The 225,000-nt window shown below is 40.0% G+C and overlaps 6 protein-coding genes and 7 non-coding genes across 17 annotated transcripts in view; 8 read left to right on the top strand and 5 right to left on the bottom strand.

Moving 5' to 3' along the window:
* The first annotated feature begins 4,672 nt into the window (after nt 1-4,672).
* On the top strand, nt 4,673-25,018 carry LOC121947572 (hyaluronidase-1). 2 transcript variants are annotated; one of them, XM_088082412.1, is made up of 8 exons: nt 4,692-4,714; nt 4,895-5,088; nt 15,430-16,089; nt 18,446-18,694; nt 19,654-19,800; nt 20,597-20,683; nt 21,034-21,228; nt 22,591-25,018. In XM_088082412.1, exons 3-8 carry the CDS (start codon nt 15,487-15,489, stop codon nt 22,984-22,986), a joined length of 1,677 nt encoding a protein of 558 aa, XP_087938538.1. In that variant the 5' UTR covers nt 4,692-4,714; nt 4,895-5,088; nt 15,430-15,486; the 3' UTR covers nt 22,987-25,018. The 2 variants fall into 2 exon arrangements, with proteins under 2 accessions (XP_042348615.1, XP_087938538.1); XM_042492681.2 differs by having other exon boundaries at nt 4,673-5,088.
* Nucleotides 25,019-25,022: 4 nt separating this feature from the next.
* On the bottom strand, nt 25,023-35,438 carry borcs6 (BLOC-1 related complex subunit 6). The gene is made up of 7 exons (XM_042492521.2): nt 35,332-35,438; nt 33,206-33,831; nt 32,665-32,851; nt 31,713-31,895; nt 28,323-28,486; nt 28,096-28,179; nt 25,023-27,673 (listed from the first exon to the last, which is right to left on the bottom strand). The coding sequence occupies exons 2-7, from the start codon at nt 33,818-33,820 to the stop codon at nt 27,548-27,550; spliced, it is 1,359 nt and encodes a 452-aa protein (XP_042348455.1). The 5' UTR covers nt 33,821-33,831; nt 35,332-35,438; the 3' UTR covers nt 25,023-27,547.
* A 7,472-nt stretch (nt 35,439-42,910) lies between these two features.
* On the bottom strand, nt 42,911-117,138 carry sema3h (sema domain, immunoglobulin domain (Ig), short basic domain, secreted, (semaphorin) 3H). Of its 2 annotated transcripts, none has more exons than XM_088082413.1 (21): nt 117,036-117,138; nt 115,928-116,015; nt 114,861-114,910; nt 112,266-112,974; nt 86,559-86,713; nt 80,329-80,391; nt 79,271-79,390; nt 76,948-77,041; nt 75,382-75,501; nt 74,518-74,663; nt 73,266-73,380; nt 57,011-57,080; nt 52,777-52,921; nt 52,537-52,626; nt 52,184-52,313; nt 51,951-52,039; nt 50,851-50,892; nt 49,947-50,101; nt 49,369-49,430; nt 48,717-48,859; nt 42,911-48,231 (listed from the first exon to the last, which is right to left on the bottom strand). In XM_088082413.1, exons 4-21 carry the CDS (start codon nt 112,363-112,365, stop codon nt 47,755-47,757), a joined length of 2,316 nt encoding a protein of 771 aa, XP_087938539.1. In that variant the 5' UTR covers nt 112,366-112,974; nt 114,861-114,910; nt 115,928-116,015; nt 117,036-117,138; the 3' UTR covers nt 42,911-47,754. The 2 variants fall into 2 exon arrangements, with proteins under 2 accessions (XP_087938539.1, XP_042347535.1); XM_042491601.2 differs by having other exon boundaries at nt 49,947-50,104.
* Nucleotides 70,394-70,466, top strand: trnar-ccu (transfer RNA arginine (anticodon CCU)). The gene has a single exon. It is a non-coding gene; the product is annotated as a tRNA-Arg (tRNA).
* Nucleotides 70,473-70,544, top strand: trnam-cau (transfer RNA methionine (anticodon CAU)). The gene has a single exon. It is a non-coding gene; the product is annotated as a tRNA-Met (tRNA).
* Nucleotides 74,072-74,144, top strand: trnar-ccu (transfer RNA arginine (anticodon CCU)). Its single transcript has one exon. It is a non-coding gene; the product is annotated as a tRNA-Arg (tRNA).
* trnam-cau (transfer RNA methionine (anticodon CAU)) lies at nt 74,151-74,222 on the top strand. The gene has a single exon. It is a non-coding gene; the product is annotated as a tRNA-Met (tRNA).
* trnar-ccu (transfer RNA arginine (anticodon CCU)) lies at nt 75,733-75,805 on the top strand. Its single transcript has one exon. It is a non-coding gene; the product is annotated as a tRNA-Arg (tRNA).
* trnam-cau (transfer RNA methionine (anticodon CAU)) lies at nt 75,812-75,883 on the top strand. The gene has a single exon. It is a non-coding gene; the product is annotated as a tRNA-Met (tRNA).
* trnar-ccu (transfer RNA arginine (anticodon CCU)) lies at nt 107,968-108,040 on the top strand. The gene has a single exon. It is a non-coding gene; the product is annotated as a tRNA-Arg (tRNA).
* Nucleotides 117,139-124,474: 7,336 nt separating the features above from the next.
* rhoab (ras homolog gene family, member Ab) lies at nt 124,475-139,433 on the bottom strand. The gene is made up of 5 exons (XM_042491029.2): nt 139,282-139,433; nt 130,969-131,126; nt 129,339-129,459; nt 127,979-128,109; nt 124,475-127,391 (listed from the first exon to the last, which is right to left on the bottom strand). The coding sequence occupies exons 2-5, from the start codon at nt 131,122-131,124 to the stop codon at nt 127,218-127,220; spliced, it is 582 nt and encodes a 193-aa protein (XP_042346963.1). The 5' UTR covers nt 131,125-131,126; nt 139,282-139,433; the 3' UTR covers nt 124,475-127,217.
* A 2,120-nt stretch (nt 139,434-141,553) lies between these two features.
* tmem115 (transmembrane protein 115) lies at nt 141,554-155,762 on the bottom strand. The gene is made up of 3 exons (XM_042491431.2): nt 154,317-155,762; nt 152,126-152,490; nt 141,554-147,433 (listed from the first exon to the last, which is right to left on the bottom strand). Exons 1-3 carry the CDS (start codon nt 154,806-154,808, stop codon nt 147,136-147,138), a joined length of 1,155 nt encoding a protein of 384 aa, XP_042347365.2. The 5' UTR covers nt 154,809-155,762; the 3' UTR covers nt 141,554-147,135.
* Nucleotides 155,763-159,551: 3,789 nt separating this feature from the next.
* The window catches only part of LOC121946567 (helicase ARIP4-like), a 78,333-nt gene continuing 12,884 nt past the window's right edge, over nt 159,552-225,000 (bottom strand). The window contains exons 2-23 of one of the 3 annotated variants that reach the window (XM_042491188.2): nt 216,489-216,643; nt 181,474-181,717; nt 178,994-179,127; nt 178,545-178,718; nt 174,187-174,407; nt 173,551-173,733; nt 172,886-173,019; nt 171,703-171,899; nt 171,378-171,581; nt 171,073-171,211; nt 170,739-170,916; nt 170,170-170,388; nt 169,275-169,393; nt 168,986-169,110; nt 168,183-168,282; nt 167,474-167,679; nt 166,564-166,739; nt 165,316-165,512; nt 164,993-165,192; nt 164,691-164,780; nt 163,967-164,062; nt 159,552-163,766 (exon numbers count right to left, since the gene is read on the bottom strand). In XM_042491188.2, coding sequence (XP_042347122.2) covers nt 162,676-163,766; nt 163,967-164,062; nt 164,691-164,780; nt 164,993-165,192; nt 165,316-165,512; nt 166,564-166,739; nt 167,474-167,679; nt 168,183-168,282; nt 168,986-169,110; nt 169,275-169,393; nt 170,170-170,388; nt 170,739-170,916; nt 171,073-171,211; nt 171,378-171,581; nt 171,703-171,899; nt 172,886-173,019; nt 173,551-173,733; nt 174,187-174,407; nt 178,545-178,718; nt 178,994-179,127; nt 181,474-181,717; nt 216,489-216,597 — 4,536 coding nt within the window. In that variant the 5' untranslated portion in view covers nt 216,598-216,643 and the 3' untranslated portion in view covers nt 159,552-162,675. Of the gene's footprint in view, nt 163,767-163,966; nt 164,063-164,690; nt 164,781-164,992; nt 165,193-165,315; nt 165,513-166,563; nt 166,740-167,473; nt 167,680-168,182; nt 168,283-168,985; nt 169,111-169,274; nt 169,394-170,169; nt 170,389-170,738; nt 170,917-171,072; nt 171,212-171,377; nt 171,582-171,702; nt 171,900-172,885; nt 173,020-173,550; nt 173,734-174,186; nt 174,408-178,544; nt 178,719-178,993; nt 179,128-181,473; nt 181,718-199,261; nt 199,568-202,131; nt 202,368-216,488; nt 216,644-225,000 lie in introns of those variants that run through there. The other 2 variants (XM_042491190.2, XM_042491189.2) reach the window with 2 other exon arrangements.

Consider the following 225,000-nt stretch of genomic DNA (forward strand, 5'->3'; position numbering starts at 1 on the left):
CTAGCGAACTTTTCCTCTACTCAGAACAAATTTACTATTATTTTTGCTTTGTCTTACTCACCGCTGGTTTAAGTCACTGCATCTCCCGACAGAATAGCACAGATGATTTTCAGTCTACATGCATGTTTTTTCAGTGACTCGCAATCTCTCTGAAAACATAACATTTCCACCATGATGATTTATTCCCCAGTAAACAGCGTTATCCATCTCATCTTCCTCTCGGCTGCTCGCCATTATCTGGCCGACGCTGGCACAGCATTTCAAATTGAGGATGCGCCTGAATGAGGATGATATGGATCGATGTTTACACTTTGCATAGATGATACATGTTGGTTGCTCATTTAATCGATATTTTGATGCAGATCGATGGATCGTTACACCCCTAACCTGAATCAGGGCTACATGCACATCACAATAACTGACAATTTGTTAATAAAGAGGTGGATGCATTTTCAAACATAGGAAAATGTCCAAAGGTTAATGATGTATATACGTGGATACAATTCATTCATGTTCTCATCCTTACTTGTTATATTTTGCTGTGTTTGGGCGTTTCTAAAATGACACCCATGGGCAGCCTTCTGCTTTCTATTTTGATGCAGGAAGGGGTCATAAGAGGGGTCGACGGCTGGGTTAAAGCAACAAAACAACTTGATTGTGGCTCAGAAAAAATCACAGATGTCGGCTTTTGGCTTGAGTGCCTCCTTCCTAGAATTTGAAAAAAGTCTCAAATACGGGCAGGGCTGTGAGGGGGGCTGAGACATACCCAGTCATCCAACTGTGCCCCCTCTCGATCCACACCACCTCCCTGCACCCTGTACATATACAAACTAGTCAGTTGGTGAGAGGGCAGAGATGGAGCAGTGACACTGGACTTTGTTGGTGATGAAAGCAGGCTCCTGCTACCAGGATCAGCCAATAGCAAAATTTAATTGCAATAGCAGGTTTCAACCTTTAGAGGGCACTCACTGTGCATATTTATAAACAATATGTAGAATTTTAATACTTTGCACTCAAATTTCAAGAGTAGGACCTGAATTAATCATTAACACTACTAAATAGTGTTAATGATTCACTCAGGTACATACATATACATATTGTTTTTCAACTGAAAAAAAGTGGTATGGGGGTTTCGTTACTTTTTAAACTATGTTTGTTTCTCTGAGCGTCTACTATTTACACAGATCCATATCATATCGTTCATATCAGAGTTGATGGCAAGCGTGGTGCATGTCACACAGATGCTAAACAATAACACTGGGAACACGAGGCATATTTTAATGCTCTACAAGTGAGACCAGGCTGCGTAAAACGTCTCGGTGAGCAGGTTGCAGCCCAGCAGTCTATATGTTACTATTAAACTGCAATAATCAATCATCAGGATGCTGATATCTCATCATCCAGCAGTATGTGAATAGATTTAATTGTACAAAAACCTGCAAATCCGTCCTCCTAGCTGCTCCATGAATCGTAGCTCCTTATCTTCCCCCTCTCTTCTTATCTATTTCCTGCCTCCTTATCAGCTTCCTGTCTCCTATCTGCTCCCAGTGTGTCCTATTTCTATCTGTATACGCCAGCTTTTGAAATCACCATCATCATCCCCTTGCTGATCTGCTTCCAGGGCAACATGGCCTCAGAGCAAAGGGGATAACCTGAGGGTATTGAATACTCATAATCTGACTGGCGTGTAGGGTTGCATGTGTGCCCATGATGGCCCCTGTGTGTTTAACCTTAAGGTATTGTTGGTCACCTTTGTGTAATCCAAGCAAGCTGCCTAGGCTGCCTATGAAGCCTGTAGGAAGATCCGCCACCGCACAAACGTAAAATAATTCAACTTAAATAATCAAATTTCACTTGTAAAAACTTGAATTTCAATTGTGCTATTTTAATGTAAGGGCTGGATTAAAGTCACCCCCTCATAACTGTTGCTGAGTTGCCCTTAAGCAAGACACCTAAACAGATATATTTTCAAATAAACCAGATTCACAAAGTTAAGCAAATAGTTAATACAATATATCTAGAGTGCCATGCAAATAAATAAATACATAAAAACACAGAGAAGAAAGACTGTCTACAACAACTGGGGACCTGGAAAACATGCAAGCACACAGAGACAACACAAATGCTGACATCAATATACACAGAATCCATGTATATCCTGCTGCTCAGCGTGTGGTGGATGCTTTTATCCAGCATTCCCCGTGGTGCAATGCATGTATTTTTAGTGCAGGAAGCCTCAGTGGGAATAAAATAAATTTAAGCTCCATGAGCATTAGCTAGATGCAGACACTGTGAGGAATCCACTAAACTCCACAAACATAAATAAGCATTCAACAGGCACAGGGGACATATGAGGGATGCTTATAAGCAACATATTAGGTGTCAAAAGCCAATAATCATAGGTATGTATGATGATAGAAAGAAATGAGTAGATCACAAGGAGGATTGCCAGACTTGATATTGCATTTTAAATTTTCTTAACCAATTGTCTTATTGATAGTGCTGCAGAGAAGAATTATCTTAAAAATAAATAAAAATAAACATAAAATGCTATAAGCAGCAGGGACTGTGACAGTTAACGGTAAAAATCTGAAGAATAGACCAGCAGCGACACGAGGGAGAAAAAAAGGGGGAATTTATAGAAAAAGCATGAGAGCACAGGTGCAATTCTTTGACCAGGTTATTAGCTATTGTGTGCAGTGACAGCTCTAATGGAAAAAATGACAGGTAACTTAGAAGAGAGAGATGGAATGCGAAAGGTATGGAGCCTAAATAAAGGACCGGAATGGAAATATAAGGGGCAAAATGAAAAAAGACAAAAACAATGAAGGGAAAGATGATGTAGTGAGGAATAGAATATAGGCAGAAATGAGGCTGCTAGATGGAGAATATAAATATGTGATTTGCTGCACAAAAGCCAGACATGGTGGAAATGTATTTTGATGTATTATGTGTATGTTGTATGCCTCTAACACAAATATAGGCGATATAAAATGTGCAAGATCAACCAAGTCCTCCATTAACATAGCAGCATGCATTATCCCGAGTCATAGTCATCTATATGCATGACAGGAGTAGAAATAACAACTTTACATGTTATAAAGATCATTAAGGACAGTGTTACAACAAAACCCATCCTCCCATTTCCTGTAAACACTGACATATTTTTAATTGCTTGTCATTAACTTGGGGGTGCATGCATACTTTTTTCCAATCAAATGTGATTTGGGGTGAATGGCTATATATAAAATTTCACTTCGCGATTTGCTCATGGGTAGTCGCATGTCCATGGTATGTCCATGGCATGTCTATAACTATAGCTATATAAATTATTTATAGTGAAGTATTAATATTCACTAGTGTGAACTACTCAATGTGTATTTTGTCAGTCGTAGTGAGTGACTCAGCACATATTGTTCCACAGCTCCGTATCATGCTGTATTCATTCAGCCATACCTGCTTCAAACTATCCAATCTAATGTTAGGGCCCTGACACAGCAAGCCAACAGTCAGCTATGGGTTAATGTCAGGCCGTTGGTGAGCGTCTGTTGCTCCGTATATAGATAGATAGATACTACAGGGAATATGGCAATATGGCAATATTATAGTGACGTTTACATAAAGCACTCTGGATAAAATCCAAGCTCTCTCAACAGTTACATGTAGCTTCAACTTTTCACTCAAATAACATTTTTGCACGTCGAAACAAAAGTTTTACTCGGAGCATTCACAACCACGCTCAGAAATCATCCTCATGCAGCTTTGCTCTACATATGCCAACGTCAGGTGGTCGGTCAGTCATTTTCCTCTGTCCATCAGAGTCAAGTGATCTCAAAACCTACTGGATGAACTGCCATGTGACAAATTCATTTATTTTACTTTGAGAATTTATCCCAACTTTTTAATCACCAGCAGCAAGTCACCACTCGTTTAAATCCTCACGGGGGAGCTAGTGTGGCTGTGGACTTCTGCTCTTGTGCAAACCAGAGTGCTTTCTAAAGGCTCATACATGGTGCATGCAAATGTGTTAGGCAACAGAGTGGAAGACAATAATGCAGGAGGACAGGGAACTAGGGAGAGAAAAGATATAAGTGATTCATCAAAGAGAGAAGATAAAGAGTAAAAGAGCAGAGAGAGGAAAGAGTAAAGAGAAAGAGGGTGGTTTATTGCTGTGTCACACCAACCCAGACGGTGCTTGTGGTTTTTTTTTTTGTGGCTGCTGAATCCTTGAAAGAAAAGTTCAATATAAAACAACAGAAAGTCAAGTGTGGAAGAAAAGAGATTAGGGAGCGAGGGATTTGGGAGGCAGGAAAGAAGCCGGAGGGGGAGGAGAACGGAGAAGAGGAGGAGGGAAGTTAAAGGAAAAAAAGGAGTTTTTAAAAAATGCAGGTAATTGAAAAAGTGAGGTGAGAGAGTAGAGGAGAGGGACTGAGAGGTAGAGGAAGATGAGAAGAGATGAAAGATGAAGAAGAGAAGGGAGGGGAGTGAGGGGGAGGAGGAAGAGGACAGGTGTGATTTTACAGCTTGGGTGTTTGTTTAGCCAAGAGCGGTGGCGGTAGAGCAGAGGATTATGGGATTACGGTCAGTGTCGTTGGTCATGTGAGTTGCCGTGGTCGACACTGACCCCGCTTACCTTCTCTCAGTAAGGAAGCTTAGCCTGGCTGTGAAGGTGAGGTCACACACATACACCTGCCTACCATCACTATACCTCCTGGTCAGTCTCTCAACTCCTCTACCTCATTTTTATTTTCATTTTTTCACCTCTTTTCTGTCTTTTTTCCCTTATTTCCCTCCCCTCTTCCTCTCCTGACACTTTTATCTCTCTTGTTTAATTCTCTTGTCTATTTCTGTCTCTTTATCTCCCTCCCTCTCTTTCTCTATCTCCGTCTTCCAGATGTCAGGCTTCTTTTTGCTGCATGTTATACATGCACGGCTTATCCATGCCCTCACAAATCCAGCAGGACTTCTTGTTTTTTCTATCGGGGAGAGTAACGCATGAAACAGAAGAAAGCGGAATAAAATATCGCAGTGTCAGGCGCAGTGATTTGGATGATGTCCAGACTGTGAAGAGTAACAACCCTGGCCTTGGTAAGTTTGTCTGGACTTGATGCAGCAGACGACATTATAGAATTTATCATATTTTAGTATTTTGGTTTGTTTAATTCAATTTGAATCATGATCAATTATTTAAGTAATGTAATAAAGTCATTGATTTACAAAAAAACAAATAGACAAGTGATTATACAATTATTATATAATTATATAATTATACCAAATGATACAGTTGCAAATATATTTAAACATATAAGTATATTCAGTAAAGTATATAAGGTAAAATCCCAAATTAAAACACATAAATAGATTAATCACTGATTACATGACAACACAGCACCACAGACCTCTTCCACTACTGTTTTATTCATGACATCTGGGCCGGAACGAGCCTCATTATCTAACTGACTTATCTTTTTGTTTCAACCATTATTCTGTTTGAATCACTGAATTCAAATCTGAGATGAGGGCAGCCATCCAGACGTCTAGATCTAGGCTCATCAGTGAAGCAAAAATGTTTTTGTTAGTTTTTTGTAATTCTGGGAGGTCACAAATTTCAGTTGTTTGTTTTTTAATCAGTGGTCTTAAAAAAATTATTGTGTCTATCAAAAAGAAAAAACAAAAGCTTTCTTAGGTAGTTGTGCTTACACAATAATGTCGTCCCGCCACCGTGGGTCAAGATGCCTTTAGCAGTGGTAACTGCTTTATAAGCGCAGTGCAGAATGGTAGCAGTTAGCTTGCCAGTGAAACATGAAGGGAGCATAGGTGTTTTGCCGAATAGGCCTGAGGCTTCCAGGCCGAGGAGCCCATCCTGTCTTAATCTGCCTATGCAGGGAAGGACTAACATGCAATAACATACATGTACAACCAGCCCAGCAACCAAAACAAAAAACAGATAAGCTCATATGCACAGAGGTAGTGTGACTTCTTTCTCTGCACAAGACATTACCATTAATCCACTATAGTTGTTGCTGCGATATTAATGTTATTTTTATGCTCAGTACAAAATGATTATTGTTGACTGTGAGCTCTTTATTCAATGCTTTGACCATCCCACACATTTTCAATGTTTATTCAGGGGACAGAGTACATTAATAACTCTGACATTGGAGTGGACACTGGAGTAAATGTGCTGGGGCTAGCTCACTGGCTAATCTGCACCTGCAGTACCAACATTCTGCATGACAATAAGTAAAAAAAAAGGGTAATCACTAAAAAAATCCCCTAAATAGCAAAGAGAAGAAGTTTGTGTTTTTTTATGTGTTTGATTATACATAACCAGCTAGCCTACTGTACATGACTGGGTTGACTTGCTACATTAACTTATTCTATGTGTTGTTGTAGTCATTATTATCATTCTTGCTGTTGTTATATATTTATGTTTACTGTTTTGAAAGAGCTACACAACAAAAGCAGTGGTGCATAAAGAAGAAGATTTTAATGTCTAAAAGGTTAATGCCTCTGTTAAAGGGGACCTATAAGGCTTTTCTTTATATTCTGACCTTTACATATTGTTACATTGTTCTTATAAAATGTGGCCACAGTTTGAAATAATGAAGTAAACCTGTAATTCCTGTGAGCAAAAACTTTAGGCTTCAGACTGTTTTGAATACTCTGTTTACAACATTTACAACATTTTCTCCTTCTAAGACAAGATGGCATCAGCTTGTGGCAGATTTCTTTATCAGATCATCTGCTTCAGGCACGTTACTACAAGAGTTTACATTACATCCACTGCTACATGTAGCCATCTGCCCACTACGGGGAAACATTTCAACTTGGTTGCTGATGTTGTTATTTTTTCTCCTATTTAGAATCATATTCCTGCTGGAACTGGTTGTAAAGATAATGGTTTAGATGGTTTTATTGGTATTTTTTTTAATGGTAGAAAGTGCTACTGTTCTCTGTTACAGTTATTCCCCCAGCTGCAAGTAAACTGTTACATGTAGCTACATGCTAAAGTCAGGGGAACATATAATCTGGTTAAGGATGTTGTAAATTTCTCCCTAATTTTGGATCATATTCCTGCTAGAACATGCCTGGTTATGAGGCTATTAGTTAAAAAAAATGTTCTACTGTTGATTTTTGACAGTAAAAAGTGCCACTGCTCTCCATGACATTTATTCCTGGGCTGCAATGACGGCGCAGAGACAGAGAGTAGAGGAGAGAGACTGAGACAGGTGTTCCAGCATAGACAAATGCATTTTTGAACATTAAAGCATGTAAACATGCTTTAAACCCAAAATACAAGTTTGAACCTAAAAATGCATGTCATGGGCTCTCTTCAAAGGAAAAAAGTATCATAGAATAGTTTATGATATTGTGGATAATTTTTCAACTATAATAACTGTAATTCCAATATGCCAGCACTGGCAAATACTTTGACATGAACGCTTTGATCATATTTCATGATTATTACAGAAATGTACATGACGATGGCAACACATCTTATTCAAGACATTTTGTTGTAGCTATTAACTCCTGAAACTGTGATCACAGTGATTTTGGCTCAGGGGGTCACAAAGATTAACAGCAAATTTTATGGATATCTGAAGCTCACTGTTCGTGGTACCATGCCAAGAACCAAAGTGCGGGACGAGGAGAAAATATGACCTGACTGTGCTGGCCTGAATTTCCATCGTTAGACTCTTTGGTGTAATAAATAAACTTAGTTTCAGTGAGCAAAAATAGCAAAAACTGGCTGCTCCTACTGTCTGGAATCCTTCCAGACATGTTAATATCCAACCATGCATTTTCTCAGCAAACAAAAGCAACTGTCACTTTCCTAACTAACAACTACCTATGAAGAATGTAGACTATATATACGCTACACACATAACTGATATAACTGATATATCAGATACATACAATACCAGATCTCGGGACTGTAAGGACTACTCATGCACATTTAAATGTACTATAACACTTAAACTGATGTACTGTTTATTGAGTTGCTGTAGCATGGCTGCACTGGTTCTTTTCTGGGTATTGGATTGGAGTGACGCATGCATCGTCCTAATCTTAGCTGATTTCACCTCCTGATTGGATCCTACCGGTGTTTCCTCTCCCTTCATTGAGCAGCAGCACAAACGACAGCACGAACAGCGGAGCCAGAGAACATGGGGAAGCAGAATACCAGTAATCGACCTCCAATAAGGCAAATCCACTTCCTTCCTTAAATGCTCTAAATTTAACAATATGACAGTGTTCGCCTGTTTCTTTTCTGAAAATGATAGTGGGAAAAAACCAGCAGTCTTGTGATAAAAACTGAATAAGAGTTTAACTAAATTTATAACAGAAAAAGAAAACCTGTTAGCAGCAGCCAGAATGACTGTGAGCTCACAGGTCCAGATGAAAGTTTTAAAACAAGATCTCGACATCTTAATTTTAAAGTAATGAGTAGGGTTTCGTTGTTGTAATGGATATTTTCTCCTCCAAATAAGATTTTTTTGAAACACTGTTTGATGATGACAAGCTCAAATCAGAGTACCAGCAGGTTCAGATAACAGATTTCCTCGCCTTGCGTTATTGGCACAGCATGGAGGCTTTCACAGGAGAGGAGCAAACAAATGAACTGTGTGATAAAAACATTAGAAACTGAGAAACCGTGACTAAAAAAAATTAAAACGCTGAATCCATATGCTCATTAATTTCTTCTCGGCTGAGGGACATACCATAATAATGACATGAATTATTGATATGTTTAATATTTAAAAGTGTGTTATTAACTAATGTTTGGGTTTTTTTTAACACTTTTACTTTATAATGTATTACTTAATGAACTGATTTTTAAAAGTGACCCTCTAAAATAAAGAGTAAGAAGTTTACACCCTCCGTGATGTATAATCATTAAAGTTGAGCGTATTTGCTTTGAGCTGCGGAGGCGGTGGGCTCAGGATCAGCTTCGGCCCAGACAGGAGAGTAAACACAGACCAGAAGCTTTGTCTGAACAGATTAGCAGCAGCTAGCACATTTACCATTCACAGCTACCGGGGAGTGAAGGATTACATACAGTATGACGGGACTGCAGCTATTGGAATAAAAAATAAGCAGTTTCAGACCAGATACCTGGCACGTTTAACTTCATAATCCAATTCAGTGGATAATGTCTTTAAATGTCTCCTTAACGACAATGACAAATATATAGACATGCAATTACAAAGCATTACTAAATCATTTAACATCACATTTTATAGATTTTCTAATAATTAAAACAATAAAAGTGCATTTTTTACAGATTTTTTAAATGTACATGTGCTGGATTTAGAAACACTGATATACTGCAGGACACTTTGCTTTCTATGAACTCTGACCTCCTTAGTTTTAGTGGATTATAATGTTGGTGATCTGGGAGCTTATTCAACTGTTCCTCGGAAATCCGTGTGGATAAGAACATAAGTTAAATGCTTAAACTGTACTGAGGTGGCAACCTGCTGGATTACTGTGGCCTTCAATCCACAGTGTAGAACCTTTAAAAAAGGTTACTTAGAAATTAAAAAAAATAATGTTGATGTTGGAAGGGTTATTTTCTCCTTTGAATATCTAAAGCATTCCTATTTACGTTGTTAAATGCTGGAATAAAATCTAATGGGTTTATACCTAAAATGAAATGGCTGTGCACCCCCACTGTCAAAAACAATGGAAGTCAATTTGGTGACTCTTCAGCAGAAGCATAGACATAAACAAAAAAGATTTTACAAATAAGTTAGGACTAAAACACTATAAACACAGCACACAGTGGCCAGTTTATATATGTGTGAATGTTACCACTCTACTGCAGCTGCATTGACAAATCTTTCACCCTCTTGAGGGACACTTTTACGTTTCTGATTGGTCCATAGAGTTTGGTGACATCACATAATTGTCAGCATAGCACCACCTGTCTAATCAGTCTGGCTAATACAAAATACCTGCAAGTCTTTGGACCTTTAAGAGGGAATAAGGTGCTGATATATTCTCCTCATTCCTCCTTTAAAGCTTTTGTATTTATTTGTATATAGTATATTTAATGTTAGAAGAATATTTTGGCATTTTGAGTTGCATTTTATCTCCACCAGACACTCGTCACGTAGTGTTAAATTTCCCTTTTTAATGGCTTGTTAGAGAGCATGCAGCGATCTGTGCTGTGGAGAAAGGTTTCCCCTGCTAACAAGCAATTGCTGGTCCTTTTTCACCAAAATGTGACAAGTTCTGCTTGCTGGCAAACATGAAAACGCTACAGCCCTTTGTTAACACCAGAGTAATGGGACACAATATGATACAGTGGTGTTCAGCATGACTGTAATCAAACCAAAAAGATAAAAAATGTAAAGAAAACAAAAGGCTCAGAAAATGAAAAACCTGAATCAATAAGTGGGGAGAAACAAGCCACTTTCAAAAAGGATAGTAAGATCACTGAATAGTTTGATATACATGGAAACAATGCGAATCATATGCTATGGCCTTCGCGGTCACCTGGTCTCAACCCAATCAAACACCGATCGGAGATTTAGAAGTGAAGTGTAAGGCGGGCTTCCCCAAGAGGACACAGGAGAGTTGTAGAGCAGACACAGAGAGAGAGACATGGGGCAAATACAGTGTGTTAGGGTGGTAGGTGAGAGGAAAAGGTTCATAATGGGGTTCTAATAAACAACAGAAGTTTTTGTTTGTCCACATGGACAACAGTCGCAGCAGCATCAGTGGTCATGAAAAAGTCAAATGTCACATTTTTACAGTCAGTATGGTGGATGGCGTGTCACGTATAGGTGAGACGTCTGCCAAGCTGCAGGCTACTTTTGGAGACCAACAAATTACAAAATGGGTTGTGTTTTAGCGTGTCATTGCTGTGTTGTGTTTCAACTGGCTTTTAGACTCTAAACATGGATGTTGTGTTAGTAACCTGTTGGAGGGGATAGTGCCATGGAAAGGATTTGTTTTTTACCAAGACATAGCTGCCCCCAAACCAGGTTTTGCCTATAATTTGCCCCTCTTTGCCCCCTCTGGTGGTTGTTTTAGAGTATTGTTGCATTCAAAAGAAACTCGTGAGCTCGTAGGTACAGTATTCAAAGTCACGTACATGACATGCTTGGCGTTCAAGTGCTAAGTCATGAGAGCATCGCTCATGGATGCTACTGTCGGTGTCTAGATGCCACCAGCGCTAACAATTTAGCAAGCTAGCGAGTCACGTAATGCAGGAAATGCAAAGGCATGGTGTCGGAGAAAAAAGATGAGGCCGTTGGGAATATCAACATTTTCCTAAGAAATACTGTAAAATTACAAAGACCAACCCTCTACAACTAAAATTGTAAACGCCTATATTAACTTATCAATCACTAAAATATTGTAGTCCATGGCCTGCGCCATTTCTGTCAGCAAACATGTCACAACTCCTGAACCTGCAGCTTACAGATAACTTCCACTAATCAGGTCGTAAATACGACATGAGAGGGGTGTTCATATGGACTTAAGGCATGAACACGGCAAACAAGACCCCAAACAAATGCACCAGCTTACAGGTTGTGCTCCGTCTCTATTAAGCACATCCCCACTCTCTGTAGTTTTAGAAGCCACTTCAATTTTGCCACTTATCTGAAGATATCAGTGAATTTGTTTCTCTGTGTGTGTGTGTCAAACGGGTACAGCAGGATCAGTTACATTTGCTGCACAAAGTTAGAAGATTTTACACCAAATAGCTTTTGGGGAGATTTGTCTGTTAGTTAAATTTATATCTCTGCTGTTATTTTTTCACACTTTGTCCTGATTATAACGCCTACGCTTAAGCTGCCACTCAGCCACACATCATTCAAAAAGTGTAACATTCCCGTTCTCATTATCTCATATTTTGCGCTGCCTGAGTCCTACGGTGTGAATGTGGAACAACACTGTATGTTTCTCTCAGTTGGCCAAATGTTGCGCTAATCAGGTCCACAACTATCTGTCTGCTACATGGAAGAGCTTCCTCATGTGTCTCTCTACTACATGAGCAGAACTTTATTTCAAATAATACTTTTTTTTTTTTTTATGACAGCATGGTATCAAGTCAAATCATGACAGACAGGCAACAAAACTTCCATCCTGGAAAATAACTTTTTTGTTAAAAAAAATTCCAGTTGAGTGATTTATTTAGATTTAACAAGAGGCTATGGGAAATTATGTTTTCACAATCTCTTCTCCAAAAATGTTAAATGTCAAGAAGACAACCGGACGTTGAGAATTTTAGTTAAATTTTAGTTTTGGATTCATCTGTACAAACTGCACTCCTTCTGCAATGTTTCGGTGCTCTTATCATTGCTTTCGTATGTTTTCGATCATCTCCAAACTTGAAGTTGTATGATCCACAGTGGAATAAACAATCTAAAAGCTGCATGAGCACACACTGGGAGGAAGCATCTTAAAGGTGTCTGTCTGTCAGTTTTCCTGCTTCTGTTGATGTGTGTCTGGCTACATGTAGCCAGTATTAACAAATTGCAGGTGGTCTAACAAATTGTGGTTTTGTCAAAAATACATATTTCCTAAGTTTAGTGCATGTTTTGCATGTAATATGTACTTGACTGCAGTTGTCAGGTAAACTTCTAAAAAGCTGAACATATGTCACTCTGAATTCTAGCAGATCTAAAATGATGAGGTCTCACGAATAGAAACATTTAAAAATTGATAGCAGGATTTCAAAAGTGTACTCAGTGTAGTGCTGGAGTAAATTAAGCTACATTTGCCCTCAGTTTTCTCCCTAGCTGTTTGACCTGAACGAACCTGCGCCGCTGACGTGTATTACTTAATTTTCATTTCTGTTTTTTTATTGGCTGAGCAAGTCACACAGTGTTGTTAGTGTCATAGCACTGAATGTAAATTATCATGTGACTCACGAGGACAACTGTAAGGAAATAGTGTGATAAATGTGACAATATGTTAACAAACTCTGAGCTCTCTGAGCAGCTCAAGTCAGTGTCTCACAATGACACTGAGGCATTTCCTGGAGTGAGACAAATGCTATAAAAAGACAGCCAGGCTCTCATATAGAGGACCATAATGTATCTGCCAAGAAGAACTGCATTACATCAAAATTCTAATCTACTCTTTTAGACCAAGAACACCTCTGAACTACATTTTAACTGCTGCATGATGGACAAAAGATGCTGTGAGAGAAAAATTGGCACATTTTAGGATATAAAACTTAATTTCCAGTTGCAAAAATTCTCTTACTGTTATTAGTCATATTAATAGTATATTAGTAGTAGTAGTATTATAGTGTTTGTGTGTGTGTGTGTGTGTCCTTTATTTGATTATTACACCTTCACGTCAATCAGTGTGAATCCGTGCTAAAAGATATATTTTGGGCAGGAACAGTAGCGCGAGGATCAGGATGGGACCAATGTGTGGTTTACTGGAAGATATGTGCCTCAGTTATAGAGTTGGCTACTTAAGAAAACAGGCTGACTGGAAGGATAATTATTTGGAATGAAAAAAAAAACGTTTTTGGGTCTTGGTCAAAGAAAGAATGGGTTTGATGCTGCATTTTTAATTATAAAGATCAACATACAGTATTTGTTAAGAGAAGCCATGTTTGCTGAGAGTAACAGCGGGTTGCCAACATATGGAATGAATAAAGACATTTAGGATGATAAACTATACAAGTAGTATGGAAATCATATGTTTATTTGTTGTTTGTAATTAATTTTAAGAAGCAAAGTTCTTAATGTGCCCAAATGAGATCTGGCATTTCACAACTCAGTATATAAATTGGATGTTATGCCAGTCTGAAAAAAGAAAAGCAGATTTGTTTAAAGTGACATCTGAGTGACATAGATTTTTTATATCCTGCATCAACTAGAACTACAAGAATTACTAAATAAATTAATACTACAAAAATCCCACTTTTTATAATGGAAAGAAGATATATATATACATACATACATACATACATATATATATATATATATATATATATATATATATATATATATATATATATATATATATATATATATATATATATATATATATATATATATATACACACATATACATATATCAGCTGTTTTTCTTGTAGTTTTGTGTCCTGTAATCACATGTGGGACAGGCCAAATGTTTGGCGTGATTCTTTTATTGTTCATAATTAAAATGTTTCATTCTCTTATAATTTAAGCTGCATGATTTTATACTTGGTGTTTTATGCAAAATTAGGTTTGGTTTTTGGATTTTTTTTTTCCGTATAATAAAAGCTGTTGGAGGTCAAAAAATGCATTTACATGTTTATATGTTTATCTTGACGTGAATAAATCCATAAACATAGTAATGTGATTACAATCTATCAATAAATCAATTCAATTTTATTCATAAAGCCCCTTATCACAGTTTTCCTCAGAGGGCTTTAGACCATACGACAACCCTCTGTCGTTTGAACCTCACATCGCCTAAGGAAAAGAGGGGAAGAGAGGGGGAGAGATGCACAGCAATTATGGTAACGAGAGCATGTCAATGGTCACAGGTGTAAAATTACTAAATGCACTCTATGATAGCATTTGATGTTACATGCAAATATTTTGGATGTTGTTAGCTCAGCATCTCATAGTTAAGTTTTTTTTCAGTCACCAAATCCTGTTTTGTCACAAAATCCCTATGATAAAGGTGGTCATTTTTTCTATCTCTGTGGTTTTGGCCAACATGGACATTGTCGACAGTCACTAGTGTTGTGACAGATGAGTGTGGGGAAAAAAGCAAGATGGAGAGTTTGGATGAGTTGCTACAGGAAGTTGTCCTTCTTTGGCAAAGTACTGTATGAAACAATATGTATTTGCCTCAGTTGTAAAGACGGCATTTATCCTTCTTTCCTGTTGTGAACAGCCTTGTACACAATCTGTAAGCATTTTAAAACCTGGACCCCACTGAGCGTCTATTGTGTCCTACAACACTGAGTGTATAAAATATTAACTACACCAACTTTCCTCATGACATGTGTGACTGAGGGAAGATCTCTTTAATCTGTCACAGATTTTAATACACCCACTTAAAACGGGGGCGATGACGGATGGTAGAGAAGATAAGAACAGTCTGAGGGAGGATTTTAAGCTTTTAAAATAGGACACAGCAATGACAAAATAAAGGGGATATCAAAACAGAAAAGAGAGACACAAATATCAAGAGATCCTTGCTGGTAAGAGAACAGTAAAGCAACAATATCCTGAAGCTTGTGGCGGTCTCTCAGGATAAATTATCCTAATTGCTCAGGATAACGTGTTTTTATGATTTGTATGTGCCGATTACTTTTGTTAGACTGTCATCAGCAACAAATAATGCAAGGGAATAATTCCACTCACCTTCACTGCTTGCTGCTCATTATTCGATCATGACCATATCGAACTATGACTGAGGAAGGTTTGACTTTTGCCATGTGTTTTACAGGGACATGATTGGCTGTGAGGGCCTAAAGGGGTGACAGCCTGAGAGGCGGCCGCTCCAATGGCGTGGACTGAGCCACGGTCGCGTCCAGACCCGAAGTCAGAACCAAAACTGACACCTCACAATCACAGGACTCATACTTTGTCTTCCGCCATCATTCAAGTCCAACCTCCAGTTTTACCGCCTCTCCTATTCCTGCTTGCTGCCTTTGCTTGCCTGGGTATTGCTGGTCCGCCCCAGCCAGCTCGCCCCCCTCTCCTGTCTGGACAGCCTTTTATCATCTTCTGGGGCATCCCTGACTCTTCCTGCCCGGCTCGGCCAGATCCCAGATCTTTTGGGATGGAACGGGAGGGCCGTGTGGCAGTCTTTTATGAGGACACACTGGGGAACTACCCTTATTTTATGGACAAAGACACACCGGTCAATGGGGGGCTACCGCAGCACACACGGCTGGACAGCCACCTCCAGAAGACACAGCAGGACTTAGAAGCAGCTTTACCCGCCCCAAGGTACCTTGGGTTGGGGGTGCTGCGCTGGGCGGAGTGGGTCCCCCAGTGGTCAAGGAACCGAGAGAAGCAGACGATGTATTTAGAAGCATCCAGAAAACTGATGAAGACATTCTTTCCTAACTGGACCCCAGAGGAGGTGGAGAAGTGGTCACAGGTAAGAGGAGGAAAACAAGTTTGCAAGAAATAAAAAGAAGGAAGATAAGCAAACATGAAAAGGAAAGAGAGATAAGAAAGAGGTTGAAGGATCATGGGTGGAAGTGGCGAGGAAATGTTCAAAGATGCTGGCAGATGGTGGAGTGTGCAAGATGCCAATACAGGAAAAAAAAAAACACTGCCAATAGTGTTTGTTCTTTAGTCAAGAGAAAATCTTTGATGACAAATATCCGGTGGGACTTGGTCACTAATAAGACCGCTATGGTACCATTTGCTTTTGGTCATTACACCAAAGTATCCTTATTATATTGGCAATGATGTTTCATTATGATGTTATGATGTGAGCACCTTTGAAAGAGGTAGCAAAAGAAGAAATGGGAGTATGGCAGGCACATGAGGGCACTGGAGCAGTGAGAGAGGAACAGACGGACTCCAACTTTGTGAAGTGGGCAGATTCAAAGGTCTGAATACAGGCAAGGATGAAATCAAAGTAAAGTTGTTTTTACCTTTATGTTGCAACTTTGACGCTATCTTTCTGCTGAGTAAATCATGCAAAGGTCCACTTTGTCAGGGCAAGTCATCACAATAAGTAACTATATACTGTAACTACTCTTTCTTCTGTTCCTCACTCTCTGCTGTGGTGCACTCATGTGCCTGCCAATCTCCACCACCTGCCCTCCTCACATTTCTTCTTTTGGTAAACGGAGTGTAACGAGTAACTATTCTGTCTGATAGCAGGCAAATTTCATCTGGTAAATTTGGTCCAATTGGAAAGGTTTTATTAACATGACGCTTTATTAATAAGGCAAGTGACTATGATCTCCTGTATTATAGTATGCACACAAAAAGCTCATGGTCAATGTGAAAAACGCTGAATAGAAAAAGATGCAATCAGAGGGCCAAGACAGTCAAAGGCTGTTGTCCATGACTGGACCATTTTATGGTAAAGTATGGGTGAAAGTATAAAGGTATGTGTATATACAGTATACATATATATATATATATGTATGTATATATATATATATATATATATATATATATATATATATATATATATATATATATATATATATATATATATATATAATTTGCATAAAGTTCAATTGACCAAACGTTTATAGATAAATAAACCACATGACGATGTCTGTGACATGACATTTTTGTATATAGACACGTATTCTTGCAGATATTTAGATAAGAAGACCGACACCACTCTCATGTCTGTACACTAGATTTAAAGTTAAGAGCCGATCTTGTCAGCTCAGTTTAGCATGAAGACTGGAAGCAGGAGGAACAGGAAGCCTGGCTCTCTCCAGAGGTTACCAAAATGACTAACATGTTATATTGGTTTATTTAAACCACACAAAGCCCAGAGTGTAAAATCTGCACATGGAGTTATCCGCTGGACTATTTGTCCTGTATTCGCCAACAATGGAATGACAACTATCAGGTCCATCATGTCATGGGGGCATCATATGATCCCATTGATTTAAAATAGACGTCCGTGTATCAATGGATCAAATATCATTAGGTATATCAACTTCCTAGTGCGAACACTTAAATATCCCTTATTTATGTCATCATGTCCTAAAAGTTGTAAAAATGTATTAATAGCCAAATCAAGAGTTATTGTGAACGGTCATCTATATATATGACCAAGCAAGGCCAAGTGGGCTTAAAGGAACCGTGCGCTTGCTCTATGAGCCCCACGATGCACAAAAAAAACCCATCCTGTTATTTTCTGGAAATCAATCTTTTTTTTGCTTCACGAGCAACTTTCATTGGAATGACTGAGGCCCTAACTCCAACACTGTATCCAGTTATCTTTAAACATCTATGGTCTGGTCAAGAAACGCCTGCAACATAACCAGAGCATCGCTTTTACTCTTCAGTATTTGTATCAATTAAACAAATGAGATGAAGTGTGTTAATAAGTGAGCTTCAGAGATGCTAATCCAAGATAACTGTCCCTCTGTCTCCAGGCAAGAGAGTGGTATCGATCTTCCCATCAAACTCTTGACAGCAAAGCAAATAAGTGTGTTTCCCAAAGTGTCAAACTGCTGCTTTAAATGTCTGCAGAAATCCCATAAATCCAATACTGCCCTGAAGCGGTCCTGCTCACTGATTTGCAACATGCTCGAGAGATATTGCAATTATAGCTACCTCATTGTAGAAACTTTAAGGTCAAAAAACAACTGATTAATTTCTATAATCTCATGATAAATCTCATGATAAATACTATCATATCTCCAACCCTGTGATTTTGAGTTTGATTAAAACCTTGAAAACATTTTCAGATCACAAAAGAGAAAATGTCTGGATGGGACTAAAAAAGGACCTGCTATCTTTTACCACAGGTGGACTTTGAGGCAGCAGCACAGTCAGTAATGATGGAGACTCTGCGGGAGGTCAAAAGGTTAAGACCCAAAGCATTATGGGGTGTCTCCCCTTACCCCAGCTGCTACAGCGGCGATCCTGCCCAAACCATGTTAGCCAACTACACCGGCCAGTGCCCTGCTACAGAGCTGGCCCTTAACGACGAGCTTCTGTGGCTATGGAAACGGTGCTCCGCCCTCTACCCGCTCCTCACCCTGGAGAAGCTGCAGGTGGGTAACTGTGCTGTGCTTTTATTTGTCTTTTAACATCTTTTTTTGTATCATGACAGTTTTTAATCATGGTGCCAGTTAATCTGAACCTACTATTATAATAAATAGAATAATAAATATTAGAGCGCACAAAGCCCTTATCATAACTCAGAGAAGAAAAAAAGGAGGAAAGAGAGATCAAGCCACAAAAAGTTGTGAAAACTGTCTAACTCAGGCTTGTTCCCTGAGCAGTTAACATCTACTCAACTGCAGAGAGACAACTCCCAGTGTGACACCAAAAAATGAGTGAGATGAAAAATGCCATGTCTGGTTTATCAGTGAGGTTTTGTAAAAAGTTACAAAACTTCTTGTCAGAGCTGGTGCACACCAACATCTTTGTGAGACCAGATACTGACTTCACAGTCAAACTAAACTAGAGTATTGTTATAATCGGCACAATCTTTCCCCTTTTTAGATGTATAAAGCTCCTTCTGTTTGGAATAATATATCTGTAAATATTCAATTCATATAATCTTTCCATTCGTTTAAAAATGCCCTGTCTTCTTATTATGGGATCAGGTGTACATGTCCAAAATAACACCTCTATAATTTTGTTTAGTTATTTTTTTTATAACTTTATTACTTAATGCTAACACTGACACACAAATCTATCACTGATTGATCCGTGTCAAGCTCTATTTGCAGTTTGTTCTCATGATTTTGTATGTCTTATTACTATCTTTTGTTCTGTTTTTGTTGCCTGGTTCTTGTCTTTTTTGTTTTTTGTTTTGTCATTACTGTGTTTTCATTTGTTTTTATCATATTTGGTACAGTGTAATTATTCCTTTACTTTTGTTTTTTTGTTCAATGTTTTGTGTAATTGTGCTATATTGGATTTTTTTGTTGTTGAGGACCCCCTTGAAAACGAGATGGTAAATCTCAAGGGGTTATTTATAATAAAGGATTTCCTATTATTGTAGAGCGGGGCCCCTGGAGCCAGGCTTTATTTGTCCAGTCAAATCAGAGAAGCACTACGAGTATCATCTGTGACTGGGTCTGCGTTTGATCTTCCTGTGTTCCCACTAGTCAAGAGTTTCTACGCGTCGACTAACACTTTCCTGTCACAGGTAAGATATCTTTACATCCAGGATTTGAACAAAGCGCCTTACACATGGATCGATGATAAACCAATCTTGTAACCCGTAATTGGTCCGATAATGATAACTGGGCCAAGACTTCCCCTTCTGTGCGGCGGAAAGGGTATCAAGTATTTACAAGGCAAAAGGCTCAAGTTGAAGTGAGATCACAAGTACTTGGTGGCAAAGTCCAAGTTGTGATGCAAGTCTTTGCTGATTTTGTCAAGTCTAAAGTTATGAAATGTGTGACTCAAATCTGACTCGAGTCTGAGTCACATGACTCGAGGATACACTTCTGCAGGTATCTGCGTAAAAATGTCAGAATAATTCAGACCATAGATAATGGATTGTGAGGTTGTATTTCGATCAGTAGGTCCTGTCTCACACAAACTGTTACTTGTCAATACTACTCAGACTACAAACGGTCTACCAAAAACTTGCCCCCTTCCCTACAGATTCTGCAAACATATGCAGATATCTGTTTTAGGAGATTTGAGCAAAACAAATAAGGAAGAAAGACAGAATTGGATTCATATTTTATCAAAACACTAACTATTCCTTGGTTCTTAAGTCTCACAGTTTTGTTTTGAAAAGAGAATAATTAGACAGATGAAAAGTGTCTTTTTGGTTTACAGTTGTACCATCACATCGTTGATTTAGGCTGAAATAAACAGGAGTAATAGTGTTTATACTGCATCATACTATGACAAGTACAGAGATACCGGCTGAAAAAGAGTGTGCTGCGCTGTGACTTTCATAACTTCTTTGTATAATTTCTTTTTTGCAGGCAGACCTGGTTAGCACCATAGGAGAGAGTGCTGCCATGGGAACAGCCGGAATTGTCATCTGGGAGAGAAGTGAGACTAAAACGGAGGTACACAACTATACATTTACATCAAGTGCATACACCCACGAATGGCTGCATGTTTGTCAACTGATTTTTATAAACATGATAAATTAGACTGTTTTTCCCGACAGAATTTCAGTTTATAAACATATAATTTGACCATTTAACATTTTCTAACCTCACTGATTAAATTTGTAAAGCTGGCTTTGTGTTGGCAAACATTTTCTTCAGCATCAGAAGCACATCATGACATGTCTTCAGAAAAAAATTAACCTTAGGAAGGAAATATACACAGTGTCCATTGTATCTATCAGCATTTACCACTTTCCCTACTTCCTGTTTACACTGAACTGTCTGCCCGTTTGCTTTTTCCCCAGAGAGAGTGTCAGGACCTGGCAGAGTTCGTCCGTAAAGTCCTGGGACCCTACTCCATCAACGTAACCACGGCAACTCGACTCTGCTCAGCCTCTCTGTGCCAGGGAAAGGGCCGATGCGTCCGTCAAAATCCAGAAAGCTCCGCCTACCTCCACCTCCCACCCCCATCCGAAGTGGTGGAGAAGGTGACAGAAAAGGTAAGACAATACAATTTTAAGTAGATTTCGAGATTCATTTGTGCTGAATGTATAAAGCTCTGTTTATCTGCTATACTGCAGATATCATTAATCCTGTGCACAAGCACAAGCTCAAAGCCCACTCCTACAATGAGCCGTAAATAGCCGTTGGCAGGCTGTTGTTCAGATATAAACGAGACTCGTTCTGTCCTTGGTGTGGTGACCCTAAAAGTCTTACACATGGAACTTTTACTGTTTCCAGTTAATAAGTTACACATAGCAAAAACTACTATCACAACTGCTCAGTGATAAATCCTAAATTCCTGGCAAATATAAAGTTCAGTTTTTGTTCAATTTGCTTTAGAGAGGTGTTGATTTAACTTTAAGGTCATTTTGGAGGCTGATGTTTGTGCAGCTTTTTACGTTTAGTCTCTAGTTGACATAAATTATTCAAAGTGAAGTTTTAGCCAAATAACAATCCTCTTTACAATTAACACTTGGAATGATGAAGGCACTTGCAGATGACAAGGTAGTACAAAATGTAAACCACATGTTGGCGTTTCATTTTTCCTCTTTAAAAGTTCATTAAACGCATTTTTTCTTTCTACAAAATGAACCAAAAGACTAAAAACAGGATAGATTTCAGGTGTAAGATCATATTTAAAACAACATTTAAATCATACTTGCTAAATGTCGTCAAATTAGTACATATTACAGTGTATTTAGCCTTTAATCACTATATTATCTGAGAAGCAAGCCGTACAGTACTCACAGTGTAATCATGCCGTTAGAAAGGTTAACAAACACATGATGGTGTGATGTAAGATAGCGTACAATGTGCTGAAAAGAAGAAGCTTTTTAGGAAAAGCTCTAATAGCCTCTTTGACTTTTCCCCTTTACTGCCACTGATGAGTTCATTTACAAAAACCTCTGTACGCATGGTGAAAGGAACATTTACAAATAGACACATTTTCCAAACTTATGTTCTGCCTGTGTGGAGAATTGGAGGCAGAGCAGCTTGTTTGAGTCACGACTGATGAAGATAACCAAGACAACAGCAGGGAGTCCAGTTGCCTGAGGATCTTCTGCCTTCAGACAGTAAGAAAGCAGAGAGGGAAACTGTATCTGAGACACAATAAAGATCCAGTGGAGACTGAACACAGGAACATTGTGTTCTCTGCGAACATTCATCACTTTTTGGAAATCTCTGGCTTCTGTAATATTCACTTGTCATCAGAGGTACAACACAATAGAAAGAATGAATATTGCTGAAACTGCAGAGCACTATGAGAAAGTTTATGTCCTTTTGAATTTAAGGCGCAATATTTCATCTTCAGTTTTCAGACTGATATTGCTTACAACATTTTCTTTCTAAAATCTCAGGCAGAGGCGGCAAAAACCACAGATCAGCCGGACACAAACACCAAACCAGCTGAACCAGACCCAGCTGAGATGTGGAAGACGGACTTCCAGTGCCAGTGGTACAAGACGGCAGACGGGGACGTCTCAGACCAGCAGTCCCCCAAAGACGGAGTCTCTGTTGGGGTTACAGTAAAAGAAAATGTTGGAGATGTAATCGGGACTACAATCACATCTACCACCACTTCTACAACACAAGGTGCCTCTGTGACTGAGTTAAGAGGAACCAGTTCACCTGGTACCGCAAGTCAGACGCCTTTACTGGAAGTATCTACAGACAGTGGGACGAACTCACTGAGTGCCCCAACCCTGACTGTTGTGCTGTTTCTGCTGGTTGGACGTCTATACCTCCAACATTAAAATGTGAATTTCACCTGGAAGGTCTGGGCTGTAACTGCAACATGAGCCCGTCAGAAGTGCCCTTAAGCAAGACACTGAATCCCTGCAAGCTGCAGGAGTGCTGCTATGTAGAGTATCATAAAGAAAAGGACAACAACAAATGTTCACAGCTGGAGCTCCAAACCTATCACTGAATGTGCCAAGACACAGTTGTGGTAGGAACACTTGTCACTTTTCCAGTTTCCACCAGCTGTATTTAAACCTTTCAAGAGAAAGGAGATGCTACATACTAGTGTGAATTTATTGTCATATTAAATCAATCATAATACGGTGAACACAAAAACAAAAAAAGCAGTCTGTAAAACCTGCACTCAGGTTTTATTTCCTTTGCACATTTTGTTATATATTTACGTGTGTGTCCTTTCTTATATGGAAATGATTTCATCATTCTTTCGATTCAGCAAATGTGTTGGGTTAAAGGGTCGGTCAAAAAACATTTCACAGATTTCTCAAGGAGTATTTAAGTAGATCCGATGATAACTGTTGACAGTGAGGTGTATACATTATCCTAAGTAACTGGTACATGGTTTCTGGAAAGATATATTTTTGTAATTGTTCAGTTCTGTGAGAGAAATAACTTCCATTTGCCTTTACTGTATTGGGGTGGCAACAGAAATCTAAGAGACAAATATACAATGAAACCCAAACTATCTGCATTGCTAGATACCAGAGAGATGAGGGATACCTTACGTTTGTTTGTAATTTGAGTGAACCTGTCCTTTAATCTGCCTTAAAGGGATAGTTATGATTTTGAAGTGGGATTGTATGAAGTTCTTATCCATACTACAAAAGATGGTGGTCAGCACGCCCCAAATTTAGAGAAGCAGGCAGGAGCAGCCATGGAAGCTGTACTGCAGCAAGACACATTTTGGCCATCTAAAAATATAAGTATCAGTTTAAATGTATGCTCTACTTTGAATATTTCCACAGCTTTACCTTGAAGCCCATTCTGATGGGGAACTGAAGCTGATAACTATGCTCTTTTCAAAAACATACGAACAACTCCCATATTTGAGGGAGGTGTGTGAGGTTATCATAGTTTTTGTCAAAGGAGTTCGGTGGCTTTGAGCAGAGCACAGATGGATGCAACAGCTTCATTTCCCTGTTGGATAGGGCTGTCCGACGGCAAGGTGAGTCAGGGAAAATATTCTAAACTAGTACTGATTTTTTTAGGAGGATAAAAAATACATTTTGCTGCTGCCCTCATCCACAGCAGCACATTGTTAAACCTCTGCGTCAGTACTCCTGACTGTTTCTCCAAACTTGGGGTGTGCAGACCACAGTCTCCTGTAATACACTGACGAAGGATAAGTACCTCATATCACCACACCTCAAGAGATCTAAACTATCCCTTTAAAAATCTTTTTGTTTTTGTTAATCAATTTTACTTAGCTCGAGAGTCAAATCTAATTGCAATTGCAGACAAAGGGAACAATTTCGGCCTTCAAATGTTAGATGTTGTCAGAGACATCCACGCTTTACATAGTGGCTTTTGTGACAAATATTAATATTGGTTAAGTTCTATCAAAACCATGCAATATTCAAAGTGGTCCTTTTTTGAAATGTCACAGTAGGAAAAACACAGCTGTACATGACAAAATGAATGACGGCTGAATTCCATTTAGCTGATTCACTTGCAGGGCCCTGGTATTGTGAAGTCTGTCACATTGTTACAGCTTACTGGCATGCTTGTATAAAACTGAGCCATATTAGTAACACCTGTGTTTTTCCTACTGAGGCAAAAATATCTGCAGTGAAAAAGAACTATTATACCAGCATGTCATTAAAGCTCCCTCAACTGTTACTGTGGTTAAAATGTCTGTTATTAATGCAGTATCTGTCAATTCAAAGGACATCATTTAATTACAGGACACATGCATATATGCATATCATTTTCTAAGTCAGTTTTGTTTATATCTTCTCCTTCCCTGTCCACACCCTTCAGTGCTCCCGGAGGCAGTTCACTTAAAAGAAATAAAATGACTGAAACATTCCACTTTGCAGCTCATGTAAATGTATTTGTTATTTTTCATTAAAATATACACTCAAGACGAAGGGTATCTAAATCATTTTAGTTACAGAAAGAGATCGTATCTACACAGGTGCATCTGATTGTACAACAGAAAATTAATTAATCATACATTTTATGCTATGAACAATGACATTTGCTCCCATATCTCCCATCTCATGGATCCTTTCTCACCTCCAAAATCTAAGACTCCCAAATGTCTGCTCTCTGGACATTTACATCTGCAAAAGAGCATTTACATCTTTACAATAACAAACACGTTTGGAGTAAATTTCAGCATAATCAATTGAACCTGGACCGTTATGTTCTTTAAATTAAGCTTTTTAATGATTCCCATTTGATGTTTCCCCAACAATTTTCCCAAACTTTTGCCAAAAAGGTTGAGGAACGGGACAAGGAGACAAAGAGCAGATTTTTACACAGAATGCAGTCTGAGCTTTTGGTGAAGCCATTAACATCTTTTCCCACAGAGGTGAAAACACATTAACAGGTGCGTGTAGAGACAGTTCGGACAACAATTCAGAATCAAGATTACAATGCGTACCTACTTTTTGTGCAGTATTGCTCTGTTTCGTTAATGAAATATCCCAAAATCCATCAGTAATAGGTACATGTACGAGTATTAGTGCGAAAATCTAGTACACATACAATGATCTACTACACCAGTGCAATGACAGACATTCAGTCTCTTCATTAAACCAAGTACAGTGCTCCATGAGAGCAAATGGCATTATGTTGGTAGAGCAAGAGACAGACAGTGCTGCGGTTGTTCAGTGGTTTTTATCAGAGTAAATTAATAAATACTCACTTCAGCTGAATGTGATACTAGTCCACGTTAGTTCACAAGCGAAGGCCGTGTCCCGACTCCATCGATGTTTCCCAGATTAAATCCTCCTTTGTCGAAGTGTCCAATCTCTTCAATGTTGAAGAAAACAAAAGCGCAGACATGCTGCGCAGAAATTTAACTGTTGTTTCTTTGTGACTGTTTAGTACAATCAGAAGCAAACCACAACTGATTTGAATTTCATTTTCTGAGTTTTCCCCCCTCAAGATTTAAATATGAATGTAGTCAAAGCAGAATAAATGTAGTTTTGCTCCAAATGAAGGCGTCCACCATTTGATAAGAGTAGAATTTACAATTATATCCAAATCTAAATCTAATTTATACATGACTGAAAGTTTTGTTTTGAAACTGAGCTCTTCTAATAATACATATAGATTTTTTTTTGAATTGGCTGCATCAAAACTGAAACAACACGATCCAGTTAATGACACTCAGAGCCGTTTCTGAGCTACTTACATGCCTGAACATTAAGAGATATTCAATGACTTCAGATTTCATGAAAAATATTCAAGTTGGCTGAATTTATCAGCCTTGCTTTTCAAATGTGTAAAGCCACTGTGTGGGTTTCATAAGATATTTTTATGTTCTCAAAATACTTTGGATGCAGTGACACAGAGAAGGAAAGTGAGGCTTTAGGCCCAATGACACACGGCTGGTGGGAGCTTTAAAGTAGAGAAGCAGACATTTGATTTAAAGGTTGCCAGTTTTGAATTGGTAAACAGTCTGAGAAGTCAGAGTGAAAAACTTTCATAATCTTCAACAACTACCTTCACGCAGCATTTGAGCTTAAACTCCAAATGCTCCAGTAGAGCAGATCAGTGGCCACCAGTAGAAAGAAATCTGGCTGTACTGGTCAGTTCCCAGTGACACAGAGTAGCTGAAAAAGCATGCTGAGAGAACTGAATAAATAAACATTAAAAAAGACAAACAGACAGACAGACATGATGCTCCCCTCCCCTCATTTAGCCTGCAGTGAAAGAATCTGATCTTTGTTGCATAAGATTAAAAAATAGACTGTCTGTTCCTGTGCAAGAGTCACTGTCGTCTGAGCAGTTCAGACTGGCCTCTCCATGACAGAAGAGACAGAGAGAGAGAAACATCGCCCCCATGTGGGGAGAAGCATTAGTGCAATCTGAACAAAGCAGGCTGGACGGATAATGACACACTGTTCCTCCTCCGACTGGGAAAAGGCGCCATCTACCAACACGTGCTGAAGGATCTGTTTTTTCTGTGTGTGTGTGCGTGTGTTTGTTTGGGGCACTTGATCAAGTGTCTCCAAAACTGGTTAATTTGTGAGATTTTGTTTCACGACAACTTCATTAGAGGAAGTGAGAGTGCTTTTCAAAAAAAAAAAAAAAAGCAAAAAGCTCAGCTCCGAGAGCACATCACGCGCAATTCAGATGAAATCTCACAACACAAACATGGTCTTCAAATCTTCATATGATGAATAAGCGGAGGGACTTAAGAGCGCCAATCATCCAGCATGCCTAGTAGCAATAGTTCTAGAATTCCAGAGGTGCGTTAAACTTTGCTGCAGTGTGTGTGTGCTACCTGCAGAAAGGTGGGTTTACTTGCAGACAGCCTCTTTCAGGATGTGTTTGATGTTGGATCTTTGCAGCTGGGTGTGTATTTGTACCGGACCGTTGGGGTTACTTGCAGATCGCCTCCAGAGCATCCAGGGTGCGTTTGATGTCACGGATCTGTGCAGCCAGGGTGTGTATGGGCTGCATGGAACGATCCAACTCCTCGCAGCGAGCCATCAGAGTGTACATGCCCTATAGGAGGAATAAAAATCAAAGGCAGACAATATAAAAAGCGATGCTTTAATATACAACTCATCCAAATCAGATAAAAAGATGGGAACATGACAAGAATAAAAACTATGACATGGTTGACCATTGTGACAATACTTTTGTTTTCTAGTTTGCTTGTGTTGTTTTTCTTCAAACTTTTTACAAGTTTACGCCCATGTTTACAAGTCATAAAATACATTACTCCTATAAAATGACACAATATAAATGTATCATAATAAGTTATCCATCATATGAAGGTAATATCAGTGCTCAAGAGGTTAAAGAAAAGACAGAACAATTCACACTCAGAAAGACTGAAAGAACACACACACACACACACACACACACACACACACACACACACACACACACACACACACACACACACACACACACAGTGTCACCTTTATACTCATGTCCACAGACTCTCCCAGGCTGTCAACAGAGTCTCTGTACGTCTGGATGTAGCCCACACTCAGGGCCGTCATCTGGATGATTAGAGAGGAGGACAGAGAGATCAATAAACTACACAAACAGATCTGGGTGACAAATTTACAGTAACTGAGTGTGAGACAACAGGACAAGAGCATGAAACAAAAGGATGAAGCTTAAGTCCGAGTTTCAGACTCACATTCTGGATGGTTCCATTGAGGCTCCGCATCATCATCTCCACACTGTGCGCCACTTCCTGTGTGTGTCTCTGAAGATCCAACAGGACAGCTGGATCAATGGGAGGAATGTCTGCAGGTCTCCGTGACAACCCCCGGCTTCGGTAGATGGGACCCGAACAGTCCGCTGGCAAGAAATGATTATAAAATTAGATAATAATATATAAACACATAAGGCTGCAACTTTTGTTGACTTTCCACTGAATATTCTTTTGGTTATTCTATAAATACTATTAAAGCTGCAACTAACTATTATTTTTAGTATCAAATAATCTGTTAATTATTTTCTCAATCACTGGTAAGTAAATATTTGTGTGATCAGAAAATGGCAAAATGTAAAAAAATATCAGCGTTTCCCAAAGCCGAAGGTTGACATTGTCAAAATTTTTTTTCCGCAACCCAAAGATCTTCAGTTCACCGTCAAAAAAAACCCCAAATATATATAAATATTTATTTATTTCATTTTTTTTTAAATGATATTCAAGAAGTCGGAACCAAAAAAATATTTTTTATCTTTAAAAAAATCACTCAAATGGATTAGCAAATGATTTGGCGGCTAATAAAACAGCTCACAGCCCATCATTTAATTATTGCTGCTCTAAATAATATCACCTGTTAAACAGTAAAAAATGCCTTTCACAAGTTCCCAGAATCCACGTTTAAACAGCCAGCTTTGTTCAAACACCCACATTTCTCATGATTTAACACAGATAAAGCAGCAATTCCTCACATTTGAGGAGCTGGAACCAGATACTGTTTACATTTTTCTTGATTAATGACAAAGAGATTGATTGATTGTCAAATTCATTTCTGATTACTCTTTTTGTTGTTTGAAAGATAAATTATTTCAGCACAAAGACAGACAGAGAAAAGCAGAGTGATGCAAACCACAACACAGGCACAACACGTGAGCAAGCACAAGCTAAAAATTATCACCTCCGAGAAATTGTGTTTAAAGAGAAAAATAGACAAAACGGCACAAACTACACACAATGGCAACCGAAGAATTATTTCCAAATTAGGAAACAGCTGCTCTCACAAAAAGGCTGCCAGCACAAATTTAAAGTAATTATGGCACTTAATTAGAAGAAGACTTGTGCCTTGAATTGTTAAGTGTTGGAATACACAAAAGACAGACCACAAAAAGAAGCAGGTTTCCATCTGTGAAAATGACTCCTGTCAGGCTGCAGCAGGACCTCAGTTATAAATCCCTGCAGTCTAAACAAAGTCTGAGTCATCCATCCTAATTGAATCAGCAGGTAGAGGGAATGAGCTGCCACAGAGGGAATATTGACTGTGTTCCTGTGTTTAAATTGAGTGGCCAGTTTAGCCGACGCTCGAATCCGGAGGGGTTTTTTTCTCTGAGTGAAGGGCAGCGGTTCAGTGTTTTTCTCCTGGAAGTTTTGACAAGACAGATGGCTGCTAATGGACTGGCTGGACCTGGTCAAACTCATAGAAATGATTTAATTTCTCAAATTGTTGTATGTGTGGGACCTTTTCCAAAATAATCTCTAGTTTCGATTTCTGTAAGGTTGAGTCTCTGCTGCGGACCGAGGCTAATTTACCAGGGACAAGTGGCAAGATGGCGATAGCATGGGCAAAGCAAGTGTTTGTCACAATTTAATAATTCATCTAAATAAATCTCAGTGACACACTAAAAATGCAAAAAAACTGGTTGGGATTCATCGAACAAACCTAAGATTTTCTTGTTTAAGAGAAGGCTTCTCTAACCAGAAGTACAGCTTTTTACGTTGCTCAAATTTTGATGTACTAAACGGGACAACAAGCTGCTTTTAAACGTTATCATTACAACAAAGTGTTATTAAAACAGTGGTTCTCAACCAGCCTTTGCTAAACTAGTCTCAAAACTAAAACTTGTAGAACAAGAGACAGACCTGGTGACTGTTCGAGGACAAAGATAAGCTGTCAGATAGCAATAGGGTCCGATGGCAATCAAACAAGTTGCAACACTCTGATGATTTTTGTTGCTGCTGCCATTGTTTGTTTGTTTTGTTAACTGCTATGTCCCTCATGTGGAGCAGATGCCTGAACTGATTTGAGAAGGTGTTCACATACCATGCATGTTCTATATTCACGATGTGCTAGTGTTAAAAGTATTGGTTGCATCACATTAACACTGTCAACACAAAGCCCCATGTCACAGCTGTGAAATTTCTTTATGAATATAATCAACCAGCAGCCTTCTCTCTGTGAATAAGAAACCTTAGATTTTGACTATGTCATGAATGTGATTGGTTTTGCACTTGTATTCAATATTCGTTAACCAAAGCTATCATAAATTCAGTAGGCTTTTATTGAATAGATTCATCTCAGTCATATCAGTTTCACATTTGCCTCTAAAAAGTATTTTTTCTTGAATCTATTCCGCCAGCAAATCAAATAATGATGACGAAATGATGCTTTAAAATAATTTATGTCGATGTCGATATACGTCAAATTTAATCATGTTTTCAGAGCTTCTGCATGCTCCCATAAGCCAAGGAGGGGTTGGTGTATAAACTACTACAAATATCAAAAGTAATCAAGTAAACAAAACTTTATGATCAAGAACAGAAGTTGTGAAATGAAAAAACAAAAAATGGAATGGATCATTACAAAATGAAACATATCAGTCTCAAATCACTAAATTAAGTACCACTTGCTCAGACCAGGGTTACTGAACAAAGCTGCTTCACTGTGAACACTGCAGGGCGGTGGATGCTTCATGTAAGCAGACACGGCAATTCATTTGCTTAAGATAGTGCATCGATTCTCGATTACTTCTTATGGTTTAGACATGACCAAAGTCATGCATAAATGATGAGCAGCAGCTGACTGTGTTCTGTGAATCTGGCTGTGAATCTGACTGCAAGTCAAACACCCTGCACTGCAGTTTCAGCACCACTGCCTCTAAAAATGCTATTAACCTGCTGAAATGCCATTTCTGACACCTCCCTCTGCAGAGGAAAATGCAAACAGTTCATCTATTACAGCCTCCTGAGCCTCAAATATGGAGGCTGTTATGGAGGCAGTTATACATTAACTGCATGCACTGTTTCATCTGCACAAGTCAAATGCAACACAGCAAAAAAACATGCCAATAAACAAACACATACACAGTTTACGACACATGGGACTTACCTCCCCTCTATCTGATGCAAACAAAAACAAACCCACTCCTCTGTGTGCACACACCTACAGGAGTTATAAATCCTCTCTACTAAAGGATTAAATTCATTTTCATTTTAAAATATTAAGCAGAATTTCTCCTAATTGGGTTATGAAAGATGAAAATTCACTTAATTTGTTTAAATACATTGTATTTGAACTAAAGAGTTCACAACTATACTCACAGTCACTGCAGTCCAGACTAGGCTTGGAGCTCATCTTGATTTTCTGCTCCAAGTTCTTGGTGATGAAGTTGGTCAGGTCGCCCTCATGGCTGACCGTCCCCTCCAGTTCCAGAGCTGAGGAAATTGTGGCCCGTCGACCCTCTGATTGGCCACCTCTGCCGCCTCCCCGGGCTCCCGAACCACCTGTGGAGAATACGCCAACATTAGCTGAATAAAGCTGCAAAACATTCCCAGCAAAGATGGAAGCCCTACTTTAGTGATACTAGACTTACGGCGCACGGGCCAAATCTGGCCTCTGATAGGGTGCCAGGTGGGCCCCATACCATTTTCTAATTCACAATGAAAATAAAGTGATTCACACTGGGAATTGTTTTTGTACTTCTAGTATACACAAGGTGCCAGCATGCATAAAACCGAATCAAAATAAATCTTGTTTATCAAAAAAAGTGCCAGCATGATGCTCTACTAACACCCTAAAGTCCAAAAATCTTAAAAACAGCCTAAAATCCTTAAAATAGTATGAAATCCTAGAAATGTCCTAAAATCCTAGAAACATCCTGAAGTCCTGGAAACGTTCTAAAATGTCCTAAAAAATGTCTTAAAATGTCCTAAAATTGTAGAAGTCTCCTAAAATCCTAGAAACATTCTAAAACCCTACAAATGTCTTAAAATCATAAAGACGTCCTGAAGTCCTAGACATGTCCTGAAAAACATCCTAAAATCCTAGAAACATCCTAAAATCCTAGAAATGTCCTAAAATCCTGGAAACATGTATTGGGCTGCTGCAACTGACCCTTGACCTCCTGTCACTTTGCAAAAGTGTCCGCCATCAAATCAAGCTGAGTATCGCTGCCGTACTTAACAAAGTTAATGTGGTTTTTCACATGTACTTACCAATAGAAAAAAAAAGAAAAAGCCAAATGGCAGTAAACACAAAATCCAAGATATCTACCTCCACATGCTTGGCTGATTTCATCTAGACTCTTGCTGTCCTGCATTCCCCGGACGTTGCGTACCCAGACCTGGGCCATGACGTGGGGAGGGCAGGGGATGTCGTCTGAGGGAAGAAGAGGAGGTGGAGGAGAGGAAGAGGACGAAGTGCTGGGACCAGGGGCTGAGGAGGAGTAGTGTCGTGAAGACTGAAAAGTAGATGAGCAGGTGAACAGAGAATAGTGGAGAAGAGGAAGTGAGGAAGGGAAGTTATATTAGTGCTTAATAAATCATGTTATGAAACCAGCTACATGTTTTTCTTACTGTTTATAACCCCCTTTCTTCAGTTTGATGGAGAGTTTCTGTATCACATTTAAATTAAGCCATTTGGAAAAATTATCATCAACTTTGCTGTTAGACATAGTTGGTTTATGTGTTGTAGTTCATTTAAAGCACACTTAATTCTCAGCATTGTGTCTATTTAAAATCATGCAGTTAAGTCTTGACGGCTCTCTGGTACACATAACCAAATAAAAATAAATATAAACCCATGGTCCACTCACCTCCACCTCTGTTCTCCCTCCTGCACGCTGACTGATCCACTTCTTTTCATTTTTCTCATCATCCTCCTCATCCTGTTTCTCCTTCTCTCCATCTTCCTCTTCCTCTCTGCTGTCGGTGTCTGCATCTACAGTCTCTGTATGCTGTCTGTCTGTGGTGGCAGGACCTCCTCGCTGAGATGACTCTTTGGTGTGTGCTTGCTGTGCTGGGTCCCACAGCAGAGCTTCACCAGGAGGCTCAACGGTGTAAGAGGCCTCGTGAATGTCTGTGTCTTTGGAGCCTGATTCTGAGTCCTCTGAGTCTCCTGTGCATGTGGCAGCAGGGAGGGAGGGGTCTGTCACATTAGAGGTGTGTAATGATAAACTAGACGTTCTCCCATTATTGTACGTCTCTGTGTCCAAGCAGCCTTCGCCATCGTAAACTCTGTTTTCCACATCTATGTGGTTCTCTGTGTATTCAAGGGTTCTGTCCTCTGAATCCTCTCCAGGACAGGGTACTCTGCTCCCCCCATATTTCCCCGGAACTGGGACATGAGGGCCGTTCTCTGAAGAGACGGGTGTCACAACCCCGTTAGCTGTTTCTGGCACTTCAGTGCCAATCACAGGGGAGAGACTCATCCCTCCACCTGCTGGTGGGGAGAGAGAGAGAAAGTTAGAGGTTTTTCACAAGGTTCCTAAATCTTAAGGCAAGTGGAATTTAAGACGTTTTAAGACTTTTTATTACCAACTGGAATAAAACTTACTACCAATTTGAAAACAACCAAAATTGAAGAAACTCAAAACGTGTACTGACATTTATAAAATGGGGTTGGGACATTTTTTTTTTTTTTTACAATATTTACATAAATCATGACCTTTTGGAGATATTAATGCGAGAGGCATTCAGTACTGTTTTTCTTCCAAGTACTACATCCCATGTCTTAGCATCTTTTTTAAATGATTTTGGGGGGGCTTTTATAGCCATTATTTGATATGACAGTTAGAGAGAAGACAGGAAATGGGGATGAGAGGGAGTGGGGGTGATAAGCCTCAAAGGGTGACCGGCCGGATTCGAACCTGTAGCCACTGCGACAAGGACACTTAGCCTGACTATGGGGCACACGCTTTACCTACTCAGTTACCCAGTGTCCCCTGGTCCCCCGTGTTCACTCACTTTTGATGAAGTAAATTACATGTATGTGAAATCAAAGTAAATAATCTCACTTAAGTAAAATTCTGTAAATGCAACTTTGCCATATAGCAGTCCTGCATACTGATTTACAACAGTTTTCTATTTAAATCTTTACCATATGTTACAAACCTACCCAGTCCCTCTGCTTACATACGTTTGATTTTCCTTCAAAGCAACAATAAACAATAAAAGGGTGGTTTGTATTTTGTTTCCTGAATGATGTAAGGCAAATGTTCATAAAAACTGGAAAATGTATATTCTGAGTTGGGAATGGGAAATCTTGGCAGAAAAGCAATATTTTGATGGCGCAGTTTAATAATTGACATGCGAACTGGTTTATCCTCAGCCTCTAGATCTCCAGAGATCTAAACTTAAAGTGTGTGAATGAAAATACTATGGCTAACTGAAGCTAATAATATCAATACACATACGCCTTTATAAACGTTTAATTTAATCATGGCCAAGACTACTGAATCACAGCAGCAGCTGTTGTTTGGGACAACTGTGTCAGCGATGAATTATTTCCAGCAAAGTGTGAAATGACGTAATGTAAGGTTGATTAGCTTAGCATTAGCTTACACACAAACTAACTTAGTGCAAACACTAGCTTGCATTCCCGAGACTTTAAGCTAACAAAGTCCACGAAGGTTGAACAGACGTACATGGACTAAGACTGCGCTGCATAACAGACTGACAGGGACAAAGAAATGAAGACATAAATAGCTGCTTGTCAGCGTTGGGGAAGTTGATGTGCTGCTGTCATTAGCCGCCTAGCTAGCGTTGATGTTAGCGCAGCGCGGCTAACGTTAGCTGTCCAGGCCTTTAAATGACAACGTTTCCACAGTTTACCCTTTGCTGCCTCACACCGTCACACGACTGACTGTAAAATGTGTACACGTGTATCGGTAAGGTCATACAACACAGCCACAGAGTTTAATTCACCGAAGAAAACACTCACCAGTGTAGTTCCTGTTCACAAAAATGTAAGCAACAACCGAGTCCGATATAAAAATCCTTCCCCACGAACCTCAACAGAACAGTTCCGCCTTGCAAAAATGAAAGAGTTTCAAGCAAAACAATTCAAAACTGTTAACTACACCAACCCTTTGACATCCCCACAGCAATATATCACATAATAACATGTCTATTTAAATAGGTACATCAAATTTCACCCTGACCTACAGTCAGGTTAAAAAAGGTTAATTTGTATTTTAAACAGACCTACTTTTTTCAGTGCTGCTTCATGCTGAGCAACATTTAACTACAGCATGTTGCAGCTGTGCAAGTTTATTTGTCTCGATCCACAGTTCACATCACCGTGGTTCTTCCTGCATGTATCTCTGTTCTCCCACAGATGGAGACAAACACCACAACCCCTCAGGCAATACTGTCCCCATAAACACAAGTTGCATGTTGATGATTTCATAATGAAAAGAGAATAGAAGAAAAGTGTCCTGATGGTCTGACCTGTGACCTCTTGGTAAGGCCAGTAAACAGGCCACATATTAATCTCTTCAAACAAAAAAAGTGAAATACTGAATGCCTGTTAACGTTGAAGATATTATGTGTCTCTAAGGGTATATAAAAACAAAATTTGAGCTGAAGCTGTATCCTTTATATACCTTTAATAGTAATGTCATAAGACACAGAAATCAGTGCGTCCTGATTTGACTTTGTGCTTATGTAATTTTCAGTTTCTGGCCTCCAACAGGTACTTAAAATATAGGAATTTCATCTGAACCTCAGAAAACCTGTAATTCAAAGTGCTGATTGCATACTGTACGGCAGTCACTCGAGACAGAAAGCAAATTTTTTCACTAATGTTATGGCACATCACAACAAATAGCAGTCTTGTGCTCAACTTCTAAGTCTTAGTGATTAGTTTCTGTTTTTAGGAGGTGTGATGACCATGCAAAACAAAAATTCACTGATAATAGAATTTAAATTTAAAGCAACAGCAGGGGCTCAAGCACTGAACAAGTTACTGAACAATTTTCCACATTTTTTTATTTTTATTTTTGGGAAGTATAATGATATAACTTATTGATGTTAATATAAAATTCCTTCTCATTCCTTCTAATTCCCTTCCAAATGGTCGTGCTATTATTCCAATAAATTCCAGTCCTCATTTAAATAGTTTACTGTCTGCAAAAGGACAATCAGGGCAAATGTCGCACACTTGTGTCTATTATATTTAGCTGCAAATCTGCTGTTCTTGTTTAGCCCCATAAACCACTGATGAATTTGAGAAATGTGTTTGAAATTATTTAGATTGATGGTGAACAGACCTGAGAGGGGGTTTAAATAATGAGAAGGCCTCGGTTTTGCCGCTTTGCCTCCACAGTGGAAGCAGCGTCTGTGGCTTTTTGAAAACCTTGAATGTGGTCAGAAATGACAAACACGGCTGCAGAGGAGGAGAGAGGATTCAAAACCACACTGTCACCACATCTAAAGATCTTGTAAAATTTCGAATCTACCCCATCCTTTCAGGCCAGCTGCTCCTTCTCTCATGGTTAGGATTTGGCTGTTTTATCCCATTTGTTCCTGCTCTTTTTGTGCCAAACATCAAAGCTTGAGACGTTTACCTAAAGACAATTAGACCTCTGAAAGATGCCAATGGTTTCCAGGGTTTCCCAATAGAGCACCCAATAACCACTTTGACCTTCACCAGATTTCCTCCATGAAGAGATTACTGTCAGCTTTCTTAACAGAGAAAATAACGGCCACAAGAAAGGCGACACTTAGGAAAAATGAGGGAAACAAAGCAAAGTGAAAGCACGTGCCTTCAAACAGATGTGGTTTTTCCATAATAAAAGCTGGAGACTGCATGCTGCATATTGGCAACCAAAATGACAGCGATGGTCTGTAAATCATATTTCAATAAATCCCAAATATTAATGGCATCCCGGTTCAGGAGCAGGGCAGACTTGAGATGAACCTGCTCCTTCAAACATGAGTCAGTTTTTTCTCACAGTGAGCAAAACTCATCAACTCGTAAAACCAGGAGGGTGCCCTCAAATGGCAGATAAAGGGGTATAAAACATAAAGAAGGGACACACACTCTAAACTCCAATGCAAACTTTTTGTCTACATAAACGCAAATGGCGACACACTGGGCCTTTAGTAAATCAAAGATCTGTTTTATGAAAATGTAATTGGAGTAAGCACTAGGAAAGCTACCACAAGTTGCTTCCAAAATCAAGTAAATCTTCAGAATGAGTATTTTTTGGGGACATTTAAATTATATTATGATTATGTCCTGAGGGAAAATGGTGGGCTTTGAAAGGAAATTTCAATGACTTTTTGAAAGGCTGCCGTGGCTAGTGTAACAGAAAATGTATCCATCAAGAATGCTCAACCGGAAGATCTCGTGGTTTCAAGTGAGAAAAAAAGACATCATCAAAGAGAGACGCCCTTGGAAATATGTGCATATTCAGCAACCATGGAGTCGTTAAATGTCCGGTGGAATTAGTCTGAGATTCACAGAAAACCGTCAGAGGCACTAAGCTGTAAAATTAAATCTTAAGCCTGAGCAGACAGTTTCATCCAGCATGAGAACTTCATTGAGAGGGATACTGCGGTGAAGTGCACAAACCTCTTATTACACCTAAAAGGCACTTTTATGACCATAATGGTGAAAAGAAGACTTTCTGGCTGACTGAGCACTGGGGAAAACGTCATTTGGGTAGATGAGTCACTCTGTGTGGCAAATGCCAAAAGTGTCTCCGTCTGACTGCTTGTTTCCTACACTGAAGTGCTCTTTAATGTATATTTCAAACATACTGTATATTTTTATTGAGTCATTTCAAAGAAACGGAAAACGCCAACAAATATAAATCCATTCTGAGTCACCACTCCGGTAAAATCTAGCTGTTGTGACAGCTTGTCTTCATGTTGACACTGACTGTCCTTTATTTTGGTCGTCACCCGCAGCTCCAGGTGCAGCTCCAGGTGGTTTGGCGAAGTGAATCTATCATTTTTTGTAAGAGGAGTACACGTCGAGAGACAACTGTTGAAATTGTGGTTGTGGATTGCTGTGAAATCATCGCTGACAATGCCAGGCCCCTCTGGGTTTTATCCAAATCTGCTGCATTTTGTGAATTGAATCACTGTCTCACCATTTTGATGAGGTGCAGGATTGATGTAAAACAGTTAAACTAGCCTTTTTGTTTCATTGTTCCCAGCTACATTTATGCCCGAACCCACCACAGCTGTTCTCAGAGTTTTACCACATGGTATTCAACTGGTCCTGCATGATACATTTAATACATTTATTCTGTTTGGAAATCTTTTTGCAATCAAACGATTTCTGACCAGTGAAAGTTTGATAATCTGTTGTAGAAATGACAAGTGTTGAAAAAAAATGTTCTGACGAATTATAACACCGCAACCAGTTCTGTCCGGACACGTTCTCACCTGACACTGTCCAGCCACATTTCATGCGCACGCAAAAGGTGCCTTTTGGCATCACGCACTTACGGCGGTAGCACTGACAGAGGAGCACTGTTTTACCAGTTCAGAATGAGTATGGGCTAGATTTACAGATGTCTCTTTCACAATGTAAGTTAATGGGGAAAATGATTTTTTGGGCATCATGAGACGGAGCCGGAGGTAGTAATTTGGCCACTATGTCATACTGACTGTAAAGCTCAGCATTGTTTCTGGGGGTTTGCATTAATTTATTGACATTGGTGATCCCTTAATTTTATGTTTGGTCCAAACTGAAATACATCAATAAATACTGGATGAACTGCCATGACATTTGGTACAAAGTGGTGGACTGAGCAACCTGCCCTCCCTGGAGTAACGAAAACATATAGCATCTCCATAAGGTCAATAAACTATCACTGCACTGTCAGGTCTGTAAAGAGAAACCAAAATCACCCTGAGCTCCTGAAGGATTTTGTACCTGAGCTCTCATTGCTATTTACTATGCAATGACATTTTGTAAGCTTAATTTCGTCATTTTTTCAGTGCACACAAGAACATTGAACTGTTTCTGGTGAGAAATGTGTGTGATGAGCATCTGAAAAGATAACTGGTGACCTGTCGGTGAGTACAGCAAGTTTCTGCCGCTCACATGTCAAAACAAAAATAGCATTTTCTGGAAATCATAACACAATGGGTAACTTGACACCAATTAGTCAAAAATTGGGTGTATTTACTGAAATGGGGTTTAGTTTGCGAGGCTAGATGTTATCCTGTGGCTATATTATTAGTGTAATAGGACAGTCTATGGAAGATAATTATGGTATCACATCTATTTTTGTCAGACAGTAGAGACTTTGTAGGATACACTGAAAGCAGGAATGTCTCATTACTAACAAAATCCAGCACTGCAACACACTAATTTCTTTTTAATGCATGGTTTTCTGTTTTGCTGCGATATCCTGTTTCTCAGACTGGAACACTATCAGTGCAATTATTTCTTTGCCCATGATTATAAAGCCGAGCTCAGCAGCAAAATCAATGTAAAGCCACAGCTGCACTGACCAGAGCATGTTAAGTTTCAAAAGTAGCATGCTCACATAACATTACAAACAAACAGCAGAAAACAGTGAAGAACCTCTGACCCTGTCATTACCACATGGGCTGGAAACATAAGGCAACTACACTGAAGGCCGCTGCGTATCGATTGAAACGTATCTTTGAGCGAGCAGATTGCTCAGCAGAACACATCGGCTGTTGGACATGAAATGGGACAACAGTACTGTATGTGGTCAATTTGGCAGCGATGGATGGTGTATTGGTATTGCATGGTATGTTGCTGTTTGGGAGTGAAGACATTGATGGACAGTGTGCCTGAGAAATAACATAGCTGGAATGGAAAGAATCTCTGTAAAATATCTGTTCGCTGATTTGTGTGCAAACCTGTTTGCGTGCATGTGGGCCTTGAAATAATAAATGTTGAATATGTGAGCTGGTCTACTTTGCTGAAAGCCATGTATGTAAAAAATGTTGCCTTTTTATAAACAGAGGAAAACAGCCTTGGAGCCTGAGTGTGGGCCGGGAGAGGGTCGACATTATGTGGGATTATATCAGCTGAATCTTCACTTAGCATTGACAAACTTCACATTGTTTAAAAGCACAAAGCCTTATGAGTGTGCCTTTGTAAGTCATCACTGCAACAGCTATAGTTTCTGAAAAAATATAATTAAGAAAAATGTTTGTTTGTATCTTCCTGAGTTTGGTTCTTTAAATTTTAATCTAATTCTGATAGTAGACTCCAAAGTTGCCTTTCAGAGGAGACCAGTATCATGAGTATCAAGTAGTGTTTGTTAACACTGTGAACCCTGAATCATTAAATAGTAGCCAGAAAATTCATTTTTTAAAAGTGTTTATCAGCCCCTTTGACCAATTTGAAAAAAAAAGTTTGAATATTTTGAAAAAATAATCTGCATATATTGAAATAATGGGTATCATAGCTGATGCATCAGGCATTTATGTAAAGTAATTGCTCACAAAAAACCGAGAAAAAAATGCATACATTTATCGAATTGAAACACTTCAAGTTGTTTTTGTCATTTTTTCCTCCCCAACAGGAACTTTTTACCACCTAAAAATACAAGTTTCTGTCCTAATTCAGGCTAAGATGGACTTCATATTTCCCACAGAAGACATTATCAGAAAAGCCATCCATCTCCTGAATGCTGAAGGCCTCTAGTTTGTGGCTGTAAAGTTTTATTAGGTTTTGACTGTCCTAGAGGTTACTATAGGTTTTATGGGCTACAATAAAACAGCTAAATTAAATTGGGCTCATTGAGTTGGCAAGATTCTCAGCTTTTCACTCATACCCAGTTTATGAAGTTCTCAGACTGCCCAGGGACCCCAGTGTGCTGAAATACTCAAATATACCACGGCAAAAGAAACACATTTACACTGCATGCAAAAAACACATTTTTTGCCCAAATCTGCATGAGACTGGCCTAAAGTGTCTGTAAAAGAGAGACTTGCGGGTGCCCATAGAGTCCATTTTCATCCCGATATCTTGAGGTCAGAGGTCAGTGGACCCCTCTGAAATGATCATGCCAATTTTCCTTCCCCAAAATTTTGACTAACTTTGGAGCCCCCTTCACAACAGTCTAGCATGGCATGATTGGTACCAATACATACCTTATATTGTCTAGTTTCACATAATATCATTACATTCACGCTATCTTAAAAAAGAAAAGAGTCTCTCACACACAATAATGTCAACCAAGATCACCAGAGGTCCTGCAGGTTTCTTAGGGTTAAATACCTAAAGTTTCATATATGATACATACTGTTATGTATTTTTTGAGCTGCTCGATACATGAATTTCCCTGCGGAAATCAATAAAATATCTATCCATCTATCTATCTATCTATCTATCTATCTATCTATCTATCTACGTTTTCAACCCGATTTACTTTATAACAGACTATAAAATATTGGGTGATTATGAGTTGCTTCACTCCAGTCAACATTCACAGTGAAGTGTCAGTGACAATGTAAAAGTTATTCTTACCTTAATCTTTTAAAAATGAGCAAAGATTTCCTTGCAAAAAATCTACAGGTTGGAGAACGGGGGCATCCATGTTTGTTTCTGTATTTTAAAGGACCTTCACTGCCTGCAGTGCACTGAGAGTCCACCAGGGGCAGATGACATGTATCAGATGGTACACAGGTTTTTCAGGAGAGTATTGTTAAATTGGATGACATGGAGTTCATGGCACATTAATATGCATAATGATAGATGTTTACACGTGTTACTGGTAGGTGGCTGTATAACCTCTGGATAAATCATAGACTGCAAATTAAAGCAGCTCCATAGATTTTAATAATACCTACATACTAGCTACCAAGATGCCACATATTTATTCTAGTGAAGCTGGTCGCCTGGCACATATGCCAAAATAAGCATTTCTGCATTCAGGTTTATTTCTGCAGTTTGCTAGCCATTGATATATCCATTGCAGTTTCTTCTGCTGGCCCAGCCCGCAAGGTCACGCTCTGCTCATAGACTTTACATTGTGATGACGTCACAAATTTTTAAATCACATTTCTCGGTTTGAGGATAGTCTCACAAATAGAAAATCACCATGGCTGAATAATTAATACTGGAAAGAGTCATAATTTGACTTGTTTGCAATTCAAGGTGTGCTGCCAACAATTTAAAATATGATTTTTTTGCTACAATACTGCAGTTTGCCGCTTGAAAATAATAGGCTTTAAAGATCAGTGCCATCTGGAGAGATCTGTATTTCAAGGCACTGGTAAAGATTATGGATGTATGTTAGAGAAGGCAAAGATGAGCAGCATTTTATCTATGGGATAAACAGAAAACGGGGTTTGGAGGATGAACCAGCGAGTGTGCGATAAAGTAGTTAGCCTAGCTAGCAACAAGTTTCGGACTTAATATGTTTTTATTAATCTGAAATGAGAAATGTCACAATATGGTTGTCAATTAATATAGAGGTATATCTATCGTATATATATGTGTGCTTTTCTCTGTAGTTCAGTATCTGGATGTAGGTATTTCTTATTAGCACAATAAACCACAAAACACAGGCATGCTCATTTGAAAGCAGACCTTTATACATATTTACAAAAACAAAAACAAAGTCTCCGCACATGAGAGGAGATCAGTTGAAGACAGTTTCATTCCGTCTGCAAAGAAGTCGTTCTGGAAAATCACAAGAGACGAATATTGACACTGAGCTGTAAACACAGCAAAACAGAGTGAAACACAAGAGGCCGTGGTAATGAACGAGCAGCAGCTCTGCACCGACGTCTTTGAGGAGGAAACACTAAATGTTTAAAATGGTCCGCCATAAAAATGTCTCGCAGGAGTTCTGCCTCCTACTCGTGTGGTGTTTGGATCTGACACAAATATACACACATTACACACTCATATACACACAATATCCACAAGCCGGAGACCAGGCAGGCTTCATTGTTTCCGTACTTTTTAGGTTTTTGGATTTGATAAGTGAGAGCAGAGTCAAAACAGAAACTCTTACACTGGCAGTATACTCAAAATGAAATCAAAGGTGGCGACTTCTAACAAACAAAACAAAGGTTCAATCCCGAAAACAAGCGTCACATTTGGCTTGTTTGCCTGAGGGTGTGCATTTGGGCTTGCACGTGTAATTTTTTTGCACTGCCTGCTTTTTAAATTTGCCAACAGGATGGTGCCTGAAATCTAGTCAGTAGTGTCAGATGGTCACATTTAGAAAGCTGAACTTCCTCTACTTCTGCTAGCCTTCTCCTAGCTTCTGTAATAAGTTATACTGTAGAAAAAGCTAAAAAAAAAAAGTTAAATACTTTATTTTTCTCCTTTCTTTTCCCCGTAACCTAATCTTAAAAGTATAATTAAGAGAATTACGAATATAGTTTTCTGGTGATTTTTCATTGTTTTTTTCTATATATATTTTTATAATATCTAATACTCCCCCCTGGCTAATTTTCCGATTATTTTATTGTCACCTTTTACTAATATTTTGCAGTTTGTGGGACATATTAATTTTTTTTTCTGTGTTTTCAAAAGAAATCAAACCAATTTTCTCATGATTCAGAGGTTTAGGCCTAAATACTGGTGAAAGATGTCTGAATGATGTCCATCCAAATGTTAAAAGGTTTAAATTTCAGGAACAGAATAACAAAAAATACAACAATGGTTTCGTTGTAAGCATTTAACAGCCCCAATGAGACTCACAGAGAGAAGCCTATGTGAGCGGCTACATATGATGCTCACAAAATATCTTTGTTTACTTGTCGTACACTGAATGTCATATTTGACAGCCGTCTGAGAACACACCAGCTCTGGATTTCATTTGGATCATTCTGCCAGTTTCACATTGTTGAGGCATGGCTGTACCTGATACTGTACACGACATTACACTGACCAAACTCCCATAGAAGCTCTCTCAATTACACACATTCAGAAGAAGCTCAGCGCTGGCTCGCTCTTTCATGTGGCCAAAGCCAAGGAGCCAAGGAGCCAAGCCCACATTAATTTTCTGCGGGCTCATTCTGCTCTCCGTCCGTGTGGTTTATTTTTCTTACAGCATCAGAAATGTCTCAGATCCATTGCTGAGTTCCCTGTTTGGCAGATTTACTAGCTTGGCCTCTGAACCTTCGTTTCGGCTCCTCTCACTCTGATCCCACTCATCTCACACTAACACATGCATACTGTACAAGCACACACACACACACACACACACACACACACACACACACACACACACACACACACACACACACACACACACACACACACACACACACACACACACACACACACACACACACACAGCAATACACACAACCAGCAGTGCAAAGGGATCGGGAACCTGCAGAAACCAGCATTGGATAAATTTACTCTAATATATTGGAAACAGAAGTCCGTGCTCAGAATCATCGGTGGGATGAAATTAAATACGTGAAAATACGAGAGGCCGTTATTATTGAACTAAACTGTGTGTGTAAATGCTCGTCTTCCAGTAAACCATACAAAATAAGCTTGGTTTGAGTTTAGTGGATCTGTCTGGCCTCCTCCTCCCACTCTATTCTCTCTGTAAACTACAGCTTTTAGTATTACTTTTAAATGCTCGCAAGATGGGCCAAACTCTCAAAAAATAAAATTAAATAAAGTAAAGCAACCATGATGATTGCAGGCAGGACTGACATGAATTTCAACAGGTTGGAGCAAGAAAATGCAACAACAGAAGCAAATGTCAACGACTGGAAATCTTGCAAAATGAAAAAAAGAAAATGACTGTGCAGACTTCAGTATGTGAGGACACAAACGTACACAAAAGACATAACATACAAAGACAAACCAACATGTTAAATAAACCTCCAGTTTGTGAGACATCATTGAACTGGCTGATTTGGGAGCTTGATGTATTTCCCATAAAAATCTGAAACGAGTACTTTCACTCCAGACTGAAGAAATAAATACCACTAAGAAGAAAGTTAAATAGAGGTGGAACGAGCTGTGTTGGTTTAACATTTTAACATTAAGAACAAATTACAATTTACTGCTTTGCAAAGTCACTAAAGTCGCTCAAATCCCACAAGCCAGAGTCCATTTGACGCCAGTCCTGTTTAGCACTTTCTCAAGTTCCAACTCTGTATAATAATGACTTCTTTATTATACATCGGGCCTGCTTCAGAATTTACAGCCAGATGTCATTACCAGCTGTAGCTGCAGGAACAGTAATATATTACTCCATGTCTTTAATTGAGCTGGAACCCACTCAAAGTCACAAATGGCCCAATGGATCCTGAGCCACAGGTTGAAAAACATGCATATTCTGTACAGAGTCTCTTGAAAGTTCAGTTCACACTTCAGTCCTCTTCAAAACGTATTTTCTTGTCCATGTCGTATCAAACACAACTGAAAAATCGTATTAATATATTGATATTCTACACAGTTCGACAGCTGAGTTAACTGTCGGCCATAGTTTTTTTCTAAATAGATTTAAAGCCTCTAAAGTTTCAGTTTCTACATGCTACAAATATGATTTTAAATAGTACCAATTAAAATATCTGTTTTTTTTTGCCAAAAATGCCAGGTAGAAAGGACCCTGGTTATGATACTCAGATCCATTAGAACCATTTAAAACAGATTTAATCACAAATGTCCAAAGGAAGATTTTTTTTATGGAGGTTAATGGAAAGACTTTATCGTGCCTCATCGAATAGCAGCCAAACATTTCTTTCTACAGAAACTTGTGAAGAAAAAAAAATACAATTTGTATATTTGTCTGCAAACTGGAGTTGATGTGCAGTTGTTCTTACGTCATAAGAAACATATTTCCAAAAGCTGCACACTGCACTCATGTGTGAGTCCAACTCAAACAACACTCTATGATTTTTTTTTTCAGATGTTATAACAAACCAAATCTACTGTCTTTATTTTTGTTTACTTTTTTCTACATCTATACTAAGCTCTCTGTTGCGTGGCAGTGCCAGATATGTCTGTAGCACTTCTGAACCTCGAGGAAAACATAATGGAAATATCTCCCGCAGCGTGTCTGTACGGCTGCAGCGTCCTGGGAAAGTAGATCTGAAACCTCATCAAAGCGGTCGCCCTGCTTTTCTCTGCCTTTTTTCTTTGTGGTCACAGTCAGTCATCGCGCGGTCAGACCCCACCTATCTGAAAAAAAACAGCAAAACTCTCACTGTAGGTGAAGTGTTGGTATTTATCCATTTGGGGGGAAAAGATGCATAATATTCCTCAGTGCTATTTACTGCTATTTCAGCAAAACCATAACGATCACTACAGATTATTTTCCAAAAAACACCCACATCACAGAGAATATTTAGACACTTTTTGTTTACCGTCTTCTTTTCATCTAAGTTTAGCTGTTATGCTGAAAACAAACTGTTTTAGAGCAGTCTCTGTTGATGTGTTCAAGGAACCTCCGACATCTGAGTGACAAGCAGCCAAATCCTTTTCATTACATCTGTTTGTTTGTTTGTCTTCTTACTTCCAGTTCCGAGAACAAGGCTTGTCGGTCAAAATCTTTTGAGCAGCTGACCCTCAATTCTATGAAGCAAAGCCAAGGCTGGGGTTTCCTTCAAATATGAAAACAACACGTAGTGAAGTTTGGAAAATGCTGCTGAAATCTGCAATAACATAACATTGAAAAAAACCTTTGAAATATTAAGCATCCTGCATGTCTCCGTCAGATGGTTTTCAAAGCGTACTGTATTTAATGGAAACCAGTGTCTGCCTGGAAGGTACGAAATCAATCTAAACACATCTGCTCTGCTTTGGAGAATAATTGTCAGAGTGTTTGTCGTTTATAATCAGTGGGCAAAAACATGCAAAGCCACCAGTATGGTCTTTAAAGGCAGCGCTAAATTCAGAAAGGTTGGTTGATTCTTCAAATGCTGAGTATCTACTTTATTTTTCTCTGCAGAGGCTCCAGATCTAAAATGTCCTCTTTCATGTCCTCGTCACAGCGCAGTCAGTTAAACTGAGTGATCTGGACGTGCCGTCCATCCTTCATTCAACATGCTACGCAGCCGTATTCTACGTATTCTGCTTTTTCTTTTTATTCACAAGTCTTTTGTCACGGCGCAGCAGTCTTCGCTGTTCACATCCTCCTGTACATACTTCAGTTTGTGTGTAGCTTAGCTTGAAAGTTTGTAACGATAATGAAAGGATGCGTTTTTTGTTTGTAGATAAGTGCATGCGCATGTCCTAGTCTCTGTACATACAGTATGTGTGTGTCTCAGTGTATAAGTTAAGTGTGTGTGTGTGTGTGTGTGTGTGTGTGTGTGTGTGTGTGTGAGCATGTGTGTGTGTCTGTGTGAGCATGTGTGTGTCTTAGCGTGGATGTTAACATTAATGAGTGTGTGTGTTTAAGTCACTGACAATCTGCCTTTCTGTTTGGTGACACATTCAAGCGCTCCTCGGTGCCCTCTGCTGAGGCTTGCTCCTGCTCTTCCTCCCCGCTGCTCTTCCTCCCCCTCCTCCTCCTCCTCCTCCTCCTCCTCCACCACCTCCTCCTCTCTCTCCCCCGTGCTTCCGCCTCTCCGCCCTCTCTTTCTCCTTGATGATGATGTCACCGTGGCGACGGTGGTTGCGTGGGGGTCGGTATCCCAGTGCCCGGCAGTGCTGGCCGAGGTTTCCAGGGTGAATCAGCGCCATCACGTCCTCATACCAGGGCTGGGTCCCTCCGTTCTGATAAGATGAGGCTGACAAGGAAGCGAGGAGGCGATTGGCTGAAGGGCTCCAGACGGTGAGGCGGACGGTGACGGCTGTCCAGTGGTAGCCATGCTCTTCCACCTGGCAGTGGTAGACACCACCGTGTGACAGCTCAGCTTGACGAATCAGGACGCCCCGCTCGATCACCACCAGCTGGTCACCTGTGACCACCTGGAGAAAAAAAGGGCGAGACATCAGATGTTCAAGTTCTTTATCATATGCAAAAATAAATAATAATTAAATTTGGCAATGACAATCTTAAATGTAGGGCTCCCTCCAACCATGCTAATTAAATATGTTAAAAAAAGAAAATAAATTAAAAATGTGAATTTAAAAATAAAACAGTGCAAGTTTAAATAAAGGATAAAACATAAATACAATTTAAAATAAAGCAATTGCAAATGAATAAACTGAATGCTGACAACTTGTGTTTCTGCGTATTTGACAGTCTGGTCATGTTCATAAATTAGTGATGAGGTGGTTGTGGATGACACATGTGCCCAGAGCAAAGGCACTCTGCTTTGTCTTTACTATTATTGTCCGTCGCTGTATTTGAAGAAAAAGCTGCTAGCTGCTTCATCAATTAAAGTAGATGAGTGGTATTGGAAACTTCAAAGAATATTTATGTGTTGAACAAAGTTTGTGTCCTCCAGTACCTGGTTGAGTTCAGGACTGTTCTCTCCAGCCTGCTTGTACCAGGTGACAGCAGCATGTCTGGATCGAGGCAGACACTCCAGGTAAGTGCTGTTGCCCTCAGCAACCACCATCATCCTCTGCTCCGCCTCCACCTGCAGCCCAGCTGCATGAAATCAAGAGAGACGTGATGAGTTCGTGATAAAGTTTTGTTCACTTTTGATTCTGTCCACGTTCTGTTTTTTTATCCCTGGTCCCTTTTCATGTGTGTGAATGCATGGATGCATGCTATTGCAATTTCACACTCTTGTTCCTTTTTTTTAATGTCAAATCAATATCATGGATTTATCATGTTAATACCTTTTTACAAAACACATTTGCTGTTATTTTCAGTGTGTTTATCTGGATCGTGGTTGGACAGGTTTTGTATGTTGTGTAGGTTGTAAAGCTCCTTCATCACATATTCATTTTATCAATATTATTATCTTCATAATAATCATATGTTTTTTATTTTGGGCCATATAGATAGAACTCATTAATTTAACATAATTTTTTCTTTAGCTATGGCATTGTTGAAGCTCAAGTGTTAATCGCCTGCCAAGGGCTACATGACAGTGACCGTGTCTGTTAGTATTAGTGAATGACTGAATGCAGTGCAGTAAATGAGCTCCTCACCTCCCTGTCTGACACACTGAGTTAACGGATCCTCATCCTCCCCTAAGTGACGAGCGTTCCTTCTGTGGAGACAAAGACATGAAACTACAGTAAACAAAGAACCTCAACTTGCTAGTTGCTGAAGAGGCTGCACAGATCATTGCAGCCTGTAATATGGAAGTGTTTGACTTAGCTAACAAATCACTGACAATACAGACATGATAGTTATAAAGTTTAATTAATCCACTTGGGAGCACTAATTTGCTCAGTAGAAAACAGATCAGGGCGTCACAAAAAACAGTATAATATGAAAGTTTCACGGAATACGTCCATTTGTCATACTTTGTTATTGAACCAAATGTTGGTCAAGAGGAAAAAATGCTTAAAATTTCATCAGAATGATTTGAGCTCAGACGTAATTTGAGCCACATTTCAAACTATCAACAAATGTGGTTTAGATCTGATTTGAAATGATCGATTCCATGTGTTTGTCCTTTGCTATTCAGACTTCACCAGGGAAAAAAAAAATCATCTTGTAAGAGATATCCAGCATAGTCTGACTAGTGTTTGAATAAATAGATCTAATTCTTCATTTCTACCTGCGCACGGTGGGCATGTAGGGGCTGCAGGCATGTCCGTCCCAGGTACAGTAGGGGTCTCTGGCCAGGCAGCACTCAGCACAAGCCTGACCGTACAGCTCACACTGGTACAGGGCCAGCTGGGACACACCCTCCGCGGAGCCAACAAACAACCACTGCTGGAGGAGGAGGAGGAGGAGGAGGAGGGGGGGGGGAATAGAAATAGAGATGGAGGAGAAAGAATGAATAATAGGAGGAACAGTGAAAGATGGTTAAGAAATAGCGAGGGAGGAATGGAAGTAGGAAGGAAAAACAGGAAGTAGGAAAGAAGACGAGAGCAATAAATGAAGGAGGGCCAGGAGAGGGCATTCAGTTTGCTCCCGTAAAACACAGAGACACATTCATAGACAATCAACAGCTAAACCAGATCCATCTCCACTCTCTGAGTCACACATCCAACTCACACTCTAACAATGTCAGTACGTGGCCATGGGGAGTGTGAGTGTGTGTGTGCGTGTGTGTGCGTGTGTGTGTGTGTGTGTGTGTGTGTGTGTGTGAGAGAGAGAGAGAGAGAGAAAGAGAAACATGGAGAAACATGGTGATGCTTGCTTTTAATAATCTCGACATGTGTATGTGTGTGAGAACCAGCTTTAGATTTTTATTTCATGAAACCCAGACTATTTTAATAATGCAAACTGTGTGTGTGTGTGTGTGTGTGTGTGTGTGTGTGTGTGTGTGGCATCTCTTCATTACTGCACTGACTGAGGTACGGTAACCATAGAAACTGGTGATGAAGCTGTCCTTGGAGATACAAGGTGGAAACATGAGTGATAAGTGTGATGTAGTGCATATTTGTGTGTGTGTGTGTTTTGTGGAAGTTTGGAAGTTTGAAAGTGAGTTTTTGTGTCTCTTGCTCATCTGTTACCTTTTTCTTTGAGAGTGTCATGGCTGTCACCGGTGATTTGTGCTGTGAGGACGAGAGATAAGAAATTGAGTTTATATTGAGACAAACGAAAGATGAAACTATCGAGAAAGTAGATAGATAGATAGATAGATAGATAGATAGATGGATAGATAGATAACCAAACACACTGAATCATTTTCTAAGGAAAAAGGAACATCTTTGGGTGCGGCTGCAAACCGCAATCATTTTAAACAGTTTAAAATAATTTAGAGAACTGATCTCATAGTCTGGTAATCATCCATATCACTTTAAAAGGGTTTCACAAAGCACATACAAAGCACTTACTTTAAAATAAAGAGTAGAAAAAAACAAGCTCAGACAAAGCAAGAACCACATCAGGCATGAATTTGAGCCTCCAGTGGAATTAATACTGAGCTGAACTGTGAATATTGTGGACTGTGGCTGCAAGAAAAAAATACTCCTGATAACTATGTGCAGCTGTAGAGTTTTATGCTAAAGTAACAAGTTTCGGATAAAAGTGTTTGCTAAATTTTTTGTGCAATTAAATACAGTATATATGTGCGTTGGTCCGTGGCTGGCAAAACATAATATAGATTATAACAGGAAATTTGATCATGCTGGGTAAAACGGCTTTCTCTGTGTGCTCGCATGTAAAGGAGCATACCACAGTTTTTTTTATCTTCATATCGTACCGTAATGTTTCACATTGTTTAAGCTATTGGTTTTCATCCATTTTCATATTGTATGAACAATAGGTTGACCACCGAAACTCTTTACAAACAGGTCATTTATCGGAGTGAGCACCATGTTTGCATTCATTTTTGTTACATCGCAATGCATCTCAAGTGCAGACGGACACGAAAAGTCTGTGCTGCATTACCTCTTGACAATAACAGAAATGTTAGATCAAGTTTGAGGGGTCTGATATTTGATTTTGTGATACCACAACACCACTGGCTGCATTGAAGGCAGCAAAATACGTCTAAAAATCTAAAACATAACAACAAAATCTGCAGAATGATTAATTTTAAGCAAAGTACACAGTAGTCAGGTTTGTAATAAATGCAGTGAAAAATGATGGTATGGAGAGTTTGCTGTACCTGAAAAACCTGTAGCTGCTCCAGAGTGACTTCCTGACTCTGACCGTGCTCTCTGTGCAGATGGATGGCCTTCAGCACAAGGCCAGAGTCTGCAGGATTAAAAAAAAAAGTTTAATGTGAAAAAACATACATTTTGCAATAAAATGCCAAGCACACAATCCTTTACCCGCAAAAACTTAGAGCAGACATACCCCCCACACACACACACACACACACACACACACACTCTTTACCTGTGCCGATGAACAGGACGTCGTAGGTGCCATCCACTGCCTCCACCCTGTCCACCAGCAGTTTGCTGAATTTGTAGTGTACACCCACTCTGACCAGGAGGGGGCGCTCTCCCAGTGGCAGCACATTTTCCTACAACAGTGTGACAAAATGCAGTACATTAGATGCGAATTAACAATTTATTTTAGATCATGTTCACTGTGTTGGCTGGTGTCCCGTCGGTGTTGGATAATGTGATTTCTTAATCTCACTTAAGCGCTGAGACAAAATTAGAGGGACAGCATGTGTTACCTGACAGCCCCAGTCTGATTAAATTATATTGGTGTAATTTTAAAAAGTGATATATCAACTGAACCTGCAGCAGCGGGTGAGTCCTGCTAAAGAAGATGACGTCATCTGGATACTCTCTGGTCGAGCTGTAACTTCCGTATGTGCTGCTGGGACACTGAGAGAGAGAGAGAGAGAGAGAAATAAAAAAATAGAGAGAAATATATAAGGACGAGAACGTTTGGAAGACTCTGATGAATTTTTATCGATATATGTGTTGTGAAATTCAACTTAAAAACAGTTGTCTGAAGGAGTCAAAGTAACTTACAGTTCCTGGTCGTGGGTAGGGCACCTTGCCTGTGAACTCTGCCCACTTATACTGAGGTCCCTCCTTATGAAGGAAGTTTCCCTTGAAAGCTCGAACCACATCCTCCATTCGGTAAACGCACACTGCTGAACCGTTCAGGATGTCACTGACAAGAGAGAAATGAGAACTGTCATTCATCACAGTCGGACTCTTATAATCTTTCCACCCATTATTCCTCCAGCGCGCATGAATAAAAACATGAACTGAGCAAGCCTTTGATGAGTTGCACTGGCCTTAAAGCAGTAAATTCAATAAAAATGTGATGTGCTATATGTACTGTATGAATAGCTGTGAGTCATTGTGGTTTCTCAGCTTGAACGCATCAATTCCCTGCCTGTGCTCTGACCCAAAGTCCAGCTTGGATGAATGTGCTGCTTTCAGCACATAAGTCCCCACCACAACACGTCCCATCCATTGCAGTTACGATTTTGACTAAGTGTATCTGAGTTACACATTCCAGTTGGGGTTTGACGGGTGGAGCTGCCTCTAACAGAACAGTGTTGTGACGTATCAGGGTGGTTTCCTCCGGCTCAGATGGCTGACACATACTGGGCCCTGTCTGACAACCAGTGCAAAGTGTCACAGCAAAACTGTCAGTTTCAGACCAATGCAGTTGACATGTTCACGGTCAGCGCCCATGCTGTGTAAGTAGCAAATGTGCTTGCGCCCATGAATGTGTAGGCCTTAAAATGAGGTGTGGTAAGGCACATTGTTGGCATATTGGCTGCACCACTGACTGACAAAAACTTGGTCCAAAGTTAATGAGTGTTTTCTTGCTTTTGAAAGGATGCATTATTCGGAGAGTAAGATGGGTGGGTGAAATAATAAATCAGTAATAAGGAAAATATTAATTACATTCTCTAAAATGCGAACATAAGGGAGCAGAGCAGAGCTGCAGAGCTGCTGTCTGACTCCCCATTAAGAGAGACACTGTGCATTTATGCACAAGGAGCAGTGTAAATTCATTGATTATTTCAGTTATTTTGACTTTAGTTCTGTTTACTCTGTCAAGTTTCTAACAACAGTTTTTAGTTTCGCTGCAGTGACATTACTACTCTTACTGCATTAATCTGAGCAGAAAACCACTTGCCTCTCCAATTTGCCGAATCTGACATATAAATAGCAGAGCAGCAGGTGCAGGCAAACCTGGTTTTTAAAGGGTAAGGGAGATGACACTGATAGGTTGAGTTCATGTTATACCCAAAATACAATTAATTCCGGGACTAAATACAACCCCCTTTTGCTCCTCGTGCCTTACTTTGCACTCAGATTCTGTGCCGTTCAACAGAAATGGTTGGACATGCCATTAATGCACTTGTGCCATGTACTTAAGACCATGCATCATTTAAATAAGGCCCACAGTGTGTTTAGTCTAGATCTTATCTGGAGGGAAACTCTTTTCTCCCCTTTACAGAAAGGTCAGGGGTCACACTGAGGACCTCTTAGCCACATAGGTCAGAGTGCCTTTGGCTGCTCTGGATTTTAGTGTGTTGCTAAATGGCACTTCAGAAAGGAAAAAGGTTTTTAATCTGAGCTTAAAAAAAGTGCTCTTCATGACTTTGTTTGCCACGTGAATTGACACAGAAAACCCACATAACAATTTTAAAAATATGCAGATATAAAAACACATCAAAAACACTAAGATGTGCATTTCTGCCAAGTGTTTTTTTCTAGTAATATGGAGAAACTCAGAAGCTTCATTTTTGTCGAAATATTTTCACTGGCGTCATGTGTGATGGGCAAGAATCCAAATATGGTAATGAGTTAGAGAATTTAGCTTCTTACTAAGCACTGTAATTTTAATACCTCATATTTTGTAACTGTTTGACCAGTTTACTTTGTTTGAAATGGCCAAACAAACAAAAATAAGAAGGGATGTGTGAATGAACGAGTATATGAATGAAAACAAACAAGAAAACCAACAAACAAATTAACACCTGCTTCTCCAAAACAGCAAAGCACAAAAACAATCTCTGTCTCTCTCTATACATACATAGACACACATATATATAAAACAACGCGATATATGCAAATAACAGAGGACAGCTCCACAGCCTGCACTCTTGACTTCATCACAGGGGACAAAAACCTCAGTGTGTGCAATCATGACTGAGCCAAAGAGAGAAGTTTCCATTCAGAGGGAATGACCTTCCTGCACTCTGCAGTTCTGTGGTTGGGACCCCACCCTGGGTGATGCTTTGGATTTCTGTCCGCTCCCCGCTGAGATTCCAGACACTTTCCAAAACCCAGAAACAGACCAACTCCCTGCTTTGCCATGCCAAATGTCGTCATACCTCTGCTGCTACTGTAGAGCTCCGGCGTTCGCCTCAGAAACTGGGTTATTCTCATGCGGTACCTAACGTCAGAAAGTTTTGAGGAACTGCAGAAATGAGGCTCACTTGCTCATTTGTTCGGACTTTTTCTGACTTTATATTTCTCTGACTGTATTTTAAGCCAGTGCCCATTTTCAGTATTGTATCGGTTCACCTGTTATCTGTCTTTCAGTCGGTCGTAATGAGTCTCTTTTTTGTTTATCATACTTTTTGAAAATCCATTTATCTTTCTTCCTTCTATCTTGCAGTCTCCTGTGTTTGTGTCTCAGCTCTGTCCCAGAGGGAGCAGAAAACCACTCTGTAATAAGTGTCTCTTAACATGCGACCAAATTACCATATTGTATACTAACAAAAGCATATTGTCTGTGGACTCTAATCTAACCCATTTCAGGGCTGCTTCGTATTTTGCATGTTTTGACATGGTTTTTAATAAAATTTGCAGTTGCACAGTCTGTTGTTGTTTGGGTTTGACCACTGGAACATACATAATGTATTTTGCAATTTTTTTTGCAAGTTTCTTGCTGTCCTCTCAAAAAGAAGTTTCAGTGATTAACTCAGAATAAAAGGAAAATGAACAGAGAAAAATGTTAATCTAATGGATAGAAAGACACAGTAGCTCCTCTTTGATATACTGCAGCAACTGAACAGTTGGAAAACTAAAGAGATGCCTACATTTTTATCTAGAAGTCAAAAACTTCACAGACTGTGCCTTTTAATGACATCAAGAAATAAGAAATAATTAAACTGATTATTACAACACACACAGACACACACAGACACACTTGTCGTGTCACAGTCAGGCCACTGATGATGTGATGATGCAGGCTTACATGAGCTCCATTATGTGACATGAATGTGTTGCATTCATGAGTCAAAGTGTGACGGAGGCCTCTGCTGTCTGTGTGCATCTTTCAGTATGTGACATCATCTCTGCATCACACAATACAGTGTGACATCACATCACATCACAGATTCTTGCTCGACTGCTTTATGGTCTTATCGAGACGTTTTTTTTTTTTCTAACGACTGTACTTTGTTAGCTACTGTAATTCTCCATAAAATGATATGACATAAAACAACCTTTTTCTGTCTGACGTATGAACCGTTCCTTTCACCTCTGGCATATTTTTTAATTGTCATTTCATGACGCACTATTGCTTTCATTAGAAATGTTATCTTTCTTTTGTGAATTATTGAACAGGTATAAGTGGTGAGAAATCTTCTCTGCATCAATCATCGTGAATGAAAACATCATCATAACCTCCACTGTGCTCTGCAGTTCAACAAAAAGCTTTGATTTTTAGCTAATAATGTAAAGTTCCTTTAAACTTTACAGATAACGTACCTGACGCCTCCACTTGGCTGCCCAATGCAGCTTCAATCTCCATGATCACTGTTTAACTTTATTTCAAAATAAACTGTTTTCTTTTTTTCTTTCATTTTTTTAACCATGAGAATTCATTTTCAGGAAATCATATTTACACCAATGAGGTATCCAATAGCTCAGCTGGAGCTATGTGGGATAAATGCCTTCTCTTACTGTATCTTCCACTCTTCTGTTTTACACTCAAAGGAAAGAAGGTTTTTGCTGTCTTGCACTACAGCACAAAACAGCTGAGCCTAAATATATCTGTAGGGGTTGTTAATCAATACCAATGACTCAATGCATTTGTTTTTCACTGTGAGCAATCTCTGTAGGAACAAAACTCTCCTCCCAGTGGAAATTCAACACACTCCCAGTACCTCCCACTCACCATCACCCTGGCACTTTCAACCTTTAAACAAGAGTACACAGATTACAAAATGTAATTTGAAGTTACTACAGCACACTCTCTTGTTTTGTGCTTCATAGAGGTACATACCTGGAGGTGGTAAACAGGCCGTAGATGAGAGGGTTCTTCTTGTCTTTCCCCTGGAGGATAAAGATGTCTTCTAAATTGAGGAAACAAGAATAGGAGGGAGAGAACAGGAAGGGGAAGGAGATAAACGAGGAAAAGCATTAGTTAAACCAGGGTAAAAATCATAACAGTGTCTGAACTACTGAAGAAGTTTTGATTAGTGTTGCACCTGTACGTGTGTTTGTGTGTGCACCTATCATTCTGACTGTGTGACTAATAGCGGGGGGCGTGCTGGCAGCATGGCTCACTGGCTGCTTATAATGAAACTGTAGCCATTAATAACCAACCACAGTGGGAGAGCTGAGCGCCGTGTCCGCCACAGGAGAACAACACCTGCTGTCACACGCACTAACACCCCGACTCAGTCTTCACTCTCCATTTCAAACACAGCCAATCACAACATTTGATACGTTATTCTCACTCCGACTGCGGCCCCTCACACGGCGCGATCAGGTGGAGTGCGGATTACCGCTCTCTCCATCTGTCTGTCTTTAAAGCCTAATATCTCAAACACCACTGGCATTATAGAATTTGAGAAATTACACTGACTGGCCCCTTGACGATGTTTATATTTCTAAATTATAAGATATATCACACGCCCAGCGTCATATCTTGACAAGTTTTAAAGAGATGATCAATCTTTGCATTGCTAATTTGATAAATTACATTAATTAAAACTCCATGCACAAACTTGGCACAATAGCAACTCTCTGAACAGTAGGTCAGAATGAATCAACTGCAACACTGGTAATAATATATTAACTATAAATCATTCATCACACAAAGATTTAATTAAAAGTATCCTGCAGATGCTCTGACCAGTAGTGGCACTATGGAATGACGCTTGCTGCCTGTCTGTCTGTATCTTGTAATATATCAGCATCAACACAAGTCCATCAAAATTAAGCATATTGTATTAAGTTCAGTAGACTAGATTCAAAATACCATAAGTGGTGTCTGAGATAATGTGTGTAATAAATAAAACTAACAGCTGTTCCATGAAATCCTTATCCTGTCCTTTGTCTTTGGGTTTATCACTGACCATTTTTTCTGAAATACACAGGAAATGAAACATCTCACAAATAAAGTATTAACAAACAGACTGACTGAGGAATCAAGACCAAAAAATGTCTTATAAAAGTTTCTCATTTGTAAACTTGCAAACAAACATACACATGTAACAGTAATTTTAGGACTGATTTTAATGTTTACCTACAAGTCATTAAATGAGCTATCCCCAGTCTTTCTCTGAGGCCTTTTAAAAGACATACGTCAGATCCACTGAACTGTTGCTCCTTGTTGTCCCGAGATCAAGACTGAAACATGAGGTGCTTTTTAAGTTGTAGCCCCCAAATTCTGGGGCGAGTTGCCTTTAAATGCTGCACTGGCCCCTACACTGCCTGTTGTTAAATCCTGTCTTAAAACACATTTTTATTGTCTGGCTTTTAACTTCTTATGAGTTTTTATGTTTATACAGTCTCTGTGTTTTCCCTGTTAATGTGTTTTTCTTAATGGTCTTTATGTTTTCCTGTGTTGTTTTTATGTTTGCTATTTTTTGATTGTGCAACATTTTGGTCAACTGTTTTTAAATGTGCTTCACAACTAAATTTGGATTGGATTCTTTACTTACAAAAATCTCCAAGTGCAGCATTCTGGACTTTGAAAAGACGTAACTTCCTTCTAGTTGATGCAAATCTGGTCAATAAATCCATTCATCCTCACGATACGCACTGAGTGGGCAAATAAAGGACCTACAATAGCAGCACTGGTTTATGTAGTCTGACTCACAGGTGCTGCCCAAGACGACAGTGACTGATTTAAAGAAATACAACCAACCTGGAGCATTTTTTCCATTATTGCAAAAGCCAGACTTTTCAGCAGCATTGGCACAGCACTAAAAAAAAAAAGTCCGGCGATGCAAGACTAATGTTAGTGTGACATACAGTATCAGACATTACTGGTCCTAGTTTGACAAAATGTGGAGCTGCTCACCTCACAGTCTTGATCCTTCCATGATTCTAGTGCTGCTCATTGTTGTATAATTCAGTTGTCTGCTGTCAGACAAGATAGACAACGCCTTGATTCCCACTGTTTATTTAAACCACAATAAATCACAACTTTTTTTTTTTGTTTTGCTCTTTTGTCTCAGATAAGAGTTGGGAATGTTTTCATCATCATATCACAACAGCAGGGAACAGAGCCCTTTGTTTCCTGTGTGGCATGCTGTGATAAGCTATAAATACATGACTTGACTCGGCTCCTCGGGTACTGAGAGACGAATAACTTTTAAAGTCTCAGAAAAACTCTATAAAAAGGTTTCACCCTGAAAGTACTCAGGTTGATGTTGAGATGCAAAGAGTTTGGCAACCTTTGCAGCAATAAAGGTTGAAAAAAGGATGTTCAAAACTAGGTTTGGATGTGCGTCTCTCCTTGTTTCCTCTCCTCTCCTTTCACACGAGGAGGCAGAGATGTTGTTGTGGTGACGGAGACAGTGAAGCGTATCACTGTTCCCACATTCCCAACGTTCCTGCTGCTTCAGATGGCCTCCATGGAACTACAGCCCTGCAGGAAGTCTAATCTCATCTCATCTCTCTCTCACACACACACACACACACACACACACACACACACACTTGCCACACACTGTGAAAGATTCGGGAGCGCATAAGCATCAAACAAAGAGAAATAAAAGCTTGTATGGCCACATGCACCCACACACACACACACACACACAAACACACACACACACACACACACACACACACACACACACACACACACACACACACACACACACACACACACACACACACCAAACTGCAGGGACTAAAGCACATAGTTGAACACACACTGATACTGTAAGTATAGACACACATACAATAAGCAGGCCCCTCGGGGCAGAGCAGAGAGAACTATGGGTATTCTGCAGCCTGCAGCGTACACATCTCTCACACCCTCCATCCTTTATTTAATGTATCACTCTTTCATTATTAAGTTTTCTTTAGCGCTTCTCCTGCTTTGCTTTTTCTCATTTGTGCAGTTATCTCTCTTTACTCCTGTTCCTGTCCTCTATTGCTTCCAGCCATTTTTTAAACCGTACTGCATATAATATTTTTCAACCTTCTTCCCATTAAGAAAAAAAATTCTAGCCTTTTTTTTCCGCCCACATCCTCCAAAAAAATGCCCCTTTTTGTTCAACTCCTTTCATTAATCAAAACCTTTATCATCTCTCCATTTTGTTCTCCTCCTACTTGTCTTAAAGTTTTTTTATGGCAGTTTTGCTTTATTACTCGGGATGATATGTATGCTGTTTGGCGAATGCTTTCATCCAAAGCACCTCAAAGTTTTTTTCAAAAGGGAGATGAGACAGAGTCAAAAGAAGGGCATTGGAAGATTTACATCTAAAGCTGCAGAGTGAAGTTTTATAGCCACACAGCTAGACTGGTGGAAGCCATTTCTGCACAGATGAAAGACAGACTCTCTTTAAACCTGGTGAGAACATGTTCACTGGGTGATTAGTGAGTCCAATAGAGCAAAAAAACTGATACAATCCATTTGTAAGTGCGTGCAAATATGCACCAAAACGAATCATCCAAATCACATAAAAAGAGGCAGTCAGAACGTTATTTGGCCACACTGATGACAAAGTGATGAAACAGCTTGTGTGCAGGACACATGTTTGAGTTGTGAGATGGTAAATACACTTTCATGTGCAAAGGTGAAGAACAAGAAGTTGCAGTTTTGACGAATACTTGTTACGTAAATTGGAATATAAGCTCCCGTAAGGATTCATGCAGGACAGATGTGTTTACTTTTTTACTAAAAGAACACTGATTTCCCAGACGTGCATTGCAGCCAAGTGAATCCTAATTTGGATATTTGCAGATCAAAAGACTTCCAGACATGTAGGTTAAAATTTGGTTGAAAAGCAAAGTGGGTTTTTTTTATATTATATAATGTTAAGCAGATGGCTTTAAGCAGAGCAACTTTGAACAAACAGAACTATGAGATCAAAATGTTCTTGTGATTAGCAGAAGTAACTTTATAAGAAGCTTTAATGGATTCTCTGCAACAGACTTAATAAAAGTTAGCCACAGTGACCTGAAATCAGTCTTTCCAGCCCCCTTAATAGTGGTTGAGTTGAGAAGCCCCCGAGTCCACTCATTTTGTCAACTGAATCACTGCACTCTTTTTTCTTCTCTAGTTGCGTCATTGCAGAATATGACAGGCTATAAATTTTTACAAACCATGTCTTGTTTTAAATGACTTAACTTCAAAACCAGAGAGAGGTGACGTAAAGAGAGAGCAGCGCTTAACAGAATACTGCGAGTTGTTTCTGTTTGCTGCTGCTGTGTTTACTGTTAATGAGGTCAGCTACTTTTGAACTGGATGCTGGTACAACCTCCTCTGCTCTTGCCCAGAAATACTGTTAAGTGTTTATGAAAACAAAAAAGCAGTTATAGAAAAGAAAAAAAAAGTATGAATTTCAAACACATGACAAAACATCAAAAATGTATACAATAATACATTCTATTAGGCAGGGTGGTGCTTTGAGCTTAATGCTAATGTCAGCATGCTAACCTGGAATAACACTCAAATCTCAAGCTGGCGTGTTAGCAAATGTTAGCACGCTAACATTTGCTCATTAGCACTGAAAACAAAGCCGAGGCTGATGGGATTATTAGATTTTCAAATGTTGGTAACAGGGGGAATTTTGACCTGTAATTAGCAATGGGTGAAAAGTTAAGGGATCACCAAAGTGATCAAAATTCATCCTGAGGGGGGACATAAATGCCTTTAACAAATTTCAAGGTAATCCATTCAACACATGTAGAGATATTTCAGTCTGGAACAAAAAAAAACCCACCGACCGATGGACTGACACTGCCACATGTGCTGCTAGCATGTTTAAAAATACTCCAAAAACCAAGTACCAAGGGAAAGAAAAATCTTCATTCACTGTGTATAAAGAGCTGTTTTTACAGCCAGGTAGAAAGGAGGCCACATAGCATGTAAAAGAAAATATACTGCATAAATATTGAAAAGTACTGCGTAAACTTAATACAAACTTTGGTGAAGCCTTCAGGGAAAAGCTCTGAACCCCTGCTTTCTGCTTGAAAGTTAGTCAGTCTCTCTTTCTTCTCAGCACCTCACTGTGCATTCAGCTTCACATGAAAACAAAGTTAAACTTTTCGGAAGACGCAGCCAGAACAACATTTTTCTTTTTCAGACTTTGAAGAAGACGCCTTGGTTATTTACAGCTCAGCTTGGCAAAAATTCACTCTTATCTCCCCGTGACAAGTTTAAATCACGCCTGATTTAGTGCTGTTCCACCTCGCTTCTACATCTCCCTTCAGTTTGATTTATTAAACTGTAGTGACTTTAATGTTGTTAATCTTTTATGGGAGGGAAAACACACACACACACATTCATCACAAACACTGAGTGCAGGAAATATGAGGCCAGTCTGCTTCTGTGCACAGAGTTATCTGACCAGGTGAGTCAAGGTGAACGTTTGATCATTTTTCAAGTTGAAGCAACAAGGAGCGCAGATTTGAAGTTATAAAATATGTACAGAGCAGCATTTTAATCATGTTGCGGTTATAGGAAACATCTTCTTTCTCTTTTTTATCTTTTCGACCACATCTTCTTTCTCTTTCACAGTCAGACAGCTGGCCACCATCTTAACAGTAATCCCTCACTCTGAGCCTTCCTTTCTCTGCTTTTCCCTTCTCTCAATCTTCTCGCCTTTTCTTTGTGTCTCTTTATCTTTTCATCAGGTGCTCATCCCACGTCCCTTTCTGCTCAAATCCACCTGGACTTCCCAGAATCCCTCTGGGCATCTCTCATTCTCTTTGTTTCTCACTTTCGCCGTTCTACCCAATCTCCCTCCCTCCTGCTATCTCTCCATCCCTCCATCTCCCCATCCATCTGTCTGTCTGGCCTATTTTCTCCGGAGGATTGTTCTTGTGTCTTCTTCTCTAAACAAAAAGCGGCTGTGTTCCCCTGAGGGAAGATAGTCTTGTCTAGCCCGTAGACCTTCAGCTTCAGCCCCTATCTTCCTCCTCCTCCTCCTCCTAATTGTCTGGCCATAGCCCCTGAGGCAAACACCCCTATCCTCCTCATCCCCCCCCCCACCCCCCCTTCCCTGCCCAACCACCCTGAATGCCAACATCCACCTCCTCCCTCCTCTTTCTGACCACACGCCCCTGTCTTTATTTCCTCCTCGCCATCTTACAGTAATTTGCCAATAACAGCCCTGCCTCCATCTTGTCTGGTTCTTGAACCCCCTCAGCTATCGGCCCTATTCCTTCAGCCACCGCACGTTTTTTTTCTCTGACACATTTTCCCCCTCCAGGCACCGCTATTATCCTCACCCTGATGTCTCTCTCAATTTCAACATTTATGTCCAGACTGAGATGTCCATTTTGTAGACGCCAACTCTTGCAAGGTGGCAATAAACGGCTTTTCACTTAAATCATTGCCTGGACACCTTTTGTCTCTTAAAAGCCTTTTGTGTTCTTCAGAGTCACTGACCAGCAAATCTAGATAAGAATTAAATATATATAAATCAGTATATTATGTATCATTTTGGAGGGCACTTTCCATTTTACGATGTTCATTACACAGTTCTCTTCAAATAAGTATACAATATTTCTGAAATTCTCCCTTTAAAAGACCGGGAATCTAGCCAGCATTAATATGGCACTTGGCTAAACTAATAATTTACATTTATGGCTTCTAAAAAGTGTAAATTTTACATAATAAAGTGGAGAGGACAGAGCAGACTCTACTTCTTTAAATGCCTGCAACAAGATTTTGCAAATGTTTTATCAGTCTGTTCTTGTCAGTGCAATTTTCTTTGCTGCAGTATTCTGGCATCAGAGCCAGTGACCAAAACAAACTTAACGAACTCATCAAAAAAACACATCTATGTTCTGGGAACCAGCTCAGAGCCTTTAGAGGTGACGGTAGAGAAGAAATCCCCTCACCTAGAATTTGTATATTACTAAGCTGTTTTCATAATTACGTTGTCATTCCATTTTCCTTAATAACACATGTGCTGTTTCATATTTATTAGTCGCATAAAACATCATTTCTAGGAGACAGGGCTGAGAGAAGAGGATGATGGACAAATGGTTGTGTAACATGGAAAGCATCTCACATCCTCTTTACGACCTCCTGGTCAAACAGCGGAGCACTTTCAGTGAGAGACTGATCCAGCTGTGCTGTAACAATGGCTGTCAACAGCTGCCATCTTTTTTTTACAATCAGCCCCTGTGTGTGAGGACAGGGCAATACACCTTTCATCTTCTTTTAAACTATCTGATCCATGACATATTTTACAGTATTTGTTGTATTCAAATGTTGCACTACTGTGCAACATCCTCTCTAAGTTTTTGCCAAGTTTTGTATATTAAGTATGAGATTTTTATTGGTTTTTTTGCACATTATCTGTCTTTTTTGTTAAGCTGCTGTAACCGTGCAATTTCCCGCTGGGATTAATAAAGCCTTCTGTCTATATAAATGTGTAAAAATCTATAACTTCCACCCACTACATCTCCTCAAGAACCCTACACATCCCTCCTCCACATCTCCTTGTTTTCTCCTCCCCCCTCTTCCCTCCATCTCACTATCTGCACCATCCTTCCCTATTAACCCCATTCCCCTCCTTCCCTCCCGTCCTGTCTCCCTCCCACCAGCCCTCACACCCTTTTAGCTTCACTTCACCTCACTCACCCCCTCCGCATCCTTCAAAATTGCCTTTTGTCTGAGCTTTAGTATTTCCTGCTACATAAACATCACTTTCCCGTCTCTGACTCTTTCCTCCGGTCTCGTCCTCCTCCTCCGTCTATCCATTGCACCATTTTTCATTCACACTCCTCCGTTGCATCAGCACGTAAACTAATTTTGAACACTGTAGAGAGATGGGAAAAAAAGTACTGCCAACGATCAGTGAGGACCTTCCTTACTTTCAAAACTTACTCTGGTCATGCCCTCTCATCTGGATTTCTGCACTAATTAGCCGTCTTAGTCCCCTCTCTCTATACAGTGAAAATGTGACATCCCTTGTGTCACTTTAAGGCCACCGTAGCTCAAGGGGAATAGGAAACTGGTGGCAAAGGGGAAGCTGTACCCGACATTTCCACTTTGGATGTCTTAAACAACCTTTAAATATCAGCTACATCTCTTAATTTTTCCATTTTCGTTTCTTCCCAAGGAACGCCCTTCTATAGGGCAGAGCTCCTCACTCCCTCTCTTTTCTTCATCACCCACTTTCTTTACTTTTCCAACCCTGAAGCCAAATGTTTTTCAAATCCTTTACTTAATCGGCTATTTCTTGCCTCCCTCTCTTCTCCTCTACCTTCTCTTTTACAGTGTTAGAGCAATAATGTCTTGATAACAGTTTCTCGTCTCTTACTCGTCTTCCTTCCTCGGCCTCTGTTTTCCTCGTGTCCTCCTCCATCCCCTCCTATTTCTTTCTTCTCTTGTCTGGTCAACACCTTGTGGTATAACCTCTAGCCTCTTCCTACTTGTCCTACTTCATCTTTCTTCTCTCACCCTCCTTCTAAGCCATCCTCCTTCTCTTCTGGCCAGCAGCTCCCCTCCTCCCTCCCCTATCTTTCTCCTCTGTTTCTCCTTCTGATAAACTGGGCTTCCATTCAAGTATTTTCACACAAGCCATGATGGATTAGAAAGGCTGAATGGAGGCGTCAAAACATGATTAATTCCCCTCTGTATCACAAAACATGTTTTCATACCCCCTTTAAACAGAAAGTGTTTTTGTTGATGAGGTAATTAAGCAGTAAATAGTGGAAACGTTTTTGTCAGGTTAATCTGACGGGACAGGGTGTGCTGGTGGCTCAGTAGTACATGTAACTGCTGTTTTCTCAGTTCCTATATGGACTGAGATACTGTGTCCCCCTCCACTCCCTTTTTGACCTTTTTTTTTTGTCTGTCTGTATTGACCAATAAAGACAAAGAAGAAACAATCAATCCCGTGCCGAATTGACAAGAATACTGTCAACATAAGACATCTATCATCTTGTATTTCTAGAGTTATGCGTTTTTGAGGAGACATCAGAAATAGCTAATATGTCACATTTCTTAAAGGGAGTTTAACCTAAAATTTACAACTGGGAGCAGGATGGGAAATGATCTCAAAAGGAATCTAGCTGTAGTATATAGTAAATAGTGACCCAGCAACATTCCCAAGCTTTGCTAAATCTAATAGTGTCTGACTTAACACTCCTGCTGTCTTCAGATATAAGATGGTGTCAGAATTTAGTCTTTTTAAAACCTTTTCAAAGTCTCCGACTAGGATTGGGTGGTATCGAGGTATCACTGTATGTCACAGAATTTAGAGATCCCACAGGTATGACTTTCATTAACATTGACAATACAGATGCTCTTTCTTATTAAACTGATGCTATACTGAGACAGTGAGCTGAGACAGATGGCGACTGCGAGTGGTAATTTTATTCAACACATCATCTCTGTTCAGCCCACTAACATGTCGGTATCCGCTGCGGCAACAAGTGTCTTCTGGTCCTCCAGCATGAACGGCCCTTTTAGTATTTAGTAAGTATTTAAACCCAGCAAGACTTGTCTAAGAAGGCTGACTGCATATTAGAAACGCAGAATTGTAGGCTGGACAATGACATACGTGCTAAAATAACTTTGATCACCAGTTGTTCAGCTTTTCTTCTTTTTAAACACAAATACATATACCTCAGTGAAATGTAAGGGAGGTATGAAGGTATGAACAAAATAAATCGTCCACCCCAAGCCTTTCTTCTAGTGTTTCAACGCTAAGTAATTTGCAGTGATGCCAGCTGAAATTATCTCGACTTACCGGCAGATTTTATTTGCACTTCCAATTTAAATATAATTTTCTGACTCGAAAATATACCAACTAACTCTCCAAGATGAATATTTTTTTCTGTTAAAACACACTGTGGTTGGTTTATTTGTTTCAGCAAGTCATACTAATTTTCTGTTACAGTTACATCTGTATTTACTAACTAATCTACGGCTATATTTGCATCCAAACAGTCCCAGGGTAAATCTATCCACTTTCTGTTTGTCTCTCGGCCCTTCCCTTATCCCTGCCACTGTCTCTTTTCTCTCTCGATTTACTCACCAGACTATTTCTTTCTGGCCTACGCAGACTTCATCTCATCATACGGAGGCATGGTAGAGATGACAGTTCTCATTTTCTTTATCTGTCCTCCCTGCTTTTGTTATATTTATCTTTTAAGATATGCCATATACTTTTAATTCTTCCTTTTTTTAAGTCAATGTAACATTCATCCGTCAGTGCAGTCCCTAACTGCTTTAGTGACTGCACTCCAAACATAAATACCTTTTTTTTTCACAATACTGTGCTGTTTGCTCTCCCTTCGTCTGTTCCCTTCCAGCAACAGCAGATGATGTAGTGACAAAGATATGGGTGCTGTCTTATGTCTGGAAAATTGAATCTCTCACACCCAGACAAAAATAGATGACGAAAATGCCTGAAAATACCTCAGCACCATGACACTGGGTCCAGCCATAGAGGGCTGTCTGTCTCCAACTCGAAAAAACCTCATAGCATGACTCTCCACCACAACAGCTACAACCACAACAACAGCAGCAAAAAGCAGAAAATGCTCTTCCACTGAGCTTGACTCTGAGTTCCTTCAGTTTGAAGGGGCAGCAGGAGGAACATCTGTCCTCCACGAAAGAGAAAAACACTACACATGAACCACTTCCACTCTGTTTGGTTTTAAAATAATTATGGCGAGGCTTGACGTAGAATTTCACACAATAAGTGATACCAACATCATGTGCAGTGAGCCTCATGAAAGCGACTCTCTACAACTCCAGACAATAAAACAACTGAACAATAAACTCAATGCAATCCTGTTTCATGAGTCAGTCCATGTGGCAATTACAGACCAGATGCTCTGTTCAAAACAAAGCCAACTCTGAGGGCGCCCAAGATGTTAAATGCACGAGTCAACAACTGCAAAAATACACTTAAGGAAAAAGAGCTGAATATTACAAGTCCTCTGAAAAAAACAACAAAATATATTGTTGCAATTTAGGATTAGAACAACTCAAATGAGCATTTTCTGATCTAACGTCTCCATTTGTAATTTGTAATGTGTCTGGCCTCTTCTACATGGCAATGCCGCCCAAGGCTCATTGGTATTTTAGTTTTAAGACCTGCACATGTGAACTCAAGAAAGACTAGAGACCAGAGGATTTGAACCAGGGCCAAAGTTTAAGTTTAGAATGGATTTGACCCACATGGTATCGAATACTTTTCACCTGTAAAAACACTGTCACAGCAGACAGGAGACAAACCCAAATAGCGCTACTTTGTTGTGTTTTTTTTTAAGTGTATTTTCCATAGACACACATACATACATACACACGCACATACAAAATTAAAAATAAAGAAAATGCTCACATTTGTGTCATTTGAATGCAACTACTATTTTCTTATTTTTTCTGTTACTCAGCACCCAAACATTGCTCACACACACACACACACACACAGCAAGGTGGTATTCACTGCTCTGCTGCTATGAGGGACCCGCACACTTTCAAGGGTTTATGGGATTTGTAGTGTTTCTGTGTGGCGGAGCATGGCATAAACACAAGACTGACAGCATTCTTTACCTGATGGGTTAATCTCCTGTATATGGGCTTGTGGTTTTGTGAATGCATATGTGTGTGTGTGTCCTGCTGAAGTGTATTCACAAACAAATTTGTATGCACCCTTATCAGATGTGTGAAACATGGCCACAGGCATGCCGGGAAGAAATGTTTATGCTTCTGACAAGTCAGAACTGTCTTGTGTACACAGAGAGGCTGAGGCTCAAGTATGCGTGTAACAGCTAAGAAGCTCTATATGTGTGTGTGTGTGTGTGTGTGTGTGTGTGTGTTTGTGTGTGTGAGTGTGTTTGTGGGTGCACTGAAATGTTGCTTAATGTTACATGTGTCTGTATAACGGTTTGACTACATGCAAGAATGGGAGTGTATAATTCAGTGTACATGTTAGTGTACTGTGTATGTTCACATAAATGGTCATTTCTGTCTGTGTGTGAGAGTAATACCATTTACTTCTGTTTACAAAAACGGCAAAGATAAGAAACCAGTCCTGTCTCCACAGTGCTCTCTCTGTCTCCGTGTTCTCTATCTGCATGTGTCAGATGTTTTCTTTTCCTTTACACAAAAAGGTGAGACTGATGACCGAGTGGCGCAGCAGAGGCATGGTGAGCCCATAACCCAGACACTGATAGGTCACAAAAGTGACATTCGTGCTTTATGAGTCGATGAATTACTGGACAAGTAGTATTGTGTCACTTGACTGGCCAATGTTGATACCAGCTGAAGCCCCAGTGGCCTAATGGATAAGACACTGGCCTCCTAAGACAGGGATTGTGGGTCCAAGTCCCATCTGTGGGAACTAATAGCATGGTGGCACTGTACAGGTGTGCTGGAGGTCCAGTATCAGAAGCATCATCCTCTGCTAACAATGTGTCACTGACACCTGGATGGCCTCAAAGGCACTGCCGTTACCTAAAGACATATTCTACTAATTTATCACACATCAATAAAGTTGGAACATGGAAAAATTAAAATCTGAGTGCCTTTTCGCACCCGACAGTCTAAACCAAGCTTAGCATTTTTGTTACATTGTAGAGATTTGATTCGGTAAATTTCAAGTTAACAGCGATTATGCGAGCATACTTAAGAACTATACATAGCACACCTATGTTCTGTTGTCATCACCTCATGAGCTGCATTTCTCTGTATCTGACATTGATTTGTGTGCAGACGGGCTCTCGACCTCCTCTCCGATCCCCTCTTTCTCATCCTCTCAGAAAAAAAGTACAGGAGTTTTTCTAACTGACCCTTCATTAAGTCACCTCCTCCCCTCCTTGTTGCCTTGCTCTGTCACTAAACTACACGCATACACAAACTCCACACACTGAGTTGACACTCTACTCTCATCACTTGACAATAGTCTGCCAAAACTTTATGTAGTTGGTCCAATAGTCCGAACCATCACATTTTTTTAATACCAGAACTGAACCAAACCATTGTTCAGTTTGATCCAGACTGACACCAGTACTATGTAGGACCAAGGTTCAGCATTTTGGTCAGGATAAGGGTGCTGGGGCCACAGCCCTTTTTCGATGTTTTCTCTGGTCATGTGGCACCAATTTCATAAGTATTTGATCTTTTTACTGCATATGCAGTCCAGGTTTTTTGACAATACTGTCTTTGCAGCACTGAGGCTGTTGTTTGTGCTAGCAAATCATTGTTAGTAGTGGAAACTGCTCTTTCCAAGCCCCAGTGGCCTAATGGATAAGGCACTGGCCTCCTAAGCCAGGGATTGTGGGTTCGAGTCCCATCTGGGGTGACTGACAGCAGAGTGGCGCAGAGGAAGCGTGCTGGGCCCATAACCCAGAGGTCGATGGATCGAAACCATCCTCTGCTAACAGTGTTTTACTGGCAGCTGTCTGGCCTTAAAGATATTTCCATGAATGCACTTCATTGAAGTTGGAAAACTAACACACCAAGTTAACACTGGATGCAGAAGTGCTTTGATATGTCGATTGTCTGGCCTGGCCGCTCACACCGAAAGGGCGTGTCTCTGTGCCAGTCAGCAAGCAATTCTGCTGCTCTGCTCTTTTCTATTCACATGAACAGCTCTGTCTCTGTTTGCTTTTGTGTATGTTCATGTGTGTGTGTGTCTGCTTGTCTCTCTCACCCTCTGTTCAGACACAATTGACAAATACATGGAAGCATGGGATGCATTTTTGATCATTTATCATAATCAGATCATTTATGTCTTTTATAATATATTCTTCATATCATTCATGATAGATTTTATCATAGAAAACAGATTTGCTAGCAGATGCTGAAACTATAGCCGCAGATCGCAAGCCAGCCTCATGGCTCAGGCCCGCGGTGTATCCTGTGTGGACAGCCCAACTGCTTGACATGAGCACCAAAATGAAGTGGCCAACCGTCCACAGAAAATTGGCGCCTCAGCGTCTGCACTGAACCACGGGTCAAGGGTCATTATTTTATTGTTGATCACTATAGATCACTAAGCCCCAGTGGCCTAATGGATAAGGCACTGGCCTCCTAAACCAAGGATTTTGGGTTCGGGTCCTATATAGAGTGATTTACAGCAGATTGGCGGAGCGGGAAGCATGCTGGGGCCATAAACCAGAGGTCAATGGATCAAAACCATCCTCTGCTAACACTGCTTCAATTAGGCAATGTTTTCTGACTGATACAGTGACATGAAGTAAACCCACATCTGTAGTCACTCTGGATGATTGAGCAGCGTAATCCAACTTAAGCCTCCTGAGACATTAAAGGTTTAATGCAAGCTCTCAATAAACTTGGTTACAACATCAAGTTTGACGTATGCAGACTGTGCAATGATATCACTTACTGAATTGCAGGCTATGACCTTCGTCCATCGACGTCAATACACAAGAACAAAAGTTGTTGGTGTGCATCATCTATCTACGCCGCTGTAGTGGTAAGAGCACAATATAAACAAACAAATTGAGCCCTCGCTATAGTGCCGCTTATGAGTTTCGAAAAATTCTGAAGAGGAGGAGGAGAATGTGGACACAGTCATGGCTGGGGAAAGTGTCCAACTTGGTGTGCCAATTTTGCAACAAAAGCTCTAAGTAAGTATTACTTAGACAAAATCGCACAGTGGATACTGGGTTTAAAGTTAATGATCTGAAATCACAAAGCAAGTTTAGTGTGACTGTCTTGCAGTTATCTGGCTAACTGCAAGCAGCATGGCTAAAATCATGATTGAAATAGTTGATATGACATTAGCATCCAAGGCCAGAGATTCTATATATTTGAGTCCCATCAAATGTTATTGAAAGCAGAATGGTGCAACGGAAGCGTACTGGACCCAAAACCCAAAGGTCGATGGATTAAAACCACTCTCTGCTACTTGACTTTTAAAGAACTTCGAAAGCCTTTAACCTCTATTTTACTGACAAAGATAACCCTCCTGGAAACAAAGGTGTCCTTGCAGCACAGAGCAGTACAGAGCTGCACAGAGGGTGAAATCGTTCTTAGATGTGACTGGAAGCAGTTAAATCATTTTGATGCAGAGAGAAAAAATACTGTATTCGGGGGAAAAAAATTCTGCCTGCAACTGCACCTCTCAACCTGCTCTACTGATCAAAATGTCTGCTAAGTCTGAGTCCATGTATGTTGAGATTTTATCTAAAGGAATAGAGATCTTCAAAGGATCTTCGTTTGTAAAAGTGACCCTGTTTACATCAGAAGCAGAAACACTGACATAAACAAAGCAACATCTTCAGGCAACCAGCTGTGGTGCCATATTGCTCAGAATCGTAAAGCTCACGACATCGCAGTCTGCAGTGTCATTTTTATGAGTGCTGGAAGTTTACTCCAGAACGCCCTTAATACCTGACACTCAATTAAAGATGCCTATGTGGGTGTGTAGGGCCTTCCACATGCTACACTGCTTATGCTCATGTATTTATAGAATTCAGTTCATCAATGCTGAATATCTGAGACTTGTAAGTCTGCAGCTACAAGTTCAGAGTGTAGAGAGGAAAACATCCTAGTTCACTCAAAATACAATGTGAAAGATGTCCCCACACACACACACACAGCCAACCGGAGGACACTGGCGCGAATCCTTGATAATGAATAAACCCACAGCAACTGAATGTTGAGGCCAGTTTCCGTGGTTACCAAGGCTGAGGCACGAAGACAAACCCAAGGTGACCGACAGGGCTGTTGATCACCGTGGTAACAGTGGAGCCCCACACACACACACACACACACACACACACACACACACACACACACACACACACACACACACACACACACACACACACACACACACACACACAAAGACAGACGCTGTGGTTGAGCACTTCTAAATTTTTTTCAGTCTGCGAACTGTCCTTCATCATTTCAAAATATTTAAGCTCGAAGTTCCAGCTCTTTGTGTGTCACTCTCATAAACACAAACACATACACACACATACTGGCTGAGTATCTGAACTGAATTTCTCTTATGAAGTGTTCAGTGGCAGAGCTCCAGCTGTTGATGTGTCCAGCAGTCGAGGCCTGTCTGATGTGATTAGCTTTACTTTGCATATAACGTGCTTGTCATTTGATGTTCGTGTGCACTCACGCAGCTGGTCGAAGTGTGTCTGTAGGCCGTCTGGTCCTGGGACTGAACACACCATACGAGCCTTCTGGAAGGTGCTCCACTTATTGACTAAACTCCTCTGGCCTCCGATGTCATTCTACACACACACACACACACACACACACACACAGAAAAAGAGAAATTGAATAAAAATATTTCTGTCTACGTTAAATAAACCATTCTTCTCATTATTCGCTCTTATCATCAGAAAGAAAACCAAGAAAACATAGATTTCACTGGTTTGTTTTTATTTCTAAGAATATTCAGTGTGAACCCCCAGAATAACTGGTCAAATATGGATCCAAATAAAGAATAAACTATTATAAAGATGCTATAACTTGCAATGATTTATACCTAAACTTCTTTAATTTTACCCACTTTAAAACATGACACAATGACATATGTTTCACCTAAATCAAGAAAAAGAGATGATACCAGAGACAAAGCACAAATGATTTGTGAACAGGCACATACACCCGCCAAAGTCAGCTTACTTAATGTGCAACCCAATTCTCTTAACTGCCTGTCCAATATATGTACACATGGGGTGTGAAGAGTACAACTTCTCTCACCAAATGGACAATAATTTCCCATAAATCATTATATAATGTCAGACCAGACTGTCGATGTCAGGAAAACAGTTTGTGCTGCAGACACAGACTGCTGAGCACTATAGAATTGTTGCTTCACTGCCTCACTGCTATTGTCCTATTTTCCTCATAGCTCTAGTTTGCCGTGCTTGCTCCCTGCTGTTCATGTCATTGTGTGCATTCTTTGACAAATTTGAAGCCCCAGTGGCCTAATGGATAAGGCACTGGCCTCCTAAGCCAGGGATTGTGGGTTCAAGTCCCATCTGGGGTGACTGACAGCAGAGTGGCGCAGCGGAAGCGTGCTGGGCCCATAACCCAGAGGTCGATGGATCGAAACCATCCTCTGCTAACAGTATTTTATAGTTCAGGCACCCAGTTACCCTCAGGGCTGAAACACACACAATGCTGAGCTGTAAGTGAGTGTCTGTGATGCTAGTTATTGCGGTGAGTCTAACTGGCCCTTGTTGGCAATTTACATAAAACACACACGTCAGCAGGTGCAGACACACGGACTGACCAGCACGTACAAACTCTACCTGTTCAGGCAAACACATGTTTATGTAAGCTACATGCAGACAGTCTCTGATATGAGCTCCCACACACACAAACCTAGTCTCTATCTTTCTCCAACAAACACTCCATACCTTGCACACACGTGCCACTCGGGAGTAGAGCACCTTCCCAGCAGCCCCTTCTGCCTCCTGAGCGCGCTCAGTGAAGAACACGTAGACCTTATCATCTTCTGGGTTATCAGTTTCAGACAGCGGCGCTACCCGCACAAACTGGGCATCTGGAGAGAGAGAAAGACAAGCACAACTGAGTTTACAAACAGCAGAGAGAGTCAACATGTATCTTGTTGATATCAGCAGCAGACGTCGATGCACCGGTTTGATAAAACACCAACCGGGCGAGCAGGAGATGGTTTTAGAGATGCTGATTTAGAGCAAAAGCCATTCAGTTCTGTTCAGAATATTCAGTTTACAAAGCAAGAACAGAAAAGTGGCTGTTAAATGTATTCATTTATGTTAATCTAATGACTAATGAAAGAAATGCAGAAACAGCAGAGACATGTATTAAAGGCGTAGCTGTTTGATACAGAATTCATATGTTATTGATGACATCACTGTGAGATTAATTGATTGTTATTCACTTGCAAAGAGCCAGTGGAAACTCAGCTGTTAGCAGATGTTAGCTGTTAGCAGTGAGCCACATGTTTTAGTTCCAAGACACGATGACTCGCAGTTTACAAGAATTCAATCAAGACAAATCCTGGGTGGCATGCTAAATGCAAAGTCATTTTATCTGGTGTTTTCGAGATTAAATTTTGTTCCAACTGAAATTCCAGTGTTTGTTGATTTCTAAAACAACTCATGACCAACCAGCTCAGAAATATTGCAAAACAATATCTCTGTACGCAAGCAAAGACTTCTCTTGTAGTATCCGACCACTGCAGGTCAGAGATCAGTTTTCCAAACTTTGGGGTTCTCTCTACATTTCTTTGCACTTACCCTGTAGCCATGTGGAGTCGTACTGCTCAGTGCGGATGACATGACGGCTGCCGAGACTACGGAAGAAGGCGGAGTCCCGGCTCATGAAGTCAGAGGTGATCCCAGCGTATAGCTCTCCATCTACACAGAATAGCAAAAGGTTTATGTACTTTTTTTAATCTAAAACAGAATGGACAATTTTTTTATGACATTAGGTTTCTTTTGACATAATCTCACATTGGTTCATGCAACAAGATGGCATATTTTTGCCACCCACGCCATTGTTATGGTGACCTTAGGGGACACTTTTGTACGTAAAGCCATCTTTTGTGCTAGCAAATCATTGTTTGTAGTGGTAATGTCTCATTACAAGCCCCAGTGGCCTAATGGATAAGGCACTGGCCTCCTAAGCCAGGGATTGTGGGTTCGAGTCCCATCTGGGGTGACTGACAGCAGAGTGGCGCAGCGGAAGCGTGCTGGGCCCATAACCCAGAGGTCGATGGATCGAAACCATCCTCTGCTAACAGTGTTTTACTGGCAGCTGTCTGGCCTTAAAGACATTTCAATTAATGCACTTCAGTGAAGTTGGAAAACTGAAACACCAAGTTCACACCAGAGGCAGAAATGCTCCAATATGTCAATTGGCATGCATCAACAACTGCCTGGCTGCTCACACCAAAAGGGCATGTCTCTGTGCCAGTCAGCAAGCAATTCTGCTGCTTTGCTTTTTTCTATTCACATGTACAGCTCTGTCTCTGTTTGCTTTTGTGTATGTTCATGTGTGTGTGTGTCTGCTTGTCTCTCTCACCCTCTGTTTAGACACAATTGACAAATACATGGAAGCATGGGATGCATTTTTGATCTATGTCTTTTATAATATATCCTTCACATCATTCATGATAGATTTTATCATAGAAAACAGATTTTCTGCTTGTGAAATAAATAGACCAGAAGTTACAATATAGCTACAGATTGCAAGCCAGCGTCAAGGCTCAGGCCCGCGGCGCATCCTGTGTGAACAGCCCTACTGCTTGACATGAGCGGATTATGCATAATATGTCCAAGATTTCTCAGTTTACTACCTTTGAAACTGATTAATACTAATATCGTCCAAAACGTGTGATGAACTCTGAGGATTGCCAAACCGCAATACTGTGCCTCAGTGTGTCCTGTGTTGTCAGAGATGGAGCACCAAAGCTGCTGCTTATGCAATAACTCTGAAGTAGACATACTGTAAGTTTGTTCTACTGCTGCAAACCACTCATACTGCGAACTGAAAGCATTCATAGCCATAACTTAAGACATTATGTGGAGATGGTGAAAAAAAAACACCTATCTACTCTCTCAAATTAATAATATTATTAACAAAGTCAGTACTGTGCTGATACAATACTGTGTCTTACAGCGCTGCAATAATAAACCCATATGTTTAATTGTTTGTTTGAGTGTTTGTCGTTTGCCTCGGCATAAGTCCACTGACAACTTATAGCTGTTCTCATGACAACTTATAATTCATAGTTCATTTGAGTTGTAGTTTGAGGAAAAAGACAACTTAGAGGAAAAAGACAACTTACAAATTCAACTTACCAACTACAGCAGAGGCTGTTTTCTGAAACGGATCATAGGGACATTTCCCTTTTCCGCACTCTGTCTGGCTGTAGGAGAGAGTCTGGTGCTCTGACTGGCAAAGAAAACAGAGACAGAGGTCACTCAGACAGCGAGGGAGAAAACCAGTCAGACAGAAGAAAACAGACAGGAGAACAAGTTGTTTGGGCAGACTGACAGGCTGTGAGTCTTTAATTCAATCTTTAATATGTAAATAATTTGATTCAGCCTCTGATTCCACTGAATAAGTGAAAAGACGTTTTGAGCCAGCGAACTAGCCGGCTATCATTATCATAGCCACACATGCAAGCACACACACACACACACACACACATACACATACACACACACACATACACACATACACACATACACATACACACATCCACAGTGTGGCACACACACACACACACACACACACACGCACACACACACACAAAGTGAGCAGCTAATTGAGGGTAGTCAGGCTAAGTGGAAGGATTTTAAAATGTGTGAAGTCCAGTCTGACACCAGTCAGCACCACCAGCTCCTCTAAGCACCTCGCCTGATCTTACACAGCCTTTCATGGGATTAGCTGTTCCCTGACACACACACACACACACACACACACAAATACAAATGCAGGAATGCACATACCCCCCAGCCACACACACACACACATAAAATCACTTCTCTGTGATCAGTCTCTGATCCTGCAGTTGGCACAGGTTTAAACCTTACACACATGCACACACACCTCCACCCATAACTGAGGGAATTTAGAACCATTAACCTATTTCTGACAAAATGATAACCCACATGTGTCTTAATCATGAGAAGTTACCGACTAGTCAGTGTGGAATAAAGGATATCCACTCGGGCTCTATTCAAATTATATTTGACATAAAAATTTCAAACTAAAAAAACCTACAGTGTCTGGTGGCCCCCAGAGTGCAGCCTCAATGACAAAAGGTACACTGTATATATTACAGATAGATGGCAGAGGGGTTAACCCTGGTGAATATGTGGGCATAGGGGCAGACATCACACATATGATATTTCAGCTCCTGATAGGCCTGTGTATAGGGGCTGGGAGGCAGAACACACACACAGGGTGGTGGGTGGCAGGAACAGCACTGCTTCATATTTTTTCTTTTTTTTTTAAATTTATTTAAATTTTATATACATATATATATATATATATATATATATATATATACATATATATATATATTATACCATATGATCAAATGTTTAAAAATGTTTGACATTATTTTGCAGGCAAGCTAACTAAGAAGCTACAGCTGGATGTGGGTGCCATGCCAGTGGTTCAATAGCCCATTATTCTGAAACCCCAATAATTCAAAAAACCTCCCACTGGACCGAAAGCCCGCAATCCGGCGCCTCGTTGTCCCAAAAACAAAAGCCCACATGTGTTTATTTAACTCAGTTAACAGAAAAACTGTCATAATTTCAGCTGAAAAGAAAAATCCCTCTTGAGGAGTCTCAAAAAAGTCATACATTATGATTTATACGTTATCTTTTAAATTAGGCCATAAATTAACGGAGTCTGGAAAGCAGTAAAGCCAACAGTCACTAAACTCGCACCTCCAGAGTGTGTCTGTTCAGAAAAACAGGCCTTTGAAGCGAGGGGATTTTGTTTACCGGATAATGGGCCGTTGGACCAATGGGCAGTCGACTGGATGTGATGGGGAGGAAAGGCCAGTTACATGTCAGTTATATCGCCAAGTCAATCCTGCACTAATATTATGTTTGAAAGCGCAGTAGGGAACATAAAAACTGGGGATATCCTGAAAAACTGTTTTTGGCCCCGATCCAGATGTGAGTCCTTCGGTATTGATTATCTACTGATATATAGTCCAATCTGATACTTTCATATTTTAAGTATCTGACACAGAAATAAGAGCAGTGTGGCTGTAAATCTGTCTGAATTTGGCATTTTATTTTTCACAAACTACTTGATCTAAATACTAACGGTCATGTTACAAAAATATCAGGCTTATAAACTTAATTTATTTACATGATGTGAATGAAAGATTAACTACATGAATGTAACTCCTGAGATTTATGTGATGCAATTAGCTGCTAGAAGGAAGACATTTCACTCTGTTGGATTTGTTGGAACCAGAGAAACTCCACTGGCGGTTGTAGCGGTGTTACAGAGTGGAGCTTCGTCCCCTGCAAAAGATCTACTTTGGTACTGTGATTCCCCTTCCAGTCACTGTGACAGAGGGAGCACTTTCTCGCTTCTTTAATGGCTGCAGAAAATGATTATTTGTGTATATGTGTGTGCTTGCAGTAATACCTGTTGGAAGATGTTGGTGGCTATGAAAGCACATCGGGGGTTGAAGGCTCCAGTGCCACAAACATACAGGTGAGTCTGATTAAAAGGCTGCAGAACTCGCAGGAAGTTAGCACACTCCAGCTAGACAGAGAGACACACACACACACAACACACACACACACACACACACACACACAGAGAGAGAGAGGGACCACAATGTGAGAAATAATGGAAACATACAGTATTTTATTACATATATAAGTGGTTACTTTATATTAATGTGTTGAACTTCTGTTACGGATGAAGAGGTGGGTTTGATCCTTTTTGTTCCTGCTCCTGGAAATGTAACAATTTCTACCACCTGGAAATAATATTGACAAAAGTGATAAGAAAAGGAGCCACGTTGAATTTTATTTTCTTATTATTAAAAACATGACCTGCATGTCTCTCATTAGAATCTGTTGTGTGAAACCTTTTCCAAGAGTTTTCACACACAAAAAGCATGAAGGGCTCCAGCTCCACTGAAGTTAAAAGTAAGACACGTTTGCTTGATAAGCATCACCTGTTTTTCTTTTCTTCTATGTCAAAGTCCTGTACGTGTTGTTTTGTTGTCAGAATAAATCTAGTTAACCTGAATCTTCATATCCTCGCCAGCATGAGAGCTCTGTTGTTTGTTTATTGTTCCCAAATGAATCAGATTCATGCAACTTAAGTTCCGTTCCAGATTGTAATCTTTCATGCAACTGTCTTGTTTTACTTCTGCAAAACTCTTCAATTTTTTTTTCTTTTGTGGTGGCAGCACAAGGTGAAGAAACCTGATATAACCTGACCTGTAAGCCACTGATCCGTATCTGCGTAGAAGTCTGTAGAAATGAGTTTTCTTTCGTGTTACTTTAAAACCAATCGCCTGCACTCATGGTATCAGAGTTACTGTGGAACCTGTTGCTTGGCTTATGCAATCTAGTGTGTTTGTGTGTGCATCTGTGTGTGTGTGTGTGTGTGTGTGTGTGTGTGTGTGTGTGTGTGTGTGTGTGTGTGTGTGTGTGTGTGTGTGTGTGTGTGTGTGTGTGTTGAATCACCTCTGGATCCTTTCCAGCCATGAGACATTCTTGGATACGGTCTGGGCTGGCTGGCCAGTACAGCTACAGAGAGCGAGAGAGATAAAGAAAAACAGAGTGAGAGAAAGTGTTTAAAAACAGTTTTTATTGCTCACCACCAATTTCCGATAAAAGGCTTTTGGCATTGGAAGGTGCTTGACAAGGAAGTGAGGCAAGGACAGTCAGCAAAACATGACTAATCTAGATGAAAAGGGGGGCAGGAGGAGAAGAGGGAGATTTTAGTACCTCTTGTGAGACAGCTTCAGGGAGGAGACAATAAAAACCAACTGGCAGCACCGCTGAGCTCTAATGAGTCAAGCTGTCAGAGCAGCAGTGATGTTGGCAACATGAGTAATTAATCCACCATTTGACTGAGAATACAGAGTCTTTAGCTACATGTGCTCAAGAATGCAACTGTTGTTTTTAGATTGGATAAAGCATTCATTTAATTTTCTCAATGGCTGCATTGGCATGCCTCATATTTGTCTTTTTAAACATTATTATCTCTGCCATGCCTAAGCCTGGAGGGGACCATGCGTTCAGTCGTGTATGTGTGTGCATGTATCTGTCTGGCCACAGCTAATCTTACAAACTATTGGACCAACTATTGGACCAATCAGCCTGATTTATATTCTCTGCATTTATGACTGTATGTTGAAGGATCTCTCCTGATTGATGTTGGAAACCAGTTTGATTGACTGTTTCATACCTGTTATATGTCATGACTACTCACTACTCTTAACTTGCCTGTAGAGACTAAAAAACTTTAGGAAATTTGTCTGCCTACAGCAATAAGCTCTACCATCTGTTGCAGGCCTAATTTGGAGTTTGTCATGACTTATAAAGTGACATCCATAGAAAAGTTTCCTCTCATTTTGAGACAGAGCATCTGCAAACTAATTCCATATCTGATATGATATGATATGATCCACTAGAGGTAGGCATTATACAATATGAATAAATCACATTTGTTTTGACATCTTAGCCACAGTTGGGCTGCAACTAGGTGTTGTTTCATCACCCGAACAATGCCATACCACAATGGGAGCATTTCAGAAGCTAGACGATTTTCTAGACTTTTTAGACTTGTTGATTAAGTCATTTTTTCTTTACATTTGTGCTTCATTCATAAGTACGCAAACAAGCTATGTAATTAAATGGTTTATCTTGTTATTAAAAATACATTCATCCTCATAATTGTACTGTAATAGACCGCACTTGTATAGGTCTTTTCTAGTCCTCTGACCACTCAAAGCACTTTAACACATTCACTCACAGGTGGCCAAAGCTACCGTCCATTGTGCCACCTGCTACTTAGTTAACAATCACGCTTTGATGGCGCAGAAACAGGAGCAACTTGGGATTCAGTATTTTGACCAAGGGTACTTCCACATGTTGACTGGAGGAGCCGGGATCAAACAACCAATCTTCTGGTAAGTGGAAAATTTGCTCTACCTCTTAGCCACAGCCGCCCAGAGGATGGTAAGTTGTCAGATGTTTTTCAGCATCTAGCATTATTATTGGTTTAAATGTGCACCTTCCCCTTCCCTGCCCATTGGTGGCTATCTATTTTTCATATACAGGGCCTGTTAGCAGGAGAAATCGATCTGCTCTGTAAAATGCCCTGCAGATCCATCAAAAATAGATGAGGCTTTTTTTATTAGCTCCTTGAATGCTTCTGAAACGCACTGTGGTGCATCTGCTGGAATTACAAGAATTGTCTAGAGCAGCCGCAGCCGCAGCCAGCACAGCTGGATGCCTGGCGGAGATCTGCATTCAACTAAGTGCACTTTGCTAGTTGTTTTTTTTTTTGACAACACCAGTGCTAATAGTGCCAACTGTTTTGTTACAACAGTAAGCTATTTCGGAGTTTGGCGGTATTGTAGACTTCATAATTATGATGTTATTCAATCCTGATTAAAGACGTTTGAGGGCTCCTGTTAAAATCTAAGTATCCAAAGCGGCCAAACAATGTTCAACCTTTTCTAACTCAGTTCTATGTCATGTCTAATTTGTTTTTATTTGTCATACGTTTCCAGTTGGTCTGATGTACATTACGTTTTTATCGGACCTGACAGGACCTAAGAAGAATCAGATTTTGTGCCAATTATGTTAATAGAACAGCACCCTGGACAGGAAGCAAAAAAGTTGTTGATTTGTTTCGATCAGACAGTTCACACACTCAGAAGCCAACATGCTTGCCTTGTGTCTTTTTTTGACCATCTGCCAGCTCACAGGCCAGACCATTACACTTAATACTCTTCATAACGCCTGTAGGCTGTTTGCCATTTGTATCACTGCCAAGTAAGAGAATAGATGAGACTGTTCCAAAAGAAATGGAAAGAAAAACTTCTGTAATGCAGAAATGAGACAGGCAATGTAACCTGTCAAATATATGGCTCAAGGGCAGATATTCAGACATTAAGTTATTTATGGAGGCAGGAGACAGTGTTTATCCACTTTTCTAGACTGTCTGAATCACTATGTCTGAGTAAAATCCACAGGTCGTTTAAAAATAAGGCCACAAATTCTCTGGTCCAGTTTAGGTTCGGTTGTGTGTGGGTTTTTAGCTGCAAGCAGCTCTATAGCTCGTCCTGTAGGTTTGTGGATCAGTTCACAGAAATTTGTCCGCCCTCTGGCGGCAACAGTTTCACCTGAGGAGGCAAAAATTTGGAGGACATCAACTATGTGTGTGTAAAGGTGTTTGTGCCAAAAAGGGGGGCATCATAATGGGGGATGGATGCGTGTACCTGGTCGCAGCGGTTACAAATTCACGTTTTTTAATGGATTAGTTCATTTAAGGTTCAGGTCAGAGAATCACCCATGAAAAGTCTTATTTCTAAACAGAAAACAAATGACTTCACCGTTGAACTAACCTCTCAAACACTTACAAATAGCCTGAGAGAACTAATGTAATCAAAACAACATGCGCTCTGCATTGGAATGTCCCGTTAAACTGCGCTGTTTGTGTGCATGTAAACATAATCAGTATAAAATATTAAAACACTCAAAATGGGGATTATTCCACTGCTTTTGTGTTGAGCCAAAAGGGCTTAAAAGTTGTGAGGCATCAATAACAACAGAGGGAAGTGTAGCTTAGTGTCAAATGGCACCTATGACTAATCTAAATATTTCCCTGAGTCATTCCCTCAGACACCAGAGCGGTGGAGTAGAGATTGCATTGATATGCTAAGTGATCGTCCTAAATTATTTCCACATACCATACAAACCGCGCACTTTACGGAAGCAAATAGAGAAACCGTACCTTTTGTTTTAGTTTAGATCACTTTAAAATGAAAAAGGTCATTATCACCCAAATGAAAACTGTGATTTCTCAAGTGTCATTAACAGTGAAAGAAATAAGACATGATCTTAGCGGCTCTAACAGAAAAACTTCCAAGCCGCTTCTTCAAGAGTTTACTTCACTCACAACATGTAACACCATTCGAAAGTGATTAATGACAAATGATGGTGCTCTCAGGAAATAATTTCTTTTGGATGTCAGTAATCGTTCCCTGATGTAGTCATTCCCGGAGAGCCCGGTGCGGAGCCGAGACGATCAGATAAGATTAGCGACCACGTTCCACCTTATCTCCAAATACCACACACTGACACATAAAGACTTTGCTTAATGGAAATTTCCCCCTCTGTGTCGAGCGTGCTGGTTGTCAATTGTAAGCAAAATATAGAATTCATTGGCAGAAAAATGAATTCTGCATATCGAACAAGTGGAAATTTGATGTTGAGAAATGAATACTGCACTTTGGTGAAGAATACTAGCGCTAAAAAGGCAAGAAAAAATGGAAACAAAAGAAGTAGTGAGAATGAGACAAGTATGCAAAATCAGCCACAAACACACACTCAAACCCTTGCTGACCCTTTTGTGTAATGTGGGTTGCCAGCTGCAGACTCACACAGAAGGAATGCCTTGAGGGTTTTTGGCCTGATCAAAGAGAAAAAGCGACTGAAGGCAGCAGCATCACGTTTGGCACTCTGCCCTGAACTGTGATGGACTGGACAAACTGGTTACGTGTCCGTCTCTCTATGCCAAAATCTGTTTTTATTAAGCCAGGAAGACTGCGTACATATGAGCATGTGTGATAATATTCATGTAAAAAAAGTGAAAGAGTAGGAATAAGATGGTCTCAAGCTGCACTGATAAAGAAGCTCTGGATGTCAGAGGCATAAAAAATAAACAGACATATAGAGAATATGGCACTGCAAGTGGTTTAACACCATCAGGGAAAAACTGCACACAAGCTGGAACAGTATAAACAGACTATAAATACTGTATGTACAAATATATAACTTTACAGCCAGAATGGAGCTGAGTTATGAGTTGACTATGACTATCTATCCTTTTATTGGCTGACTGCCCGGCTGAGTGGGTGGCTGGCCAGCTTGACTGCTGTCTGTCTGTCTCACTGGTTGTTTGTCTACCTGCCTACCTGTTTTGCTCTCTGATAGCTTGCGTGTACGTCTGACAGATGAGGGTATTGATTTGATCCGGCAGGGCAGATTTATGAAAAGGCAGCACTGTCGCTGTCCTTGCTCTGACCCTGAACTTATCCAGACTGGTTGGCAAACCGTCAACATGTCTGTCTGGATATCATTTAAAGTTAAGGCAACAGCATGAAACTGGATACTGTGACAAACCTCGAACATATATCTTATAGTCATTGTTGATTTTTCTTTTAAAAGATGCAGATTGCTTTAAACTGATTTCCACACAGATTTTGTGTCCCTATGCACCTAAAACTTGCGTTTCCTGCTGTAAATGTTGGTTTTGACTGTGAGTTTGAATTTTGCGGACACTTGTGTTGGATATGTTTGGTCATTTGCACCAGTGGTGAGTATTGCAGGAATTAAGCATGTGTTAATGCACAGCCATTAGGATGCGCGACACTTGTCTGGGCGGGAACTTGACCAGCTGGACAGAAAGAGGGCAGAGCTGTCAGAACACAGCAGGGGGGTCTACCTCAGAGTTTTAAGCCTCACGACATTGATGCAATGTGAAAATCCTGGTCCTCAAAATATTGATATACACTTAAAAAAGACTTGATTAATCCTCTAAATCAGAAAATGTAGAAAAACAGAAGTACTCAAAGATATACAATATCAATAAATACAGGAAATAAAATGTTGATTTAACAGGCTGCACACAGGTTGCCATGTTGTCAGGTGACACGAAAATGTGGTGGAGCAAAGGTGATCTGTTTCTGCCTTTGTTCATAACTAGATCCAAACTTCAGCTGATGCTAGAAGCATCTCCAGCACCAACAGGACTTATGCTGCTCGGCAGAAAACATAGACAGTGGAAACGGTGGGAATGTAAGAGACATGCAGAAAATAATTTATGCCCTGAATGGCATCCATTACCTTACTATCCTCTGTTTTGAAAACTTACATTGATTTGGCTACAAAAGGAGCTTTATGCCTCATGCAAAGTGTATGAATGGTGGTTAAGAAGTTTAGCTTACAAGGTATTTATGTAACATGGATGTAATCCATGCTGGATTTAAGATAATTAAAAAAAAAATGTGCAAATGTTTTATACAGAAGGAAATGCAGGATACACTAAATGTTTTTTGTTGAGTAAAACTGAATGTAAGCATAACATTTGTTTGTGTAAAAGAGACCTCACACAGGCTTAGTAGGCTTTTAAAATCTTTCTAAATATCAGTGGATAAACTAAACAATACACAGTGATGAGGCAAAAAAAAATCTACATTTTGGAGATGTTTTATCTAACAGAGACAGCACTGCAGCTTTAACGGATTGGCCGATTTGGAACGAGATGGAAAGAAGAGACAGTGGAGATCATGCGCTTCTATGGCTCAAGCAATATTTCTCTCCATGAGGGGAGGTAATTAATCTTAATTAAGTTAATGAATGTAAACACCAGAAAATAGGGACTGAGGAAGAAAGATTGGCATTTATGAGTAGGGAGTAAGGAATTAGAGAAAGATAGGCGATCACAAGGGATATTAGTCAGAGGGGTGTAACTTTCCTTTTCCTCATATCATCAGTAATTAGTCCCATCAAAGCAGAGACACATTACTTATCTCAATCTGCTGTCATGTGACTGTTTATGTGTGTATGATAAACTCCGCTACAAGGATTCACCAACAATCCACTTGTTTGCTCTGTCTTCGTATTGTGCCTTGCCTTGGGTAGTAGGAAAATGTGTGCATGTGTCCTGTAGATCTAACCTTGCGTGGGTTTTGCGTTATGTCGTCCAGACTAGTTGACAACAGGTTATCTTTCATGGCCACGTACAGACGCCTCCCGTCTTCATCAGGCAGCAGGGACTGCAGGTCTCCAGCCACCAGGGGCAGCGTCAGCAGGCGGCCGTTCTGGATCAGCTCTGAGGAGAAGAAAACAAAATGAAAGATAACAGTCTGTTTTTAAGAAATGTCCCAGAGAATCTGGAAGAAATTAGCATGAAATAAACTTAAATGCTTTCTTGCAGAGTAAGATGAGAAGTTGATTCCGCTGTCATGTCTGTGCATTAACTACAGAGCCTGAGGAGCCAAGAGTCGATTAGCTAAGCCTGAAGACTGGAGGCAGGGGAAACTGTTAACCTGGCTTTCTACAAATTTCAACCCTACAGCACCTCTAAAGCTGACTCATAAACCATGTTGGTTTTCACTGGGAGTAATGAGAGTTTTATGCTAAGGTAAAGAAAGCTAATCAACTTCTGACTGTAACTCCATTGAGGAGAGTAGAGTCGAGTCTATGATGTCTCCAATGGGAAATTTAGTTTGCACACAGAGATGAGTAGAAGAAACAACAACAAACTGCTGAAGAGAATCTCTGCACACCTGAATGTGGACAGGTGCATCAGAAGATGACAGTAAGTGAACAATAAATAGTAAATACATTAAAATGAATGAAGCTTTTTTTCTTTTTCTTTACCAGGCAAACAATCAGATAAACTGACATCTTGGTCAAAGACAAAAACTTTCCCATGCCTGCATTGTGTATCACACACACAATTGTCAGTTGTTTGTCTTGCAGATTCATTTGTCTTATCACACTGGACATGCAGGTCAAACAAAAGAAACCGCAAAGTATCTTTTGAGAATAAACAAACACAGACACAGTGTACCTGAACTACATCTCTAGACAGATCGTGCGATTACGAGCGATCCTGAAAGCACTGATAACGAGCTCGCAGCTTAAATGTTTTTTAAATGATTGCACTGTTACACCGTGTAAACTATGAAAACTATGAGAACATTGCCCGTCCGTCTGTCTTGTGTTAACTTTCAGATTTTAACTGCCAACTGTTCTTCAGTGGATTTGACTTGGCATCGGCTCACAAAGCTAAAGCATAAACATATAGGCTTTAAAGCAACACCAGGCATGGCTTCACACGTTGGCAGCTCTAAATAGCAGCGAGAGGCAGAGAGCATTTATAAAACACCGTTTGAACTTCAAAACTCAGAAAGTTTGGCCCATAATGTTTGTGAAATGCACACAGCATACTCTTGCTTAGCAACCTTGCCAACACTTTACACCAATTGATACCAAAGGGACGAGAGCCAGGAGAGTAGATCTTCCAATCTAAGTGTATAAACCAGACCCTAAGGAGAGATATGTGATAATAATACAGCTTGTAATTAGCATACATTATTGCCCTGTGTAGCTTTAGCACACAATATTGGTTCACTCAGGGGAAGATTTAGAGGAGATATTAATGATTTATCATCTTTCACTGCAGCAGCAAACTCAGCTCCCTCTTATTAAAGGAGAGATCATGTATGGTTTTCGATCGTTCGAGGGGTGGGCATTCATGTGGTGCTTCTTCCTCTGCAGTGATGGATAACCAATCTCACACAGTGCGCTCCCTGAAGCTGCTGAATCTGATCTGACACAAAGATCATACTGAATATAACCTCGTCCATATTCCTCACTGTATCACGGCGGTGTTACCCTCCAGCATGGTTGGGCACCTTTACTGACAATCAATTATTCAGTCCTAGCAGCTCCATCTCAGCGAATCACACAGGAGGCACTGGATGTTGAAAACCTAATTGCCATAATAAATGCTGGTGTTGCCTGTTACTGCAAACTACGAATATGTTAAATTGTACCTTTAATATGTTAAGTTTTTTTCCTTTGCATTTCAATTTTATGCTGTGACAACACTGTAGTTGTTGTTAGGTTTAGGGACAAACATACTTGGTTAGGGTTAGGAAACGATTAAGTTTTGGCTTAAAATACCCAGTTTGATTACCACAACTGAGAATGGAAATGTCCTGGAAATCACCTTAAAAAATACCCGCCATTTTTGGCTACCAGCACATCTGATCTAGAAAAGCCACCATGCTGCCTCCTTCTGATCTGAGCTTCTATTATCTTATCTGAACTACATCATTTTATGCGAATATGGTACATATGAAACGTGTGAATTTAATGTATTTAATGTTTATTCTGGGGTCTGGGCGGATGTTGAAGCATAGTGTGTATGAGTGTAAACCGGGGACAGAAAGAAAGCTAACTAATATAGTCCTGTGTTCGTACAGATATGGCTTTCTCCATCAGATTTCAATGTAATGTGATAAAGTTGAAACCAGTTTAACTTCACCTGAACAGATGAAGTGAAAAAAAAATATCATTAGACAAAACTACCCTGTTGTAGGACTTATCAAATGGCTACAAAAATACAAAGATGAAACTACCTCTCAAGGTACCTCTGGTCTGCACGCCACATTTACAACCCAGCAAACAGGAATCTATCCATCAAAATATAGATCTTTTGCTGACACATAACTGTGGCTGCCCCTTATTCTCTCAATTTTGCCCACACTGCTGTGCCTCTGCACACACATGGCAATTATCTGAACTACAGCTGACTGAAGCAGATGTGGGATCTAAGATGAAAGTAATGAATGACTGTATACCTTCAACACTCTGCTGTGTCTGTTCTTTATATGCTACATATCATGTTAGTTGGCATTTGGGTTTAATAGAAAAAATCCACATACTCTCTTGGTTTGACAAGAGTTAAGAAAAGATGAAGAGACCTACAATTGAATGAAGTATGATGAGTGAACTTTGAGAGGAAGAGATGGAAAACAGATAAAAGAGAGATTGATGGACGTGATGAGAAGAGGGATTCTGTTGAGGTGCAGCAGATTGATCTGAAAGACAGAGAAATGAGACGAGACAGCTGAGAAGACAGACTGGATGTATATGCAGAGATAGCAGGAGGCGGACTAGAGTGAAAAAGGGTTAATTCTTTGTGAACATACTTGTATCAGTTTGCTCAAAGTAATACTGAGGAGCAGACCATTCAAATCTGCTGGCCCAAAATAGCCATGTCTGTCCTCCCCTGAGATAACTGTGGTTAGGATTTTTTCTTTGTTAGGATTGAGAATAACCAATAACTAAAAAGACCAGCCTGTGAAAGTGCTAAATATTACCAACATCGTGCAGGTCAGACAGTCATGAAAGCACTTGATTTACAGGTATCTTAAAGGTCCAGTGTGTGGGATTTACTGACACCTAGCAGTGAGGTTGCAGAATACAACCAACTAAATACCCATCAGCTCAACCCTCCTTTTCCAAGTTTGTTTAGAACCTATGGTGGCCTTCAGGTAAAGTAAAAAATGCAAAAGGCCCTATCTAGGGCAAGTGTGTGGTTTGTCTGTTCTGAGCTACTGTAGAAACATGGTGGTTAGTGGAATAGAGCAGAGGGGAGAACAGATGTGAAGGGCTCATTCCTAAGGTGACAAAAACACAACCATGCCTATAGATCCCACTGATCCTACATACTGCTCCTTTAACCCCCTTATCCTACCGACTGGGGCACCTGCAGACCGCATAGATATGCTTTTAGTCATATTCTACAGGTACTTAATTCTATCATTCATTTTTCATGACGTGTCCATCAATTTGTTCCTGATGGCTTCATACCATTGTTTTCTGTTTCTGTTTTCATTAATGTTTTAAAAAATACCAATGTGTTCGGGTTCTGGGGGACTCAATAAAAACATATCAATCTATTTGCACTATGCAGTAATTAGTAATTATGCAGTTAATAGAGGTAATAAAGGCGTTGCTTGTTCACCTCATTTCAGCTTCCAACAGACCTACAAATATGGGTTTTGGTAACTAAAAATGCCACCAAGCATTAACCCCCCGGCTTCAAACATGTCTTCACAAACCTCTGTGTAAAGTCAGAGGTGCTAGATTCATGTGTTGCAGTTTGTCATTTTCAGCCATTTATTTGTATTTCTAATAGTTATAAGCACCAGACAAAGAGAGCATGGACAAGTCGATCATGCTTGACTAAATAGACAGGAACTTTAATCAGACTTTCTGGACCCTATCCAAATTGGTCAAAATATCTAACATGGTGAGTTGACAGGTTTGCACAACTCTGCCCAATTAACAAGCTGCATGCTGTGAGCCCCTGTGACTTTAGTTCACAGCTCCTGGCTCACATGTAATTACGTGATTCAAACCGAATTCTGCAAGTCCACTTTTCTTTTAGAACATGGAAAACTTTGTTGACTCTGATCACTGTGCTGCTTTTGATTTTTTCTAACTGTATTTTTCACTTTGCACAAAAAAACAAACTAACTGCAAGAGAAGGTGGGTAAAGTCAACAAGAGGTGGAGGGGAGAGAGAGGATGGGATAAATGACACGGCGAAATGACAGCAAAATGAAAATGGTCTGATGGGTGAAGACAGTTACGAGATGAGAATAAAAAAAAATGTCAAAACATGACACAATGACAGACAGATGAGGAGGAAAGGGAAGAGGAGGGGGAGGAGGAGAAATCTTGATGCAAGAAATTAATGCATATTGATGGATGATGATGAGGATGAGCAGGAAGAGGAGGAATGGGATAAGACAGGCGGGGATTAGGCAGGAAAGGTCGATGAAGGTAGAAGACAGAGCTCCTGTAAAAATCATGTGGCGATGACAGGGCTGGGGGGGTGATGGACATATGGGGGGATTGAGGAGGAAGTGGAAGCACGTGAGAAAGGAGGATGAAGGGGAAGAGTAGCCGAGTGCGTGGGGAAGAATTGTAGCGTAATAACAGAGTGAAAAATGATGGATAGATAGGTGGACTGGGGAGGAGGAGGAGGAGGGGGGAGGGGGGTGAGAGGCAGATGAAAAAAAGAAGGCAAAGTGAGAGGAAAAATAATATGATGACAGGGTGAGTAATGGTGATTGGATGGGTGACGGGTGAGCGAAAAAACAGGGAAGAAGGAACTGCTGTGGGAGAAGAAAGGACGAGAAGAAAAATGAAAGGCAGAAACTCATGGAAGCAGAGAAAAAAGGAGGAAGAGGAAGACATAAAGAGTGATGCTGGAGACAGCAACCACAAGTATGCTGACAGTCAGGAGAAAAAACTGAAGAGATGGATGAGCAGAAAGGAAATAGGGAGAGAAAAGGGGCGAGGAAGACATGACTCAATGGAAATGGAGACATAATCTGAAACAGAGAAACAGACACAGTAGGGGAGGAAAGCTCTGCAAACTTAAGGCGGATCGTAGAAACCTATACTTTAGCTCAGCGGGAACTTTCTGCTTTTTAGCCGCTGGGTACTGTTAATATTCAGCAAACGGTCAGAGAAGTAAATTATTTCGCCTCACACTTATCCGGGCTTTATTAATCCCAGTGGGTGCATCACTCAGCAGCACAATGAATCCAACAGAATCGTAACATTTCTACTTGTTCTGTGTACAATTTGTTTGTTTGTCCAAGCAGAGTCACCACAACCCCACCACAACAAACTGTCAACTAATTTTAACAGCAAAATGTTATGATATTTAATTGGGATGATGACCAAAACTATGGAAATTAAAGCCAGGCTGTAAACACTTTCTTTTTGTATGTGATGTTGAGAAACTAAAAGCACTAGTGATTAATGGGGTGTTTTCAGACCAGAGGAACTTTTTCATAGTTTTAAGACCTCTCTTTCATTTGTTTATTTCTGCACCGTAAGAACTAGGAACAATCACAGTTCTTAAAAACACCATTTTGGGCCTCTGCAATTTTTAAAACAACCGCAATTTAAATAACAGAACACAAAACACAAACATCAGCTTGAGCCATAGACTTCATAAAAGAAGTGGATGTAGCCATCTTGACATCCCCCATTGGATTGTGGACTACCGTTTTAAAACTTTGAGTTTGGCACTATGTTTTGTAGGAGCAGAAGTGACCATGTTTGGATGAGAAGGTGGAGCTGTGGAGGAGTGGGGGCTGGATCTGACGGTGAATCCAAGCACACTGCCGCAGTAGCAGCTTGTCTATCACAAGGAAGCCACATCCTAAAGCATACCCTGCTTTATCTTCTATTTTACTCGTGATTGAGACCATAAACTCATTCAGAAAATGTTCACTGGGGTAATAAATCAAGAGGATTAAGGCACTTTTACGTTGGATTCACTTTTTTCTTTTTAGATAACCCCTTGAATTGAATGAAAAATGGCTTCTATATCAATAAACCCATTCCACCACAGAGCACATTTTGACTCATAGTATCAGGAAAAGCACAGATGTAAGTTATAAAATTAAACATGGCTCTGTTCCGTATGTGTCCCAGTAAGCCAGCATGAAAAATACCAGTTCCTGAACCAGGACATTTGATGGCAATGTAGCGATTCTTATTGTTATCAATAACACCTGTGCTTTTTCTGGTATGAAATTCTGTTTGTGGAGGGTCTTCGATGCTTTCAGGTGGGGTTCTAGTCCCTGTTTTCTATTTGCCCGACTAGTACGTGAGAAAAAAAGAAAAAAAATCTGATAACTTGTGCTATGCAATGATGTTTTTAAAGATCTCATGCTTCTTCCCCTCAGCCTAAGCTTGCTACTTGTTTCTAAAACATTGTGTTTGATTACAAAATCATTCATTTCAACTCTGACAACAGAAAGCGACATTGCCTTCTGTTGCCAGTCACCGCATTATGTTTTCAAGGTACAAGGTAGATTTATCGACCTTTTAAAAAAAAATTGAAAAATGTGTGTACCTTCTACCTTGTAAATTGACATTGCCTTGTTCTGTTGCCAGTCACCGCATGATGCTTTCATGGGTTAAACTATTTAAATTCCAGGCATATCCTGCTCTCATCTTCATAAGTTCATCTTCAACCTCCCAACTTCCATTTGAAGATGAGACATTTCTGACACCTTTTTTGCAGTGCATCTGACCCCGGTGGAATTCATGCTTTCCTCTGCCTACTGCAGCATCAGGTACTTCATCTGTATTACAGTCTGTGTGCCACAAGAGCTTCATGACCGCTCTTAATTCAATATAAAGGGAAAAGCTAAGCTTAATTGAATGTGAAACTACGTCTGCAGTGGAAAAACCAGCAACATTCAGCATCTGTTACCATCACAAGATTCTATAGGGTCAGACAGGCTGAAATCTAGCTCACATCCACACTTTAAAATCAGCATTATAGCAAGACGGCCAGCGACACTCAGATCTGTAGGAGGGAACTGAGAGTGGCGTGCACACACACACACACACACACACACACGCATTAATTTGCGAAGATAGAAAGTAGGCGCAATTGGTGAGTCAGCAGCACATGTTCAAGACACAAATTTAGATGTAACTTACACACACACACACACACACACACACACACACACACACACACACACACAGAGAGCCCAGTATCTCAGTTTGGATACAACGTCTTTATCCTGCACTCACTATCACACACATACACAGCATTTTTGGACATTTTTTATCACCCATCTTGACCTCACAATGATGAATGGCTTTCATTCAGTATGAAAAAACACATTCTTTACTACACCATGCACACTCTCTCTCTCTCTCTCTCTCTCACACACACACACACACACACACACACACACACACACACACCTCTGACTCAATCGAGAAACACCAGCTGCACCCACCCCACCCTTACTCTTGGGACAGTTGCCATGGAAACAGCAACCATGCCGACATCATTTGTAAGTGGGGGGGGGTCTTTTGGCCTTCCCTCCTCAACCCACACCCCACCATGTCCCTCTCTCTCACACAAACACACACACACACACACACACACACACACACACACACACACACACACACACACACACACACACAGATGAATGATTTGGCCAGTGCCACTCATCAACACTGGCTAAGACACAGAGGGCAGTTTGTAATAATGGAGTGTTTTTCCAAGTCATCAAAGATATTTAGTTATTGGAAGGACGCACACACGCATGCATGCGCGCACACACACACACACACACACACACACACACACACACACACACACACACACACACACACACACACTTACACATTTTCATGTTGCGATATAAAAAGCATCATCTGTGCCCTGTAGCCTGGCTTTCAGTCACTACCGACATTCAACAGGATATTAACACACACACACCGGCCAACTCTAAATTAAAGTCTTCAGCCATTACTATCCAAACACGGTCATGAAAGGTCAACCAATCACCTCCCAGTCTACAATAACCTGTGAACGAGTACTTTTAAGGTCATAGTGAAAGTGTAAGTAAAATTTTCAGCATTACACTGTGAGGGTTTGTGATGATTTTATCGACCCAGAGACAATCTGTTCTCCAACTCTGCAGCCTTTTCAGAAACTCCGAATTAAAATTGATTTTTATTTAAATAACTCTCAGCTCCAAAATGCCTTCAAATCGCATTGAAAACTGGAAGACCAATCTGATACCAAAGTAACGAGTTGTCTATTGTCTATGTCTAACCTATTTTAGCACACTTTAATTCATGATTTGACATCATAAGAAGTTCAACAGAGTAGAGTGCTGGAATTCTGCTACTTTTGTAAGTTATTCCATATAACTTTATTCAGGCCGATGAGGATGAGAAAAGATACAGGAAAGATTAAAGATAAGATGTAGAAATACTGTATAAAGTAGGTAATTATAGTAGCAAAAAGAGTCTCCATGTTCAACTTAAGAAGCAATATCTGCTCATTCTGCGCACATACCTATGCACACATGCACACACACGCGCCTGTTGAGTGCAGCCATTCTTATCAGCATCAAGTTGACAGCAGGGTCAACGAGGGTCGTGACCTCTGATCCGAGCCAATTGACCTCTGACTCCTGTCACCGGGAATCAAAGACAGAGAAGGTTAAGACGTAAAAGAACAGAACATAATCCTACTTGTGTTGGCACGCACACACAGACGCACGCACACACTGACTTGTCTGTGCGTGATTGCTTCCTTTATAGTTGTGCAAGTGTCTGCCTGTCCACATTTGCCTCCTTTAGTGTCTGTTTTTGTTCATTTACTGTTTGTGCGTTTACATGCGTGTTTGTGTGTGTGTATGTGGAAGGTATTTTTATCCATGCTGAACATTAGATTAAAGGCTGCTGGTCATGGGAGCTTTGATGGATCTCGATGTGATTAGAGCAAATGTGTGGCGTGTGATACAGCTAAGAACATTCCTGCACTGCACTACACACACATGTGCACATATTACACACACACACACACGGCAATGCATCTGTGTGCTGGTATTCTCATGAACAAACACACCTGCTCATAAGCAGAAACATTGCAAAAGACCTCATAAAACTTGCCGGCGAATACTCCTGGATGCCAGTCTAAAATATAAGAATGAAGCTTCTTTTGTTTTTTGTAAACTAGTTAGTAAGTGTTGTTTAGTCTTAAGATAGTTGCCATAAAAAAATTTAAATAACTAGTTTAATTTGCTGCTTTTAATCTTAATGCTGCTTGCTTATAGCTGTTTTTTTTGGACAAGATGCACAAAAGGAAAAAGTGACAGCACGCTTATAGACAGGGCAAATCCAGAATGTTTAAAATCCATGCTCAGATCTTTGTGCATTCTTTTATTTAATACATGCGGTGCAGACATTAAAGGGATACTTTGCCGATTTTCAACCAGCTTTGTATAATAACAATGTGGGTAGTATGTGTAAATAAACTGTGGTAAACTTCCGCTCCATCTTACCAGCGCCCAGATGTCCCTGCTCATCTCTCAGCTCAAATCCGGAGGATAACGCAAAACATATTATTGAGCAAATTTTAAGTTGGCTCTAAGGCTGTTGCTCAAAATACAGACTGTACTTCCTCATTTTCATGATGAAATGTGCATCAAAATGCTCTTACTGTGTTGCCTATTTCTCCTTCTCAAATGTGAAATTAAACATATTTTAGTGAACAGGCTAACTGTAATTCGTTGTTAGATACCAGCCGGCTGCCATATTGTTCTCTGTGAAACAGTACAAACTCACAAACATCACCAACCAGCACAAGTGTTTATTGGTCCTATGAGGCACAGTGCATTCTGGTAGTTGTAGGTTTTCTACCTCTTGAGCAAACGAGAATGCCACAGCCAATTATCTGGTCATGTAGCACAATTTAAAAGCATTATTAGCTTTTCACTGGAGAGCCCAGTTTTATGAGAAGGTCATCTCTCTTATTGTGAAAGTGAAGCCCCAGTTGCCTAAGGGATAAGGCACTGGCCTCCTAAGCCAGGGATTGTGGGTTCTAGTCAGATCTGGGGTGATAAACAGCAAAGACATACAGCAGAAGTGTGCTGGACCCATAACCCAGAGATCAATGAGTTGAAACTAACCTCTGCTAATACTTCATGCTTCTGCTTTATGTGTTTTTATTGTGTTTTTTACACTTGCTGCAACACAAATTGCCCCCTAGGACAAATACTACATTGAATTGAAAAGAAATTTCTATCTTATCTTAAATACTTATTTAATCACATAATACAAAATGGGGACATTCAAAAGAATTATACCAAAATAATCTTTTCAAGTGCAGTAACAGCTATAGATGCCATCACAACAGATTCAGACAAAATGCTTTGGACCTCCGACTGTACACCATCCTCTCTATAAATGTATGAAACATATTTCCTAATTAAAAGTAAAGGTAACCGCTGGCCTGACAACAAACTCAAAGGAAGACTAATCAGTTTTTTCAAGCTGGCTAGCTGGTATCTGCAAAACCTGTTTGACAGGATGCCTCAAATGTACAGCAGTTCTGGTCAACAGTTTAATATCAGTGTTTAACCTATATTGGGTTGCAAGTAACCATAGCAACAGTACTAAAGAGATAAAGGCATATATTTTCACAAGATGGTCATAGCCTGTGGGATGCCGCAAATATTGAATACTCATGTAATGAATGTGCACTCTTTAATACAGAGGTCTGTACTTCTTCCAAAAGTTAAAGCCCGTAATAGCCAGGGTGGGCAGTGTGGGTGGAAGCATCATGCTGCTGTCTGCACCTATCATTAGAAAAACTGTCACAGATTGTGACATGTGAAGCACAGATTTGTTACTGAGAGAAACGTGGTAAGTAAAGATCTCTGTGCGACCCTGTACTGTATGTCCCTGTACTGGATGGTTGAGCTGTATGATTGTGGGCATGACCAGCTTGTAGCTCCCATCACAGCAAAAGAGGCAGAAAAAATTCAGTGAGACACAAGAAACAACTCTAAGAATTCATTAAGCAAACTGTAAACGTCAGCACTGTTTTCCATGCTGGCATCGCAACACATCAGGTCTGAGATATGACCTGACCTGCACACTGCTGAACAGGTAAGATGTTTGCTAATCTGATTTGCATGCAGGCAGTGCTGGGTTATTCCACAGTTTTTGAGCAATAACAAGTTTTAGGGAGGAAACTTTGCCAACTGAGTGAAGGACTTGCAACATGTATCAGGTAATATATAAGAATATTTCTGTAAGCCTTGCAGGAGTTTGCAATGGCAAAGTGAAATATGAGTGACATACAGTAGAAGACACAAATCAAAAGAAGGATGATGAAAGACTCAAGTCTCTCTTTCAATTGTTATCTCACTCAAGGGAGTCCAACTTTGTTATTTTCTTTGTGTTTTACAGTGAGTTCTTGTTTTACATCCAGACACACCACTTTTCGAGGCAGGCGTGCACACACACACACACACACACACACACACACACACACACACATACATATTCACAAGCTACACTTTAATCTATCCAATTATTTCCCTGCAGCCAACAGCATCATCCATGTCCAAGTGAGTCTGTTTGTACACTACACACATGTGTAGTTTTGTTTCTGTGTCTGTCTTTGTCCGTCTGTTCGTGTGCTTGCTGAGCCCCGGGGAACTTAAGCTGTCTGGTGCAACGTTCCCAAGGGGAGGACTTTGTTGGCTGCGCCACCAGAGGGGGATGATGGTGGCGGGGGTGAGGAAACCGGGGCACATTTCCTGTGGAAATGGGGTTATCACTTCACCAATTACTGGTGCAATTACAGTGGGAGCCCTGCAGAGGCCTGGGAACAAAGCCTTTAGGCACACAGATGGGCACTCATGTGGAGACAAGCACAAGGATGTGCACACACAGACAAAATCATTTCTAACACACATCTCAACATGCACACAGAAGCTATAAAATCTCTCTCTGTCTCTGTCCTTCACCCTTACTCCAAGATCACACTACACTACATGTACGTCTTTTGAGATGGTCACTGTCAGATCAGGTGTTCTTGGTGCCTTAAATTTCAACTTTTGTCATTTCAGGGTCAATCATAGGTAATTTATTTGTTAGTTATATTTTGCATTCTTAATCTGAATCTGTAAAGTAACTAAAGTTATCAAATAAATGTAGGAGTGAAAAGTACAATATTCCCCACTGAAATGTAGTATTAAATAGGACAAATTAGCATAAACTCAAAATCAAGGAAGTTACAAGTATCTAATAATTGTTCTTAAATACAGTACTTAACTTTCCACCACTGCAATCTACAGGCCATCGCTAATGACAATGTTTTTTACAGATGCTATAGAGATATATATATATATATATATACAGAGAGAGAGTGACTGACAGACAGATAGACAGATAGATAGATAAATAATTCAATATAACGCATCGTATATGTGTTTATCCTGTTTTTAAAAAAACTGAACACAGCTTTGGACAGAGGTTACGCAGATTGTAAGTGTCATTCCACCGTTGTAGGGCATGTGAATAGAAACACATTGAAAATGCTAATTACTAATGCACACTCAGCTGCATCACCATGTCAGATGTGCTTATCACCGGGATGAGGAAAAAACAAGCTGGAGCACAACTCCTTATCCCCACTCCTGAGTACTGTACTGTCACATCCTGCAGTTAGGAACCCTTGTGCTATAGTTGTCTATATGTCCCCATACAATAGACTAATTATAAATGTAAATGAACTGTTCATCATTCACATGCACACAAACTAATTCTCTACTTGTTGTGTCTTCCTTTTCCAAATGGACTCACATTTTCTCACACATTATATAGTGTGCACACACACACACACACACACACACACACACACACACACAAATACCAGAGAAACATTATAGCCAAACACAGAGACACACTACATCTGGACTGTATCACAGACGGACCAGACCCACGTGGACAGCTTGACCTTCGACCTCAGCGTGTATGATTATTCATCATAATCAGACTGCTCACCCTGGGTTGCCGTGCTGCTGCATACACACATTATACTTTATACACTGTTTGCGTTTAATCTTTTTCATCTTTATTTATCTAAGAGAAGGTTCACTGAGAACGCTCATTGTTATTTTCTCCTCACATTCACACAGCTACATGCGGTCTCATGTGGGAGGCGTGCAGTGCAGAACAATGCTGGTGATCAAATGCTTTGCTCTGTGCTACATGCACACATATTTGATGAGCAGCTATAACAAGTCACTTTCCTCATGCTCAAATTTCAGATTGATTTGGGGATTTGAACACACAATATTTATTCCTCATCCTGATGAAAAAGATAAAGAGAAAAGACCACAGAAGACCCAAATCACTGTTTTGTCTTCTACCAGCAGTAAATGTCTTAAATGATGATGACGGTAATCTAATCTCACCAAATAGTGTGTGTTTTCATCTTACAAATAAACTCGTACGCTCCTTTAGCAAACAGACTTGTTGCACTGAAAACAAAACCCCAAACAAGAACTTCATTTGCAACAAAACTCACCTCAAGCATTTTTTTTACCTTGCAGGCATACTTCAGGGATTCAAAATGATGTCCCTATTGCTAAGAAAATAACAGATAACTGTGACTTTAGAGCTTTAGATTTACTCAAATAAGTGCCACTTTATGCTGGCAAAGGTTGAGATTTGTGGTCTATGAAGTTGCCTTAACTCAAGAGGAAACAATCACCCTTAGTGGCCTGGACTGGTGACAGATACTCATGAAAATCAGCACTGTGTTCACTCACAGACGAGTGAGCACTCAGCATGAATTTCATTACATGAGAGTTAAGTTGACACTTTGGTAAAAAAAAATTCTATGTCTGCACCCATCAGAGTGAAAAATCACTGCAGTCTTTAAATTGTCTGTGGCTTCTACTTCTTGGCACAGGATCAAAGCATGTTAGACATACAGTACGCTCTGTGGACATTCACATTTGCAAATGGGCAATAAAGATATCTCTACATCTGAAAAATGGGTGACCATAAAAAAGTAGCTGTCATTTGATGATACTGATGGTCCTGATGTCTACAGTGAGTCCAGATTTATATTTACAAACAGCTTTGGGGGTCAACTTTATGATGAATCCCTACTTTAATGCCCAGCCAGATGATAAAATACACTATCTGTCGCTGTACATCCTCTCTGTTTTCTGATAAGTTCTAGTTCAGTTTAAACAGGAAACGGAAGTCTGACTTCCAACCTTTTGTGGCACTTGTCTGAGGTTTCCATCAGTGACAAAACAGACCAAAACCACAAGAATTTAATTCTCAATTCTTGTGGTTTCATCTTGTTTACGCTGCCATGGGAATGTCTGATCGCTTAAACCAAGGGTTAAAGATCTTGTGCACTAATCTGAGGATTGACTCGAGTCTACTAGCTGTCAATTTCCTTTAAGTTATACTCAGTTTATCAAGTTCCTCACAACCATTGTAGAAAAAGTGACAGCTTGATATTTCCTTTGGGAATGAGCGCCTGAGTGTCTGCTATGTGTCTAAACACCATTATATCCTGCGTCTCTCCAGCCCGCCCTAATCTACAGCTAATGAGGTAAACTGCTGGTTAGAGGTGGTCATAGCACTGTTGATCCCGTCCACCTCTGGCTTCCAGCTGGCCAACAAGGCAAGTGTGTCTTTATGGATTAAATTCACTCATGCAGCTAAAGTGAAAGGAATGTAGTGTGAAATATATGTCTGGACAAAGCTGAAAAACAACCCAAGATGTCCACATCAGCTTTACTAAACTTTTTCCAGCCAATAACACTTCAATTATGTATTCATTTTGCCCTAGCTCATAAATGTCTATAAATCCCCTGGCCACTTGTGTAAGGCACCTGAGTAAAAAGGAGTGAAAACTTTTCTCGTGTCTTTTGAAAGTTATATTGGGAAAGAAATGCTGACACACAGTAAGAGCCACAGAGAAGAGGTGAGAAACTCAGCTGTAGATTACTGAGAGCAGGGCAGATTGGAGCAAATTAATTCTTCAGGGAAATAGAAGAAATATGAAGCTAGTGGGGTTTTTTTGCTTAATTACAGGCTTCAGGCTAAAGATAACGTCAGATATTAACACCAGAAACCTCTCGAGGGTAAATTTACAGCATGTCCACTGTTGTCAGGGGCTGTTGTTGCCAAAGCAAGGGTGTAATTAGACTCTCCTCACTGTTTCTGTCCAAAGAGCGGAGAAAACCCTCAAGCTCCAAGCCCCTTAATCAGGGTTTTTTTTATGTCTTAATAAGAGCCTAAAGTTTGGTTGCAAGTACAAATTTATCAGGCCCTTCTAATATTCTGGAAAAGTGATTTTAAACAGCAGAGAAAGGATAAAGTCTTTTTTAAGGATCCTGGGTTACAGCTATGCATTATATTTTGCAAAATTAGTATTCAAACAACCTGCAACATAACGTCTTCTTCAAGAGAAAGCGGCAGCCTTACTCGAGACTTTTCTGAAGTGTGGGACAAGCAAACAGCTGCCGTTTGACTTCAATAGTGACAAGCAATGGTAGCGCCACCGTTGGGGACTGCCTCCATTAAAATTAATAATAGAGAATAGCCTGATTCTGTGCCAGATAACCGTCCCAGTGAAATCCACATCTCAGCAACATCCCCAGCCCTGAGCCTGGAAAGCACTGGCCTAGATAGAAACAGATCTGAAAGAATAAATGAATAATGAAATATCTCTTGATTTTTAATATCACTCTGAAGGCTTTTGTGCTTTATTAGTACACAGAGAGAAGAGAAAGGTGAGGTAGGGGGGGAAAAGTGGAGGAACCAACTCTCACCTCTTAACTTGCAGCCTCAACACCACAAAATGAATTCATAAAGAGACAACAGCGCAAACAGAACTGAGGTTAAATATATCCTGGTACATCTGTTGAGAAACGTATCAAAGATGATAGTTTCACGTAAATGTAGGATTCCTGGGTACTAAGTAGCAAATAAGCTCAGTCCATCCTAAATACTATATGATTACAACTGCCAAAGTACAGAGATGTTTGAAAGTTGAACAGTTGAGTATAGAAGCAGATAAAGAGCAAGACTTGCCCCTCTGTCTCAGACCAAACTCAAATCAAACTGTTAAACTAGGCAGTGCTGGTCAAATGTAAGCCACAAATCTGTATTGTCCAGTTTTCACCTAAAATGTTTCCAGAAACATATTTTAGTGCCCTGTAGCTGTAACATGAGGGTTTGTGAACAGGAAGTGGGCACCACACTGATTCCAGTATTGTAATAATGAAGGCTGAAGGCTTTTTAAGTTACCATTTAACTGTAATACCACCAGCCACTATGTAGGTTTTTAGATGAGTATGAGCATTAGGTCACCCAATTAGAGGCATTTATTGGTCTGAGGCAGTGCAGTACATTCTAGTAGTTGTAGGTTTTCTTCCCCCAGAGCAAGCCCTTTCCCTCTGTTTTCGCTTGTCATGTGGAACCAAAATCATAGCATTTCCATCATTCTATGGCATAGATAGCTTAGTTTTATTAAAACACCGTATTTCCAGCAGTTAACTATATTGCTTTAATCTCTTCATTTTTCATTTGAAATGTAAGTTGCTCAATGTATATATAGCTATTAAAAATGCTTGTGGAAAGGGATTATTTTTATAAAAGAAAAGAAAACCAGCAAGGAATTTATTTGTATTTCCTGATCCTCTGAGCTTATTTTTTAAAAGTACACAAAGATATATTTCAAGGTTAGGAGTTTGTTGAGTTTGGAAAGTTTTAGCTAGCTAACAAAGAGGTTATTGCATGCAAGAAAAGTAAAAACGTCCTGAAGTTGATATTTGTGACAAAGCTTTTTTACAGTTTCATTGTAAAATTTGTTGATATTTGTTTTAATACTGTGCGTGAATAATATTCAATCCCCTTTACAGTGAAGGAGATATTAAAGTTTTACTCGCATTTATCTGGATCTGGTTTAGATGGAGTCCAACGGTGGCCAAATAAGCTGCTGTTTAGTGTGTCTATGGGTTTCTCTCAGACAACACAACCACAAAACGTCCTTCTACTTTATTAAAAACAGACAGCTCATCTGGGTTTTGTATGAAAGCAGCTGTTTATGGCTCCTTAAATTTCATCACCGGTGTTGTCTCGGGGAAAGACTGTGCAACACCTGGGCTTTATCTATTATAAAGTCACAACATGTATGGTAAGTATTTGAATATATATTGAAACTGCATCTTTTATTTGTGTAAGACTTTTTTTTTCTCTGTGGAAATCTAAATAGAATTTTACAAACACGCACATGTGCAAACATGCATCTGGACACTGATGAACTAATCTAACGTTTAGTATAACCAAGCAATTTGCATGCTAATGGCATGCAATTGAAAAGGACTCATTTGCATTTACATTATGAGTTGGGCATTTCTCCAGAAGAACACTGGGGGAAACAGCGGGATAACTTTTAACGCCTGACTCACAAACATCACAAGTAATCGGCAGTATAGAGGTCAAAGTTGAAAGCCAATGTCTCCACTCATATGATTCAATTCAAATATTCTCCACCGACTGATCAACATTAAATGTCTGCCGCAAACCAATTCACCAAGTGTACGCTGAATGAATAAAACATGGCTCTCTCTCCATGTGGGAAAATAGATTCACAGTGACTTAATAAACCATCCAAACCTCCTCTGAGGCATTTATGAAGCTTTATACTGCGATTGTGATGAAAATTCTTTATATTCTTGCATGGCAGAGTTTGAAAGTTTGCTGCAGGTGGAGCTGTGACAGCAGTTAAGGTGGTTGTTTGTGTGTGTGTGTGTGTGTGTGTGTGTGTGTGTGTTTGTCTCTGCATGCAAGTATGTATAACACTACTGATGTGCACAAATGATCGATTAAATGTTAAATGCCCCTAGCTAGTTGGCATCAGAAATACAAGCTGGTTAAACTTAATATCGAGATACAAAGCATGGCATGTGAGAGTGGCTCTGATCATGAGAGGCTCTCCTTCTCTTTAACACACAAATGCACAAACACACATGTGCACTCTCTCAGACTTGCGTGCCCAGGATGTAGAACACAGAAAGAATGTCTGACCCTTCACATAGACTTGCATCGGCTGGATGTTTACTCAAGGCTGAAAGAGAGAGGTGTTTAGGCTTGTCATTAGTCTGAAGCACTGAGATTCTCAGAAGCCAGGGCTTGTGTGTGTGTGTGTGTCAGTTTGAATGCACAGTTATGCATAGGAGTTTTGCCGCATGAGTGTGCATGTTTTTTGATTGAAGATGACTTATATACAGAGAAAATAGATTATTGTTTGTTAACTTCCATTTAGTAAGTTGTTGTCATGTTTTGTAGGATGTGAATTTATAATGCAAAGTGCAAAGAGACTGTCGCACATTTCAGCAGATTTGTTTATTGGAAAATGTGATTAACAGTTTCAAACTGCTATTATAATATACACAATATTTTCTCTGATAACCTAATAAAATGAACTGTGCTCAATTTTGACTGTTTTCTAAGTGTTTTGTCTTACTTTTGGACGAGTCTACTGGTCTTAGGTCAAACTTCTGGAAATTAGTCATTAGGGAACATTCCTGTAAAAGACCCTCCCGTGAATGTGTTTTTGCATGTTTATGCACTTGCTTGTCTGAGTGTGCGTGTGTGTGTGTGTGTGTGTGTGTGTGTGTGTGTAGTGAGCACATCAGTATACATGACCCTTTTCTCTGTCTACGTATTTGCCTCTTGAATGTTCTTGCTTCTGTCTGATTGTGTTTGTTGAGGTATACAGTACGTGTTCTTTAATGTGGTGTTTCCAATGTGATCCGTTCAATAGTTCTGTATATGTTTCAGCTGATGCTTTGCAGGAAAATGTCCCTTTTGTGCATATGTGTGTGTGTGTGTGTGTGTGGTACAGAGACGGTATCTCTAACTGCCATCAATCATCAAGAAAATCACACTACCGTCCACAGAATGGCTGGGATAATGGACTCATTACACTCAAGTGTGTGTGTGTGTGTGTGTGTGTGTGTGTGTGTGTGTGTGTGTGTGTGTGTGTGTGTGTGTGTGTGTGTGTGTGTGTGTGTGTGTGTGTGTTAACCCACTCTTACATATGGGCGACATGAAATTTGAGTGAATAGCTGGGATAATTTAGTCATTAAGAGAAAGATTGGAGTTTAGGAGGTAATCAGGCATGTATTTAAGTATTTAAAGCTGGGTTTTTTTCCCAGACACATGAAGCTGTCGGGTCAGTCTTATTACATTTCACCGATCAGAGCACATCTCTGAGACAGTGAAAGGAACTCTCTCTCCTTCTGTGTAACAGCTGTCAAGGTGTAACTGGCAGGTCTATATGGTTCACAGTCTTCTTTGCTATAACCCCTGTTCAGACTTAAGTTCACAGACTTAATTTCATTTCTTCTTAAACCACATTTAAGAAAAATGACAATAAATCTACCTTGTACAAAAGCTAACTGTACTAATTGATTTAGTATTGTACTTGTGGGGAACTTGCAAATCTGATTTCAAACTCCATAGTTTGTTATTGCACTCCCAAACTATATTAACCTCCCAACAGAGCCACAGAAACATTCAGGACAGAAAAATGATTATCATGACTGAAATTTTTGAACTGCCTCTCTCGTGTCAAAATTGTTGGTGCAAAATAACCGGTTTACACTACTTTAGGGATTACAACTTCTATATGTTCTGCAGCTTTACTGTCTGCCCCTTGTCTCCCCCTACTCTCTCTGTTTCTCTTTATTCTTTTTGTTTTCTCTGTTACTGCCACAGCAGAACCAGCGTGTTGTTGTTACTGAATGCCAATGTTTGAGCCTTTCATATTGTTGCTTTGTTGTAGCCAGGGACTGTGGGTTCAAGTCCCATCTGGGTGACAGCCAGGGCTAATTACCAAACTTGGTGCTTTTAAGAGTACCTTCTAAATTACAAGTACTAATTCCTTCTAAATTTCAATACTGGTCACTGGGAAGTCAGTGTGCTCAGCCAGGCTGCTGTGTGACAATTGACAAATCGTGGCTCTTGGTGGCATTTCCCTCTCCAGCCTGAACCTAACATGATGCCGGGTTAACCTAAGAGAGCAGGATTACATCATTCCTGCAGCTTGTTGAGAGATGATATTTTCTGATATTACAGAGAGAAAAGTAACCCCCCAAAAAAGGTGCCGGTATCGTTTCAAAAATACACAGTGTTCAAGTTTACTGACAGCAGAGTGACGCAGCGGAAGCGTGCTGGGCCCATAACCCAGAGGCCGATGGATGGAAACCATCCTCTGCTAACACAGTTTACTGTGAGGTTTCTTCCTCTGCTTTCTGACTGACACAGTGACATTAAATCAATAAACATATATTTTTGGTCACTCAGAATAGTCAATAGTGTAATCCGTCTAGAGTTAATCGTCTAAAATCTAGGGCTGGACACACATATTCGGCTATTCAAGTATTCATCAATTTAGACTTTTTTTTTGCAGAGGATGTATGTCATTTCAGTGTTTGTGATCCTGCTGCTGCACCTGTCATACACACAGTGACAGGAATGATCATTTTACCCAACGGTTATTAACGGGTTTATTGACCTGAGTCGAGCCATTTTTGTGTCGGCATGAGCAGCACCAGAACGCAAACACGTTAGCCCGCAGCACAGAGCAGGTGAATTTCAATATCTTACATAATGAGGATACTTATAACTTCAGATACACAACGAAATTTAGCAGACTAATTTAGAACACTTGACACAGACTATTGTAGTGATAACTGTGAGGTTTTTTTTTTTTAACTTTACAAACAATAAAGTGTCAAAAGCTGACAAGCAGTCGGAGACACACCAGACTTTCTCTCACATAACACTGAAGCTCTGTGGCACACAGTGTCCCTCTCTCACCTGATGCGCTGAAACTGTCGGGGGTCGGGATCTCATCTCTCCCTCACCTCCCTCATCCATGAAGCGAGCGCTCTCTCTCTCGGACTTCGTGGCAGCCCTACCGTATGATCTCTGTGTAAAAACGACTACACTGTCAAGGTCAGCTGGGTCAGCCTTTGTGCTATGAAGCCCCATTGGTCTAATGGAAAACGCTCTCTGTTTTCTACAGTCAGTATTTGCATCTTTCAACTGCAGAGACAGCCAAGTTTAATGAAAAAAACATCTCTCCAGTACCAACTAGCAAGCCCCAGTGGCCTAATGGATAAGGCACTGGCCTCCTAAGCCAGGGATTGTGGGTTCGAATCCCATCTGGGGTGATTTACAGCAGAGTGGCGCAGCAGAAGCGTGCTGGGCCCATAACCCAGAGGTCGATGGATCGAAACCATCCTCTGCTAGGTGCAATTTTACAGGTAGTTGGGAAAGTTTGAAGACATTTCATGTATACTACCATGCAGTCTTCTTCATCACCCCCCCCTTTGCTGGCATATTGCAGCACATGGTAGGACTGTGTACTGGTTACAAAGCGCTCTCATGCATGTGTGTCCTTGTGCATGTGCACAAGAGAAACAAAGCAGGGTTTACCTTATAAAAAAACAGCTCCACCGCAATATTAGAGGTCTAAAACTGTTTCCAAGAATCCTTCTGTGTTTTAATCAGTCTTCACATCACATCAACACTACCGAGTGAGTATATTTACAGTTTTGTCATTTTTTCCAGAGTAAATACAGTACATACTTAAGAGTTGCCGAGACTTGCTACACAGGTTTAGTCAGACGTTTTAACTGGTAGGTTGAATAAAATAGTTTATGGTTGCTGGCTGGTGAAGTCTTTCTATGTCAAAAAAACCTCATTTTGAGATTGATGGATTTCAGAGTTTCTCCAGTGTGGTTTTTGTTTCAATAGCACACTGGTTGGAGCAGTTTCTCAGCCAGTAGAGGAAATAAAATGGTAAATTACGCTAAATTATTAGGTTTTTAGTTGGCACAAATCTACAGTGCACAGTTTTCTTCCAATATCGTGCATTAAAAATGAATTGCAGAATTTGCTGGCATAAGTGAAACAGCACTATCAGAGTAGCAGATTTAATAACACCTGTTTGCTGAATTGGTGCTTTTATGAAATTTTAACCAGTAATTTCTGTGCAGTTTCACGTTTCATTTTTTTTTTATATTCTATGTTTTCATATAATTTGTCTTATATTTTAAAATGTATATTTTATTAACAGGTCAATTGAATTACTGACCTCAAACTGCACATACTCAAAACTACAAAATAAATAGGTGAGTAAATACTTATACAATTTGATTTCTTTTTATTATCTGCTGTAGCTGTTCTCTCCTTGTAGTTTTTCTTGCTTTACTCTTTCATTATTTTGCGCTGTAAAGCTCTGCCCTTTGTCTGTTTTGTCAGCTATGAGCTAAACAGATGAAGGAAAATGTGCAGTGTCTCCGAAATGCTAAAAATCCTCACAAAGTGTTTAAGTGGAGCTGAAATCCTTTTCTAATTACAGCGATTCCCAAACAAAAAATCTCCTCCCACTGTCTGAGAAAAACCTCCGCGGTGATGGGAAGGGAAATGACCACAGCATGGAGCTCCCACAGAGAGAGAGAAAGAGCGCGCACACACACATACACGCATGGTGGTGGACATCACAGTCCTTACACACATGCATCACATCACGCATTTCTTTTTGTTCTCTTCCCAAAGATGCACATACTGGCCACTGTAGCTATAAAACACAGACAGTCAAACAAACGCAAACCTCAGTTGTTCAAAGTCATGAGCAGAATACACAACAAAGACTGAGGTGGGCAGAGATATTGGAACTGAAACAGCTCTATGAGAGTACACATAAAACACACACAACATACACAAGCTCTTATCTTCAAAGTGACTTAAACAGAGCTACACATATGCGCCAACACACACATTTTTTGTACACTTCATATATAGTGCATTCAGGCATAGTTACCAAGTTACCACAAACACATTATACATACTCAAGGACATACATACACATACTGTAGTTCATGTATGCCTGCAAAGACACACACACACACACACACACACACACACACACACACACACATTCAAAACATGCATGGCGCTACTTTAGCAGCTCTTCACATTCTCACATTCAGATTTCATTAGAGCTAAATTCCCACCTGGGAGACTCCAACAAGGTTTCCCTTCTCCCTCTCTCTGTACTTTCTAGGTCACGACTGGTCGACTTCAGCCTTATCACATCCACTTCACAGACCCTTTGTGTTTCGGCTTATGTAAGAACGTGTAATCAGTTGGTTTCTTACTCTATGGTGTCTGGTAAACATGATTAAAGGAGATGAATTTATATCACCGTAACTAAAGGCCTGGATGCCTCAAAGAAGCTTTTAATTTGAAGGCGATTTACTGTAAACATGGCTGAGAGGGCAAAAGATCGAACCCCAAATCCTGTTTTAATTACAATCTGTAGATCTTCACTTTTTCATTACATTTGACCGTTACCTTTTGTTTTTTTGTTTTACCCAAAAAGCAAAACACCCAACATGGGTCAAAGTGTTGAATTCTATCCTGTTTGGAGGAGTGGACTGATGCTTCAGGACATCTTAGCTTCGTTGTCCGTCACATCATTCTTCAATTCTCCAGTGAGGCAAACCCCACCCCACTGCTGTTTCGACAAGCTTAAAATGAATGCCAACAACAAGCTGCAAGCTTTTAACCCGTAAACTCAGATTCAACCATGCATAAACCTGCTAACCAGAGGGACGGCCTCTGTTTAACACTGGCATGTTGATTCAACAACATGCATTTATGCTACATGCTGCACAGCGGCAACTAACAAGTGCGTGAAGAAAAAGACAGACAAGGAGAATGGGAGGGTAACACACTTCAGGATACCAAAGTAAAATGCAGCTCTCCACCACAGCATATGCTCAACAAATAGTTGAAATTTCATGTTTAAGCCAAAATTAATTATGGTTTGCCCTTCTTGTTTTTATGAAGGTTCTGTTGTGTCTGTCTGCAAGTTTTTCCAGCGACCTCTTCTTGGTTTTCACTGTGGTGGACCGATCAGCTTAGGGCCAAAAACACTTAATTTGGTGGTGATCTGGATCTGGGACTTCTGCCAGGAGATAATAATTTCTTTGTTAGCCATAACTGAAACTAACAAACATAGACACTTAATTTCAAATCCTGAGGGGGGTGTCTTGTCCTGTCAAAAATGACGATAATGGGATAATCTCTTCGGGTGTGAAGTTTAATTTCTAAATTGTTTCAAAGATGTTGGACTTTATTTGGACAAGAATTAAGTCTAAAGGCAATAAAATTGCTGCTTAGCTGCATTCTTGAAGCCATCCTTATTAATTTGAATATTAATTGAAACTATGTAACTGATATGATAAGATGCTGCAAGTAAAGGTGTTAAAGGATGATTCCACCTCTTATTTTCATAGTTTTCTCTATTATTCCGTAATATATTAACATTGAGGTCACCAAGTTCCAGAGATGCTGTAACTCATCTGTATCTCTAAAAAGAAAGTTCAGAAGGGCAAGCCACAGAGAGTGTCAGCTGATCAGACAAGTTTTAAACAAACTTGCAGATTAGCCAAACTATTTGGGAGAGAAATTTGGGAGACAGAACACAGGTGGAAAGAAAAACTATAAACCAAACTGTCTTTTGTAAACATCCACCACAGATTATAGACTGACTTGATCGTTCACCTTTGACCCACTCTACTTTCTGTAAGTGTATTAACACAGTTTCCCAGTGTATTAAGAGAATAATAGATCAATATCAGCTCAGTTTTACTTACAAATGAAGTGGTCTGGATTATCTGGCTACACTTTTGTCTTGTTTCTAACTCGCCTGATAGTCTGACCTGTGTTTGATATCCCATCTGACTTTGTTGTAGCAATGTCTCCAGATCTCAGCAACTACTTTACAATGTTATCGTCACTGAAATAAATGATGGACAAATCTATGAAAATCAGACTGAAGTTGGAATAAACTTTTCCTGTAAAATGTCTTATAACCTTGACAGCAGCTATAACTGTGATCCGCTGAATATGTAATTTTAGGGTGGAAAAAAAAACCCAATCTCTAACATTACGACTGTGTTAGAGAAACAAAATGAGCACTTATATGATGCCAAATCTGACCTGACCTCATGGTGGAAAAAGAAAGTGAGGTGGGCCAAAGACGAGGCTTTCGCCACTTAACTTGATGAGTGGAAGAGGGTGAATTCAGTGCAGGTGATTACAGAGATGGAGTAAAGGAGACAGGGTGGGAAAGAAAGAAAAACAGGTAGAGGGACAGAAAGGCAAAAGGTATAATATGTGCTCCTCAAATCACAGAAAAGTGTGTGGGCAGCATTACGACACAACGAAAAGTGAGAAATGAGAAGAGGTTCATGATTCCTGTTACCCTGCTTGTGTGTATGTGTGTGTGTGTGTGTGTGTGGTGTGTGCGAATGAGTATGAGAGTAGGACAAGTGTATCTGACAGTAAAAAGACTTCAACCAGTTAAAACAAAAAGCCTCTTACCGGAGTGTGTGAACTGCAGTCTTGGTTGAGATGCTTTCCACGCCCCCGTAAAGGCAGCCCCGAGGTGGGCTAGCAGGAGCGCTGTCAGCGGCCAACACATCCTCCTCCTCACACAGAAATGCCCACTGAGTCCAAGAGTGAGTCCAATCTTGCAAATGATGGCAGCTCACAAGTGCCAAAAAAGTGTCAAAATCTGTGTTGCATTCAGGTGAGGTGATCAATCCTGCCCTTGCGCACACAGGGACGCACACTCTTTGTTAACAGAGTTGCACTGTTCAAAACACGGTTCCAAGTCACAAAGATGCTGGATCCAGTCTTGAGTAAGTCCAGATCCTGGAAATAATTCACCACTCCAAACAGCAGCACTCACACACTCACTTTGCCATCTGTGTGTTTGTGTGTTTATATTTTTTCAGTGTGTGTGTGTGTGTGTGGGCTTCAGAGATGGAGGGGAAAATGTATTCCAAGAAAAAACTAAGTCGTCTCTCCGCTGCCTCCTCACAGCTTGACAGCTCTCTTCTGTTCTGTCTCTCGTCCCAGCTCCTCTCCGCATGTGACTGCGCGCTCTCTCTCTCTCTCTCTCTCTCTCTTTCTCTGTCTGTCTCTCGCTCTCTCTGGGAGGCGGAGGGAGCAGGATCCCAGATCTTTGTGGCCACCCAGCATACACACAAACGCAGGCACGCACGCCTATTCACTGCTCCGGCTAAACCTAGTTTAAGTGGAAATCAGAGAGACAAATTAGCTTTCATCTTTATTACAATCTTTCTCACTCATTTTCTCAGTCTCTCACTTCCTCTCTTTCACTCTTGTTTCTTTTGCACTTACCCTCTCACTTACTTTTTTTTCTTCTCCCTACTTTCTTAACATATGACACATACCAGCACTAATGATTATGCTGAGTTTTACAGAAGGCACACAAAGAATGAGACAAACTACATGACGGGAAAAATTTAGATCATGTAGCAAGCATAAAAATGAGATAAAATACAAAAAAAACTACAATTACAAAGATAAGAAAAGCAATAAGAAAAGCAATATAAGCATGCATACCTGCATACAAACTCTATGTGTGATGTATTTGCAGTTAAAATGAAATCATGTCATAAAAGTGGGTTAAAAGAAACAGGAACAACAGCGTGGATAAGAGTTGCCCAACAGCAGATGTTCAGCACCTTTTTTTCTTACAGTAAAGGTCTTTACATGTCAGGGACGGTTTTTTTTTCTTTTTTACAGGCATCAAGCACATGTGTGCAGAGTGGATGTCATGTCACAATGTCAGGACAATGGCAGACCTGTTGCAACTGTTGCAAATTTGCATTGAATCTGTGACCCAAGCCCCCGAATACTCACAAAACTCAACAATTTCTTAACATAGTCTGGATCTGGCTCACAGAATGTGACAGATCACCAGATTTTAGTGTTACACCGATATGAATGGCTTTGATGAGGCAAGGTTTTTTCTTTTATGCTTTTTTTTTTTTTTAAAGGCACACACTATGAAATATTGGGTCGGTTTCAACCCAAATTGGATCAATTGTGCTATCCAGTACAGGCCAATCTAGCACTGACGCAGTACTCGTCAAAGTTTAAGCAGTACTCATAAGCATAAAAACCACTGGGTCACCATCACATCCCCAAAACTGGTTGTTTTGACCCAGTTTATTGTTATTTATACTATTTACATTTTGATATACAGCCATACCAATATGCGGTCGTTCAGACTCAGTAACAATGTCAAATTTACATTTTGGTCGGGTCATAAATAAAACTCAAAATGGTGTTTACTCTTACCCAGCATAATATTATTTTAGATCTTTATGTTGAGTCATCAATTAAACCAAAGCAGTGTCATGTTTTGACCCGAGTTTATTGTTATTTCTGCATTTATAATGAGCGCGATCATGAAATCAATTCGAAAGCAAACCTTCACTTTTTCTGTACCAAAGTCTTTTCACAAGTCTCTTTCCTCTCTCTCATTATTTTCTTGGTTTTTCACTCCCAACCCAAATGCAATCATTAGAGGCCGTGCCTTCGTTTCTTTCTCTGTTATTTTCATTAGATAGCGGCTCGCTGGGGTACAGCAGCACCGGCTGAATTTTTCACCAGCTTCAAGTTCAATCGCAGGCTAACGGGGACAATTTATTCATTCTCCGGGATAAATAATGAATTTAGGTTGCGTGCAAATGAACGAGTGTATGCGCTCTCCGAGGATTTCTGATTTGTAAATGATTTATTCTCCACACTTGTTTGCTATTGTGTAATTAGTAGAGATTGTTTTTTTTTTTCCAGATATGACCCAGCAGTTTAAGTATATGATTAGAAGTCCTGATATTTACACAACCTATTTACTAATTCTAATTGGATGAGGGGAAAATCGACTAAAATACGCTTGTTAATTAAGTTACCTAATTATTTAACAGAAGAGGAAGAAATCACCTCATGGTTATAGAGGCTGACTAACCCTCCTCCAGTGATGGCACAGTGCCCAGCCCAGCTGGAGTGACCTTGACATCTAATGTTTCTGTTGTTCACATCATGGGACAAAGTGCTGCTCTGCTGATTATTATCATAACAGAAGTAGTCTTTACTACTTACCTCTCATTGCTGTGATGTTTCTATTGTGGCCCTCCGGATCTCAGGATCGCCTGTAAATCAAACCGTGTGGATAGTGCTGTGAATTAATTAGTTTAATTATCTGTGTTTGATGTTCTTGTTTTTGTTTCTCTAATCACTACAGATGCCAACCACCGAGGCCAGGTCTTTAATATATTTTAGACAAACTGTCAACATAAAATCCACCAATCCTGAGCAACACAGGTTTTTCCATCAGAGAGTCCTACAAGATACAGTGTGTTAGGATTGCAAATGTTACAGGCTGAAAGGGATGGATTACGACTTGGCAATATATCGTTATTGTGTCGATGTCATGATATATGACTCGATATTGTGTTAGATTTTGGGTACAGTGATATAGTTAGTGTTCAGTTCAGTTCCAGTGTCTTTTCTGGATTTTAAAGGCTGCATTACAATGAAGCGATGTAAATTATCTGAATTTACCAGACCGCTGTTCTATTTTTCACCTTTACCCACTTAGTCATTATATCCGCATTACCGATGATTATTTATCAAATTTCTCATTATGTCAATATGTTGTGAAAGTACCAATATACAATCCTACAATATTCTTGCATTATCTGTACGGAGGTGATATTTGATTTTCTCCACATTGCCGAGCCATAGTCTGGATTACCTTTGTGTTTCATCAGTTGGAGATGAGACAGTAACAAAATGGACTTTTGAAATGACTTTATGAAAATTGCTCTGAGGCATTACTATGAGGATGTGTAGCCCCTTTCCTGCCAAAAGATCCAGAAAAAAACAGTAGGATGGAACTAGAAGTGTTCACATTTGCTACTCTGTTGAAATTCTGCACACTAGGAAAACCTCACTGGTAAAAGGTTAAAAGTGCAAAAGTTTGGTTTGACATTTTGGCATTTTGCAATAATGTTTCTGCAGTAGCGAAGCAGGAAACAGCGGAAGCTGCAGTCATTGTTTGAACATGTGAGTCAGTGAGTCACTATTTGCTGCCTCTTGGTGCATGGTTTGTTAATCATGTCACGGCTTGTAACAAGAAAAGATCATTAGCCACTTAACATTGCTACCTCAGATGAAGACACTTCTTGGGCACTTGGATCAACAGCCAACAAAACTTAAGGGGACACCTTTTACTGAAGTCTCCGTGTCACAACTCTAAGGAGAAAAGATGGAAAAGACAAACATGAAGAACAGTGTTGTCACTTCAAAAACTCAAAACGTCACTTAAACCTTTTTCATTTTAGCCAGAAAACTGACTTACAAGGACTCTCAGGTCAGGATAATTAAAAGGTCTAACCTGACCAGTCGCTTTGTTTAATCACAACTAATGACCTCCAGCTAGCTTGAACAAAAAGCCTCTGATTTCTCCCTAACAAGTGACGTCAATTAGTGTGTGAGCTCTGCTGCTGGAGTAATTACTGGTCTCAGATCCCACCGCAGCTATTCTCCACAAACCACACACACACACTGACACAATCACATTCATTTACTCATGCACAATCCGTGTTTTGTTGGTTGAGTTTGAATGCATCATTTAATGAGCGCTCATTGTGTTATTTAGTTTCATGAGATGTGTGCCCCCTTTTGAGGCTGATATGAACCCTAATGTCACTAATTCACCGTGGACATGATAGTTATGGTTGGTGAAAGTGTTATGAAGAAAGAAAGAAAAGGCATGAAGTTAGCTTTTCCTTAAAGCATAAATAGTGTTTGCCTGCTGATTAACATGGACTGGGGGTCCATATTTAAACTGGTGAAACTGGAGGCAGAGAGAGAAAATTATTTCTTTCATGAATCATAAGGTTTTATGTAAAGTTTTATATAACAGGGCCATACCATAATAGTGTGACTGATACGTGATTGTTAGCTTGAATTAGAGACCAGTGATAACAAATTGAAGACGAAATGACAAAACAGCTTAAGGTGTATTATTTGTTTGAAAACATTTTTATCGTGTTTAAGAGACAGCTAACTGTCTCAATACCAGCACAAAATTAACATTTCTGTTAAATAAATAGACGTTATTTGGACGGGCGGTTTGTCTCTGTGTAGCTGGTACATACGCGTTTATTTTAACACGTTAGCGTTATTTAAAACAGTGTCAGCGTCATATTTAGACGAGGGCGAAGAGAAATTTAGGTTGAATGTAAGTTGGGACAAGTAAAAAAATCTTACCAAAATGTGGCTGTGGTCCGTGGCCTCTTGTGTCTGCAACTTAACTGTCTGGTGATGTTACAGGTGAGACTGTGCTGCCATCTTACGTTTCTTTACGCCGCTTACCTGTTTGGGATCTCGCGTCGGAATCCCGCGAGAATATCTGAGAGACTGAACTTTTCCTTTTTGCTTAAGCAAGGACTCTTTCCCCGCGCCGAAAGTGAACAAAACCATTCAAATAAATAAAAAAATAAAACCACAAGTGCGGCAAGGTGAAACAACAGGAGACGCAACAGTTAAAATCTGACTGACTGATACAACTAATATGTGATGACAGCATTATACCACAAGAGGCCAGTGTGAGACTGTGTAGCTCAGCAGACCGCACCTGGGACAGGAAACTCGTTACATGTGGTTCAAAATATGTCTAAGACTTATGAACAAATAAACAAAATAAAGATAATGGCTTCTGTTGGATTTATTTTGGGTCCTGATTTACTCTCCCAGCTCTAAATCACACAGGGCAAAAAAAGAGAAGATTTTAAACAGACACTTTACTCCATTACATGGGCAATGAAAAGGACATTTTCATACGAAACCATCGTTGTCTTATAGAAACTATTATACATGGCCTACAAATACACGTTTGCCCAAACTTGTAACATTTAATATTCAAGAGCTGCCAAAACACCAACACATAGATTTGCCATTAACACCACCCTTCTGTGATAAAATCCCCATGAAACTATTGTGTTTATGCATCTCAAAATGAGATTATTGCAAGTTAAACAATAAGGTTCCTTCTGATATATTTCTATGGTAAGTACAACATAGAGCATAAAGCAGTTATACTGTAGTTGCGATCTGATAAATTATTCAAATAGCCTGTAGTTTCTGCTTTTGCTGCCATATCTGATTTCAGTATATATATATATATATATATATATATATATATATATATATATATATATATATATATATATATATATATATATATATTATATATATATATATATATGCTATTTATTCTTATTCTTATTATTTTGGCTATTTCTTTTTATTTATCTATATTTCTCATATTGGCTACTCAGGTCTAAACCAAAAGAGAAGTTTCGGTTTAAATTCTTCACCAGATGTGATGGAGCAGATGTCAGGGTGGAGTGAGTGTTTTGGAGGGAGTAGGTCTGACCGCCCTGCGCGCTCCCGTCATGATGTGTTGGAACCTTTTGTGTGGGGGCGCGGCTCACGGGAGCGCGCTTGGTGCTAAACGGTAGCCAGTGTTGAGCCAACAGTGAAATATGAACATTAGCGCTTTGGTTGAGACAATTTAAGGAAAGCCAGAGAAGTTACATAATAGGTCAATTTTGCAGTCGACTATTTGAAGCTCAAGCCAGAGTTTTAGTTTGGTTTTGGGTTTGTTTGTGTAAGTAGGCTAAAATGTGTCAGGCTGACTATAAACTCTTGTCCCACAAGTAAAACGGGGACAGATAGGTCCCTGGGCGTTGTGTTTCGGTGCGGACAACCTAAAAATAAAACAGCAGGATAGGTGGGTGTATGGATGACTCACAATCATGGGGCAATCCTTGTCACAGCCTCACTCCAAAGTCATAACAAAAAATATACCTCAGACAGAGCAGCCATCCTATCAGTCCAAAGTCATTTCCAAAGATCGTCTATTTGAACGATGAATAACACAGTAGTAGTTGAAGGAGGTATCACTCTCACTGCGCTCACAGTGCATCAGCAGCATAACCACAGGAAATCTGCAGTGCTAATGCTGCTTTTCGACAGTCCTGGACTGGTTTGGCATGGTTCAGTTAGGTTTGGCACGTCAGACCAGCTCTGCAGGTGTGTTTTTAACTCATGAGGGTTTGTCTTGAGTAACAATATTCAAATGCAGCGGGCTAAAGTCCCCTATTATTTTGTGTTGGTTTTTTTATGTATGTTTTTCCATCACACAGCAGACAGGTAAAAGAAATGTACCTGTGGGAGCTGTAGTGTGTAAAAGCATGTTGTCCGCAGCACCATTTATGCAAAAGCTTTTATTATGAAGCAGCAAAATAAGGATGTGTTTTTGGCAGCAACATAGCAGACTCCCATTTACCTCTGAAAGCAGCATGAATTGGTAAAATAAAGCAGAAATCTAAAGTAAAAACAGGGATGCAGGAAAGAAACTAAACTCCAAACCACAGAGATTCACTTGGAAGCTACAAAAGGGTGAGGGTTAGGACATTGCAGGGTGTTACAATGTCACATGTCAACATCCAGTTGAGGTTGAACCCGGCATGAAATTAGGTCTCTCCATGACAGGTATTGATGTTTTTGTCTTATGTTTCATTAAAACAAGTGGGGGTGAATTCTGAATCCACCTCAGAGGCAGGTAAAGGCTGTCTCCTCCCATCAATAGATCGTCTGCTTATCTTTAGCATCATCTTAAATCATCCAAGATGGTGCATAATATATTTTGTGGAAATTGCAGACCACAAACACCAGTTTTTGGGGTTTTTCTACAAATTCCAACCAAAATATATTCACATGCGTAGGAGTCTCTGGACTTGTCACTTGACATTCAGCCTTGTGCTGCAGACTTCAAAGAGTGAACCCTGATAAAAGGAGCAGGCATGAAGCACAGACAACCAGAGGGAATAACTACAGCTTGGCTTTGGCAGATTATGAGATTTTTTGATATTTTGACTGTAAACAAAATCACAGTTTCTTATTCCTCAAATGACAAACTGTTTAATTTACTCTTAATATGAGCAAAAAGCCCTGATTTCACAGTTTTGCATACAAAAATGTGGGGATAAAAAGATGACCACACTGAGGCTATTTGAAAAGTTATCTTATAAATTTCCAGGATTCTGGCTTTCTATGATCAAAGGTTTGGGGTGCTTTGGAAAAGCGGCAGAGTGAGAGGTCTATTCTCATTCCTCTCTCACGCGCTGCCTGTTTAACTGCAGGTGATAGGCTCTTGAGAAACCCGCCCCCTCTCTCCTTTCGCTCCCTCCCATTGGACAGTCCCCGCTATCTACCTCTCATCCCATTGGACAAGTCGGGCAGGCGATGAGCTCATATTGGTTAAATATAGTTGGGCTCGCGAGGGGCTAAAAATAGACCGGTATATAAAGCCGGCGGTTCAGCTTTACTGTGTGCTACTCTGCTCCGGCCAGCAGCCGGAGGAGCAGGGAGGCAGGGAGAGCCACATACAGGAAGAGGGAAAGAGAGAGAGACGAGGAGCAGTGTTGTCGCCCTCAGCTGCCTCCCTCCAGCTCATTCCTCTACAAATGTTGCACCAGAGGCAGCGTTGTCTCTTACATGATGCCCGGCCACCAGTTTTTGGGTGGAGTAGGCAGTGACGAACTTCCTTCCTTCGCCTTTGACTCTGGTTTCGCTCTGAATGTGTCTGTAGAGAGCCTCAGTGTTTCCTCTCAGCACAGAGGAGAGCACATGCTGTTAATAAGTGATGAATAACTACAAAGCTGTGATTGAGGTAAACCACTGTGGCTCCAACAAGTTGCCTCTTTATTTTAAAGTCTCATATTTAAAACCCAGTAATGTGCATAAGTGCACATGCTATTGCAGTCTTTGTGTCACTAGTGCAGAGAGAGATGCGAGCTTATGTTTATGACGTGTTATGACACCATTTGGGTGTAGCCTTGTCAGAGAGCTGCAATATGGTTAACAGTGGTTATTTTAGACAGCTTACTGGTATCCAAGTGGCTGATGAAAACACTGAAATGCACCAATAAACAGCAGTGGAATTTATCTAGGTAACACTTTATTTGGGTTGTCCATCTACAGATTGTTTATAGAGTAGGCCTATCTGTAACATTTCACCAGCTTATTAGTTTAGATTCAACTGTTTAGCTTTGTATATGTTAAACGGACTGTTCACAGAGATATCTGTATCCATGACCACACCTAGGCCAACATGTTCTCAGAATATTTTCCTGAGAACATGTAGGCCGAGGTACACTATGTTCATGAATGGTCACATATGCTCTATTGATAATCTGTTAAACATCTGCAGAAAAGCGGAAACACTTGAACCTCAACTGATAAGCAGTTGAAATGATACAGATAGGCCTACTCTATGAACTATCTGTAGATGGACTACCCAAATAAAGTGCAAAATTTACTGAAGTACTGTGCATTCGACCAACTTTGTCTACATGGAGACACAGTCTTTCACACCCTTCCTGTCCAGTGAAAGCCATGTATCTCCAAATTTGGTGACTACCGGTTCAGTAATCCATCCACACAAACGTGGTCTTATAAAACAGGCATTGCTGCACATAAAACTACCCAATCATAGTTGGTTTAAATAAGCACTTCAATGCATCAGAGCTACACATTAATGCAGCAGTAATCCCAAAACATCATATATAATAGTAAAAGACTGACAGGGACCACTTTTCTGCACAGTGAGTACTGCATGCTTAACTTTTACTTAAAATGGGGGATTTTCACAGTGTGGTATTGCTACTTTTACTTAAGCAATCTGAATAACTCTTCAACCATGTTATCTCTGTTTTAGAGGAAAAATATACTGGAACATGGAAGTTGCATTTTCATCAGCTCTTATCAGCCATCAGGGGAAAAAAGTCTCTAATGCCCTATGTTGTGCTGTTAAACAAACCAACCGATTTCCCTATGAATTCACTTGAGGGTTAATAACGTACAGTAAAATATTGTCCAGTGTCCAGCAGCGACTGGCTGAGTCCTGGCTGATGGTGTAGTGTTTTACAGTACAGGCAAAAAGTGCTCTCGTCTCATTCATGGAGTCATTTTCACTCAGAGAGGCACAAACTGACTTTTCGTTTCCTCTCACATCCGCCCACTACGCCTCTTGTAATCCATCATTGGAGGCCTCTTCCTATTATATATACTCCCATCTTCTATACCTGTTTATCCTCCTCCTCCTCCTCCTCCTCCTCCTGCTTCTCCGCACAAGTCTCCTGTATAACCAGAGGCTGCTCTGGGCACTCTTCTTATGTAATAATGTGGAAACTAGAGTGTGACCTGTGATCTGAATGGTATGCAATAACAGCAGGAAAGCCAGGAATGTAGGAAACATACTTTTTAAGTCGTCCAAACGCACCTTTTTTTAAAAAAAAAACATAAGCTCACAATTCTGATCCTTGCATCTTTTATTTTGACTCCTACGACAAAGTTTTCACATTCAAACTAAATTACACCCTATAACTGATGCTTGCACAGGGGCAATGAAGGAGACATGTTTTTGTGTCTATACGCTTTCCCTTATTGAAATACCCCTGTAGTTAAATCCATGAATACCAAACAAATTGGCTATTCTACTTCTCTCAGTCGCTCAAATCAAAACAGAATCAGACGGGGAGAGATTTTTGCCACGGTTTGTTCGACATCAGTTGTGAAAATGTGATTTGTGCTGCATGTGAGTCTAAATATACGCCTCTATATGAAAAGGCTACTGTAAGAAGCCTGCTCCTTGTGAGCGCCGTCCTGCTCGTACATCCATTTTATTCCTGGATTTCCACTCCTCCGCGCTGCCTTACACAACTGCTGTGTTTTATTGTTGGTCACAGCGGCTCCGCACTCTCTGCACACACTCGCAGCTCCTCAATATTACTCCACAACATCCAGCATCATCCCACACAGGCTGAGACTGCCTCACCTCAGCATCCCACACACTCCGTTCTCTCTGCAGCACAGGCCTCACAGCGAGGCTGCTGGCACATGTACGGGTGGTGTTGCTTTCCGCTCCTCAATCAGCAGTCATCCCAGTGAGTCTTATCTCTGTAAAACGAGACTATGGAAGCTGCAATAACAGGAATACACGTGAAGTTAATATGTTTACCTCATTTTAATTTTGTGTTAAGAGTATGACACTTTTTATTTGCAGTGCACTAAAACACAGCGTAACTATAGCTCAAGTTGGGAAGAGCTCCACACTCATAGAGCAGTGGCCTGTTGGTGTAATGATATGCAGCTGAAGTCTTAAAAAGGTAACCTCTTTGATATTTGATGCTCTGTTTGAAAGTCTCATCCAATCAAAAGGGGCAGTCATTCTTTTTTGCAATAATTTGTAGCTCTGCATCAGAAATACTTAATACCATTATTGCATGCATCACTGATAATCTGTTATCTTTATTTACTGCTATATAGTGTCCAACAGGAGCCATAATAACACATGCACTGTTTCTGACACTCAGCTGTGACCCTTTGGCCGTGGCGGACAGACTCAAATCTTTAACTGAAGTAAAAGCAGCAATTCCATTGTGTAGAAATAGCCTGTTATGAGTAAAAGTTCTGCATTCAAACTCTTACAAAACAGAAAAGTACTAAGGTACTTGCATCAAAATGTATTTGAAGTACCAAAGGTAAATGTTTTAATGATGCAGAATGATTCATTTCAGAATGAAATTATGAGTTAGATTATAGTAATTGATGCATTAATACATTCATTAAATGTTGCAGCTGGTAACAGTGGTGCTAATTTTAATTACTTTTTATACTGCTGGGTATTTGGCTCTATATTAATACATCATTATATATCGGTGGGTTTATAATATGAATGTGTGACTAGTAACTCATGAAATTAATGTGGAGAAAAAACACAATTTGCCTCCATGAGGAAGTATTGTCATTTAGTAATAACGTACGTTAACAATCTGTGATTTCAGGGTGTAGCTTTACAGTGTGGAGACAACATTAATTAAAAATCTACATTTCAAGAATGGCTGGTTCAGTTTTCCACCATAAAATCTGCTTTTAATGCAACTCCCTCTTTTCTACACACCTGCTGTGGGCCTCAACCAAAAAGTAATTCCCACTCACTAATAAGTCCAAATTTAAAATGATAAGAAGGGATGTGGTAAGATGGTCAGCCCTCACGTCTGTTACACTGAGAAGATGAGTATTAACAGTGACCACAGTCATGCTCGTCAGTCAAGAGCGTGACTGGGATTTCATTCAAATTAAGAAAAAGGTCACCTTACATGTGAACATTATGAGACAATTTACTATTCTCAATGGTAAACACTATTTTGGATAAATTTCCTTGGTTTTGCTGACATTGAGAAGTAGGTTGTTTTCTGTGCACCGCTCTGCAAGATGGTTGATTTCCTCCCGGTATGAACTCTCATCGTTGTTTATAATATGGCCGACGCAACCATCATCTGTCTTATTATAAACACGTAATTGATGGCGCATTTAAGTATATAATTTGCTGTTCCAAAAGTGACGTGACCCATTCGAGTCTATAAAATATCAGTCCTCCCTAAACTGTTTCCTAATAACATTTAGCCTAGTTTATGTGCTTATGTGCAACTTGTGTCCACATTTAATCTGTAGACATGAATAAAACCGCCAGCTGATGAAAGAACTGATCCATCAGTCCATTCATACTTCATGTATATTGATTGAACTTAAGAGCTCTTTACAATCCTCCCCTGAGACCACAATGAATAGGAGCTGGGTGTTATAGAAAGTAATTTATTACACAAACCAAAGCTAGTTTACAAATACAGTTTCCAGTCCTGTGCGTGTGTGTATAGTCTAGTATGAACAAACCCACATTTTATATTTACAGACTTTGCATACAGCTTGGTTTTCCTGTTCCTTTGTTTACGTCACTACATCAGCATCCAAAAAAAATCAGGATTTTAAAATACAATAAAAAGTAGAAATAAAATTGATTTGTACATAATAAGGAGACTTACATCGTTTTTTCCTTTTTGTCTTTTCAGCTGAGTTTGTGCTCAAAACAATGAACAGAAAAAGAGCCGGCGATGCTCTAGACAGGCAGCCGAGAGGCCAGCCTTTCTCCTGACTGCCTAACAACAGCATTTGGCAGGGATGATTGACGGGTTGTTACAACCAATTGTAAATCATCAGAAAAATTCAGGTAAAGCACAAAAGAAGAATAAAACTAAAGCGACGACACATAAGCAGTCCCATAGTCTTCCACCTCCTATTTTAAATACTGATAGACAACATATTTAGGATTTCTTTTAAGCAGGAAATAAAGTATAAAAACAACAACACAAGACCCAAGTTTCTGGAACAGACTCCTCCCTGTAGGCCAGGAAGAAGAACAGGAGGGTTCAACACTGTAGAGAGAGCCCGAATCTGCCAGGAAAATGCACAGAAGAGTCAAGGAAGGATGGTGGCCGATAATTCCCAAATATGACAGGGGACTCTTTAAAAGTTTTTGAATGGAAAGACCTCTACAATATATGAAAAATTCCCAACATACAGCAGTCATTCTCTCTCTGCTAATTAATGAAGCATGTTTTACCCCAAATCTATCCGGCTGCCCAACCGGACAATTCTGGCATTTCCTTGCACAGTATTCTGGATTTAAAAGGTCATATCATGTGTGTCATGTTTGTCTTTCACCTGTTAAAGCAGATGGCAGGTCCCAACAGTTAACCAGTAAAAGACAGACATGTTTATGGCGGATAACATGGTTTATCTCAGGCACCTTGTTTTCCTCAAACATGAACTAGCTCTGTTATTGTACATTTGACCTTTACACATGTCTACACAGACAAAATGAATAGTCGTTCATCCCAAATAAGGAGATCAGTGGTGTGCATGTAAACACGATACTCTCCTCTCCTTGTTCTTTGTCCCGGTCTAAAACCAGGGGAAGATGAGCACCAGCAGTCAGCTATGTGGAACAGGAAGTGATGGGAGCTGAGCCGTGGCGGCGTTTTGCTCAGGTTGTTCTATGTAGGGCAGGAAGCTACCTTTGTCATCCAGTGGGGCCATGATTCACCCGCCACTTCCACTGATGCAGTCCCAACGTCTAATGTTTACCCTCAGCACCCAAAGTAGACAAACCAACCTCAGTAAAGATTCACCAGCATGTGGGAGCTTTTAATTATCAGCCGAGACGCTGAGGGGGTCATAGCGCTGCTCCTATGGACGTTAGTAAACAACGTGCTGTCCTCTACAACGCTGCTATGGTAACATGTCCAATATTTAAAGCAGCAACTGGAATGCAGGTGGTGATGAGAGCCATTACAAATTGTAAAATTACAAGCCGTTTCACTTTTAAAACCAGCACTTTCTTTCAATTCAAACTGCAAATAACAGCACTATTAGACCATCTCAGAGTGCGGCTGCATGTGTTTGTCACTGCGCGTCTGTGAGTGCGGGATTAGCCACAGTGGGAGACTAAATGGCACTGAGCGGGACATGTGAGCATGTGGCTCCGTGCCACTCTGATAACACGACACACTAAGCCCGGAGCACCTGACAGCGCGTCGCTACTTGTTTAACACTGTGGATACAACAAGCCAATCAACTTTTAAATGCCTTATTTTACACAAGAAATATGTTTGTTTTTTTTTTTTGTTCTTAAAATGCACTGCAAGCTAATCAAACTCATAACTGTTTAAAGCACCATTTTTGAGGAGCACTTGATTAATAGCTTACTGGTGATTTGTCTACTTTTGGGGCTGTTTAAACAACCTGCCCAGGTAACTACAGCATGTAACATGAAGGCTTAATGTGCAAGGCTTTGAAAATGGCAAGTTTGGCTCTGGTTTGGTGTATGCAGATTCATTCTTTCCATCCCTACACCTGTCCAACTCCACACCGCCTTGCCCTAACACCCAGGTATTAACACCTGGGGATAAACAGTCCACTGGTGGCCGTTCACAGTGGTACTCATTTACTGTGCTGTCTGTTTGCCCCCATCCACCTGTTAAGTCATCCAGGCAGGAAACTAAACTTTTTTTTTTGTTGTCCACACTGAAAGCAGTCTGGAACATCCCATAATTCACCAGCAACGTTTTCAATTTTATTCAAGCTAGATTGTTTCAGAGAGGGCCAGGATCTCGCAACGATCTTCATCAGTGTAAGTGGCTTGTTGAAAAGAATAAATGTACCATCCCTTGGCTGGTGGCTGGTGTTAATTTCCCATCTCGATGGTAAACAGGTAAAGAGCCCAATGGTTTACAGCGGTAGTCACCCCCCCACCCCCACCCCCTACATCCACCCACCCACCAATCCATCTCCATGAAAGATTCCCAAACCAAAGTCCCAGGTAAATTCAGTCCAACAAACAGCCATTTTACAGCGGTAGTCATGTACTGCACTCGTCTCCTCCCCTCCCTCCCTCTCCCGTCTAGTATACCCTCCGTCCCTCCCGAGCCCTAGCCCCTGGGTACAGTAGCCCAAGGTGAAAACAGTCCAAATATGTCGGCCATTTTACAGCACTACACATTTACTGCTCTTCTTTCCACGGCGGGCCTGCAGCGCCGCCCTGGTGGCCATCTCGAACACCTCCCGCACGCCGTCCTTGGTCTTAGCGGAGCACTCCATGTAACCAGATGCTCCAATCCGGCCGGCCATTTCCCGGCCGTCCTCTGACTTCACCGGCTCCTATTGATGGAGAGACAACAAAGAATTTGGTTTAGGAAGATATTCACTGTAGCCCAGAATATCCGCAAGTCGAGAAAATACTAGCTAATAAAGCTAGCGCCTGTAAACAGGGTTTTCAACCACTTTCATGGACAAAATTTCAAAACTTTTCCATATTTTTTCATAGACCAACTTTGTTTCTTTTCTTGCCCCACTTGCTGGCATTTTTCAAACATATTAGATTCAAACTCTTTTCAAACATAATTTCAGCTAGCTGGCAAACATGTAGGGAGAGGTGAACGCGTGGATAAAATAAAGAAACGTATGTGATGGTAAATAAAACATATCACAGCAATGTTACCTCAACAGCAACAGAAAATACATTTACCATTAAATCACATTACATGGACACTACCCACAGAAAAGCACTGTAACTTTACACACACACCAAATTCCATGGCTTTTTCAAAAACTTTCAATGATCTTATTACTAATTCACTACTTTTGTTTTAGGCCTGAACATGTGTTTGTAAATAGCAGTTTACAAATAGTAGCAATAATAGTTCATAAATAGCTATTTGAGCTGGACAAAAGAGGAATTGACGTACCTGCTTCATCTTGGCCAACTCTCGGCGTGTGTGCTCATCGTTGCGCAGGTCTTTCTTGTTGCCTACCAGGATGATGGGAACGTTGGGACAGAAGTGTTTGACCTCTGGGGTCCACTTCTCTGGAATGTTTTCTGTGAAGGAAAAATATCCAGAGAAGAAAGGACAAGATCAGTGATCACATATTTTATTTTGTGTGTGTGTGCATGCCTGTGGTGATTTTGATTGTCAAACTTAAATTCACTGCAGAGCCAATTATAATAGACTTGATTAATCTATTTTTTTCAGCTGAGGAATAAACTCTCTAGCAAGAAAGGCTATCACAGCTCAATAAAAGAAAAAGTGACAGAACTATAATCGCATTTTTGCATATTTTCTCGTTCTATGTGTACTGCGCTAAGCCCATTCTTGTCCTGTGAAAGTGGAGAGGTTTTATTCTTTTAAGCCTCTATGTGTCTGTGTCACTTAAAAAACAGGAAATGCTAATAACTGCCTAAGGAATCCCACCAACTTATAGGAAATGCCAGTACCATTTCCTTTTGCTACAATTGAAAACCCACACTGAAAAGCAGACAATGGAAACCTTGCATAAAAGCTATTTGGTGGCGCAGTAATTAGCCTTATCTTAAATTAGTTAACAGAGTTAAATCACAGGATGCAAGCATTTTGATTAGACCAACATTTACAAAGTAATTTAATTTAAAATGTGAGTCACTGCAAAGATAATTCTGCCTCTGACGATGAGAAAAAAAAGACACAGCCTCCATATCTTAACAGAGCATTAAGCGTTGAGAAAAAAAAGAAAAAAAGGTTAACTTGGTCAGCAAAAACACCGCTTTAAACAGAGATGTAAAGTCTGAAAAATTGTCTTGTAGAACAATATGAAAATACAATCTTTAGTACAATGTGCCTTTGTTTTATTACAATAGTAACCTCCCCTTCTTTTAACCGTGCTTAATTCATGTCCAGCACTTTAATTATCTGCAGCTTTTATCGCCTTATTTTATGCATATCCATTTCCATATGATCACAGAAGTGCTGCTCATAATCACTGTGACAGAGAAGGCATGACTTGTTGTTTTACAGCATGTGGCTGCATGCCATTGCATGACAAATGATTAGTCTCAGTGTGTGTGTGTGCAAATGTAAGCAGCCCCCACCCCACCCCACCCCCCCACCCTGAGTGGTACGAAGAGTCACAACAGGATAAGCACACATCTACAGACTCCAGAAATAACTTAATATGAAAATGGAAAGATGTGGGGTGTGTGTGTGTGTGTGTGTGCGCAAAGGAAAGACGGAGATGTGGTGCTTAGCGTCATGCATGAATGTGTGTAGGTTTGTGTGTGTGGTTTGCACTCACCCAAGCTGTCAGGGCTGTCTATGGAGAAGCACATGAGGATGACGTCAGTGTCTGGATAGGAGAGAGGTCTCAGCCTGTCATAGTCCTCCTGACCCGCAGTATCCCAGAGAGCCAGCTCCACCTAACACACACACGCACATTCAGGGCAGACAGAATGACAAAGGAACATGGCGAAAAGGGGAACAAGAAAGAGAAGAGGAAGAACAAAAGGGAGGCAGAGAAGTTAATACACCAAGTCCATCGTGATCAGCACAACTTTCAAGGTGAAGCCGGCAAATAAATGAGATAATAAACAAGGGCTACAACGGACCTCGCCCTGACTCGGGACTGTGATAACTTTTTATAGCTCCAAGTTGGAATTATTTTCTTTTTTAACGAGAAGAAAAATAGTGGATCAAAAGAATTACAAAAATATGAGAAGGAAATTAGCGTCTTTGTCTTGTTGGTTAAATGTTCTATAAAATGGTCTTTTAAGTGTCAAACTGGCAAAAGAAAAACACAACATGTACACCAACTCTGTATTTGTTCTTGATACACACCATAGCACATGGCTCTTAACCCCAACTGCACAAAATGTGACAGCGACATAAAATCTTCCCCGAGTGAGCAGACTACAAAGCCACATCAGGAATGAAAACCAGATCTCGACATTTGGACAAGTGGGACACTTGACAAGATGTGGCCAAGGAGTGTCCTTCTGAGCAGCACAGAGGGTTAGAAATCAAACAGTCAATAAAGACTCGATGTCCCAGAATCCCATTAACCCAAAATGAGGTCAGGACGTTTGGGTTTATGAGTGATGAGTTGGGCCGGGTGCTGCGGTTATCCAGAGTGGCACACGAACAGTACATCATGAACCTGGGAGTCACCAGGGTTGTCTCTCTAGAGTAGAATATATTCTTCTAATTTCAGAGTATTAAACACAGTCCTAACTCTACAATGTGCTGCTTTTTGGGGGGTTCAATCAGTGCATCTATTTGTATTCACATACGACATGTGGGCACTGCTAGAAAATCAAATCAATGACAAGACCCTTGTTTAGTGTGAGTTAGCACAACAACTGACTAGATTTCAGATAAAACAGTTTCACACCTTAAAGACAACCAAGAAACACCTACAAATATTTTGACAAATTAACCCGAAGGCCTGTGACTAAGCCCAAACAAAGCAGTCTGAAGAAACAGACCAGACTTAGCAGATGACTGCTGCAATGTGAGGGAAGATGTGAAAATGGAACAGTGCAGTTTTATCAACACTCTCTTGGCCCTGAAGGTAGAATTAAAGCGTTGAGCATGATTAAGCACCCAGGGAACAAAATGAGCCCTGATACCAGCACAACTACTGCAGAGACTAAAATATTCAGGGATGAGTTGTGACAGTTATAAAACTCCAGTTGATTACTCAATAGTTGGTGCAAAACCTGTGTTAATTTGTTGATTTAAGTAAAATATTCATCTTAGATCATCATATCATCATCACACAGTCGTGGAATGGCATTTGTTCACCGAGCAAAGCAGTCACTTAAACAAGAATGTGTCTCAGGTTTGGATCTACCCCGAAGCACCACTCTGACAGGACTATTTATGGACAGAGTAATGGTTGTGACAGAGAATCACTGCAGTTGTCTCACCTGCTTGCTATCCACCTCTATGTCAGCGACGTAGTTCTCAAACACGGTGGGGACGTAGACTTCAGGAAACTGGTCCTTGCTGAAGACAATCAGAAGGCAGGTCTTCCCACAAGCTCCATCCCCCACTATCACCAGCTTCTTACGGATGGCTGCCATCCCTGGAGGAAGACACGAAGGAGGAGGAGGTGGTAGAGGTTATGATCAAGGAGCCACAGGAAAAGCGTGACATTAAGTAGAATCAGAAGTGCAAATGTAAGAACATACCTAATGCTAATTAAAAATATTAAACATATTTGTGATCACTTGGGGAAAGGCACATCTAACTATCCTGTGTACATATGACAGGATCTGTCAAACAGTCCATTTCATGCATTAAGACAAGTGAAAACATGAAGATGCCGTGCAACATACATGGTATGAAAGCAAATCTATGTGAGGAGTAGTGTTGAAAAGTGCAGGTGCACCATGCAACACTGTACTTGACACATTTAACCACAGAGCTGGAAAAAAAGTGGCTCTCAACCTGAGTCTCTCAGGGGGTTGTGAGATGATTAATAGAACCTGAAAAAAATCTAAGACAGAAATGTAATGGTCTTCATATTTGTGATTAATGCATTTTCCTTGAAATACAAAAGGCTCCCAAACCTTGAGGCTTATTTAATATTGCACAAGTGGCCTGACAAAGGCAAAAATCATTTCATATTTGAAGGCTTGTTAGCCAAAAAAAGAAGAGGACAGTATGTGTAGATGGAAACCTGAAATCACAAAAACATACAGCAGGTTAGCTGCATATTAAGCTTAAGACCGACTGGTGGCAGTGACAGTTGTATGTAGCTTGATACAAATTGCATATCCAGTTCGTTAGGATGGAATTGTTGTCCCGTTTCATCCAATAAATCAATTCTATTATCAACTGTCTGATCATGATTTATGATTAAGCTTCCCAATATAAGGATAAAGTATAATGGGGTATGGTGCTGTGTTAAAATTGCACCACGCTCCCCAAATTTTTGTGCGTGTCCCTGCACTGCAGGTACATACCTGTGTCAACATAAAGGTGTCATTACGGCGCAGTGAAAAAAGAGCTGCTGTGAGTTCCAAGGAAGTTAATTTTAACTGAGCTTCCAGTAATTCATGACAGTAGAGACCCAACAGACTTGTCAGTGTGTGTGTGTGTGTGTGTGTGTGTGTGTGTGTGTGTGTGTGCTCGTGTGTGTGTGTGTGTGTGTGTGTGTGTATGAGAGAACACGCTTGCCCAACCAAGTTAGGGGAAGTTGGGGCAAATGAGTGTTATGTAGTCTCGTGTCATTGGCTGAGAGAGGCTTGGATCACTCCATATTGGGAAATGTCATTCTACAGAAACTCACAAACACAGGAACTAGATTAAAATGTTGTGGATTTTCTTTTAAAATCCTCCGAATTATTAAATTCTTGCCGATGTATAATAACCAGAATTATAGTCACATCTTGCCAACAACAGACTCTGATCTGACCATGAAACAGGAAACAGTAATTTCCCTTCATACTTGAACAGGAATTGTGTCCAAAAGGCACTTTATTCACTAGGTACACATCAAACGCACCTCGTTTGTCATGGTTGTACTGCCGCAGAGACAACTTTCACACTAACACAGTACATGTACTGTGTAGGTACTAACTGCACAAGGACAACTGGACCCCACGTAGAGAGGGTAATAAATCATATCCCCAATGAGTTATTTCCTCCTTTATCTGAAAAGGTGCAGCACTTTGCAGTGTCAATCATGTTTCCCTACCCTGCTATCTCCATCACAGTGAGTCAGCAGGAGGTGTGATGGGGAACTAGCTCCCAAACACCTCTCCTGTTCTTTCTGAATCCATCAGCTGTGCTTCAGTTTGATCTGCAGCATTACAGGGGCTGTAACATGGCACGAACAGAGCCTGGTTAGTGGTTCAATCCCTGCATCACTTTCACCCCTTTTGATCGGAGACATGGGACACCAGGGGTTTAATTGTTGGCATATTGCTGTTAAATAAAATAAGAAGACTGTACTGTTAAAATTTGTTTAAATATTGCATAGGCCTTGCATAAGAAGATAGTCTATGGCCCCAAACAGTCTGTCTTCCTTCCCCTTGAGTTTTTCGTTGTTTGATTTTTTTTGTCCATGCAGCAGTTTGTATGCAACTGGCATTTTCAGCTTCTGTAAACTGTGCTGCGTACATTTTCTTCAGCTTCTGTCTGTGCATTCAAAAACCAGACTTCTTTCAAACTGTCGTAACATGTTTCCACATAGGACACCTGCTTTGTTCCATAGGGCACACTAGTTACATTCACATAAAAAGTTTTAGTAAATTTAAGTTTGACAACTTAATGAGTTGATTAAAATACAGACAAAAGCACTCGTCCCTCTTGCCAATTATTGCTCCCTAATAATTTCAATTTCACAGCCTTTTTTTGCCCTCAGTCCCATTAGTTTCTGACCCCTGAATTGCACCAAAGCATGGTGAGGTGCTGAAAGCACTCTATAAATGGTAGATGAATACTCTAAGTAGGACAGCAGTGTCAAAAAAGATTAGACCATTCACTTCATGACTTGAGGAAAAAGGAAAAGACAAAAATGGGGGCAGCTGTAGCCTCGAGGTGGGTGTATGGTCAATGCTTGAAACGTACGACCAGCGGGTACACCGGGTAAGTAACAATGGCCCTCGTTTCAACAGAGACTGCCTAGGTGCCTAAAAGAAAGTCATCATCAAGTCACCAATTATTTCTTACCAGACAACTGGAGTCTTAACACTAGTAATACAATGCAGCTTCTATCAATGTCACTATCAGTCTATTAACTTCCAAGTTAGTATGCAAACCTCTTCCTTACGAAAACAAGATGCAGAACATATTGCAGGGGCATAAAGACAGACAAAACACAAAAGGAAGGGCACAGTGTGCACAAAAAAGGCAACACAACAGGAAAATCTCCATTAGCGGTGGAGACTGTTGTGTCTGAGCTCTGAATTGCCTGAACTTTTGTTTGAAAAGACCAGGGTAACATACAATAGCACAGCATATACTCTGATGGAAATGTTATTGTAGTATAATATTGACAAAAACTGAGGGGGTCATCGGGCAGTAGCTCCCTAACTAAGCAAACTGAGCCAGGATATTCTCACTCTGATTCATTGCTCATGAGTAGACAACAGACTAACTACAACCATTTGACTTTTACATCAAGCCGTGGTACTACATAATTATAACTTCAATAATGGAAGCGCAGTGTTCACAAGTACCCCTTAAATATCAGCAATACTAAAAGCTTTGTTCATGATTTCAATTTTATGTTTTTGATTAGAAAAATTGGTAAGACTACAAAGGGGGTAACCTAATTTTTAAAAATATGTTTCTAATGACAACTGTGCTGGTCTATTATTAGTCTTGCTCAGCTGTTGTGCACAGGAAGTTCTAAAAAAAATATGTGCTGGTCAATCTTGTTGTGGTGTCCCTGCCTTTAACCAGTATAAATAAATAAATAAAAGAAACAGTATGGCTTGAGGCAGTTTTAGAAGGGTTTTCTTTTAAATTACAACTCATACGATATGCATGAATTTTGTGTGATATAAAGCCAAAGCTGTCTATTTATGTGCTCACACTGTGCAGTCTCATACAAAGTAAGTGTTTACACTCTGCATGCAAAAAAGAAAATAAAATGGCCAGGTGGCCCCTGTGTGAACAGCTGAAGCTATTGACAGTTATCAATAAAGATTTGATTCAGGGCTCTGAGGAATGCAGGTTTGCTTGCTCGTGGAGGTCTGTTACATTATACCAGTACTGATCATGATAGCACATTATTTCCAATTTTTCTCTCTTTAAATCAGTTGTAATAGGAGGATGAAACATCAAAGAGGCACGTATGCTGTCTTCTGGCATCTGACAGTTGGTTGGGAGCAGTTGATAGGACCACACTGGTCGTTGCTCCTGCCATTTACAGCAAACAACGCCCGATATGGGCCAACAGTAAAACTAGTTGTGTCACACCGAAACTGGGTCAGAAACGGACTCAAATGCTGAGTGCGTGATATGCCCAGCTTTGCCTTACTAACATGGTTTCTTTTGTTCTATTGCTTTAAATTGGCTTTCAAAAAAAGGAAGAGAAAAAAAAGGAAAAAGACAATTCCGAGATTTTCTTTAGTGGCCACATCACCCAGTCCTCTGCCTGCCCAATATAAGCTGAATATGTAAATTACTGACTCAGCGCTGAACGTGCCTGCAAGCTTCAAGTTTCTGAGAGACCAGAGAAAGCCTGCCATATTTAGTGCAGGACAAAAGGTAAAACAAACGTCTGGATGAAAATCGGTTGGATTCAGCTAGTTTTTGACGCATGAAATAAACCTGGGTGACAATCTATCCTTTTTCTTAAATCCAGCTGTCTTCCAATGAAAGACAACTCACAACTGGAATCATGAGCTCCATGGCATCAACAAACAGAGTGTGAAAGTACCAACAACCGCACACACCATCATCTAGAGCTGTTGCTAACATGTTAGTCATATCTGCCAAACAGCCAGCCCAGAAACAGACTTGTCAAGCAACGAAGCAGTGGATGTGTGAACCTGTGGAAATGATGTAACACCAATTAAGATACAGCCTGCAGACAACCACATTTTAGCTGATGTCCAAACTGTTTTATTCACATGTATAGCATGTGAATAAGTTCCCTCTGGTAAGTAGTGATGGGCCTTTATTGTGAAAGGTAAGAATTGAAGTAGTACAGCTAATGCCCTGTTGTTGACAATGTGGGAGGCTGAGTTTGCCATTTGAGGTGTTTAACTACAGAGCGGCAGTGTTAATGTCTAACATATTTATCCTTCACAAATATGCACTCAATACTAGCTAGCGGCTGACTGGCAGCATTGATAGTTTAGCAGAGGAGCGGATGTCCTGTACAGTTAAGTGCTGCAGAACTAGTAGCACTCGTGACGGCCACGTTTCTCCGCGCCTGCACAGGTGTGTACGTGACAGACCGGTTAGGTGCAGTAGAGCCTTGCACCGACATAAAACACTACAACTGGGCAGAGACTTTCAGCGTAGTCAGACCCTGTTTATTTACACCATGGAAAGAAAGGTTTGGTTATGCGGTCTGTGCTGATAGTCAAAGTAACAAAAATTGAGTGCATCAGGTATAATCCTGTTAGGTAATAAGGACCAGGCTACATGTTCAAATCTCTGCCCCCACCTGCATGTGAGACCATGAGATTTAATCAGGAGACAGACAAACATTGGATAATGACAGAGATGGGGATGACCCCAACAGGACCAAATGAACAGAGCAGGATAGACACAGAGAGGGCATCGGGGAACACTGGTGTCATAAACACAGTCAATGAAAGTAGAATGCTGACAACTGGCAGCCGGGTTAAGCCGTCTTGTCAATTTTGTGATTCACTTGACTTTTTCAACAGGAATATTTGATTCATGCTACACACACATACACACAAGAGCCAGCACTGATTGTGCTCCTTTTGAAAAACTATTCCTGCATTAATTTAACAAAGCAGCTCATCCAACTCTCCTTAGCTACTTAAAAAATAAGTCACATAATGCATCAAAGACAATATTTGATAGGTCTTGTTTTAAAATCTAGTCTCCCCCTTTGGGGTGGTTAAGCATTCAGTAAGCTGTCATCCAATCAAACTAAAACAGATCATTTTTTTGACAGCAGGCCTGCCAGTCAAACCCACTCATGTGTCCACACCGTTTTATCAAACATAAAACTATTCTGTGGCTTTTTTCGCTGAAGAATAAAGTGTTAAGTGAAACACTTTTCATCCTGCATTGTTTCCTTGTATGACACAGCTTTATCTGTATTATTAAACTGTTTACTGTGTGCTTGATGATTCATCAGCCTGTCCTTTAGAAAACCCCACACAGGCAACAGTTGCATCAAAAGGCCTGTGTGTGTTTAGGCCAGGAAGTACCCCACGCAATCTTCAGCGTGGAAAATTAGCCCCGGCTTAGTGATGGCTAACTGACTGCTGGCTGATGAATATTTCAGTTTCTGACAGAAACTTGGCGGGTGTTTATCTTCTGCCACTTGACATGCATTTCAGTGGGCGGTGAAAATTTAAATTAATCCATTACTGCGAACCGGAAATAATTATTTTTACCACTGTGTACACTTTGCAGCACGCATATAAAAGAACACAACAATTTGCCTAACCTACATGATGAAGATGACAGCTGCAACATGTGTGTTCTCAAGAACATGTCAGGGATCCTGAATTTAAAAGTCAACAAGATCAATCACATTTTTAATCGAACCATTGAATCTTCTGACTTAAGGACAAATTGCCAATAAGATTCAAACCACCTGAGTAATCATCAATGCCATTTTCAATGCCTCAATAAACAGATCCTTGTTAATAAGCACAATCATTTCAAAATGTACACTCCAATCCTTATAATCAAACCAAAACTTAATAGCTTTACAATTAGACCATTAAGACTATAATGAACAGCTGCTGCACGGGAAAAAGTGTTAATACAAATCGCTGATAAACATTTAAAATGACCCATTTTGAAAAAAGAGGGACACAACTAATTGCATTTTCAAGAGGATTAGCAGATGCTCATTTTTACAAATGGATAAAAAAAAAAATCACACCACATCTTCGGCACAAAGAAAACTGATGTGCAGTATATATAATGGAAAGAATGCTTGCATTTTTTTACCAAGATTTATAAATTGACAATTTAGTGAAATTGATATCAGTCAGTCACAATAATCTTCCTCCTTGACAGTAGATGAGAGGATATGATGTTAGTTAACAGCTTCAAGGGTGAGAGCGTGTAAACCTGCAGTAAACGCTGCCTCGCTCCCTCCCCTGCCTCAGGTGCTGCAAAAGGAACTGTGGTGTCTTCTGGCGAACCAGATGCAATTCTAGAGACGTTTCCACATTTGGCAGGAATAATAAAACAAGTGATTAACTGAAATGAATTGCAAAAGAATTTTACTGAATCCCCATCCAAAAATATTACATTTGAACATTTTTTTTTAAATCAAAGTCTGCTTTCAAAAAGTCTTTACTCAAATCCATGTGTGGATGTCATATGTCTTGACACTATATGTTATTAAATACTGTCAAAGATTTTACATACTGTTGTATAAGTGGAGAAATACCTTTCACTTTGCTTCACAGATAATTAATAACATTTTTCTCAATGTTTGTCAGGGTAGTACTAACAATAAATGCATCTGCCAGCTTGAATATCATGAACACTACTGCCTCTTCTCCCCAAGACCATTTTACATGTCTCTAGCTTTTCTTTACTACTGTATAAAAACGACAGCTCACACCCAGAGGATTGTTATGTCAATAACCGTGGTCAATTAGAATATGGTAATATATAATTTTATGAGTATCACCCAGTTCTAAGTGATCAAATATTTACACCTACATGGCTCCCAGCCATCATAGCCAAGGCACAGACAAAGTTGTGTTACTTGCCCGTGAGAGCTCCCAGTGTTTAGTCAAACATTGTTTTTAAAACCAGCAGCTAGCCACTGGGTGGGTCACCAGAAAGATGGCGTCATCACAGAGGCAACAGATGGCTAGTGTGTCCGCAGTGGAAGAATGGGTGGGTGGCCCCGATCCAAACTAAACACCAAAACTCACATATATTACACATATGACTTCTCAGGGTCGGATATTGCTCATGACAAAACCTTGCAAGAGAAAAACGTATAACTTAAAATCCCCTATTGTATAGTGAATATGGTCACTGATATGTTCTGAAGCCAATGAAATGCGAAAATACGGGTTGGGTGTTGAATGCAAGTACACTGGTTGTTCCTCAGTGTTTGGAAAATTAACATTAACATTTAAATCTCACTACAGTCATTCAAGAAGTGACGCTGAGCCGTTGGGAAGCCGCTCGGTCAGCCGGGGCAAGTCAGGAAAAGAGACTCATTGTTTGGCTACCGTTGGATCGCCAATCTAGGCCAGCCTTTAAGGATCAATTTAAAAACATCACTCAAGTTTTCGCAGTTTAACGAAAGCCCTCGGTAAAGTCTGACTGAGGTATTTTGGCTACATGAGCTCCTACACTCAGAATACAGCAGTTTTCTCCCGAGAACAAGTGTGTGGCAAGTGCGGAAGCGGCACTGAAATTGAGGTCGGTTAGGGGAAAAGCTACCGTTAGCTAACCTCGCTAGCTTGTAGCGTTGCTAGCACGGCCTCTCAAAGCTCCGGACAACTTTTAAAATACCCCGGTCCGCTTTTAAACTCGACAATACGAGATAGAGAGCACTTCGTAATGATGTGGTATTACAGAAAGTAGTTTACCTGCAGTTTATGTGCCTAGCAGTCGTATTTTTCAGTGTTTGCTGGGGCAGAGTTGCCTTTCCGACCAGTCGAGTCGCTCGCTGCTTCCTCCGTCTCAATCTGATACAATGAATTACTTCACGGGAGCGCGCCGCTAGGGTTTGTAGTTTGTAGCTGGGGGGAGGGGTGACGGGCACGAGCCTGAGAGCCACACCTGCGCGGGCACGTGCTGCACGAGCACTCGGAGCAGAGTTACCGGCTCGTCAGCTGTACGGAGAGGTTACGTTGAGCCCTAAACACTATTTTCAGATTTGACTTTTTCGTTACTCTTGAAACCTGAGCAAATTGGTTTGATTTTTTTCAAAAACATGGGGAGACGGCATACATAACTTAATTTCAAACACATAATTAAGATTATTATGAATATTGTGCTCTGGACATTTTCCCGTATTTTTTAAAAATATATATAATAATTCTACCCTTTTTTAAGGCTTATTTTCAGGCAACTTTCTTTATCACCTTTTATTAATTTGGGGACATTGTTTGCCAAGTTTAGCCTTTCCCCCATGTTTTTGTAAAAAATCAAACCAATTTGCTCAGTTTTCAAAGGGTTAACGGCAGATAATTCTGTTTTCAGTATACCAAGACAGAGCTTTGCAATGCTAAGGTTTTATGATTACAGGCAATTAAAATATTTGTGTACTTTTACAACTGGGGCCTATATGATTCATTGCTTCCATATAACTTTAGCACCACTGGTGTTTTGCAGGAGGCTGGGTCCCATGATAAACACTTTATCTAGTTTCCGGCTAAATTCTCATTTAATGGGCACTCCTGGTGCAACACAAAATAATTGTCGGGGTTATGTCTTCACGGAGGGACAGATAGCTTTAAATCAATTGTGTTATTTCTCTAATCAGAGTTAACTGAGCCCATTACATCTTTGCCGACACTGCAGCTGTAACTCTCTCTCACTGTAAATGTCTGAGCCAGGACTGTTCAAGTCTGTGCTTACTGCGCCACCTGGCGGACAGTTTAGGAAAAGAAACAAATTCAAAGAGAAAGAGGGCAAATATTGTAACATATTAAAGGAATACTTCACCCACTAAAGTAACCATTTGTAAATCAATTGGGGGAAAAAAGGTTTGGTAGTTTTTTTTCCCCATGCCTCCCAAAAACACCCATTATTACAGTGGCTTTGAAGAGTGTTGGTAAGTCTCACTTTCAGTTCAGTTTTAAATAGTCAGGTTTTGGTGAAAATGCACGTGTTCATGTTTTGGGGGAGTACTGAGCATACAACTGGATAAGTGAGGCCTGCGTTATATATTTCACCATTTGTGTGAGTTTGTAAATGGATGTTTTGGTATATAGTTTTTCAGTTTTTATCAGTAAATCAGTGTTTTCATTTTTTCCTGTGGAGTTATACGAAAAACAAGTTTTTGTGGCAAATTTGAGGTATGACTCATTTTTTGGGTGAAGTATGCCTTTAAAGAGACTAAAAACAATAGAGACACAGCACCTTTATGTAAAAGGACTCTGTTAAGTTAAGTAAGTACTTGCTCATTTAGAGGCTTTCGATGATTTCATATGATCTTCCTCAGCAGATGGAGTTTGCCCTGTTGTCACTGAATTGCAGATGTTCAACTTTTCTTGACCTTCAAATTAATTCTTGACCTTGAAAGTAGTCATTGACCAAACAAGCTCACCACAAGGTAATTAAGTATTGTTATGAATTATCATTACATTATTGAAAAGAACCAGTAGTTCAAAAATTCAGTTTAATTTAGGTTTAATGTGAATTTGTTTTCTTTAAGACAATTAACAACACTCATGCCACTATCTGTTCATTGCAAAAGTAATTTGTTGGTTTATGGCCACTGTGTATTTCTCATCATAATTTATCACTATTGTCTGTCTCTGTCACTGGATCAGACAGAACACAACTTAAAGCCTGGCATATTGGTATGTTACTGCATTTATAGTCAGAGTAGTGATAGGTTATTTTATATATTTTTTTTACATTAAAATGAACTTTGACTCCAGTACTCTTTCCAGCCCCTGTAATTATTTGGTGTCATTCCATAATACTACAGCAGTCTCCAGTGCAACATATTGTATGCCATATAGTTTAAGAGCATATGGTTAAAAGGGCACTCTCTATAGAGACTAATTCATTGTGTAATACCTGTCCTAATTCAAAATACCAGGGAAATGTGTTTAAATCTATCCACTTAACAGAAGCGGCAAGACAGCAATTATCACAACAGCAATGCAGCAAAGACTGAAAGACTCGTTTTAATTTCATACAATCGTATTTTATTTCATACAGAGATAAAGAAATATATCTGAAAACTAAAACAGAAAAGTCTGTGCAACAGCCACAGTGCAGAGAGAGAGAGAGAGACTGCCATTAGTATGAACAAGATCTGTTGGTGCAGAAGTAGGGACAGAAAATGAAAGTAGGGAAAACTATTTAAAGAAAAGGAAAACATTGCCATGAAAGACCACCTTTGCCAACAGGATATAAAAAAAAAAAACAACAAAAAACAGCTTCAGTTTAGAGCAGGAAAACCACTTTCATCCACAAAGCCTGGAGACAGGTGTTAACCCAAAGTCACCTTTTTTTTTTTTTTTACCAAACATTTAGATTTTCAGGTATTTCATTCCTGCCTGTCAAGTCAAGCAACTAGAATACACAAATAAACCGTACAACTCATGATCAAACTGTATCCAAATGAGTACTGATTTGAAGTCATGCTGTTGAAGTCATGTTACCAATTTTAACTTGATGAAGCACTCCAATAATTCCTGGTAATCGATCTGTATCTGCAAATGAAGACTGGCAAATGAACAACTTTAAAAAATTGACTTTTAAATGATCAAAGACTTAATTTAGCTGGTTAAATTAGAATTCTGGATTACATAAAATTTGGCAGGAGAATCAATCGACCACTTTGACATGAAACTAACCAGGGAAAATCTAATTATGGGTAAAACTGAGACAGTGGCTTAAGAAAAAAATGCTCTTTTTTTTAAATGAATGAGATTATCTTCTGCTAAAAGTTCACATGGAAAAAAAAATCCGCTCTTGTTTTTCTGAATTAACAAGATCATTATCTCCTAGGAAAGTCAACGAGATTACAATCTTAATTCAGAAAAACAAGAATTTATGAGGATATTATCTCATCAACTAAAAAACAAGAACAGAGTTTCTTTGAAAACTTTTCAAAGAAATCTAAAATAATATATGAGAATATATGAGATCATCTCATTCATTTTTGTTTCCCCTTTGAAATCCTTTCTTAGAACTGTGAGATAAAATATTGTTAAATTGGAGAAAAAGAGCAGATTTTTTTTTTTTTTACCCATGAAAACATTTTCCAAAATTCAGAAAAAAGATTTTTTGTTTAAGAGCATGCAGTGTGCTTCTGTATAATATATATCCGTATATATATGACAAGATACTGGCATACAGAACAAAACACTTCAGCATTGCAATTCTAGCAATGAAGTGCTTGTTCATTGACCTCAAGAGTTTGGCCACTGACGAACCCAGTGACAGCACTCATTATCCTCGCCTGTGGCTCTCCTAGTTTGTCAACACCAGCTGTACATTGGCATTATTCAAACAGACATTACATAATTGCATTGCTTTCTTCTCTTTGAGGATGTGTACAGCCAAACAAATGTAGATGCAGTAAAAAAACAAAAGGAAACAGGGATGGAGAGTGGAGGTTTTGGCTGATAGTAAGAGTGGCCAGGCCTCAATCTGAAACCTCAGACTGCCAACTACGACATTGCTACACCTTCTCACAGATGAAATTACACAACGCCACCAGACTATACAACTTCACAGATATCCTGGGACATCCGTGACTGAACGCTAAAAAAAGATGCCATGCTGTCTCCAGAGCAACATGCAGATAAAGTCGGAATGAGAATGACACCATTAAAACTGTGGCTGCGTTGTTATCATCTGTGATTAGCGTACTGGTTTGCTTAGATGCTTTCCCCTCATTGCGACTGTGAATAACTCTGATGGCAGAATGATGAGATTTCAGATATTTGGCTCAACTTTTCAGCATAGTATAGCTGGATTTGACTTAGCTCATCCGACAGACACAGCCTCTCATTCCTGTCCAGTCAGCAATGTAAATACCACCGTTCATTTATCTTTAGCTATATTATATTTTCATCCAACGTAAACATTGCCAAAATAAGAGCACAGTGAAATGAGCAGAAGGAACGAGAAGACACACAGGACAGAACACACACAGAATTTCATCACTCTAATATGGCTTATCACTTCCCATACATAACACCTTCCCATCAGGTGAAAAACAGCGGTTTCTCATTGTTTGGACTCAAGAGTCCAAACTCAAACTCTGTATATTTAACCAGGATCTGCTATACTTCATAATATGGGACATACTGTCAGTTTAAAACATGAGCATGGTTTGAAAATCTAGAGGGACAAGATAACAGAAATTGTTTGTTTGAATGTGACCTTTTTATTCCAATTTATCAGGCAGGCTAAAGTATTTCCAGGAGCATATTTTCAAAACTGGTGACATTATAACTTATGCCACAGCTTTATAGATCAGGCCATACGGCACCATTTGTCAAAAAGCAAGTCTTGTGATGTTCTTCCTCAAAACTGCACTATCAAATGTGTCAGCCAAGTTCAACTCCGGACTCTGAGCCTGAATCTGTGGGCTGAAGGTTTACAGAGTCTCTCAGAGAAAACTGCAAGCTGATCAGGAATCAGACTTACATAACTGCACTTTCCTCTTTCTTTCCATTCAACAAAGTCCACCATTTCCAGCTTCTATGAACAAAACTTTTGTGTAGCATTTCTGGGGTATAAAATCAAAGTTGTAGATGAAGTGTAGACATCCTTTGCTGGGTGCTCAGATTTGGGCATATCCAATTCCAAAAATAACACTGAAAAGTCACATGCCACTACCTCTGGGTGAATGGTGGATACAAGAGGAGGAGATTTCTTCTACTGGTTAGCGATAGAGAGCAATAGATGGCGTAACAGCACAGTCGCCAGAAGACAATGTTGCACTGGACATTTTTTTGCAAACCATTACATCTGTACATTTTATACTTATAATTTAACGTTTCCAATGTGACATAGTTCAGATTACATGTTAATGAGCTGACTTTGTCATCGGGGGGGATGGTGGATGGCGTGACTCCGAGGTGGACAGCTGCCAAGCTGCTGCCTAATGTTTGAGACCAGCAAACAACAAAAATGTTTTTTTAATCAAGACATTGGCAGCATTTCCAGCCAGGATTGTACCACCGAAACCAGGTATCTTAGGCACAACATGATATTTTCCCAAACATAACCCAGTGGTTTTGTGTCTTAACATAACCACACACTAACTGCAGCTTTGTTGAAATGTAAAGTCAACATATCCACAACATCATAACACACAAATGTTATTTATCAGTGGTTTGCAGAAATATGCAATCACAACATTTATTTTGGCGATTGGGTTGGTCATAAATAACCCTCCATCTCTCCTGTTTCATTTGATTAGATTTTAATTTGATGTATGCTAACTCAGCCAGTGACAAATAAAATGATCAGTGAGGCCACTGCGAGATTACCCTTTACAAAACAAATGTCAGATGATTAAATGTGAGAAACAAAACTACTTCATGTTTGAATTAAACACGAACACATATGCAAAGTGTCTGAAAGAACCTGCTGAAGTAATCTGTAACATCAAAACCTAACAGCAGCAGTCATTAATGAGCAAAACTTTACTGTGATTTATTCAAAGTGAGCGACGTGTTTCGCATGCATTGCTCGCTCTGAATAAATCACAGAAAAGTCATTCAGTGTGCGGTGGTCTACTTTGTTTTTCAGCAGCAATCATCAATCAGCTTTTTAAGTTTCCCAGATGATTTGGGAAACTGAAGTGTAGGCTCGCTACAAATACACAGGTGAGATTCCTTAAAAGCCCCTTGGGGGTTTTTCAAAACCTCAGATGCTTTTCTCTTTTAATTGTTAAACTTTTGCTGCTTTATTTTTGGGCAAACAAACCTTAAACCTAAACTGTGAGACCACAAACAACGTGCAACTGAATGTATTTGGCATGTTGTCCCAGGAAGACTCGCAGATTGAAGAGACCTCTGAGGGAGGAGGTGAACATGTTTTGTACTTCATGCTCCTTGTTTAATATGCGCAGCAGCACAAATGCATGGTTCACCTTCTTCACCATTTGGAAATTCTCTTTTAATTTGGAAACATTTTCAACCTTGTGATCAGTTTGTCATCACTGTGATTGCAACATCTGAAATAATTTATTGGATGCAACTGACGTTAATCAGCAAGGACAGCTGGGAAATGAGGGATTCAGTGATTTGATCGTGACCATAATGGACTGCGACATCTACAGTGATGGCTGTCTACAAAATGAATGAATCACTGACCTTTTGGTCTGCATCGAATTTATGAAGCATTTTATATGAAACAATTTAGCTGCCCGTCAACCTCCCTAGAAATGTTTTCACCATTGGCCCTGCGTGGCATTGTGAGTTTAGAAATAAAAGATGTTACAAGAGCAAAGGATGTGAATGAAAAACCCTGGCCGGGCCGATTACTGATCAGTGCAGTCGTCCTTTAACTGTGGAGTCATTTATTCTTATGAGTCTGGAACACAAAACAATCAGAGCAGAGTTTGACACACAGCATGGATACTAACTCTGAATATGCAAGCTTTAAAATACCTGCACAGTCTGTGCATAACCATCACACCTCTGTCTGTTCTCCTGCACTTGGTTGCATTTGTTACAATGCCATATGTGTGACCACTTCTCTGCATCCCAACCTAAAACCTAAAAAATAAAAACCCATAACTCATAAAACCAGAATCATAATCACCATTAACTTGACTTTTTAGTGCACAGAAAAAAAAGGTGTTTGATTTTGTTTAGTCATGAACAGACCCAGAAAAAGAAGAAAAGTGAACAACAGTATTGTTCTCCATTGAACGACAAATTGGGGATTTTTAAAAAAATGGGTACGCGGTCCATTTCTCTGCCTGTTGTTCCAGAAAGACACCAGGTGGCAAATGAACCTGGTCCGGAATTTTTTTTTCCACCTGGCACCTCTTCAGATCTTGTAGTTTTGTATCATAGTTCATCAGCAGGACAAACCTGCAGCAGCTTCTTTCCTCCGGTTCTGCACCTCTGAGGACTTGCTTTTCATACCTCCTCCGTTACGCACTGGCATATCTAGAACCAGTGAACCAAAAGCTAAAGTCACTTGTAACCATTTTTTAGCGCTTCTCAAACCGCTGCGCGCAGGCGGCCTTTCTTCAGGAATTCTGCACGAGTCTCTGTCACTGACAACTTTCTCGTGGCAGGCGATCTGAGAACAACTACGGCTGCTCCAAAAAGACTTAAAAAAGAATATTGTACACCCATTTTGTTATTTATTCAGAAAGCAAGAGAAAGAGACACATGAAGCAGTGGACCGAGCTCTGTGAGTTGGGGTCAAGTCCGCAAAAGACAGAATTTCTAGTCTGCAATTTCGGTCGTATGCAGGAAGGAAGAGAAGAATTAAGTGTCCAGTTTGCCCAACTACACTGAGCATTTACAACCAACATGTCTGAACTGAAAGCACTGTACAGTTAACACCCCAACTGGGCCTCATGATGACATTGACAGTGTGTTTGTGAGTGCACGGTCGTGTGTATGAACAGGTGTTGTGTGTATTGGCGTGTGTGATATCGAGTGTATACCTACTCACTGTCACTGAACATATTCGTATACTAGTCAGGGACGCTGAATACACTAGTATACCTGCCAGTGACACCGAACAGAGCGTGCAAATCTTTACACGTGTTCTATTTGTTACGATCTAGAGGGTGCGTCCTCAAAGCTGATAATGCTGGACTCTGGGTGTTGCGCACCGCCTGTTGATGGCCCTCCGCCACTCTGTGATGATGATGTGGAGGAGAGGGAGCCGCCGACGGGTCCCCCTGCTGGTCTCGGCGTGGAGGTGGAGGGGTCGCGCCCACCTGGGAGGAGCGGCTGTGTATCGGTTCTGACCTCATCCTCTTCGTCGTCTTCCTCGTCGTCCATGCTGGGCCATGCAGACTGGTCCTCCACGCGCTTTAGACGCTCGTTGAGAGCCTTCAGGGCCAGTTGTCTGGAGGGAAAGAGAGATATTCTTCATTAATCCCAGATTAATGAACAAGCAAGGCCTGTTTGTGATTGTTTTAGTGCTGCCATTTTTATGTAATCTAATGCCTTCAAAGCATCACTGTGTAGGGATGGGGATCGAAACACGGTTCTATTGAGGATCTGGTTCCGCATTTTTCAGAACTTGAAAATCAATAGTTCGGGCTTATCAATACTGCTATCGAGTCCTGTAGGTCCTGTAATGTCATAGTACATTTCCTGTTGAGTTATTAAATCCAATCACTGGTCCTGGTTTGATCGTACATCAAATTAAACCGAAACGCAGTACCTTCCATCGTCTTTGGGTTAAAAAATTTCCCTCAAATCAGTCAGCTGTTGCTGCACAGCCGGCATAGTCTTCATCATCATCCACTCAAAGCAGCAGAGGTGAGCACACCCAAACTTTGTAGCAAGTCCTGAGTTGAAATTGGCAGAATAAGATCTAGTTAGCTAAATAAACTGCATAATGTTTAACTGTGGCGTGTTCAAGGTCAGCTCAGTAAAATAAGGCAAAGGTAAATAAAAACATCATCATGATGTGTTCAAATGTAACATAAAAAAGAAACTTTAGTTTTTGGCGAGAAACTTGTATCATGCAGTTGTTTGTGTGAGAAATTTGTTTTTCCAGCACCATAAAATGGATATTAAGAGATGAAATTACAACCTGTTTAATGCCCCATCATGAGCTCTAATCATCTTATAATACATAATTAAAACTTCTGATGGCAAGATTTTTCAAAGTAAATATCTAAATTGAAATACAATAATTTATTTCCTCATCACTGAAAACATAACTGAAAACGACAGTAAAACCAGATCTGTTAAAAACATATTTTTGCCTTGTCTTTCCACCAAATAATAGAAAAGTATCGATAACAGTATAGATAAGGACTTGGATCTGGTCTCGATAATGGTATAAATATCAATAAAAATTGCTTAAATAACAGTATGAAACAAGTGCTGTAAAAGGGATCCATATAGAACAAAACACAAGAGAACTTTGCTGTCAAGACAAGTGCAGCAAACAATCCTTCACCTGTTTCTGTTCAACAAACATAAAGTCCCTACACATGCAGAGCACGAGGTAAACAAAGTGCAGCACTATTGGAGCAGTTTGGGGGTCTTGGCTAAAGTGACAGTCCACACACACATTTTCCCTCTCACCTGAAGTGCCACTTCCAGATTGTTTTGATGTGAGCTGTCAAGTGTTGGAGATACGGGCCATAGATATATCTATTTTTTAAAAAATATATATATAATGGAAGTAGATAGAGCTTGTGGTGCATCCACTGCTAGCTCATCTAGCAACATGGAGCTAGCTCAGTCAAGGAGGATGCCATTAATGTTTCTCAGGCTGTCACAAAAATGAGCCTCTCATCCAAGAGTAGATGCACGCTTCCTTCCTTCCTCCACGGTGATATGGTTGGATGTATGATATATGGATATGTAACTGCTCACAACAAGGTCTGTGGATTATCTTGAGCAATCAGGTCATGATTTCTGGAAAGAGACATCGCTGTTGAGTTTTTTTTTAAATGTACTTTTTGCTTCCTTGAGCAAAAAAACAACTCACACCAAATCAATCCACATTTATTAAGGGCACTTGGATTATATGTATTTTTGATTTTGGGATGGACTGTTCCTTTAAGGTCACCTGGCCCTGATGACAAGCACAATAGATAGCACTAGAATAGCTGTGAAACCAGTTGAAAGATAGCAGAGAAATTCCTGATTTTAATGTTGATGTTCTGTTTCTTATCTCTCAATCAGAAAAACAAGTAAAACATTTATTTTCCTCCAAACAATCTTATTTACATCTGTGGCATCATAGTCGCTGACGATGAAAATGTTTAACGAAAGTCTAATCTAATCACTGAGGTAAGGATGCTGCAGCCCCCCTTCTCTCTCTCTCACACACACACACACACACACACACACACACACACACACACACACACACACACACACACACACACACACACACAATACTTATTGCCTGCCTTGTTAAGTGTTCCACACAATTAGAACAAATTGTTAAATGTGGGAACGCACAATAATATCATACTAATTAGCTGGTAGTAAAAGTAGTAAAAAACTACCAAAGGAAATAACACACTTTTTGCTGATAGGGTCCTGTAATCGGCGAGCAGAGGAAGAATAGGCAATTTATCAAATGGCTTGTGTCATTTTTGGAATGAAAGCCTTCCATTGTTGATTAAATCTCTCCACTTATCCTGGAGAAGTACCAATTACTTTTTAAATCAGCACCATAAGGTTAATTTCCTATTTAGCAGATGGCCAAGCTCTGAATCACCAGCTAATCACAATCAAACATTTACAGAGGCCTCAGCTTCATTCATGTGGCAGCCATATTTAAAGTGTGTCACACAGGAGGAAGGAAACATTAACCCGGAGGAGAAGTGGTAATGCAGGCTAATGAGGCTCGACCAGTTTCAGGCTCAAAATGCAGCAATTCGTGTTTGATGTCACAACATTTATTAACTGGGAAGTTGCTGAACATATGCAGCTGTGTGTGAGTGTTCAACAAATCTAACCTGGATAAGCTGGAAAATATTTTAATGTTCTTTAAACGGCTCCAATTATATCTTTTTAAAGATTTTTTTTTTGCTTTACTCAGTCAGGCAGGAACACAGAACATGTTTAACATGCATCTTAGGTGATCCAATCACCAGTGCAAACACTCGGAAACAACCAGAGAGACGCATTGTGATCTGATGCATTTGAGCGCTTATCTTTTGTAGTTTTAACGCTAATACGTCCTGATATGTCTCCGACAAGGACTACGTCACCAGTGCAGGATATGGTGGTTGTTTTGGTGATTACACTGCAACGCTCTATAACTTGCCCATCTAATGAGGAGTTGGACAAAGTGCTGTGTGACAGTCCATCATTGTCCTATGGAAGGACACGTGTTGAATTCTGCTGACAGCATATCTCCAGCTGTACAGACACAACGGCTGACATGATTAGTGAGTATGCTAATGAGAGGGTGGATGTAATAATGGTGGACATTACCCGAGGCAAATAAAATGCCAGGTTGGGCTAGTACATCTCACAAATACCTTTTTCGAGAGCTGAAGATGGAAGCTGCAAAGGAGTAAACCACCTCACTTCCTTATCATTTCTGTTCAGAGTTGCATATGCGTAGAGCCAATCAGGCACTCAGCAGAAAGTGACGGTGGGTTAAGGGACAAAGTTTATGAGCCAAAGTGTAAGAGAGCATTTCAATTATCCTGTAAACAGGAGTTAGGAGTGCAGTGTTAGAAGATGCCTGACAAGTGTGGAACAAATCCATCTCTGGGGAGAAGGAGGGAGGATTATCACTTCATTTCAATATGCAAAGATGTTTGTTTTTTGCATTTATGACACACTGTCCTTGTTCTGAATTCATTTACTTCAATAAAGATTAGACATGACAATTAACCTTTATTCATTTTTAATCATCACTGAGAAATGAAACAATTTGTGCAGGGGCATGTAAAAATAGCCTATGAGTAAGTATATTTCTGATCCACTTGCCCTTACCTCCCCCCCAAAAAAACATTAATGTTGAACTCTGGTGGTCAGAGTTCGTCAGCTGGAAATGCATAATAGACACAGACGTGCAAAGCGATGTGTCACGGAGGTCTACTTGCATTCAGATCACCAAAACAAATTTTAATACCAGGTGTAAAAGAGCTCAGAGAGACAGATATGACATGTGACAAAAGTCCTCCAGCCTGGAGCCAAACCGAGGACGTTATGTGATACATAACTGGTGGTTATGTGATACATAACTTAACAATTCGGCTACTGGGGCTCCACAAACTATTTCTTCCCACTGAGATATTAAAATGTATAAAATTACCCCTGAACAATTATGAAAGCACATGTGTGGGTGTGTGTGTGAGAGAGACAGCAATGAAATCTGTATGTAACTGAATCTGTATGACAGCTTGGAAGTGTGTTGGCCAGACAACAGAACAGGAGAAAAAACAAACCTGACAGCTTGAAAGTGTTAGCGAGTGAGTGTGTGCCGCAGAGCTAAGACATGACGATCATGTATGCACTGTTTGAGGACGACGGCTGAGAAGGAGCACAGAGGCTCAGCAAACCTTCCCTGAGTAAATAAAACTAAAAACAGCACTGTTTGTGTTCCTCATCTCCAGCTGGAGTCATTTTATGTGTGTGTCATGTATATTTTATTCTATATGTTGCTAAAGACAATGGTTTTATATAATTTAACAATATGTTGGTGCTGAAAACTATGTGATATCACAGAAATCCTCAGAAACAGTCAGCGACTAAATGGACCTAAACAACGTTTTGTGGTAACGCTCAATAAATAAACTGAGCTATTACTTTTTACTAAAACTGTAAATATTCTGTATTACAAACTCAGCACATGGAGTGAGCAATGAATTTACAAATTACACTGAACCGTCAAATTAAATTAAATTAAAAAAAATAAATGTTAGGGGTCGCAAAGGAAACTCAAACACACTACACTCAAATTAGCCAGTCAAGTATCACACATTTATTAACTATAATTATAATAATTTAATAAATTTAATAATAAATATATCAGATCGACCTTTGCAGGAGATCACTTTAAAAGCATGCAAGTGTAATTTTTTACCTCTTTGTTGCTCTGACTCACCTCCTCCTCTCTGCATCTTGTGGGTCTGTCCCTGGCAGGCTGATAGTAATGGAGGAGGGTGCCCCCACGTCGTATCTCTTCACCATTTTTCTGCACACCTTCATCTTCACCAGGGCAGCATGGACCAGCCCCGCCAGCAGCCCCACGGCCGGCTGAAGCGCCTCAGGGAAGAAGCTAGCGAAGGCAAAGTGGTCCGACATGTCCCCGCGGCCCCGGCTGTGCCTCTGGTAGAAGCGCAAGTAGACCCAGCCGGACAGGGCGCCATAGCTGTAAGCCGCCAGGGGGGCAGTACTGTCGAGCAGCCCGGACAGACGCAATAAGGCCAGGAGGAGGAGGACCAAAGCCGGGGCTGCTTTGAGTCTCACCTGAATTAGGAGGGCAAGACAGATTTTAGTTCCTGTGAGCAAAAATAATCAGGCAAAATGACAGCTTTCGTTTTGGTCTATAGACCACCACGGCTGCCAGTTCCCACAATTAACTCAAGTCAGTGAGATTCAGAAACTGGAACACTGAACAATAGCTGGTTACATGCCAGGGTGGCAGGCGGGAGCCACAGTCAAAATATAACAGTGTTTTGATGGAGTACATTTTCTGAACTGTTCAGTTGAAATGAGGGAGATTAGAGTAACTCAGCTTTATACAAACTCATTACAAACACAAAAAAACACACACATTAGGAATGTGTAGCTAATGTTTGATTCAGAAAAAAAGAACTAAAGCTTTATCTGGACACTCAGTGTTAACTGCTCTGCAAAAGAGCATTTGATTTAATCCTAAAAATGTAAATTTACATATCAACTGTAGTCCAAATTTTAAAGAGAATCATATCCCAAAACCAGAGAACACAAACTAAGCAAACAACCTATAAACCACTGGCCTACATGGCTTTAAAACAACAGCACGATCATCATTGTATTTAATAATGATTTGACTGACTGATATGTGTGTGCTCATAAAACGTTTAAAAGGCATTGCCCCAACACACTGCCATTAAAACAAAATAAATATATTAAGGAAATGCTTTAAAATAAAACAATAAATGCTCCTCCTCCAGCATAAAAGTCATCCCACTGAAAAGGCACACTGTGCACAATAGTAGTTTTCTATACAAAAGTCCTGAAATAGATAGAAATCAGTTTGATGTCTTTCTTAAAGCTTTGGTGTGTAATATTTTTTATGCAAAAATACATCCTGTTAGGTGTTTTTAACCAGAGTGTAAGTCAGGGGCTGGAATACACATAACTGGATGCTTTCATGCAAAAACACATACTACAGCCTTTGAAGGTGACTGCAGGCACCACCCCTGAACATCAAACAAAAAGCAAACATGATGAGTGTCACCACATGTGGATTTACAGCACTGATATAGTGCTGCATTGTAAGGTGTTTTGGGTATTTTGTGAAATCCTTGGATATACTGCCATCAAGCACAAATAAACCAGCTTTTCTCCAACCCCAAAACATGTAAATATGTTGGTGGTAAGTGTGTAAGAGTGCCATACTAAAAATTATCATAATTTTTTAAATTATTTTTTTAAAATCATTGTAAATTTTAATTTTAATTTTTATTTATTACTTATTTATTGATCATTTTCAGGTAATCTACTTGTACTTTTTACTCATTTCTTACAAAATTTTGAGTAATTTCCTCCTAAGTTGCTCATTGTCTTCTTCTCATGTTTTTGAAAGAAATAAAGCCAATTTGCCCTGGTTTTAAAGCATTAATCTCTAAATTAAAAGCCACACTTTAAACCCAGTACATCCTTTATAGCTAAATGCAGACAGTATGCAGTCAGTGCTTCTAAAACTGACACAGTTGCCTAAATTGTGTTAAAATTGTGTTAAAAGTAGCACGTGAATCAAGTCTATGATCTTACATGTTGCCCTCACGTCTTCTCATCTTGACTCTGTGTACATCCAATGTGACATCCTATGTTAATTCAGTATTTTGCCAAAATGGTTGGGGACATTGTTCATTTGTAATGGCCATGATCGGAAACACAGAATTGTTTAAGTGTACACCTCAAGGACTAGTGGTAATGTTTCCAGTGCTGTTTACATTCTCAGTTTAACATTTCTGTCCCACACATCACTGGTCTGGTGTTATTTACAGGTACCACATACGACCATAATTCTCGCCAATAAGTGTCAATCCAGAGCAGAAATTACTTTTAATAGTTGTTAGCCTCACCTGTGGCACTCTGAGCACTGTAGTGTCCCCCATGGTCTGCTTCAACGCCACCAGGACACCTCCCAGGAACCCGGCTGCTCCATGGGCACGGACATCGAACAGGTAGTCCAGGTCAAAGGTGGCAACATAGGTGAGGAGGTAGGAGAGGCCTACCAGGAGGCCTGCAGAGACATTAACCACTGCGAAAAAGATCAGGAGCTCCAGGGCGCCCCACAGAGGCTCCAACAGGCGCCCACAGGCCATGACTGTCCCTACATTGGCTGCCACACCCCAGACGTGCTGCTCCACCACCCCATGGGTAACCAGTGTCCACACCCAAAAGTTGGGCGGAAAGAGGTAGCCTGGAGTCACCCCCAGTGCGTATGGAGTGTCAACAGCCCATGACAACAGATAGAGGAGAACCACCACAGCACTTATACTTTTTACCACCACACTGGTGCTGGCAAGGGCAGCCAGGAAGTGCTGTCGGGCCACCGGCAGGTAACGATTCATTGTGGTCTGTGTTGGAGAGGATCCTTCTTGAGCAAATCAGCTCAAGAGAGCGAAACAGCAGATCAGGTGCTTCTGGTGCAGCAGATGTTGGATCCCCGTGTAAGATTAACAATGCCGAGGAGAACAGGTGACACCTGTAAGTCCTGACAGCATCAAAATCCACACCTCTCTGTCAGCCTTCATCCGGGATACTGTCTTTCGACTGGTTGCAGATAGCTTTGGTAATCAACTCATGAAATTCTGTTCCTTCTGTGCAAACAAATAAACTTTGGGCAGCAGCAGATAAGCTTGAAGATGTGATAACCTTAGCTAGGGGACCTTTTGATCGAGCTGCCTGGCTGGCGACCTTCAGTCGGCGAGAACAGGCGTAGAACAAGGTTACAAATCGCCACCAGCTAACAGGCAAGTGGTAGCACCCAAATATGTAAATCCTAACTGAAACAAATACATCTAAGTGCCAACTTCTTCAGAGGATCTGGCTTAGTTAGCTTGTAAACACAGGTGAGCTAATGTTAGCTAACTGTCAAACACACAGCGTCTTGAGTTATGCTTATTAATATCCGCCACGGAGGAGCGGGAAAGGTTACGTCTTTGTTTGATAGTAGGATAGAGCAGCCGGCGGCAGTTAAACCTGGTCGACAAAACCAGCCCACGGAGCTCCTGTCCCGGCCCCCTGCGCTCTCTCGGCCCGGTGTCTACCGGGGTAGCCCGAGGATTCCCCGAAGCTAGCAACAGGCCTTCAAAACAATGTGAGAGACGTCCCTGAACCAGCCTCTCTTCGCGTGTAGTTCACAGGTTTTTCATTCTACCTTCGCTTCTTGCGTTTATTTTATTGTTCTTCCGTCTTTCGAGAGTAAGTCGCCGGAGAAAATTGTTTTATCAAGGCAGGCACTCCTCCTCCCAGTTACACCACAACTGACCTGCGCTGTCTGCCATCGTCATCAGCAATCGGTGAAAAAACGTCAAGTCACGTAGCGTCTAACACAAAGGCATTCTGGGAAACCGAGTTCTCATCAAATGTAACATCTGAGTATATCAAAACCCCAGCCCTCCACATTCACAGCCAGTAGTTGAGAAATTATTCATATCCTTTAAAAGTGATAATTCCACACTGTAAAAATACTCTGTTAGACTACTTAAATAAAAGTATGTAATTAGGCCTACAATGAGATAAAATATAACAAATTTAAGTATTAACAATTAAAGTTGCTCAGTGCAGAAAAAAAGATACAGTTAATAAATCAAATAATTAAAAAAGAAAGGAAAAGCAGAAAATCCTCACATTTAGAGGCCAGAATCACAAAATGTTTCAAATGTCAGTCAATCCACCAATCACTTTAGCTGCAGTAGTAGCCAAAAATAACAGGACAAGTGAAATCTGATGCAATAATAATCTGCTACAATACATCCAAATCACTAATTTGACACAAACTTCCGGGAGTTATTGCGTTCATCGTTTGGGTTAATTGTACAGTTTATCAGTTGTTCTGTACTGTGCTGTTGACGCATTGAATGAAATTTTTATGTCACTTAGTCAGGGCTCTTAAGTTTACCCACTGATAGAAAAGGGGTCCCTTAAGAAAAAAAGTTGGCAAACACTAAAATGACCTTGTGCTACACTGTGGTAGTAGCACCTATCTCTCTTGTGGAAATACTGTATTATTTCTATGGGATATTAGCTCACACGTTTCCTTTAATTTTGTTATGATATTATCAATAAGATATTTAGTTGCCTGTAGTAATATTATGTTCACTTAAAATGGGTCAATTCACATTTAATCTCGAAACAAGACGATCCTTTTATGTTTCCTCATTGAAATTATACTGTGACGACAATGTAATAAGACAGAGACAAAATCAATAGATGCATTCATTTTATTCTGAATAATCAGAACACACATCACATTTAGAAAAAAAACTACATACACATAGATTGCAGCAAGTAAACATGAAACAAGGACATGACACTGACTAAACCTCCACTCAGAGTTTACAGACACAGATAGATAAGGTTCACAGGCATCACCGTACAGTTTCACCAAATTCAGCGTTCACACACAGCACCTTCATACATAACTCTGAATGACATAGTCTGTTCAGGCTGGGATATAACCACCAGCCAACTACTGATTTATCTCTGTGACCAATAACTTTCTGGCTTATATATTTGTTTTGGAAACACAGTTTTGTTTTAAAATCCTACTTCTATGGTGAAAGTGGGTGTGGATTTTGTTATGTATAGCCACTGTGGATGTTAAATTGGAACGAAATAGTTATGGATCAAATGAGATCAAATGAAAGCGCAGGTGTACACATGCAAAACCACAACAGGTACTCATGTTCTGCAATCTAATAACCATGCAAGTTAGCCAGTGAGCTGTTTTAATTCAGTCATTCGTCTCTGTAAAGCCATCACCCTCTGACATTTATCAGATAAAAGAAGATATTCCTTGTTACCATTCAGACATTTTACATCTCTCACTGGATATAGAGGCTGATGTCCCCGTTATCCATTTTATCCTCTTTTGGTGAGTGGAATTTTGAGATTAAACACAATTGTCAGGAGACAAAATTGTTTATTTCATGCCCTAATTCTATTTTAAGGATTTCAATTTGACTACTCCAATTTCTCTACAAATTAACATCTGCTTGTATATGCAGGTTTTACACACACAAAACTCCAGTATGTGTTTGACCAGTTATTAAAGTAGGACATACAAAGTGGGTCAGTACAAACTAAACCCAGATGTCACCCTCAGTGTTACATTCAGCAGGATGAATAAGTTTACTGTAAAAGGAATGATGCTGAGCGTGCTGACATCTATGAGTACAAAACGAATAGACCGAAGACACAAAGAAAGTTATTTTTGAAATGATGATTCATTTTGCAATTTGTTTCACTCATATGGCTTAGATTACAAGCTTTTCTTTAAAAATGCCACATATTCTTTTTTTATCCCTAACATATTGTAAGAGTAGATATCATACGTTTTAAAAAGACAATTGGCCTTTAACAGTTTGGTTAATTTAATATCAACATTCATCTTTTTTCAAGGGTAAGAAATGTAAAACATTAATTTAACTATGCAATATGAGGTTTTTATGTAAAAACACCTATTGGCAGTGTGGTTTTTAAAAATCATTTGACAGAATATGGTATTTTCTGGAGCGGATTTTAGATTCTGACTTTTGTTTTTAAATCATGAGTGCTTGCTTATTCATCTGAGGGAAAGAGGAAAACGCACCACCAAACACTTAAACTGAATCAGGATCTGGATCAGACAAACAGTACAGATGCTTTTTTCCTGAGAGAGTTTTAGGGCTTTTTGGTTACATTTGATCTCTTAAAAAGAGCCCAAAGTGATTCTGCGCACAGGAAGTCTAATAAGTGACAATAGACATGCAAACACTTGTTACTTAAAGACAAATAATGAACTATAGATTTACGTGTAAAAATAAATACGCCATTGTTTATTTTTCATGGGGATGTGGTTGAGAGAAAATTATACTTGTTGTCATTTGGCTGTAAAACTTTCATTATGGTTCAGTTTCTTGAAAACAGCATAATCATTAACTTTACATGCACCTGTGTGTGTATGTGTATGTGTTTGTGCAGGGGCGTAGCAGTGGGTGGGGGAGAGGGACTGATTAACCAGCAGAGCCCTTGTAATCAGTGCCAAAACTAAATTAAAACCGGCTAAATAAATCGGTTGAAAGAGTGAACATTGTTTAAAAATAGGGGAGTTTTTTTCGGGCCCCTCTCGCCCCTGCACTATAGAGTGGTGAAGGGATGACATATTTTTGTAGGCCACCCAGGAAGTTGGCATTGCACTGGTTCCCTTGTCAAAAACCTAATGGGATTTTTGAATGGGATTTGTGATTATCACCAAAAATAAGCTCTCTGATGAACACAAGTTTATGAGACTTACACGTTTTGTTAAGCATGATAATATTTACAGATGAACACAATTTTTGTGTTTTTTGAAGCTTAAATGAAATCACCAGAACCAAAAGGCTATTGTTAGGCTATAGACGAACTCCATTGCGATCACACGAATTAAACATCACAACTACAAACACTAAAAAAACAAATTAAATCGTGATTGAAAAAATATTATAAACAGATAAATTTACAAGTTAGAATGCGACTCTGTAAAGCTGTAAAGGTGGACAAGTCGGTTTAATGAGTTCGGTGTGTGTGTGATGTGTCCGGTGTGATGATGTCTACCGTCGCCAACAAACACTGTAGTCCCATTTGGCCACTTGTTAGCAACTGCCTTTTTTTAAGATGAGTAAACCCTTAAAAGTTCAAAAATCGTGTTTAAGCGGACGTATTTTATGTTCCAGAACAAAACGTCGAAATATCTTTATTCAGGTGTTAACCAAAGACCTTATTTAAGACATTTTACCGAAAACCCTTTCAAAAAACCCATAGACTTTAAAAATTGAGGTCCCAAAAAAGACAAGAAAGGGAATGAAAGCAAACTTTGTAAACATTTTTTAACAACCTGAGTGAGTGAGACACAGATCAAGAGAGGAAGGGTGGGGAACCCACAGAGACTGCTTACACATATGGGTCCGATTTTGATGCTATGCCCCTGTGTTTGTGTGTGTGTGTGTGTGTGTGTGTGTGTGTGTGTGTGTGTGTGTGTGTGTGTGTGTGTATGTGTGTGTGTGTGTGTGTATGAGGAGGATATACACTACATCTGCTGCTACTACTGATGAAAAAAATTAGGAAAAGTATTATTTAGAACATGTTTCTTTTTATTTACAAACTTCCAAAAGCAAAAAAACAAAAAAAACCAAAAAGGATCTAAAAGTAATCCAAGGTCATACACATTATTCATCGATAAACTACACAACAGGCTTTGACTCGAGCCAATCCTCAAAGACAGCAGCTTTAATCTTCTCCTCGGCTAAAATGGAAATGAGAAAGTCGGCTCGTCCGACCGAATCGATTTGTATAAATAAATATGTAAATTCAAGTAGAAAGCTGCGAAATAAAAGAGCAGTCAGTCAGTGCGGCGAGCGTACAGCTGACAACCAAACAGTTCAACACAGAGGAAACTCGCTTGTTTTGCCATCGTGGGGATGACACAGATGGACACTTCTGATGATATGGTAATCAACCACAGAAACAGAAAAGGAAAGAAAAGCACTTGATATTATTATATTTTCTTTCTGTTCAGAGGATGAGTGGCTGGACTGCTTCACTTTCTGACCCATGAACTCGTGAATGAGCTTACATGCACACAAATGGCTCATATTATTAAATACTTAAGATTTGTTTCCCAATTGTGAAGAAACGTGTGAACAGGCAGGATATCATATGGCTGATAAAGAAGTTTTAGCACAGCTCAGTATCATGATAAACATCAGTGTATCCCTGATGCCCCTTTTTTTGGGATTTCTCATAATCAAGAGCTGAACAGAGTTATCGCAAATGGGATATGATAATTTGTCGCTCTTAAAAATGCTACCCTTAATGTGCACAGTAACGCACTAATCGGTTGGTCCACATGCAAGTTCTGCACAAGTTCACATGAGCTGGGTCAGACTCGCAGATCATCATTAAAAAAAAAATAAATCACCAAACACAAGAAAACAAAGCGTCTTTTTCCATCTGTAGTAACAACAGTATGACCATATACATTTTACAAACAAAACAAAAAAAAGCAACATAAGGAAACCCAGAAAAAAATTGTACAAAAATAAAAATGAATAAATATGCACCGTCATAAATAAATTAAATTTGGTAATTTCAAACATTGTATAAAGAGGAGAACAAAAATGAAACATAAGTAAACTAACAATTTCAGTATGAAGAAAAAATACATGGAACAAAAAGGAACAGGAAATGCTCAGTCTTAACTTGACGATGTTTCGGTTTTTTGACAAAAGAGCTGGTGGGTTTTAAAGCTCTCGCTGCAGTCATTTTTGGAGGAGAAGATCTTCCACACATGGACAGTGCAGGCCAAAGTAGATCAGTTTGTGTGATCAGAGGGGATTGATTGGAACAGCAGAACTGATGGGTGATCTAAAGGGAACTTGGTCACATGATGAAGCTTTCTCAGCTTTCAACCGGTCTATACAGATTTGTGTCTCTTTTACAGTGCAGTACAGTGTACAGTGTTACCTGCAAGGTCATACGGAGAGATGGATATGTACTTCTCGACTGTGGCTGTGTGGATGCTATAGAGAGAGCGTGCCGCCGTGGTGGACTTTTGAATTCTGCTCTACATTGGTGACAACATTATTTGGTCTCTTAAGACACAATTCTCTTCGATGGAGGTCTCTGATGTGCTTGTGCAGTTTTTGTTTTTTGGCAAAGCTACACCATCTCTTAAAAAAAAAAGTTTGGTTTCACAATATTCTCTCTTCACAGGGTGAGATGAGACAGAGAGGGGAATAACAAAAAAAAACAGCAGAGAAGAGGTGGAATCCGTGCCGTCGTCAGAAAACCGAGTAATGCGAGTTTCTATTTTTCCTTTTTTTTCTTTTTTTTTTCTTTTAAACGATTCCTTTTTTAAACCTTAAAAACACGACACACAGATACGAACACAGTAACCGACACAAGCGTAACCAAAACTCTGGGGTTTGCGAGATTAATTCCTCCGGGGTCGTACGAATACATATATAGGCTTGAGTGAGTGCTTTGCATCGCTTTTCTCTAGGCTACAGTAAGACTGTGGGTGAGATTCAGAGAGCCGCAGTGACCTCCCGTCTCTCGTTATTTCTCCTCTCTCACAGTTAACATTCAGAAAGATGGAGGCAAAAAGGCATTTTCTGTTGGTTGTTTCTCCGCTACGAGGAGGACACCTCACAAGAACACAGTTTTTTCTTCTCATTTTCACCTGGCTGTTTTTAGGCAATGATTTTTCTTTTTAAAAAATAAAAGAGAGTACATAAATATAAAATGCACAAAAAAAGAAAAATCAGATATTCCCACGTCTGATGCCTAAACAGAAGGACTCCATTAAAAAAGGCCTGGTTTAAAGGCATTTGATTAAGCATACATTCTTTCATTAGTTTTAAGGTTTCAGTAATTGTCTTTAAACCTCATCTTTGCCAAGCCTCAACCGCCTCTTTGATACTTCAAGATGATCCCGCTTCTTTATTTTTTTCTTCGAGAGCAAAAACATACAATACCCCTGTCCTGGCAGTGAATTATTAAGTTCAATCAAAATGCTTTTTTAAAAGTTCTGATGATCTTTTTTACCATTTGAAGAAATATTCAGTAGCAATATTCGACAACTGACAAACAATACCATTTCAGTTACTGATATTTAACAAGCTACCAGGTAACTTAATAATCAAACCTTTTTTTTCATAAGCAACTCCACCCTACTGTCATCTTTTTATTTAGCTGAAAAAAGCAAAAGAGTCTTGACATTTAGCAAAGCTGCAGAACTAGAATCTCTAAAGTCAACACTACAACTAGTGGCCGTTTGTGGTCACCGCAGGCCCACGCGCAGCAGTTCTACGTCCAGTGATTAGTGTTTCAATGCCAGTATTGGACAAAAACTTGGAAGCCCAAAGTCCTCTGATTTTCATTCTCTTCTTTGCTTTGGAGCTTTTTTTTCTTCCTCTGGTTTCATCTTCTGATACTCAGCATTGAGATTTGTCACTCTGTGTTCAGTCTGCGGTTAATCCCCGTTCAGACTGTTTCTCCAAGGCAGAGACGAACAGAGGAAACACTTTAGCAGGGGCTCAGTTGTCAAAACATCATTTGTCTTTCATTTTTTTGTCCATTTCCCTCACGGCCTCGGGCACAGGCCCTTTGCAGCCTGCCTCCAGGCGAACAGGATGTCATCCTATTTTGATGATTTTTAAATTGAATCAAGCTTGCTCAAACATCATTCGTCTGTCACTGTCCCCTCACCTCAATTACATCATCGTCATCATCCGAGCTGCTGGCGCTGCTGACATTCCCGCCGTTCATCAGCACCGGGCCCCGGTGGCCTTCAGATCGCGCTGAGGGGGAAAAAGAGGAGGGAGAGGATGAGGAAGAACTGGAGGCAGCAGTGGGAGGGTACTGGGAGAGAAAGCTGGCTCCAGCTGGTCCAGGAGTGGCGGCTGGCCCTGGCAGTCCGCCCGGGAGCATCGACCCTGTGTAGAGGCTTGCCAGAGACTGACTGTAAGAGAGAGGGAAGCCAGGTGGGAGCATCCCGGCCATGCCCACCATGCTGGGGCTCAGCATGAATGGCGGCAGGGCCCCTGGAACTGAACTGGCAGCTTTGACTGATGCAGAAGATGATGAAGATGATGACGACGATGAGACGGCAGTCGCGGTGGTTGTCGTCGAGCAGGAGGAGGAGGAAGAGGTGGGGACTGCGCTGGATCCACTTAAGCCGAACAGATCTGGGTACATGTAACTGGGGTCCCCCAGTTGAGTGTGTGGGGGCTGGAAGTAAGGCAAGCCTGCGCCCATGAAGAGCGGGTGCCCCAGTGACCCACCCAACATGGCGGGGTTGAGGCCCAGTGGGGGGAGGCCGTAGCCCCCGGAGAAGGGGAAGCCTTTTGTAGCCAGAGGGGCTGAGGAGTGTTTGTCTGCAGACGGCTGCTTACTGGGTCGCTCGTCCATGGACGGGGTGGAGGCTTTGCGCTTGGAGCCTGTTCTCAGGTCTTGGGCTGCAGTGGCGTCCATGTTGGGCTGGATTACGTTAGTCACGGAGGCATCATGGTGGCTCAGATTTCCACCAGTAAAACTGCTCCCATTGGTCTGAGCCGGTTTGGTGTTCGGCAGCTTGTTCATGTTGCTCTCTGGCTGAGCTCCGGCACCTGCGGTGGTGCCAGCTCCTGAGCCACTCGTGTAGCGCTGCAACTCGCTGATGATCTCCGGACTGTCGGGTGAAAGGGGGCGGGGCACAGGCTTGGAGGGTACCTGTTGCTTCCTGTCAGGTGACAGGCAGCCGTTGCTGCCATTGGTTGACACTTCGTCCGATAGGGCCTGGGAGTCTGAGAAGAAGAAACAAAGGATTACATATAAGCTTTTGACAGAGGGCTTATACCCTGGGCTAACATGGGCTGGATTTGCTTAAATATAATAATGTCTGTCATATTTTGTGCATAGTCTTTTTTGTTTTAACCTTTGCTTGTCTAACCAAAGTTCCTGTATGCTTAAACTCGAGGTCAGTTCTTCTAATAGATCATCTTACCTTTGGGTGGTGCTGTAGTGCTCTCCTCTGCAGTCTTGGCCCTATTAGCTGCTCTGATGGCAAAGATTCGACCATCAGACGACCTGATGTAAGTCCCTAAAACAGACAGTGTGAAGGTGAAGGGAAATGATCAGTACACACAAACTTTACTCTGACCTGCATGTAAGATTTCCTAAAAAAAACCAAAAAAAAAACAATGTATAGACTCGTGCAGAAGTAAGCCCTCTCAGTTAATCACTCAGAGCCACTGGAAGTGTGTGTGTCGGGGTATTTTTCGACAGACTCTGCCCTGTGCCTGTATTTTTTAAAAATTTCTGTGTTTGTGACATTTATGGGTGTGTATCCCACAGAGCTCAGGTGAGGTCGGCTCTCAACTAAACAGAAGCAACTAGGGAATCAGATCATAAGACATCCAAGAGACACAATGCAGAAAAAAACGCAAATATAGCGAGGCAAAAAGCTAAACAAGAATGAATCTAGGTTTGGCTTCTACTCTCACTTTTGCTGATCAGCATTTCTATAAACAGTCACAGACAATCCTGCAAACTATTCATTGTTTTGTCTGAACAACAGTCCAAAAGGCAAAGTGTGTCATGTAAGATGAAAAACAACAAATTCTCACATCTTAGAAGCCAGGACGAGCACATATTTTTTTTTACATTTAATTGATTACTGTGGGCAACACACAAACTTTTTTCAAAAGAAAAGTAAAGAGTTAATGTACCTTTGGTGCCTCTGATGATGTGGATGCTCTCTCCCGCAGTGATCCTGGCCTGGACATCTGTCGAGCTGTTGGTGCCTGGAATCACTATGTCTGAAAGAAACCACGAAAGACCAAATTTACTAAGATTAGATAGAAACATCAATTATTATTCAGAAAAGATCATGAAAAGTGGATGATTCTTGGGACAAAAAGGGATGATAGAATGAAGATGAAATACGAATTGTGCAGAAATGGAGAATTAAATAAAAATAAAAATAAATAAACAGACAAAATAAGATCAACCACATGTATAGTTTACGTACCAGTAGTGGTGACGATCCTCTGTACAAACACACCAGCTTTTTGCAGGCAGTTGACAGGAAAACCTCCGAGGCTGGAACCTGATGAGTCGTTGCCTGGAGCCGAGCCTGCAGACGCCTGTCGGGGCATCATGGGAACTGGAGTTGACTGGACTGGCCGGATACTGGCCACTGGCTTCTCTTCAGTGCGAGGAGGAGGGCGCCTGAGCAGAGTTTATTTTATTATTAATTCATGTGTTCATTTGTAAAACGAGGTTAAGATATTGCTAATCAGTTCCTTATGAAATGAAAAAGTATCTTTTTTGTTGCTGCTGTGAGTCACTGACCAGTTTCTCTGACTGAAGGCAGGGATGTTAGTGAGGCTCTGGTCACTGGCAGGGTAGTAGTGCGCGTAGGAAGGGCGGGTGTATGGCACAGATGCCCTCTTCTCTTCCTCGTAACCTTTCTTTGCTGCTTTCTTCTCAGCCTTGCTCAGCTTCAGCTCCCTGCGATCCATCAGCAGGGACTCGTGGGGGAATGGTTGCTGGAAGGCAGAAAGAAAAAAAAGTGAGATAGGCGTCATTCTTGGAGCACTGTGTCATCTTAAAGCTTCAATGTGGTGGAAGGCGTCACATGTTAAATTCATTCAGAAGAAGTGAATTCAGGTGAGAATTTGAATTCTTACAGGCTTCTAACGGTGAATACGCTGGAAGAGAACACATTAATGTGCCAAATGAAAGACTCAAAATGCAAGCTTAAAATCCTGTGAGATCCATTTTTGCGATTACATTTTAGTCCAGTGAACATCCACTGAGAATCCATCAGGTTTAACTATGATGCAACTCAGCGCCTCTCAAACTCCTCATGAGCTACTTAAAACAGTGTTATAAATGTAACGCAAAGCAAGACTGCATCCGCTTGATGTAGTTCTCACCTCAGATTTATTCAACACAAAGATCTGGAAGTTAAATTTATGAGGAGTTTGACAATCCTTGAAGCTTTATTTAGTCACCATAACAGCCAGTGACTTATTGAATTAATAGAGGGCTTTCAGTTATCTTATGTAAAGCCTACTTAAAATGAAAACTGACTTCAGAACATTTTAAGCCTAAGAGGACCACAATGGATCTTGAAAAAATGTAGGCAGTGCAAAACACATGCAACCTATGGCAGTGGTTCCCTACATTTTCTTTAAGACATACCACTGCACCATTTCTACTGTTTGCAGCAGAAGCTGGACATTTAGCTATTCCAGCCATTTAGCCATTACTTTTATCTAACTACTTTAACTGCATATTAATTCCTTTTAGTTTTAGTATTTACACTTTATTTTTAGCTCAGAGTTTGGACTTCTCTGTGTGCTTGCTTAATACTTTTAATACACTTAATTGTGACACATTATGTTAAAATTACAGATAACTCATATATATATATATATTGTATTTTCTAATCAAACTGTTGTTAAATTATTTCAAATCAGTTGAGCTACAGTGCAATATTTTCCTGTACTCCCTGTTAACTGCGGAAGTACAGCTGGTTAGGAATCACTGGCATACAGGGACAGTGTTTTTTCGCAGTCACCTCTGCTCATCTACCTTAGTAATCTGGAGAGGATAGAGGTGAAGAGCCTTTCGAAGGACGCTCTCCATGCTGTCCTGGGGCTGCAGATGGACTTGAGAGGGGTCCGGTTCCTCCTCCACAAAGTGAAGAAGAGACTCCACTTCCCTCTTGGTGAAGGTCAGCACAGGGTTCAGGTCATCCACCACCCGGTCTAATGGAGGGAAGGAGAGAGAAAGCCAGAAGAGAGAGACAGAGGAAGGGTTCAGAGGAGCGGGATGATTGGAAAGGGAGGAGGGAAGGAAATGATGGAGGCAAAAAGAGAGAAAACTTAAAAGAAACGAAAATCTTCAGCTCTCCAAAGCGTAAGCGGCCTCAATGTGTCTGTCTTGCCAGTCAAAGCTCACAGCTAACACTTGAGACCGTTTACTCTGTCAGACAAGAGCCGCTTGGCAGAAGAACTCTGGTTTCAACACAAAGCTGATTATTTAGTTTCGGGAGGGGGGTGTCTGTCTGCTGGGTGCTCACACTGGTTAGCCCAGACTGGGACTTTCAGTGAGTCTGATTACTGACAGATGTTTGACAGAGTAGTCAGCTGAGGGCACAGATATTCACTATGTGGTATATTCATGAGAGAAAAGAGAAGAATGCACTAAATTTGTATATTCAAGAAGAAAAATGCATGGATTGAGGTTTTAATATGCTTCATATTTTCCAATATGATCTGTTTTATAGGTGGTTCAGTTTTTTTTCAATCTCTACTTTTTCTTCTTCAACCCTTCCTTTAATTCTGTGTTGGTCCGAATAATGTGATTGTGCTGCCATTTTGTCCAATAAGAACATCAAATGAAAAACTAACAAATATTGAAAAAACATCCCCAAACTCTACAAAGCTATTTTTTACAAATTACACCTGCAAATTAATCTCACCAGTGCCTTTCCACTCACCTGACATGCCCTGTTTGGAGATCTGTCGGTCATAGATCTTCTTCTCCAACGTAAAGTCGCACACCAGCCGGTAGATATGACACGGCTTCCTTTGACCGTAGCGGTAGACGCGGCACACAGCCTGGGCGTCATGACAAGGGTTCCAGGAGGCGTCAAACACGACCACACGGTTTGCCCCAATCAAGTTTACGCCCAGACAACCAGCCCTGAGGCCCAGAGAGGTCAGAAATTCGGGTTATATTTGTTATTGTTGCACATCATCCATTTTCTTCCATGAAAGGAAAACTTCACCCACAAAATGATAATGTTTCTATCAATTATTCACTTCGTGTTATGTTGCATTCCTGAAGACAGCTTTGTTTCTTTTTTGCGTGCCTCCATGCTTAACCACAGATCCAGAAAAAGAGAAAATTCTTGATCAACTGGAGTGAAGGGGGCTGTGTTTAAAACCAGCAAAACTATATAAAAAAATAGGTTTACAGTCTCTCACATAACTCAAACAGAGTGGTATAGTTTTGCTGTTGTTAAATGTGGCCTATATATACTCTAATTCATTAATTGTTATCTACATTTTTGGATTATTCATTCAGTGTGGAGGCATGTGTAAAAAACAAAGTATTCTTCCCAAATACAACGTCGCACAGGGGGAGCACATGATCATTTTGTGGGTGATGTAATCCTTTAATATTACTGTTATTGCGTGTTTTACCTGGTTGACAGCAGGAAGACCCACGCTGAGGTGTTCATGGGATCGTTGAACTGGTTTATCAGTCTCTCTCTCTCTGAGGCCGTGGTACTTCCATCCAACCCTTTAGGATATCATACAAACGATGGAGATTTAGAACAGTCCGGACTACCTGCGTGCCTTCGCTATGTAATGCAACTGTGTGAATGTGGATCTGATCTCCCCTGCTAATATATGTAATCTATAGGTCAAACAAAACAAATGTGTGCAGAGGACACAAGTTGAAGATAAGATAACATAAGATAACCGTGGACGAAGTTGAACTCAATTCTCTTTTACAGGGTTATTAAAGTGACTTCACTGATAAAGCTCATATTTTACAAGACAGTTTTTTTATATATTGCTGAAATACAGAAACACTTAAAAAGCTGTTCAGTCATCTCTGTGCTGATATGTAATGATAGACCAAAGTCTGTCTGTTATCAAGAAACACCAGCAGGTGGCAGCACTCATTGTGAGTCTATGAGGAGTACCACTGCACAACTCAACCACTGTAGTCAGAAATACCCTCAAGAAATAACATTGATGAGTATGCACAATTAATTACGCATGGTAGACACAATACCTGAGTAAATCAGAATATTTTGAGCTAAACTTTACGAGTCACCTGTTACTGAGCTTAAAATAACATTTCAACCTGTCTCCTCCTATTCCAAGTCTATATGTCAAGTTTTCAACAGCATTTTAGCAAGTTTCTCATTTTTAAAATTTTTATTGTACCAAATGCTGAATAAAACATCTTTAAATCATAATTACTGATTACTTACTGTAGTAGTTGAGGTTGCGAACCCAGTTCTGTTTGGGTCTGTCTCTGCTGGACGTGTTGGGCGATGGCGGCACTGGTCTCTTAGCCAGAAAGTCCTCAATCACAGTCAGTGTGGACAGACTCTGACTGCAGGAAGCAGACACATTAGGGCAAAATTAGGGATTGGATCACAAGTAATGTAAATGCAATAACAGAGCAGAACTTAATCAAATCAGAAAATTAAAGCAGAGAAAAGAAGAAGTTTGAGTTTTCTTTATTTTCTAGATCAAATCTTGTGTCTGATTTTGTACCTGAAGACGAGGATTTTGTCTCCCTTCCTGACGCTCTCCTCTATCAGATGGAACAGTAGCACCATTTTTGCAGAGTTCTCCAGGATGCCGGGCTTGTAGTCATACATAATGTCCTTTGCCTGAGAGAGAGAGAAACTGTTAAAAATGCACCTTACTACAGTATTAAAAATCACCTTCAGATTCATAGTTCAGCTGAATAGATGTCCTTATTTAACCGATTGAGACTGACTTTAAAGAAGTGAGGTTACATTGCTGGTTTGCAAACAATATAAGCAACCAACGCTATGATTTTACTTAAAATTCACCTTCATGTTATGCAATGCAACAAATATTGTGGAATTTAACTTGCTCTAAACATTTTGATGGTGTCTTAAGGAAACACACCATGCATTACTGAGTATGCACAGATGTATCACAATTTTTCAGCTATAATCACCAAAAATATTCAAGTCCCCATTCAGTTTCCAATGCTTCCTAACAGAATGTTTATTTACACATTGTTGCCAGGCAAATACAACTCCAGCTAATGAGTGTAATAATGCTTAGGAACAAAATTAGGGCTCCATGCTGTCCTCATTTTCAGGAAAATACAAGTGCCAAAATATTGCACGTCAGTGGTTAAACATGTTATAAAGTGTTGTACGTTGGTGAGTCCAGATTTCTCTGAAGTGGATCATTGTGGTCAAATGAATGTTTCATAATTCTTTTTGTATTTCTCTCCATCACTCTGTGGGTGGCAGCACTGCATCGACAGCAGCATCTCAGTAAGGGGGAACATAATGTTCTGCACATCATCTAACTGAGACTAGAGAGCATTGCTGGTGTTCTTAAAGTGCATAGTGCAGCTTTGTATTACATAAAGCACAAACATTCAATTAGTTCCAGAGAAACGTACCCATTCGTAAGTGATGACCTGATTGGCTTTCTCCTGTAGCTGGTTAAGACTCAGTCCACCGATGGGGTTAGGGTTCTCCAGGGGCTTGGACTTTTGATTGGGTGCAGTTGGACATCGGGCGGGGCCTGTGGAGGTGATGTCATCAAGGTCTAAGTCCTGGTCACTGGCCATGTTTTCCTTCTGTAAGGCCTCGTACAGCACGTCTGGATGGTTCCAAATCTGAAGAATTACAGGAGATCAGTGGCGTGAAAACACTCTCAAGGTAGCAATCACTGGATTTGCCAAGTGTGATAAATATACAGGAATTCATCTTGTTACACAAACATTTTGACTTAGATGGTAACTTGTGTAACAGTATTTCAGTGACTGCAGGTATTCATATAAAGCAAGACGCCATTTGTACATAGAATATTTATGTTTATCCTGTTGATAAAACGATTAATCATGACATTTTAAAATTACAACCTTTGGTAATTGTATCTATGACACTGATTTAAAAAAAAAAAAAAAAGACAGATGGAGATTCTTTTGTAGGTAATGTTTCACACACATGCTCTCCTCCTCCTCACCTTGCAGCAGACACAAAAAGCCTTCAGTGGGTTGAGGCTGAGCCAGCCGGTGTTTCCTGCCTCTCTGAAGCGGTTCATGAACTCCGTGTACAGCGCCCTCTGCAATGGAGACAGCCGCACCAGGATCACATGTTCCTCTTTCGAGGGCAGCTGGTCCTTAAGGACGTCATGACCTCGTCTGGAATAAGGACAAGTTGCGGTCAGTATTTGGAAAATACTATTAAAACTGAAGGTGGGAAAAAGTCAGGCCTTAGTATTCTCTATTAAATCTTTAAAGGAGTTGGATTTTGTTTTCGAGGCAGTAGTTGTGGGTTTATGAAGGCAGCTGTCTCACCTCTGTACGAAACCCTCCAGCAGGCTGTGTAGCACATGGCTCCTGTACCTCATCAGCTGGACGTCCTGAGGTGTGCTGTCCACACACTGCCCGTTCAGAATGGGACGCTCAAACATGTTACTGAACTCCTGCCGCGTACCTGAAATACGTGTGAGATAATAATACTATAGTTAAAGATTAACAGAAAACAAATGACCAAATTAGTCTTCTGATCTTAAAGACGGCTCGCCAACATCTTCATGCTTATCTCACAGATAGACTAGCAAAAACATTCCCTGAAACAAAATGCTGATCTTGCCCCATACCTAGGAAGTCAGGTCGGACAAAGTCGACCATGCACCAGTACTCGATCAGGTTGTTCTGGAGTGGATAGCCAGTCAGGACCACGCGGCGTCTGGTTCGGATGTTTTTCAGAGTCTGCGACGTGCTGGCATGGCAGTTCTTGATGCGATGGCCTTCGTCACAGATCACCACGTCTGGACCGGGCCGGGCCAAGGCTCTCTCAATACCTGAAGAACAGGCGAAAATACCTTCAGTGATGTTCTAGGAGCTTTGGAAACCAGCATGTATGATATTTTTTGCCTATGTTCCTATGTTCTACTCGTCTTTGTTTCTCTTCGTCTCTCTGACCTTTGAGCAGTTCCTGCTGCCTGTCTTCTTCATCTAGGTCGATGACTACGGGTCCCGTGGTTTTCTTGCTCTTCTTCTTTCTCCCAGCAACAAAGCTCTTTTTCAGAGACAAGAGGCGGTACATCTCATAGCCCATCAGCAGCACACCTCCTTCCCGCGACCAGTCCTCCACCACCTTGGCCCTGGTCGTTGTGTTCCTGGATTAATGTAAGAAAAGGCATGTTAAGTTATTTAAGCTTGCGTTTCTCAAAACTGAGACCTCAGTTAATACCTGTCAGAGAGGACTTTACTCATTTTTACTTTTTGTTTCACTCTGAATCTCTGATATCATCTGCTCCATTTTGCACAGGATGAACACCACCCTCTCTCTCTCTGTGGCGGCACAAAGCAATACAGAAAGTTGTACAAAGGCAATGCAAAGTAAAATTACCTTAAGTTTACTACAATGAAATAAATGAAGTCAGTGACACAGAGTGTTTCATGCAATGTTGGAGTTGTTTGTTCTCTCAGTGACAGCTTCAAATGCTTTAAATGCTTTAAAATAAAACCAGAAGAAATAAACGCTCTGCAGATTAGTTTGTATTGAAGAGATAAAACAAGAATAAGTAGTATGGCATTCAAAAATCGAATTGTAACTAATTGCCATTAAGTAATGAATGAGAACCAGTGGTTTTGGAGTAATGCTTGAACAGCAGGAGCACACACTTGTTAATTTTTAATGCTGTTAAGATATTCTTGATAACTGAGACAGAATGAGGTTACTGTGTCATGCTCAGAGATGGCTGTGTCACGACACCGAACACTCATTTTGCAGCATTCCTTCATTCCTCCCTAATCCATCACACACACACACACACACAAACAACGCAAGCTAGTCAGAAAATCTTTCCAGCTGAGGCAGCTGTCGAGAAAAAGGATGATGGAGATGGAAGAGAGGATGAGCCAGTAGGGGATAAAGTGAAGATGCAGGTTGGATCAGAGGTTCAGTGTTGTCTTTTTTTTTTAAGAGCGAGATAAGGAAAGTGTCCTCACTGCTTTGCATTAATGTGACAGCATCAGCCCCCTGAGGTGGCTTTTAAATTAACCAATGACCCTGCTGCATGTGTGTTTGTGAGTGTATTTTATTCTTACATCTTGTTACTACTGAGTAAGCTGAATGTGCTAAATTGTTCATGTCACTCACTTGTGTTCATCGTTGAGGATGTGAACCTTAAAGGCACGAGGCGTCACCAGTCCCGAGTCAGTATCTGGAGGTACCGCCTCCGGGGGCGGGACCCACATGTTGAACTCTGACAGCCAGTTCTGCAGCGTATTCACCTGGGATGAAAGTAATGGATAAATAATCTGAGTCAATACTCCATCCTCATCGTTTCCATTGTGATTCTGCTTATTTTTCATTCAGTAGTTTAATAGTTTACAAATGCTATAAAATTAGCTGCTTATGTATGTTTTATATAATAAAATATAACATTTAAATAACACCTTTTTTTTAAGCATCCATGACTTTTAGATATAATTTTGGGTTGAGGTTTATGTTGTTACAGCTATTTTTTTTCTCTTTCTGACAATCTATAGGCTACAAAATTTATCATAAAGAATTGATAAATTAATCAATAATGACTTTGTGAACTGTGAATGAATGTGCTAATTTAGTCAAACATCCATTCACTTTTCAACTGAAATAATAATTCACACATTTTTTACCATAAATTTAAAGCTTGTATTAATTCAGATTTTTTGACTGAATCAATATCCTTATTCATTGATCATATTGTCCATATACGTGCACTTATCAATCCAGCCTTTCACATTTTCTTGTATCCCAACATGAAGTTAACGGGTGCTTACAGGTACGATGGCGAGCACGGTGTGAGCCTGCGTGTGTCTGAAGAGGACGTCGATGAAGGAGATGACCTGCAGTGTTTTGCCCAGGCCCATGCTGTGAGCGAGGATGCAGCCGAATCCGCTGCTGCTGCTGAACCGCTCCACCGACTCCACCAGGTTGTCATACAGGAAACGAATTCCACCGATCTAAGGATGAGATGGGAAAGGGAAAAATACGCAGAATTGAGTGATTGGACAGAAGCAGAAAGAGAGAAGGGATGGTGACAATAGAGAAAGTTGAAGCCATGGCAATGAAAAAAAGGAAGCCAGGTGGAGAATTAGAACGTAGGAGGAATGAGACGGAAAGGTGAAAAGAAGAGGTTGATGGTGAGAAAGCAGAGGTGATATCTCATTAAAACTAAAGAAAAGATCACACTTAGCTGTCCCTGGCTTTGAAAAGGTCAAGAAATTTGAATTTTGAAGAAAGTAATTTTAACACTATGAACTTGTGGCAAAAAAAATCACAATAAAAAAACTTTTTAAATTGTTACTGAGTGATTTTATAACATTCAGACACTTATCTCCTTGACATACATCTACATATCTCAAAACAGTTCAGGACGATGGGACCAAAAGGACCAGCAGCAGTGATGATAATACCTGGTGAGGTTTGACTGCTCGTGCCAGCTGAGGTGACAGGAAGATGTCTTTCTCTGTGGTTGGATGGTTTATGTTGACCAGCACCCTGCCTTGAGTGTCCGGCTGGTTGAAGGCATCGTTAGCGTGTGCACCGCTCAGCTCGCTCTCTTCTTCCTCAACGACAGATTCGCTGCTGATGCGGACGACAGTGTCGTCCTCGCCTGAGCTCAGATCAATCACATCTGAAGGAGAGGGAGGAGATGAGGTCTTGCAAACTGTTTTTTCGACACTGACGTTCAGAAAACGCACTTCAGACAGAAAACTCAAAAAGGATTTGAACTTGTTTTCACATTTGCATACAAGTTAATTCTTTCACACTAACTAAAAGGAAATATTATGAGAAATATTATTTTAAAAAATCTCAAAAAACCCATTCAGGCTGTTGACTATATAGGGGGGGAATTTCTTTCTCTTTTAAGAGCCTTCACATGATGAAACTTGTAAACTTACAGGATACTGAACAAAAAAACTTCTCTCAGTTTTTTAAATGTTATTTCTTAGCAGAAAGCCTCCAGAAAAATGAAAACTATTATAAACAACCATTGGCCTTCATTGGTGACATTCATCTCAAGTGATGTGGTGAACGGTGGCTTCGTCATGAGCATGATGTTACATCAAACGCAGACGTCACTGTGCGTTTGTGTGTGTGTGTGTGAAAGGAACAGACTGAAATCCATATCTGATAAAAAGGACTTCAACGTCAGCGATATCAAGTGGTGAAAGTTACACAAGCTGGCGGCCTGCGAGGGCACGACGGGGAGAGGAGAGGTGTGTGTGTGTCAGTATGTTAGTGTGTGTGTGTTTGTGTGCTAGAGAGAGAGAGAGAGAGCTTATATAACTGCAGTGAATGGCTGGTTATACAAGTAGGATTAGAGTGGAGGGGGAGACTGGTTATGCAACCCCAACTAGAAATGTCACTGTGCCACTGTGAGTGTGTGTGTCTTCATTATGTGTGTGTGTATATGTGTGTGTTCTGGCTCATAACCAGGATTAGCCAGCTTTATTGCTCCACAGACCCGCTCTGATCTGCCCCACAGACACTCGCTCCCTTCATCTGGCTTCCTCTCTCTTCCCTCTGCTCGTTTTTTCTCTCCTTTGCGTTGGCTTCCAAATTGACATATTATCTGTCTGTGTTCATCTCATCCATCTCTCTCTCATTTGTGTGTTTGTGTTGTAGGTGTGTGTGCCTGTAGTTCGCCTCCGTCATCTTCTTAATGTGTGTTTATCCCTAAATGTTTGAGTGGCTCTGTGAATGTGTGTCTATGTGTTTGTGTGTGGGTTTGAGTGTGTGTGCTTGTGTACACTTCTCGGGCAATAAGGGAATGGTACATGATGTACCCTGAGGAGGTTTTAAATATTCTGATGCACACGGCAACTAATCTCCGAAAACCACACACACACACACACGCACACACACACACACGCACACACACACACACACACACACACACACACACACACACACACACACACACACACACACACACACACACACACACACACACACTTTTAACAGGAACTGAGGAGATTTTTGACCTTGGTTTTATAAATGTGTGCTTTTACTAATTGGGTTTAAATGTTTCCACTAATGTTGTGGCGTCCGTTCACCCTTGCAAGAATTCAAAACAGTCTGCATGAGTGCAAAGGTTTTGTTTGAAAATAAAGTGAAACTTCCTCAATTAAAGTAAATGGTCTTTACGGAAGGCTGAACTGAGTGTAGAAAGCACTGGTTTTGACAGATCGTTGGGTTGGTGGGTTTTTGTTGGAGGCGATGTTCATCATTTTTACCTACATTCATTCCTACAAATCATTTAAAAATTTCTGATGAATATGGCCCACATATCTCCTATTTAGTGGCTTATTGAATAAAAGCCTCATTTAAAATTTGGGTTGTTTTTCAATCCTCCGTTTAATTTCCTGGAAATTCAAGCTGATGTGGCCTTTCAATGCGCCGACTTTCTAGACCCCTGGGCTTGGAAAGCCATTTGAAACAGAGTGTGTAATTTAATAAATGACGGCTGTCACGAGGCTATTAAGGCTGCTTTGCTTAATCTCTGGGAGATTGATGCTTTAGAGATGTGAGGTTTCCACCAGACATCGACAAAACTATAAGAACTGTGTATTCAAGTGATATTTCCCTTTAACAGATCATTCTCTCAGTGACTGCCATACGAGCCCTCAAGCAAGATATTGGACCTCAAAATTGCGCCAGTGGATTGGCCTCATGGCCTGTGGCTGAACTGGGCAGCTAAAAGGTGTGACTGACATAAAATTAAAGGCAAAAGAAAAAAACTTCAAAAATCACATTACTCATGAGACCATCAGTCTGACTTCTCCTGCCTGTAAGTTTAACTTCCATTCATGCATAACACGATTGTGACTCTGTTCATAATGGTCCTCTCACTAAAACGCATGACAGAAAATTGTCAATCCATTTCTTACACAGCAGTGTTACAGATTGTATGTTTGAAAGGGGCATACGTCTTTCAACACATAGCTCAGAGTACAATGCACATACATTTGTACTAAAGGTTTCTACTAAACAACTATTTATATGTTGTACTCAAAAAAGGATTGTCTCAAAAACAACTTTTTGCTTCTGCTGTGGTCAGAAGTCAGCCAAACCTATTAAAAAGCATGTTTTTATGAATGGAATAAACTGCTCAGATGTGTCCGACAATCCTTTAAACTGCTTTTTAAAAACTCTGTACATTTACATGTTAGAAAAAGTAAATTATTGTGTTATCTAAGCATGGTACAGGGATCTGCAATATGCGTTCAATATGCCACCTGTATGCTGCTTGCTAACTTGGTATGCGACATAATAGGTCAACCAGAGAAGGTCTGATAGCAGCTAGATGAAAGGGGACATATCACCACCTGCCGTGGTGGAGTTGGACATTCTTCTGCCAATGAATCTATTCTCCCTGGTGCTTGTATACTGGGACAAGGACAGTAGTTCAGTTAAAGGCCTAATCTTCTACTTAGCTGTGCTTGTAGATGTACTGACTGTTGCTCTTTCATACTGTTTTTTTTACTGGGGGTGTAATTTGATAGAAAGAAAATAGTTCCCAGGCAAAACTGATCACAACAAGGTCTGCGGATAATCTTCAATAACCGGGTCATGATTTCTGGAAAGAGGCATTGCTGTTGAATCTTTCAAATTTCATTTTTTGGCACTTTGAGCACCACAAGTTGAGTGCCATCTACATTATAGCTACATTATATTGGAGAGAGGGCAGACATCTATCTACGGCCGATATCTCCAACACTCTGCAACTAACACCAAAACAATCTAGATGGACAAATAGCACTACAGGTAAGAAAAAAAATATTTCTGATGAACTGTCCCTTTAAGCATGACGATAAATAAAAAATGAAAAATTAATAAATAAAAGCAAGGTTCTAAAAGTTCTAAAACAGTGAATCTGTCTTTCAGTTATAAAACTGGACCTTGCTGTAACTTTAACACTTGACATCTGGAACAAATCTCTTCACACATTGTACCAAAGCTCACACTGGGCTGTTGAGGCATTTTAAGAATTAGCATCTGGCCTATTTAGGGCTTTGCCAAGCTATGCTGACAGCTCAGAATATACAACTGGATGAGGGGTTTTAAATTAACTTCACAGCTCTGTGTCCCTATCTGCTTTCATGACTGACCTACTAGCCCACTTACACAATCAAAGGTCTGAGGGCAATCTGGGCCAGAGACCTTCAATGTGCGGGGCAAAATTCAGGCAGCCGAACTCCTCTGTCAGTATTTGCTAACATAAATACAGTTTGGCTAACATGAGAAGGGGCTGTACTTTATTTTAAATCCATTTCTTTGAAATTTTTGGAAATACACTAAACATGCAATGTAAATTCCAGAAGTTCATCCTCATCCAGATTTTCAACATGTATTTATACACATGGGATAGGATAGAAACCTTTTCCACATTTCTGTCTACTTTCAGCTACCTCACTGAGTTATTTAAATTCATTTCTGACGAGGCAATTTCATTGTTTTCACCCTTTAAATATTCTCATAAACAGCGCTGAAAACAAAAAAAAAACCCACCCACAGTGCCAAAAGATTTCACTTAAAACATGAAACAGCAACACAAAGCAAAACAGTTCATTCCTTTCAAGGTAATGACACTTGAGTAATAAAAACTGAAAAAAAAAAAAAAAAAAAAGAAAAGTCAAAAACATCCCTCTTAATCTCAAGTGCTTGTTTCATACAATTCTGAATAAATCAGGTAATATTAAATCAACGTCTTTAAGAAAAATAGCTTAATGGCTCCAAGACGCCTGGATGTGTGTTTACGTCTCACCTGTCTTGTGTGTGTGCTCTGTGTTGGCGGAGGCGGGCACGTCAGTCTTGCCTTCGTCCTCGCTGATGCCAGTGCTGCTGGAGTCCAGGCAGATCACTTCCTGTCTGACCGACTTGACTTCTTGCTGCGACACAGTTGATGCAGACGATGACGACACATGCTTTGTCACGTCACCTGTAGAGAAAGATGGAAATGATGCAGCAGATCATGAGAGGGGAAAAAAAATGAAAACAGAAAGAAGATAATTCATCACATTATATGCAGGCTTTGCAGCAATGTAACTGGAACACAGTGAAATACATTGTCAAATCTAGCTGAATCCTACAGGTCAAATGATTTGGTTAAAATGATTAATGTGTAAGTACAAATGTCAAAAAATTCATTTTTGATGGACCTGTGGATGCTGTTTTTATTTCTAAATGCAGTTTTAGGGGGGTACGTGTTCTCACCAGTTGTGTATTCAGGCAGCAGTGGGACGGGGAAATCCTGTTTGCTCTGCTGCTCCAGACGTCGCCTCCTCTCCAACTCATCCTGCTGGGCGGCTTTGGTCACAGCCTCTAACTGATGCTCCCTCAGTAACTTCCTACACAGATACACAAATAAAAATAACATTTGTATATATACAGTAATGTGTTTTTTTACAGGAGACACTTGGTTTTCATTGACGGCTGCCAGGCAGCAGACAGCAGCAGACCAATGTTTGAGACAAACACCAAAACTGTGTATTTTTAATGACACATCCAGACATTTCTAGCCGTGTTTGTTGTGACTAGAACGGGTGTTTTCATGACACATGGTTTTTAAAACCAAAATAAGATGCTTTTTTACCCTAACCAAGTGTTTCTTTTTGCTTATATATAACCATGTGTTAACCACGGCGATGTCACATCATATCTGCTCCATATGAAACAGATACATATCCGTGGTTTGCAAAAACATAAATCAACATTTATTCTGGTGACTGGGTTGAATACTCAGAACTGGAGTGCATCAAGGTAACTAGTTTCTTTGCAGCTGCTTTTATCACTTTTTATTAAATGTTAGCATGAAAACAAATTATTTTAGATACTTGTTTTGGTTTAATGGCACATTTACAGTTTAGTTCAGTCACACACCACATTTTGTTTCCAGCCATTTCCAGCTATTTTTGGCTAAAAAACTTTGATAAACCCAACACAAGCTAATGTTTCCTGCCTGCAGAGAGAAGTTAGCAGCTAGCTGCTGAATGTAGCTAAATGTAACTGCTTTAAGGCCAAATGTTTTTTCACATTAGTTTCACATTAGTAGTTAGTTAAAACCAGAGCCAAAAAACAAAAAGAGTAAAACAGTTGATTTTTATTTACTGGTGAACAGACATACTACTCCACATGAATGTGGAGGAGTGAAAGTTAGCAGCAAACAACAAGTTAGCTACAAGGACTAGCCTTTTCCACGGCTGACTGTCCGTTAGCTGGTTTCTTCTGCTCCCTTATGGTAAATGAATTAGGAGTTAAGCATAAAATCCAAAACAAAATATAACATTATTTGTAGGCTGAACTTCTTCATTAAAAGACAAAATTCAGTCTGTGTTTGTATGATATTTTTGTAAGACGTCAGAAGAAATTTGGCTCCGTAAAAATGTATAAATCTCAGTTTCATGTTTAAACAATAGCAAAAAAGGAATCAGCTGTATTGATAATTGTTATTTTTGTTGTCGTTATTATTTTTATTTTATTAGAATAAAGTTTATTGCGGGTGTTCAATTACAGGAAACTTGCCTTGGTGTTTGGGGTGCTGCAAAAGTGAAGAACACAACTATAATTACATTAAAAATGTAAAAAAAAAAAAGATATTATAAAAATACTACAACAGATATGCGTAATAATACTGTTTTAGAGAGAGAGAGTTTTGTGTCTCATAATATGATTATTGTTATTATGAAATGAATTCTGCTACTTCCTCCAAATGAGACTCCCTCAATATGTTTCTACTGAAGCAGAAAATTGATAATCTTTTGATGGCTGCATTTCATTATTTTAGAGAGAGTAATAAGAGGTGAATTAAAGGCAAATACTGAAGATCTTGGTAAATAATATATTAGTTCTACACATTCTGAACAGAAGTAACTAATCAGTGTTTGTAATGTGACAGACCTGCACCTTGTAACTCTAACAGAAATCAGAAATAAGTTCTTTTATTAACATTTCCATGCACAAACACCAAAGCCGGGGGTTTGCATCTGTTATACATGTTTGATGCTATTGTAAAAATGCTGTTACGTAAAAGCAACAGCATACTTAATGTTGAACTACATATATTGTGGTTTTTGGCGGCCGGAGGAATGCAGCTGCAGACTGAGCATGCCTCTACATAATCACTGACAGATTTCATCAGTAATTGTGGGTTTTTGTTCTTCAAAACGAGAGTGAAATCCGAGGATGAGGAAGGAGGAATACAGAGACACAGTGGATAGATGATAAATCCTATTATCCAGCTAGCAATGAATGTTATTATAAAGACAATAAGAGTTGAATAAGCTGAGAGAGTGTTAGTTTACTCTGCACCTCAGCAGAAACATACTCAGGGGATTGCGTTGTAATCCCTTTCATCTCAAGGTTGACTGGTTGCTGCTTGCCAAGCATCGAGTCAATTTCTAAAATCTAGTTTTAAAAAATGACTGAATAATCTTAGCGCTGCAGTCTGGTTTGATGTATGTATATCTTTAATGTATATTATCAATGCTCTTTTCACTTTTTTTTAATACCTTTGCTACTGCATTAAACTGCATGTCACTGGCAACTCCAGTGAGTTCAGATGAAGTTTGGCTTTAAGCTATACTATATATAAGACATACAGTATATTGTGTATTGATCCCTACACAACGTGCACGCATTTGACTCTTCAGCTCACACTATCTTTAATGTTTCAGCGAGGGCGTAGAGTTTATTACCTGATGTTGCGTCTCATGTGCGCCGGCTTGGAGCTCCTCTTCTTGGTTCCTGTCAGGGCGGAGGGAGGGGAGGGGCTTTGGCTGGCCGGCCTGGAGCGGGGTCTGGACACGGGCTGGGAGGGAGGAGGGTGGGCTGGTGTCTCCCCTGAAGGTGAGGTAGATGGGGGCGGGGTACACTGCCAAGCGGCCGAGTCGCCTCCCTGAGCCTCATTCTCGGAGCTGAAGGGGGCACTGTGGGACTGGTCTGTGTGAGGAAGACAGAAAGAAAATAATGATAGTTATGATTACACTGTATGGTTTCTCTTTGTCAAACAGAAATGAGAAAATGAAACTCTGTTGTGTAGGCACACATTTGAGGAAACATTTGCAAGATATTAGTAGCAGTTGTCTGCAAAGAATAATGCCACCATGGGGCAAATGGTAACATTGTAACAAACAAAAAATAGACTCTAAATTTAAGAATCGATTCTGAATAAAGTCTCCAAACATCCCCACCAGCAGTAATTTCACCGTCCTTTACATTGTAAGCCTGACTTTGATTCTAAAATATGCATCCTGCTATTTTAAATCATCAACTGATGAAATGCTGCACATATTATTTGAGGGTTTTTTCATTTAAAAAAAATACTACTTTCCATTTCCCACTGTTTCACAAAAGCTGACTGGCTTGTATAACAGCTGGTGACTCAGTGGAAATGGCATGAAACAGTGTTTTACTGTTACAGCTTCAAAACTCAAAATCATTTCAATCATCAAAAAGACTGGGCACAACCCTCTCTTTAAAGACTTGGAGGTTGTCTGCCTATAACTGCTCTTGGCACTAATTACACCTGAAGTCACACACCTATTCTTTATAACTGTCAATAAACAGGAAGACATGAATCATATAAATGAATCATTAGGTGATGTGAACAGGCCAAAGTCAAACATGCACATCCTCCTAATAAAGAACGCCACCAATTTTATTGTATTAGCACTGTATTATTTTCCCATTACGATGTATTCACTGTGCTAAACATATTTGTCCATGTTCAGTAAGGTTTGCCACAACTTGACAAAAAAACAACAACTCCTCAACAGACGGACCAGCAGTAGCCATGCGCAACCAAATATTTCGATTCCTGTTTTTTTCTCAAGACATCTTAAGAGCCAAAGAAAAAAGACAAGTTGTGGAATCAAAGATCAAATAACAAAGGAATTGTTAAAATCAATTGAAAATGCTTAAATGTTGTATTAGATACAAATCCTTACAGGTGTTCTTTTATTCATCAGGACTTGTTTTGTTGAGCTGCTGATTTTTCTAATCATGCACGTTTACTATGTTTGAAATGGAAACTTCCATCAAACTGCTTTCACTCATTCAAGTTGCTCTTGCCAGAAGGAGCCTGTGAGGATTTCGGTTTCCAAATGTATTCAGATTGACATTTAACTAAACTACATATGCAAAACAGCATGAATACGATTTATCTCATCCTGAGCCAAAGCCCTATACAATAAAAAATGTTTTAAAAAATCATGAAAACAGCACCGTGTGGCACCTTTAACTCTGTTCTGTTCATTATTTCTATTTCTCAATCTTTGTCTAACTCGTCTTGATTTTTTTAGCCCCATCTTTTTCTTTTCCTGTATTTCATTTTCACCTTTCTTCTTCTTCTTCTTCTCTCCTCCTCCTCCTTTCTCTAAGTTGTTCTGGCAGAGACACACTGAACCAGATCTGAAGCTTATGTAAGAGCTGGATCATAAATATGGACGGCTTATGAAACACAAGACAGGACACAAACACTGACACACACACACACACACACACACACACACAGAGAGAGAGAAATACACAAACTCGCACATGAACACACACACACATTCCGGAGGACAAGTGTTCACATAAGAATATAAATCAACACACACACACATACACACCAATGTGTCGACCAGTTCAGCCAAGAATCTGCCTTGGATGACAGGACAAACAAGGACACAGCCACCACACACAATTTTCAGTTTTAACCACACACAGACACACACACAGACACAGACACAGACACACAGACACACGGACACACACACAGACACACAGACACACACACAGAGCAATGCATACAAGACATGTTCACTGCATGACACTTGGCAAACCCGAGGTTCACCCCACACACGCACACACGCACACACGGACACACATACACTCGCGCACACAACATAGTGGAGCATGGACACTAGTGATGAGCTCACTGCAAGTTGAAAAACAAATTACATAAAACGCCCCTTCACTCTATCAACGTGATAACAAACTTCTTGATCTGGCTGCTAATGACACCAGCCTGTCTCAGCAGTTAATGTGTGTGTGTGTGTGTGTGTGTGTGTGTGTGTGTGTGTGTGTGTGTGTGTGTGGTACTTATGTGTCTCAGAGTAGCATTTCAAAACAATTCACTTGCAATCATTGTGACATCAAATTAGTTATTGCCAGAGACTAAATCAATTAAACCATAATCGTATTAAAATGCATTTAGAGCTCTCATATCGACACTCAGGCAAATTTTAGTATTTTAATGATATAAAAAAACAACTACAGTTAGACATGTTCAATGTGCTTTGGGATCAGCATCAAAATACATTCAAAGAAAGATGTGCTATATTAATGGTCTCCATAACTCGGACTCACTCAGCAAGTAACAAAGTTCTAACCCTGGACACAAGTTCAACTGTAAATCCAAACTATTAATGCACGTATCAGTCAGTTAAGTCAATAAGTAAATTAATGCATGTCATGTTTAGGCAGATTTGAACAGGCTTGTTTGAAGACTGGGTCCAATATTTTGCACTTATTAAGACCCCTGTGCAAGATGTTTAGCCTCTTGATGACTAAAAACACAAACTACTTTGGTTTAGTGAAACAGAAGAACAGATATATATCCCTTCTATGTTTTTTTTTAGGCGACAGATAATATTTTATTAAGCTAAGAATATTTAATGTAATGTAAAGTGGTTTTAAAATCATGTTCTTCTTGTTCAGTTTATTTAAAAAAACAGGAAACGCATAATTTCCTGTATACCACATTTCCAGGACTGAGATGCCAGACATTGTGTGTCTAGGCCAGTAAATTTAAAAGCTTTAATGAAACTGGACACGCTTTTAACGGTTATTATGTCATTTAGAGATAAGAGCAGCAAAACAACAAGTTTTTTCACATGAAGATGTCCCAGATTTGATTTACTCATCCCCGTTTTACCCTTTCCTCCCTCCATCTCAACCTTACAGAACAGTTATATAACGATTCCTGAAATGCACAGAGCCTTAACATCAACACACACACACACACACACACACACACACACACACAACACACACACACACACACACACACACACACACACACACACACAACAGAGACACTCAGGGGGCAGACAGGAAGGGAAAGAGGAGAGGGGAGTGAGATGAAAGCGAGGTCATCATTCAAAGAGAGGGGAGAGATGCATTGGAGAGTGTGAGAGGGGGTGGACAAACAAACACACACACACACACACACACACACACACACACACACACACATTAAAAAAACATAGTGGTGACACACAAAAACAAGCACGCACAGACGTGGTTTATGGGAAGCAGAACCGTTACCCCGGCTTGGGTCAAGAGGACAATAAGTCCAGGAATTATTCACCATGAGGGGGGGCTGGCAAATGCTCCCCCCAGCCCATGACAACGATAAACTAGACTTGCTGTGGTAGTTAGTGTATACATGGGCATACATGACTTGCCCACCGCCATTTCGCTTTTTTATTTTTTTATTAATACTTGGTCAGATAATAGTTGCCACAATTATAAACTGAAAATTTGTGCTTCTTACAGCAGCGGCAGCAGAGTCTACCATAGAACAGCAGGAGTCAGATTTCACTCATCACATGAGGAGATTAAGGAGAGCTGACCAACAAGAAGAAGATGGCACTGATTTGGTGTTACAGAGAAAAGCAGGAGGCCTTAATGGGCTTCTTTGCCAGGAGCCTCCACAGTCTATGATCGCCCCTCTGTTAGTGTACGACTTGTAGACTGACTTTTGTTTTGGAATGTTGCCTTTATCACAACAAATATGAAAAACACATGTAATAATGAATGAACAAATGAGAAAAATAGGAGAAACAACAATGAAGATAATATTTTACAGGAGAGGCAAACCGTTTTCCCAGTAATTAACCTGTTTGTGATTTCTGTTTCCAGTGCAGAATTATAGGAGGATGCAGCAGAACAGGCCATTAGCAGACTGCCTGACAGAGTCCAAACATTTAACAACCACTTTAATGGTTTCACCGGAGAAATGTATCTGTTTCAGAGAAGATAAGGACCTCCGGTCTGCTGTAAGAGCAGCTGGAAGATGAGTCTCAGAATCAGTATCAGGGCAATTTTATGTCGTTTGGCTTTTGTTCATGCATCCTTCTCTGGTGCTAGAATGATTAGTTAAGTTAATGAAATTAATAGTTAATCAACAGAAAATGTTATCTACCTTTGCGCTGTTTATTGAGAAGAAAAAAGAACGAAGAACACAAAATATTTGTGTACATTATCATTGTGGGGAACTAAAACTTAAAAAATACGAAATATTTACAAGCAGCAGCACAGTCTCAACTTTGTCAAATTGAAGAAAAAGAAATGAAGAGAAAAAAAAATTAATACATGCCGCTGGAAGATACTGAGCCAGGTGACTGTGGTGTGCATTTTCCTATATTCTCTAAAATTACAAGATTTGCCAAGCAACCAAAACATATTAAAAGATGAAATAATGATGAAAATTGTTATGTGTACAAAAGAATGATGTTTTTTTTTTTTATCAAAATGAAGACACTTATATAACATTTGTCACTTTGAAAACAAGCTGGCATTCAGCCAATCACTTGTTTCTGTATCACAGTACTACACGCACTTTTGAAACAACTACATTTAAAGAGAAATCACACAGAAGAAAATGCAGAAAAACAAGTTTCATAACCTCCACATCATATCACTTTTCTGTACTTCTGAACCCTCTCATTCTGTCACTTCTCTATAATGCGTCGACTTTCCAGGTACTCACAGGAATAAACTAAACTTTTGAAAAATAAGAGGAGACATCAAGACAGTGAAGGATCTGAGATTCGAAAAGAAACAGGTACATTTATAACCGAACAGCTGTGACTTTGTTTTAGAGCAGTTTGTAAGCTGTCAAGGTGAAGTGGCTCACACATGAAAACACACACATACGCACACACACAGAGTCATAGTTACATTGATATAGACAGACATACAGTTTCGCACACACACACAGACCTGCAAACACACACCTTGGGGAGACTCTTCTTGCATTATGACCAGACAGTAGGGATAGGTTATACAACTCACACACTCACAAATGCACAAAATACATTATATAACTCATGAATAATTCCATACTTGCCACTGAGACTTGAATTGGCTATACAAACAAACACGTTTTGGGTGTTTTGGAACGATAAGGCATTCTGAATATTCTAGACGGTACTGCAGGACCCTTCTTTAATGCTGATAACCAGTAAATACACCCACTTAATCGAGAGATAACATTCAAACCGGGTGCGACATCACAAGAACGCCAGCTCTCCAACTGAAATAGTCACTCAGACAAAAGGGAGTCGCACACATTACATAACACTGTAATGACCACAATTGCTGATTGTATGAATGAACAGTACAGAAGTGTTTAATACTGAGGGAGTTTGTTTTAGAAGTTTCTTATGATGTTCTGACATTTTTTCCTCACCATGAAAACTTCTTGTAAACATGAGCCTTTTTTTGTGACAGGAATCCAAAACAAGCCACCTTTTCAAGCCTACAGAAAAGAGGGTTTGTTATTCTGACGATAGCAGCGCTTTAAACCAAGCCACAACATTCAAACCACTGGCTGGTGAGGTGAATAACATTGAGCATCTTGTTACTAAGCAGTGTTTCTTCTGGGAAAGTTCTAGTCCTGGCTTTCAAATAGATGCCACTTGATGTGCTCTACCCAACCAAACCCTGTTGCAGACTAACATCTCCTCAAGCCGATGGCACTCCTTGACAGCAGTACACCCCCTGCCAGCAGGACAATGCCCCATGCCACAATGCAAAAACGTCTCAGGAGGAACTTTACAAACAGCTCAAGGCTTTGACCTGGCCTCCAGATTCCCCAGATCACAATATGATTGAGCATTTGTCAGACGTACCAGTACCCCACATCACAACCCATGGGACTTAAAGGATCTGCTGCCGATGTCCTGGTGTCAGACACCAAAGGACAGCCACAAAGGCCCTGTGTCCATGCTTGGACAGGTCAGAGCCAAGTATGGTTTAAGGAGGCCCCAGCCTGAATTGAACTCAGCTCTGAGGTAGTGGCATGTCCAACCGATGCTCAATCAGATTGAGATCTGGAGAATTCTGAAGCCAGGTTGACACCTTGAGTCCTTTGTCACGGACCTCAGGGCCATTCCTGGGCAGTTTTTGCAGTGTGGCATGATGGGGAGCACTGCCATCTGGGAGTGCCGTTGCCATGTAGGGGCGTACTTGGTCAACGGTGTTTGGGCAGAGGGTGCAAGTCAAGTGACATCTACATAAATGCAAAGACCCAAAGTTTCCCACAAAAACATGGTGTTGTAAGGAAATGTTGAACATTATTCACTTCACCTGTCAATGGTTTTAATATTGCGGCAGATTGTTGTATTTGTCACATTAGGAAAGGTTTGGTTTAATTTTCTTGCTGGCTCAAAACACCACAACAATCTGCTTGTCGTTTTTTGACTTTATGTGTTGGTCTTGCGCCAAAGCCTTTTAGTTTTACTGCAACTTGTGGAAATTTGGATTCACTTTAAGTTTTTGTTTTTGGCTGATAACTAAGGAAAGCCTTATAACTCCAATTTCTGTCATTTCTTCATTTTAACCTCAGCTGAAAAAAAAATGTGGGATGATTATTCAGCTTTATCCAAAATTTCATTGTAACTTGTTGCTGAACAGCAAAGTGGCAACTGCTCACACTTCAACTGCAGCAACTACATGTTGGTCTAAATTCAGCTCAGAGTCCTGCCCACCTCATTAGGAAACACTCCCTTGTGCACAAGTCCAATGAAGGTGTTGTCTTAAGGTGAAAATTGGTGCCGGAGAGCCAACTGTTGCTAGGCGATCGAGTCAAACTCAAATATTCAGCTGAGTGATGAGCAGAAGATGCAAGCAGGAGCAGAAAGCAAAAACAATCGTGACAAAGCGTAGGCAAGATGAGATGATGAAGTATGAATGCAGCCAAGCCCTTGACCTCCATCACCACACACTGAGCACAGAAAGTGAGAAAGTGTCTTGATGCAATGCTGAATCATCGGCAGTCAGCGAGTGTCACAGAGTAAATAAGCACCCGCAGCAAATTTTCAAAGCCATTAATTTGCTCTGTTGGACACTCCCTGTGGGTTTAAGACTTGCTGCTCCGCACAAAAAGGCGACACAACATGTACTTGAGAGATATGTGGCTCAGAAGAATGTAGGGCCATAGGCTACAAAATCATGTTAGTGCGCATTTGTGAGTGTGTGTCTGTCTCAGAGGGGGGTTGCAGTGGGGAAATGTCTTCTCAAACCACGAGGTTATGTAACCGCATCTACGTATATGTTAGGTGTTTATGTAACTCCTTGCACTGTGCTGACGAACACAACACTGCATCGGCGTGTGTTTGCAGCATTCCCTCAAGTGTGTCAAAGAGAAGATAAAGACAGAGACCACAGGAAAGATTAGAAAACGACAGAAAGAAAAACCAAACACTGCATCCACAGAGTGAATGTCTCCAGTATCTAAAAGCAGCAATATACCATATATGAAATGTGTTTTCCCATCAACTCCTCCGTGGTCCGACAAATTTGTGTTACTCTGAGGTGTGAAAACCTTTTAAACCCTCACTGGATAAATTCAGGCTGTTTTCTTGGCTCTGAAAAAAACAAAACTGTTAGTGATACAAAGTGTTCACCCAACAGTGATGAAAACAGCTTGCACTGAATAAGGTTTTCTTCTTGCTCTTCAGGGAAAAAAAACAAAAAAAAACCTTCTCAGGAACAGATGGATAAATGATTGCCCTCGAGCTCCAAACACCAGTAAAGATTATAGTCCGTAAAAGTAGTCAGATAAAACATTTTGTCAAGCTGCTCCATTAATAATCACTACAGACTGTGACAGAACTGACGGTGCTCTCCCCTCAGCGATGTTAGAAAAAGATGACCCACAACCCCAGACCGCTGAACTAAGGAGCCACTGTTTTCAGGTGTGTGTGTGTTTTCCAGTTAATAAACAAATCCATCTCTAAATGTCGAAACTTTCCTGTCTCTTTGCTGTGAGTCACTGACCTGGATACTGAAATAAATTAAATGACAGAAGTGGACAGTCTGTCTGTGTCTCGACCTCTGACTGTCTACGCAAGCAGATTATATATGACGCAGATATTTACTACAACGCTGCGGAGAATCCTCCACGTCACACATTTCTCTCTCTCTCTCTCTCACACACACGCGCACACACACACACACACACACACACACACACACACACACACACACACACACACACACACACACACACACACACACACACACACACACACACACACAGAGAGGACAAACGGTCTGATTATCCAACACAGATGGGGGGATTCCGGGAAGTAGACAGAAAATGGACGGCTAGAGAATTCGTTGTAACAGCAATTTCTGCAGTTTCGGGAAGAAAAATAATTCTGAAGCCTCTCTACTAGGAACTATTAATATATGTATTCTCTCATGGTTATTCAACATGCTTTGGAAAACTTAATGAGGATTGTGCAAGAGCTGACTTTTGCAATGCCTGTGAGGGGGAGGGCGCAGCTTTTGTTGCAAAAAGTCTTGGGCAAAATGCCAAGTTTGAAATTGAGAGTTTCTGAAGACGTAATCATTGATTAATGATCCCATTAATGCCTCCTTATGTCATTAGTGTGTAATCTCTTAAAGAAACAGAATCAATAAATGTGCAACTGTTTGCCACATCTGCTTTGTTTTTTTTACTTTTGAAAAATAAAAAAGTGACTATTATTATTTATTTAGAGTTTTTTTCACATAGAGTTTAAAAATAGAATTTAAAAGAAAGTTAGAATTTTTTATTTTAAAACACCATTAAATTTAAAATATGTCATTATTATTATTTAAAGTAAGAGGAGGACCTTGTTTAAATTAACTAGTGGTTGGCATCTTACAGCGGCAAAGACAACAACCTTTAAGGTAAGGGTAAGTTGTGGTGGTCAATAAATTTAAGTGAAATCCTGTTTGAAATGATATAATACTTAAAAAAAAAAAAACAGGGCATATTTCTCTGAAAGTTGGTAAAAATGAGCCTCTGCTATGAAATAGCCAAAATATACACATTACATCTTTACACCTAATTTATTTTATCAATTCATTGTTTTTCTACGGTACATGGACCTGCTTGTGTACATATCTTTATCATTGTCGTATCACTCTGTTGAAATCTTAATTCGTGAAATCAAATACAGCAGAATTACAGTTTTTGATTATCTGACCCCGTCCTCCTCTCCGTCCTCACATCTGTCCTTTCCTGTTTCTCATTTTCTCACCTCTTACTTGTCTGACTCTACCTGCCAAAACCTTTCTCTCCATCCACCTCCTCCTTAATTACCCTGCTGCACTTGTCTGAATTTAATCTTCATTTCTCCTCCCTACCTCTCCTCGGCATTCACTTGCCACTTCTTCTCCGAACCTTTATTCGTCAAGAGGAGCAGAGTGACATCTTGCAATATTACGTGTTAGTTCTTCTCATTTCTCTTCCTGTCTCATCTCCCACCTTTCCTCCTTTTCCCCTGTACTCTCATCCACGTACGTGTTTGAGCGTGCTCATTGGGCTGCTGTGTCCTCTTTGTTACATAATGTGATCAGTTATAAAACACAGAATAACACCTCACACAGCAGGAAGACGTTTTGGAGACATTTGGAATGCTTCTCTCATTATGAGGTGTAATTACATCCGTCTGACTGACAGATTGATCGCTTTGGCTGAAAGGATGACATCACTTCACAATATAGTACGTTCTTTGGTAATGTCAAACTGCAAAGACTGCTGAAGAATTTGAAAATAACAGAATACTGTACACTGTGTTTGTACCTTGAAACTTGGAAAATTGGTAGAAATATGTAATATGCATCTGTATTTTAATATAGTTCAGTAAGTTTTTTATAGAGTAATGTTAAGACAAAGCATGGCACATTAGTGACAAACTTGTTACTTGTCTTATTTTCCACCATTGTATATGATTTTAAGATATCCAGCTAATTACAATACAGACAAAAAGGACAAAAAACAGTCGGGCAATAAGTTGTACTATACTTGATGGACTTATAAAACAGAGTTTCTACATATGAAGGTGAGAAAAAATTGATCTTAGAAAACAAATAGTTATAAAAGAGTTGAGGGCAAACATAGGATTTCTATGTTAAGAACACAACAATTTTGGGCTGTCGAGCTTCTCTTTCCCTAACTGCTGCGTTGTGTCCCGCACCTTTGGCCATCATCAGCTAATTTTCCACCAATTGAGCATTTTGACTATGTGGTTGAAATCAGTGAATAAAATCACTCGCATTGGCAGTTCAGTTCAGTGCATGAGAAGATGTGTAGAAGAGAGGAAAGTAAACAAATAGCTAAATTGTTAACTTGTTATTGAGGAAAAGATGTTTTTGCCACTGAGTTGTTTAGTAGAAATGTGTTCTGGTGGTTTGTGTCGTGGTTCACTGGTGCATGGTTAATATGCTTTGTTCTTTCATCGCATTGTGTTGTTAATGTGCTAACTGGCTTGCTATAGTCAAGACTTTTCTTCAAGTTTCTGTGTTTGAATGACGATTACAGACCATTGCTGTATGCGTTATTTTCTCTCACGCAGGTGCAGAGCATATGTACTTGGTTGAAGCCTTTGCAATGTGTTCATGTGCAACTTTTTGGCCGAGACAGTCGCTTACGTTGCCACTAATTCTTTGATGTGTTGGTTTAGTGTTTTGGGTCTTTAGAGATTTCTTTAATATGAGGAACAAAGAGGTTTCTCTTCATTTCAAATGGCAGAACTGAAGAAAACCCCAATAAATCCCACTTCCAATGAGACAGTTCAATTATTCTAGTTGTAACCTTGCATGAGAATAAGGCACTCGCAGCTAAATATAATCAATTCTCCAACTAACACATCATTCCTTTTCATTTTCAGCTAAAATGATTTCTGGATCTCCCTGCAAACATACCCCTAACATCTAGAATCAAATCTGGATTTTCTAGTTCTTGAAAAGTCCTACAGAAAGACAATCTATTGAGACAAAACACGCACAAGAAGGTAAAATGTGAACTGAAATGTGATGGAAAAATGTAAAACACAGACGTCAGAAAACAGGAAGCTTGGTTTTATCTGACAGTAACCTGCTGTATCGGATCCAACAGGTTTTTTTGTGTTAAAAGGACAAAAATGGAGATGGGTCACGGATGATTATTGAGGTGTTATTGGGGTCAGTAGGTTGTGTTAAAAGTCGAGGTCAACATGCAGCACTCTAAACTTCTCTTATTGTCCCTTTTATTTCCAACTCAAGGCACCTCAAGGGGATGCTGCACACACTGAAACGACCTGCTCTATTAAGAGTCCCATTTGCACGCGCACACACACACACACACACACACACACACACACACACACACACACACACACACACACACACACACACACACACACAGTCAGAGTCTCACTCAGACAGAAAGTTGCTCTCTAACAGACAGACAGGCCACAGACGCTGAGGCTGGTCGGACGAGGGGGGACGCTTATGTAACCGCTGCCTCTGGCTGTTACACAACCAGCATGTTCACAAGAACCTCACGTCCTGTACGCACACACACAAAGATGTACCGCGTCACAGACTCGCAGAACACACTCGAAAGAGCTGGCAGACAAACACAGTGACATTTAAAGAACACCTAGAGTTCTAGACACACACTTTCAAATACACAGTTGCAGATATGCTGTGATGAGTGTGTCCGTCCTGTGTTTGTGACACAGTGTGTGTGTGTGTGTGTGTGTGTGTATTGTCAGTGCTAGGATTTTTTTTGCCTCGCCCCTGCTGTTGAGCAGAGTTCATAATGTTCTCTTACTTTTACAACTGCTTTCCAAACCGCAGCAACGAAAAAATATCTGATGATATCAGGTGGACGGATTCGAGCAGTCAGACAGACAGACTGATAACCAGAAAAATAGGAAGATAAACAGATCAATAAATCAATAAAGAAGAAGACAGACTACAAAAGTAAACTGTCACAGTCACAAATAATGTGCTAAATCTGGCTGGAGTGATAAATGGTCAAGAACTGTCCATTTAACAGTAGAAATTCTGAACAAATGTCACTTTTCTTACTTGTTGCTGACAGATGTAACACAATAATTCATCAACTGTATGAATGTTTGTTCTACACACTCTCTTGCACTTCATCGCTTTCTCGTTTCAACTCATCACAGTGCCTGCAGGGGTGAACTGAGGAGAAATATCACAAAGATCAGATGCGGAGACAAAAACCGCGGGTTAAAAAAGAAAAAAGAAAAAACAAAAAGAAGCCAAAACCAAAGAAAAAATACTTGTGGAAAAACAGTTGTGGTTTACTTCTGAAGACAAACTGAGATTTAACCGGGTTACATAACTTGCCTTGACAAAGACAAAAAATCGAAAGACTAATACAGATCTCGACATGACAACACACCATGCGCGCGCACACACACACACTCACTCACTCTCTCACACACACACACACACACACACACACAGATCTGACTGACACACACACCTCTCTTATGTAACAGACTGCCCTGAATGAGTTATTAAGGCTGCATTATTAGAGCGAGGCAGGTGAGTTATGAAACCCTCCCACTGTGTGAGTGTGTGTGTGTGTGTGTGTGTGTGTGTGTGTGTGTGTGTGTTTCAGAGGAACGATGAGGAGGTGAGACAAACACGACAAAGACTGAAGAGAGAGGCAGAGAGAGAAGGTCGAGAGACAATGACTGTGTGATAGAGCGAGAGCAGCAGAGGGGTGAGGTGAGGTACAACGCTCTGTTTGTAGGCCAGTGTGTCACTGCTGCTGAGGAGGAGGAGGAGTAGGAGGAGGAAGAGGAGCACAAACACACGTCTGGAGGCTACCATCCATTACCACAGTACTGGTCATACTATAGCCTGTTATATAAACCCTGGCAGCATTCGGGACTCTGCGCATACTTTCAGCCTCAGAGAAATCTGACCTACTTAAAGCCAAACCATCAAAACCTTTAAAGCTCCGCAAAAATGTCTGTCATCGTACTACTCACAGGCATTTTACTCTGAATCTGTTGGTGCCTTATCAGACTAAGAGTATCTCGCTGTCTGAACTGCATGTGTAAAAGTATAAGTTACTTGAGTTACGATAGGGTGTTTCAATACTGGCACATGTACCTGGTAGTTAAAAACAATGGTGCTCCCAGAAACTTTGCACAGGGGTGGCCATGAACTCACTGAAAATCTCACATAGGCTAGTGGAAAAGTATGTCACTGTGAAAGTTGAAGAATCACACACTGATATAAATTCTTATTTTATGGTTAAAGGTTCTGTATATACATTTAGAGCATTAATATGGCAGAAAATGGCTATTTGTTATGTAAAGATACAGTAGTGATGAGCAGAGAATTAAGTCATGTTCCCTCTGTGTGTGTTGTAGTCTGAGCTTCTCTGTTTTTTGCTTGATTGCTTGCTTGTTGGTTTGTTTGTTTTTGCATGTTAGTGCATGTGATTCCATGTGAGTGTATCAGACTGGCTAGCTAATTGCTGGCGCTCTCTGCGTATATACATATGTCTGGAGATTAATTGTTGTTTACATAGGTCCTTGTAATTGTTCTTTTCCTCAAAAGACAAATATACAGCTTTAATTTGAGGGAGTAAGCAATAAGAAGTGTTAGAAACAACAACAACAAAAATTACTGGCATCAAGTCTACTCACGTTTAAATACACCACACAATGACCTCTGGTTATTATTATTTTTATTTCATGAAGGGGGGCTAGTTTTTGAGCCAGTGGATTTATCAGGGTGGCCAGCCATGGCCACCCTGTGTCATAAAGAGCACTGTATTGTGATAGTATACTGAATATGTTATCGCTTAGCTTAGGAGATAAAATGAATAAATGATCTATCAGCGACCATGAATTTCTTTAACTGAATGAAACGATTGTACTTTTTACCTCTACAAGCTACCCTGTGACAAAAAGTTTTTGATATGTGTTGTTGTTTGAAACACTGAAACAGGAATTTGCCACTCTTTTCTCGACAGCCCGTAGGTAAGTGATCATGGATGTTATCATTCAGCTGTTAGTACACATCGGTAGGACGAGAACGTCAAACATTACTTAACATTCTGTCATCCGTGATGTATTTTCAACACAATTTCTATTCAGTAACTTCTTGTAGGACAGAGAGGACAACAGCAAGTAATATGTTAGATATTTAAGCTTTAACGTTAAATAATAAACCATCATCATCTTAGAAGTAAGGTTTTGCACAAATAAAGGCTCTACAGGTTTTGTAACAAGGTGCTGTTGTAATCAGGTGGTATTTGGTTGCCAAGTGAAATAATGTGATTGTAATGTAACACTATACAGCACTGCAGCCATTTAATGAGACGGAGAGAGACAGACAGAGAGAAGGGTGAACAAGGTAAGACAGAGGATTTTTTTTATGTGCTGTAGCAAGAGAAACCAGCCAAGGAGAGGGAAAAAAACAGAGATAGAGATAAAATCTGCATTTATGGGGATCACATCTATAATCTATAAGACTAAAAAGCCAGAGGAGGAGACAAACAGAAAGAGAAGACGCAGAGAGGAAAAGGGGAGGGGGGGAACAGAGTGAATAGCATCGTGCAGTGCCGAGATGAAAAAAAAAAACATGTTGCTGAACAAAGACAACTTATAAAAGGGGGAAATTTACATTGAAGGGGAACAAAGAGCAGCTATATGATCTGACAGGCAAAAACAGAGGGATCAAAAAACCCAAACGTTTGACAAAGGCGACATCAGGGGACTGGGAATGAGAGCCATGTGGCCAAACCAGTGAAGCCTACATCCTCTGAGCTGTGGTGTTATGAAAGCATCCAGACTACACGTGTTCCCGGTGTTTGGCTCGACCCGGCGCTGGTCTGAACTGGACAGGTTGTCCTGCCCTGCGTGCCGAGGCCAATTACAACCAAACAGAGCATGCCGAGAAAAAAAAAAAGAACTAGTACAAAAAGCTCCTTCCTGCTTTATTGTATCACAGAGGTGCTGCCACGGTTTAACTGTGGCACTTTTTTTTCTTTCCACAATAAGCACTTCGTCACTGATGGACAGATTGTTCTCACTCAGGAAGATGTGCCAAAACACACACACACACACAAACACACCCTGTACAATAGCTTTGAGGGAGGACAGTGTGTTCTTTTAGCTTTTATCACTATGCACCATGCCACGTTTGCACCGATGACAAGGAATCTAGTGTCTCTTTCCACAACGAGACAAACACTCAGCGCTATCCCAAGAATTACGAGCATGCAGACATCGGCCATTTCTTCATAAAAGGATCCCAGTGAACGCTATTCATGCCAACACAGCAAGAGGCACACAAAGTGGAACATGGTGCACCCGGTGCAAAACCAGAACTAACAAGATGTGCACTCGGAGAGTGCAGACCTCTGTCAAGGCCTAATGCCCTATCTTACAGTGTTAAATGAAAAAGTGAAAAGTGAAAATTTGTTTATCTGCCCGTTGATTCAGATCTGCTCGGACGTTTAATGCCGTCTTCCTTGGCACATGCTATACCCTTCCATCAGCTTTTATGAAAATCGGGTCAGTAATTTTTTTGTAATCTTGCTGAGACACAGACACAGAATCAGAAACATAACCTCGTAGGTGAAAGTACTGATAACCTGTTTATACAGCATAACAAGTCCAAGTGCTGACTATGACACATCTTTGTTTGAACTCTTCAACTATTCGACAGCAGTTACATTGTTACGTAATCTACAGCCCAAGGATAAATAAGTTTTAACTGCTTTTCTAACCTTCAGTTAGAAAGTTACATTGTTTCGTCTCCGGCACACTGGATTTGAAATGAAACAATGACTCTAAGTGTTGTGGCTTTAACTTGAATGTTCCCATCTATATTGAATGAACACTGAAGGACGTTCAGTACAATGCAACAGGAAAACAATGCAAGAGAGGTTTTTTGGGGCCAAAGATCAGACTCATGACCTTAATCCACCTAATCATCTTTTACCATCTGAGGGTCTGCATCTGTGAGTCATTGTGAATCCACAAACAAACAAAAAATAAATAAGGCAAAACCTTACAGTAAGCAATTGGACATGAAAAACTAAAATAGAAATTACATTAATATAAAAACAGGCTTCTGCAAATAAGAGAATATGAGCACAAACTAGTTTAGGATCGTCACCTCCGTCTTACAATTACGATGCTTCTTTGAGGTCATCATCTTTTCAACATCATCAAAATTCCAAAAACATCTCTCAAGAGTCTTTCTCTTTCTGTCTCAGAATATATGTGAGTGTTTCAAGAGTCAAATTTGTTGTTAAATCATTTAACCAACAGCTGAGAGAGGGGCAACTCTCCTTCCAGCAGAGTGAAATCAAGAGCCTCATCTGTGGCAAACTCAGGTCTACCATCCCTTTCAGGAGAAAACACACACAACCTTGGACTTACTGGGGTACTAGGGATGAGGTTTTTCGAGAGAAAAACCACACCACCGACCTCCAAAATTTTTCATCACAAAACATTCCCACAAGCACTGATACAAAGTGCCTTGCTGTGTATTTTAACTTTTCCTCAAAGAGTGTACTTTCATTCATCCAGATAAACTGCAGACTGCGGCGGCGCTCTGTCCCTGCCTGCCTCCTCACGCGCTTACCCCCCTAACCCACTGGTCTGTTGAACCATTTGTTTTCCTGCCTCCACATGCTCACACTTACAGCGTGGCCCAATCCTGCCCCGATCTACCAATCACGCAACGGCATTGGTTTAGGTAACCGTAGAAACAGCCAATGGGAGAAGCGGGCCTGAGACAACAACGCAAGTGAGGCAGCTGGGCAGGCGTGGGAGATGCCGGCTAAAAGATGGAGGGAGGGCTGACCGACAAAAAGGAGAAAATGGGTTAAAGCGCACACAGGGAGAGGATATGGATGACTATGACTGAGAGAAGGGAAATTAAAAAAAGGTAGAAGTGCAGAGAGAAAAAAAAGGGAGAGAGGAAGAAAGATGAAATGTGCATGCTAAGTAGGTATGGATTCAGTGTTACACAACAACATTAAGTAACGTAACAGGCGTCAATCAACTATTGCTGCATGTTGTAGACACTTCTGAGGGTTTTAAAAATATCAAAGTTGTATTTTTTCTGCTCATCATGTCCTCTTAATCCCACATTCATCTCCTCTCTAGTTTTCATCCATGCTGCTTTTCTCTAACAGGATGCTGCTGGGCGTGCTCATTATTTCATAAGATGAATTTCATATTCGGCTGCTTTCTGCACAGCACTTCTTTCTGTTCCTTGAAGCATTGCCCCATGTTAAACCTCTTTGCACCCCCTGTATATCCTCTCTATGCTACTTCCAGATTTCTCTCCCTGTCTCTCCTGTTTCTTGCAAACTTTCTAACCCTTTCCTCAAAATGCATTTGGAAACCCTACCACAAGGGTCACGTTCATGATGTCACCTACCTGCGAATGACTCTGATTCGTCCAGGAGTAGCATGGTTATCGAGTAAAAGAGAAGAGCCGGTCTTCTCTGCTTTCCTTTGCCCTCTCCTCTTTTATCTCTTGCTCTGGAACTCCCTGTCAAACTCCCTAAACCGCCTCAAAGAAAAACTTGAAAAAGAAGTAAACAGGAGGTGTTTTCTCCTTTGCTCAGCCTCGTTTTACACTCGGCTGCTCTTTAATCTACTGCCTCAGTGACTGACTGACTCACTGACTACTAGCAGACCGTTGTGCGTGGTCCTCTCTGCTCAATGTGAATGTGAGGCTGAGGCAGGCAGGAGGGCTGGCAGCTGAAAAACTTACATAACCCTTCATGCTGGAGCTGGGGCCCTGCTGAGGGGGACTCCTACGGCTGATCATCCCTCATCCCCCCCCCTCCCCTTAACTAAAAGAAAAAAAACCTATCCTCCATAACACACTGAGGAATACGGAGCATGTACGGAAGCAGTCGCCCACACTGTCATGCCGCCTGTTAGTATGTTTGTTGGTCAGTAACACAAAAAGTGATTCCAGAAAATGTTTTTTAAATGCAAATACCACAACTATGTTTGTCTTTGGATGGTATGAAAGATCACTTATACAGAAAACTGCTTAAAAAATGTTTGAAAGTATAAAAATGTGACAGATTTTCAGTTAAACCAGATTGAATTTCATAGAAACACAAACGACTGGCTGTCCTGACAAGAATTTCATTGTTTGGAGTACTTCATCAAACCAGTACTTCCTCTCACACATGAGCGCTTGTATACAACAAAGGTGGAGCCCCAGTGACCCAGACAGGCAGCCTGTATGTGTAGCCTATATGTGTGTGTTTGTGTGTGTGTGTGTGCGTGCGTGCGGCAGAATGAAGGGCACAGAGGAGGAATGCGGTCGCAGAAATTTGTATCAAGGTCACGGAAACACCTGCACACTGACTCCAAAAGACTTTAAAGTTGCACAACCCATGCAAAATCTTTCATTGTGAAACCAAGTACATGGTAATCCTTGGTGGTGAGACGTTGATGTTTTTGAGCAAACACTGTATTTTAAAGGTAATTTACACTAAACTTAGTCTTTCTTCTGGTGTGTCAAACACAGCTTAAAAAAGCAAAGCACTCACAACCTCCCATTGTTACTGAAAGAGATCTGCCCCTGCTCAAAACAGCCAACATGTTACTCATGAAACTACAATATCAGCAGTCATCATAACAATAATTGAAACCAGATTTAAAAAAAACTCCCTAACCCATACCATATCCATCTCTGCATTAGAAGTAACTTTAGCCCCAGACTAAACAACTCTGACTCCTTGAAACTACGTTTGTATATCACAAAATAGTTTTCATAATTATGTTCCGGTGACAATATAATCGTCGCCTGGGTTATGTTCAAAGAAAACTCTCAGTCAAACACGACATTTATATACCGCTCTGGTTTCACAGGGAAGTAGTCAAGGTGTTTGGCAGATGTATAAAGGTCAAAATTGTGAATCCACGTTTGTTTATGTACCCTTTTCTGTCGTTAAACAAGAAAAACACTTGACTGTGATTCTGGTTAAGTGTTAATAGAAAATGTCATCAGGAAATAAAAAATGCTGTAGTCACTACTAGTAAATAGTGGCTTGCAAGATTGCCGGTTTAGGCAGTAAACAACTAAAATATGTTGTCACTGAACATTTTGCAACTTGCCAGATACGCGATGTCATCAACATTTCCTCACTATATATAAAGAAAAAGTAATTAGCTTGGCATTACGTTTCCCTCAAAACATATTTGCTGTTTGAAATGTTTTGTATATAAATGTAATTTCTAGGAGACATGGCTGGACTAACTCTCACATTAGAGTAAATTTAAGTCTTAAAGAAGTTTTTCCACAATCTTTATGAAGTTTCGCTCCTGCTATGTGTGTTGTAATCTGTGTTTGGTTTGATAGACAGCTCGGCCGAGCATATATGACACGCTAGCTAACTGCCAGAGCTCTGCATTGCACTTATACAGCAGTTAACACTGATATCAGAATTTCATCACCAGCACCAAAATCCGGTTTCGGAAATCTGCACCATTCCCTGCTTGCCACTGGCTCAGCTACCTCCATTTTGATAGCTGTGTGCAGACAATCCTGCCCCAAAACTGAATTATAGATCTGCTCTGAACTATGCTTATAGGTCAGTTAACATAAATGCTGTAGAACAAGTACAACAGCAAACTGGAAGTTATTCAGGAAGAGAGTACAACATGTCCAAAAGCATGTTTGTCTGAATTCTTCGGATTTATTCAATTTGTTAACAATTTATGGTTAAAGTTGAACGCTGTTATGAGAACGTACAAAGCAGACACTTCTCCCTGAAGTAAGTGGCTCATTGCTCCAATAATTAAAGCTACTTATATTATCAAAACTGATTGCGAATGAAATAAAAGATCAAATTTTATTAAGGCATGTTCTAGAAACAGCCACTGTCCACATAGCTGTAGTCTTCATGCCAGTTTCTGCGTAAAAAGAGGAAATTTTGCCAACAAAAATGAAGTTTTATCCAAGTAAACTTGCATTAACATCATTGTGATTTGAGACGAGGATACTTTTTTTGGGGGGGAAACAACGACAACTATTGCATCTATTTCATAACATGCCTTATGAAACCTTTTAGCTTTGCTCTGCCTGAGTGGCCTGGGCCACAGACTTGGCACTGCACCACATGTAGGTCAGTGTGATAGTGCTGCCTGAATACATGCACTGAGAAGAAGACTGACAGCAGAGGAGATATTGGTACTGAGAGACATGAGAGAAAACAGATGTGTGAAAACTAAACTATGTCAACTAACCAGAGTCACACATTGAACAAGGTTTAAGCTACTCACCCATGTCATGTGCTTGTAAGTAGTTTTTTGTCTCCTACTCTGGTGAGAGATCCATGCCTCCTCTACACTTTCTAAAAACTTACTCCAGCTTTTGTGTGTTCCTCCTACATGCTGCAAACACACTTCCTCAGTGTCCCGTCCAAACCGAGCGTGTCAAAGTGTGTATGAGAGAGAGTGTGTGTGTGCGAGGCTCCCTACATCTAGCTCTGGTCCCGTTTCGCAGCTCTATCGGTGCTCCAGTGAGGACAGAAGGCCATTGGGACAATTACAAAACAATGAGTCGCTTAAAAGCTGCCCCAGCCTGTCGTGTGTAGAAAACCCCCCGCTTGTGCTGGTTTTCCTGTCTACTTCCTCCTCCTCTTCCCTCTCATTTTCCCCTCCCCCCTCGCCAACTGACACAGGAGTGAGTGTGATGTCAGCAAGTCACGCCCCTCCAGAGAGGCTGACTTAGGTAACAGGGGTAATGGGGTTCAACCAGGAAGAGATCGTCAGACACACAGAAAGAGGAATAAAAGATGGGAAAAGGGAGAAAAGAGAGAAAAGAAAGAGTCTTTATTTCAGCTTCTGGTCTTCCTATTATGTGGTCATTTCACTGGAATCTTGCAAAGGTCATGACTTTATCAACAATAACTGACACACAGAAAGATATCAAATCCTTTGAGACTGTCTGAAATTTGAGAGTGTGAAGACAAAATTGTGGGAATGAAAAGAAAGAAAAGAGAAACTGATTTAAACTGAAAGAGGAGGGGTGTAACCAGCCAAAGTCATCATTCTTGGACAAAGTTTTGTTGTCCATATATAAATCCCAACATTAATCACCATCCTAAGTCTGACAGACTGAGGTATAGAATAACTTACAAGCTGTTAAGGTCTCTCAAATCAAGCGTTGTTCATTTTAAACTAGTAAGTTCTGCAGGACAAGTAAATTCTACAGTATCTATGTGAAACTTTATGTTAAATTATGTTAAATACTCATGTTATTTGTGTTAAATTAATTGTTGTTGTCGGCATTAACATTTAAGCATGGTGGTTTGATGGACTGTAAATGCCTGATATATTGTGAGATTTTCCTGTTAATTTGTCAAAACCTTAGAATTTCCAAAAATATCAAAATACATTTATTTACATTTTAGTTCAGTTTAAAAATTAAAGTAAACTTTGTCTAATTTTCAGGCTTCAATATTAAAATAAAAAGCTTTTTTTATCTCTTGGATATTACATTATTGTGAACATGCAAAAGTTAGCTTGCAATTATACAATACACACACATATATACATACACACAGAAACCTAAAATGATAATATATGATTTAAATCTGAGCAACTATTTAGGCCTACCTATGACTGTGCTGAGTGTAATAAGGATATAGAAAAGCAGGGAAGGAACTGAAGAAAATAAAATAAAGAGAGAGAGAAGGTTAAAAAAAGGGCAAAAAGAAGCAGAGATGAATAAAGTCATGTGCTACTACTTTCTGGTCAGTGCACGCTTTGGAAAATTCTTGTTTGGCTTCACTGGATGGTATCGCACGTCGTAAACACCAATAAACACATCATAAACACCCCAAATGCCACAGACAGTAAATTTCCGCAACATGTTAATGTGAAAAACCATCAAAGCTGAGGATGGCGAGAGGAACAGCGAAGAATATCTATCTATCTATCTATCTATCTAACTATCTATCTATGTAGATATATATATATATATATATACACCAAGGTGAGAAAAAGGTGGAAGATATGCATGAAAGATGGGAGAAAGACAGAAAAGAGTATCAATAACCTTGGAGAAAAGAAAGGAAGGAAGGAAGGAGAGAAAGGATAACAGAGGAGGTAAGAAATAGAAAGCTGAGGTCAAAAAAAGTCAAAAAAAGTGAAATAATGATGCAATGAGTAAGAAAAAAAATTAGGAAAGAATAGTCAGTGATAATGAGGGGAGGGGTCTGTTTCAAAACAATCCTGTGAACTCCAAGACCCATTTAAACCCTCGTTGGTGGTATGGGATTACACACACACACACACACACACACACACACACACACACACACACACACACACACACACACACAGGGTGGAAGGTGAGAGCCTAGCAGTGTCACATGGCTACATATATTAACCAACATTGCTACGGAGCTTGGGGGAGGGGCTGCGGAGTGAGAAACACTGAGGTGGGGGAGGAGATAAGAGGAGGCGGTGACAACAGCAATGTGAGGCGAGGACTGCTGGATGAAGCATGAACACACACACACACACACACACACACACACACACATTCACCTTTGCCACACTACCACAGTTCTGGTATCCAGCCACACCTCCTCCTGTGAGGAAGGAAAGCTCACATTTCACTGTTTACATAACCTACATTGACCAACAGAGAGAGAAGAATGTCATTTTTAACCAGACTTGTATTTTTGTCTACTGCTTCTGAGGAAAAAACAAAAGGAAACTTAATCACCTTGTCAACAAGTTACGTTCCTTGACAACGAACCAATCCCATCACAGAAAGCTAACTGACTGTAATGTTTGGAGCGACTTCCATGACCTCAACTCAGATGCAATGTTTGCTGCTGTCTAATCAACACTGAAGGCGTTTTAGAGTAAAAAGAGAGCAAACTAGAGCCCTGGTTCACATTTACCAATGATGTCCTTCAAAACCAAGATAACAGAAATTCTACAAGGCTCAATGAATGAATTATTAGATAATAGTAAAGAAAAGCAGTTTAGTAGCTGTTGTGCAGATTTAAAATGAAAGGATTTCTTGTCCATGCTTTAGATAATCAGAGGTTCAAATGAAATACTGTTATCACATAACATTTGTCAGTGATGCTGCAGTTACTTATCAAACAATTATGTCATAACTTGAGTTACATAAGTTCTTCAAATATCTGCATAATGGGTAGATATAAAAAAATCAAACGTGCTGAAAACAGCGCTGCTGTCCAGTGGAGAAACTCTTTAGCTCGGGCAGTCTGTGCAGACTCTGAGGAGGAACAGGTTGTCAGATTTTAGGGACTACTCATCGCGAGGTATGACAATTATTTTAGTGATAAACACATCGTATAAGCTGGACGAGACTGTTGTAAAGCTGTAGTTTGGTGATTGATTGACTAGCGTTTGTTTGTTTTAGTGTGTTTGACCCATTTATTCACTAAATATACAGTGCTTAAGTGTTTGTTTTTTTCTTCATTTTTAGTCTGCCACTATCTTACGGTGACAACAATCCAGTGTTGTATATTACTAATATTAATATTATTTAGGCCCATTGACAAATTATTTTGAGGCAAATAATATCTACACTATGCAATGTTAGAAAGTCCACCCTCTTTTATGTTGTTTGATATATTGTTATTATTTTAAGCAGTTATCGCCGACTGCATCTTGATTCTCCTGAGCCTTTTTCTGTGTTTACATATGTGGGATTATGTAAAATTTAATGTTATATTTCTAACTAATAATGAGCCACTTGACAATGAGTAAAGTGTAATAAATTACTCTAACTACTTACAAATATGATATTTGGGCCATTGTATGGCAGCCGCACCACTTGCCAAAGCAAGCCTTGTTATAAAAAATAATCGTGTTATAAAAAAGGTTTTGTAATAATCGCAAAACTGGTGAAAATACATGACTAGAATGATTTGGAGTTTTTTTTGTTTTGTTTTTATTGAACTTCTACATTATTTAAAGCCCCAGATTTATAGAGAATGCTAACATTTTAGAGTAAAAAAAATCCATAATAAATCCAAAGCTTTTCAGCTCAATAGTTAAGTATTTACCAACAAATGTTTGGATTTGTAAGGATCATATCCGCCCTGTTATCATCCTCCTTTTGCTTCTATTACTAGCAGAATATAAAGTATAAAGCATGAGTGTATGAGTCTGTGGGTTGATCAGTGTGGTTCAGAAAACTCACCCACCAGAGACTCAGATCAGGGATTCTCCTCTCCTCACTGTTTCTAAAAAGAGAGCCCATGAGCCCATGTCAACGACACACGTCAGCTCTGACTCTACAGTCCACAGCTAACACGAGTCAAAACGCAGGTGGCAGGCGGCTTCACTGATGACTTATTTTATCTACTCTGACCCCGTTTGACTTTGAGGCAGAATGTTACCTGATCTGAAGTCTGCTCACACACACAAAACCTCATCTTTTTTCTCACACACACACTCAGTATGATCTGGCAGTCTGGTGTGTCAGTATGTGGACCAGCTGGTGTTACTGTATCACCACCTACACTTCACTCTGTGCAGCCCTTAATCAGGTCATACACGCACGCACACACACTCACACAAACACTTGCACACACACTGTTATGAAAGAGTTTTTTTTTGTTGTTCTTCTACACGACAATGTCAGAGGAGAAAGACTACTGAGAATTTGATCACAGTGATTCTTTTTATCAAATTTTATGTTTAACCGTATCCAATTTTATTATATTATATTATATTTCAATGATTGTCTTGGCTAAAGTAATTAGCCGCATTTACACTGCCAGTTCAAGGCAAGAATATCATGCCGTTATGCCGCCTTGCTGTTCTGTGTATAACATCCAATTGTGGGAAATGAGGACAGAGTTGTCTCACCTCTGAGCTGGTAACGCAGGAAGTAACAGCCCCGAAATGAGGTCTGTGTAAAATATAAACCCAGTAAAACATGACCATAGGCAACAAGGGTGTGACGTTTCAATTAAGCATTATTTTGGGATACTGTGGGAGATTTAAAAAGCTGCTTTCAGCAATTAGTGGCTAATTCAAAGGGGAAGAAGAGCTTTCGTAAATGTCTGTAAACTTTTAAAACAATGAGAGGCGGGAGCTCCTTACCCTCTGGGCAAAAAGAAAGTAAACAATTGGTGACATGTTAGGCCATTGTTGTTGTTAAGCAAGCTGCTGACGCATATATGTCAGACTAGATGCTGACACTGTCGTCTTACATTTCACGCCCGTTGCGCCTCTTTCACTTGCGTATAATCACACAGTTGAACAGAAAGACACCACTATCGTTCGGTTCTCTGTAAAAATGCAGGGGCACTGTAAAGAAGGGAATTGTTGCGGCACTATAGCACGATCTCTGTGTAAAAGCGACTAAATTTTGATGTGTACAAATGAAAATTTGAGTGTGTGTGAGAATAAGAAAAATTAATTGGATGTGCCTGTTACTGACTTTTTTTCAGTGAGGTGAGTGAGCTCTGATACTTGAAAATACACAGATTTCCTGAACTTGCTCTTTCACCACTTAAAAGACAAACATTGGCTGTGGCAGGTCAAAGGCCTATTGGCCTGAGGGTAGAGGCTCCTCCTCTCTCACTGGTGGCCTGGTGTATCTGGTTGTCTATGTTCTTCCTAGCCTCAAAAGAAAGAAAAGGCCTTTATCTTGGTGGCTGGGATCCTTATTGATTCTCCTAGCTTTATTCTTGCAGTGCCGGGTGTGAAAATCCTATAGTATGTTCGGCTAGAAATTCCTCAGTATTTGAGGGATTACCTGGAATTTCCTCAGGCGTTTAAGGCAAAACAGTCTCTGCCTCTCCTTTCCCACTGGCAGCTGTGGCTCAGGTGGTAGAGCAGGTTGTCGAAAGGTTGGCGGTTTGATCCCCTGCTCCCTCAGTAAACATGTTAAAGTATCCTTGGGGCAAGATACTGAGCCCCAAATTGCTCCTGATGGCTGTTCCATCACTGTGTGAGTGTGTGTGAATGGTTAAAAACTGAGTAGCAGGTGGCACCTTGTGTGTTAGCCACCAGTGTGTGAAAGTGTGTGATTATAACAAGTTGTGTGTAAGTGCTTCAAGTGGTTAAAAAGACTAGAAAAGCGCTATACAAGTGAAAGTCCATTTATCATTTCATTTATGACTTAGTCAGTGTGCAGCATTCACGATCATCTGCTTAGTTGTGCTGACGTCCAGGAGTAAGCTGTTGTCCTGTCCTAACATCAGCGTGTCCTTAATATAACATAAGTATATTTAATATAATATATACGTTGATATAAGTATCGGATGGGACTCGTTATTGGCAGATATCCATTATCAATAGACTCGGCTTGGCATTGGGGCTGAAAAGACCCCCTCAGGATGATCATAGTAGTGGAGTGAAATCTGCTCTAATACACTGAAGGTAACACCTTTTCCCCTCACAAACATTTTTAGATCTTACACCCCATCGGGTGTGATACCATCATTGCTGAATTCTAACTATGTGAATGGTCTGTTAATTTCAGCTTTCTTAAACAGGCCTATTTAATAACAAATTCAATTGGGTCAGATTTTAAAAACAGGGAATAAATAGGAGGCCAGACATTTTTTAGCAGCCTGTTTGAAACTTTTTTTTTATTTTTTAAACCTTTGGTAACACACAAATTTTAAACAAATGCAAATGAATGTAATAACAAAATAAAAAATGGATTTCATTCTGCTTTTAAATTAAGACAGTGACACTCACATATCTGACCCAAGACCATCATTAAGTGAAGGAACAGAATATTAAAGAGCTATCAATGCATAAAACCAATTCAAGGGCAATAACCCAAATCAATACAACACTCTCATCTCATCATCTCATCACCTCCTCACCTTACCTTACCTTGCCTCACCTCACCTCACCTCACCTTACCTTACCTTGCCTCACCTCACCTCACCTCACCTCACCTTAACTTGCCTCAAACCTCATGATGTTTTTCACTGAGGTCATGGTGTTTAGAAAACGACCTAGAACATATTTTTTGACTATTTGACAGCAGCTCAGATATTGTGATGCTACCAAGCCATCACATGAGGAAACACCGCTTTGTTAAAGATATGATTGGCAGTGTTGCTATACAAATCCATATATCCTGCCCGAACTGCACGAGTAACTAAACAGAGATGAGAAGGAAGAGAGACAGCTTGCTCATTAGCTACTTCAGGACACTATATGTAGTTTACACATTAACTCATGCTGGTGTGTCAGATTTGTGTATACTGGGTGACTCGAAAGTTGCTTCTGGGCCAGATGTGGCTCAAAAGAGCATTTAGATTCTATTTACACCCCATCTGTTAGTAGTTTTTGTTGGCAGAAAGTTGCTATAAACAACCAGCAGACACAAGCGAACATTGGTTTGCATTTAAACTTATGTTTTTCCTTTTACCTCAGAAGTCTAAGTTCAATATCTTCAATATTTCCAACTCCAGAAAAAAACTTTCTATGTCTTTAACTGTCAAATGCTGCACTGTGCTCCCCAGCTATATCTATATATTGTTGGAAGAAAAGTTTTTGAGATTGCTGTGTATGTATCAAAAAACAAATGTCAGTAAAACATTGTGGACAAAGATGATCATCCTTCCTTCTGTTCATCAGGTGTTTGCTCCCCTCTAACTTTTTTCAGTTATGGTTGGCTGTTGGAAGTTGGACGTGAAAAATTCGCCCACAATCCCCCTTTCAAAAGAACTACCTGTTGTTCCACCGGTACAGTTTTGATGGAATGATGCATCTTGTCGCTGATTAAACCACCAGGTGTCTGTAACATTTGTGGGAGGAAACATGTTTACTTGTTTTTCTTCAGAGAGAGAGTGAGAGTGTACTCTGCTTACCCACGCCTACATGCAGGCGGGGGAGCAACAGGCTAATTAACAGACTATTACCCTCCTGCTCTCTGGAGTCAGAGCATGTGTGTGTGTGTGTACATGTGTGTGTGCGTGTATGTCTTATGAAAGATGTGACTAACCTCAGAACAGCCTCATCTGAGCTCAGAGAGCCAATAACATGCAGCACACACATCTCAATCTGTTCACACAGATTCTCTCCTACACACACACACACACACACACCCACACACACACACATCAACACCCACACCCACACCCAGACAAACCTCAGGGTCGCCTCAGAATAGAGAAAGACAATACAGATACATTTAGCGAAATACAACTAATTTTATATCAGGATTGATTATACATATATATATATATATATATATATATATATATAGACTAATTACTAATATACAGACTAATTTACAATTCATAATTATTTGATTTTGTGTATATATTTGGGACTAGTTGTCAATATAGTTATAGAGGTCAGTCATAGAAATATCCCTGATAATGTATCTGATAAAACTATTATAGTGACTGCTTTTTTGTAACTCCAAATGAACTGAATACCCCAAAATCAAAGTACTTCACCCTGATGCATTCATACACACACACACACACACACACACACACACACACACACACACACACACACACACACACACACACACACACACACACACACACACACACACACACACACACACACACACACACACACACACACAGAGCACAGTATTTATCAGAAATCCGAATTTTATACATGCTTGGAAAAACTTAGGTGACGACTTGTAAAAATACCTGCATCAACATGAATGTCTGTTTATCAGAAATCCGAATTTTATACATGCTTGGAAAAACTTAGGTGACGACTTGTAAAAATACCTGCATCAACATGAATGTCTGTTATGCAATCTCCATGACGACCTTAAACATCTACTGAGAGAAAACTAAAAGTGAGAAGCAAACTACATTTTTAACTTTATCTGCCATTTAAAAAACAAAAACAAAAATATAAAAAAACATCACTTTCTGTTCTTCACCAAAATTTCTCAAAAGAATTCAGGTATCAGATGCTAAGTGTTTTGATGATGATTGCGATATTAACAACCTTGAACTGTAATGATATTTTTACGTTTTAATACGTTTTACGTTTTAATGAATCGACAAATTGAAATTTTCTTCTGTTATTTTTGTAAGTGCTCATAATACTTCAAACCATACTTCATACATTTCCATATTCTATTTGTGAAGATGTTATGACATGTCTACTAAACTCACACTTGTTTTATTACTACTATGTATGTTCTTTTATTTTACTTTCTCTCTCTATATGCTGCTGAAACATGCATCCTTGTTTTTACAGTGTATTTTATCCTTATTTTATCTTGCTTTTACTAACATTATCAAGTAGATTTTATCCATTTGAAGATGCATTCTGTGTATTCTATTCTGATTTGATTTTATTTTTACATGCAGGTTTCATTATGTCTTTTATGTGTTTTGATGTGAGGCACTTGGTGCATTTAATGTCTTTCTTGTAAAGCACATCTGCTGCATTTCTTGCATGAAAGGTGTCAACCCACAACCCACAAGACACACAAAAAAGAAAGAATGTGAATGCTTTAAAGAAGAACAGAGCGGAGGACGAGAGATGATAAACTTTAAAGTAGGTGGTCGAAAGCAACTCGAGCAAACTTCTCAGAAAAAGAGTGAATAAAAATGCACTGACACAAAGACTGCATTAAGAGGAGAGAGGTGAAGGTAAAGCAATGATGACCAGAAGAGTAAAAAGAGAAAGGCATAAATGAGAAGAAATAAAAATGGGAGAAAAGAAAAGGGGGAGAAAGAGAAAGAAAGTGGGGTGTTGAGCCATGAGCAGGAGTTGGTGTCCTGGTGACAGTCGTTATGGCAACCGTGGGACAGACGCAGGCGACGGCGGGTGGTGATGATGTCACAAGAGCAAAATAGACTTGCAAAGAGGAAGATAAACATGTAAACCTGTTTTTTCTCCATCAGACCTTTCACTATTTCCACCACCTCCGAGACAACAAACCCAGAGAGCTTCAACTCTCTGATCTAAAAGAGCAGCGTCCCCGTCTTGATCTGTGCTTTAAATCGATCCAGCAAGATGTCCATTAAAACCTGATCCTGTGGCTTTTTTTTTAAGAGCATAAGAGCATGAATTTAGCCTAAAACTTAGTGGTGCTGATGGAGAGGCGATTGGGAATGTCCACCCTTAAGTCAACAAGATAACACCATCATGGCACAAGTCATACATTTTCAGCCCAGGAAGATATCTCAGCAGTTTTATGTGCAAACATTTAAATCAATACAATTACAATAACTTAAATTGTAGACATGCCAAGGAAAAAAATAGTTCAAATATCAAAACAAAAATGGGGTTATTTTAAAATTTCCTCCTTGTGTGATGCACAATCAGTGGTGCATTCAGGGTTTAAATCTGGTTGCCAAACAGCAACCTTGTTAAAGAAATGGCCAACCGGGAAATATTGTTTCAAAGATTTCTTGTTGTTTGTCTTTAAGCTCAACACAACAGATCTTGGATGTTGGAGATATTTTAGAGCAGCAAATGCTTGCAACTGTAATTCCACGGCACAGTAACATAACTTCATGTATTAGTTTGCCAGTACTGATTCATCATTCACAGCAACATGCTACACATGCAGCACCGGCATTTGTTTTCTCTTACTAGGGATATTTCATCACCTTAGAGAATTTCACCAGCAACCTCAGAGCCCCAAACTTCTGCAGCCTCTAGGCTTCTGCAGCCTCAGCTGATACGGTGGCTCAGTTATACAAAGTGTTGCACAACTGTTGTGGTAAAAATGTTTTATAAGCCGAGCAGTAAGCGGGAAGGCACAGGCCTGAGCCCCTGTTTGTTAATGGTACATCATCAGCGTCATCAGCGTCATTACTGTCCTCACCATCATTTCTCTTTCTCTCTCTCTCTTGCACAGAGACAGTGAGAGCCTAAATAATGGCATAGCATTACTGGTACATGGCATCACACAGGATGCTGCTTCTGTAATTAGGACAAAATGTACAGACTGTGTGCGTGTTTGTGTGTGTGAGAGTTCTTCACAGGTTCACAGGTCTCTGCTGCCCAGGCCCAAACATAACAAGCAATCTGCCACATTAAAGGGTTATTCAACACAGATTCGCAGCTCTCTACAGGCCGGATACTTAGCGCATGTTTTTTTCTAGCCATTCTCCAGTCTGTGATGTCACAGAAAGCATTGGTCCATGAATATATTAAGAGAAATAACTGAGGAGCTGGGGGGCTGTTTCCCCTTGCTTTTGCAGTCGAAATGCAAAGCTAGATAAACCGCCTCATGACACTAGCGCCATAATTATAACACAATTATCAAATCAGAATTGATCTTCTCTTCTTTCTCTCAGAACTAAAGCCAAACAAAATCTATTTCCCAATATATTAACTATGTCTTTGAGGCATTGAGGCAACAGTATCAATCCAAATGGTGTGATGGTGCAAAAACTTGCTAATATATAGTATATGATGGTAAGGAAATGTGCTTGTGGTTTTTAATCCATTGCTTTCCATCTTTTGTGCTGAGAGAGATGTCACAGAGCTACCCCTGTAATCTTCCAAAATACTGATGCATTCCTTTTAAGTGATAGGTCAACATATGCTTTTTCTTTTTTTTTGCTGGATGGTTGATTTTGTAACCGTCTGAGAGAGCCAGGCTAGCAGTTTCACCCTGTTCTCAGTCTTAATGCTATGCTTACATAACTATCTGCGAGCTTCACATTTAACATAAAGACATGAGCGTGGTGTGGATATTCTCAACCAACTCTTAGCGAGAAAGCAAATAAGCATAATCTCTAAAATGTATATTTTTTATGCCTTAGACATGGCAAGATCAGAATTCTTAGCAGATGCTAGTTGTTTTTCTGTTGCTCTGTTCAGAGAACAGTATTGAATTAAATGTTTTTAAAAGACATCTTTAATTATTTCTGAGATTTTTTTCAAATTTAAGTATATTTCAAATACACAAATACGAGCTCTTAGTGTTTTGTTACAAATTAGTATTATATAATTTAATTCTCAAAAAAACAACTGTACAACAATTACCCTAATCACAGTCTTTGGCTGAATGCAAGTGAATTATGTGGCATGCTCATTATGAACCATCGTATTGCATTTGTGTTCCTTGCACTGCCACGTGAAGGTGTTTACAAAAAACAGCACTTTCTTTTGAAAGTTGTTGTGTTGTATTCTGAGGGTGCTTCTCTTTCTCTTCAACTATTTTGTACTGTAACATCCACAGCTGTAATGGTACTGTTTTGTGTCTTTTGCACTCATATTTATTGCTAAATGTTCAGTCGTACTGTCATCTGAGAGAAAAATTGCATCACTGTGGTCTAACTGTTCAGTTCCTCCAGCTGGGTTTTAGTCAGCTGTTTACTCAGTTAGTCAATGGTTGCTTTGACAGACAGAAACCACCCAGCATGCACCTCTGAATTTGCAGCCTCCCACCTCAAAGATATCTTGATTGGCCACTTCAAATCTATGATGCGGGAAATTAGCAGAGCTCATTTTTGCAATGTAGGGAGGTGAAGGTCATACCTTGTATTTTAATTAAATACATTTTATGTTATTAGATTTTATACTTTATTTTGATGAGCAAGGAATTTGCAGCAAGATAGTTTTTTAATGCACGTGTGCCCATATCTGTCTCCGCTAACTAACTTGCAGCGCAGCATGTTTTCAGCAGGTGCCAGAAAAGTGTTTTCTCTTTTGAAGACAGAGAGACAGAGGGGACATGAAGTGGAGGAGACAGAGAAGAAAAAGAATGAGTAAAGACATCCTGGACAAGACAAGGAAAGAAACACACAGACGTGGCGTTTGTGTGTGTGCACGGGGTGGGTGGGTGTCTACGCTTTCATAATATGCTTGTGAATCCACTCACTGTGGTTTGATAGACCAAAAAACAGACTGGGACAGGGTTCATCCCACACATCTGTACTTATTAGGACCTCATTTACATAACAATAATCATATTACCTTGCCCCTTATCCCAACTTACCTAATCCTTACTTTAAAATTCAAACTTAACCCTCAAACAGCCTCTGGAGAAGTGAAGACAAAATGTCCGCCCCTTCAAGGTCTAACACTCAAGCTGATGCTCACAAAGACAGAAGTACAAGAGATCACAGATGAATGGAGGACTAAAAGCACTATTAACAATAAAATGGAGAGAAGCAGCTTTAAACTTCAAAGCCAACTGTTATTTCTGCAATTACTCTCACGCTTTGTTTCTCTCATTTATTTGATACTTAAATACTTCAGAACCTGAAATGTTTATTTAACCATAAATCAACTGAAGAAGCACTCTAAGCATGGGAGAAATCTTACTACGGTGCATTTGGTTTTTAAAATGTAAAACGACAAGTTAACAAGGTGCTTTTTGATTGCACTGCTGCTAAAAACTGTAAATACTAAAAAAATGACTCTGCTTTCTCTGTAATGAGGACAAAGTCATCCAAAGACTGACTGCATTTAAATTATCCAACCAAAGTTTAAATCTTACCTCCTACACACACACACACACACACACACACACACACACACACACGAGTCAGCATCTAATAGAACTAATGATGATTCACTGGGTTATGTAACGCATACTGGCAACAGAAGAAATGAGAGGAGACGAGGGAGTTAAGAGGAGTTTGTTTCCCAAGGGAGGACAGAAGGCCAAGGGCTGATGTGGAGAGCTTGTCTGGTCACAAATGTGGACAGCACAGACAAGCTTTTTTTTAAAAAAAAAAACAGAGAAGAAAAGTGTTTGTAAATGCAATTTTTAATGTCCAGCAGCTGAAACTATAGGAAAAGCTGTGGCTTGTGATGGACACAGACATAAACAATGCAAAAAAACAAAACCGTAGCCAAACTATGGCCAGTGTCCTCCCTTTATTTTTATCATACTCGCCAGTTGTCAACATCCGTCTTCTTAACCATAAACCTTTGTGCTTTTTTGTCGTTTGCTTGTTTGTATGGAAACGATCAATACAATTGCATTTAAGAAGCGGCCATATTTCTGATCAGACTGTTGACAATTAAAACCAAAAACCAGAGCAACCATCACAGCAGATATAAAGTGCTCCAAATATATTGTAAATTGCCCAAACTTAAAACCCTTTTACCACCAAAGTTAGTGTGTTTGTGCAGGTTTAAATGTGGGAAAACCTGCTAAAACAGGCAATACAGGTTAAGTATACCTTCCTGTTAATTTATGTTACTGGTGTGTTACAGTCTACGTCACAAACGCACCGGAAAACAGTAGTAAACAGTAGAAAGCAGCATGGAGGCCAGGGAAAATGTTATGGTGGTAATTGTTTTTATATATCTGTTACTTACTCAGTCGCTCTTTCAAACTTGGTGTCGACAAATTTGAAATGATTTCGTGACCTACATTTGATTGTGAGTTACAGAGCAAACCATTCATCTCTCTTATTTTTTCCAAATTTGAAATGATGTTCATATGCTGCTTGGATGGAGATGGATGGTATTTGTGGTGACCTGTGATTGGATTGTGTCACAAAACTAGGCAGAATTTAACGCGTCCAACGTGTCATGTAATTTTTCCATTAGTGGCATAGAGTAATTTGATTGAGGAATGAATGCTGTTTGCAACCTTTCCCACTGATGAAAAAAGACAGATTATGTGGGCATTAGTGGGTTTTTTGTCCAGTAGGAAAAAAGCTGTAAAGAAAATCGTGATTAGGTAATAATCAACCATTCTGACTTACCAGGTATCCACTCGTCTTCATCATCTCCATCGTTGTCTTCATCAATGATGTAGCAGATCTCCGTCTCCCTCTTCCTCCTGTTCAGCCGCTCTTCCTCTTCATCAGACATCCTGACCTGCACGCTGCTGCTACCTCAGCATGACCACCTCAAACACCTGAAACCAAGCGTGCAGATATGAATGAATAGAGTTTAGACGCACAAACAAACAAACAAACAAACAAACACACACACACACACACACACACACACAAATATTTTTTCATGTACTGTAATTGACTTGTCTGTGTTTCCTCTGCTGCCATTTGTCTTTATGTACTGGCAGGTTGAAGCTTTTCTCATGAGTACAAAGACAGCAGGAGGGGAACTCCACAAAGAGCTGTTTGCTAATTTTGCTTTATCCTCACTTTAAAGCCCTCTAAACAGAATCAAAGTGCAGTGTGATTATACACAAAACTAACAGTACAAAGTGAAAAAGTAAGTTCAGATGGCCTAAAATAACCAACAGATGTGACAATTCTTGTGTTTGTTAGCCAGCTGAAGTGCAAACTAAGACATTTATACATTTTTTTTAGGGTGAAATCATTTATGATAGATACCTCTGAGCACAACTGAGTGAATGAAAAGCAAAAAGGTGATAAAATTAAAAACAACAAAGTGTAGAGAACGTTATATTGTTGGGAGGACTTTGGTATCAAACCTGCCACAGAGTTTGTGAGTCACACTGTTTCGGCGCTTGAAATATTTGCAATTAATGAAGTCACAGTTATGTCAAAGAAGCTATACTGCATCATCCCCAACATTTATCCTGATCTTAACCTAAGTCGTTAACCGAAACATGACTCTAAAACTAAGTTAGAACCCTAAAATAAATGTTGACAGTGTAGAGCTTTTTGTCTTGCCGAGTCGCCAGAAAAAAAGGTTGGGATTGCACATTTGTCAACCACAGACACATTACATTTTTACACCTCATATGTATGACATACAGGACAGCCGCCAATCGGTGGACAGCAGCAGAACCTCTGTTTCAACAACCTCTATTATCGGACCAGAAAATGAGACATGTCCATCCGTGTTTGCAGCAACAAGTTCAGGTATTTTAAGACAGGATGTTTTCCTAACCCTAACCAAGTGATTTTTGTGCCTACCACAGCATCGTAACAAAAAAATTGAAAACTAAACTGGAAAAAAACACTTCAAATGAAATGTACAAATTTAACACATCCGTGGTTTGCATAAATGTCAAAAAGCTACATTTATTCTGGCAACTGAGTTGTTCTGTCTGCTGATAAAAAAAAAAAAACACAATGTATCTGTATGTACACAATTTTGTCCCCCAAAAATTATTAGATCAAGTACGCACACCTCTCATTGTGTCATCACTTATTATACACAATTTTTAGGATACACAAAGAGAGAAGTCCTGCAATAGGAATTTCATGTGTAGCATTCAAAAATCCTCTCATCTTTATGTCCAAATCCACGACTTATTTCATGTCTAAGAGTTTCTGCAAAATATAGGATTAGTTTGCTATGTATACATTTTTTTGACTGGTATAAATGCAAATAACCCCCCACTGCAGATACACACAGGGAGAAATTATATCACTGAAATGTATTGACATTAAAAATAATAAGGCAAGTTTTTTTTGTTTTTTTTGTATTGTGTTACTTAATCTTCTGACGTCATATACTTTTCATTTAAAAGTTTAGAAATAACTGCTGCCACACTGCACAAGTGCTGTTAACTGCATCCAAACTATCCATGGCATGTGAACCAAACATTAAAATGCAGAGTGCAAAAGTGACAGTGCTGCAAAGTGCGTACAAAGTTATTTTGAGGTGGACACAAAGAAAAGCACATGCCCTTTGGAAAAAAATCTGTGATGTTTAATATAATATTTTATTTATTTTTTATTTTATTTATTTATTTATATTTTTTAAAAAATGAAAATTTCAGTCTAATCTCATATGTGTGAGTTGTTTATTCTCCTGAGGAAAGGTAAAGCATTAAATTATTATTTTTTTGGCCGTGCAACAGGTAAAGGAAAGACAGGAAGGGAGGATAGTAAGAGGTTCGTTGTGAGAGACGTAACAAAGATTATGACCTCCAGATAAAAGACAGAGCTGCAGAGCAGAAGGACAGAGGGAAATGTACCAGAGAGAGAGACACACACACAATGGGAGAGCTCTCAAGAGTGTCTGGGATGCTTTTAAAGCTCCATCTCTCAGCAGCAGGAAAATTATACTTGCATTACTCACAGGCTTTTCTCTGTGCCAGAGTGAAACAATCATAAATTGAAACCACAGACTACTGCCGTGCCCCTCATTATCAGCTGTAGTTCGGTAAAAGCAATGTTTTTTTTTTTCCCCTTTTTTTGTTTATAGCACTATAATTCTGTTATGCACAACATAAATCATAATGACTTTTTAAACTGGAACACAAAAATGTCATTATCAATGTCACAATGAACAGCAGCACTGAGGACATTACAGATATTCTGAGCTATTTAGAAAACAAAGACTTTGTTTATGTGCTTTCTTCAGACAAATATATAAATTACATGGATTCACAGAGGAGTTTTAGTGAAACATTTCCTTGGCCTACATTGACCACAGCAAAAAAGAATTATCGCCTTAGTTGTCTCAAATGGATATAAACAAAGGCTGGAAATAATATGCTCTCCCACTCGGATGAGCCCAGACACACAGCATCAAAGCAAGGTTTACACTTGATCAGCTGCCAGCTCACCTTGCATAACGTTACACAGCAGATTACACAACAGGTAGCTCCGCCAAGTTGACTTATTGGCCCGACGGGGCGGTTTTACAAGCCTCATAAATCCAACCATGTTGGCCTTCATGGACCTGTTGCTGGGCTGAAAACCAGTAACCAAGGACCTGATTAACTTGCTTTTACTCTGGAGTTCTGGTTCCACGAAACACAGATATGTATATAACCACAGAAACAATTTCATGGATTTTAGATTTTTTTCATTTGTAGAAAAAATGTCAAAATGGAAAGATGCAAACTTTTAAAATATTTCTTATAGATGCCTTAAGACAGCATGTAGAACTCTGTAATGTAGCTCAGATGATGGCAGCAAGTTTGAGAGCCAAATAATCATGCCCTCATTGCATCTCATTTTGTTCCACTCATGTTCAAGGGAGTGAAATAAAAATATGGCTCATTTTCCTGTGAAACCTCCTCAAATCAGCTCAAGGACTGTGTGGAGGGCCCCCTGACCCACGTACTGGCAATCATTGCTGCAGCACCGATCCTCATCAAGACAAAACTGTTCCCTGCCATGGGTTAAGGAAAGATAACCCCCCTAGAAGCTAGACCAAACCAATGTTTACTGTCGGCAGATAATAGGCTGTGACCCGTGGTTTCAGTTGCCATGTTCGACGTGAACATCCTACACAACTTGTTCCCAAGGACTTTTTTGTGGTGATAAAACCATGCCACTAGTTCCACCAACACTTCTAAATATAAAATATGCTCCTTTAACTAGAGGCCATCTTGTGATTGGATCAAACCAGCGTTTCTACAGCAATCTGCAACTTAAAATGGGCCAGGGGTGTAAAGTGCTTGAGTCAACAGCCCCTGCCTGCTTCAATCTACTTCCGGCGCCATTGCTCAGACCACACCCATCTTCGAACTCGACCTTCATTGTGACTCCTGGCACCCTTTGTAAATTGTAAATGGACTGATAGCACTCTTCTAGTGTTAGGACCAGTCAAACCCCATTCACACACACATTTTAGTGGCCGAGGCTGCCGTACAAGGTGCCACCTGCTCATCAGATAAACCTTCACACGCTCTCACACAGATGGCACAAATTTGGGTTTCTTACCCAAGGACAATTTGACATTTAAACTGAAGGGGCCAGGGATCAGATCCCTGGTCTTTGGATTGGTAGACGACTGCTCTACCTCCTGAGTTTGTGTCTGCATCTTGCACAGTTTTGATGCTGCCTCAGTGGTTAAATCAGTCCATAGACAGACATATATAAACATCTGATAAAATGCTCAAAAACACTTCAGTGGTATTTCCATCAACAATAGGTCCAGTGCTGCATTTTGCCATGACACACACAAACAGACTAACAAGGTGAAAACAAAAGCTGACCCACAATCAGTCAGTGGATCACCAAAGTCTTTGGGATTCGTCCTCTGGGGGGCCGTGAACGTCTATTCAAAATGTAGTGACAGTCTATCAAATATTTGTAGCGATATTTCAGTCAAAACACAAGCATCACAAAGGTTGACGCTGTTATCATCTTATCAACCACAGAACCACAAACTCCAGGAAGTGCGCTACATTATATTGGGAACAAGAACATACAGTACTTGGAGCTGTGAAATTCTTACGCAACGTTACATGCCAGGGAAGTATTGGCCGCAGATTTTGGCTGGGAGGTCTTTAAGTGAGCCTCTTACTTGTGAACATACTGTTTGTGCATCTTCAGTATGTCTACAGTTGCCATTCAGACCCAAACAGAGAAACTGTCTTGGTACAGACATGGAAAAAACCTGTTGTCAAGAAGTCAAACTGCAAAAACAGTAATGATATCAAAGCAGGTTGTACTTTAGCAGTAAATTTTTGCTGTTGTACTGCAGAGTGCATGATCTTATATTTCATGTTAAAAAAAAGAAAAGGTTGTGTATTTGAAAAAGAGACTTCAAGGACACAGTGAGAATGTTTCTTGTTAAAAAAAACATTCCCTTAAAGTAACCTAAATTATACAGAGTCCAGCGCTGGTCACATGAAACTACCGCAGACATACAGCACAGCTTGTTATTAGCCTACATAACTTGGGAGTCACAGCCAAAAGACGCTTGATTCATTGCCATCAGGCTTTATGTAACTTTATATTCCAGAGGAAAGCGGGCCAAACTGTTCAGTTCATGTCAGGCTTTCAAGCTGTAAAATAAGAGTTGCATAACATGCAAGTATATGTTTGCTATTTTGAACAATTCCATGTTGGTCCAACTTGTTAGACTCTTGTTTCTGTTTCTTCTTACCTGACACAACCTCTAGAACTACCTGGAGGCGGACATCACTTATTAACACCTGTACAATATAATGCAATCCAATGCAACTGGCCTGCAATTACTATGTGAAGATTAAGTTCAGTGTTTCTCCAGACGTGTGTTTTGATTTATTTTTATGAAGAATGTCCACTGAGTGTTAAAAATTACACAAACATGTTAAAATGTAATGAAACCACAGAGTTTTAGAAAAAGGCTTGAGAAAGGTTGGAATTATTTCAGGGTTGTTGCAATAGATTGCATTATACTCTTCTGTGCAGGTGTTTGTGTTGTTGTGTCCATAAAAACTAACTTCTCTACAAACCATACGATGTGTTTCTTTTGGCTTGGCACTGATCTGACATATTCTACAGGGTGCATTCACAGGTGAATCTTCTTGTTCTGGCACTGAACAAGACAGTTTACATGAGGAGAAGTCAAAGTCCTGACAAAAGAGCAAAATGATATTACAAAGTCTGTTTGTTTACAGAATTTGTGTTTTGCACCTTGAAAACTGAATATGGGCACTTTTGAATTTAACTGCAAGTGTCGTACTACACAAAAACACCTCATATTTTAAACAATGCATTCATTCTATAGTTGACAATTTCTGATGGTATGTTTATTTGGGAGCACAGACTTGAAAGTGACATTTAAGCGACACCTATATAAAGACACAGCTGGCAGGATGGGGTGGGTGTGACGTGACCTGGAGCCATGAGATTTACAAAGCAGCGAACGGCAGTTAGCAGTTAACTTAAGAAGAAGAATAGCAGCTGAAATTGTCCGCAAAATGGGAAAACACTGATAACCAGGAGCTTCTTAAACTCAGCTTCAGCAGACTGATGTTAACAGAACCACCTCAAATGACCAAAAATGTTTGTCACTATGGGTAACAGGAACATATTTTTACACACTCTGGCACAGTTCTGAAACTACTTATTACAGAAGGTTCATTTACCTGTTATTTTTATTTCATACAATCATGAAATAAATACTACATGGATATTATTGCAGCTGAACTTTTGCTGATTACAAACAAGTCATGTGACTTTGAAAAAACGATGGTTAAATTTGTTAAACTGACAACAACATCTGAGCCTCCGGAGGGTTATGTCTGTGCTGCGGCTTAATTTAAAAAAATAAAAAAAGGCTTATTTGTCAAACATTTTAAAATGACACATCTTATAATCCTTCAAATTTTCATTATCCCAAATCCCATTTTTAATACTATCTTTGGTGGGCATTTTTTCAGCGACAGCTATTCAAAGTATTTGCATTCTGTAATTGCCTCTATTGACTGTCATTGTTACTGGCGGAGTCCGCCTTTAGAGTGGGAATTAAATTGCCTACTCGCGCATAAGGGATTCATTAGAAAAGCTGCAGACAAGTACTGAGTGTAATGTTGAAAAGCCGGCACAAATGCACATTTAATGTAAACATTTGATCACAACTTCAGTATCATTGTTGAGTGACACTGTTGACTTTCTGTACAACAAAAAAGTTTTAAATTAAATACTCACAGAAGGGGATTTTCATTTATGGAGAAGTAGCTACCATAAACTTACAAACACCTTCAAATTCTCTTGAACTCGCTCTTAATCGAGAAGAGGAAACCATCCGTGTTTTACACCCTATCTTACCTTACATAACCTCACACAGCGGGCCAAGGGGGTGTTCCAAGGACGTCTGATTCAGCCAACATTACAGTGTGGAGTACAACATTGCTTTTGGCAGGGGCAGACAGAGTGAGAAGCAATTTAAATTCAGTGAATATGGAAATGCTGATGAGGGAAAATATTAAAAGCTCAGAGGGGGAAATAAAAATAAAAAGAGGGAGGCGTGAAGGATGATGGGGGAGATGGACAAAGACAGGAGGAGACATGGGAGAGGAGGTGCATATGGAGAGGTGGGGGGAGGGGAGCAGTCTGCTCTGTCTGGTGTCCTAAAATCACTACCATGACCAAAGGGGGGAGGGGGGAGATAACCTAAATTTCTCTACTAAAAAATTAGGACAACAGTGTAGCCTGAACCAGCATGAGGTCACATACATGTGGAATCTCCTCTGAAATGAATAATCCACCAGTCTGAATATCTAAAAGACGCATGGACACAACATGTGGAGCTGCTGAGAATCAAACTAATGTCAACCAACATACATAATTTCAGGGTAATGACCAAGACCTTTTTCTGTTTGCTGTCAAAATTGGATGCACAAACAATCTGGAGGCACTTTTTCAAAGTTTGCACTCTTTGTTTGGGTTTTTTTTTTTTACATTTCTAATACATATTCTTGTTCATTTCCACCATGTGTTATTCTGTCAGTTACCTTTTTAATTCACTGATTGATGTTTTGGTCTTTGAAATAACCCCAAAACAGTCGGTTGGTTCACAAAAATTGCAAGAAAATCTGCACTTTGTTCATTGTAATGCTGAAAAAAAGTACTACACTCTTTTTAAATTGGCTGTTAATTGAACTTTATCTGTGTATTGATACTGACTATACATCTTTTTCAAAGTTTTACTACTTCCTATATTGTTTTATTATTTTTAACAAATTATAAATCCAAAATATCCATATACAAAAATAGAAAATCTACCTGTGGCAGCAGATGTGTTAATCGAGGCGGGCCACCACAAATAAATAAATGTGCGAGAAACCCTGTATTCAGACTGTACAACAAAACAGAACTGCTTTTTTTGTCATTTCTTTGTTTAAATACAACCTGAAAATGAATACCCAGACTGGCCAGATCAACCACATTGCCAAACTGTACAAAAATACAGTAACTCTCCTGATCCGAAATTGTATAGTTGTACATAAAGGCCAAAGCTTGTGACTGCAGTGTCGTTTTCCAGCATCCTGTATCCTTCTCTTCAACCCACCAGCTCTGTCCTTAACTAATTATTTGCCTGTGGGAAACTCAGACTTTGGTATTAAATATCAGTCAGTCATGTGCTCTGCTGTCAGTGTGATAGACGCTCTTCCCAGAACACAGCTACAACATCACTAAAGCTCGACAAAAACAAGTCTTAAACCTGCAATTTGTGTTTTTAATGCTTTACCATTCATTTAATATTGATTAGGTGTTTTGTTGCCCATTAGTTTTAAAATATTTGCAGATTTTATTATTAAGTAATGATGTAATATTAACACAATTCACACACACATTGCACGTAATGTTCTTCTATATTTGGCTTCAGTGGGATAAACATACAGACTTTATATTTTCTCTTACACCACTGCCGCACTTTGTGATTTAGGTTGATAGCACAGGTGCAGTCTTACATGGAAGTGCGACCTACTGAGGGTTTAATGGAAAAAATACTTCACCCAAAGGCACCCAAAAAGAAAAACACCATGTAATTACCCCTTTACCTCTTGAAAGCCCCCTGAGAGAGAGCAAGAGAGCGAGAGAAATAAAAACGAATGATAAAGGAGGGGGGCAGTGAGAAGACAGCTGCTTGCATAAGCTGCCT

The sequence above is a fragment of the Plectropomus leopardus genome, chromosome 9 (genome assembly GCF_026936395.1).
Source record: "Plectropomus leopardus strain MGB_pleo_1.0 chromosome 9, ASM2693639v1, whole genome shotgun sequence".
Classification (NCBI taxonomy): domain Eukaryota; kingdom Metazoa; phylum Chordata; class Actinopteri; order Perciformes; family Serranidae; genus Plectropomus; species Plectropomus leopardus.

Coding starts and splice junctions, on each gene's coding strand:
- LOC121947572 (XM_042492681.2), top strand. CDS start 15,487: ATGGCGTGGACTGAGCCACGGTCGCGTCCAGACCCGAAGTCAGAACCA. Junction 19,801..20,596: donor CTAACACTTTCCTGTCACAG/GTAAGATATCTT, acceptor TCTTTTTTGCAG/GCAGACCTGGTTAGCACCAT. Junction 20,684..21,033: donor GAAGTGAGACTAAAACGGAG/GTACACAACTAT, acceptor CTTTTTCCCCAG/AGAGAGTGTCAGGACCTGGC.
- borcs6 (XM_042492521.2), bottom strand. CDS start 33,820: ATGAGTCTCTCCCCTGTGATTGGCACTGAAGTGCCAGAAACAGCTAAC. Junction 31,896..32,664: donor AATCAGCCAAGCATGTGGAG/GTAGATATCTTG, acceptor TATTCTCCACAG/GTGGTTCGGGAGCCCGGGGA. Junction 28,180..28,322: donor TCAATGGAACCATCCAGAAT/GTGAGTCTGAAA, acceptor CTAATCATCCAG/ATGACGGCCCTGAGTGTGGG.
- sema3h (XM_042491601.2), bottom strand. CDS start 112,365: ATGTGTTGGCCGCTGACAGCGCTCCTGCTAGCCCACCTCGGGGCTGCC. Junction 75,502..76,947: donor AACAGCCTCTGCTGTAGTTG/GTAAGTTGAATT, acceptor TATTCTGTGTAG/ATGGAGAGCTATACGCTGGG. Junction 52,922..57,010: donor GGCCTGTTTACCACCTCCAG/GTATGTACCTCT, acceptor CTCTCTTGTCAG/TGACATCCTGAACGGTTCAG.
- rhoab (XM_042491029.2), bottom strand. CDS start 131,124: ATGGCAGCCATCCGTAAGAAGCTGGTGATAGTGGGGGATGGAGCTTGT. Junction 128,110..129,338: donor AGACAGCCCTGACAGCTTGG/GTGAGTGCAAAC, acceptor TTTCCTTCACAG/AAAACATTCCAGAGAAGTGG. Junction 127,392..127,978: donor AGTTGGCCAAGATGAAGCAG/GTACGTCAATTC, acceptor CTCCATCAATAG/GAGCCGGTGAAGTCAGAGGA.
- tmem115 (XM_042491431.2), bottom strand. CDS start 154,808: ATGAATCGTTACCTGCCGGTGGCCCGACAGCACTTCCTGGCTGCCCTT. Junction 152,491..154,316: donor CAGTGCTCAGAGTGCCACAG/GTGAGGCTAACA, acceptor CTCCTAATTCAG/GTGAGACTCAAAGCAGCCCC. Junction 147,434..152,125: donor CAAGATGCAGAGAGGAGGAG/GTGAGTCAGAGC, acceptor CTTTCCCTCCAG/ACAACTGGCCCTGAAGGCTC.